The 288358-nt window shown below is 38.8% G+C and overlaps 2 protein-coding genes and 1 pseudogene across 3 annotated transcripts; 2 read left to right on the forward strand and 1 right to left on the reverse strand.

Moving 5' to 3' along the window:
- Positions 1–3052: 3052 nt before the first annotated feature.
- On the forward strand, positions 3053–123251 carry WAC (WW domain containing adaptor with coiled-coil). 2 transcript variants are annotated; one of them, XM_036759313.1, is made up of 14 exons: positions 3053–3510; positions 3871–3907; positions 5631–5826; positions 62959–63071; positions 66436–66551; positions 68227–68339; positions 73300–73608; positions 97763–98008; positions 98763–98885; positions 99249–99397; positions 101851–101969; positions 110052–110238; positions 115104–115231; positions 119703–123251. In XM_036759313.1, exons 1-14 carry the CDS (start codon positions 3470–3472, stop codon positions 119770–119772), a joined length of 1947 nt encoding a protein of 648 aa, XP_036615208.1. In that variant the 5' UTR covers positions 3053–3469; the 3' UTR covers positions 119773–123251. The 2 variants fall into 2 exon arrangements, with proteins under 2 accessions (XP_036615208.1, XP_036615209.1); XM_036759314.1 differs by lacking the exon at positions 73300–73608 and having other exon boundaries at positions 3095–3510.
- A 12527-nt stretch (positions 123252–135778) lies between these two features.
- On the reverse strand, positions 135779–136219 carry LOC118849642 (annotated as a pseudogene).
- A 47148-nt stretch (positions 136220–183367) lies between these two features.
- Positions 183368–189259, forward strand: BAMBI (BMP and activin membrane bound inhibitor). Its single transcript, XM_036760914.1, has 3 exons — positions 183368–184011; positions 187708–187995; positions 188458–189259. The coding sequence occupies exons 1-3, from the start codon at positions 183936–183938 to the stop codon at positions 188874–188876; spliced, it is 783 nt and encodes a 260-aa protein (XP_036616809.1). The 5' UTR covers positions 183368–183935; the 3' UTR covers positions 188877–189259.
- Positions 189260–288358: the final 99099 nt, after the last annotated feature.

The following is a 288358-nucleotide window of genomic DNA, read 5'->3' on the forward strand; positions in this document are numbered from 1 at the left end:
TTAGGCTTAGTGAAAAATAAGGATACCTCTTCTGTGACCTGAGTAAAAGAAAAAAAAATTTTTTGATAGCTTTTGAGAAATCCAAGAGGGAGGCTGAGGGAGCTTATCTCTGATGGCCTCAATCTTCCCAGAAAAATAGGACAGCTAGGTCACCTGCTGTAATGGAGGTAGTGGGTGGGGGGAAGCAGGCATGGATTGGCCAATTTTTTAGATAAAGAAAAAGGCTCAGAGAAGTCTAAATCATTTGCCCTTGGGTCACACAGTAGGTGCTAGACAAAGTGTCAGTCCAAGTTTTTCTGCCCTCAAATCCAGCACTCTTTCCACTACAGGATCTTAGCTGTTCTTCTGGAGGATTCCTTTTTTTTTTTTTTTTCCCACAAGCCAAGGCTGATTTACTAGAAAGCAGCATCTTGCTGCTGCTCCACCCCTGCTGCTTTGCCTGCTAGATCCTTATTATCACCTAGACTTTGCAGCTGCCACGAACCTGCACCCTCCTACAAATGCTGTGTCCCTCTAACACAGTGAGCTCACTGGGATCTGGGATCATCTCTAGGGAGTGGATGGTATACTGGGAGTAGAGTTAGTTCAAATATATCCTCAATTACTAGCTGTGCAAATCACTTTAACCTGTTTGCCTCAGTTTCCTTACCTGTAAAATGGGAATAATAAGAATTGTTGCCAGGATGAAGTGAGATATTGGCAAAGTGTCTAGCACAGTACCTACCACATTGTAGGCACTACATAAATGTTAGCTATTATTAGTGTTTAGCACAGGAATTAGCACTTAATGCTTTTCCATTCCATCCCAAAAGTTGACCGAAGAGCCAAGCATTTTCTTTTGGAGAAAAATAGTCATTGTTCTTTTTAAAGTGAGAACAAGTAAAACTATTCACGGCAATTATGAACACAGACAACAGATGCTTATCATTTATGCAGTATGAGCATCCCTGTAAATGTTAAAATTCCACTAATACTGTGTGGTGCAAATTACTGACATTTATATAATGCCTTAGGTAATAGGTATTACTAATATAATCACAAACATATAATGCCTTATATTTTAACCTCACAGCTCTTTTCGGTAAGTAGAATAGTTACCCTCATTCTACAGATAAGGAAACTGAGGTGCAGAGGTTAACGATCAGCCAAGGATCATGCAGCAAATAAGTGTCAGAGGCTAAAGCAGAACTCAAGATATTCTCCACTTCAGGTCCGGGAAATCCTCTGTAAGCTCCTCGAGGTCGGAGGACTTTTCATTTTTCCTTTTGTATACCAAGCACCTAGCCCAGTGCCTGACCCACAGTAGTTGCTCAGTAAATGCTTACTGATTGATTCCCTTGGCCTAGTCAGATTGGATCAAATAGAAAATGAGCTGAAATACAAAGGCTAAATGTGATTAACAGGAGGATAATTTGTAGGAAGCTGAGATTTGCAACCTTCCAAAAAGCAACACATGGTAGTGATTTTTTGTTGTTGGTACCTAGGCAGCTAATAGTTCATTGTGCCGGGAGTGGAGGATACTCGAATTCAAGTCCATGCACTAACTCTGTGGTCTTGGGCAAGTCACTTAATCGATAACTGCCTCGGTCTCCCTCACAGTGACAGCAGGATAGCACCTACTTCCCAGGTAAGCCTTAGAGCATTATATAAGGCCAGGCCCCCCACGCAAAACCGTAAAGCAAAATTTCTGTCCCTTTTTATTCCATCTCCTTTCCCAAGACGTTTCAGTGTGCCCCCAAACCTTCCACTCCAGTCCAGACCTGCTTAATACAATAACTTTCAGGTAATTTTTCCAAGGAAACAAAGAAAAAGACAAACCCCACCAATCCCTGCTCCCCCTCCCCAAAAGAACAGGAAATCCCGGTCCTTACTCTCACAAAGCTCACAGTACTGAGTGTCCCAAACACAATGGTAAAATGTTGAGCAACTCAAAAACACAACTCCAAATTGGATTTTATTTTTTCTCAACACATACATCTAGAGAAAGGGGAAAAATGGAGGTGCAGAAGGGAGACTAACGAGTTGGAGGAAAGCGAATAGTTCTTAGAAATAAATGGAGGCTGCCTGCAGGAGGGGCCGGCAGAGCAGAGGAGGAGAAGGCACCGGCGGGAAACCCTGGGGCAGGGGCATCCCCCGGCTCCGGGGTCGGACCCTCAGCCAGGCTTCCCTTCGCCCAGACCCTCCACCTACAGTTACCTGCCCAGGCCTCGAAGCTTCCCTTCCCTCCACGCCAGCAGTGGCGCCCCGGAGGCCATGCGCCTCTTCAGCCGCCAGGGGCGGACCTGCAGGTCCCGGGCCCACGAGGGCCTGGTCCCCAGGCGGGCTCGGGAAGAGGCCCGGTCCCGATCTGGGCTTTCTCATAAATCCCTCGTGCAGGAGGCCAGGATGGGGCTCTCTAGGGTCAGGAGAACGCAGGAGTTTCCTTTTCCTGGACAGAAATGCTTTCCTGGCCCTCGGGGTGACCGCGGTGCGCACCCCCTCCTCCCAGAAGCAGGCCCGCGCCCGGCCGCCCGCCCGCGCCAAGGCACCCACCAGCCCCTCCTCCGAGAGCAGTCGCCTCCGCGACGGGAAGCCGGTGCCGAACTTCGGGGCGCACCACTTCCCCAGCAGCATAGGCTTCCTCCGAGCACACACCTAACCCAGCCTGGGCCTCGGGCGCGCCAAAAGGATGGGCTCAGCGGGCGGGGGGAGGGAGGGATGAGAGGAAGGGGGAGGAGAAAACGGAACGTAAGCGTGGGGAAGGAGCGGCGGAACCGGAAGGAGCTGACGGGTCGCGAAGAGGCGAGCGAGGTCCCAGAGGAAGAGGAAGGCCGGAAAGAGCCGAAGTGTCCCGAGGCAGGTGTTCGGGAACGGGGGAGGGAGGGGAGACGGAGTAAGCGCTAGGGGAGGAGCGGCTCGGCGGAAACTGCCGATGTTTTCCGAAGGCGGTGGCGTCCGAGTTGCCCGGATGTAGTTGGAGGCGCGGCGGCGGCGGCGGCGGCACCAACAGCAGCGGCAGCGGCGGCGGCGGGAGGAGGAGGAGGCAACGGCGACGGCGACGGCGGGGGGAGGAGGTGGAGGAGGAGGAGGTGGAGGAGGAGGAGGAGGGGGCGGCGGAGGAGGAGCAGGAGGTGGAGAAGGCGGAGGAAGCCGTCGCTCTCCGCTGGGCCGAGCCGGTCGCGTCTTCTTTCTCCCCCCCTCCCCCCGGTTCGCCGCTGCCGCGGTGTAGTTGGCGCCGCTGCCCCTGCCGAGAGCGAGCGAGCGTGCGGGAGACGGACGGAGCGAGCGGCCGAGCGAGCGAGCGTGTGCGCGGTGCCGGGGGAGGGCCATGGCCCGAGAGCGCCGGCGCCAGTAACGGAGCGGCGCTGAGACCCGCTGAGGGGGTGCCGGCCGCCGCCGCCGCCGCTGCCCGTCCGCCCGCCCGCTCGCCTCCCGCCTCCCGCGGCCCCTCTCCCCCCCTCCCCGACACACACACACAGGCCGGGCATTGATGGTAATGTATGCGAGGAAACAGCAGAGACTCAGTGATGGGTAAATCCTCTCTCTCTCTATGTCTGTCTCTGGCCGGGCCGGGCCGCGCCGGGGGCGGCGGGCGGGGGGGCTGGGGGGATGTTCCTCCTTATCTAGCTCGGGCTGAGCCGCCATTTTTGTTGTTAACCCCGATCCGGGCCGGCCTGCGAGGAGGCGGCGGGGGCGGCCGCGGACCGGGCCGGGCCGCCGGGACCCATCGGCGCCGCCGCCCCGCGGCCGTGCGGGCGGCCCGGGCCCGTGGGCGGCTCGCCGCGGGGAACGGGCGGCCGAGGGGCCTGGGGGGCGGGGGGGGGCGGTTGTTTTCTGCTCGCCGCCTCCTCTTGGGGTGCTAATGTCGCTGTCTGTCTTCCTGTTTTTCAGCTGTCACGACCGGAGGGGGGACTCGCAGCCCTACCAGGTACCAGCCGAGTCCTAGGGGAGGGGACAGCCGGGGAAGGCGGAGGGGGCCGGCGGGAGGAGGGAGGGACTGGTTGCTGCTACTCGAGCTTAGGCTTCAGCCGTCGGCGCAGGCCCTGCCGGGCAACGAACCCGAAAGTAGCCCCCCGGAACCCCACGAAGGCCGGGGTAACGACTCCCCCCGACCCGCATGGGGGCCCGGGACGACAGCCCGGGTATTCTAGCGAGGAGGTCGAGGGGAGAGTGGAGATAGTGACTTTGGAGGCCTCCCTGGCTTAAATGTTTGGGGAGAGTGCAGCCTGCTGAAATTTAAAACAGGCAGCAAGTTAATTCCTGTAGTTAGGGCAGTGTATAAAATTCTGAACCCCGGTCTGTAGTAATGACTTGATTTCACTGCCTGTAAAGAGTAGGAACCGGACTTGGAAACTTGGGATATAGGTTCCGATGTATCTGGTGTTTTGGGTGTCTTGGTTCCTTTTCAGGGCAGCAGTTAACCAGTGTCTCATCAGAATTTGTGTAGGATAGTCCTTTTGGTTCTTTTAAATTGATGACTTTTCAAAAGCCATCAAAAATGGATGACAGCTGTCAAAGGACACTTAGGCGTCTAAATGAGAGAGCACATCCCACAGCCAGTAATTCTCTTATTCAAAGTTTATTGACTACTTATACTTCAAACCAAGTATGTTACAGCATACAGCAGTATGTAACACAACATAATACTTGTTTTGAAGAAGTTAAAGGATAGGTCATGTTTCCCTTGATATAATTGCACATTATAATAGCCTGAAATGACCTGCTTAATTCTGTAAGGAGTATGTAAGTCTGATTCTGTTACAAAGGCAGCACTTTTTCAAAGTTACCCTTTGCATTTTATTTTACCTTTACAATTGAATATTTAGTAACACAGGATCCCAGTTAGAAAGAGACTTTAGATCATTTAGCTTTAAAATTAAATGTTTAGTAAGGTAGGATCTCAGAGTCAGAAATTAACTTTAGGTCATTTATTCTTATTCCTTTCTTTTTGTATGTAGAGAGATGAAGTCCTGTGATTGAAGGTGTTCTTGTAAATGAAATCCATTAGTGCCTATTTAGATACATATGTAAAATTTTAGGGCAGAAATGGATAACCTAGTATTCAGCTGTTGGTTTCTTATGCTTTAACAGTTCCTAGAAGTGGGTAATGGCAACTTAAATAGATAGCAAAAAGTCCAAATAATTTGGGGAATATAGACAATAGGGAATCACCATGGAACAATAGAAAGAATGCTGGTTGTGTATAATTAGAGGATTTGGGTTCATATCCCAGTTTTGCTGCTTATTACCTCTGCCAGCAGCAGGTCACTTAAACTATCCTGAACTTTGTTTCCTCATTTATAAAATGAGGTGGTGGGACTATATGACCTTTAAGTCCCTTCTGGCTCTAACTGTATGGTGTTATAAGGTCATTTCTCTCCCCACCTCATCCTTCCCAAAAAAGGTTTATTAAGGAATGATGCCCCAAGATCTTTTCAAGCAACAACTCTAGAATATTCCATGGAGTGATTATATATCTCATTATTATTTTGAATCATGGCTATTTGTAGACACATTGAGTTCTTGAATCATGTTTGATTAAAACTGAGGTTTTGTTGATATAAGTCATGAAACTTAATGAAGTAGATTTCATGTTATAATTGAGGACTCAAGTTAAAAGTCTATGCTTTTCTTTGTATGATATTTTACAGGCTCTTAAATATTCATCGAAGAGTCACCCCAGTAGTGGCGATCACCGACATGAAAAGATGCGAGACACCACAGATCCTTCACCACCAAATAAAATGTTGCGAAGATCTGATAGTCCTGAAAACAAATATAGTGACAGCACAGGTCACAGTAAAGCAAAAAGCGTGCATACTCACAGAGTTAGAGAGAGGGATGGTGGTAAGTAGTTTTACTTATAAAAATTTTATGCCTTTTGAAATTGTTTTGGTATGGTTGATCAAAATCCATCTATGAAACAGTGAGCAGAATTATTTTATTACTGGTGAACCCTGCCATTTTATCTCATCAGTGGTTCGTTTATTTTTTTTTTTTTGGTCAGAATATTTTGATTCTTTAATTTATCAGAAGTAAGATGTACAGTTAGAAATTGAAATCTGGATTCACCAGGACTATAATAGTATTGCTTGGGACATGAGGAGAGGTTAGGAATTGACTTTATGGATGTGTATAGAAAAGAGCTATGATTATTTTGAAGTCAGGGAAATATATACGACCAGTCTTCTCATGTTTTGTAAAAAAAGGCATAAAATAATTTAAATTAGATTATTTGGGTGTTTTTAAAAAAATAAGCATTCAAGTTTATATCTTTCTGATAACTTTTAAATCCTCAGAGGAAATTGAAAACTGAAATTTTAGATACTTGTGGCAAATGTAAAAACTTTGTAACACTAAAAACATTTCCCCAGCATTATTTTCCATTTTCCTCATGACCCTGGAGATATTTTCGTTTTTCTCCCCTTACAGATAGAAAATTTTTATGAAGTAATGTTTCATATTTTAATAAATGGCCATATTCTCTATACTTGCTACTTGACCAGTTGTACAGCTTCAAATAATGTTGAACTTTTGATGCAGTATCCTATTTAAGAACTTTGAATCAGAGATTCTGCTTACTTTAGATTGGTCTGTAAACTTGTATTATTGTCACTCAGTTGAGCTATCATTAATTTCCAGTCTTAATTTTCTTAAAATTTCAGTTAAAGTACTCACTGAGTTAAGTGCTAATTTTTTCCCTGCGTTGTGGATAACTTCTGTTATTTAACTGACAGCAACTAAGATCATCATACAAGTTAATGCTCTTCATAGTATAAAGAATGATAAGAGATAGGGACTGGATCTGTGATTTTATTGGTCCCTGAAACTTTCTCTGTCATTGGGTTCCTGAAACTTTCTTTATCAATACTGGTTCATACCTCCACAATTTACAATCTTAAGAGAGCTGCCTAGGGCAGGTTGGTGCTAGGGACACAAAGTGGGTATATATCAGACCTGGGACTTGAACCAAGGTTTTCCTGGTTCTGAGGTTTGCTCTCCAGCCATTGTGCAACACTCCCCCATAGGATGATCTAGATGGAAAATGATCTCTTATAATGGACTTGGTATGGCATATGGCACCCCAATTTTCTGAATCTACCACTAAGTTTTTAATAATTTGTGTTTTCCACTTCTTGGTGAACCTATCATTGCATTAGTAAGGGTATACCCTCTATTTATACAAGTTGAAAACCTTTAGTACATTGCCATCTCAATTTATTTCTTTTCCATGTTTTTCTCAAAAAACCTTCATAGTTCATCTTCCTAATAGACCAAAGACTTTTTTTTTCTTTCAGTTTCCAGGGTATACCAGCACATATTCAGGTTGATAACAACTGTCACCTTCATAGGTTACTGACCCAGTCATTTTTCTGGTTGTGCATGACCTCTAAACAGACAAAAATTTGTAGGCGAGGAGCAGTTTGCTCTGACATTACTTAATAGGGTAGACATAATGCCTGTTCAATTGATAGTGGAAACAAACAAGATTGGTTGTCTGTAGGCAGATGTTGTGTTAAGTAGAAAGATTTAAAATAAGCTATTGATTTATGTACATTCAAGAGGGAAATTGAGTTATCTGAGGTGTCCTGAGCAAAGAGACAGTTCCTTTTCTTCAGGTGTTATAAGCTTACTTTTGGATAGACTGTATGCTATGTGAGTAGCAACTTGGTTTGGCTACTTGAAATATAGCTCTTTTTAAAATAGTGGAGCAAGGAATTGTGGCAAAACTATATATGTTTTAATGTAAAAACAGCATTTTCTTTCTTTTTTAAATAGAATTTTATTTTTTTCCCAATTCCATATCAAGACAATTTTTAGGATTCATTTTTACGAGATTTTGAGTTCCAAATTTTTCTCCTTCCCTCCATCCCCTCCTCTCTTCTGAAAATGGTAGGCAGTTTGATACAGGTTATACATGTACTATCATGTAAAACATAATTCCATGTTAGTTTTAGTTGTGAAAGGAGAAACAGATCAAAAGGAAAAAAAACCACGACAAAGAATAAAGTAAGTGACAAAAATAAGCTTCGATCTGCATTCAGAGTCTGTCGGTTTTATTTCTGGATGTGGATAGCATTTTCTTTCGTGAGTCCTTTGTACTTGACTTGGATCATTTTGTTGCTGAGAAGAGCTGACTCATTCATAGTTGGTCATCACACAGTGTTGTGGATACTGTATATAATCTTTTTCTGGTTCTGCTCGTTTCACTTTGCATCAATTTGTAAAAGTCTTTCCAGGTTTTTCTGAAATGTGCCTGTTTTTCATTTTTTATTGTGCAGTAGTATTCCATTACTTTTATATACCAAAGCCTCTTCAGCCATTCCCCAATTGATGGGTATCCTCTCAATTTCCAATATTTTGCTGCCATGAAAAGGGCTGCTATAAATATTTTTGCACATGTAGGTCTTTTCCCCTTTTTTATGATCTCTTTGGGATACAGACCTAGTAGTGGTATTGCTGGATCAAAGAATATGCACAGTTTGCCCTTTGGCCATGATTCCAAATTGCTCTCCAGAATGGTTGGATCAGTTCACAACTCCACCAATAGTGCATTAGTCTCCCAATTTTCCCACATCCTCTCCAATGTTTGTCATTTTTTTTGTCATGTTAGACAATCTGATGGATGTGATGTGTTACCTCAGAGTTGTATTCATGTTGATATCTTTAATCAATAGTGATTTAGAGCATTTTGTCATATGACTAGATAGCTTTAATTTCTTCATCTGAAAACTTCCTGTTCATGTCCTTTCACCATTTATCAATTGGGGAATGGCTTGTATTCTTATAAATTCGACTTGTTTCTCTATATCCTTTATCAGAGACACTTGCTGTAAAGATTGTTTCTCAGCTTTCTGCTTTCCTTCTAATCTTGTTTGCGTCGGTTTTGTTTGTGTAAAAGCTCTTTATTTTAATATAATCAAAATAATTTATTTTACATTTAATAATGCTCTCTGTCTCTTGTTTGGTTATGAATTCTTCTCTTCTCCATAGATCTGACAGGTAAACTATTCCTTGCTCTCCTAATTTGCTTATGGTATCACCCTTTATGGTCTAAATCATGCACCCATTTTGATTTTATGTTGGTATATGGTGTGAGATGTTGGTCTATCCCTAGTTTGTGTCTTATTTTCCAGTTTTCCCAGCATTTTTTGTCAAATAGTGAGTTCTTATTGCAAAGGCCTAGTGTCAGACACTAGGTTACTATGGTCATTGACTACCGTGTCTCATATCCCTAATGTATTCCACTGATCCCACCATTCTAGTTTCTTAGCCGGTACTAGATAGTTTTGATGATTACTGCTTTATAGTATAGTTTGAGTTCTGGTACTGCTAGGCCGTCTTCCTTTGTATTTTTTCACTAAATTCCCTTAATATTCTTGACCTCTTGTTCTTCCAGATAAATTTTGTTAGTTTTTTCTAGCTCTATCAAATGATTTTTTGGTAGTCTGATGGGTATGGCACTGAGTAAGTAAATTAGTTTAGACAGAATCGTCATTTTTATTATATTAGCTCAGCCTACCCATAAGCAATTGATATTTTTCCAGTTGTTTAGATTGGACTTTTTGTGTGATAAGTGTTTTGTAATTGTGTTCATATAGTTCCTGGGTCCGTCTTGCCAGGTAGACTCACAAGTATTTTATATTGTTTACCGTTATTTTAAATGATATTTCTCTTTTGTCTCTTGCTGCTGGGCTTCGTTGATCATACAGAGAAATGCTGATGATTTATATGGGTTTATCTTATATCCTGCAACTTTGTTAATTATTTCAGGAGTTTTTAGTTCTGTAAGTATACCATTATATCATTTGCGAAGAGTGATAGTTAAAAACAACATTTTCATATGAAATTAAAATAAAAGCCTAATAGTATAAGTTATTTAAACTGACAATATTTTCATTTTCTGGGTGCACTGTCTAAGCTGTCAGTCAATAAGTTAATTCTTCACAACATTTAGAATCCTATCTTCCAGAAATGAGAGGTTCCATTGGCTATATAGTACTTAAAAAGTAGTTGATATTTGGAAAGAAAATGGAGTACAACCTGTGTCCTGTTGGTGGTAGGATCTGTAGTTCTTTTTACTCTCAGCATTCGAGTACCAAAAGGCTAAAGATCTTTCATCTTAATCCTAATTGTAATCTTTTCTATCGGATCCGTTCACAGCCAACATACTTAGTCACTTCATGTGTATAAGCAAGCTTTTGTATAATATGAGGAATTTTAGGTTAGTAAACTATAAAATTAAAATTAAGAAGAGAGAGAGAGCTTACATTTTTAAATTCTCTTGATTTAGTTAGAGCATTAAATAATCTCAGCTACTCACTGTTCTTATCACTCCCTTCAGTCTGTAGGCCTTTCCTTAAGTCCCTGACCTTTGGGTGTTATGTGTTCTTAGATTAGTCCACCTTTTAGTCCCTAGTGGAACTATTTAATAAGCTTTCCCTTTGGTCTTTAGAGAATATATTTCATTGGTGCTTGGGCCGCAGGTAGTTGTTTCTTTATTGGCTTCTGATTTTTAAACCAGGGTTTTGCAGTTGTTTGTTTCACCCACTCACCAGGTACTGTTCCTAGGAATTATATTTTTCCTCACCTACCTATAATTTTAAGTCCTTCCTCTGAGGCTGCTCCTGCCCTATATCAGGGTATCTTGAGTGATAAGTATTCAGGTTTCTTAGTGTTTCCTCTCTTTTTTTTTTTTTAAGAGAACTCCCACTCCCCAACATCCCACCACCTCACCCCCTAGCACCCTTTAGATCTGCACACATCTTTACTTTATCTCTATCCTCATCTCATATGTATCTAATATACCTTATCATTTTTAGAATTCCCCTTCAGTGACTGGTAGTACACATTTGGTCAGGGAAGTACACATTGTATCCCTCTAATCCTTTAAAGATACTTAAGGAAAGATATTTGCATTTTAACACAGAAAAGAACTATCTGAGGATCATATTTTAGTTCTCTACTGTTTGGAAATGATGGAAGTTGGAAGGGAGAAGGCATTTTAACACTGCAGATATCACTAATAAATCCATAACTAACTTCAGGTGCAGATTTGTTTCTATAGAAATTGCCTTTAGGACTGCAAACTAAAGTTTCACAAGTCTGGAAATGAGGCTTCGTTAATTTCTGTTGGTTGTGATTTTCATGACTGTCATAATTTATGTTCGAATATAAGAACAAGGGAGATTCTAAGTTGAATTATAGTAAAATTCTTTAAATTAATTTTTAAATTACTTGTATTCTTTTCTCTGTCATGTGTAATGGAAAGTTGATTGTTTAATTCCGTTGCTATAACTAATTATTTTTTCTGCGAGTTAAAAATCATTTTAACAAATGAAAGATTGCCAAAATTGGAAAAAATTTATCCAATTCGATTTTTATGTTAATCGCTAGAAACTTAAGAGCTACATTCACAACTCTTCGCTAGACATTGAGATACCAAGTAAATGAAACAGGTATAATTTTAGTTTCTTATCTGACCTTTAAATTTCTAGAGATTGAAGAGAGATTATACTTCTGTTTTTGTGAAAACTATACTAGTTTTTAAAATCAGAATGTGTGTATGGGCCTGGCAGTGATGGCTATTAAATGAACATATTAACCATGATTCTTTTAAGAGAACCATACATAGGTCTGTTCCGTGGTGCCCTAACTTTCCTTGTAATAATTGTAAATCACTGCTCTAGAGGTTGCATAAAAAAAGAATACATCCCTAAGATGCCGTGTTACATACTTCAATGGCATGGTTCTTGGGGCTGAATACAGTTTTGACTTGTTGGGTGATCCTGGGCCAGTTGCTTAAATGGCAGGGGGTTTATTTCTTCAGCTGTACAATGAAGGAGGTAGAGTAGGGAATCTTTAACATGCTTACTAATTCTAACATCTGTGATTTACATGAACATTTATTTATTGTATTACATATACAATTTAAAGATGCAGGTAACTTTTTCACTGTTAGGATTTGGAAGAAACTACTAAATGTTTGATTAAGAGTTTTGAAGGAACCCTGTATAGTAACGCATTTGTAAAATGTTCATAGTATAGCAAAATAAGAAGCCACGTGAGGAAAGGAAACTGGATTTTATCTGCTCTGCCACTTCAAGTCTATGACCCTGATCGAGGCAGTCACCTACCCTTTCTGGTCCTCACACACCTTAACTGTAAAATAATGGCTTATTAGGTGACCTGTAAAAACTCTTCTGGCTCAAAATCTATGATTCTAAGAATTGAGTTTCACGTACATTTGGTTTTTAAAAGTATCTTGTTACAATAAAAGTTCTAATATATATCTTTTGTATTGGAAAGATTAAAGAGTTTGTTTTAGCCCAGCCACTATTTAATAATTATAACTTATAGTTGTTTTCCTTCTGGGGTCAGGAAGACTTGAGTTCAAATTCAGCCTCAGATACTTAGTAGCTCTGTGACCCTGGGGAAGTCACTTAACTTCTGTTTGCGTTAGTCCACTGGACAAGGAAATGGCAAATCACTCCAGTAGCTTTGCCAGGAAAACCCCATAGAAAATATCGGCATGCTGTGGAAGAGTTGGAGATGCAACAGAACAACAGCAATATACAAAAGCACCTTACTAAGCACTGGGGATACAAATAAAAAGGGGAGAATGTGTGTGTTATCAAGGAGTTCACAGCTAGTGGGTGAGGAAACACAAAGGACGTTTTAGTCGCAAGTCAGAAAGTCCCATGGTTTTTATGGTATACCAGCAAATCAGTAAGGCATTTTCCTTATTATCATTTCCACTAACAAAACCATTCCTATCACTACTGTCAAACTGTTGGACTGTGCCAAGGACTTTTGTGGCAAGAACTCTCTTTTACAGGTCTTGCTGCTAAGGAGGCAGGGACCAGAGTATTTGGAAAAGCAGTTTTCAGGTCAGATCTCCACAAGGGTTGCTTCCCTTGATGATGGCAGTTTAGTCATCAGTTGGTGTTAGGTGTTAGGATGGTAGGACCCCTTGTTCATAGAGGTTGCTCTTCTTGAGGATGGCTGCAGAGGCAAGGTGTTTGGTCATGGGGAAAGGAGTATAGTACTGCTATTTTCAGGGCTCTTGGATCCTGAGTTGTTTCTCTCTAGGTTTGAATGGAGTAAGCTGATGGTGAGGATTTGACTCTGCTGGCACATGCTGCCTCCTTTCTCTTGCTATTTCTCCTAGGCTGTTTGGCCCATCCCATTGGTGACATTTGGTCAGCATTTGATGGGAATGGCTGGCTTCCTTTGCCATGGAGACTGTTTTGCTGAATGATGGCTATGGGAGCTGAGCTTAAAGCTTAAAGCTGAGCCAGTGGTCTTGAGGCAGCTCCTGTTCTCTGGACTCTTAAATTTACCAAGCTAGTACTTTATTCATGTATGTGGTCAAAAATAATTGATCTACTTGAACTTATCTATCCTGTTTATCCACTGATCATAGGCTATTGTTGTGTTTGTATTTGACATAGAGGTTTAGTAAAACCTTTCAGAACTTGTGTTCTAAAGATACTTTCTTCAGTGTTCATCGTGATGAAGGATTGAAGTAGAACTTTGGTTTGTTAAATTCTGCAGTTTTTTATTTTCATTAAATTTTGTTGCATTTTATTGTATTTTTATAGGATAGGAAGGAACTATGAGAGGCTACCTAATTAGTCTTCTTAGGCATGAATATAATCCAGACTATTTTAGAGAGGGAGATTTCATAATTCCTTTCATCTGTGTAAAAACTTTAAAACAATGACTTCTTAAAAAAATGTTCTTGGTAGTGAAATTACTTTTGTGGAAAGGATTAAGGGTAAGGAAGAAACCATCGGAAAATGTAGTGAGGCAGGCACACATAAGAATAATGTTTTGGTTTCTTTGGGTGTGCTGAATTTTATATTTTGAATAAGCAATTGCAAGATAAGACAATGTTAGACTATTGGTTTTGTTTTAGGAAACGAGTCAAAATAAAATTCATTTTTTGTGATCATTTGACAGAATGTATGCAAAATGTGTTATAATCTAAAAGCACTGAATATTATTAGGTTAATAATAGAGAATATATGGTCTTTAGAGACGCTTGTAATTAGTAATGGATTGAAATATAGCCTTTCACCTTTGTGGACTGTTCAACATGAAAATGATTTGTATTTCTTGAAATAGTTATTTTAATTAGTGTTTTAAAGCCTTTAGAACTGCTTCTATGTCTTTGTTCAGGAGTGGACTAAAAAAGCAATTATTCAGAGATAGTGTATGCATGAGAGAGTGTGCAAATGCTCAGTTATCAAAAAGGATTTTGTTTTTCAGTTGTGTCTGAGTCTTCATGACCCCATTTGGGATTTTCTTGGCAAAGATACTGGAGTGGTTTGCTATTTCCTTCTCTGGCTCATTTTTACAGATGAGGAAACTGAGGCAAATAGGGTTAGGTGACTTGCACAGGGTCTCATAGCTGTTCTGAGACCAGATTTGAGCTCAGGAAGATGAGTCTTCCTAACTCAAGGCCTGGAACTCTATCCATTGCATCTAGCTGCCCATCAAAAGGTATTAGCCTTTTACTAAGCATACTTCGTCCTTTCCCTTCTTATTTCTTCAGCTTCCTAATGTGTCTTTCCATCCATTACTTAACCATTTTCCCTCATATTTGACCAATGAAGCATGTTTGAATATTGAAATCACAAACGTCAAATGAGAATGCCAGCATATGTATTGCATTGAATTTGTTGAAGATAGTCTTTTTTTAAAAGTTCAAATAAATGAGAGATAATATGGAAATGAGTTGAATAAGGCTTTAGCTGGACAAGAAACTTGAAGTCTCTTCTTAACTGCATGGCTGTCTTGGTATGGGATTTTTAGCAGTTGACTTTTATAGTGATTTTGTATATTCTTGAGTAATTTTATCAGTAATTTAGTTCCTGTTCTATTTGTGCTCACTAATAGTAAATGCTTATTTAATCCAAGACTTCATAGTATTAAATATTACGTAGAATTTATGTGACACCTTTTGTAATTATTTTTCACGAAGGCTTTTGTGACAAGTGTTATTTGATGTAGGGGCTGTGTAACTTTGTAAAGAGGAATTGGGACTCATAAAAGCTGAAGCTTAAGGTTTTGTCAATATTGGTGGCAGCAGAATGGGTCTGAAAATCATTCTGATTATGATTTCTGATCAAAACAATCAGTACGGTAAATCAGTATACCAAAATTGAGTATTCAGATTGTGTCCCTATATAGATAGACAGATTGTTTAACTGAGTTATGCTTGGAATAGTTATTAGAAACATTAGGCTACTCTGTGTGGCTATTAACCTATTAGTATTCAGTAAGCTGAATAGGTTAATTGGAGAAAATTTCTGCTAATTGGTTCCTAGCACTGTGATTTGTGCCTCCTCCCAGTGCTTGCTTTTGGCTTTAATGTAAGTCCATTGAACATAGACTTTTACTAACTACTTGATAATGTGTTGATGAAGAAGCACTTGGTCTATAGTAAATGAACCATAATTATTTTTAATTAGGCCTTTTATAAATACATGAATGAGTGAATATCTCTCTAGGTGTTCTGATAACTGTGCAGCTTTATATATATAACTATTAACTTGGTACTTTTAATCATCAATAAAGAATGCTTTTTTGTAGTTTGGTAAGTCATTTATTTAAAGATTTTAAAGCTATGAATCTTTAAAGTTCACAGCAGCTTAATGAAGTAGATTAATATTACCGCTTTCCTTGCTGAAAAATATAGAAAGTTCAATGTAGAAATACATCTAGTATCAGAACTGTATATTAATATAACAAGAAATTAAGAAAAAATTCTGTATTCCTTTGAAAAGAAATTCATTCACTTAAGAATGTGTGGTATCAATTACCATTGGTATTAGTGGTATCAATTGGTATCAGTGTTATCAGTTACACTTCCACCTTGAGATTGACTAATGAGAATTTAGAGTGAATTAGTTTTAGATTGAGAAATTATCTTGCTCATAGTGCCTTTTGAAAATACTTTGTGCAATTTTAGTAATGTTTAAATCTTCGAGAGAGAGAATGGGATAGTTCCATAATACCAAAGGCATTCTTAAATGCAAATTTAAAATTAAAGTGAGAATACTTCTTTTATCTAGTGCTTCATACTTTTCTTTTTTTTCTTGTAAATTAATTTATTTTTAGTTTACAGCATTCTGTTCCATAAGCTTTTGAGTTGCAAATTTTCTCCCACTCCTTCTCCCCTCCCCCCCAAGACAGCATGCAGTCTGATATAAGTTCTACATATACCTTCACATTAAACATTTTTTCATAAGTCATGATGCAAAGAAGAATTATAACCAATGGAATGAACCACAAGAAAGAAGAAACAAAACAAGAAGGAGAGAGTGAATAGTATATTTCGATCTGTACTTAGACTCTCTCACTCTTTCTCTGGATGTGGATAGCATTTTCCATCATGAGTCTTTGGGAGTTGTCTTAAAACCTTTCATTGGTGAGAAGAGCTAAGTATCAAAATTAGTCATCGCGCAATGTACAACGTTCTCCTGGTTCTGCTGCCCTCGCTCAGCATCAGTTCATATAAGTTTTTCTGAAGTTTGTCTGCTCCTCATTTCTTATAGCACAATAGTATTCCATTACATTCATATACCACAACTTTTTCAGCTATTCCCCAATTGATGGCCATCCCCTCAATTTCCAATTCTTTGCCACCATGAGAAGAGCTGCTATAAATATTTTTGTATGTGTGAGTCCTTTTCTCATTTGTATGATCTCTTTGGAATACAGCCCTAGAAGTGGCATTGCTGGGTCAGAGGGTATGTACATTTTTAGAGCCCTTTGGGCATAGTTCCAAATTGTTCTCCAGAATGATTGGATCAGTTCACAACTCCACCAACAGTACATTAGTGTTCTAATTTTCCAGCATCTTCTCCAGCATTTATAATTTTCCTGTTTTAGTGCTTTATACTTTTCAAAGTGTTTTCACATACATTAGCTTTTATGTCCTTATGACAAGTAGATAAGATAGGTATAGAATTCTCATTTTACATGAAAGGAAAATGTCTTGCCCAAAGTCATGTATTTAGTGGCCGGCGTAATATTTAGCATCCAGTTTTTTTTCTGGCCTTTTATTACCAAGTGTCTTTTCTGAAATGTGATTTGTATCTGCCAAAAAAAATGGACTAAAAGAAGAATATTGGTAAATTGGCACAATAAAACCTGTCTTACCTAGCTCAAAGGGTTATGAAGAAAGCATTTTGTAAACCTTATGAATACTATACAATCAGAGTTATGTTTCCTATTTGCTATATTTACTATTTACATGTAAATGTATACCTTCAGTTACTTGTGGTAGCATGCTTAGCAGTTAGCTTTTCATGCCTGGGACAGTATACCATTGACTAGACTTACACAGACTTCTTGATGGAGTAACTTTTTTTTTCGCTTAACTTCCAAATTCATTAAAACTCTTTCTGACTTTCTACCTCATCATGTGACCAAACTATTCTCACCGTAGTTACTAATGACCTCTCTGTAGCCTTCACCACTGTTGCTCTCCCTCTCAATACTCTCCTCTTCCTCAGTTTTTGGGACCATCCTGTCTCCTAGTCCTCTTGTACCTGACAGCTTCTCAGTCTCCTTTGCTGGATCTTTATCCAGGTCATACCCTCTGGGTGTCCCACAGGACTCTGTCCTGAACCTCCTCCTCCTCTTCCTCTATGCTGTTTCACTTGTTGATCTCATCAGTTCCCGTGGATTCAGTTTTCATCTCTGTGCTGTGACTTTCCAGTCTACTTATCTATCCCTAACTTCTTTGCTGAGCTTTAGTCTCATATCTCCCTCCAACTGCCTATTAGCCATGTAAAACTGGATGTCTTTTATAAAGAAATCTTAAACTCATCACGTCTAAAACAGAACTCATTCTCTCCCCCCCCCCCCAACCCTCTCCCTTTCCCCAACCCTCTCCCCTCCCAAACTTTTTCCATAACTATCCAGGCACTACCATCCTCCCAGTGCTCCCCAGATTCCCAGTGTAGGTATCATCTTAGATTCCTCACTCACTCTCACGACAATCTCTCATCCAGTCTGTTACCAAAATTTATTTTACCTATGAAACATCTTTCAAATATGTTTCATTATCTCCTCTAATACTGCCTCCATCCTTTTGCAGATCCTCATCTCCTCATTCCTGTATTATTATAGTAGCCTGCTGGTTTATCTGTCTGCCACAAGTCTCTCCACTCTAGTTTATCCCCCCACTAAGCTGGCCTGACCATATTCCCCCCCTCGCCCCCCCCCCCATAGACTCCAGCAGCCCTCCATTGCCTTCAGAATCAAATACAGAAATCTTCTGTTCCATGTTCAAAGCCCTTTCCTGCCACCCCCCCTCCCCCAAGTCTTACACCTAAAACTCCACTCCCTCCTCCATGGACTGACTCTTGATTCAGTGACAGTGGACTGGGCATTTCACTCGCTGTCCCCCACACCTGCAAAGCTCTCCCTCCTAATGCCTTACTGCCTAACTTTTTTCACGTCTCAGCTAAAATCCCACTTGCTACTAGAACTTTTTCCCAATCCTCATTAATTCTAGTGCCTTCACTTTGTTGATTTATCCTGTCTATGGCATATTTATATGTAGTTGTTTTCATATTGTCTCCCCTTTTGGGTTATGAGCACCTTGAGGGCAGGGACTATCTTTTGCTTTTCTTTGATTCCTTAGCATTTAGCTCAGTGCCTGGCACATAGGTATTTAATAATTGGACATGTTGCACCTGAAAGATTTTGAATTAGAAAGATTAAGAAGTTTGTTTTAGCTCAGCAACTATTTATTTAATAATTATAGATTATAACTTATCGTTTTCCTAAACACATTGGTAACCTCAGTAAGGAAGTCATCAACATGAATTATACATACTGAATTAGATGATTTTTTTAAGGTTTATAGAGGTTTGTTACTTATATGTTAGTACTTTAAATATTCTAAGGTATTATTAGTGTAGAGTCTCTGTTCGCTGATACATACTTCAAACTCTCCGTGTCATAGAATGAATGAAAGAACAAAAAATGTTTATTAAGCATTTACTGTGTTCAAAGCATCATACTAAGAACTGTCAGGAAGCATTTTAAAATTTATGCATTAAAGTATGACTGTACAACAAAGTTCTATGAAGCAAACATGCAAACTTTTGGAATATAGAAATCATTTAATTAAGAAATGTTTATCAGGTATCTAATATATACAGAGCACTGTGTATTTATGGAGAGAAAGTGGGAATATGAGAAGTGTAAAGTATAGTACCTACTTTTAAGGTGCTTATTATTTAGGAAGAGCAGTTAAATAAGGAAGAGTTAAATACCAGCACAAGCCTAATAAAATAGGAGAAATGACAACTATCTAGTTATAGGGAGAAAATAAAGCTCACTAGACTTGGAGAATCTTGGAAAAGTTTAATGAAAAAGGAGGAAATAAAGCCATGCTTTAAAGTATATGGGTAAGTGAAAAGGTAGGAGGGAAGGAAGTGTATTTGCCTTTTGTTGAGAATATGCTGTTTGTATGTATAGATAGAGTTTGCACTTGTGATTTCACTAGTATAAAGGACTATCTACATCTAAATTTCCTTCACTAATTGGCAGCTTCTCTGTAGTCTTAGTTACCTGGGGCAGTGTGGGGTCATGGTAACATAGCTGGTATGTTTTGAAAGAGGCAGAACATAAACCAAGCTCTTCCTGACCCTAAGGGTAGCCCTCTATCCCATAAGCCACACTTGACTCTTCAGAGCCATATGGTAAGACTAACATTGCTTAGGGTTCATAAAATAGTAAAATCATCAAAAGAAAGTCTCTGATATATATTTTTTTTGAAGAATTTATGGAAAGCTTAGACAAATTCTCCCTGGACTTAGAGGATAAGAATGAATTATATTTTGTCCTGGGAGCAGAGAGGTCATGGATCCATTGAAATTCTTAAGTAGCTGTACTATGTTGCCTCCTTGGTGTCACAGGTTTTTAGTGTGCTATTTGCTCTTTCTGCACATAGTAGGTATTTTATGAATGTTTATTAAATGAGAGCTAATATGTATCATATCAGATAAAAGGAATATTTAGTGATAGTATATGGATTCTGCACAAAGACATTGGCAGTCTCTAGTGTGGTGTAAAAATCATCAAGTACTATAATTTTGGTGATACTATGATCTTAGGTAAAACTGTTGAATAACGCTACATAATTTTCTTTCCTTCCTTAAGTGTTCATTATACTCCAGTTGTCCTAAGTCCCTTTACTTTTGTACTGTACCCAGTCCTCTCTTAACCTTGAAATGGCTAATGTGACAAAAATTACAGCCATCTTTCCAGTTTCCTAACAGAATCAAAACTCCTCTCAGTAAGGCAGATGTGTGTCATGTGTTAGGACAAAAGCTTTCTGTGTAGTATACTTTTTCTTTAAACATAGTCATGTGTGAGCTATTAATGTATGTATACTTTGTTCCATCATCTCTTAGGTGAACCTTTCTTCATCTCCCTACCCTAAATATTCGTAATAAATATTTTGCCTAATATTCCCAATGAATGTGGTAGTGCAATAGTTTGTGGTTGGTGGAGGGGAATCCAGTGCTTTCCCTTTCACTTTGCTTATTGGTTATGTTGGATTTGAAATAAAAACCTTTACCATGAGGAGCAAAGGACCAAGGGCCAGTTCCCTTTAGTCTCTCCTGCTGAATTTTGCTTAGAAGTAATGGATTTGGTCTGGTTGGAAATTGATAAAACCAACTATTTTACAGTGGACCTTGGTTGGGAAGGATAAGGTAGGACCATATTTAAGGAGGAAGAAAATGCAGGATCAGGGACAAGAAAAGAATCAGGGCTGAAGAAGATGAATTATTTGGCCACATCGGTGAGACTTGGGACACAAAAGGGTGGTGGGATCATTGTGCAATAAATCAGATAAACCAGTACATTGAAAGTATGACAGTGATGGAACTGGGAGTAACTGTTGAGATTCAGAAAGAGATAGGAAGATGTATGCCAGGAGAAAACAGCATCATAGTCTATTTCTCCTATCCATCCTACAATCCCCCTACAGAACCAAAAGACAAGCCTAAAAGTGTGGGTTAAACATTGTTTGGATGTTGATGTTAATGTTATTTGATATAAATAGTTTCATTCCTCGGTGGTCAGTGCCACTACTGGCATTATTAAACACATTAACAAATAGTCCCAAATAGGCAATGTACCATGGAATCTCCAGGCTTATACAAAAGCACTAAGCTCTTTTGCATAATAAAATTCAAGACTCCAGAGGTAGATTGCATGGAGATGTCTTAAGGTTGTGAGTGAGTAAAAAGAAGTCATAAATGAGCCTTCAAACTGAGTAAGGATAAAGGTAAAATAATCCAAAGTACAGATAGAAAATGATGTGCTTTCAACTGCCAAGAAAGGGGACATTAGCTAAGATCATTGTAATTGTTGCCTGAAGATATGGTTCCATTTTGTTGCTCTTGTCAAAAAGGCTACCAAAATATGTTGGCTATTAATATCGGGAGAAAGAGTATTTGCAAGGAAACAAGGAAGCATTTTTGTATCCTTTTAAGAAACTATGTTGTATGTACAGTTCTCAAGAAGGATCTGAAGAAAAAAAATGTTATGAAATCTGAAAAATGTCCAGAGAAAGGGTTAGGTTAGAGGACCTCTAAGGTCCTTTTTAGCCCTAAATCTGTGAACCTTTGAGAAAGGTGGGCTAAAAATAGTAAAGAGAAAGGAGGTGGCTATCATGAAGATAAAATAATAAAATTAGGATGGTTAACTCTGGAAATATGAAGGCTTGGGGATATTGTTGAAGGCCATTGGAAAGTTTGGTTATTATAAACAAATGTTTTAGATAATTTTTAAAAAACTTTAAAAAAAATCATTGGTAGGACAAAAGACCACGTAGATCAACTCCAGTTAGGATGTAGAGTACTATAAGTGGTTTTAAAAACATTTTTTAGCAGTTTGACCCTTAACAAAGAGATGCTTTTAAAGCCCATTCTTGTAAACAGAGAAAAGTTCTTAAATTAAAAGTGCTTTATTGGTTTTTCAGAGACTGTACTGTCTGTGACTTTTAGTGGAAGACTGTAGGTATTAAAAAGATGGGCTTTTCAGGGAGAAGTTTGGGGTTATTAAAGGAGCTCTGCAATTTACCAAAGGAAGTCCAACCTTCTTTTCTCCTGCATAATTCTAGTCCCAACTTGTGCTTTTGCAGTGTGTATCTGATGACAAATGTTATAAACAGTGATGGACCAATATGATAGGTTTTTCCTATAACCTGCATGTCATAGTCTGGACAGTAGGTATTCTTTGTCCCTTGTGTGGATGGTTAGGCAAAACACATCTTATTCAAGAAGTTTCAGAGACTTTGTAGCATTCTAGAGTGTAACCAGTATAGTGTCATCTGAAAACAGAAGCATCTGGAAGGTTTCACTGTCTGTAGTGTATCCCTTTCCAATAGTATCATTCTGAAGGCAGTGAATGGGTATATAATGATCTCAAGGCAAATCTATTCATAAGAAATATGGTTCCATGAAGAACGAGAGTTATCATCAAAGAAATGTATGATGGGCTTCTTATGAACTATACTGGCATCCCCATGATGTTCAGAGAAATCATTGAAGTATGTGTCTTGGGTTAAGCTTCTGTGGTGAAATTATGGTAGAACACAGGCAAGAATTGCATATGATAGACAGGCATAGATGGTCTGTGATCACTGCCTTTTCTTAAAGACTTTCTTCACTAAGCAAGTTGTGCTGATCTTTGCCAGCTGTATAGTTTGTGCACATTCTTATGCTTGCTAATATAGAGTACCTAATGTGCTGAAACATCTAAATACCATATTCTGCCATGGAAGGTTATGAAAGTGATAATTTTCTGATTTACCTCCAAGAATGAATTCTATTCATTCTAATTGTTTGATTTCATTATTTGATGGATATATTATAAGTTATTAATACCAAGGATAAATTTGGAATTCCTTTAGACCGGGCTAAAGTTCACATTTGCAATATTAATGAAAAGGTAAGCTAAGCAAATGATTTTCAGTAATTCAGGGAAATTGTTTAAACTGCTAGAGAGTAAATTGTTTTCAAGGACCCTTAAACATTTTAGCAGCATCATTTAATATATAAGCAGTAAGCTGATTAAAAATCCTTCTTAATATTTGGTAAACATATCCTTGAGCATTCAAAGTAGCCTGATGTGTTCGTCTTGTTCCAGTTCCTTTGAAGCAGTTGTGGTACAGTGGAAAGATCACTTGACTTGAGAGTCAGAAGCTCAAATCCCAACACTTACATTTACCAGAAAGGTGACCCTGGATGAGTTACAATCTTTCAAGTCTCAGTTTTTTTGTCTGTAAAATTAGGTACTATTTGTACTATAATAAATAAATGAGAGTAGCATGTAGTAAATGCTTACTATGTGCCAAATACTGTGATAATTGCTGGGAATACAAATACAAAAGAGAGAGCTCCTGACCCCAAGGACTTTACTTTCTGATAGAGAAAGACAACATATTTATCGAAGTGATGGCTAATGAGGAGTATTTTGATTTGGAAAGCCACAGGGGTTGTGAATTGGAGCCATAGAGAAATTCATTTGTTAAGCCCATTCTAGTGTCAGTGTCATGACTGATTTGATTACCCTTCCCTAGTGTATAGGAGGGAGGAGAGTTACTGGTGTGGCAGATAGAGTAGATAGCAGCAAAGATTACTGGAAATGTGGAGGATGTCAGGGGTCTCCCTAGTAGATAGAGAAGGACATGTAATTCATTCACCAATTTGAGCAAAACAGCCCTTGATCTCATTTATTTAACATTTATTTAATGCCCATTATGTACCAGCAGGGGACTAGAGGCTGGTACTACAAACATTTCAAATGAAACATCTTTCCTGACCTTAAGAAGCTTACATTCTATAGGGAGAGACAAGTGTCTTGTGTGTGAAGGAAAAAAAAAGATAAAATTATATTGTTATTCGTTCACACAATTATAAAGCACTTCCTGCTGTGTGAAGGAAGCGACATGATAATTGCTGGGGGAAATAAAAACATAATAATTTGATCCCTCTTCTTGTGGAGCTTAATATATCAGGAATTGGGGGTGGGGTGGATAGGGAGGTGAGGCAAAGCAGGATATATGGAGATACATACCAAGATATAATTACTGTACTTTAGAAAAGTATATACTAAGTACTATGTGAGGGAGGAGGAAAGAAAGTTTACTTATAACATAAGAATTAGGAAATGCCTCCTGGAAGAAGTGGCATAGGCATAGTATTCCTTTATGATACTACCCGTGAGGCAATAGGGGACTGACTTTGGAATTGGGATTGGGAATTCAATTCCTGCATCAAACACATACTAGCTGTGTTAAGCCATTTAACCTGAGGTCAATGAAATTTCCACTCTGGGAGTTTCCTACATTGACATACTTACATTTCTAGACAAAAAAAAGTACCACATGTATCTGAAAGATAAAAATAATTAATGAAAAACTTTTTAATTATGGAATTTTAATAATTTCAGTTATCTTTCCCTAAATGTTAAATTAGTGGCTTTTATTACATCTGATTTTGTTCCAGAGGGCATACATAATGACAACTGAACTTGATATTAAAGCAGAGTGATTGCTCAGTTTTCTAAAATCATGTAGTTTTTATAAGTCTTAAATCCATCTAAACTTTCTCTATAGGTGACTCTCTGAGTTAGGTAGTCTAATGCAACTTACTCAGTTGCTAAATTTTCACATTGAGAGATTTAGATTCAACAACCTAAACTGTATCTAAAAGTAATAATTAGAAGTTCTTAAAATAATAATAATTCTATGTTTATTAAAGATCCTTATTTAAGAAAGAATGTTATAATCAATGCTGTAAGATGGGTTAATTTAATAAGATTTTACCAAACATTGCTTTGTAACAATTACCATTAGGCATTGGATTGCTTAAAATCTTTGTGTATCGATACTCAATATTTGTTGATGTGTAGCTGTACCCTTATTTTATCAAACTCTGTGCTTTTTTGGAATTTAATTTTATTTTGGAGGGAGGGACTCTCATACATTGGGTAGTCTACTAAAATGGTTAATCAACATTGTTGTTTAGTCAAAGTGTTAAGACTTTTTGGTGAATTTATGAAAGACAGTTAAGTGTCTGCTAAGAGAAGCAGTAATCTATCTTTTAAGTTTGTGGTTTGAGAAAATAAGCGAGAGAATATTGAATGGATCACGAGTTTAACTTGGCCTCTGTTTCTTGTAGGAGCTCTGAAATTCCCCATAGGCAATCCAACTTGCTTTTCTCTTTCTATATTGTCAAAGTGTCTAGGTTTCTAAATTGAGTTTTGGGTATCAGGGTTTTTTTGTTTTTACTTACTGGCTACTTTTCATTTTTGAGTTGAAACATGAAAGTACTTCATTTATCTGTGTATCACTTTTTTGATTTTAAGCCTATGCTTTACGAATAGCCTAAGGAAGTAAGTGCTTTTGCTTGGTAGGAATTACTATATTCTAAAATTTTGTTAAGAGACTAAACTCCCAGCTTTGCAATCTACAGTGTCTTTTAATTGTCCTTTGTATCACATTGGAAGGTAAAAGGGCTTCAAGAGCCTCTCTGCAGACCTACTTTAATTTCTTTTTATCTGATTTCAACTCAGTGCTTTATAGATGAGCAGAACTACATAGTTTTCTGCATTTTCTGAAACTCACTCTTCATGTGTGACATTCTAGTTTACTGTCTGCCACCCAAGTTTGACTTCACCAGACTAATGCTATATTGTGTTTGTCCTTTTCTTAAAATACTTAGCAGAAGATGCTGTATTTTGTGTCTATAGTTATCTCTTTGTATTGTAAAAAATTTTGGCTCTGAAGATCTTAGTTTTATTTACAAAGTATGTTCCTTTTGAATAGAAACCATGTTTTCTGTTTGGGGGGGTGTGTGTTTTAAGAGATCTAGAGGATGCATACTTCCATACCAAAATTCAGAGCAGCTTAGTTTTTAAAGTGTGAGGCATTTTCTTTCCACATATAATTTCTCTGAATTTTTGGCAGTGTCATTGATTCCTTGAGTCTGAGAACTGGCCAAGGACTGCAAATAAACTTGTCCAAAACCTGAATTTTATAGATGAGCAAACAAACCTGAACAGGTGAAGTGACTTGCTAATGGTCATACTCTTCACACACTGTCTTTAGCAATGGTGGTGGTTTGGCTTCGTAGACTGGGACTCTGTGTTTTTCACTGATTGCTTATATCATTGGTTTCCAAATTTTGATTGAGTCCCTCTATCAGTATAACATATTTGAACTCCCAGTATGATGTACTTACTCATTTATAAACTTTGTTGAGTGTGTGTGTACACATAGGATGTTCCCAAAAGCCTAGTTTTAATTCTTAAAGCTTAAAATTGTACTAAGACTTTGGAGGCACCTCTGTCCCCAGGTGCTACTGTATTAACACTTCTATACATTTGGAAACTTCTATAGAGAAATTTTAAAAGGATGAGATAAAAAACAGAAATACTTGATCGGATAGGGAACCACTGAATTTTTTGTTTGCTTTTGAGTAAAGGGTGTCTTATGGTCAGACATGCTTTTTAGGAAAATAACTGGCTGCCCCCATTTTGAAGATGAGTAGCCTAGTTAAATTGATGAATGGGAAAATGCTAACTTCTGTCTGAAACCTCAGTTCTAAATAACTTGTGATCCCTCCTCACCGTCTACACTTGGACTTTTTTTGATGGGAATTTAATGAATCCTTGATTCAGGGGAAAGGTTACTGGGTTTGTAATCAGGCAGGACTTGAGTTGACTCCCAGCTCTGTTAATGTATGTTACCTATATGACTAGCAAGTCACCTCTCTCTCTAGCCAAATGAGATGATCTTTAAGATCTTTTCTATCACTAAGTCCTTTAAATCTAGGGAAGGTCTCTAGTGGGACACTATAAGACTTGTCCTCTGCCAAAACTCTGTTCGGCATTTTTATCAGTGTCCTCTGTGGTCAGAGTAAATCTAGACCCTCTTCCACACGAAGTCCTTCAGATACTTGAAGACAGCTGCAGTTTCTCGCCTTTGAGTCTTCTCCAGGTGAAACAGTTGGTTCTTTCAACTGAGGATTCTCCTTTGAGATGATCTTTAGGGCTGATCTAGAATACTAATATGTTAAATGACATAATTAGTACTCAAAAACTTTCAATGGACTACAGCTGAACAGGTAATTCTTAAGAGACAATATAAATTTCATGTTTTTATAAAATTTTTGTGCTATCTTTTGCTTTTTTAACACCGAAATTTCTCCGTTTACCTCTACTTTTCCTCTAGCCATCCTGTATGATGATCTTTTTTTTTGTGTGTCTAAGAATGTTTTTAAAATCTATACCAAGTACCTGACGGAGGAATATATGACAAAGAAAATGGTTTATGTGCAAAAATCTTGAGTGTTTAATTGACTATGAGTTCAATATGAATGTAAATACGAGCGGTAGTATAGTTTAAGAGCTAACATGATGTAGTGGTGGTCCTTGGATTGGACCATATCCGCAGAATTTTGTCTCATTCTGTGCACCTCATTTTAAGAGACTCAATGACAAACTAAAAGAGAATGACCAGGATGGTCTGGGTATTGGAAACGATGACTTAGGAGATTAGTTGAAGAAACTGGACCACTGGACAAGTATTCTTAGGGGATATAAGATTCCGATCTTCAAATATTCTGTGGTTATTATTGTAAGGGGTTAGACTTATTTTGCTTCGCTCCAGAGGGACAAAGAGAGCTCTAGTGACTAAGTTTAAAAAGTTAGCTTAGCCCCAGAGCAGATGGCAGTTAAAGTGTATTTTGACTTATCACTTTTAAAAAGTAATTTTTCACAAATGTAAAGGACTACTCTGTACACACTGATTTCTTTCTCATGGAAGTCTTAAGCAAAGCCTGGGTAATCACAGAGTGTTATATTTTGGTCAAGACCCTTGTTGCTTAGCAGCTTGCATGCGTAATAAATTATTTGTGAAACATGGTTCTGAAGAACTTCCAGCTGTTTCCTAAAATCACATCTGTGTGAACACCTTAAATGTGAAGTTTTTATCACCATTGAGGGTATTTAAAAGAATATACCACAGGTTCTGAAAATACTTCTCAAATGGGAGTAGTAAAAATATTTTGCAGCATTGTTAAATAAGTTTTATGACTTCCAAGGTGAATATTTTGAAGGGTTCAGTGCTCATTTAGAAGGATAAATTTTAGTATGTTTTTTTTTTTGGAGGGGGGAGGGGAGGCAGTTGGGGTTAGGTGACTTGTCCAAGGTCAGACAGCTAGTAAGTGGCTAATTTCTGAGGCTGGATTTAAACTCAAGTCCTCCTGACTCCAGGGCTGGTGCTCTATTCACTGCGCCACCTAACTGTTGCTGGTATGTTTGTTGGAAAACAAAAACAAAAACTAGTCATAACAATATCGTTGTCAAATCTTGTGTTTTTGTGGTATCAATATAACTTTTTTTTTCTGTGAGGATGATTTTGTTTATGCGAATAGTCTCCCATCCAGTTTCTTGTTAGCTACCAGGATATTGTATCATGATGTATCCTTAGCTTTGTATTAATGCAGAATTAGACTGAAAACAACGGATAGGATATTAGTCACATCAGGTTGTCCAAATAGTGCTTAGGACCTTTGTACTTGCTTGTTGATATGTTAGAATAGAGTGGATCCTAATTCATTTCCTGTATTAGGTCAATTCTATGATGCTGGCATTATGCTTTGATGAAAAGAAGTATTAGAAGAATGCTACTTTTTTGAGCAGTGTTATTCCATCAGGTTCTAGGCTGGTTTCAGGGCTTACAGCATCAAGGTGGAGTCACGTTCCTTGTTAAGTTACAGAATTTCTGTTACTTCACTTTTGTGATGTCGTACTGCAGAAACAAAATCAGTTGCCTTTCTGCTAGTACAAAGGATGATATTCCAGAGAACAAGAATACCTCTTGATTTGTGGTTTTACGATTTATGGTTTTGCATATTTGCTGTGTCCCTTGCCAATATGTGGCTCATAGTAACTGTGCTCTTTTTTTTATACCTTGTAGTTAGTTGCTTGACTGTTTGACTTCTCTATACAGTGTAGTAATTTTAAATTTCTGTATTTGCAGATTGCCAGAATTTGCAGACTTTTTCTGAAGCAGATCATTACAGAGACTGTAAATTAGAAGAGTGCTTAATTTTGTATATTTAGATAAAGTTTTGTAGCTTAAAATAAAGTTGAGATTTCCTTTTGGAAAAGAAATCAGCTTAACATAAACTTTATTTCTTAAGCACTTGTAGTTGTTAGGCTGTCATCTTTTTGACAATCGCCTTTTTTCCTGTAGGATAGAGATAGGGGATGGAGGTAAGGACTAGACCTGTGAATAATTTGAACATTGCTCAGAATGTTCTCTCCTAACTTTGGCAGTATAATGTAAAATGAGCTGCTGAATTTGGGAACCATTTTCTGATTTTTTTTTTAACAAGAGATCTGAATTTTTATGAATAAGGGAGCCATGCACTGGAAATACTAGCTAAACACATGTCTGTGATGATGTGCTAATTTGCTCATATTAGTGGTGCCAGTCTCAGAAGAATTTGTTCTGGTGAAGTCTCTTTCCAAAGAGCTGTGTGACCTGGTGCAGGCTGCCTAACCTCCCCACCTCTTTGTTCCCCCATTGTAAGGGAGAACAGGACTAACTTGTTATGCATTTTGGCATATTAAATATCTTTACTGGTAGCTAGACTTTTAATGGTAGTTTTTTTAAACCCTTAATCTTAGTGCATTGCCCAAGGTAGCATGTAGAGAGCTGGCCCTAATTAGCAAGGACCTGGGTTTGAGCCTAGCCTTTGACATGTCCTGGCTGGGCAACCCTGCAAGGCACTATGCCTCTTAGGACCTGAGAAAAATTCTAAGTTGTGTAGCAGGTGCTGACCCATATTGGTGGAGGAAGTTTCTCAATGGGAGCTCCTTATGTTACTGAAATCACAGCTGTCGCAAAAAACAAAACAAAACTGTAAAAATGATAAAACTTTCTTTAAAATCAAGGAAAAAGAAATGATATAACTTTCTATTTCATCCAAAGGCAGTGGGTTCCTTGATAAGATCATTTTAAAAATTTTTAATAATTTGTTACAGTAATGTCATTTTCAATAGAATTCCTCAAATAAGGGGTGTTTGTAAAATCTGTGAAATATTACAAAATTCTGTGAAATGTTAGTCAAATATTTTCATTTTAGACATACTAATATTTAACACTGGCAGTAGTAATGGCTATCATTTTTAATAGCATTTTAAGGTTTGCAAATCTCTTTACAAATGCTGTCTCATTTGATCCTTGTAACAGTCCTGGGAAGTAGGTGCTATTATTATTACCCCCATTTTGCGGATGATGAAACTGAGGGTAGGAGAGATTAAGTGACTTTCCTAGGATCACAGAGCTAGTAAATACTTGAGGTAGAGATTTGCATTCATATTAATAAGCCAGAACTAACTTTGGACTTGACTTGTGTGGGGGATTTTTTTTAGAGTACTCTAACAAGAGTTAGATTATATTTTGTATCTCTTACTGTTTCTTTTTACTATTTAGACAAGATAAAAAGTCTTGGCCTTCTTACTAAACATATATTAAAATTAGGAGTTTCTTCTTTATATCCTCAAATAGTTATTAATACTAGAAATCCCTATAATGTACCTTTTTATGCCTACCTTGTACATGAAAATGTACATTCTCTCCCTCCAGCCCCTTTGTCATACATTGAGAAGGCACATAATAGATAAGTTATACATGTGAAGTCATGTATAATATTAGCCATGTTGCAAAAGAAAACATACATACCACCAAGAAAAAGAAAGTAAAGGTATACATCAGTCTGCATTCAAGGGTTCATCAGTTCTTTCTCTTAGAGGTGGATAGCATTTTTCATCTTGGTCCTTTGGAATTGTTTTGGGTCATTGTCTTAATCATAGCAGCTAAGGCTTTCATAGTTAATCATCATTACAATATTGCTGTTATTTTGTACAATGTTCTCTGGTTTCTGCTCCTTTTGCTTTGCATCAGTTCCCTTAAGTCTCCTCAGGTTCTTCTGAAACCATTCTGTTTGTCGTTTCTTATAGCATAGTAGTATTCCTTTACAACCATATCACATCTTGTTCATCCATTCCCCAATTAATGGGCATCCTCTTTGTTTCCACCTGTTTGCCATCACAAAAAGAATTGTTATTATTTTTCTACAAATAGGTCCTTTTCCCTTTTCTTTGATCTCTTTGGGATACAGACCTAGTGGTATTGCTGAGTCAAAGGTTATAGTTTTATAGCCCTTTGGGCATAAATCCTAATTGTTCTCCAGAATGGTGGTTGGTGGTGGTTATTGTTCAGTCATTTCAGTCTATACAACTCCTTGTGACCCCAATTGGGTTTTTCTTGGTAAAGATACTAGAATGGTTTGGCATTTGCTTCTCCAGCTCATTATACAGATGAAGAACTGAGGCAAACAGAATTAAGTAAGTTGACTTGCTCAGGGTCACACAGCTAGTAAGTGTCTGAAGCCAGATTCAAATTCAGGAAGATGAACCTGACTGCAGGCCCAGCATTCTACCTACTGTGCTACCTAGATGCCCCCTAGAATGGTTGGACTAGTTCACAACTCCACTAACAGTGCATTAATGTCCTAATTTTTCCACATCCCCTCCAACTTTTGTCATTTTCCTTTTGTCAAGTTAGTCCATCTGATAGGTACCTCGATTGTTATAATTTGTATTTCTCTTATCAGTAGTGATTTAGAGCATTTTTAATGTGACTATTGATTACTTTGATTTCTTCTCCTGAAAACTGCCTGTTCATATCCTTTGACCATTTTTAACTGAGAATGGCTGCAATTTTTATAAATTTGGCTCATTTCTCTATGTACTTATGAAATGAGCCCTTTTTCAGAGAACTTGCTGTAAAATTCCCTCCCCCAGTTCCTGCTTTCCTTCTAATTTTTGCTACATTGGTTTTCTTTGTGCAAAAACAGTTTAATTTCATGTGATCAAAATTCATTTTACTTCCCATGATCCTCTTTGTCTCTTGTTTGGTCGTAAACTCTTTCCGTATCCATAGATCTGAGCAGTATGTTTTTTTCCATGCTCCTCTAATTTGCTTATGATAGCACTCTGTGCGTCTAAATCATTTATCTATTTTGACTCTTATCTTGGTATGTGATGTGGGATGTTGGTCTATGCCTAGTTTCTACCACACTGCTTTCCTGTTTTCCCAGGATTTTTGTCAAATGGTGAGTTCTTACCCCAAAAGTTTGGATCTTTGGGTTTATCAAACACTAGATTACTATGGTCATTTATTACTGTGTAGTTGTGTACCTTATCTAGTGCAATGGTCCATCACTCTGTTTCTTAGTACTAGATTGTTTTGATGCTGCCCACTTTGAAATATATTTTGAAATCTGGTACTACTAGGCCTTCTTTTGACCACTTTCAATTTTTATGTCCTTTCAGGTGTTTCTGATATTTTGTTTGAAGGGTTGTAATTTGAGACCTTGGAGAAAAAAGTATAATGTAAATAAAATTGATGGGTAAGATATACACCACAAACTAGATCAGTAATCAAGGAAAGATGTTTTATTTTCATTTATAAGTATCTTGTGCTGATATCTCGTGTAGAACCAGCTAAATAGTTTTTATTGTCATTTCTGATGTAAAGAGGTCAGCTGGTTGTGGCAAGTGATTTAACATCCCTGCACTTCAGTTTATCTGTGCAATGTTTCTTGTTAGACTTGATTACCTCTAAGATCTCTTTGAGCTCTAAATCTGAGATTCTAGGGCTGTTTGATTACTTGGTATAGCCAGAGGTTTACTTGATGGACAGCATTCTAGTGATGAACCTTCAGCTCACTTAGCCTGTAAATGAAATTAAAATGTGGAAGACAGAGGAGACAGGTAAGATCTTCTTTCTATTTTGGAATGCCTTTTGGTTCTATATGTTTCTCTAAGTTGCCTGTATATTTTGGTTATCACATTTACCCCATGTTGAGCGGTTTTTTGAGAGAGAGAGAACACCTGACAGTTAAACAAAGTTTGGGTGTCAGATCTCTCAGAGAAACTTGCCATAACTATTTTTCTTCTAGTTAACCATGTCCCTTCTAATTTTAGTTAATTTTGTATTTTGTGTAAATCCTTTTAACTTTCACTTTATCTGATGTGATCTTCTCTGTTCTTTGGTCAAATATTCTAGTTGTGAAAAGTGTCTTCTAATTTGTCCCTGATATGCCCTTTTATATCTAGGTCATTTATCCGTATGGAGCTTATTTTTATATGTGGTGTAAGATGTTGGTATGAATCTAATTTCCACCAAGCCGTTTTCTAATTTTCTTAGCAGTTTCTGTCAGGTAGTGAGTTGAGTAAATCCTTTTCTCCGGTAGCTGGGGTTTTGGGGCTTACCAAATATTATGCAACTGTATCTGTTTCCTTCTGGGTCCTGGGTTTCTATTCTGTCCTGCTAGTCAACTTTTTTCTTTTTTTAATCCAACACCAAATTGTTTTCTAATTAGTGTTTTGTAGTATAATTTGAAATCTAGTACTGCTAAGCCCCCATAATGCCCTTTTTATTTAATTATTTTCCTTAAGAGTTTTTATGTCTCTAGATGAATTTTGTTATTATTCTGTCTAGTTTTAGGAAATAACTCTTTGGCTTTTCTATTGGTCTTGTATTGAATAAGTTAATTTAGTTAGCATTATCATTTTTATTTTATTGTCACAGTCTGACCACGAGCAGTTAATGTCTTCAGTTATTTATGTCTGCCTTTTATTTCTGTCAAGAATTTTATAAATTCTTGCATGTGGTTTAGTAGATAGACTCCAATAATATTTTATGCATTCTGTAATTAATTTGAATGGAATTTCTCTATACCTTTCTACTCAGTTGTTATTAATATATAGAGAAGTCGATGATGTGAGTTGGTTTATTTCATTTCTTGCTAACTGCTGGCTAGTTATTTGTTTCAATCAAACTTTTTAGTTTACTCTCTAGGCCTCTCTAAGAAGGTCATATCTCTGAAAAAGTAATTTTGTTTCCTTTATGCTCTTTCAATTCCTTTTTTAATTGTCTTATTACTATAGCTAGCATTTTTAGAATTAAATAATAGTGGTGATAATGGACATCATTGTATTACCCCTGATCTTGGAACAGCTACTAGTGTTTGTCCATTACAGATAATGTTGGCTCTTAATACTAGATAGATAAAATTTACATTAAGGAAAGGTCCATTTGTTCTACTTTAAAAATGTTTTGAGTGTTCTATTTTGTCAAAAACATGTTTTGAAATGTTAATTCCTTTGATTTTTAATTGTACTCTTATTAATATGGTCAATTATGTTTAGTTTTCCTAGTTTTGAGTCAACCCTGCATTGTTGGTATAAATACAATCTGATCATTGTGTATAATATTTGAGCATGTTGTTGTAGCCCCTTTCCTAATACTTATTATATTAATGCAGTATTTTTACATCTGTATTCATTAGGGGTATTTCTGCTTTTTCTCTCCCTGGTTTCAGTAACAATGTTATAATTGTATCATAGACAATTTTCTATTTTTTGCATACCATTTAATATTTAAAGTAATTCTTTAAATGCTGGGTATTATTAATTTGTAAATATATGATCTTGGTTCTTTTGAGAATACATTTATAGCTTGTCTATTCTTTTAATTTGAGTATTTTATGTTTTTGTAAATATTCCATTTTGCCTAAGTTTTATTGACATATAATTGGGTGATATAAGTTCAACGTTTCCTTTATTTCCTTTTCATTTGTTGTAAGTTTTCCTTTTTTGTTTTTGATATTGGTGATTTGGAAAAATCTGATTAGCTAATGGTCAGTTTATTTGTTGTTTCAATGAAAATATCTCCTAGTTTTATTCATCAATTCTACGGATTTTTCATTTTTGTTTTTAGTTTCAGTCTCTTATGACTTTTGAGGATTTTTTTTTCTTAGCTAGTGTTTTTTGATTTGTTGCTTTTCTAGTTTTTCATCGTAACCCAAAATTGATCTGTTCTCTTGTCTTTTGTTGTTAAAAGAGCTTAGTAACATAAAATTTCCTCTAAGAGCTACTTCACATGAACTAAGGGATAGTAATCATGATCTCAGACAAGGCAAAATGGGTAGGAGAGAGAAACAAGGAAACTTATGATTGAAGGCACTACAGACAATAAAATAACATCACTACCTAATATAAACTCACCTAGTGACACCTTAAATACCTAGTAAATACTGAATACTTAAAAGTTACATCAACTTATAGGAAGAAATAGAGAGAAAATTATAATAGGGATCTTATTGTACTCCTCTGAGAACTTACATCTAACAAAAAGATAACATGAAAGACATTAAGTACCTCAGTAGAAGTTTAGAAAAGTTAGATATGCTAGGTATCTGGTAACTACTATGTAGGGAGTTAGTGCTGACCCCGGAGCTGCTCGGACCCTAGCGCTTGGCCTGTTTCCTGGGTAAAACCAGACAGGCTTAGTAGGAGTTGGAACGGTGAGGCACCCGGAGGAAAGACTTTCGTCCCTAGCAGCCCCCCTTAACAGCCCCCCCGCCTCCCCGCTTGCTCTCATAGCCATCCTTTCTCATGTAGGCAGAGTCCATCCACCAATGACTCACAAGCCCAGTAGGAGGAACCCAGCTGGCCATTACCAAATGCTCTTGAACCAGTGCCTAACACAAACATGCTTTAATTTATGGAAACTTCATGGATACTTTACAGGAGCATCCTGCCCTGTGCCTCACGTAGCTCATAGAGTTCTGATACCAGCTTGTATCCTGCCCGAGGCTTCCCATGCCTCTTTAGATACTGTAGAACAGCACTCCCCTTCTGTTCCCATACTCCTATGGAAACTACCTTACTACAGCCCTAGTTTGCCCCATACGCTTGTAGGAAACATAGTTTACAACAATCCAGATTCTTCCCACCAGATATCGATCTTCCCATGCTCTCATCCCCTTACCCCTTGAACACCTGCTTCTGCTTATGTAGTGCAAAACCCTATAAAACTGTATAATGTCTGCCAGTAAATCAGAGTTGTATCCATCTTTGACTCCCACCTCATCATTGCGTACTGAGATAGGGATACTTGCTGGTCAAGGACCCCTAACGCTACTGAATGGAAATAGAAAGTAACATGCATATTACTCAACTTCATGTAGCAACTACTACAAAAATTTACCTTGTGGTAGGGCATAAAAACTTCATAAAATTGCAGAAAAGCAGACATATTAAACACAACTTTTACTGACCACAATAGAAAGAGCCTTTGACAAATACATTCAAAATTAAACGGAGACTAACATAATCCTAAAGAATTGGTGCATAAAATAACAAATTATGGAAACGATAAATGATTTTATCAAAGAAAATGACAACAATGAGACAATATACCAAAGCTTTTGGGATGCATTCAACATACTCTTAATGACCTCACCTCTTCCCACCTTTATATTAAGTTTATCAAATGTTGATGTATATCTTGTTTTTTAATTTGGAGGGTCTTATTGAGTTCCAGATAGATCGTACTGTGAAACAGTTGTTGATTCATAACCTGCAGGTCTTAATGGTGAACATTTTGCAAATATTTATGGACACTGTATATGAAGTGACCAGATGTCCTATAATGGATGCTTTTTCTTGCCTTTTGAACACACAATAAAATTTACTCCTTTCTTTGCCCCTTCAGGGTGAGCTATTTTTTTATTTATTGTTATCTTCAATTTCCTTGTCTTCTGGTTCTTTTTATCTCATCAGCGTTGATAAAATTAAATTTTTGTAGAATTATGTCCACCAGTCATTGAACAAGGAATTCGTCTTTAGAATACTAATACAAAGCCTAAGTTAATGTTTATGGGTGGACTAAAAAAATATGATTCATAACACCCATTTACCTCCTTTTGTATCACTCTACCATGGTCTCTACAGAAATGGGAGGGCCTGCAAAGCGCTAAGGACTGCTTTGTATATTCATTTGTTCTTATGTTGCTGTTGATCATCCTTGGCCTGTTGATTTCGAATTTCTCTGTACGTAGCAGAGCTGGTCCTCAGAATGCCAACTAAAATGTTCTGCCTGTACCTTTTAGAAGCTATTCTAGCATGACAGAACCAGTCAAAGCTCTATTGGCATAACCTGTGAGAACCCAGCTGTCACATACATACCACAATTAAGCATCTCTATCAGACTTTGTGTAGGGTCATAAAGTAGTAGCCACTAAATAAATGAGCATTGGATTGTATAGAATTTGAAATCTTAACATTAATCTTGTCAAAAAAAAGTTTTGGAACTTCTCTCTTGGAATTACTTTAAATCAGTAATTGTTTTTTTTTTTCTTTTAGTCACAGGACATATCTTCCCTTAGGCTGCCGCCTTTTTCTTTTCCCCTCTGCCTAGTTTTGCTTTTCCTTCTCTTCTTCCTACTTTCCTATATCATTTAACAAGCATTTATTAAGCACTTATTTTCTTCTACACACATTATGATGGGGATGTAAATACAAATAATGAAATAATCTCTACTCTCAGGAGACATTTAACAGAGCAAAGACTCTGGCTATGTAAGTCAGAGAACTTCCTAGGTTACTAAACTTAAGGGTGTGGTACAAGAGGCACTTTTCAACATTTTAATTATGTATTAAATCATCACCAATCAGTTGTTTTAACTATTAATTGCTTAATTATTTAACATTTTATATATGCAATATATTTAATGCCCCGAAATTCTAATCTCTGTGGAGTCTTTTATGATAATCAGGTTGCATGTGTTCCATGGAAGTCTCTCTTCATTGGATACAAATTTTAAAAGGAAGCAATTTTATAACTTTGAGGCATTTGAGTACTTAGCCAAAGCTCTTGACAGCAGTGGAGCCATAATTAAAATTGGGTATTAATATGCAGAATATTATGTCATGGTTTTTTGTAATTAAACAAGTAGTATATATTGTGAAGAACAATAGGATGAATCTGAGAACTTGCTGTTTCACTGTAGCTGGGGAGTGCTTGAGCCGCTTGCTCTCTCGGTTTTACTTTGCTTGGCTTGGGATTGAGACTGGATAATCTCTACCATCATCTCCAACTCTCCAAGTGTAATGCTGATGGTGTTTGCTGTTTGTGGAGATGTCACTTAAAATCCCAATGTAATGATCAGTGGATCCTCTCTATGATTCATCCTACAGGATCATTCATTGATTTGAGGCTCCAGCTGCCCTATGAATAGCTCGTTATTTCCTTGGTAGAATAGCTATTAACTGTCAGTTAAATTCACATTGACATCACTCTTGTGCTCTTTGAAAATCCCACTTTGGATTGCTTTGTTCTAGGCTGATCTGTTAAAGAAGGAGGTAACAGAACTGGGCTGAACTGCCATTTTTTCCCCTCCATAATATCCTCTATATACAAAATAGGGTAACAAGCATTTTATTAAGTCCCTCCCTACCAAGTGCCAGTGACTGTGCTAGGCTCTGGGGTTACAAATGCAAAAATGAAATAATCCTTGAACATCAGGATCTTATATTCCCAAGGTGGGGGGTGGGAGGGGACATGTAATGACATATCACAGGTAAATAAATACAGGTTATATATACGACCAATACTCAGTGGAGAGTAAAGGCTAGGTGATCAGGAAAGGCCTCTTGAAGAAGAACCAAAGGTTCCAAGAAGCAAAGGTCAGAAGAGAAGCCTTGGGGTGGGGTGGGGAGGGAGGGTGTGTGGTAGTGGTGGGGAAGCTATCAAGGCAGGATCTAGAAGGACATTTATGGGAAAAAGCATGTAAACCAGTTTGACTAGAACATAGAGTAAGAGTATTTTTCAGGTGAGAGGTATGTAATAAGCATGAAAATTAGAGCCACATCATGAAGGCTTTTAAAAATGCCACACAGCAGAAGAGTCTCACTTTGGTCCTAGAGGCAATAGGGAGCGGCTGAACCTTTTTGAGCATATGAATGACATTTTCAGGCCTGAGCTTTAGGAATATTTACTTGGCAGCTGTGTGAAGGATTGATCAGAGTGGGGAGAGACTTGTGGCAGATGCCAATTAGAAAGTTATTGCACTAGTCCAGGTGGGAGGTGAGGTGATGTACTAGTGTTGTCTCTGTTGTTGTGTTTGTGTTCTCAAAGAGGACCCTGACATCAGGGAAATGATGACATGACTTGCAATTCATTTTAATTTGTGTGAGGGAGGGCTGCCCTAGATCAGCAGCCTCACTTTCCCCCAGAGCCTTCTGGGTCCATGGCATGATATTCACCAGGATGACTAGAGATGGCCCAAGATGCATTGGGAGACCCTGGTCCTTTGAGGCTAAGGTCTTGGGATTCTCACTTTGAGTGAGGTAACCCATTCAGTGAATAGGCCTCTTTAAGAAGTTGATCTAGGGATGGCCTCTTTAATCAAAGCTCAAAAGAAAAAAAGGTTTAGAGAAGGAATGTGCCTAAATAAGTTGTTTGCGTTGTTGAGTGGGTGGGGAACAGTGTGTAATCAGCTTGGAAAGACTGTAAAGGACATTAAACTGCTGGAGGAGCTCATATTTTAATCTAAAGGAAATGGGGAGTCATTGAAATTTATTGAGCAAAGGAATAAGCATGGTTGTACCTTTGTTTTCGGATTGTTGTTTGAAAGATGTGTGGTGTATGGCTTGGAGAGGAGACACTGGATGATGAGCTATTAGAGAGGCAGTTGCTAGGAAATTAGGGGCTGAACTAGAGTCTTGGCTGTATGAGTTGAGACTAGGAGATAGATGTTAGAGAAGGTTAGTTGGAATCGATGAGGCTTGGCAGCCGATTGGATGTGCATTTGTCAATTTAATTTCAGATTGCGGAAGGAAAATCTGGCATTTAATTTAGCAACATAAATGTTAAAGGCTTAATTAATTTCAACTTTTTCTCAACTATGACCCTTAAGTAAAAGTGCTATTCCATAGATTAATTTTTGGAGTAAAGTGGAGGTAAATCCAATGACAACTGACCTATATCCTTTAAAAGGAATCAATACTTATTAAGAATATTTATTTCAAGTTAAATAATTTAGGGTTAGCCTCTTCTAAGGCAAGAAAATATTTTTTCAATATTTCAGTTATTACAGAAATGTTTTTTTTCCCTTTTTTTAAAAAGAAACATCTAAGTTACTTTTGGCATTTGGATATTTTTTTAAATTGAAAATGGCTAATTATATAAAGTAGAGATATGGTTTAGTGAATAAATTACTGGGCTTGGAGTCAGGAAGACTTAAGTGCAAATCCTCAGACTTATTAGCTGTGTGACCCTGGGTAAGTCCATTTTTTGTTTGCCTTAATTCACTGGAGAAGGAAATGGCAAACCACTCCAGTATCTTTGCCAAGAAAACCCCATGGACAATGTGGTCCATGGAGTCAAAAGTTGGATGTGACTGAACAACAACAGTCTACAAAATAGTTGTGTTAAATCTTGCTTTTCAGTTTCATTAATGTAGTCACTTGTTAGTTTACTATTATTATCTCTGTGCGGGAGGTTTTTAAAACCAGAATATTCAGTTACCTAACACATGTTTACTTCATGTGTCAGGTTGATATACTGTATTTTAGACTTGAAAACGGGAAACAGGGTTATGATAACGGTGGCTGGATAAAGAATTTGGATAACTTTTTATCCCTTTGATCTTTAGTATGTTGTCATTGTATCACATTGGAATCATGGTAATGATTAAGCCCTACCTCTATAGGGCTTAGTTACCACCAAAGTTTTAAGAGAAATAGTAGTCACAATCTTCAAGAAGGAAGTTATAAGATGTTCAGTTAATTGAGACATATTTAGAGAAAGAGAATAATAAGACTACATAAAATGCTGTGTTTACATATCATACAGCCTCTTTACATATATGCTTTTAAAATTTGTAGCCCTAAATCTGCTTGTTTAGAACCAGCCTAAGAATTTCAGCATATTGAAAGTAAAAAAGGCAGAGAAGAACAAGTCAATCTGGTCTAATTTAGCTATTATTAGAACTTAGCCACTGCCTCCTCTTTACTCCCCACAGACATTTTGTAATTTTATTTTTAAATTTCAACCCTTTGGAAGAAAACATCAAAATTCTAAAACATTTGGAAATGCTAGCAAATTTATAACTGTTGGTTTTGATGTTGTTTTTGATTAATAATTTTTTCAGTTAATTTTTTTAAGAAGGACTATCAGTTTATTTAGAATTGACAACAACATGCTATCTCAACAATCCAGCTAGCAGCTGTTGTGGGGGTGAAAGACCAACACAAGACCAGCAGCAAGAACACTGCCGAAGCCCAGGTTCTTTTGATCTGCTTTACTAAGGAAAGCAACGTTAAGGGGTTATCAAGCTTATTTTAATCCAGCATACAAATATCACTCACTTAGTTCAGGGGAAAAAGCCAGCACCCTGATCTTCAGAGCAAAATACAAAGTACAAACATTGACAGACAGACCTTGTCTGATTCAAATCTCAATACATAGTTACCAGAGTTTAACAGAGTCCCAGCATCCGGGTTTACAAGCTGGAGAGCTCTTGGCTATACAGCTGCCCGGAGTCTCTGCTTCAGCGCGCCAAGAGTGAGAGCCCTGAGCAAATAGCCCTGTCTTCTCTTCTTATACTGTTTCAGACGTCATCAAACGTCATCTGAATGACCAGAACTTAGGTTCCTCTGATTGGCTCTGGAGTTAGCACCTCCCCTTAGTACCCTGGGAGCTTCACACCCACATTGGCTTAGCACCTAATAGGGGTTTGGGCCTGGGGCTTAGCACCTAGTAAGTCTCAATGAAATATACTGAATTAATCAAAGGAAACAAAAGCCAAACTCTTCAAGGGCACTTGGTTGAACTGAGTGCTGAGAGCCCATTTTGCTTACCAACACACATGCTATTGGTAATAAATATTCTATATTTAGCTTGCTGTTATGGGGAGGGCTCGTCAGGTTACTGTAGGAAAAACCAAATTTTTGTTGGCTTTCCCTTTTGCATCACTCAGTAATGGTTTTCTTGTTGATTGACGTATGGGGTTGGTCAGAGAAAGGTATGTTGAAGGTGCCAGTAAGGTGGTTCTTTTTAGTTTTTCAGTGTTATTTCCCTGATATGTACCTATTATTCTTGTAGTCAGGTACTACCCTCCTGCTTTGTTTGGTATGACTGTGTGATTTTTAGGATTCTTAAAGGTCGTGCAAAATTGTGGTAGGGTCTAGATAGTTGAATAACTTCAGAGTATAGGTCCAGGACAGGCTTGAAGATCTATCTTGAGCTGTGGCCTAATTAAGTTTGAAGAGGCTAATCACCAGAAGTTTGGCTATTTTGTGATAAATGTTTTCAGACGTGACAAGTTCAGAACATACTCTGCTAAATTGTAAAGGAGTGTCAGTCTGTACTTTATTCCTTTGAAATCATAGATTCTTAAAACATGGAAGTAAATAATCATTACTATGGCTGAATATAGTATTTATTATAGTTTCTATTATAAAACATTGAAAAGTTTTCATGTTTTCATTTCATATTTTTTGAAGTGAAGTTTTGCGATGAGCTAAATTCACATTAGGTATTGACCCTCTTGTATATTTCACTTCTTTGGCTAGGTTGGGCTAAGACTATGAACACTTTTAAAAGAAAATTTCTCCTTAATATCCATTTTCATGGAACTTTCACTAGATGTCATATACTGAGGCACCCAAATAAATGCTTATCAAATTAAATGATTTTAATATACAATTTCTGGCTTGGTTCTGATGCAACTTTAATATTAAAGCATCCCTTGTAAACATTGAAAGAATATTCTGTTTAATACAATTTGTGTATTCTAGGAAGCTGCATCCATTTTTATTGAGAATTTATGGACAAGAATAAAAATTTAGGTAATTTTTAATAATTTAAGCAGTTGGTTTTGGGGGGTGGAAATTGGAACTTCTCGTTCGACTAGATGGTAGTTAATGAATTTAAAAGGATACTGTGGTGTGTTTTTTTTGTTTTTTTTTTACATTTTAAGTTTTGAACTGTCCCTCTCTCCTTCCCCACTCTGCACTAGAGAAGGCTGCCACTTGAGACACTGAGAGAGAGACAGACAGACACACACCCACACACACATATATGTGTATATGTAAAACCATAGTATGCATACTTCTGTTAATCAGTTCTTTCTCTGGAGGTGGATAGCATCTTCCTTCATAGGTCCTTTGTAGTTGATTTGAGTATTTATAATAGTATTAAGAATAACTTAGTCATTCACAGTTGTTCTTTAAACAATATTGCTGTTACTGTATACAGTGTTCTTTTTTTTCTGCTCATTTCTCTTTTCATTATTTCGTGTAAATCTTTGCATGTTTTTCTAAAATCAACCAGCTTATCATTTCTTATAGCACAGTAGCATTCCATCATAATCATATACTACAACTTGTTCAGCCATTCCCCAATTGATGGGCATTCCCTCAATTTCCAGTTCTTTGCCACCCCAAAGAAAGCTGCTGTATATATTTTAGAACATCTAAGTTCTTTTCCTTTTTCCCTGATCATCTTGGGAAACAGACCTACTAAAGTGGTATTGCTGAGTCAGAGGGATTATCTGTACAGTTTTATAAATCTTTGGGCATAATTCCAAACTGCTCTCCAGAATGGTTTGATCAGTTCATAGTTCTACCAACAGTGTATTAGTGTTCCACTTTTTCCACATCTCCTCCACCATTCAGGGAGATGATCTCAAAGTTGTTTTATTTGAATTATTCTAATGAGTTAGAGCATTTTTTCATCTGACTATATATAGTTTTGATTTCTCCATCAAAAAAACCTGCCTGTTCATATCCTTTGACTATTTATCAGCTGGAGAATGACTCATATTCTTAATAAAATTGACAGAATTCCGTATCTATTTGAGATGTGAGATCTCTATCCAAGAAACTGTCTATAAGATTCCCCCCTGCCCCCCAGTTTTCTGCTTTCCTTCTAATTTTGGCTACACTGGTTTTATTTGTATAAAACCTTTTTTAATGTAATCGAAATTATCCATTTTACGTCTCACGGTACTCTCTATCTCTTGCTTATTCACATTGTTCTCCTATCCATAAGTCTGATACGTAACATGTACCATGGTTTTCAATTTTCTTATATTGCCCTTTGTATCTTAAGTCATGTATCCATTTTGACCTTATCTTGGTAAAAGATGTAAGATATTGGTCCATAGCAAACTTTTGCCAAACTGCTTTCCAGTTTTCCCAACAATTTTTTACTAAATAATGAATTCTCATCCCACAAGCTTTACGTTTGTCAAACACTAGGTTACTGTAATCATTTACTGCTTCGATTTGTATATCTTCTGTTTGTTAGCTAGATAGTTTTAATCATTACTGCCTTATAATTTAAGATCTGACACTGCTATGTCTGCTTCCTTTACATTAGGTTTGAGTAATTTATAATCATTTAGCCAATGCTTATTAAGTTCCTATTCTATAGGACTGCGCCACATAGTAAGAGAGATGTAAAGGAAATAAGAAAAAAAAAATCCCTGACCTTAATGAACTAATGTGTTCTGCTTCATAATCAGAATTTTAGAGCAAGAAGAAATATTTGTTAATGCAAACAGGTTTGGATTCATTTATTCCTATATGGTATAGGCAAGTTGAGTTTATTTAATATAAATTTTCTTGTGCCTAATGTTTATCTATTCTAGTTTGGTTTGCAGGTAAGCATAGACTGAGCGAGAGTAGTTTATCTTTGATATGAGTAAATGGAAATAGAAGCTTGGATGGCACTGCTTGTGCCACAGCATGATTTCCCATATATTTTTTATTATGTGATATTAATGTAGCATTGTCTTAAAATACTTAATATTTTAATTTCTCTGTAGTTTCATTAACACGTACTCCATCGAGTGGTGCAGATCACAAATTAGTGGTTCTTCATACCTATCCATGTTCTTTCATGATCCTTTATAAAAGAGCTACGTAACATGGCAGAGTCATCCCTCTATCTATTTGTGTAGCACTTGAGCTTTTTCATCTATGGTTTCTTCATCTTGCTTTGTGGTAGGTTCACTTTCTTTTTCAGTTTCACTTTACTGGATTATAAGCTTCTGTGCTACTTCTTGTGTACAATTTACCCATGGTAATATGCTTGTCTTCTGTCTGTCCATCTTCATTGTTGTTTAGGTCACTTGAAATTTTAATTCTTTGTAGGTTGTCATGTTCCGTGTTTCCCTCAGCCTTATAGTATCATTGGGACAACGTTGGTGTTAAAAAGCTGGCATTTTATGTCAGGAGCCAGCTATTCTATAATGCAAAATATGTACTAGTATAGTAGTCCAACTACATGTTCATGCAGTTGACATACATGTTTTTTTTTCCTAGAGATTATTAAGCTAAGCTCTTTTGAATGGCTCTAATTAATTGAAGTAGCTCCATATAGGGCTTGGCTAGTCAGTGCAGCTTCATTGGCACACAGAGTGTCTGGACACCATTTATAGGGAATACCTGAACTCTGTATAGGACATATTTGAGGACAAGAGTGAACACCTTTGGCAAAGCTTGATCCTCCTTGTTTTATAACTACTTTGGTATTGATACTTGGCAGATTATTGAGCAAAGTCCTCTCTGAAGAAATCTTTTATGATCATCTCATGTATCAGAGGCAGCTTATTAAAGGAAAACCCTTTAATAGACATAAGATTTACCTTTCAAAAATCTCCCTCTTACTATTTTGATTAAATGCAGTGGGGCAGTCTTGAGTAATAAATCTGTACACAATAATCTCATCTAGTTTTACTTTCTGTTACTGCAAAAACATATTAGAAAAAACAGTGAACAAGATATGCAGACTTTAAGAAATGCACATTCAGATTAGCTTACACAATGAAAAAACAGAACAGAAAACCTGTACTAATAGCAATTTTGTTGTGATGCTTTCCTTCTTTCCACTTTTCCTTCCTACTCCTCCTCCCATTCTCAGATGGGAGATACATATTCTTATACCCTTTCTTTCAGTCCAAGCTTGGTTATTATAATTTCATAGCATTCAATTTTGATTGTTACTGTAATATTCCATGTATCACAACACGTTTATATGTATTTCCTAACAAAAGAAATGTTTCTGTGTTTCCAGTTCTCTGCTACTACAAAAATTGTTGCTATAAGTATTTTGGTATATATAAGACCTGTGGGGGGTGGGGTACATGCCTGGTTTTGGGATGTCTGAACTAAAGGATATGAGTGTTTTGGTCATTTTTGTATAATAAGCATCTTCAACCAGTCAACATTTATTAAATGCCTACTATGTGGCACCTACTCTCCTATTTATTGTTAGAGATACAAAGACAAAAATGAAATTATCTGTACTCTCAAGAACTATACACTATATTGAATGTAGTCTTTAAACAAATAAAGAGGGGTAGCTAGGTGGCTCGGTGGATAGAGCAACCCTCCCTGGAGTCAGGACGACCTTAGTTCAAATCTGGCCTCAGAAAGTTACTAGCTGTGTGACCCTGGGCAAATTTTTTTTTTTATAAATTTCTTTATTTATTTTTAGTTAACCATGCACGGTTCTACATAGTTTTGAGTTCCAGTTTTTCTCCCCTCCCTCCCTCCTCCCTCCCCAAGACGGCATGAAGTCTCATATAACTGTCATGTATAACTTCGCATTGAATTAATTTATGCACTAGTCAAGTCATGGAGAAGAATTTTGACCAATGGAATGAATCATGAGAAATTAGAAACAGAACCAAAAAAAAAAAAAACAACAAAAACAAAAGAGAAGCAGAAAAGGCGAGCATGTAGTGTGCCTCAGTCTGTATTCAAACTTCGGAGTTCTTTGTCTCGATGAAGATAGCATTCTCCATCGTGAGTCCCCTGGAGTTGTCCTTGCCCCTTAGGTTGCTGAGAAAAGCGCAGTTTGTCAGGGTTGGTCCTCACGGAATCCATATATCTGTGGCTGTGCACAACGTTCTCCTGGCTCTGCTCCGCTCACTCAGCATTATGTCGTGTAGGTTTTTCCAGGTTGTTATGAAGTCTGCATCATCCCCATTTCTTATGGCACAATAGTATTCCATTACCTTCACCCTGGGCAAATTTTAACCCTGTTTACCTCAGTTTCCTCATCTATAAAATGAGCTGGAGAACGAAGTAGCAAACCACTCCAGTATCCTTGCCAAGAAAACCCTGAATGACATCACAAAGAGTTGTACACTACTGAAACAACTGAATAACAGGAACCATTTTAGGTGAAATTTGAAGGAAAGGAATCCAGGGAAGCTAAGAGGCAGAGATGAAGAGGGAAAGTGTTCCAAACATGGGGAAGAACTAGAAAAAATACTAGAAGTTGGGAGATGGAATATTTAGTGGGAAGAACGGCATGGAGGCCAGTGTCAGCTGGATCAAAGAGTACACGAAGGGGAGGAAGGTGTAAGAAGACCAGGAAAGTAGGAAGGGACCAGGTTAAAAAAGGCTTTAAAAGCCAAATAGGATTTTATATTTGATCTTGGAGGTTCACAGGGAACCACTGGAATTTATTGAATAGGAGAGAGGTCAGACCTGCACTTTAGGAAGATTGATTTGCTAGTTCAGTGGATTATGGATTGGAATGGGGAGAGACTTGAAACAAGGAGACCATCCAGCATCTTACTGCTATAGTTCTGGTGTGAGGTGAGGAGGGCTTTCATCAGGGCTGTGACTGTATCAGAGAAGACATGTTATAAAGGGTAAAAATGACAGGGCTTGGGGATGAGAGAGGACTCCAGGATGATACCTAGGTTGTAAGCCTGGGTGACTGGGTGGATGGTAGTACCCTCAACAGTAATAGGGAATTAGAAAGAGAGGGTGGTTTGGAAGGAAATATGAGTTCAGTTTTTGATGTGTTGAGTTTAAGATGTATAAATGGTAGTTGGAGATTTGAGTCTGGATGTCAGAGAGGCTATGGCTAGACAAATAGATTTTAGTCATCTGTATAAAGGTAATAACTGAATCCATGGGATCTGATGAGGTAACTATTTGAAATAGTATAGTTGGAGAAGAGAAGAGGACTCGGGACAGAATCTGGGTACACTCCCAGGTTAATGGACGTGACCTAGTTGAAGGTCTAGTAAAGGAAACAGAGGAGGAGAACCAGGAAAGTTCAATGTCACAAAAACTTAAGAAGAGAGTTTGAAGGAAACAAAAACTCTGATCATGAGTGTCAGAGACTGCAGAGAAGGATGAGGCTTGAGAACAGGCTATAAGATTTGGCAATTAAGAGATCATTAGTATCTTTGGACAGAGAAATTTCAGTTAAAAGTTGGAAGCCAACTTGTAGTGTTAAGAAGGGAGAAACCTGTTATAGATGGACTTCTTAAGAAATTTAACCACAATAGGGAGGAGAGATTGAAGACAGTAACCTAGTGGAGGTTGGATGGATCAAATGCAGCTGTTTTTTAAGGATGGGGTAGACATGGGCATTATAGACTAAGAGGGAAGTAGCCAGTAAATTGGAGGGATCAAAGAATAGGTATGTCAGAGGAGGCAATTCACTGAAGAATATGGTATAGAGTGGGATCACTTGTGCATGCATAGGGCCTTGCCTTGGCAACCCTCGGGCCACCTCTTCATGTGAAATGGGAGTGATGGAGGAGATAGTTGTAGAGAGTATCTGATATTAGATGAGGAGGAGGGGAGAAGAGCGAGTTCCCTGGGAATGGCCTCAAGATTTTTTCATTGAGAGAAGAGGCATGGTCATTTGAGAGGGCAGAAGGGGTAGAGTTTGTAAGAGGTTTGAAGAGTGATGAAAAAGTGGAAAAACCTCTGATGAGTGTAACAGTGAAGCAAGTTACGGAGGTGTTAAAGGATTGCTTTGCCTCAGTGAGGGGCTTAGTTGAGATGATAAGCTTACAGTGGACCAAGACATCATGGTTCAATGTTAGAATAATCAAATTACCAAGGAGGTAATACTTCATATACTGTAAAGGGACAGTAAAGGAATATTCATTTAGAGGAACAAAAATTATCTAGAAATAATGAAAAAAGTAGGAATGAAGGAGGAATTACTTTCAGAACTCAAACTTTCATATGCTCCCTTACTATAAAGTAAAAGTCATGAAAACTAAGATACCTAGTTTAAAAAACAAAACCAGAAAAGCAGATCCATGGAAACAGACTTCACAGAGAATCAGAAATAATTGAACTCGCCACAGTGTATGATGAACCCCTAAATATAAATTATGTAGTATCTTACTCCTTATACTGTAAGAAACCCAAAATTAATACAGGGACTGATATTAAAAGTCATACCATAGAAAAAACATAAGGAACCTGATAATATAACTTTCACAGCTATGAATAGGGAGTGACATCTTTTTTTAAATTAAACTTAATTTTATTTTCAGATTTGCATTCTCCCTCTTCCACCCCATCCCTTTCCCCTACTGGGAAAGCAAGACAAATTCTTGCGTTGGCTACTTCTAAAAAAATGCCTCAAATCTGTAGTCACTTAACCTCTCTGTATTAGGAGGTGGGTAGTATGTGTCATCATGAGCCCTCTGGAATTAGAGCTGGTAATTGTGTTGATCAGAGTTCCTAAGACTTTCAATGTTTGTCTTTTTATTTATACAATATCAGCTGTATTGTTATTGTATAAATTGTTCTGGTTCTACTTACTTGACAGCATCAGTTCATACTAGCCTCAGGTTTCTTTAAAACCATCTAGAGGTTAATTCTTAATCAAATGAGAGATAAAAACATTTATAAGAGATAAAGGCCTTATTTCAGTTTTCATGAGCACAAAATTAATGAACCCAGACTAAGAAGAGGAACTTGTTCACCATCAGTCATATTCACTAGTCCAGGTAAAATGTGATGATGGTGTGAGAAGGGTTGGAATGTGAGAAATATCGTGGAGAGAAAATTGGTAAGACTTGGAAGATGATTGGATGTGCATGGTGAGAAAAGGAGGTAGTGTTGGTCATGGAGAATGGGGAGTGGAGGATGATTCCTACATTGTAAGTCTAGGTGGCTAGAAGGATAATGCTGCTTTTGACAATGAAATATGGAAGAGCTATGGGTTTCTGGTGAAAGATAATGATTTACTTTAGATATAGTGATGCCTGTAGGACAAATGGTTGTTTAATAGGCACTGCGGAGAGGGAGAGATTAGGGCTGGGTATACAGATCTCTTGAACTCAGGAATAAGGATACAAAGCAAAAGCTAACACCTGACGGTGAAGAATTTTTCAGCAGCACATAACCATGAAATGACCACCTGGCTTTTTCTCATTGACTTGTTAGAAGAAAGTGTTGTCTCTGCTCTTAGTGTTTTATTTCTTTCACATAATATACAATGTTAAATTGAATTGTTCCTGTGCTGGTTATGTTTTTATATGTCATTTTCTGTTTGGGGAAAGTAAAGATGAATGGGAGAAGTGATAGGAGCCAAAAAAAAGAAGAAAAGCAGAAAGAATAGGAAAGAGTAGGAAATGAAGACTAGCTATTGCTGAAAAAATCATTAGTGAACAGGTGAGCTATGGACTCTGGTATGATAATAGAGAAGAAAAAAACCAGCAGCTAGAAAAGAATGAGGTAGAACAATTTTGTGGGTCTTAAGGGGCCCCAAACCCTGTTTGGTGCCTGGTTGCTCTAATGTTATCTCTATCAAGTGATGATTTGGAAGACCTGCAAATCTAGAATAAATCATTTGCCAAAGAGGTCAGATGAGAACCAAGGGGAAAGGAAAAAACAATTATGTGCCTACTATGTACCAGGCATTGTGCTAAATTCATATTATCTCATTTGATCCTTACCAAAATCTTGGGATGTAGGTGCTGTTATTCCCGTTTTGCAGGCAACAGGTTAAATGACTTGCCCAGGGTCACACCACTATTAAGCGTTTCAGGCTAGATTTAAACTTAAGTCTTCCTGCTTCCAAGCCCAGCATTCTATTCATTGTACCATCTAGCTTCTTCTGATGTTGATATTTGCTATTCTGGTTTAAACTGATATGGTGATAGCAGATTCCATAATTGTTGACAATCAATGAATTTCCGGTGTGTACTTGTAGACTTGGAGTTAAGTTGAATAAAGATCAGCTAGATATATAGGTGTCATATCCAGAAGGTGAATCTAAAGATCCTTATTCACTTTTGTGCTCACATATGCTATAACAGGGCTGTCCAACGTTAGGTTTTTATTGAAACAATAGACAATATATTTTGATTTGCCATTTTAGTGAGAGCTCTGTGGTAGCTCGGCTTCGTTTAATAAAGCATTTATGTAAATTTCTATGCTTGTAGTCAGGCCACATAAATTGCACTGTGGACCTCAGGGCCGCGTTTTGGACAACCCTGTGCTATAATTTCTCCCCTTTCTATTATGGTAGATTAATTTAGGCATGTTTTTTCATTTAAATTTAGGAATTAGCGTCATAATAGCCTATTTAATAATAGCTGGCATTTATATAGAAGGTTTATGTGCTGTGTTATATACATAAGTATCTCATTTGATTCTGTTAATTCTATGATGATGTGCTGTTTTTATTCCCATTATACAGATTGGGAAACTGAAGCTTAAAGTGGTTAAGTTGTTTGCACAGAATCACACAGATAGCATCTGAGGCAGGATTCTTACTCAAGTCTTCCTAATAAGTCAGCATTCTCATCTTTATGTTAATGGTGTTGTTTAAACTTTTATAATCATATACCCCATTAGTAAAAATTTGAGCACAAACTGCCAATATATGTGTATGTCTATATGTATATGTAATATTTTTGTAGTGATACTAACGTATTTTTAAAATGTAAAAATAGAAATTAAAATTAGATAAACTAAAGGGTTAAACTATTAAATTTGTATAAAAATTATTACCTCTATAAAAACCCTTTTTGCTCTTTAGAGCAATGTGATTAAATAAGCTTAATTATTGAAAAATACCTGTGTATGTTATAAGGCAGATTTGTAAATACTAATTGTTAGTGATTAATTCAGTTCATTTGTCAGTGTCGTTAACCAAAACAGGTGAATTTTTTGATAGATATTCAATATAGTAATCAAATCCTAGATCATAGCAGTCAGTGAACATAATAGCTTTTCATTGGGAGCCATGGTTTTCTTTATGTTGATTTGATATTCACCATATACAATGCAAAAAAAATTTATAAGCAAAGTGAATGTCTCTGATTTTAATAAATCCCACTCCTTTTCTGGATCTGTTTAATGGATGGTATCATACTTGAGTTTTCTATTCATATTTGAATATTTTGGTTGTGTTTTTGCATCACTCTGAGAAATAGCAAGAAGTACGAAAGAAGGGGGGGGGAAGAGGAGGTTATATGTAATAAAGATGGAAGAATAGATTGGAACCAGGTTGTGAAGAGCTTTAAATGCCAAACAGGAGCTTCTTTTTAATCCTAGTTAGTCAACTAACATTAACATTCATTAATGCTTACCATGTACTGTGCACTGGACTAATCACTGGGAATACAAGTAGAAAGACAGGCTCTGCTCTCAAGGAACTTATTTATGTTCTAAAGGTGGGAAGGGGAAGAGAACCTTAATAAGATGCTGGAAAGCTCAGGGGGTAGGATGGGGTGGGGGTAGAGTAGGGTGGGGACAAAGGTGGCCTGGGCAGGGAGGCTGACAGGAAGCATGGTAGAGAAAGTAAGCTTGGGCCTCAGCTTGGAGAGAAATGAGAATTAATGGGAAGCCACTGGAGTTTATTGAGTAGATGAGTGATGTGGTCAGATCAGAACATTTGGACAGTAGCTTTGATGTGTGGAGTGAGTAAAAGTAAGTAGTCTAGGACATGTGTAGTATAACTGAGTGACTGAAAGGCTGGTGACTCCCTTCATAGGAATAGAGAAGTTGGGAATGATAGAATTTTGGGAAAGATAACGTAAGGAGTTCTGTGTTAGAGATTCCAGCTCATCATTCCCACTCATACTGTGCAGTTCACTCTGTCCCACTCAAAATGAATGGGGCAAGTAGGGCTTTTACTCTCTGGTCAATGTCCTGGGGCTCTTGTTCTCTTAGGGGCATTACAAAGTGATCCATGTGCTGAAAGATGGGTATTATGGAAAGGATACATTTTCCTAGTGGCAAAATGGGATTTGGTTAGAACTGCATAGAATGGTCAATGCACTTGTAGTAGGGGCAAGGTTAGGAGTTTGCACAGTATTAGGAGGTAGTAGAGGAGGAGAGTGCCAGACTGTAATGGGTAAAGGTAAATATGGTTATGTTAGTTATAGTCCCACCCTGATTAGTGGATCACACACCTCTTTGGGTCACACATATATTCTCTCTCTGTCTCTCTCTCCCCCATCCCTTGCCCCGCCCCCCGCGGACCCCCCCCCCCCCCCCCCAGTCCCTCAGCTGCTTCACCTCCCATTTGCTTCAGCTGAACTCAACTATTTTGGAGATTGCTGATCAGTAATACCTTCCTTTCAGGATTTTGTCCTTAATGGGTTTAAATGGCTTTTTGGAGTTATTCCTTTAAGGAGGATTTATAGAAAAACAGGTTTAAAAAAAAGAAAAGTTTGTACTCTGTATCAGTGAAGAGAAGATCCATATTAATGAAACTAGATGCCTCAAAGTGTTGACTCCAACTGCTATATTAACTGTTTAAGAAGTAAGTTGACTCAACTAGGATGGTATTAGTTTCACTTGAGTCATTGTTACAACGCAATTTAATTTCCAACCATTGTAACATTTTTTTTTTTATAATCTCAAGACTAACAGACTCTATTTAAGTTAGGCTAGCTTAATTTTGACAATTTCTAAAATGACAGAGTGATGTTCACTGATAATTTTTATGTTTTCTTATATGTGCGAGAATTTAGTTTTAAATTTCTAAGTCTGAGTTTTAAGATAAATAAGCAAGAGGAAAAGAAAAGATGAAAATGAACATATAAAGGCTTTGACATATGGATAAGCTTCCATTATTATCGATTCCTTACCTTTAAAGTTTACATCAACTGACACGTACCTTATATAGGCCTTGTTTTTGTGATTCTTTTTACATGTGTTGTTACACACATATGTATATGTGTGTAAAATCATGTTCCTGCGTATAATTACATGGTTGTGCTTAGTTGATGCAATGCTCTTTGGTTCCTCTTTTTCCCCCACTCTTCATTATTACATGTGTGGCTTTCAATTTTTATTTGCATTTCTTATTATACAATAATATTTTTTTATTTTATTTTTTTATTATACAATAATATTACTTTATGTTTGTATTCCATAATTTGTTCGACCAATCATTCCAATCTTTGAACTTCTTTTTTTGTTTCTCTTTTTTGGGAGATGGCAGTCTATTCCAAGTAGTGTTCCTTGGAATGTTTATGTACGTACAGATAGGTCTCTTTTTTTCCTTTGTCGATAACCATGTAGTATATTCCTGGTGATCAAAGATTTTAACTCTAATCATAATTCTGTTATGTTCTCTAAGAAAATTGGACCAATTCATAACTTTATCAGCAGTATAATAGCATTATTGTTTCACCACAGTTGTTCCATTCATGAGTTTTAATTGCTTTTTACTTTCTTATTAATATGGTAGCTGTCAGATATTAAGAGTTGGTTTAATCTTCCTAGACATGCTCTGGGGCTCTTTGTCTGACTTGTTAACATTTTAAGTTTACTTTTTTAATTATGTAGTGTAAACTTTGTCCTGGGTTATCTAGTTCATTATCTGCCCAGCTTCATTGTCTTCATGTGACATTTAGAAACAATCTTACTATTAAAGATAGCTTGTCAAATGTTATAATTATTTTAGTGCAGAAGTGCATTTACCTGGACATATTTTCATCCTAATTCTTATTTTTAGAGAACCCCCGTTAAGCAACTAAGGATTAAGTGGAAATTAACACAATAATTTCTGTAATATAAAATTCTCTGGGAAAGGAGTGTGCTTGTTAACCAAGGTTTACCGTACCTACTATGTATAGATTGCCAGTTTTCTAAGAATCCAGTTATAATACTGAACAGAATTTAGTCTGTCCTTGATGATTGAGAAGGCACTTTGGGATTTTGTTGTGGGTCAGAAGCAGGAGTTCGAACATGTTCATCCTATATATAAGATCTATATTCTAGTTATGGACTTTTGGATTTGATTCAAGTTAATTATTTAGTTCCAGCGAGAAGAATGCTAGAAAATAAGGAGTAGCATCTTGGAAAAGATATCATGAGAAAGGCTTTTTAGGGAGAGAACTGTCCTAATTTATATATGGGGAATGGGGAAGAGAAGGTATCCACCCCCCTGCTAGATTTTGATTTTTTTTAATACTGTGTGATTATGGGCAAGTCAGAATTTTTCTGGGCTGGAGGTTCCTTATTTGCTATCTTGATCTATCTATCTATCAATCATGTGTATTATAGTAGAAATTACCAGGCCTTGTATAATCTTGACTTTTATCCTTTGGAAGTTCTAGATTTTGTCCCTGGCATTCATAGAACTTTTCTTTTGGAAGTTCATTTCAGGAAATGTTTGGGGGAGTCTTTGTATTTACTTTCTGGTTCTAATAAATCTGAGCAATTTTCATTTATAATTTCTTGAAACATAGTGTCCAAGCTTTTTTTTTTTTTATAATTGCTTTGAAGTAGTCCAGTGATTCGTAATTGATCTTTGACTTCATTTCCAGGTCAGTTGTTTTTGATATCAGATAGCTTACATTTTCCCCCCTATTTTAAAAATATTTTGATTCCAGTATTTATTTCTATCTTGAAATCATGGGTTAGCTAGGTGACATAGTGGATAGAGTGCCCAGCCTGGAGTCAGGAAGACTCATTTTCCTGAGTTCAAATTTGGCCTCAGACACTAGCTGTATGACAGTAGGCAAGTCACTTAACCTTTCTCTGGCTTGATTTCCTCATTTGTAAAATGGGGTAGTAATAGTATCTACCTCCCAGGGTTGGTGTAAGAATCAAATGAGATAGTATTTGTCAAGTTCATTGTAAACTTTAAAGTGCTATTTAAATGCCAGTTGTTATTATTATTTAGTTCTCCTCTTCTTCCTCCTCTTGACAAAGTTATTTCATTTTATCTGTTTCTTCATTCTTTCTGGGTGTTAATGTAATCCTTATGGTAAATCCATTTTTTGAGTCTTAGCTTGCCATTACAGAGTTACTGTCCTTTTTTATTTAAACTGTCTTTCAACGTGAAATTATTTTTGATACTGGTCTTTTTGGGGGGGAATATATCTTTCTCTTTAGATTTTATTTTCTGAACTGGGATTTTGTGCCCCAGCTTTTAACTCTGTTAGGCTTTTGGGTGTGGCGGTTGTCTCTCCTTGACTTGCCTTTTGTCGGTCCCTCCATAACCCTCCCCTTTTATCCCATAACAATTTATGGTTGGCCTCCTAGCTTTGTGCTAGTCATTAGTCATCTATAGTTGTCCAATGCCAGTAAAATTGATAGGTGTCAAATGTTATAGTAGGAGCCTCTTGTAAATGGGTGGATTAGATGGCCTTTGGGGTTCCTAATAACTCAGTATTCTGTTGTTATTGAGAGTGTATAGGTAGCTTGCCATTAGTCAACCTCCAAATAACAGAGCTGTAATGATTGTTTTTCTTTCTTCATTTTAGCATTATTAAATTTGTTAATTTAAGGCTTTTAATACTGATGTTACAGAAGATAATCTTTTAAAAAGTAATACCTTAAATCCTATTTGTGTTAGTGTTTGTAAAGTGTCTCAAGTCCCTGTTATGAAATGGTAAGCCATGACATTCAGATAATTTCTTAATTGTACCTCTTGGCCACAATCAGTGCAGAATGTCTTTTCTAAAGTAAAATAAATGATTGACAGCTAGTGGAGTAAACAGAATCCTAGTATACTAATGTTTTTATTTTGCTTTTTCTAGGTGTAGCCTTTAGCAGTGATGTTTAAAACATTCTTTAAGAAAAGTTCCTATCACTGGTAGATCAAAGAAGGGATACATTTACTAGGGAAATATTTGTAAACTATATTCAACAAAAATTTTGAAATACTTGTATAAAAGGGGGTTTAACTGAATGCTAATGAAACTTAAACTATAATCGGTGGTAAAATTTTGAATCAGTTTATCTTATGCAGAATAATGAAGCTATTATATTGAACATGCCATATAAATAGAAGCTCTTTAAATGGTAGTCAGATATTTTTGTGGATTGTAATTAATCTGACTTTGGTTTTATTATTAGGAAGTTGCTTTTTCCAGTTATTTAAAAGCAGAACTTACATTAAGCAGCTGTTGTGTTAGGTTGTTTATTAGTCCTTTACCATGCCTTGTTTTTGTCTCTGGTCTCTTGAGTTTCCTTTCTAAAACACCTCTCTCCTAACTTGGCATAAACACTCTCCTCTCAAAAGCAAGCATAATCCTGAAGCCAAAGAATCATTTTATTTCATTGAATTTAAATCCGTTAATAATCTTAAAGAATGAGCAAAATTTGAAACTATGTATTAGAATCATGGTCCAGATGAGGTGAATAATGCTTAATAAATGCTTGTTAATTGATAGGGGTTTACTACGTACTGTCAGACTTTCTAAAGTGAATTTGCTCTAATTAATTAATCAGTTTTACTTCATAAGCATGTACCAAGAATTGGAGAATCAGTCAATTCTATTTTCTTATTCCCAGTCCCTAGCAGCTCTTGGGAGTTCCACCCCAGGACCTAACCCAGTTTATTGGTAACTGAATGTGTTCAGACTAGCCCACTTAATTCATCATATCTGTTGACAGGGATCACCCTGCTTCAGCTTCACATCCCATCTAGCCAATTCTAGCTAGGCCAGCTCATTTGTTGCCTGTCTTCCTTGTGTGCACCTTCTCCTCCCACCACTTAAACCTCCTTGAACAAAACACCATTCCTTAGTCACAACTGCTTGTTACATGCTATATTATCTTTTCCTGTTAGAATGTAAATTTGTGGGCAGGAACTGTTTCGTTTTCAATATTTGTGTTCTATGTACTTAGCACAGTGCATAACATGCATAGCATGTAAGTGCTTAATAAATACTTTTTCATTGATTCATTCATCCATTGTTCACTTTTGCTTACATTATTAATAGTATCTTCAATCTGAAATTATCTTTTTAATCCACTTGATAAAATCTGTAAATCCATTGAACTAGGTATACGTAAACTGTAGCACATTGTAGTATGTTGAAATAGACAGTTAAATGAGTATACCACTGTCTAACTCTGTATTGTGTTATCTTCTTCTCTTCCCCCAGGATACCTTGCATACCTTTAGATAACAAGCCTGGGTGCCATTGTTAATCTGTATGTTAAATGTTAGTAAAACCCAATTTTTTTTTATTTTTTGGATTAAAAATCAAAATCTAAGTTCTAATATTCTACTTCCTATACTCCAGTGGATCATCATGTGCACACCCTATTTTGGAGACATATGACTTTATGGAATTGAAACTAAATTTTTACTTCTCAAATACGAACTTGACACCATACAGTCTTTTAGCCCTACTAGTTCTCCCTTCTTCATATACCTTTTAAAACCAGTGGATGACTGGTTTTTCATGGATGACTACTTTAACTGAATAAATTTTTATATTCATATTTCCACACCAGATCATTTGGTTGTACTATATCTCTAGAATTCTATGATTTTTCCAGCCTTACCCCCTGATGATTTTGAACTAATGATGGGCGCAGCCATATGGTAGAGAACATGCAAGGCTTGGAGACAGATTACCTTGGATTCAAATTCTGGCTTGCTACCTCAGGCCAAAGTACTTAATCTCTCAGGTCCTCAAGTTTCCTTATCTCTAAAATGAGATGACTGGAGTAGTAACCTAAAATTTTTGCACCTAAGAAATAATGAGACTCAATATTTAGGAAATCCCTTTGATATTTTCTGAGAGACATTTTAGAGCAGTGCCAAGATAATCAAGAATGATCAATGTGAAACCTTTAATTTTCAAAAGATTAGTAATTCTTAGAAGTTTTTTTCATTTGCCGGAAATGAATAGTACCAAATAAGAGGGAGACCAGTACTAATTAGAGCCGTAAGTAGTATGGCTTATTGGGTTTCCCTTTTTGTACTTAAATTAAGTAATAAATTGCTAATTGGTTTAACTTTTACTATTTTTTTGATCAGTCTTGGAACTATCTAGGAAAGTTAACTACTGACAATTTAGTTAAGGGGGAGTGGAGCCTAGAATTAGACTTACGTTTTGTTAACTCCTGCTCTCTTCCAACAATAGCAACAAATTTAAAATTTTATCTATAATTTTTCTTTTTAGAAATCTCTACTCTTATTTCTTGGAACTCTGGGTTTCTTAATAAGAATTTGTTTAATCAGTGCACTTGATATTGCATACAATAAGCATACAGCTCTATGTAGTGTATTATGTCTTGTGTACTCTATTGTGTCATAAATTGCATGACTCTTAGACGTTAGTGTATATAGACAGTGACTGAAAAACGAGGGAAGAGCAGATGCCTTACATGTATTTACATGGTTGTTCCATAGACCAATGATGTGCTGATTAGAAATGCTCATAAAGTGGGACACCACCAGGAAGGGTAACTTACCCCTGCTGCTATTTGCCAGTATAACGTAGTTTTCCGTATGCAGCATGATAATATTAATTGGTACCAAAGCTTAAGCTTGCCTTTCATATTTCTCAAAACCCACAAAAGGTCATTTGAATCAGTAGACAGGTTTCAGTAGGACATCCACCCTAAGAGCCAAAGTAGTTTGGTGCTGTGTAGAAATTGCCAGGTATCCAACACACTGGGAATAGTTCAAGAATCTATGGATCACCTTATTGTTTCCTAGAGACAGTGGTTCTAGGGATGTAATTGGAAGTGAACGGTGGATATACATATATTTTCATTCTCTCCTCTGTCTTCTCCACTTTTCTCCCCCTCTCCCTCTACATATCTATAAATACATCTCCACACGCACATGCGTACACACACACACTACACACACATATATATATATATACACACACATATATATATATATATGAAATGTACATATCATATCTAACCTTATCTAGGATTGTTAGAGGCAGCTAGGTGGAACCGTGGATACAGCACTGAACTCAGAGTCAGAAAGACGTGTTTAAATCCTCCCTTAGACAACTAGTAGCTGTCTGATATTTGGCAAATTACTTAACTTCTCTGAGCCTCAGTTTCTCCATCTGTAAAATGGGGGTGAAATTATGAGGATCAAGTGGGATAACAGATGCAAAGTGCTTTGCAAACCTTAAAGCTCTAGTTAGCTATTAATATTTCCATAGGAGACCTAACTAAAATCTTTTTCCTTTTGATTTCAATCTGTCCAGTCCTCAGATGATATATACCTTTTATATCTTAGCATCTAGGATAGTGCTTTCTTTATACATGGTAGGCACTGAATAAATGTTAGTTGAAGAGAGTTACTTGTGAATTGTACTAGAGAACAACTGCCCATGGATCTCCACTCTATTTTCATCCTCATCCTTTTTGCAGCACCGGACCTTGTTATTATCTGGTTCTACTTTATTCCTTCTCACCTGCCAGGACAAGATGATTTTTGTGTGGAAAGAAAAGAGGAGAGAGTAATGCCCATTTCTACTGTTGCTACTCTTCTAGTGTTTCTTAGAAAAATAGTCCTTTCACTATCACCTAAGCTCCTCTCCATATGTGATAGAATGCTTGGGTGTAAATCTGAAATACAAATGCGTATCTTAATTGGTTCTTTTGTTTTCCTAGACACATACATTTCTAACTCCTTTTTTCCCCACTAAATAAAACAAATGCAGCAACCAAAACCCCCAAATTATGGGTGAGGAGTGTTATTTTTTGGTTGAATTTTACATTTTGAACTATGTCCTTCTCCACTCTGCCCCAGAGTGCTCCACTCTTTCTCTGCTCCCCACCAGAGAAGTCTACCCTTTGATACAAATACACAGATGTATGTATGTATGTATGTGTATGTGTGTATGTATGACCATACTAAACATACTTATGTTTATCAGTTATTTCTCTGGAGGTGCATGGCAGTCTTCCTTCATAGGTACTTTGTAGTTGATTTGAGTATTTATAATAATGCTCAGAATAATTTAGTCATTCACAGTTGTTCTTCAAACAATATTGCCGTTACTGTATACAATGTTTTCTTGGTTCTACGCATTTCATTCTTCGTTATTTCACACAAGTCTTTGCATGTTTTTCTGAAATCAACCAGCTCATCATTTCTTGTAGCATTCTTACAGTATTCCGTCACAATCATATACCACAACTTGTTCAGCCATTCCCCAATTGATGAGCCTCCCCTCAATTTCCAGTTATTTGCCACCCCAAGAGAGCTGCTAGAAATATTTTAGAAGATATAAGTTCTTTTTCTTTTTCCCTGATAACCTTGGGAAACAGACCTACTAAAGTGGTAATATTGGGTCAAAAGATGTACATAGCTTTCTACCTCTTTGGGTATAATTCCAAATTGCTCTCCAAGATGGTCGGATCAGTTCACGGTTCCACCAAGTGTATGTTTTTTTTAAATTGCTGCAAGAGGGTTATGTATTTACTTGGTGACAAAGTGATAGGGGAGTAGTCCAGGGAATAGTTAAACCATGGTTAGAAACAACAAATGGTACCACTGGAGAGAGGAACAGGTGGACTAACTCTTAGGGTTTAATAAGAAAAGGGGTGGTGTGGTGTAGCAGTAAGAATTTAACAAAGATGGAAATATCATTTGAAGTTTATATCATTATGAAGCTCTAATCTCATAAACACGCAAGAACACCTTTCTTTGTATAGGAACATTATTTCCATGTTATGGTTAAGTTTTATAATTCCATTAGCATAGTACTGTTCTGTTGTCACATACCAAGACCAGTTCAATGACATCTTAATTAATCTTTACCTCTTATAATCAGTCCTGCGACACTGCCATAAGGTTAATGTTCTCAAAGATCATTTTGATGCTTTTATTCTCCTGTTTAGAAATAATTGCTTACCAAATAACATTTAAACTTTATAGTATGGCATTCTAAGATATGGCCAAACCTGTCTTTCCAGTGTCATCATTTTCACTATTCTCTTTTTAAAATTTTTAGGTAAAGACATCCTGTTTATATGTTATCTTTTGCTTTCCTACCTTAGTTCAGTCTCTTAAGTCTACCTACCATATGTTATCCATTCCATCCTCTTTCACAAAGCTTTCTCCAGCCATCTCAGCTAGCGCCAAATATATGCATATTTAAATGAATGTCCAAACTACACTTTTTGTCAGTGAATAATTTCTTCCTGGTGAAATTTCTTGTATTATTGGATTGTTAATTAATCTTTTCGAGTTTATAATTTGTTTTTCCCAAGTGGATTATAACTTAGTTATGATTAACTTTTGGCCTATTTATATTTTCTGTTTTACACAGCATCTAACAGAGTCTTTATACACAGGGTTTAATGAAACACTTGTTGGTTAATTCCTTAAATTGCTTTTACAGTGCAGGTTTACCTCTTTCTGTAAAAGTTCTGAAATTGGGGGGGGGTAAATTAAATCAGTAAAAGCACTATAAAAGAAAAAAACAGTATAAAGAATCTATCTGTAAAGTAATTTTACACCATGAGTAGTTACTCTTTGGTTAATTTGTTTGGGAAATTTAGATTTTCTTATAGTAGGTAAAGTGTAACATTACGTCAAAGCACAATCTAGCACAACTAGCTATCTTACCAGATTACTAGTTAAGAAATTCTTTTGGGGGGGGGGGCAGGGCAATTGGGGTTAGGTGACTTGCCCAAGGTCACACAGCTAGTACATGTGTCAGGTGTCTGAGGCCAAATTTGAACTCAGGTCTTCCCAATCCCAGGGCCCGTGCTCTACTCACTGCGCCACCTACCTGCCCCCTAGTTAAGAGATTCTTGAAAATTATAGCTGAAATTTTTTCCCCAATATTATAATGTATACTATTGCATGGTATACATCAGACAAGTAGGTACTCTTTATATCACATTTATAATACTTTCACAAACTCAGCTTATGGGTTATATTAGGAGCATTTATATGCATTGTTTATGAATAATAATCAAGATTATATTTCTGTCCAAATTTAATTTGAAAAATAATTTGTTTTTTAGGGACCAGTTACTCTCCACAAGAAAATTCACACAACCACAGTGCTCTTCATAGTTCAAATTCACATTCTTCTAATCCAAGCAATAATCCAAATCCAAGCAAAACTTCAGATGCAGTAAGTATTTATAGTATTATCTAATTAAAAACTATCCTTCAGTTGTTGGTTCTAGAAGAAAATGTATGTCTAGCAAAAGACTTTTAAAAAAATGCACTTATATTCTTTACTTAATAAAGAATTTTTGTTTAATAATTTTTTCAAAGCTTGAATTAGATTTAGACCAAATGTACCATAATTACTTGCTAATTTCCTCTTGTAAAAAACATGTTTTACTGTTAATATTAAGGTGTTTGGGGGGAGGTAATGTTTTAATATTCTAGAATCATTATGACTTGAGAGTTTAATTTTCACATATGCGTATGAAATATATATTACTTCATCTTGAGCTTCAGATGAAAGCTTTTGGAGTCATGGTGAGTGATTTGAGAGCTGTAAAATTATCTGTGTAGCTAATAAACTTATTCTTAAATGATTTTGATATGTTTTATCCTAACATTTTACCCCAAGAAGTATGCAACTCAAGTCCTGCCTCCTCCCAACTTCTCAGAATTTTATTTTGAAAAGAGTTCAGAACCGTAAATTAGTTGTTCAGGGCAGTCTATTTTAAATACCAGGAGGATTTTGAGGAATAACTGTAAATCAGCTTTTATCTAACAGTCTACAAAGAAGATATCTAAATCCTAAATCATTTTTTTATGTACATGCAAATCTTTCCATCTTCAAAACTTCAAAATAACAGATGCTGTTTCCTGCTCTGTCTTTGAAATATGTTGAAAGACATTTATATAGAAATGAACTGTTTAATTCATTTCTGTATACTGAATATTTTATTCCAGTGTCCCTCCCATCTAGATGGTAACCAGAGACTTTTTGGTTTAAGTTATACCCAGTTATACCTAAGTTATACCCAGCTCCACTGAAATTGTGACTTTTTTGTTTATTAAGTAAAAAAAGAAAAGGTGAGGTTACAAAGAGGAGCCTTTTTATTCTGGTTTTTGATTGTTGCGAAAGGTTAGAGGCAACAGAGCAGAGAAGCTGTGAGACTCTTCTCTTTGTGAAGTGGGCCAGAGGCTTTGTTAAACCCTATTCAGAAACAACAGTTGGTGTCACCTAATGTTGTTCTGTAAATGTCATAGAAATATCTGAATTATGTTCAGCTTTATTCAGCAAATTTCATTAAGCTTTAGTTTAAAAAAAAAAAGCAAGATTTTCAGAGCACAGTGGCTTGGAGCTCAAAATTAGTGGCAAAGCCAATTTATATCTAGAGTTATTATTTCTTTTTTCCTTCAAGTTGATGTTTAGAGGAGATGGAAAGCTATAACAGAGAATAGGGAAGTTACTTGTATATTATTAAAGGTAATATTTGCATTTATGATTTCTTTTTAAGTTGCAGATGTTAGACTTTAAGCCTTAGATTAAAAGGAATTCATAGTACCTTTAAAGGAAGATATACTGTATATTAGGAGTATTGTTGATTTTTTTTTTTTTACTTTCAACTTAGAGATTAATGGGTTCAGATAACTAAGAGAAAAAAGCAGGGATAAATATTTGTCAGCTTCTCTAATTCTTTGCCTTTGCAAAGATAAAACAAAGCCATTTACAGAAGCCTGCAGGAATAGCAATTTGGATAAAGAAGCAGATTTTTTTCCCTTCATATTGTCAAATGCAGAATAGGGGATAGTGTAGGGGAAAATACTTTGCTAAATAGGACTTTCGAGGATGTTGGCCATCAAGTTAAAAAGAAAACTATTATCTCTCCCCTAACATCCTCTGAGAGATTGGCAGGATAACGAATTAACAAAAAAAAATTTTTTTTTGCAATAATGTCCAAAATGCTTGGGCAGTTCTGTCTTCTGTAGTAAGTTAGGCAGAGTGATTTAGTGGATCAGCTAAGAATCCTTAAGTCTCTTAGAAAAGTGGAGAGATGGTTTTGGGGTTAGAATCACTTGGATCCAAATCTTAGTTGTGCTGCTAATATCTGTGTGAACTTGGTTGGGGTTCTTTACATTGATACATTAACCCTTTAAGCTTCAAACTCATCATTTGTAAAACAAAGAGATTAGTCTAAATAAAGTTTGCATTCCAAATCTTTCATCTTAAACAATTACATTTTATGAATATCTGATAGCACATGAATTTCAATTTTTACCCCCAGTTGAATTCAGACACTATAGTGCTACCAGATGAGACATTTTAAATCAAATTGCCAGAGTCATCTCTTGAATTGTTTTATGCTTCTCAGCGTCTCTTGTAGGCGGAGGTGACTTTGGATGGAATCAGATTTGTGGGTTTACTCCAGCCGAGAGCATTCCATGAATATAATCTAACCTCAAGACCTGCTCCCTTTTTAGTTGGATAAGTTTTAATATAGTCTTTTTAGCCAAACTTACTATTATAAAGAAATGTTAAATCAAAGTCTTGGATCTCATATTTAAAATGTTTTGCTTTGCCATAATAAAATTAAAGGATCTGTTCTACCCACTTCTATGCCAGTTAATCTAGAATCAGTAATGAAATTAATTTTTTTAAATAATTATACACCCAGCTTAATCTCATTTTTCAAGAAAATGTTTGAAGAGCGATTAGATAATGAAATGTGGATGCAGTGTTTTTTGTGTTGTTACAGTGATTAAAAACCCTAGCTTATATAAAAATGCTGTAGCATAGAGAATATTTGTAATATTTTTCAATGCAGGAAAGTTGTATTTCACCACTTTTTTCTGTATAAGTAGTGTAATAGCTTTCAGCTTGATTTTACCCAGAGAGAAATGATTATTAATTACCAGTGATTTGTGGGAGATTCAGAGTTCCCCCTTTTTGAAGATCACCATCTCTGAAGGTTGAACTAGCCTTCTTTCTTCAGACCCCACCCAGGTGGGGAAATCATTGTGCTCCACTCAGGTTTGGATGGCAATGAATTCTTTGAGTAGCTTGCCCAAGGCTGGGAGTAACTTAGAAGTAAATGATATAATCAGAGTTCTGGTCCAACCTCTCGTAATAGTCATTTTTCTTATTAACTGTTAACCAGTCGGAGTTGATTGCCACTCTTGGGAACACCCTTCTTCCAGTGGGCATATTAGCCCTGAGCCTACAGCCCTGATTGTTTTGGTCTAAGAGAGGAATGGCCAAATGACGATCCTTCTATTAAAATGCTGGCATTATTTTTAAAAATGATTAAATTACCTAGAAATTATGTCTCAAGCCTTTTTAAACATCACAACCCTATTTTTTTGTGGAATTCTCTAAAGCATTTATAAATATTTAATAAGCTTGACTTTTAATTGATGCCAGCTTTGTTCCATATATTCCTTATAACCATGTATTATATTTTTATTTTTTATATAATCGATCTTCTTGTTAATTAATATTAAGATGTTATACAATATAGTCTAACCTTTTAAGCATGTGGATTTTTTTTTAGTCTTATGATTCTGCAGATGACTGGTCTGAACACATCAGTTCTTCTGGGAAAAAGTACTACTACAACTGTCGAACAGAAGTTTCACAGTGGGAAAAACCAAAAGAGTGGCTTGAAAGGTATTCCTTTTTAACTTAAAGGATGCACAGATGTTTACTTTTTTCTACAGATTAAAATATTATTTTTTTGAATACCATTGTCCTGTTGAATCTAATTCCTTTGGCAGATGGCACCTCAAGTAAAGAAACATATTCTGTCAGTGTAGATGAACATCTGCTCTGCAGCTTACATTTTTAGAAAGTCAGCCTTTGGCTGCTTGTAGAGAGGAAGCTGTCTCCATCAAGGAGATCTGAGTTCAGTTTCTACCTCTGACACATGCTGGCTGTGTCATCCTGGGCAGGGTATTTAATTTTTCAATATCCTATGCAACTTCTGATGTAAATTCTTTCTATCAAATACTTTCCTGGAGGTCCCAATGCATAGCCCTCGGTCTATCTATTCTTTATAAAAGATGATTTGATGAAAAGTCTCGTAGAGCAGACTTTCTTAAAAGCTCCTATCCTGGAAACCATTTATTTAATGAAAGTATTTATTTTGGTACAACATTAATGCTTTCTTCTATAATGTTATTTGCATGCTGAGGTCCCGTTGAACTGCAAGAAGGATGACTGAGTGCAGCGGGGTGGCAAGACCAAGGGGAAACAGTAAGAAGAATTGAGAAAACTAGATCACAATTCTATACAGTTACTTTAGAGGTCATATAGGCATAAGCACATTGCTTTTCCCAGGTGCCGTTTATTGGCAACAGTGTACATAATATGCATTGATACATTTGCTATTTTACTCTAAGCAAATTCTGCCCTTTTTTTAAACAAGTCTGTTACTGCAGTATAAGTAGTTTGAATTTATAGAGAATTTTATTCTCTCTCTAAAATGTGTTTTAAGTTAATTTTTTTTGTCCCATTTTCCTGTGAATTTCATTTTTTGTTTCCACCTTCATCCAATCCTAGGATAAAAATACTTCAGTACAGTTTTTTTATAGACATTTTTTGACATTGGTATTCCCTTCACCTCCCATTCCCCTCGGATAGATGTGAAAAAGAGAAAATGATTATTTTTTCTTTTTCAAGGAATTGAAATAAATGTTAACTCTTTTTTCCATTCTTTGGGCTACCTCTCATAGATAACTGGGATATAGCTGAACAGTATTGTGTAGCAGTGTGCTCTTGGGCAAAGCCATTTTAGTCATCCACTAAGCTTTTCATATCTGTAAGATTCCTTTCTATTCAGTTTTTGTTACAAAACTTAATTGTAATCATTGCTATTGGGATTTACACCCTAAAGTCAAGATTGGATAGAGGGTGAAAAAACAGCACCAGTTAACCTAGTAACATATCTTATCCTTTGATAGCTATGAAAAACCGACCAATAGTAAACACTTATCATCTATGCACATAGGAGATGTGAGGGTGAACCTCATTAGAATTGGTTGTAATGGCAATGGACTGGTAATGAAAAGATAGGGTGTAATTTTATAGCAACCTAAAAAAAGAATTTTTGTCAACTTTTTTTTTTGTACTTTTTCCCCATCCTAGTTGAACTACAGCCAAATTCTTACTTCTTTATATTCTGCACTTTACTGTAATAAATGAATTTAGACAAATGCCTACATGCCCAGTGTGCTATTTCAGGTCTGTCAAAAGTATTGGATTTATTTAGAACTCACTTGTAATGCATAGACTTCCATGTCCTTCATTCAATTTTTACTGGGCATGTGCATATATTTTTTTTCAGAGAGCAGAGACAAAAAGAAGCAAGTAAAATGGCAGTTAACAGCTTCCCAAAAGATAGGGATTACAGAAGAGAGGTGATGCAAACCACAGCTACCAGTGGGTTTGCAGGTGGAAGTAAGTATTATTTTTGTGAAAGTATCTGTAAATATCTCTAGTTTTCTCTAAGTTTATTTTACATTGCAAATGCATATTATGTTTACAAACAGTATACTGATGATGCCTCTGTCTTAGTGTAGGGGTGTGCATGTGTGCACGCATGCACGTGCACCTGTGCACGCACGCACACAGAGGATGCTTAATCTTGATAGATACCTGAGAGGATGGTGTGCATGCGTGTGCATGCGCACGCACACACACCCCTCTATATAACTTATTGCCACTTAAAAACAGATGCTTATTTAAAAATTAATAGTAACGTAGCATTCTAGCAATATTAGTTCCTATCTGACAAATCCTTAGAAATACTGGGAAGATCTAAGTGCGTTTACGATGTAGCCTAGCAGATTATAGAGGAGAGACACTTTTATATACGTGCTTCTCTGACAGAATCTGGTGCCAAGATAATACTAAGAGTTGATAATACTAATTCTAGGAATTTAGTTTTCATACTAACATAATGTTCTAGAAATTAAATGCTGTTGGTATCACTTTGACCTTTACCTATTTCATTAAAATCTGTTAAAAATTATAGAAAATATGCCTGTTGTAATACTTTTGTTAGCTACTATGTTGTTTGAGAATAGTGACCTGAGCAGCATTTCCAGCTATCTTTGGGAGGGTTTAGTGTTGTATGACATTTTGTTGGAATTGATCAGTTCCTTCTGAACATTGCCATGAACCATATGCCAAAAAAGTTGAGTCATAGTTTTTTTATCCATGTAGGGGAGAATTGAATCTTAGTTTTGGGAAAAGTACAGATTACTTGTATATCATTAACAGTGTTCCACAATTCATTAATTCTGTAAGCTTGAAATGCCACCAAAGAGTTCAGTATACTTCATTCCAGGGACGTCATCAATATTTGACCCAATAGAGAATCTACAATAAACACATGTGGTTTTTATCAAGTTGAGGGTGGGGGCAAGGGAAGGCAGTCCTGGAAATTCTTAAACATTACTCTTTAGGTTAAATTTTTTTTTTAAAGACAAATGTATTGTAGCAATCCTACAAAAGTAGTTTGCTCTCATTTTGGGGGGGGGTAGTAAAAAAAATTATAAGAGGATCAAAATAGTGATACTTTTTTATGGTGTTTAGTTTCTTTGCCATAAAATTTTTTATAGAGCAGTTAGTTTTAGCCTCCTGGTAGATTGTTCTAAGTTCTGAGAAGTGAAAAATGAACAAGAAACAGCTTTGGTTTAGCCATATTTACAAAATATATTCACATATATTTTTCTTCTTTGCTACTGAGAAAAATCCCATGAGTTAATAAACCGAAAAGAATGTGTTTGTAGTTTTTTACATTCATAGTTAGACTCTTTTAGAGATTAATTATATTTTGAAAGTATGCTTTTGCCAAAGGTCAAATTCATCTTTGAACGTGCCTTATAGCAAGATACTTAATCATTTAATATGTAACAATAATTATTCATGATTTATTGTTTTGTGATGAATTCATTTAATATAATTAAACTGTGTAAGTCATGCTGTCATTTGACCCTTCAATTTCAAAAGCTGGTGGAAATTTGATTTCTAGCTCTGGATTTAGAAAGGACTTTTGAGATTATACAGTTCCCCTTCCCATCCCAGCCCCTTTTATTTTTCAGATGAGAAAACCAATTAATGATGTTTTGTTGTGTTCTTGTTTTGGTTGTTTAATTTTTAAAGGAACACTTGTAAAGAAATGGAAGTGGCTAAATTCTGTTGCCTAGGTAGAAACTGTAGAACTTTATATTAACAGTGACTGTGTTAATATAGTTTTTGGTATTAAATGTACTAAGGTATATTTAAAACAAAGTTTATTGTTAAACATTGGTAGATGTGTTTTAAAATTCCTGTTTTTGCAAAAGCCTTTGTGTTTTCAATCTGCTTACTCTTGAACATACTGGTTTTTTCAGCGTATGATATATGGGTTGATTTCTTAGTACATTAGAAGTGCGCCTGGGAAAATGAAAGGTAAAAATGTCTTTCAGAATATAGTTGCCCAATTTCCCCCTTAACTCCTTGTTTTGGGATTGTTGATACTTTTAAAATAGTGAAACCTCCTCATTTTTTTCATAGACCTATCTAGAAGATCCAGGGTCTAGGGAGAAGCCTGAGGTTGCCCTGCCTCATGCCCCAGTTTCTTGTGGTAACTTTTGATATTTTTGTACAATGTTAGTGCAGTAGGAGAGGAAAAAAACAAAATAAAACACTTGTTATTTTTTTGTTCTCTTGCCCTGATCTGCAAGCATCCTTGCCTGCATAAGCATAACCTTTGGTAAGATGTCCCTGGTACCTCCTATACACTGGTGCTCAAAATTCCAAGTATGTGACACTTGAAATTTATGTGCCTCCAACCAGAAAATTAGAGGGGGTATTGGCAGAAGAGATGCTGGGCTCTTTCTCTACAACTTGGAGAAGTTAATTGATATACCCAGGGTCTCATAGCTGTTGTGTGTCAGAGGCTGGACTTGAACCCAAGTCTTCCTTTCTTCAAGGCCAGCTTTATCTACTGTGCCATAGTATCTCGCTTATACAGAGAACTGGGAATTTTAAATCCATCTTCCTTTTGATGGTGTGGGAAGTGATAATTGTTTATAGTGACATGCCTAAGTGAACATCAGAAAGAGTTTCAGTGTGGTAAAAAGTCTAAAACATTTTTTATATAATATTCATTTTTAGCCAGCAAATGATTCAGCTATACTATCGTTGTTTTTTTTCCCCTTCAATTTCATTTTGTCTTATCTGATATGTTCTATAGAAATCCAGTTCTTTATAGGCTGTTGACTCTATATAGTGATTATAGAACTATCAGTGAAATTTATGTGGATGAAGTTTACTTATTCACTGCCTAATTCTTGGTATACCTACATGTAGTTTTGGAAGGAACAGCATATCTTTGCATCATTAGAATGTGAAAATGTTAATTAGAACATATTTTACCACTTTTATGTAATAGTTTGACTGATAAAACTTCAAAAGGATTTTTTTTAGTGGACAGAAACTAATTTTATGTCCAGTTAAGCATAGAGATTAGCCTTGGGAGTTCTTGTTTGGTGGTACGGTAAAGGTAACAGTCAAGGAGAAAATTGGACAGGGCATTGGGAAAACTGTCCTTGAAATACATCTTCCTCATTGGCCCAGGCAGAAATTTTCTCTTGGCAATCAATCACATTCCTAATGCATTTTATAGGATAGTTATATTTTGTTTTTTTAGGATGACAGCCTAAACAATAAAAAGCTAATTATTCATCTTTGGGTAGTTTATTCATTTTCTTAACTAATAAAGGCTTTTTTCTTCATAGTCAAGTTGTAAGTTGATTGGTATGCTCTTTAAATAATAGTCTTTTATCAGCCCACCCTTCTCTTTCAAATAGTAAATTTTCTATGATCAGTTAGTATTGTAAGCTTAATTGGAAGCGTTTTTTTGGTTGTCGTTATACCAATTAATAACTTCATACAAAATTACATGATAACTTATTAAAATGCTTTGGCTATAACTGATACCATATGCACCTCCTAAGAGATTATAAGATTGTTGGCAGATGTTCACAGGTGTTAAGTGTTGTAAAACCAGAAAATGAATCCTTGTCCTATAGTTTTTTGTGGTGTTTTTTGGACATCAGGAGGAGTTGGGGGCGTCAGTTGTGATGGGTGGGTGGAAAGTAGATAGTACTCATTTAATCTTAAATCAAGAAAGTTTGTTTTAGCAGGGAAGATGGTGTGAAGCTAAGAGAGCAAGCTAACACTTAGCCTTATAGATAAAGGTCGAGACAGCTTCTTGGAGCATGTCACATAAAAGGATACTTTTTGTATTTTTGTAAATGTGAATATTTTTATTTCCTGAAAATTCCATTCTCCTTGGTGTATAAGTGTTTAGTGATAAATTAAGTTATATTTTGTTATGGTCGTGGCTCAAAGTAGAGTTGTGTTCAGTTTTTAAACCTAGCTTAGTATGCACAAAAGCCATATCCCAACTTGAATGTTAAGGCATTTATACTTTCATTTTTCCATATTAACTTCAGAGCTAGTGAAACTGCTTCAGTTCTCCTTGTGTTGGTTTTTTTTGTTTGTTTTAGTGTATATATCTACTTATAAATATTAGTAGTGAAATGTATTTTATGTACAGATTAGTTTTATGTGCCCCTTTTTTAAGTCGTAAGAAGGTGTCTTTGTACTTAATGGTATCAGCTAGGCTTTTTTTAAAAGAAGATTTTGATACAGTCTGTTTTCAGGTAGTTTTATTGGGTTCCATGATTTAGATTTAACTTTTTCTTAAACCATCATAAGAGTCTTGTAATTAGCTTAGTTTAACAAATTGTCTATCAGATAATCAGCTACCAAAACAGTTATCTAACCCTTAGTTTATGCTAAAATGACCTATAGTTGTATATATAATAATTTAGAAGTAGGACTAAGTAATACAAGTGGTGTCACCTAATATTCTTTTTTTGTATTATATCCACTGTTCATTTTTTAAAATCAGTGATTAAGGTCCAGCTATTTTGAAAAAGCCTTACTTATATTTATATTTTCTATAAAATTTTAAAAAACTATTAGAATATTTTGATTTAAAAGGTGCTAGACTTCCAAATACACAGAGAGAGACACGGAATAATTCAGATATATTTCAGTAATTTCTGTTGATCACATTTCTCAATTTAGAAAACTTGTGATTTAATTAGAGAAAGCATTTTGACATTTAAGTGTAGATATGAGAAAGGTGTGTTTTAGAGTTGACACTTAACTCTTCATTGATCTTTCAGAATTTGCATGATTATGATAGAATTTCAGAAGCTAAATAGGGTTGAAGTTTTATAAAAAGAGACTTAAGTATTAGCATGTTGCTCAATTAGCCAATGTTAAAGACAGGTTTCTAACGTAATCTTTTTTTTTTCCCCCTCATTCCAACATTCCTTTGCGAACTGAACAAAAGTGGAAGACAAGCATTCCAGTGATGCCAGTAGTATGCTCCCACAGAATATTTTGTCTCAAACAAGCAGACACAATGACAGAGACTACAGACTGCCAAGAGCAGAGACTCACAGTAGTTCTACGCCAGTACAGCACCCCATCAAACCAGTGGTTCATCCAACTGCTACCCCAAGCACTCTTCCTTCTAGTCCATTTCCTCTACAATCTGATCACCAGCCAAAGAAATCATTTGATGCTAATGGAGCATCTACTTTATCAAAACTGCCTACACCCACATCTTCCATCCCTGCACAGAAAACAGAAAGAAAAGGTATGCCTGGTATGACCTCTATTGTTAGATATTGCACGTTGAAGTGGAATTTCTGGTATTAGTGTAAGATTTCCATTTGGTTTAAGAATTCTCTTAAAATTAACAAAGAAAAAGAAAAATAATAAGTTCTGTAGAGTGACTTAATAAACATTCAATTACAGAGTAAGCTGTATGCAATTTAAAAAAGCATTCATTTAATTGAACCATTTAAAATTTAGAAACTTAATTTATAACAGATGTTACTAATTTAAATGACCTGCTAAAAAAGAATGAACTTCCCTTCAGATTTGTATAAATTTTCTATTATTTCTAGAATTTCATTAATGTTTCATCTCTTAAATTTTCTAGGAATCAGGAATTTTAATAATAGGTGACATTTATGGCAGAATTTCAAAGTACTTTATAATTAATTTATGAATCACATTTATTTAACATAACTTAAGTTTATTCACAATATTTAGATTAGAAAACATGTATAATGATTTCTTTAACACAGTGGTCCCGAAATCATTAAATAGCACTTTCTGGATTAAAGCATGAGACATAGTGGTGGAGTAAATTAAACCGATAAACCATTAATCTCTACACCTAGTCCATGGTCAAGTTGTGGGATAACAGTCATAAGAACAATAACAATAATATTTATATAACACAGCAAGAACAAATAATATTTCTTCCCCTAACAAGATAACATTGTTGTCAGGAAAGGCGTGACATTATGCATGTGAGATTTTAGTGGGGGAAAATCTCATCATTTCATAGTCAAAGCACATTATATGTAAAAATACCAAAAAATGGCTGTAAAGCATTGTATAAAGAAATCTGAGGGTATATGCCCAACATTAATTCTGAGAGTAATTCTAAAAAGAGTGGGACTATGGAAGCATTTGTGGAGGGAGGTAACCATTGAGCCTTTGCTCAAATATTCATTCCACCTTGCCTTTTATTTTATGAATGTATGATTCAACATATGACATTAATTCTATGATTATTTTAGATTACCTTATGAATTTTCTTACCATTTAAGGTATGCCACATCACTAATAAATAGCCCCATGATAAAATATTTCCAGAATTTTTAAAGAAATTTCTAATTTATCGTGTATACACGTACAAAGCCCTTTAGAGACAAAAGTCTATAAACTAGATGTACCATTTCTTCCTCTTTTTACAGAATTTCTTTGACTATCGTTCTTCCTTAATTCCAAAAAAGTTCCTTTTTTTTTATATTTGAACCTTTCAAGAGTAAGCTTCAGGGGCAGCTAGGTGGCACAGTGAGTAGAGCACCGGCTCTGGAGTCAGGAGGACCTGAGTTCAAATGCGGCCTCAGACACTTGACATACTTACTAGCTGTGTGACCTTGGGCAAGTCACTTATCCCCAATTGCCCTGCCTTTCCCCCTCCAAAAAGAAAAACTTTTTAAAAAGAGTAAGCTTCATTTTGAGTCAGGAAGAAAACTTGTGAATAAGATTTCCATGAGAAAAAAAACAATTGATAGACAAATGCAGAATTAATCATAAATCTGATAGTTTTGCTTGAGTAACCATTGCTCAATTTGCATAAATAAAAATTATTGTTAAAAGTTTTCATGCTATAGCAGAGTAAGGATTTCTTAACTGAGAACTTTCTCAAATTATATTCACTCATTGTAGAACTACCGTTTATGTACAAAACATTGATAACACAAATTGCTCTTATTTACTCATTAAAATAGAACTGCCTCTCCTCTCATTTTCTCTCTCCCCAACCTTCTTGGGCATCTACTTAGCTTGGTGATGGGCTTTGCCTTTATGGACTTGAAAGAAAGAACGTTACCTTTCCTTATGATATAATCTATAATTCAGCTTCATTCAGAATTACATTATATCTAGTCTAAATTATTTTATATTTTAAAAAATTTAAATGTTATGTCAATATATAGTTTAAATTATTTTAAAATTTTTTATTAGAAAAATGATCTTCCAGGGATATTTTATCAAAATAGGAATTACTTTTTAAATGACTAGATTTTGTATTTGCCCATTTCTGGAAGATAGTGGTATTCCTTGACTAGATGTTCTTTATTCAAATTCAGTTAACATTTATTAAGGGCTTTAAGTGTGTTAAATGCTAAAGATACAAACAGAGATATGACACTAGGATCGAGGATTTTAAGAAATTTAATAGGAATGAAGGAGCAATGGATCTGATGTTAAAGTTCCTGGATACAATTTCCCAGGAAATAGCTGAAGATAATTCCAACTATGTAAACTGCAATAACTGGCAGGATGATTGTACCATTAATAGAAAGAGCAGAAATGGAGGTAGATAAATGAGTTGAATTTTAATCATGTTACTGTTGAGATGCATAAGAAACTGGAGGGAGATAGACATTTGACTGTTTTCTGGATACATTTGATTATTGAAGCCATAGGTGTTAATAAAATCAGAAAGAGAAATTACAGAGATAGTAGAGGGGAAAGCCAAACATAGGGTCTGAGGAGGTTCAGAAAGATAAAGTATGAGTGCATGTCAAAGAAGACAAGTTTTGAGGGTCTTACCATTGTTCCAGTGAACTTGGCTTATGACCTTGGAGTTACCTTCCTTTCTTCCCTCTTTGTCCATGTTGAATCAGTTGCCAAGTTTTGTCAGTTCTGTATCTACAACATCTCTCGTATGTCTCTTCTCCACTCAGATGGCCACCAGCCTTGTTCAGACCTTCCCTTTTTACCCAGGCTATTACAATAGCCTTCTAAATGGTTTCCCTGCTGTGCTATAGTGGATAAAAATGGTTGACTTGGAGTCAGGAACATCTGTTTTCAAACTCCATGTCTGACACTTAATTGGCTTTGTGACCATGGGCATATTAACTTCACCTGCTGAGCCTTGGTTTCCTCATCTCTAATAAGGGAGTGGTATTTGTAGCTTATACCTCATAGGACTGTTGTAAGGATCAAATTATATAATTCCAGCAAAACATTGTGACATTCAGTAGAAATTACTTAGTCTCTTCCTTCTTCAATCCTTCCTTCGTACAGTAGCCAAATTGATATTCCCAAAGCAGCACAGATCTTATGCTTCTTCAGCTTTAGAAGCTCCACTGGCTCCATTTATTTCTGAATCAGAATAACAAGCCTAGTATTTACACCCATTTCCAGTCTTACTCCAGCTACCACACATTATTCTCCTTCATCCATTCTACATTCCAGCCAAATTGGCATACCTACTGTTCTTCTTATGTAGCATTCCATCTCGTGGCATTCTGTCGCCTAGGCTTAAAATGCGCTATGCCCTTGTCTTTGTCTTGTATAATTAGCTTTTTTCATTTGTCAGCCTATGTGCCTCTTCCTACAAGAGACCTATCCCAGTCCTCCTAAATTTCTAGTTGTCCCATCCTCTTCTACCACCCACCCCATTTACTTCTATTTGTATAAGTAGTTTTCCCACCTTAAAAGGTAAACTTGAGGGAAGGATAAAGGTTCATTTTTGTTATTGTATTCCCAGTACCTATCATTGAGCCTAACCCATGGTAGGCACTTAATAAATGCTTGATGAATGAAGAAAGGAGAGTCTATCAAGAAAGAAGGGAAAGTCAGTAGTTTCAGAGGCTGCTGCTAATCTACTGTTGATCCGGATGAGGATTGAGGGAAATAGGTCGTTGTGTTGTTAACAATCCAGAAAGTAATAGCAGTTTCTTTGGAGTGGTGGAGATAGAATGCAGACTGCAAGAGATTTAGGAGTTAATTGGTGGTAAAGAAGTAGGAGCAGCAAGCATGGTGGTGAAGCCAAATAGTTTAGGAATGGGAGGTGAGTGATTGAGCTGAGCTATAAATTTAGAATTATTCAGAAGGTGGTAAATGGGGATAGTCTGCAAGGAAATAAGGGATTTGTAGAAGGGTAAGAACAAATTCCAGGAATGGGAGACAAGAGAAACTTCTCCTGTGAGGATTAGCAGGTATGTCAGTATGGCTGAAACATAGAATCCTGGAATGGAGAAGTGTGTAAGAAGACTAGAGAGCTAGCAAAGTTCATGTTTGTGAAGAGTTTTAAATAGCAGAGGACTTTATATTGGATCTTTGAGTCAAAAGGGAGCCACTGAGGGACATAGTCAGACCTGAGTTTTAGAGGGGGAAATCACCTTGGCAGTTTGTGTCACTGGGAGGTGGATTGGAGTAGAGAGAGATTTCAGGCAACACCAAATGGAATGCAAGTAAAATGCTGTAGGGATGGAAAATTTCAACTAGTAGATCAACTACATTAGGAGCAGAGCATTTTAATAAAATTTTTACTTGGCTTTGCTCACAGTTCTATCCTTGATTGTAGAGGAATTGCTCAGGGGAACCATTCTTCCAATAAAGACAGTTTTGTTGGTGAGATAGTGATTGGCAGCTTTGAGAGGAACACTTTTATTTATAGTTTGTCATAACCATTTATGGTTACATCAAACCTACTCTTATGCCCTATAGGAAAGATTTCCAAAAGTGATCCTTTGGACTCTGTTTCTAAAAAGAGAAGAGGACTGTCTCAGGAGACAGCTAATTTTTATAATTCTTTTAAGACTTTAAGAGAGGCAGTGGGATAGTAGGTGAAGAGGAGTGGTGTGGTAGAGAGATAGTTGACCTTTAAGGTGAGGAAACCGGTAGCCAAATCCTACCTTAGAAATATATTGGGGGAGTGAGCTAGGGCAAGTCACTCACCTGCTCAGTACTCCAGCCAAACTCTTAGAATACCACAAATTAATATTATCTCTGTTGTATTGTATTTTCATTTATTTTGTTAAACATTTCCTGATTACTTTTTAATCAGTTTGGGGGCACTGGGGATTCAACACATGATCTAGGCAACTCTATGAGCTGCAGAGAAATTGCTTACCTGTGTTAGTAGCATTCCTTCATTCCTGTAACTGAGAATTCTGTAAACTCATGAAGTTTAAAATCCAGTTACTCTTTAGCCCTTTAAAAATTATTTCGTACAACACAATGAGATGGGCAAGGCAGAAAATATTGGACACATTTTATACCTGAGGAAACTGAGGATAAATGAATTGCTCAAGGTCACAAAACTAATAACATTGAGAGCCCGATTTAAATTCATAGCTTCATGAATTTAGAGCTAAAAGGGTCTGCAGAAGGTGTCCCCCTCATTTTACAGATATGGAAACTGAGTCCCAAAGAGGTTAAATGATTTTCTCAAGATTACACAAGGCAGTAAATATTAGTGGTGGGATTTGAACCAAAGTCCACTAGATTCCTTCCACTGTGCTGTGCTGCCCCCTAATTTTTCCTCACTCTACATCCAACACTCTTTCCATTACATCATTCTACCTCTCTAAAAATTCTTTTCCAAAACATAATTTTGATGTCACGACTTCAAATGATTCCAGTGGTGGCATCTAAAGAGAACAATTGGGAACCTTCTAAACTAAAGAAGAGTTGTTGATTTGGGGCTTTTTGTTTGTTTGTTTTTAAAGTGAATGACTTAAAAGACTTATGAGGCCAAACCCAAGGATAAAAATCTTAGGGAAAAAATTAACAGCACAAAAAAAATCTTTATGGGAAAGTATTTGCTTAGCATAGTGCCTGGCACAAGAAAAAGTGAATAAATACTTATTGATGATTGGACTACGTGAAATACAATGTCCCTTCAAATGCTGGTTCTAACTTTTCAGTCTGGGGAACTTTTGCTCTCATATAATTTTATCTGATTAATGGCACAACAAGCTTAACCTTCATTTTGATAATGAAAACTGTTTCTGTAGCCATATTTTGCGTTTTATTTATCTTAGTGGGAGGGTTCGTAGAGTACATCCATTATTAGTCAATATCACATGTAGGTACTTGTGTTAGGTCCTATGGTGATACAAAGACAAAACAATGCAGCAGTTGCTACTGTCAGACAGCTTTCAGTCTAACAAAGAAAACCATATACACACAATATCAAGGTATATAGGATAGGGAGAACATTCACAGTGGGGGGAGGTCGTGGGAATCTTCCTCATTTTACGTATGTAGAAAAAAGTTCAGAATGATTAAGGCTTCTGTGCAAGACTACATAATTAGCGGCAGAGACTACTTGAATTCACTCTTCTGACTCATTGTTTCTTCCATGCCATAAGTCTGGAATGTGGGGTATTTGTGGGGGGAAATGATTAATTGAAACAAGATAGATTTTATACCTTTCACTAATAATTTAGTGAGCTTTTCTACATGTTTCAATCAAGGGTCCCATATTTGTTCCTTTTTTACTGGCTATCCACAATGTCTGAAATGCTCTCCTTCCCAACCTCTTCCTCTTTCCCTGTCTTCTTTCACTTAGCTCCTTAACTTCTGCAGAAGGCCTTTTCTCAGTACCTCCATTTGCCTTCCCCTCTAAATTTACCATTCATTCTACTCTATATAAATAATATATGTACCTGTTTATTTACATGTTGTGTCCTCTGTTAGTATGTTAATTTCTTGAGGACAGGGACTGTTTTTGCCCATATTTCATATTCCCAGCGTTAGCTTAGGGCCTGGGAATTGAGCTGTCTTCTGTAATTTCTATTGTCAGCACCTATTCTTCTCACCAATAACTTTTTCCTCCCTGATCCACTATGGAATGCACTAGTTTCACATCTTTACTCCTACCTTTGATAATTCAGTTCTTTTCAGATTTTCAGAGGGTTTTTATTGCTAGTAACTGAACAACAGGGCAAAAAGACTTCTTACCTCTCTTGGAAAGCAGAATTTGGAACCCAGAGATCTGCACTCAAATTTGGGCTGCCATCTACCACCAGTGTGGCCTTGTGTAAGTCAGTTTAACTCTTTGGGTCTCAATTTCCTCATCTCTCAAATGAAAGATTTGAAATGGGAAACAAGTTAATACATTGTAGTTTGAGCATGTATAAAGTGAAGACCACGTGTAGTTAGATGTTGTTTTATCTTTTTTTAAGTTCCAGTACACTTACCATTCATAAAATAAACATCCCTATTGAATAAAAATATCTAAGTTTGTTTTTTAATTATTTTGTTATTTCAGTGGATATATGGTCTCAGCAGTGTAGGAGTACCCTTAGTTGCTATAGATCTCAACCTTATTCATATTGGTTGATTCTTTGTCATTCTTGTTCATTAAGAATTCACCTGGTACTCTCTAAGTCATCCTCTGATTTTTTTCAATAATTTGTGAATTTTGCAGCATTGAGTTTTGATCATTTTATTGTTGAATCCTATAAAGTTACAATGACCAATCTTGGCCCCAAAGAAGAGAGATCAGATGACAACCTCCCCCTTTCTTTGTAGAAATGGGATGATAATGGATACAGAATACAGCATGTAATGGCAGACTCTTTTTGATTGTTTAGTTTTGAGGAATTTATTTCTTATTGCTTCATACTTTTAAAAAGATGGCTCTCTAGAAAGGGTTGCAAGGAGGATATAGAAGGGAGATACAGTGAGAGATCTAAATGGATACTAGTGAGCACATGGACTTCTTTTCCTTTCACAACATAACTGGTTCAACTGCTTTTCCATTCATGCATGTGCTTGATAATCTTTTATGTCACATTGTTATTAATATGCTGTAGCCTAATTATACTCACTGTATGTCTTTCCTTTGCTCATTAGAATTTCTTTGCCATTGAGGTCTTAGTGTTCCCTGATTCTAGTCAGTGTAAAGAAAAAGCCACATTTTTGTACCGGCTGTGGTACTGTGCTAATGATTCATGGATATATGGTCATTACTGAGAGATTATTAGCATCAAAAAAAGATAGATTTTCATCATAAATAGCATTTTAAGGTCACTGAAAGTGCAGTTTGCTAATGTAATCCAGTCTGTTCATCACCCATTCTATGCTGCATGCAACATGAAATCTATTTGTGGTACATGTGTAAGCTAGTACAATGGACTGCTCATCCAACTGTATGTCCATAGTTTGATCAACTTGGATTGTTTCATCTGCTTCTTTTCCAGTGTGGGGCAGCAAGACCAATTTGTTTTGAAGACTCATAAAATAGGACTTTAAATGACCGAGAAATCTTAAAAAGATATCCAGATGTCACTTACTAGTTGTCGTATTAAGCTAAGTGTATTCAGTTGTCATCAAATAGAAGCATTAAATATAATTAACCCAGTCTGGATTTGTGCAAATGGTCAGTGAAATAATCACATAGACCAGGGGTCAGCAAACTTTATCCTGTTTTTGTACAACCCCAGCTAAGAATAATTTTTACATCTTAAAATAAACTTTTATTGCATTTGAAAATGTGAAAACCACTATTAACTTGGGGGGTACCATACAGAAAAGGCCCTGGGCTGTAGTTTGCCTATGTCCAATCTAGATGACAACATGCTGGTGATCCTGTTTCTCCTTGGCTAAGCTGATTATAGGATGTGCTATGAATGCATACACTCCTTTTATAGGTAATGTGGACCAGTGGAATAGTTTTGCATTGCAATTTAAGAAACCTAAATATTATTTGTGATTGTACCATCCTTTGACCTTAGATAAATCACAGTCTTTCTGGGACTCTTCTGTCATTGTTTCACATGATGCCCAAGAGCAATAAAAATTAACAAATTTTATTTCATTTTCACTTTCGTTTGGCCATTAAATTTTTCTTTTGTCATTTCCATGTTTTCAGTGAGTCCTTTTTTAGTATACTTTTCTGATTCTTGAACTAGGGGTTTATTTGAGGCTCAAAAATGTACTTTCTTTGTGTAACTTTCTTAAAATCTAGTCTCATAATAATTTTTATTAAAATTTTTAAAATTATGAACTTAAAAATTAACCTGAAGCATAGGAATTGTTCCATTTTTATTTTTTTGTCCCCATGCCCAGCACAGTTCCTGACACATGCTTATTGATCAACAAATACAAACATTCCACTATTCAAAAATAAAAAATGAGGATTGTATATAAAACTATGAACTTGAGAGATTTTATTTAAAAGTATGTTAAATTTAACAAGGTAGTAATAAAATATTCCATTTTCATCCTCTTCTGAACTTTTTTTATTTCTTCTGTAGATTTTTGTTTTATTGATGCTTTTTTTATTTGCATTTCTGTAATCTCCTAGTAACTGATCCCATAATCCTCCCCCAAACAACCAAACAAACAACAAATCAGTCACATTGAAGAGTTCAGACTTTAGGGGAAGACCTGGACTAGATCATGCATTGACACTTACTAGCTTTTATGGACAGGTCATTTGACTGCAAGCAGTTTCCTTCAGATTTTTCTACTAAGACATAGAGGTTGCAGTCTTTGTTGCTGGAAGAGGTTCACAACACTGGACTTCTCCCAGATCTTTCCTCTGTTTTTTTTTTTTAAACCCTTTCTCTTTTCCCTTCTAAAAGAATCTTTTATGGTGATATTGTGAAACATAGGCGCTGGCTTCTGGTTGGCTTTGTTTTTTTAATAATCCATTTCTGTTGTGCAAATTTTACTTTATGGTTGTGGTTGTCAAAATTTCATCCTATAACTGATACTCTTCCTTCAACATAAAGGGAAGCTGGGTGTTGCTACACCATGACTGTTTGCATCATAGTTTAGTTCTCCCTTTTAGTGTCTTGGCAAGTTTTTATATGTGGAGAGAAAAAATTCTTGATAGGTGGAAGAGATTTTAAGCACCAAAAGGCTCTAAAATATGTGGAGAACTTAACTTTATATTCTTTACTGGGTCTTAACCCAGGTTTTGGAAAAACTGGTTTTCTATCAAATGCTTTTTTTTGGACTTTGTAGTTCTTCATAAAACTTGTCAGCTTTGATGGATAGTTGACAGTAGTCATCTTAATGTGTTTTGGGTGCATATAATGTTAGAGTTTTTGTTGATAAGATTTTAGAAGCATCAGAATACCATTTTTAGGATCATTTTACAGCTATCGTATTGATCTTGAGGGAAAGTTAGTTGAATAGTATTAGAAACTTTAAAAAAAAATAGTTTTATTATTGGCTTCCCATGATGTACTAATGCTTTAATATAAGAAATTCTCTTTCCCAGTGCAGGTCAGCAACCTTTGTGCAACTTGTAGTGAGTTTCTGAGGGTTCTTGGGAGGTTAAGTGACTAATAGTATTTGTCATATTCCTTTGTCTGAATCCACCACTATGTTTTTCCAGAGTGTCTCTCACTTTAAGATTATACTTTAAAATACTTAATGTTCATGGGACTGTCAGATCTGTTAATTTATAATTCAGATTTTATAATTGTAATGTATATATTTTGTTTTTATATCACTTCTATTCATTCCTGAATATGTGCTGTTGCCCCCTTCCATGATAGTGAAACCATTCCGTAAAAAAAAAAAAAAAAAAAGCATTTCAGCTAATTAACCAAATACACCCAATCAGGAGGCATTTATTAAATGCTTTCTGTTTACTAGACAAAGATATGATGCTAGGTGTTAGGATACAAAGACAAAAATTAAATAGTCACTGCTTTCTTGGGAGTTTATATTGTATTGGAGGATGGCAGTATATGTCAGGGGTTCTTACCCTTTTTTTGTGGCATTAAGCCTTTGGTAATCTGGTAAAGCTTATCTACCCTTTCTCAGAATGTTTTTAAATACATAGAATACATAGGTTTACAAAGGAAACTAATTACATTGAAATAGTTATGAAAATATTAAAACAAGTTCACAGACCCCAAAAGAACCTCTGGTTTATGCAGTATTTCTCTATGGTGACCAAGCATCAAAGTGCTTACATTATTGTAGACCTGAGCATAAGAAACTCAAATTTGAAATTGTAGAAATACAATACAGAACCAACTTAATTGCTTAAACTTCTATAGTTCTGGGCCATTTCTGTAAAATGCAGCTTAGTAATTTTGATAGTAAGTGGTTGAGATTGTTATTGGCATAATTTTAATAAATCCTCATGCCTGAGAATCTGTAAAATAATTTTATGAATCATTCTTTGGCAATTTGCTCCCCCTACTGGCAGAACTGCAACATTGGTTGATAGTTGAATAGTTTTATAGTAAGCTATTTGGAAAGTAAACAGCTAATAAGAAGTAGAAGCATCGGTTTTACCTAAAACTAATAAACCTCCAACATTATATTCCCTGGAAAATTCTTATCATTTTTGTACTTACTGAATAAAGTATTAAAGATCATTATTTCACTTTATTTTTGTTATCGTTACACGTAATAACAGTTTTTAACATTCATTCAAATTTGGAGTTCCAAATTCTCTCCCTCCCCTCTTCCCTCCTTGAGAAGGTAAGCAATTTGATATAGACTGTATATGTGCAGTCATACAAAACATGGTTCCTTATTTGCCATGTTGCAAAAGAAAACAGACAAGAAAAATAAAGTTTTAAAAGTATGCTTCGATCTACATTCAGACTCCCGTCAGCTCTTTCTGTGGAGGTGGATAGCATTTTTCATCATTTTCATCCTTTGGAATTGTCTTGGATCATTATATTGCTGAGAATAGCTAAGTCATTCATAGCTGGACCATCATACAATATTGCTGTTACTGTGTACAATGTTCTCCTGGTTCTCACTTCACTTTGCATCAGTTCCTGTCTTGCCAGATTTTTCTGAAACCATCCTGCTTGTCATTTCTTATAGCATAGTAGTATTCCATCACAATGAATATATATTTTAAGGAGGTATTTACTTTGACAGAATATCGAGGCTCAGCTAGCCTATCACATCGCTAGCTAGGATCATACAACTGCTTGGTGGTTGAGCCAGGACTTATACTTCAGTCTTTTGACATCTAGTTCATTTTACTTCCATAATGCCATGGTCTCTCTAGATAAGTAATCCAGATTCTGCTTTTAGTTTTGGCTCTTTATAAAAGCTGGTTAGGGAAATGGAAAAAAAAAAAACCAATGGAGAAGCAGCATGATGTAGTTAACGGCTAGAGTCGTAGGCTTGGAATTAGGTAGAACTGGATTTAAATGCTTCCTGAGACACTTGTTAGCTATGTGATTCTAGGCAGGTCATTTAATCTCTCTTGCCCTTCAAATGAGGAGATTAGAGGTGGCCTCAAAGGTCCCATCCATAAATTTATGATCTTATGGTCCCCTTTATGTGCTTCTGTCTCAAGAAGGATGAGGTTCAGACTAGAAAAGATAAATATATGGTTAGAAGGGATGAAGAGATGGTGAAAGAGCTCTTGACCACTTGAAAATGAATTTAGGCGTCCAAACCCAGGGTGATCATATTCTAGAAGACTAAGAAACAAGCCCTTAGAGAGCTAATTTTAAGCTACTGTTGGCATTTGAAAAAAACATGGAGGCTAATGAGAAGATTGGAAACTAGTAACTATTCAAAGAGGTGAACTTTTTTGAGATAAGATCATAGATCTAGGACTAGAAGGGATGCTAGAGGCCCTCTATTCCAATTCTTTGAAAAACAAGAGGTTGTACAGCATAGATAAGGAAACTGGGGTCCAGAGAAGTTAAGTGTCAGAGCTGAGATTTGAACCCAGGTCCTGTTATTTGAAAAAGCAGTGTTCCTTCTGTGATGCCTCAGTTTTCCTGTGGCAGAGTGATGATGTAAATGGGAGATGCAATTGGGAGGCCAGGGTATACAACAAAAATCAACATGTAGTAGTACCCATGTAAGATGGGTGGAGGAGATGCCTGCACCACCTGAACTCTGGAAAGGAGCAAGGGTAACCTTGACCAGTGTGTAGTTATTGGTGTCTTGCTGCCAGTTGTTTACACATACCATGTATCTCCATTGACCTTTGAGTGACCCATAATTTTGATTCCTCAAAGATTGTGGTTTTCTATGATTTGTAGGAGTATTGTATCCCTCAAAGATGCTTGTTGTTATCAAAATATACTGTATTTTGGGTAAATCTTCAAGTCATCCAAAGTGCATCCTAGTTTCTTCTTTTGTCCTGGACCTAGTGCATGGTGTTCATCTATGTAGCCAGTTTTATGGATTGTCCTTGCAGTTAAGTGCATCATAATCTAGATAATAGATAGCCTTCATCAACTTGTTTTTTTTTTTTTCCTGCTTGTTAGGCCAAACTCTTTTGAGTGATTGTGGATTTCTTTTAGGAGGCTCTGCAGTGTTCCAGGGCTTGATGCAGTCAACGCACTATCATCCACAAACAGGAGCATCTACAAGACCACCATCTCTAAGGAATCCTTCTTCCGTTTGGACTTTGTGCTGGATGTCCTTCATGATGGTGGCACACTTTGCCAACATACATATATCCCGCTTGATGTTAATAGAGGAGTGTTAAACAAGGCGAGCATACATATCCTTATTTTTTCCTTGCTTGACAGTAATCACCAGTTGATTTTCAACCAGGGTGTTCTCTATAGTTATAATTATCTCTATAACCAAGCCTTGTATGATCTCGATATATACATGGGAGATACTGTTTTGGAGAAGTGCTTTAAGGCTGCATTTTGACTGAAACATTTTTTTTTAAATAGACAGTATTAGGCTCTGATATTTTTTGGACTTTTCAGTTAATAGTGTGAATGAAAAGTTATAGTGTGCTGCACAATATCACTTTTAAAAGTCACTTGGTCTTCTGGCATTTTCTTCAAACATAATTTGACCTGCCTGTAGATTATTTTCATTAATATAAAGATGGGAAAATTAGGAATATGGGTCAGTAGTGCCTGATTTCATGTAACCTTTTTTGAGGCATTTTACGCTCTCGGATTTTTCCACACTTTTGGTATGTTCCCTTTCTTCGGATTCCTCAGTAATCTCACTCCTGTCTTTGTTTTATTTTGCGCCACAGCTTTTTCCTCCTGTAACACCTAGTGGACTAAGATGTTGAGTCCAAACCTCAACAGTATACTCCTGTGTATGTGTGTGTACATATACAGAATAAATATAAGTACATGGTGCTCAGGGCACTAGGAGTTGAGGGGAGCAGGAAGCATGTTGAAGGAAGAAAAGAATTGTATAAGGTGATGGTGAGGAGTGAGTATATTCCAAGCATGGAAGATGGCCAGTTCAAAGACATGGAGAAGGGAGATGGAGTGTTGTGAGTGTGGAACAGAGAAAAGGCTGGTGTGATTTGATCACAGAGAGTAAGTAGACAGAATAATGTCCATTGAAGCTGGAAGGAGAAGGTGGGGAAATTGTCTTAAGAGCTTTACAGTTTAAACATGAGTTCATATTTGATTCTAGTGGTTAATAGGGAGGCATTAGAGTTGATTTAGTAAAAAAAAAAATGCATGGTCCCATCTGTCATACAGGAAAATTACTTTGACAGCAGTGTGGATGATGGATTGAAATGGAAAGACATGAGGTAGAGAGAGAAATCAAGAGGCTGTTGTAAAATAAGAGAGGTGATGAGCACCTGAAAACTAAGGTGGTTGCTGTATAAATAGAGAGAAGGGATTAAATGTGGGAGACACTTTGGAGGTAGAAATGGCAAGTTCTGTCACCTGATTGAAAACATGGGGTGAGGGGAAGTGAGGAATTGAAGATAATGCCAAAGTTACTATAACAAAGTTACTATAATGGGAAACTGGGTGGATGGAGTGGTATCTTTGAGAGAAATAAGAAGTTTGCAAGAGAGATGATTTGGGGAAGAAAGACAGTAAGTTCAGTTCGGGACATAATGAATTTAGTATGTCTCTTGGACATCCAATTTGAAGTGCCTGATAGGTAATTGGAAATGTAACAGAAACTGAGAGGAGATACTCGGACTGGATATATAGATCTGTGAGTTACCTTCATATTGGAACTGAAGAAAGTATAGAGAGGAAAAGAGTAGGAAGCCTAGGACAGAGCCTTGTGGAATACTCACAGCAGAGTAAAGATATGATGAACCGTCAAGGAGTGTTTAGACAAGTACAAGGCAAACCAGGAGTGAGTACTGTCCAGAGAGCCCAGAGAGGAGAACAATTAGTCAGCAGTAACTATGTGAAGGAAGAGAACTGAAAAAAAGACTATCAGATTTGGCAGCAGGTGACTTGGGAGAGAATCAGTTGTGAAGTTGGAATAGAATAGAATGAGATTCCATGGGGAGAAGGAGAGTCGTTGATGACTGTGGGTTACTGGGAAGATGATGGTGCCCTCAGCAGAGATAGAGAAGCTTGGAAGTTTGGTTTGGAGGGGAGATGGAGATCCAAGCCCACCTCCACATTGAGATAAAGCAGCTGAGGATAACTTTGCTGAATACCCATGCACACATACGCTGAGGAAGATTTGTGATGTTATCAATGTGACACTCTCCATCAGTGCAGACTGCAAGCCACCGGTGCTTATTTATCCAGTGTATCACTTGGCTGTACCCTAACATTAGTCTGTCTTAGGGAAGTCGACCCAATATGTGGGGGACTAATCCTTAATTTTTCCTGATAACATTCTCATGAGGTCTCCTAGTTATCTCTTGTCCTTGCTGCTTGCTTGACCAATGATCATTTCACCCAGGAAGCCAGGTGGTACAGTGGAGAGAGGGCTGGGCCTGGAATCACAAAGATCTGAGTTAAAGTCTAGCCCCAGATATTCACTAGCTGTGTAACCCTGGGGCAAGTCTCTTTACTTCTATTTGCCTCAGTTTCTTCATCTGTAAAATGGGGATGATAATAGTACCTGCCCCTCAGGGTGGCTACTGGCACATAATCAAAGCCATATAAATGTTAGCTATTATATTATCATTATTATCACAAGGAAGCTAGGTTGTATAGTGGATAGAGTGTCGGGCCTGGAGTCAGGAAGACCTGAGTTCAAATTTGGCTTTAGACACTTCCTTACTGTGTAAATCTGGGTAAGGCCCTTAACATCTGTGTGCCACAGTTCCCTTGTCTGTAAAATTAGGATAATAATAGCACTTACCTCCCAGGGTTGTTGTGAGGATTGAATGATACAATATTTGTGTAAAGTACCTGGAGCGTGCCTTGTACATACATAGCACATAGTCAATAAATTCTTGTTTTTGCTTAATCCTTTCCTTTCTCCCTCTCTGCTTTACTCTTCTTTGATATTCCCTGTTTGTTAAATTTTGCAGTGGCTTCATACTCGCCATGAGCCTGTCCATAGTCCACTCTGTCATACTGCTTTTTGATTCTATGAAAACTCTTGTGTTCTAAGTCTTGAAGATAACACAACAACACTGATAAATATAGGTAATAAAAAGATGAACCATTTTGGGAAAACTTTAGGGTCATTAAAGACACTGCTATTTCCTGAAGGTGCATCTGTCCCACCCTCCTCTTGTTTAATTTTGGGTTCTATTGAAAACTCTCCATCCCAGATTCAGAGATATATTGATAGGCAATTTGTGTAGGTTAACTGCCATAATTTGGGTTCATCCATCTGGTTTTTCCAATGTGGATGTTTAAGTCAAACTCTTGGAACTTGATACAAGTAGCATGATATCATCTGCCTGCAAAAGTGTTTGTAAGACCTCACCATCCTAGATAATCCCTTGAAATTTGGATTCTGCTCTGGATCATTTCTGTCCTAGGGGCTAACACTTTTGGCTAGGTATTTTTAAGCTATGTTGTACTTCACCTGATGTTTGAGATTAGTGATTTGAATGAGTTTATCTCAGTTTTTATATTTTTCAAGGAATCTTTGATGTATGGATGGGAGACACCTTTTTGCAAGAGTCTTTGAGGAGTCTTTTGGTCTTCTGAATCAAAGGCTTCTTTATGGTTAATATCATTTGCATAAACCTGCCTTTTCACTTGCTAATGTGTTAATGGAGGATGCCCTTCATACATGTGTCAGTGTTTTATACACATGTGGAGATAGGTAAAAAGGCCATAGTTCTTGATGGTCTCTCTTGGTCTATTGTTTTCATTTTGTTTTGTTTTTGAAGGTATGAGATCTCAGGATTTTCTCACACCTGGACATCTTTCTTTTTCACAGCATAACAATTATATCTTCTTCAGCACAGATCTCTATGTGACTTGCTCTAATTACAGTTGTTTTTTTTTCCTTGTCTTTGTTTTCCTTAGTAACATTTTGCCTTCCTCTATAAACACATCTAAACTATGTTATTGTCCTGGATGGCGAAAATAATTGCTCATAAATTTTTTTTATATCTTTACTGCTTTTCTTCTGTTAGCTACCTTTAATCTTTCACTTTTATATATTATAGGGATTCTTTTGGTTACGTGGGCATCTCCAAGGCTTTCTTGAAACTGGCTGTGCTTTCTGCTGCGTTCTTTTGCTTTTTGGATGATGTTGTTCACAATCTTCCATCATCCCTTTTTAAGATTTCCACATGTTTATTTCAAAGTTATTATCTTCTCAACTGTTTTCTCTTTGACTGCCATCTCCATTACTTTGGCATGTAACTCACATATTTGCTAAGTAAGGTAAACTTTGGTCTCATGGGTTCTTTGTTGTGGCATTGATTTGCATTGATTAAATGTCTGGATTTTGTTATAATTGATCTCCTTTCTATTGTCCATTCCTTTTTTTTTTTTCATCATCGGGTGACTTTTTTGAATTAGGTCAGAATTGACCTGCATCAGTTGCATACCATTTTCCCCTTTTATGTTTATTCTTTCAGCTTTCTGCCAATTTAGATCTTTGCTCTTAACAAATTGTCAGGTGTAGTTGTGCACTTATTTGTTTATGTCTGTATTTTTATGATTCTCTTGATGTAAAGAACTCCAGATGAAGAAACTCCTTCTACCAATATGAATATTCTGTAACTTAGTCTTAGTTGCCTGGGACAATGAGAGATTTTAAAGAGATAGAAAATTTTTTATTGCTGAGGAGAGAGGTGAGATTTGTTCAAATTACTCCTGCAGTCCCTTGATCTGTTGCAAAGCATCTTATTCTGTGGGAATTCCCTCCCTTCTTTCTCATTTTCTACCTTGGGACATTGTAAAACAAAGTATAATTGGTTGGAGTAAAAATGGGTTCTGAGAATCTTCTTGTAACAGGTCTTTATACTATTAGAAAATGTATAAATTTTACAAGGAGAGCACATGCCCTCTTCTGTCTCTAACTTTCCATGTCTGTCTTTCTCGCTGCTGGGGGGGAGGGTGTGTGTGTGTGGGGGGGTGTGGGTGTGTGTGTGTGTGTGTGTGTGTGTGTGTGTGTGTGTGTGTCTTGTATCTTCCTCTCTAAGGTATTTAGAGTAGGGATTCAGGCAGTCACTGGAAACACACCATTCATTCAAATTGAGTGCTCAGCCTCCCATACATACCTTTTAGTTACTGCTGACAGCTGGTGTGCCTAAGAGATATGCTGTGTATATGTGTATAAGTTGCTACTGCTTCAGCTGCTGTTGGAGAGACCAAGAATTATTAAATTATGTCTCAGCTAATAAGAACTCTATTATGGTGCCCTTGGCATCATGTAAATCATATTTGTAAAAACAAGCTTTAGTGAGGTGAATGAGTAATTATTCCTGTTTTTCACTTGTATAAAATCGAGGCATATATGTTATTTTATGTACCAGTGAACACACAGAACTAGTAAATATTGAATTTTTCTACCATTTCACCCCCCTTCTCTTTTAATTTTTGCTCATTCTCAGTGGCCGAATATCGTTGCTAAGAAAGATAGGTTTTTGTTTCAGTGAGCAGCTTTGAATAATTTCAAGATAGTCCGCAATTTCTCAAGTAATATCCAGCGTATTTCTAGTCTTTTGCCTGTTCAAAATACTCAATTACATCCTATAACCTGGGTGAAATGTATCCTTCATTGACTTGTTTTTACCTGTATGAATTGATAGATCCATCTTTTGAGTTAGGATGAATTTTTTTTGGAGGCCCTCTTGTGTTCAAACATAGTACTGTCAAACAGTGGCATCTGGAGAACACTGTTTTCAAGCAATCCCTTTTCCATTTGGATTTTGCGTTATATATTCTCCATAACCATGACAAACATATATATCTTACAACTTTATGTTTTGTTCAGTATTAATAATTAGAAGATTATTAATCAAAATTAACCTGTAGTTTGTCAGTAAGGAAATCTTCATAACATATGCACGGGAGACAACTTGTAAGAAAGCATTTTTCTTTACCTGAGTTAAATGCTTTTAAATATAGATATTCCATTTTCCATTCTCTGCACAATTGAGGCAACTGTCACAAAAGATAAGAGTATTCTATAGAAAGGTATATATGAAAGTCTCTTTATGCTCTTTCTCTATATTAGAAAAAGGAAGGGAGGAAGGAATGGGGGGCATGTTTATTAAACGCTTACTATGTGCTGTTGACATGCATAATGTATTCATAAAACATCCTCAGTTATCCGTAAACTTTTCATGAGAATAGGACCACAGATAAGTAATTACTGATTTCCTTCTCATTGTCTCTTTAGGGTAATGATCTATGAATTAGACACTCTTGAAATTTTCCTATCCCTCTAATATTTTAAAAATTGATGCTAAGAGTAACTTTAAAAACATGTTGTCCCTAGCACCTGTGCCTTGTGTTTTTATTTGATGTAATCTAACCATTCTTCCATATTTCACTTTTTGAATGCCATTGTGAACTTTCCATGTAGTACTTTATGTAGTGAGTTGTATCCATGTGATTATTACTGTATCATCAGTGATGAAAAAAAGATCATTAGATACTTAAAAGTTCTTTTCCATTTCTTTTAATTGTTGTCTTTTATTTTGATGTCTTTGAGGGGTACCAGTATGCCCCTCCCCCACCTGAATTGCTATCCGTTACAACAAATAAAAAAGAAAAAGAAAAGGTCAGTTCGGGGAAACTAACCAGCCATCAAACCCATATGGCAGTAATGTACTATTCCACTGTCATAGGCCCCTTCTCCACAGAATAAGACAAAGAATAAGAGAGGATAAGGTAAGAAGTGCTAAGGAAACAGCTTATAAATTGAATAGAAAATGGAGCTTAAACCTGGTACTTCAGAAGCTTTAACTCCAATAAGGTTACAGTGAATATGTGCAGAACAGATGAGGAAGGTGTATCCCACAAATCAGAAAATAAAATTCAGAATAGGCAGGAATAGAAGAGAAATAATGAGGGCAAAACAAGGAGAAACTTCTGTTATAGGTTGTGGTTAAATTGAAATAACTAAAAGCCAGAGGTAAAGGAGAATCTTTAAAAAAAAAAAAACCCACTGCATAATTGAGTGGGGAAATAAAAAGGGAAAGGGGACAAAAATAGATAAAAGCACAAAATAATAAAGTAAAATCATCTTAGGAAAGAGTAGGTGAATGAGTTCAAGAGAAGAGCGTAGAGTGTATAGGAATAGACTATGATCAGAATACTTTAAGCAGTAACTAATCACAGAGACAAACTGCTGACTTAAAGACTAAGAGTATTTAAAATATACTAAAGACATAAATGGCAGAAAACAGGCCTAAAAAATGACTTTTAAATAGTTCATTAAAAATGAATAACAGAATGGATAAGAAAACAAACCCAGTAATTTGTACAGAATGAAAATGAGAGGTTAAAAAGCAAAATTTATTTTGTATTATGTAAATCCAAAAAAGCCAGAAGTTGCATTTATGGAATCAAAAGAAAAATAAAAATTCATAATGTCAGGAGATAAATAAGAAAAATATACAACACTTAAAGGCTCCATAGTGATCTAACAGCACTACTAATCATATGTACCAAATGGCATCACCTCTTAATTCATAAAGGAGAAAATTAATTGGTTTGCAGTTCACACACATACACTAATAGTTGGACCACAGGTTCTTTTCCATTTCACAGTTATTCTTTAGTCTACCTGGATTTACATTTTCTGACATAGTTGAATCTCATTCCAACCTTTTGGAAGACTTATTTTCCCCTCCACTGCTTTAACATTTTTTTTAAAGTAATACTTCTTTATCTTCTATTTTTTGCTTGTACTCTAAATAAGGGTATTGCCATTGCCTGCTGTGTCTCTTCCTGGAAGAGAGATCAAGTATTTCATATAGCTGAACTGAGTTTACATTCTTTTAATCTCGTTCCTATTTTTGTTATTTTGTATCTGTTGAACCTTGCAAAATTCTGATAATCGTGGTCATAGTGTCATAAATTTAGAGCAGGAAGGACTCCATAGTTTATCCAGGGCAATAAAAACCGCTCATTTTCTAGATGAGGAAGTTCAGTGACTTGCCCAAAGGGAGCACAGGTAGTATATTTTAGTGTAGCATTTGGCCCCAGGTTTTAGTAATGTCCATCACACTGCATTTTTTCCTTTTTTTGGTGCGCGGGATCAGTTGAAGCTGTTGTAATTGCCCTTTTTCATCCTAGTGGATTTCCTCATAGAGTTAACTTTTAGTTTGTCTTAAATGTGTATAGGTAGGAATTTGGAAAACAATTCCTATGTTGGTAAGCTCTTATTTCCTGTTAATATCTTGTAGTCAGGTTAGCTTGCCATGTCTATTATTCTTTGCCTCTTCAACTGAAGAAAACATTCATTCAATCATAAACATAAATTTTCAGCTATTTATAAGCCTTTCACATATTTTATTAATTAATCCCACTATATTTTCCAACACATTTCACCATTATTTTCTCTATATACCTTGACATTGAAGTCACTACTTATGTTGACTTAGATTGAAGAATCTTGTCGTTTACTCTTCCTCTATCACCTACAACAGAAGTTAATCCATGAGTTCTAATCATCTTCAAAGGCTAGGTGTCTGCTTTTTTAATAGGTTATAAAGGAGATATTTAGGTGTTGAACTGAGTGATCGCTAAAGTTTTTTTCCTTCAATTCTGATACAAGTCTTATTTGCTTTTGCTCACAAGCATCGATGGGGAGATGACCATGGAGCCCATGAAATAGTACTTGTTGCCACTGAACACATGGTGGACTTTACTTTCTCATTTGACTCTCTGAGGCAGATGTGTGGGCCTTCCTTCTATTTACCTAAAACTTTAAAAAATGATTTTTGATTTTCTTTTAGTGAGGATACTGAGTTTTACTGCATTGATAAAAAAATTATAATCAACTTTGACCATCAAAGAAAGTAGAGCTATCACACCAGGCCTCTTCATTATAGTCACTGGTACACTTATGGGGGGGGGGGGGGCGGGAATGACACAAACAGACAAGATGCATGCTAGATATGATCCAGTGATGATGGCATGGATGAATTGTTTTTTGAGGTATCTGACTGAGGGGGTGGAGAACATCTCAGACATTTTTAAGACAGTCTCTCCCCCCCCCCCCCCCAAAAAAAAATACAGCCCAACGATAGAACATCATCAAACACAGACCTAAATGTCTCATTTCTGTATAAAATTTTTATTAGGATGATGTACAAGCTTCTTAAAGTCATGCTTGTCTAGAGTATCAATGAATGGGTAATTTTCATTAGTGAGTAGGCAGTATTGCAGTTGATATTCCACAGTATCAATGCAAAAATGATTGAAACGGAGAGAATAGAAAATCTGAGTTCTTTTGTTGATTCTAAAAGGCCATTCGTGGAACAAAATGCTGCCTTAAAGACTTTTTTTTTAAGATGTGTCCCACGTATACACAGTTGATTTTTTTTTCAAACCAGAGATCATTAAATGTTCCTTCCATTAAATGAAACATATATATATATATGAAACAATAAATAGAGATTACCCTTTTCACCCTGTTGATTGTTTATTTGGTTGGTTGGTTGGTTGGTTTTTGGTAGGGTGATTGGGGTTAAGTGACTTGCCCAAGGTCACACAGCTAGTAAGTGTGTCAAGTGTCTAAGGCCAGATTTGAACCCAGGTCCTCCTGACTCCAGGGCTGGTGCTCTACTCACTGCGCCACCTAGCTGCCCCCAGAGTTCAGATTGAAGGGAGATTTCCTACAGATATGCTACAATAACATGCTGGTTGTATTAGGCCCTAGAACATTGCTGAGGTCCATGTTTGAGCCGAGTGAAAGTTAGTTAGCCAAACAGTCCACATAGTAAAAACCAAGCGTATGCTTATTGTGCAGACTATGGAATACAAGTAGGTGGACAATATAAGTATCTCAAAAGTATATGGGAAATTACTCATCTTCTTTAATGACCTTACATGAATTGTAGGCCCCTTTGGTCCATAACAGATTTCTTTGGTGGGATTGTGTGTCTGTGATTCATCAACCTATACATTCTCTGCAGAATCACTCAGGGCATAATAGAGATTCACATGGTAGATGTGAGATGGCTTCAGCAAATAACAACTGGGTAACTTTAAAGAAAGGGCAGCTAGGTGGTACAGTAGATAGAGTGATGGTCCTGGAGTAAGGAAGACTCATCTTCCAAGTTCAAATCTTGCCTTAGACACTTAGTAGCTATGTGACCCTAGGCAAGTCACTTACCCCCTTTGCCTCAATTTTTTCATCTGTAAAATGAGCTGAAGAAGAAATGGCAAAGAATTCTAATATCTTTACCAAGAAAACCTTAATTGGGGTCACTAAGAGTCTGAAACATCTGGACAACAACAAATTTCAAAGAAAAACTGGTTGCCATAAAAGTTGTGCATCGTTGAGAAATAATGTAGTTTGTACAAATAACGAAGAGAAAACTGTTGGAAGGCATCCTGCAAAGTAGGTAGACCTTGAGGAGCTATAGTTTTATCATATGGGGCAGGCATGAGCAATGCGGGATCAGTATTAGATGAAATGTCCACATCAGTGAAATCACAGATATATTTGATTATTCAAGAACAACTCCTGTGATAGCAAATCTGAATTGGTGGGTCTTTAAATTTTAAGGATTCTTTTAACTATCAATACTGTTGCTTTCTTCATTAAGTTACCTACAGAGTTTTTTTCTTTCATCAGTACATTCAGACTCCCTCTCTCTTCTTTTTTTTTCCTGCTTTAATGCAACTGGAACCCACTAATGAGTATAAGAGATTATGGAACCATTCGATATTAGAGTAGGAACCAAGATACTTTACTCTCTTCTCGCTCTCCCTCTTCCTCTTCTCACTCTTTCTGGATACTTAATTCAAATCTCAACTTTTAGTTTTCTGACTAAAATTTAAGAGCAAATTTATATTCTAAGGGGATTCAAGAGATTCTAGCCACCTTAGTTTATAGTTGCTTATTTTTTGTTGTTAATAAAATTGGTAGTTTAGGAATTTGAAGGTTTAAAAAAATCATTCCATGAATTTAAATGTATCATACTTTTAAAATATGAAAATGATGAATAAGATGACCATATTTTTTTCTTTAGTTCCTGCAAATCAGATGTTAATAATTATTGAAAACCTTTAGTGTATTTAACATCCTGTCAGCATATTCAGTGCATGAAAAATTGCGAGCTAATAGAATAATAACTTTGTATTTAAAGGAATTTTTCTTCCATCTCTTACTCTCTGTGCATTCAGAATCTGCATCAGGAGATAAATCTGTATCCCATTCTTGCACAACTCCTTCCACATCATCTGCCTCTGGGCTAAATCCCACTTCCGCACCTCCAACATCTGCTTCAACAGTCCCTGTTTCACCTGTTCCACAGTCACCAATACCTCCATTACTTCAGGACCCAAATCTTCTTCGACAGCTGCTTCCTGCTTTGCAAGCCACCTTGCAGCTTAATAATTCTAATGTGGACATATCTAAAATAAATGAAGGTAAGATTTTCAACATTTTATACAAAAAAAAATTAACTTGAACAACATACAATGATTGAGTATAGACAATTTGATGCAGTAGTCTAGATATGGTCTAACCAGAGCACAGTACCTAAAGCCCATCACTATCCAAGTATTACATGCTATCTTGGGGTAATCTCATATTAGCTTTTATGGCTACCTCATTGCATTGTTGACTTATTAAATTTTCCGTCCACTATAATGAATTTGTTTAATTATGTTTGCAAAGTCGGTATATTTTTGAAACCAAAGTTTAAGACTTTACATTTATTTCTAAAATTTCATCTTATTTAGTTCAGTTCAGAATTTTAATGTCAGTCTTGTTGTATTTTGGTTCTTCCATACTGTGCTAGAACTTATCCTTTCTAGCTTGTATAATCTGTAAATTTGATACAGCATAGCATCTTTGTTTTCCATCTCAGTAGTTAAAATGTTAAAACTGTTCATGGCCAAGCATAGATCTGTGGGGAACTCCCATCAGAGACCTATTCCAATTTAACATTGGACCATTAATAGCTGTTTTTTGGGTCCAGGTTTTCATCTGGTTCTGAATCCAATTAACTGTGCTTTTATCCAGCCCTAAACTTTCTATCTTCTCCATAATTACAGCAATTACCAAAGATTTGTGTATCTACTTAAACCTGTTACTTCAGTGAAATGAGTTGTATCAGTTACTTTGCATACTTTTATTGTGTCTTAGCTTTGGGAATAATAATGAGTTGGATGTTTTCAGTTCTTACAGCAGCTGTGACACAAGCTTCACTGCAGTCTATACTCCATAAGATTCTTACTGCTGGACCATCTGCTTTCAATATAACTTCTTTGATTTCTCAAGCCGCACAGCTTTCTACACAAGGTATTTGAGGGCTTATCTTTAGTAACATTGCTTTCCTGGTTGTGTCCTTGAATTCATTGTTATGTTGTGTGACTTAAGAAGTTTAAATCATGAATAAGAAGTCACTCTGACATGTAACATTGCTTTCCAGGGTTGTGTTTGGATAACTAGTCTATTTGAGGATAATCATTAGCTAAAGTCATTTTTTGCTTTTCATTTGCTTCTATTTGATACGCATACATAAAGCCCCTGATGGTTAAAATCTTTTATTGGAAACTTGAATTATGTTTTAGAGACATGTCACTTAAAATAGAAATTTTAGAGTATTAAATGAGTACATTATGAGCTTTTTGTACGTATTTATAATAAATTCTTTTATTGCAGCTCAGCCATCTAATCAGTCTCCCATGTCTTTAACATCTGATGCCTCGTCCCCAAGGTCATACGTGTCCCCAAGGATAAGCACGCCTCAAACTAACACAGTTCCTATTAAACCTTTGATAAATACGCCTCCTGTATCGTCACAGCCAAAGGTATGACATTTAAAATATATGCTTATGTGGTGGTGATTTATTTTCTGATTGGTGCCTTGGAGAAAAATAATATTATTTTTTGGAACTTAATTTATGCAATTTTAATTTCTGGGTTTAAGAAAATGACCCCTATAAAATGAAACTGGGATAGAATAGTACCTTTGAGCCTGAGGGAAATGGCATAAAGTTCCAAGTGGTGTTGTTATTGTGGGCAGATGAAAAATACTTGAAAGTCCCTAGAGCTCTACTAATCCTTTGGGATGATCACTGTAGAATCAGGAAGCAGTGGATGGACCTTCTGGCTTTCCTGGGACATATCATATCCCCATTACCTCCAGAACTCTTTTTCTCATAGAATTTTATTGGGAGACATGTAACTTCGTAAGAAGATAGACTTAATGAACTTCAGAGCTCAGAGGACAGCCTAACACAAGAGAAAAGACACTGAATTGGCAGGCAGAGGAGTGGGATTAACTGTGTGATCTTGAGCAAATCAATCTTTCTGGGTCTCATTTTCCTCATCTGTTGAACCAGCAAACTTTGAATTCCCAGCTCTCAATTTGTTTTTGTAATTAACATGTAGCTCAAAAATGGAACCCCTCCTTTCCCAAGTTTTTACAAGTTATGGCTTGTTATTAATACTTATTAATAATATATTGGAAGACTTAATTTTTTAGAAATATTTGTTTTAAAACTTTGGTATTGTCTTCTAATTAAATTTAGTTCATAGCCTTAACTTTGTTTTAGCTTATTGTCTTTTTTGCCCTTGTATAATTTGTGTCCCTTATAGTCATATCAGATTCTGAACCTGCTCCTGAATAGGCTTGAAACTTAACGGTCTGTACTGTTAGAGTTTGTTGGTACTGAAAAGTATTTAACAGAGAAGAGCACATTCCAGTCTTTGAAGTCAAAAAGCTCATTTCTGTTAACAGGTCAGGAAACCTAGAGTTGAACTCATATAACAAGATATAAAGGAGAAGATTTGATTTTATGAAAGACTATCCAGATTTAAATTTTGCAAAGCCTGGGCATTCTATAGTGTTCTTTATTTTACCTTAAACTCAGCAGCTAGTTCCTCTACTGAGTCATCTTTTTGAATAATTTAAGTTCCCTTACGCAACATCCACTAAAACTTTTTATCTGAAAAAAGCATAGTTTTTTTGGTACTGGATCTAGAGGTTATAAGAATATAAGTAATTATTTGCCCTAAAAGAGAAAGTTGGTTACACCCACCCACATTTCAAGTTTAAAAGAACTTTTAGGATCTTAGATTGAGAGCTGAGAAGATCTCATTTTACAGATGTGGAAACTTGAGACCTCAAGAGATCAAATGTTACCAAGCTGTAAGCGGCAGAATTTAGATTGAGCCCAGCTCTTCAGATACTCAAAGTGCTTTAAAAGCTTTTTAGGATTAGGATGGTCAAGTGGGTTATAGCTCTGGACGTGGAGCTCCCTTTTTTTCCTGGCAAATTAATTAACCTCTCTGAGCCTCAGTATCCTCAACTGCAAAATTAACCATCTGGACTAGATTATCTCTAAATTACCTTTCATTTCTAAAAATGTAGTTTTTCTTAAGAGAACTAATATTTAGATGACTAAGCTGAGACATGAAGCTCTAAAGTTTTATTCACAGTCAGAGTTGATAGGTATCTTAGAACACATTAATTCATTACTTTCTTTTTAAAAGATAAACTGAAGCCCAGAAAAGTTGTAATTGTCCAAGATCATATAGCTATTTAATGGCAGAGTCGGGATTAAATTCTGGTTCTCCTGTTAGCTGCTGTTATAACATACTCCTATAAAGTGTTTGAAAATGTACAAAGAGGAGGCACTATACAAGATGGACAATCAATGTGTATAATGAAGTATTACATGATATTTCTTAAAATCATTAACATAAGTCAAGAATTGGGTTCATAAGGCTTGTATAAAACGATAGTAATTCTACACTTCATAATATTTAGATCATAGAATATTTAATAAGAAAGACCAAATGAGGTATAATCAGAATTTTTTTTTCTGTTTCACTTACTGGTAATGTTGCCACCATATTCCTACCTGTCCTCAAGTCATAAAACATTCTTATTGATAGAAATGGAAGAAAGGCTTGATTATTGATAGCTAGATGATACAGTGCCGGACCCGGAGTCAGGAAGGGCCAAGTTCGAATGTGACCTCTTATACTTAGTAGCTGGACAAGTCGCTTAACCCCTGTTTGCCTTAGTTTCCTCATCTGTAAAACCGGGATAATGGCAGTACTTCTCAGGGTTGTGAGAATCAAATAAGCTAATAATGTAAAGTGCTTAGCACAGTGCCTGGCACAGAGTAAGCACTAAATAAACCTTAGTTATCATCACCACCATCATCATCAATTTCTTAATTTTCTGTCCTTACTTTACATTTTTGTGGCCTGTAAAGGTGTGGAATGCTCTTACCCTATTTTTGAACTTCAGGTTAGTACTCCAGGTGTTAAGCAAGGACCAGTCTCACAGTCTGCCTCTCAGCAACCAGTAACTGCTGAAAAGCAACAAGGTCATGAACCAGCCTCTCCTAGGAGTCTTCAACGATCAAGGTATATTTATGTTGGGTCTGTACCTTTTGTTTTATTCTCATGTAAAATGACCTTATTTTCAATATCCTGAGTCTACATAAATCGACACTGAATCTTGCTTGGAAAAACATAGTTTTCAGTTTCTTTAAAAAAAAAAATTAGGATAAAGTTTTGTGTGAATCAACTGGAAATGTATGCTATTGAGTTAAAAGGCTGTAGTCACTGATCTACACAAAATATTGTGTAATGTCATTCTTAGTATCTTTATCGTGGGATCTCACTATTATAAGATCTTTTAAAGAATCAAACCAAGCTGAAATTCCCCTGCTTTGCTGCTTGCTAGCCATGCTGATGTTTTGGGCAAGTACTTCCCCTCAGAACTCATACATTTGAATGAATGTTATCTTTCGTAGTATATTTCTTGAGATGCTGCATGCTTATTTTAGTGATTATACTATGCTTTCCTCAGAACATCTTTAAAATTTGGGCTGGTAGGTAGCACAGGGGCTAGAGCACTAGTCCTGGAGTCAGGAGGACCTGAGTTCAAATTTGGCCTCCGGCACTTACCAGCTGTGTGACCCTGGGAAAGTTACTTAACCACAATTGCTTCTTCTTTACTGTCCCCCACCCAAAAAGAATATCTTTAAAATTGCTTTCTGAGGCTATAACGCAACTTTTTAGGTGTCCTTTTAGAAGTCATTTTACACAGGAGTGCCACCAGCATAATATCCAAAAAATCAGATTTTAAAAATAGAATAAAGTTTGCAACACTAGGATATATGAAAATCTTATAAACATTGCACAAATTTAGGGTTTTATTTCTTGCCTTTTTCAAAATTACTTCATTATTGACCTTTCCAATCTGCCCCACTTCCCTTCTTTCTAGGAAATAAGTATTTTCTCTGCAATGTAACATTTTGAGGTATTTAATGAATATATTGCTCATACTTTAAAATATTTTCAGCTAATTAAATGCATGACAGTGACATGATCATTTACATGTTTATAGTGCTTTATAGCTTACAGAGCACTTTTGTGGCAAAAACTCTGTGAAGGTAAATAGCTATATCTATCATTTGCATTTTATAATTGAGAAAAAATGAAGTTCTAAAGTTTTTGTTTTTTTTTTTTACTTTTTTTTTTGAGGGGGGGATGGCAGGGCAATTGGGGTTAAGTGATTTGACCTAGGTCACACAGCTAGTAAGTGTGTCGAGTATCTGAGAACAGATTTGAACTCAGGTCCTCCTGACTCCAGGACCAGTGCTCTGCTCACTGCATCGCCTAGCTGCCCCAGTTGTAAAGGTTTTTGACTATGGTCACTTGGCTAGTAAGTGAGAGAGCCAGGGCTTGCACCAAATCACAGAATCTTGCCCATTACACGTTGATTATAGGAATTATGCGACTCTGTTGCTGTGATTTATAAAACAGGTAACATTTAGCACATTTTAAACTTTTGGGAGTGAGTGTGTGTGTGTGTGTGTACACACCGCATGTATGTACACTGACATGCATATATGCATATGCATACATTTACCGTATTTCCCGGTGCATGAGATGATCCCATGTATAAGACGCACCTTAATTTTGGGGCCCGAAATTTGAAAAAATAAATGTATTACATAAAGTTATTGAACTCAAGTTTTATTTATCTGCTCATAGTACGCATGTTTAGTCCGTTCTGTTTCATGAACCTGAAGCACCAATTATGTCCTCCTTTGAAATCAGTAACTTCTTTTTCATCAGCAGTTCTTCTTGCCTCATGCTGAACCGTCTTTGTGGACACAGGAATTCCAAATGCCCTTTGCTCTTCAATCCATATCTTCAGTTCCCTCTCTAAATCAGGCCATTTTGCTGACTTGCCTCTCATGGCCTTCTTCTGCCATGGCATTTTCAGTAGGGTTTCTTCTTCTCATAGCCAGTCTCGGATTGTTTTCTCAGTTGGAAGACCAAACTTACGTTCAGCAACATGATTTCCATTCACTTTTACAAACTGGATCACTTTTAACTTCAATTCAGCACTGTACAGAAATCTTTTCTAAGCCATTTCTGGGCAGAATGTGGCAAAACATAACCTAATATACTGGTAACAAATGCGAAAAAGCGGGAAATGCAAGTAAAAATAGTACAAAAATGAGCACAAAAACAAGCATGAAACAGCGGGAAATGCAAGTAAAAAAATCTACAACGATGAGCATAAAAACAAGCATGAAAAAGCAGGAAATGCAAGTAAAAAATCTACAACCACTGTATAAGATGCACCCAGTTTTTAGACCTCAAATTTTTCGAAAAAGGGTGCGTCTTATACATGGGGAAATACAGTATATATTTTAGGGCTAGTACTAAGATGGAGGAAGGCTAGGAGAACCTTCTTGCCAAATTTGGGACTTTAGTTGAAATTTGAAGGAACCAGGGAAATTAGGTAGAGATGAGGAAAGGGAGACAGCCAGAGAAAATGCGTAGAGCCAGGAGGGATAAAGTGTCATGTTCAAGAAACAGCAAGGAAGGCAGTGTCACTGGCTCACCAGGTACACAGAAGAGAAGTAGGTCTAAGAAGACTGGAAAGGGAAGAAGGGGCCAGGTTATAAAAGACTTTGAAAGACACAGAGGATTTTATAGTTGTTACTGGAGGTAATAGAGAGATACTAGAGCTTATTGAATATGTGAGAGGTTCATAATGTCAGATCTGCATTTTACGATCAATTTGGCAGTTGAATGGAGGATGGATTGGAGTTGGGAGAGACTTGGGACAGGGAGACCAAGCAGCAAGCTGTTGCAATGGGTAGTCCCAGCATGAGATCATGAGGGCCTGCACCAGAGTGGTTGCAGTGTCAAAGGAGAGAAGGAGGTGTATAGAGAAATGTTACAAAGGAAGAAACAGTAGGAGTTGATTGATGATTGGATATGGGTGGTAAAGAGAATGAGGCGTTGAGGTTGATGATATCTGTGACTGGGGAGTTTGGTAGTACTATCTCTTTTTTTTTAAAAAAAATTATGAATTTATTTTTTATTTTTAGTTTACAGCACTCAGTTCCACAAGTTTTTGGGTTCCAAATTTTCTCTCTCTCTCTCTCTCCTACCTCCCAAGATGGCATGCAATCCAATGTAGGTTCTACGTATATCTTCACATCGAACTTATTTACATAATAGTCCAGTTGTAAAGAAGAATTATAACCAATGGAATGAATCCTGAGAAAGAAGAAATGAAACCAAAAAAGAAGGGGAAAAAAAGAGAGCAAATAGTTTGCCTCCATCTGCATTCAGACTCCTCAGTCCTTTCTCTGAGTGTGCACAGCTTTTTCCATCATGAGTCTTTTGGAGCTGTCTTTGAACTTTGCATTGATGAGAAGAGCAAGTCTATCATAGTTAGTCCTTACAGATACCATGTGTCTGTAATAGTGTATAATGATCTCCTGGTTCTGCTCCCCTCACTGAACATCAGTTCATATAAGTCTTTCCAGGTTATAATGAAGTCTGTCTGCTCCTCATTTCTTACAGCACGATAGTATTTCATTACATTCATATACTACAATTTGTTTAGCCATTGCCCAATTGATGGGCATCCCCTCGATTTCCGATTCTTGGCCTGCACAAAAAGAGCTGCTATAAATATTTTTGTACATATGGGTCCATTTCCCACTTGTGAGGGGATACAGCCCTAGAAGTGGTATTGCTGGGTCAAAGGGTATGTACATTTTTATAGCCCTTTGGGCATAGTTCCAAATTGTTCTCCAGAATGGCTGGATCTGTTCACAACTCCACCAATAAAGTGACAGTGTTCCAATTTTCCCACATCCTCTCCAGCATTTATCATTTTCCTGTTTTGTCATGTTAGCCAATCAGACAGGAGAGATGTGGTACCTAAGAGTTGTTTTCATTTGCATTTCTTATCTAATCAGTAGTGATTTAGAGCACTTTTTCATATGAATATACATATCTTTAATTTTTTCCTCTGAAAACTGCCTGTTCATATCCTTTGACCATTTATCAATTGGGGAATGACTTGTATTCCTATAAATTTAGCTCAGTTTCCTCTATATTTTAGAAATGAGGCCTTTATCAGAGTCACTGGTTGTGAAGATTCCTAATTTTCTGCTTCCCTCCCAATCTTTGTTACATTGGCTTTGTTTGTACAGAAACTTTTCAATTTAACATAATCAAAATTACCCATTTTGCATTTAGTAACGCTGTCTCTTATTGGGTCATAAATTCTTCCCTTTCCCATAAATCTGACAGGTAAACTATTCCTTGCCCTCCCAAATTGCTTTTAGTATCAGCCTTTATTCCTAAATCATGAACCCATTTTGACTTTATTTTGGTATACAGTGTAAGATACTGGTTTATGCCCAGTTTCTCCGTACTGTTTTCCAGTTTTCCCAGCAGTTTTTGTGAAATAGTGAATTCTTAGCCCAGAAGCTGGTTTCTTTGGGTTTATCAAAGAGTAGATTGGTGAGTCTTGTGTATCTAATGGTACTATCTCAAGGGTGATAGGGAAATTAGGAAGAGGGAAAGGCTTAGGGGAAAAGATGAGTTCAGTTTTGGGCATGCTTTGTGTTAGATAGCTATGGGGCATCCAGTTTAAGATGTCTATTTGGGCAGTTAGAGATGCAAAACTGGCAGTTAGAAGAGGTTAAGTCTGGACAAGCAGATCTGGGAATTCCTCTACATCGGGTTGATAATTGAAACCATGGGAACAGACGGGAGCACCAAAGGAAATAATATCAATGTAGATGAGGAAAGAGCCTTGGGGGACTCCCACAATTGGCAGATATGACCTGGATAAAGATCCAGCAAAGGGGAAAGAGACTGAACACTCAGGGAGAAGAAAGCCAAAAGAGAGTAGTGTTCACAAAAACCTAGAGAGAAGATAGAATCAAGGAATGTAGAAGGTCTTTTCAAGGAATTTAGCCACAAAAGGGAGAAGAGATAAAAAACTAGCCACTGAGGGTGGATGGATCAAATGAAGGTCTTTTAAAGCGGGCGTGGGGAGGAGCAATAAGGAAGCAGCCAGTAAACGGAGTGATTTGAACATTAGTGAGATAGGAGGGATGGTATGGGGACAATCTGCTGGAGCGAAAGGATGGAATAGGATCACTTGTGCATATAGAGGGATTCTTCTTGGCCAAGAGAAGGGCCATCTCTTCATGTCAGACAAAGGTAAAGGAGATAGTAACAGAAAACATCTAAGTGATGTAAGACGAGGCAGAAGGGGGTAAGGGGAAACTCTTGGCTAATAAGCTCAAATTTTTTAAGTGAAATAAGAGGCAGGGTTCTCAGCTAAGAGAATGGAGGGAGAGTGACCTCTGGAAGACTAGAGCGAGAATAAAAAGGTCTAGAAAAACCTTTGTGAGTGGGAATGTAAATTGATTAGAGAAGCCTTAGATTACAGCCTTCCTGCAGTGAGGGCCCAGTTGAGATTATATAAACTAAGCTTGTAATGGATCCCATTTTAGGATTTTCTCCAGCTTTGTTTAGCAGATTTGATGAGGATCAAAGGCAGTAGAGTGGATGATGGGAATAATCTGAGGCTGGGGTTTGGAAGGCAAGATCTTCAGTAGGATAAAGGGGCACAAAGGGAAGAAAGCAGTGTAGAGTGGAACTAATTCACCAGAAGGTCAAGATGGGAAAGGTAAAAGAGAATGTACCCAGTGCAGGGCTGATGGCCTGGGAAAGAACTGAGGTGTAGAGCCATTGGAGGTTGAGGTGATGTGGTAACAGAGTAGGGATTAGAGTTGCAAGGCTGAGGGAGAAGTGGAATGATGACAGATTATGATCAGAAAAAAAGAATTTCAGGTTTCATGAAGGTGCATGTCGAATACTTTTAGTTGATGACAAGATCAAGGGTATGGCCATCTGTTGGTAGTAGTAGGTCAAGGGCAGTGAGTGATTTGAGGAATTGCAAGGTTAGACTCCTTGAGGGAATTATCAGTGTGTTTGTTAAACTTTTAGTATGAGGGCAGGAGTTAGGTAGGGAAAAAAGACTGAGACAGGCACTGAACTTACTGAGAAAGGAGTGCCCTGGAAATCTGTGGACAACAGCTACCACACTTTACAGGAGGAGTGGTTACTGAATATGGTGGTGGAGGGAGAGCCTGGAAGTGGAGTGTGAGTAGCCTGTGCCTAAAAGGATGGCCAGAGAGGCCCTGTCACCACAAGGGAGCCAGTTCTCAATAAGTGCAAAAAGAGGGAGCAGGAAAGGAGAAGACTTAATATGAAATCCAGTTACCTGTGAAGCAGACATTCTCAAGAGCACAGTAGGATGGGTTGGAGAACTCTTAAGAGTGTGAGAGGTTTGGAAGATTGGGTTGAGTAAGGAAGCAGTTGGTAGGAGTTTGGACATGGGCATCCACATGTCTTTATAGCTAAAGAGCATATGAAAGGTTGTGGTGGAACATAGAGGGTGCCATCCTGGAGGGAGGCTGAAAACTGGGATGTCTTCAGAAGTGCTACTATCTAGAGCTTGATTTTTTCCCCATTTGATGCCTTTAAAAAAACCATGAAAACAGTTAAACGATTCACGGAGTAGCAGTCAACTCTATGGAAAGGTGGCACAACGAAAACATTGTCATTTTAAATTTCCAATTAACACTTTTATACTTCACCAGTGTAATGACCCATTGATGTTTATAACAGTGACTTAAGATCCTGAGCTCCCTTCTATTTTTACAGACTTTAGTAATGAGTTGTGTGTATGTTGTACGTTATTTTTAATACTTCGCTGATTTCAGCTACCATTCTGCTGATATATTTGATCATAAACTTTTTTTTGCCTTTTGAATAAACAGTATTGGTCATGATTCTGCAGTTACTTTACAAAGATTTTAGAAGGGTTCATCCTACTATTAAATGGTTAGGGAACCTGTTATTCACAGAGGAAAAAAGTTCCATATTTGCACCTGCAAATGGGGGGAAAACATGAAAAATAAATACTGTAGGCCTTATTCACTTTATATATTTTATTTGAAGTTACATCTTTATGTTAAATAACTCAGATATCTATTGTTTTACAACTAATACTATTTGGCAATGCCTCCCTCACTAACCCTTTAACCTACCATTATTCAGACACAGAAATCTTATTATTTATTACGTTATTTATTCAAAACAACATTCTAGGGGCAGCTAGGTGGTGCAGAGAGTAGAGCACTGGCCCTGGAGTCAGGAGGACCAGAGTTCAAATTCGGCCTCAGACACGTAACACATTTACTAGCTGTGTGACCTTGGATAAGTCACTTAACCCCAATTGCCCTGCCCCCCCCAACAGCATTCTAGAAAAGTAGATTCAGCTGGGTTTGAATTTTTTTAAATTATAAAACAGTAGAAATTCTAGTCAACTGAATAATACCTCAAATTACTTGTATCTTCAGTAAATTTTTGTGAATATAGATTGCTCCTTTAACCTAAGTTGGATTCTAGCTTTTTTTTTTTAACAAGACAGCATTTTCTTTTGCTCTTTATATTAAAGATGATTGCAGAAATAGATTCATTTAAAGGGCAGCTTGGTGGTACAGTGGATAGAGTGCTGGGCCTGAAGTCAGGAATATTCATCTTCGTGAGTTCAAATGTGACCTCAGACACATTGTACCTGTGTGACCCCGGGCAAATCACTTAACCCTACTTGCCTGAGTTCCTCATCTCTAAAATGAGCTGAAGAAGGAAATGGCAAACCACTCCAGTGTCTTTGCCAAGAAAACCCCAAATGGGGTCGCAAAGAGTCAGACACACCTGAAAATGACTGAACAACAGGAAGAAAATATATTTCTGATTGTAACATGATGCTGCCACTTTTGTACTGCACTGCCATAGGAACTATGGATTTATACTGTATGAAAATGTCCTACTGAAGGAATTTGAGGTTCAACAAAAATGAGATTTGGCTAAGGCATTGATTTTTAAAGGGGAGTAAGGGGGGGATACAGTTTTTTTAAAAGCACATTGGTCTGAGTCCACATTCTTGTTTTAAATATTTTATATGTAAAATACATATTTTTCTTGGACCTAAAATATGATCTTTTTTTAATGTATTTTATTATGACACTTGACAGCCATTTCAGAATGCTTATCAGCTCTTTAGAAACAAACTGAAATATTCTTTCTATCTTACAGTAGTCAAAGAAGTCCATCTCCTGGTCCAAATCATACTTCTAGTAGTAATGCATCTAATGCAACAGTTGTACCACAGAATTCATCTACCCGACCTACATGTTCATTAACACCTACCCTAGCAGCACACTTCAATGAAAATCTTATAAAACACGTTCAAGGATGGCCTGCAGATCATGCAGAAAAGCAGGTATGTACGTGGTTTAAATCTCAGGATATGTAGATCTTTGGGGTGAATATTTAAAATATTAAGTTCAATTCTTATTAAAAAACAAAGCTTTTTATAGAAAGATGTCTAAGTATTGCTTCATGGCTTGTTTTTTTTTTTCAAGCTGTATTTAATGTAATAAAAATCTATAAAAGAAAGTAATAGAAGATCTGTCCTGCATTGAGTACAGGTTTCTGAATTCGTTGTAAACTGGGGAGAAAAATAAGTATGTGGTCATTTTAAAGGAAGTAGTGTATTATCCTGGAAATAGCACTAGACTAAGAATCAAGATACTCTGGGCCCTGCTTGCTTACAGTCTAGTAAAAGGGATAAGACATACAAGAATACAAATAGTTTAATACATATAAACAAACAGTGATAGCCAGGTGCTTGAATTCAAAGTGGGGGAAAGTCATTACTGAGGTGGGGGGTTTGGGAAAAGCCCAAAAAAGTGATGGTATTTGAATTGTGCTATAAAGAACAGTGGAGCAGATGGAGAGGAATGGGTAATGCTTCTGTTATTTGCATGTCAGGGCAATATGGGTCTCATAAGGAGTACAGTGCTCAGTTGTACTGGAGAGTAATGCAGTGGTCTGGAGTGTAGAGTAAGATTAGAAAGCTAGAGTGGCATCTTGAATATTAGGCTAAAGAATTTGTTAAACGAATGAACTTTACTTGATCAAAAAATAAAGTTCTGTTTCAGGGTTTTGAGCAGAGGTTTGATAGGATTTGTATAATGAAGATTAGTCTCTTAAGTAGGGAGGTGGAAAGGCAGGTTATTGAAATAGTTGGTTAGTCAGAAAGGCCTCTGTAGGATTATGGAAGTGAAAAATAAAAGAGGACAGTACAAATGTAAAAGTTATTGCAGAGTTGAAATCAACAAGATTTGTTAATAATTCTTAAGAGTCAACGGCAGCTCACTTCATCTGTATTAAAATGTATTCTAAGAATGGCTTTGAAAGGAGAAAGGAATCCTCAAAACAGGTTGAAGGAAGGGTGTGTGTGGTCAGAAGGGCTTATGAGGTTGTTGAATGTACCTACATGAGGGTCTGTACAAACACCAACTGATAAAGAGGCCATTTATCTCCTCCCCTTAGCTCAACCTCCCTGAGTTACTCTCCGGTTGCTTGATAATAGCATGGCTTTCAAAATGAAAGCCTGTACCTTGATTCTTACAGTTTATCGAATCAAGATTCTGTATGTACTTTGAAGACATTTGCTACCTTTCCTTTCAGAAGCATTTTGGTTAAGCTGTGTTTAACCAACAAGTATTTATTGATCATCCACTACGTGTAAAGCACCATGCTGAGATACTGTAAGAACCATGCCAAAGTGTGAGACATAGTCCCTGTCTTCACAGTGGGGTGATTTACTTTTTAAAATGATAATATAATGCTATCTCTTTCATTATAGTTTCTTACATTATTACGTAAATGATTTTTGGATCAGACCTGAGGTTTTGTTTTATATGGAAGTCCAAGTAAGGAAACTGTCTTTACCAATGTTAACAGGCATCTGCTCTACATCTTAGAATCTTAGTTGTTTGGGACACTGAGAAGCTGTGACCTCCCAGTAGTAACATAGCCATTATGTGTCAAAGGTAAGGCTTTAAGCTAGGCTGCCTCAGTACCCATGCTGCCAATAATGACTAATTATCATATAAATGGTATTAGTAATAAATTTTATGTGAGTTCAGAGGAGGGTGGCATAACTGAGATCTGAAATAATCTGAGATGGTTTATGCAGAGAGATTAAAGAAGGGTCTTAGATAAGTAGAGAGGACAGTAAGGGTGTGATAGTAGTGCGTAGACAATACTAACAAAAATTGTTGGAAGTGGGAAATTACCAAGCATTTTTTCTCTGTAATAGAGGATTCAGAAAGGTAGTTGGAGTTGAGATAGGTTAGGACCATATTCAAGTTAAGGAGTTCAGTTTTATCTTAGAAGCAGTAGGGAAATACTTAAAGTTTTTTAGTAAGGAAAATTAGTCTGATGAAATCAAGTGGATTGCAAAAATCGACTCAAGGCTTGGGAGACCAGTTAGGAGATGATTGCATAAGTTTCCGTCCCTACTAGGGTGGTAGCAGTGGGGATAAAAAAGAAAAGATGGATACAAGAAAGGAATACTATACAGAACTTGGTGTCTTTTTTAAAATTTTTTAATTTTTAGTTTACAATACTTAGTTCCACGAGTTTTTGAATTCCAAGTTTTCTCCCCCTTCCTCTCCTCTCTCCTCCCAACTTGGTGTTTTAATCAGTAGTTAAATAAACATTTATTAAGCACCTTGTATGTTCCAGGCACAGTGTTATGTGCTGAGGATACAAATAAGAAAGAAAGACAGTACCAGCCCTCAAGGAACTTAGAATCTAGTGGGGGGGGGAAGATAATGCATAAAAGGAAGCTGAATAGCAGAGGGTACAGTACATGGGCAAGGTGTTTGTGGAACTGAAACCAAGCCTAACAGCTGGTGGGAAATAGGAGGAGGACTAGAGGAAAGGAAGAAGAGGGGGAATTAAAAATTCTAGCATTTTAAGCTTGGATGACTTGAAAATGTTAATACCAAGAGGAAAAAGTAGTTGTGGTGGAAATATGAATTCAGTTTTAAAGTTTGAGGTGTTAGTACTACGTTCAGACATTAATACATTTAGAAATGCCAAACCACAGAAAATGCCCATATTCAGTTGCTGGTAGGAGAATGCTAAAGCTAGTATAGGATTTAGAGCTGGAAGGGATCTTGGAGATAGTCTAATCTTAATCTAATTTTGCTTATCAAGAAACTGATAACGGCACCTCAGAGTAGCTAAGAGAAGAAAGTTCCAATAAGGAAAATGTTCAGCAGTGTTAAAGTACATTTGGTTCAAGGAGAATGAGGATTAAGAAAAAATTCTGGTCTTGACACCTAGATTGCTGCAGGGAGGAAGGGGAAGGAGGAAATAAACATTTGTTTAGTGCCTTCTGTGGGCCAGGCGTTGTGCTGTGGGCTATACAGATTTTGTAATTGAGCTGTAACTTCAGTTTTAAGATGGATAAATATGTATGAGGGAGATAGGGTCAAGATATGAGTGGAGATAGGGAAGATTTGTTTATGTTTGAAGACAAAGGGTATAGACCCATTGGAGGTGAAAATTGGTGGATTATTGAAGGAGTTTAAACTTATGTAACATTTTGTTGTTCCAGAAATTTCCCTAAATTTTAAAATGTTTTTAGAAACATTTCAATACTATGCAAATTTCTAATAAAAGATATAACCCTACTTTCTCATATTTGCATTCTTCATTAATTGAAGTTAAACTGAGATGCAGTAAAGCTCATCAGTATATTAAATTTGATACTTTGAAGGAGGTTCAAAAGAATCTACTTGAAGAAATTTTCACAAGTTTATCTACACATAATCTTTAGCCTTTTTTCCTATCATGCATTCCTTATCATGTAAAATATCGAAAGTGAAATCATTTGTAGTTCTGTATCCTTTTTTACTGTGTGACTAGACAGTGAAAATTAACACCACTGTACCAGTTTACATATATGTTCTAGTTTTCTAATAACCATATTTATTCCTCCTCTTTCCCAAATATAATCAAAAGTAACCTAGAAGCAATGTAAAAACAACTTTTATTAACAGTCTTTCTGGTCCATTGTCTTAGCAGATAGACTTGCAAGGTTGTCTTAATCAAAGACATTTTCCTTCTCCTTGTGGATTTTTTTTGAGGGGAGAGGGGAGAGTGGAAATGAGGAATTCTGTGTTAATTGCCCAATGTCACCCAGCTAGTAAGTGTCCAAATTTGAACTCAGGTCCTCCTGACTCCAGGGCCAGTGCTGTATCTACTGCACCACCTAGCTGCCCCTGCTGTGATATGTGTAAAAAGGGTTTGGGGGTATGTGTGTGTGTGTGGAGGGGGTACTGTTCAGTGTTTTTTGCTTGGAATAAGGCTGAAGCTTTGTATAGATACATTTGCCTACCTGCCAAGACACCATTAGAAAAGCCATCCAACCATATTCCATTCTAACTTAAGGTATCGGTAGAGATCTATTACAGTTTTTATTTCACCTGGATATTAAGATGCCAGAAAATCAGCCTAAAGTTATAAAACTTCAGATCGAAGCTAGAATTCAGACCCCTAGTCCTGATGGTATATTGGTATATCATTTGGCTGTTTCTAGTCATATGCCCTTTGGCAAACGAATTTTTGATATCAGGCTTTCACAGCAGAAAGGAGAGGTGTCCATTTCAATTTCAGTGCCAGGAATATTCCCTGATCAGCACTCTAGCTATGTTTTGAGAAAATGTGATTACTGTACTTTGTAGTATCTGCTGTTCAGGTATCCCTAACTCCACTTATGACTCGATCCATCAATTTACTGAAATACTCTTAGAGTAAATTTCTGTCATTTGGAAAAGGCTGGCCTAGTTTCCTTATCACAATTTTCAAGTGGTAGCATCAAAGGAATTTCAGCTTTTACGTTTATAGTAAGCACCCTTGTGGTTTGGCCCCCATAGCACCACTAAAGACAGCCTTTACAAAACTCTTTGCTACCCTAAGTCATTAATTTGTATTTTCTTGAGTTAATCATCTTTCTTTCTTAAAATCTCTTCTGTTATGCTTTGGGGGGCAGGGAGAGTAGATAGAAATTTTAAAATGAAAACTCCTTCCTTCACATGGACATAATTAACATAGAAATCTCTTAGCAAACTTCTACTCTTTTCTGATGTAAATCATTTTCTTTAACTTGATCCTTTTTCTTTTTATTATTTTATAGTTCCATGTCACAGATTATTGAGAAGTCCCATAAATACTTTTCAATAAAGAACATTTTTCTAATTAAAAATAATTTTTGCATATACTTAGGCATCAAGATTGCGTGAAGAAGCTCATAACATGGGGAGTGTTCATATGTCAGAAATTTGTACTGAATTAAAAAACTTAAGATCTTTAGTCCGAGTATGTGAAATTCAAGCAACTTTGCGTGAGCAAAGGTAAGATTTTGCTTGGTATTTGTCTTTTTTTTAAATCCTGTGCCTTGTTTTCAGTTAAGTTGTTGGCCATAATCATAAATTATTAATTCTCCTAATTTCCATTGACATGTTTTTACTATGTTCTAGTAATTAAATAACATTCCAATTGATAGCTCAAACTTATGTTTATACAGTTTTCTTAGTTATAAAGTGGTGTGTGTGACTTGGGACAAATAATAACTTTGGTAGGGTGTCATTTAGTGACAGCAATGGTCATGAATGTGTACTTCTATTGATACTAGGTTGACTCAGAACATCTGTCATTGATCACCTGAAATCAGATTGAGCTGGTTTCACCACCATTTGTTAGTTGTCTCAGTTGAGTGCTGCATTTCCTGCGATACACCTGTTTCATTGCTCTCTTGTTGTGTTTTTAATTCTGTGGTTTTTAAGAATGGATATTACTCCAAGGAAACATGCAAAAATTGTAGCTTTTAAAGAGCACACTTCAATGACTGTTAGATATTGCAGCTGCTATTGATGTGGGGAAGTCAAGCATTTAAATGATCATTCAAGTCTTCAATGAAACAGATCAGTTACATCAAAGCACAAAGGAAAATCCCATCAAAAACCAGACACAGTGAGTGCCAAGAACTGACAGACTGGTGCTGAAAAACAATCTGGTTAATCAGAGAACAAGCAAAGGCCTCCAGAGGAGCATGACAACTGGAAGGGTTGTTACTGATGCCTCTACAATGCAGCTTGGACTTCTTGAAGCTGGAAGAATAGTGAGAAGATCAGGTTTTTTTGTTTTTTGTTTTTGTTTTTGTTTTTTGATCGCCTATTCGTTGCAGTGAAGGAAAAAAAAAATCTTGTCACAGGCAAGACAGTATAAAAATTAGATGACTGAAGCTTGGAAAAGGATTGGAAATTTTTACTGATAAAACTCATATTTTCAGTCAAGCCTATGCCAGAACTCTTGTCAGAAGATATCCAGATGAGCCTTATAAGATCAGGGCATCTTTGTCAGACTATAAAATATCCACCCCCAAAAAAAAGTTTTGGGGATTTTTTTCTTTCCAGTGCTCCTGGAAGTCTTGTTACCATTGAGAGAATGATGAAGTCTGATAGATATATTCATATATTGAGAAGCAGTATTATAATATTCCCAAATGGAGATGGAATATTGCAACATGGCCTTTCATCATGCCAAGAGATGGAGATAAACATGCTTCAGTGGCCTGGGAACATACATGATTTAAACCCCATTGAAAACTTATGGGCTATATATAATCAAGGCTAGACTTGGAAAAATGGACTGTTCATCAAAGGTATGCTTAATATCCAATGTGATAAAAGTGTCATTTCATGATGAAGAATTAAGGAATATGTGTCAAAATCTTTTGAATCCAGGCCCAGTCATATAAATGATTGTGGCAAATTAAGACATATTACATATTACATTTTTACATTTAAAGATGTAAAAAGTTGTAAGGTGTATTGTATAAGCCAATAAATTTAATTACTTTACTTTGTCCTTGCTAATTTGTACTGCTATGCCACTAAGAATATTGCCTCCTTTATTTTTATGTAATTTAACACAGAATAAACATTTCATTAAGCTTGTTGTCTGTCTTGAACAGCAACTTTATGAAATTTCTCAAGGTAAGTGCATATTTTCGCTGTTGACCTAGGGAACATGAATAATTCCAATTTCAAACTTCCTGCCTATTTTAGGGATGAGGAGAGCCCATTTAACACTTTACTCCATGTCGTATATGTATATTTCACTGTAGCTACTTTTATAGAGATTTGTTTCAGGTTGTGTTTGGACTAGAAAACTTTGTAAGGTTCTTTTCAAATGTTAGATCTGATGATTCTACAATTAAGACTACTGTTCACACTGCTTTTGATTAAAACCTTGGAGATTTTAGCATCTTACAGTTTAGTGAAATATATTCTTTCCCTCTTCAAGTTCCCAAAGAATGTTAGGTAATGTTGTACAATAAATTTTTGTTCACTTGAAAAAAATTCTTATAGTAAAACAAAGGCAGACTTCTGACTTTTTTCATTCGCAGTATTCATGTATTGCTTTAAGTCAGTGAAACACTTGACAAATTCCATCTTGTCACGGAACACTGAAGAAGCATATTGCAGAAACTTGTGCTATTTATGATAGACCGAGGAAAGGATAAGATTTCATCCTAAACACTGAAATATCTGGGTATGCTTTTTGGCAGGGAGTTTGTCCTTTCTGGGAGACTTGTGAAATTAGTCCTCATTTGCATTAAAATAGTCTTCATTTTCATTAAACAGGGGCAGAAATAATGTCAGCTTTTAATTTGTAGTAATTATACTGTAAAATCTCAACTAGAAATCTTTCATTGAAATTGTTATACTATTTTTCATATAGAACTAAATTTCTCCTAAGTTCAGTTCATTTGATTCAAAATTTTTTTGAGCATTTAGTATTGCATCATTTCAGGGCACTGAGGGTTAATTTACAAAGGAGTTTTACATGATCCCCACCTTTATTAAGCTTTGCAGAGATAAGATGTACGTACATGGAATAAATAACAGTACTGTCCAATAAATATGTACTAAAATGAGTGTTTACAGATGATAAATGACACAGGAACTAAAAGAAGGGAGAGGTCAGTGTGGGCCAAAATTATGAGGTGGTGGAAATTTAGTTACAGTACTGTTAGGTTATAGGGACGTTCAGCTTGTATATATTTAACTCATGGTGTGATGTCTTCTTAGTGCCATGGCTTCTCTTCCTCTCCATAGCCTCTATTGCTAAACTGTACCTGGCAGCCAAGGGCGCAGGAATGTATGTCCTGTAACACCCAGCCCCTCTGTAAAAAGTTCCCAGCACTTGCACTGGTCTCTCAGCCCTGATCTCTAGGTGTGCTTGCATCCCCAAGAAAAGGTATTTGATATCATAGGCACCTCCTAGTACTAGAAACTGGTGAACCAGGTAGTCTTCATTAGGAGAGCAAGCCCGGAAGGAAGGGGCAGAAGAGGATGTTGCTTTGTCATTTTTAAAATTTTTGTTGACTGTGTTACCTTAAGTTCTGAATTATTTCGCTCTGTCTTCCCTACTCATTGAACCCTTTGTTGTAACACAGAAAAAAAGGAGGGATAGCTGGTCAGCGGCTGTTTTATTTTTTTCTGTCATCTACAGAAAGAACCTCCACAATTCAACCCACCCTTACCCCTATCACCCTCATTTCTTCCTCCTCCCAAATGTGAGGGCATTGACTTAAGCAGAGGAGTTTCCCCCTTTAGTTAGTTCTGTATGAATAAGAAAATAAAGGCAATTCTAGGTAATTAAGAGTGAAGACTGAAGTGCCCTTGAGCATAAAATGTTTGCCTGTGGATTACAGCCCAAGAAAAAACTCTTAGCCCTCTAGGACAGGGTTCCTAATTTTTGTGTGATGAATCTCTTTGGCAGTCTGATAAAGCTTATTGACCTTTTGCATAATGTTTTTAAATTATTGAAAGAAATGCTAAATTTCAGTTAGTGATTAGTGAAAATAGAGAAATTTTTTCTCCATCAAGTTCAGTGTTAAGAATGTCTCCTTTAGACTCAAACCTCTTTATAAAAAGGAACAGACTTCAGAAAAATACAAAGCCAACCAAGGGATTAGGGGATTTTCAAGGGTACATTTGACTAAAGGAGGTTTTTCTGCCTTAACACTACCTTTTAAAGCCTAACCACTGCATAAGATCCAACAGCAGTCCTTATTTGGGGTTCTCTATAGTACAATGTAATTGAATTGCTGAAAGAAGAACTTTGATTCACTGTAAGGAGCCCATTCTAAAATAAGGATTTAGTTTATATTGACCATCTTATATTCAAGGCAGTTGAGGAGGCTAATAATTTTTAGACTCAACAAGAAGAGTTGGATGGAAAGGGAAAGAAAGACAGGTTCTAGTTAACAGTGAGTTGATGAACAAATGTTATTTATTATCTATAACCCATTCCTTGAGCACTCCAATTTCATAGTTGCTAAGCACAGCTTATTTTATTGTTTCTGTAACAAAATCAGTGTAATTAATAATGTGGTAAATTGATTTATCTAAGATTCTCATGTTTCTAATGTGTTGAAGTATAATTGTTGTATTATTACCCTCAAAATATTCCCATTATATTTTTATTGTCTATGGCATTGCAGTGTAATTCATTTTTTATGAAAAAGTGTTTTATAATCTTGGTACTAACTTTTGTCTTCAACACTGTGAAATATTGTATGGTGCATCTATCAAATTGTCTTTACAGTTTAAAGGACTTAAGGCAATTAATAATTATATTTAAATTTTGTCACCTTGCTATATTCATTGACTGCCAGATTTCCTCTGATGTTAGTGTATGGAGTATGTATGTTCACTGATAAGTTTTACTTATAATTCAAAGATTAATAGATACAGCTAATTTAGTTAATGTCATATTTTTGTAATAAGTTTAATCATTTATTTTATTTTTCAGGATACTATTTTTGAGACAACAAATTAAAGAACTTGAAAAGCTAAAGAATCAGAATTCCTTCATGGTGTGAAGATGTGAATAATTGCACATGGTTTTGAGTACAGGAACTGGTTGCCCAATCTTAACAATTTTGAGCTGCATTTGAGTAGACTTTGGACCGTTAAGCTGGGCAATGGAAATGACAAGGGGATGGGGACATGAAAGTCAATTCAGGGGAAGCGACAAGATTAATTTGTAATACCCCTGAAATGTAGATTTCTTGTAGATGTATTCTTCACGTTGTAAATATGTTTTGTAGAGTGAAGCCATGGGAAGCCATGTGTATCAGAGCTTAGACATCCAAAACTAATCAATGCTGAGGTGGCTAAATACCTAGCCTTTTACATGTAAACCTGTCTGCAAAATTAGCTTTTTTTTTTTTTTAATTTTGGGGGTTAATTTATCATTCAGAAATCTTGCATTTCCGAAAATTCAGTGCAGGCGCCAGGCGATCTGTGTCTAAGGCTGCAACAATTTGGAACAGTTTGGGCAGTGTACAAAATATCATGAAACAACTGTTTCCACACTTGCACCCAATCAAGAGCAGTGCTTCTCCATTTCTGTTTTTGCAGAGAAATGTTTTTCATTTTCTGTGTTCCATTTCCCCTCTGAAATCCTAGATCTGATTTTATCCATTTTTTAATGCTTCTAATTTTCTCTTTTCTTAAGGCACTGTTGCTATGGCACTTTTTCTATAATCTTTTCATTCCTGTGTACAGTAGCTTAAAATTGCAGTGATTGAGCATAACCCACTTGTTTGTATAAATTATTGAAATGTATTTCCATTTGCACCCTGTAAGAATGGACTTATAGTACTGCTGGGCATGTGTGCTGAAAGTACATTGATTGCTCAAATATAAGGAAATAGCCCAATGAACATGGTTGTGGGAGGGGAAAGAGGAAAAAAAACCTAGTCAGATGTGAATTGTATCTGTTGTAATAAACATGTTAAAACAAAAAACAAAAAAAATGGTTACTTTTCATTTCCTTCGGTCAGCGCATATTAGAATTTGACTACTTGGGGATTCTTTATCAGAACTATTCTTGTTGAACATTTGTACTTAATTGAAATAATCCCTCAAGAAAAGTTTTGTTTAAAGCTTGTAAACAAAAATTTCTGTATAAAATATTTAATGAACTATGACATTCAACAAGAATGATCAAAATATCCCCAAGGGTTGTCATATGTTAAACCCTGGTTTACCTGTCTTGCTATTATGACATTTCATTTGGAAGGATGTTTGTGTTGTAGCTAACTGTTCAAGTCTGGTGCTGACTGCTGTTCTTAGCCATCACAAAACGCTAAATTTGTGTAATTGGAGCATCCCACTGTTATCTGGAAATGGTGGAAAGCTCAGCTTTGTATATTGTTTCCTAAAGTATATTAAAAATAAAAAAAGAAACTATTGCTACTACAAAATCAACTTGGCTTTTTTTTCCTTTGCTAAAATCTTCATTAGTCCTCACATGGCATTAGCATGACACTGCCAGATATGTATAAATTTCAATAGTTTTTGTATGCAGTAAAATCTTTATTTCAAAATCTTGACTTGAAATACTTTTCTCCATAGAGAGATTTCTTCTGTTGGGGCATACACTCATGTGCTTTCACAACTGCCAGCACCAAGGGCTTATTTTAATATCTTGGACACTAATGTAATATTACTTACATTATGGGATACTGACTTAGAGTACCAGAGTCACTTGTTTCTGATACATTAAGCTGATTTTATATCAAGTGTCTCTTGGGAGTTTTAAGGTTCAGTTTTTTTTTTTAATCAAATTTTAAAATGTAAGATACATTGAGTATTCACAAAAATGCAACAAAATCTTAGTGTGATTAAGAGAAATTAAAATTTTGTATTTAATCTCTAGAGGATTGTTTGCTGTTTGAACACAAAGTAGCTTTTATGGTTTTTTTCCCCCCTTCTAAGATTATCCAGAATGTAACAGAAAAGGTAAATGTCACAAGAAATGTTCATACTTTTGAGACTGGTACTATATGCTAGACTTGGAAATAGTTCATTCAAATGTAACTTTTAAGAGCTGTATTAGCCTAAATCTGTTACTCCTTACTATTTCAGCACTGTGCCTTTCCTAGAAAGAAGTAGGTAATTTATTTTGTGATGTAGTAGGCAAATGTTCACTGAAGTGGATGGTGATTCCTCTTGTGATTTAAGCTAAATTTGAATACAGTTTGCGAATGTGAAACATTTATTGATCTATGCCACTTTGTACCTCCCCATTAAAATATATGTGTGTATATATGTATACATACATTTACATGTTCATGCCTCTAAATGAAGTAACCACAACTTATAGAAAGCTAACCTAAAGTTGCATAAATAGTGTATTTTTAAGATTAACATTGAAAAAAATAAAATTCCAAGTTGGAATATTTTTCCAATTTATTTGATTTGTCCCATAATTTTTATATATAGATATAATCTTACTACAGCTCTAAACCTTTGTTTAAAACATGGTGTCCAGCTGTTGACCCCTTTTTTTTTTTAAGCAACCTGGGACTATCTGTGAGTGCTATTAAAATAGACACCGTATCCCATTTTTTATTTAGTTCATCTGTCTGTTGGCATGTGTAGCATCACCATGGTTTTATTTCTCCTGTGGGTGGATGAATTGTCCACAGTCTTGGATTTACGCACTAGTGCCATTAGTGTCTCATTTTGGTGGGCACCATTATTGACAGTTCAAAAAGAAAATTACCAAGTGGCTCTTGGGAACTTTTTTTAGTTAATAGAACTTGTATAATACAGTGTTCTGGGTGATACTGGAACCAAGTGAATTTTGTGAAGATTTCCTGTTTTAATTCTTTGAAGACCTTTCCATGGAAGGTTTCTTGAGAAATTTCTTCATCCTTTTCCTTTTAAGTGATGGAACATTTTGTTTTCTACGTTACTCCAATTTTTTTAAGTTTTGAAACTCATAGACTGTACCAGATTAATCTTTAGTAATAAATTCTGGAGTACATAGTTTTTATGATTGCCCAAGAACTGAAAACCATATGTCAAGCTAAAACTATAGAGATTTAATTTTTTTTTTTTTTTGCTGGAGGGTTGGGGTAGGCGGGGTGGCAGGGGAATGAAATAGGGTGATTTTTTTTCCTTGATTTTAAATCTAATATTTATGCCCCAGATATTTGTTACCAATGAAATTCAACTGTTTTTGATGTTTTGCTGCTAAAGTTTAAAACTTCCTCCTTGGGAAGGAAGTAATTTGTAAAGAGTTAGATCATTTAAAAAAGAAATCAGTTCTTATTCTGCTGATAAGCCTAACTTAACCCTGATGTTGAAGAAACTATTTTCTAAGGGGAAGAAGTAATTCATTCTGCATACCACAACAATTGTAGCTTAGGACTTAAAACTATTGTTTTTAGATGTGGGGTTTGAAAATGCTGATTTATTTTCAATTACCTGTAAATATGGCTATATTCTTGTATCTGTAATGGAGTGTATAAAACTACACTAAAAAGTAATAAATATGTTTTGACTATGTTGTGCGATTATTTCAAGTACACTTTGACTATGAAATAGTATTAAAACTTATGTTTTTCATTTGTCATTTACCATAGATAATTTCAGATATTAGGACCTCGGATATTGAGGTCCCTTATGGCAGTGTCTGTCAAAAGACAAAACAAATAATTTACTAGCTTAGCAATAGTTTTAATTAAAATTTTTGCTCACAACTCTGAATTTCTTTAGTACTGGAATAGTTTCTTTTATATACCTTAAAGCTATGGAAGTACTACTAGAACATTTCACCTGCATTTATAGTTACAGTTACTCATTTCCCAGTATAACTCCAGTCTGCCATTTTTTTTGAAGCAATTTGATTTTTTTTCCTCTTTTTTTTAAATTGGAAATAGGGGAAAACAGAAGAAAGCTACTGTCAGGCAAAATGACAACGATTGATCTGGGAACCAGGACTTTTCCATTCATAGACCCTGGGATAAATGCACAATTCTGCAAAGTTAAGATTAAAGACTAAAATTTGCCAGGGTTCCAACATCTGACTGCATTTTGGAAACTTAAATGTGATGTAGCTGGGAAATCTGCAGTCTCTTCTGTTTTGTTTTAATAGACACTTTGGTATCCTCTGTCCTGAGTTATGTAGAAAATGTTTGATGATTCTTAATGATCACTCAAATCTGACATTCTTGTAATAGGCCTAACATTATTAAATGCTGTTTGCCTTTTAAGGGCAAGATTCTGATAGGAGTCTGACAATGAAGATTAAATGAAAGGAACATTTGTTTTACGTAGCAGTTTATTCCTTTCTTAGAGGGAGATACCATATTTGAAAATAGCGGATTAAACAATTGGGCTCCTTGGAGAAATAGCAAAATGATCTTTCTCTTCACCAAGGCCCAACACTTCCCAGCGCCCTCTTTAATCATATTCATTCTCTCTCTCCCTCTCCCCCTCTCCCACCCCACACCCCTCTCCCCACTCCCCTTCCTCTCTCCTCTCCCTCCCCGGCCCCCCCCCCCCATCTCTCTCTTTTCCTCTCTCTCTCCCCATATTGTTCCTTCCCTGCTACTTCCAGGCAAATGAATGAAAGGAAAGGATTTGTTAAATGTTTATTATGTGCCATCCAGGTACTTGGTAAGTCTTGGTGATGAAAATTTTATAAAAAGCCAGTGGTGGCCACTTTTTTAGTCTGGGAGTATACAGGAACGGTGAGTAGAGCCATAGAATCATTGATTGGCCCGTCTCAGGAATGGCAGTGTCACATTTTTTTTTAATGTTCTCAGGGCTAGAATTGGGAGTGGTGAGAGGAGGGAGAAAAGTACTCTAGCATCAGCTTATGATGATGGTGGCTTCGGAGGACACTGGGTCTGGGCCTGTTTTAGCCATATAGAGCGCTTTCCAGAGGATCCCTGGCCTAGGGTCAAAAGATCCCATCCTCAAAAAACCTTTACTAGACTGCTCTTTGCTGTTGTCTGAGATTCTCACTTTCACAGCCAAACTCAGGGAAGTTGTCTAGAGACAGGACAGGAGATGGAATGGACCTCTGTAGCATTTGCTACTGATGACCATCCTCCTGAACATTTTTTCTACTCTGAGTTTATGATCATCCTGTCTCTTGTCCTCTCTGACCACTTCTTAATCTTGGCCAACTACGTACCCATTTCACACCACCTAATCAAGGGCACTTCCACAAGGCTCTGTCCCATGCCCTCATCTCTACACTTTCTGAGGGACCTTAGAAGCTTCCACAAGTTAAATATCTCTGTGGATAACCAATAGAACACACACATACACCTGTGCGTATGTGTGTGTGTTCCTTTACTCTTTCCTGAGCTCTATTGGCCATTTTAAACTGGATGTCCCGATAACTTCTTAAACTTTACATGTTCAAAATAATCCCTGCCCCACCCCAGCCAAAACCCATCCATCTTCCACATTTCCCTCTTTCTGCCAAGGACACTGCCATCTTTCCAGTCTCAGTTTCACAGTTTCGGTGTTAAGCTTGATCCTCATGTTCCCACGTGCCACATGTCCAGTTGCCAAATCTTGCCATTTCTAAGAAATTACGTTTTTCACATCCTACCCCCTTTTTGTGTTTACAACCTCTCTCCTGCATTATTGCAATGTCTGATTTGTCCCTAAAACTCTGCTCCATTTTCTGTATAAATGCCTGTGATTTTCCTTAAGTGACTTTCTGACCGTGTCATTCTTGGAATTGATAAACTCCAGGGATTCCCCTATTGTCTCTAAAATAAAATAGAAACTTTTGCTACTAAAGGCCATCTCGGCCTGGCCCCAAACTGCCTTTCCTGCATCATTATTCCCCTTCCTATACTCGATAGTCTACCCAAACTGTCCTCTCTGTCTTATCAGGATGATCCATTCCTTGACAGTCTCCCGTAGCTGGGATGCATTCTTTCCTCACTTCCACCTCACAGTCTCTCTCTTCCTTCAAGATGCAGCTCAAGCACCATCTTCTAAATGAAGCTTTTATCATCCCTTCCTAAGTTGCCCTACATTCATTTTGTAAATTCTTCATTTATTCTGTAAATGCTCAGATATATGTTTTCTTCTCTAATAAAATGAATATAAGCCTGAGAGAAGGGACTAATTAATTTTTATCTCTATCCACAGTACCTAGCACATAGGCATTTAATAAATGCTTATTGATTTAATTGGCTGATGGATCCAGTAGGCACATTACTAGGTGCCTAGAATTTAGGAACTCTTAAAGATTCAGGGAAAGTCCATTCTTAGGAACAATATTTTCTGGCCTCTGCTCAGAAAAAGAAATTGGGGGTCCAATAAGTCCCCTCTCAGATTTGTCATACCCTTCTCTGGAAAGCTACCATTACTTTTCCTTGAGAAGGAGTGAAGAGGGGCAGGAGTGGGGAGAGAACCTTTGCTCATCATTGTTGTACCCTGGTCTGGAAATCCAAGGAAGAATAAGTTCTAGAAAAGGGGCAAGTCATTTAAAGCTTACTCATAGATCGGTGGCTTCCAAAGTTGGGTGCTTATACCCTTGTGGTATACAAGAGGATCTATAGGAAAACAAGAAAATGTTATAATTTCTATTTATGTTTTAATTACAAAAATAAAAGTTTTACTAATACATAATGTGTAAATTGACAAGCTCTCATTCAGTCCAGATGTCAGCTCTAGTGGACTCTGGTGAGCTGATTGTTAAATTTCCAGCATGAGCAATTAACTCCTAAAAGCTGATTATTAAATTTCCATCGTGAGCATTTATGCCTCAGAATTGGCAAACACTATAAATCAAGGTTTGATTGTTGTGTTGTCTAGACTAAAGAAATTAATAGAGAAGAATGTTAACAATACAAATTAAACTTAGAAGTGTGTCCTATGTACACCCCACCCCATGCCCATTGTTAAACATTTACCAACACACCACTGGTTATGTGTCCCATTAGCTCTCCATTCCCTGCCAGTGACTGTGAGTGCTGAAAGAAAGCTGCTACAACTCCTTGGTCCTTTATAGTAGTACTGCATGCTCAGAAGCTGGGACATTTTTGCCCACTTTCTCCTTCATTCTACCTACTACGTAGAAGCAGTGAATAGAGCCCTGAGCCTAGAGTTTAAATCAGGTTTCAGACACTTACTAGCTGTGTGACCCTGGGCAAGTCACTTAAACTCTTGTTTGCCCCGGTTTCCTCATTGGTAAAACAAAATAATAATACCCCACAGAATTGTGGCGAGGACCAAATGAAATAATAATTGTAAAGCACTTGGCACAGTGTCTGGCACATGCTAAGTGATTATTAAGTTCCAAGGTGGTCAGTGGAGCACTTGGGTGCCCCATTTCTCATCTTTTAGGGAGGAAAAATGGATATTTTATTTACTTGTCCAGTTTCATTTCAAACTGCTTTCCACAATGTGTAGAAATAATTCACAGTTCCTCTAACAATGTATTATCATGCCTATGAAATGCATAACTAGAACATGGGTCAGGTGTGCCAGCACAATCAGTTACATCACCTCTAACATCAGCTGTTTCCATCTGTTATCATGTTTACCAGTTTTCTATGTGAGAGGTAAAATGCCAGAACTGTTTTGATTCATGTTTCTCTAGTGATTTCAAGCAATCCTATCATACTTCGTTCATAGTTTGCAACCCCTTTATTCCCCCCAAGAACTGTTTCTGAGGAAAAAGTTTGTGGTCTTACATATTTGCGTAAGTTCCCTACATATGCTGCATATTAAACCCTCATCGGAGATAGTTAATGTAAAGATTTTTCCCACTTGATAGTTCTTTTCTATTTGCATTGATAACTTTCCCTGTAAAAACTTTTTAATTTCATGTAATTGAAATTGTGTGTGTGTGTGTCAGAGAGATAGAGATCACTACTGTTCTTTGTTTAGTTAAGAAATCTCTTCCTGAGACAGTGAAAAGTACCTAATGCCATTCTCTTCAACTTTTTTTTTCTTAGTCCCTTTATTTATTTGTTTATAAACAACTGTTAGCCATGAGTGTATATGTCTCAAATCTGGTAAATAACTAATAAGCACTTGCTGATGACATTAGGAAACTAAATTTTCAATTGATTGTTTCCTTTTATCATAAGCTTAGTCCACCGATCAGAAACTAGATGAAACCTGTGAATGCCCTTAGCTAGAACCACAAAAACCCACCAAAGGCCCCAGTCATCAGCCTGCTCCTAGGTCGCTAGAACAGAATCCTGCATGCCCGGCATTTGGAAACTTGTTCAGTTAAGAGTAATGCTAATTGATGAAGTCTTGCTGGAATACCACCTTGGAGTGAAACATGTGATCTGGGGCTGGGAAGAGAGGTAACTGTCCTGGACACCAGTACCAGATAGGCTTATTGTGACCTTTAGGAAATCAGGTTAGTGGTTTCTTCCTAGAGGAGTTGATATTTGTATTGTTGAATTACATATTCTAATAAAGTTCAATTACATGCATTGATGAGTCTGAGTTGGTGTTTCTGTCCTACTAGCCAGCATACGTAATGATAAATTGGTTGGGTGCATAAATTGTGGATTACTGCTAACTCTACCCCCAATTCCTACTCCCATTATGGGGGACAAACACCCTAGGTTCAAGGTACACTTATAAGCCTACACTCCTAAACTATAGGTCATGAAATACCTTGGGTGCACCACATAGTCAGCAAGAAAACATGGTTACTCCAAAACAAAAGTATTTCCCAAGATGGCATCCAAGAGCAATAGTACCAAAACATTTCCGCTATAATCATGGGGTATACTCACGTACAATTTTATACAGCGGCTGTGGGAAGAGGAGGCAAACATGTATAGAACATGCATGGCCCAGACAACCCTCCCTTTTCACACTACATTGTCCCTTCTCATGATGACCTCAGGCATCTGTGCTCAGCAGGTCACAGCTTTCTGGGCCTGGCTCAATTAATCAATTAACAGCAGTATCATTTTAAGAATGACATATGAAGGAAGATGCTATCTGAATCCATAGAACTGATAAATAGAAGCATGTGTAGAATGACTTTACATCTTTATGTCTAATGGTAGCTATCTTGGGGGGGGAAGAAAAAATTACATAGTTTTATTTTATATTTAAATGTATTATATATTAAAATAATAGATTTAAAGTTTCATATGCAATCTTTTTTTAAATTATGTTATGGAAATGCTTGTTTTAGTCCATTAATTTAAAATGAAAAATAATTTTAATATTAATGAAGTAAAATAAAAATTGAAAAATTTTAAACCAAGCATTTATTAGGCATGTACTGTGTCAGGCTCTGGACTGGGTGCTAGGAATAGAAAGGAATAAAAAGAAACCATCCCTATGCAGAAGGAGCTTACATCTGAATGAGGAGAACAATAAATAGATACATAATTACATATAGGATAAATATAAAGAAAATAAGCAGTAGTAAAGACAAAGTATTTAAATATAAGGTAGTTTAGAGGGAGGGCTCTAGAAATTGTGGGGAATGAAGAAAAACAAGTAGAAGGTGGTATTTGATCTGTATCTTGAAGGAAGAGAGGGATTCAGTGAAATGGAGGTAAGGAGGGAATGCATTGCAGGTATGGGAGACAGGGGGACCACTGTAATGGAGCAGAGGCAAGATGAAGGGTCATGTGTGTGAAAGACAGGCCAGTTTGGCCGGACCATAGACTGCAGGAAGGAGAAGAATACAATGAAACTGGACAGATGGGCTGGGGCCAGGTTGTAAAGTTAAGCAGAATTTATCTTTGATTCTAGAGGCAATAGGGAGCCTTGTGGGTTGACAGGTTAGGGAAATCACATAGTGAGATCCATGCTTAAGGAAAATCATTTTGACAGTAGTTACATAAGTTGTACCAGAGAGGGGATAGACTTGAGGCAGGAAGACCAATTAGATGGCTATTGTAGTAATCTTCCTAAGCGGTAAGAAGTGATTTGGAGGTACACATAAGGTTTAAAATTATACAGAGTTTTAGAGAAATAGTTAGCAATCACCAGTAGAAGATTGCATAGGGCAAGACTGTAGTGTAGGCAGGACCAGTGGAAAGAGGGCATTGTCTAAATCAAGGCTGTCCAAAATGCAGCATGTGGCCTGCCTACAAGCATAGAAATTTACATAAATGGGGCTGGAAAGCAGGGACTTGCGTGAGCTCCCCCACTAGGTCCCTCCAAACACCTATAAAAATGTTTCTGAACAAATTCTAGAACTGCAGAACCCACGAAATAGCAGCAGGGAAGCAGGGTAAGGTATATGGCTCATGGAGCTGGGAGCAGAGTGGAGCAGAGCCCAGTGTGGGCTAGTGAGCTGTGGCAGTTGCCAGACTTCTCAACCCACAAACACCAAAGACAACAGAGAAGGTTAGTGGGAAAAGCTGCTGGGGACAGGGTGAAAGGAGTTCACAGTTTGGCCACCACACCTGGGGCAGTGGAGGTGGTGCAGCTACAGAACTACAGCTGCAGTTGCTTCTGGCCCCAGGCCCACCTGCTGGGAGGAATTACGTGGCAGATCAGAGCAGGAGTGCAGAGCCCGCTTAAGATCTGAGTCACGTCCAGGTTGGCAGATCTTGGGGGAGGAGGAGCACTGGTGTGGCAGAGCTTGCTGTGAGAAATAGCTCCAAAAACAACAGTGCACCCCCTCAAGCTTGGAACAAAATACTCTCTACTCTACAAGCAGTCATACCCCCACTAAAAACTCAAGGATCAAGTAGTTGGCTGTGAACATGGCCAGGCAGTGAAAATGGACTCAGATTCAGACTCAGACTTTGGAATCTTTCTTTGGTGACAAAGAAGACCAAAATATGCAGCCAGAAGAAGTCAACAAAGTCAAAGAGCCTACATCAAAAGCCTCCGAGAAAAACATGAACTGGTCTCAGGCCATGGAAGAGCTCAAAAGGGATTTGGAAAAGCAAGTTAGAGAAGTAGAGGAAAAACTGGGAAGAGAAATGAGAATGATGCAAGAAAACCATGAAAAACAAGTCAATGACTTGCTAAATGAGACCCAAAAAAATACTGAAGAAAATAACACCTTAAAAATAGACTAACTCAAATGGAAAAAGAGCTCCAAAAAAGCCAATGAGGAGAACAATGCCTTGAAAGGCAGAATTAGCAAAATGGAAAAGGAAGTCCAAAAGACCACTAAAGAAAATACTACCTTAAAAATGAGATTGGAGTAAGTGGAAGCTAGTGACTTTATGAGAAATCAACATATTATAAAACAGAACCAAAGGAAGGAAAAAATGGAAGACAATGTGAAATATCTCCTTGGAAAAACCACTGACCTGGAGAATAGATCCATGAGAGATAATTTAAAAATTATTGGACTACCTGAAAGCCATGATCAAAAAAAAAAGCCTAGATATCATCTTTCAAGAAATTATCAAGGAGAACTGCCCTGATATTCTAGAGCCAGAGGGTAAAATAGAAATTAAAAGAATCCACCAATTGCCTCCTCAAAAAGATCCCAAAGGGGGGCAGAGCCAAGATGGCGGTTGGTAAGCAGGGAATAGTGTGAGCTCTGTACCGAGACCCTCCAAAAACTTATAAAAAATGGCTCTGAACGAATTCTAGAACGGCAGAACCCACAAAACAGCAGAGGGAAGCAGGGCTCCAGCCCAGGACAGCCTGGATGGTCTCTGGGTGAGGTCTATCCCACATGGAGCTGGGAGCTGGGAGCTGGGAACGGAGTGGAGCAGAGCCCAGCCTGAGCAGCTTGGACCATCCAGACCAGAAGCCGGGCGGAGGGGGCCCTAGCGCCCTGAATCAGTGAGCTGCGGCAGTTACAAGACTTCTCAACCCACAAACACCAAAGACTGCAGAGAAGGTTAGTGGGAAAAGCTGCGGGAGTGAAAGGAGTTCGCGGTTCGGCTTCCAGCCCCGGGGGCAGCGGAGGTGGGGCAGCTACAGCTGTTGTTACTTCCTGCTCCAGGCCCACCTGGTGGGAGGAATTAAGTGGCGGATCAGAGCAGGGGTGCACAGCCTGCCGAAGATCTAAGCCCAGTTCGGGTTGGGGGTTCTTGGGGAAGGAGCAGTGCTGGTGTGGCAGAGCGGGCACCTCCCCCCCAAACGTGGAACATAGAACTCTGTAATCTACAAGCAGTCATACCCCACTGAAAAACTCAAGGGTCAAGTTAGTTGGCTGGGAATATGGCCAGGCAGCAAAAACGCACTGAGATTCAGTCTCAGACTTTGCATTCTTTCTTTGTTGACAAAGAAGACCAAAACATACAGAGAGAAGAAATTAATAAAGTCAAAGAGCCTACAACAGAAACCTCCAAGAAAAACAGGAACTGGTCCCAGGCCATGGAAGAGCTCAAAAAGGATTTGGAAAAGCAAGTTAGAGAAGTAGAGGAAAAATTGGGAAGAGAAATGAGAAGGATGCGAGAAAACCATGAAAAACAAGTCAATGACTTGCTAAAGGAGACCCAAAAAAATACTGAAAAATACACTGAAGAAAACAATACCTTAAAAAACAGACTAACTCAAATGGCAAAAGAGCTCCAAAAAGCCAATGAGGAGAAGAATGCCTTGAAAGGCAGAATTAGCCAAATGGAAAAGGAGGTCCAAAAGACCACTGAAGAAAATACTACTTTAAAAATTAGATTGGAGCAAGTGGAAGCTAGTGACTTGATGAGAAATCAGGATATTATAAAACAGAACCAAAGGAATGAAAAAATGGAAGACAATGTGAAATATCTCCTTGGAAAAACCACTGACCTGGAAAATAGATCCAGGAGAGATAATTTAAAAACTATTGGACTACCTGAAAACCATGATCAAAAAAAGAACCTAGATATCATCTTTCAAGAAATTATCAAGGAGAACTGCCCTTATATTCTAGAGCCAGAGGGTAAAATAGAAATTGAAAGAATCCACCGATTGCCTCCTCAAATAGATCCCAAAAAGAAATCTCCTAGGAATATTATCACCAAATTCCAGAGGTCCCAGATCAAGGAGAAAATATTGCAAGCAGCCAGAAAGAAACAATTTGAGTATTGTGGAAACCTAATCAGAATAACCCAAGATCTGGCAGCTTCTACATTAAGAGATCGAAGGGCTTGGAATGCGATATTCCGGAGGTCAATGGAGCTAGGATTAAAGCCTAGAATCACCTACCCAGCAAAACTGAGTATTATGCTCTAAGGCAAAATATGGATTTTCAATAAAATAGAGGACTTTCAAGCTTTCTCAGTGAAAAGACCAGAGCTGAATAGAAAATTTGACTTTCCAACACAAGAATCAAGAGAAGCATGAAAAGGTAAACAAGAAAGAAATCACAAGGGACTTACTAAAGTTGAACTGTTTTGTTTACATTCCTACATGGAAAGATGATGTGTGTGATTCATGAGACTTCAGTATTAGGGTAGCTGAAGGGAATATACATACATACATACATACATACATACATACATACATATATATATCGACAGGGCACAGGGTGAGTTGCATGATATCTAATCTATTTACATTCCTACATGGAAAGATGATATATGTAATTCATGAGACCTTTCTCAGTATTAGGGTAGTTGAAGGGAATATACATATATATAGTCAGAGGGCACAGGGTGAGTTGAATATGCAGGGATGATATCTAGAAAAAAATAAATTTATGGGGTGAGAAAGAAATATATTGAGAGAGGGAGAAAGGGAGAGATAGAATAGGGTAAATTATCTCACATAAATGTGGCAAGAAAAAGCAGTTCTGTTGGAAGGGAAGATGGGGCAGGTGAGGGGAATGAGTGAATTTTACTCTAATTGGATTCAACTTGAGGAGGGAATAACATACACATTCAACTGGGTATCCTACTCCACAGGAAAGTAAGGGAAGGGGATAAAAACAGGGAGATGATAGAAGGGAGGGCAAATAGGGGAAGGAGGTAATCAAAAGCAAACACTTTTGAAAAGAGACAGGGTCAAGGGAGAAAATTGAATAAAGGGGATAGGATAGGATGGAAGGAAATATAGTTAGCTTTTCACAACATGAGCATTGTGGAAGTGTTTTACATAATGATACATGTGTGATCTTTGTTGAATTGCTTGCCTTTCTAGGGAGGGTGGGTGGGAAGGGAAGAGGGGAGAGAGTTTGGAACTCAAAGTTTTAAAAGCAGATGCTCAAAAAAAGTTATTTTTTGCATGCAGCTGGCAAACAAGATATATAGGGAATGGGGCATAGAAATCTATCCTGCCCTACAAGAAAGTAAGGGGAAAGAGGATGGGGGCGGGGAGTGGGGTGACAGAAGGGAAGGCTGACTGGGGAACAAGGCAATCAGAATATATGCCATCTTGCAATGGGAGGGGGAGGGTAGAAATGGGGAGAAAATTTGTAACTCAAAATCTTGTGGAAATCAATGTTGAAAACTAAAATATTAAATAAAATGATAAAAAATGCTTGTTGACTTACTGACTAATGTAACCTAAGATTAGCTTTCTTAACTATCATAAATCCATTGTTGACTATAGTTGATCTTATGGTCTATTAAATATTTTTGAAAATAAACTGCCCTTTAACCATATTTCTCCCACATTGAACTTGTAAAGTTGATTTTAACTCAAGTGTAATACTTTAATTATCTCTATGAAGTTTCATCTTAATAGATTTGGTTCAATGCACTGATCTGTTGGGATCATTCTGGATTGTGACTCCAACCAACACATCATCACTCCTAGCTTCATGTTATTAGCAAATTTGATAAACATCCCATCTCTGATTTTGTGGAAGGCATCGATAAAAATCTGAAACAACATAAAACCAGGCACAGATTTTCTGGGTCACTCCACTAGAGATCTCCTTACAAACTAACATTAAGGCTTCACTTCTCAACCACATTACCATTCTGTTACCTAGTCACCATATCACCAGCTTATCTAGAAGAATAGCATGAGGGCCTCTGGCAAACACTTTGCTAAAATCAAAGCAAACAATCTCTATGTTGCTCAAAGTCACATAACTAGTAAGTGGTAAGAGCCTAGAATACTCCACTCTGAGTCTCTTGCTTTTTTTCCACTGTGTTAATCTATCTTGTCCTGCTTCTGCATAACTCTCCAATTTGGTATCATCTCTCTAGCCCCTTCAAATATTATCTCCCCAGTCTCCCTCTCCCCAACTTCCTTCTTGGGTGATATGTCAATAGGTGATGTTCATGATATCTCCATTAATTATGAGGCACTCCTTTTCTTTACTAAAACCAGATAGACTTCATAGCTAGAATCCAGATGTTGGTTCCATGCAAGAGACTGCTCTAATCACTAGGTGGCACTGTCGGGTTACAGATTCAGCTGGTGAGAAGAGATGTCTGGAAAGACTCATTCATTAAAGGGATGGGGACAAGGTGCAGTTTAAGTGGTAGGAGTAAAAGTTAGAAATTCAGCCAGACCTATGAAAAGTTAAGAGATAAGAAGATGCAAAATAAATGGGGATCAGGAGATTTGCCTTGTAAAACAAGCTTCTCTTTCAGTCTGGATTCCAATGGACTCCTAAGACTTTCCTGCCATGCTCTTGATCTTTTTTCCATCTCTGGGGTTTGTTATATAGAGAGTGAACTAGTTTTCTGGATAGGCAGGTAAAAAATTCTCGGGTTATACCAGAGGTAAAATGCATTGGGGTAAAAAGGAAGGAAAACATTTGAAGGGAGAATCCTAGATCTTCCCTAGCTCAGTTCCCAAAAGAAGACCCTCATCAGGACTCATCTCTTGGACCAAGAATCTGAGGGAGGCAGCACTATTGGAGGCTTAGAGATCGAGTCAAGTCAAGTCAGCAAACATTTATTAAGCCCCACTGTGCACATACTAGGCAATCTGTTAAGCACTGGGGTTACAAAGAAAGGCAAAAACAGCCTTTGCCCTCAAAGAGCTCACAGTCTAATGGTGGGGACAACATGCAAACAATTTTGTACAAACAAGATATATACATGATAAACTAGAGAAAATCTCAGAGAGGAATCACTAATATTAAGGAAAGGCTTCTTATGGAAGATGGGATTTTAGCTGAGTCTGAGCTAAACTGAGGAGAGGATGATATTTTCTGTGACCCAGTAAGTGGAGTCACTTGAAGTATAGTGGGAGGTGATGACATGATTTGTTTTAATGTCTCTTGCTGACCACTCCCCCTTGTCCAGCAATTCTATCCTGGTCTCTCTGGGCTTGAAGTTTCAGCTTTCAGCCCCTATTCTGGTACTTCTCCACCATCTTGAGCCCCTCCAGGGTTTGCAGGAAGGATCATTTGGGCAATGTTCTTTAAAGCCTCTGCTAAAGTGACTGGGCATGACTCCATTTTTCTGGTACCCACCATAGGTCTTGTTCATGGATCTCCCACCTGCACCGCCTGGGAAGTACAGATGGCAGGCTATAGAAGAAGCTTGTATGTAGAACCAGTTCTCAACATAGGATGCCAACTCCTTATGTTTACAAAGCCAATTTTATCAGGTCTACCCCTTCAGGAATTTTCTGCTTCCCTGACTTTTTGAGGAAGGCAGTGAGGGCTCCAATAAACTCTTGCTGTTTTATGTCCTTCACTCCAGGCATCCTTCAGATCTATGGCGCTAGCCAAGGGAAAGGGGATAACTTATATTTTTTCTTAACCTCTATTTCCTCGCATAACTCTTCCCCCAACCCTCTACCCAGAAAGCCAAGCTTTGTAGCAAAGGATAAAAAAAGAGGAAAAAAATCAGCTCAGCAAAACTAACCAACACATCAAAGGAGCCTGGTCCTTCATGCAGCATTTCCCTGTCTGTCCTCCCCTCCCTGTAAACGAAAAGGTTGGGGAGGGGCATGAAGCAATTTCCTGTAGCTCTTCTTTGGGGCCAAGAGTGGTTCTGATAATTTTGCAACATTCCGTTTCCATTGTTTGTTCTGTACATGTGTTGTTCTGTATATTTACATTCTTTTAGTCGTGTATATCATCTCTTTGTTCTATTTACCTCATTTTGCATCAGTTCCTGAAAGTCTATCCATACTTTATGCTCCTTGTTTCTTACAGTGCGGTGATATTCCATTATGTTCATGTACCACAATTTATTTAGCCATTCCCCAATTGATAGAGAAGCTCTTGTTTTTTAATGATCAATTTTAGCTCTATTAATGCAAGAAATAATCCTTCTACGCTCAAATTGGGAAGGATTTCAGGACTTGTGATCTGAAAATTGATTAGGTAGCAAAAAGGGAATGAAGCTAGAAAATGCAGGCTCATGTTGGAATTGATTGGGGCTATATTTTCTTTTTCAATTGTTGATATCTTTTTAAAATATCCCATTCATTTTCCCATATGTTTTCCCCTCCCTTGCTTAGAGTCTTACCTTATGCATAGAATTAAAAAAAATAATAAAGAGCCTGAAGCACGTGCCTTATTCAATGCCGCTTCCTTGCCCTGACTTCCATCCTCACCCCAGTGCCTTGTGTTGCCTCCATGCACTGTGGGATTGGCAAATATTTGGTGAATGAATGAAGCTGAGATGACCAGAATCATGAGTTCAATGGTTTCATTGCTTGATTTCATTGGCTTCTGTCTGGTTTGTCATGGAATGCATCCAACCCAATCAAGTGTATCTATTCCTACCAGGCCAGTCTTGGAGACAGGAAGATTTGGGCTTAAGTTCTGCTTCTTCCTAACACACAGTGGCTTTGTGACCACAGAGAAATCATCTAAACTTACATTGCCCTAGGCAACTCTCCAAGTCCCTAAATTTTTAGGAGTTGCCAATCTGCACTGAGGGAAGTTCCCCACACTGGGAGTCCCCCGTATCAATGATGTTTTAGGTCTGGAAATGCTCCCCCTCCCCCCGTCCCAAAACAAACAAAACAAAACAAAAAAATTGCACAAGGTATTGTGTTAGCAGTGGGAATACAGAGACAAAACAAATAATAGTTCCTTCCCTCAAGGAGCTTACATGCTACTGTGATGTAATATGTAAATAGATAAATAAATGCAGGATAATTTGAATTATGAGAGAACATTTTAATAACTGGGGTGATTAGGAGAGGCTCCCCAATGGAAGCTAGGGAGTCTAGGCAGTAGAGAAAAGGACTGCTCCTATGCAGGCATAGAGATGGAAGATAGAGCATCAGGTTAAGGAAACAGCTAGTAAGATGCTTTGGTTAGAACAGAGAGTGTGTGAAGGGAAGTCCCGCAGAAATCCGTAAAGGCAGGCTGGAGAGATTGGGAAGGTCTTTAAATGCCAAAGTTAAGAGTTCGAATCTTAAAGGCAAACAGTTAAGATTTTTGAATACATGTGTGACCTGGTAAGATCTGCGCTTTAGGAAATTTTGGCAACTCTTTAGAGGGTGGATTAGAAGGAAAGAGACTGGAGACAGGGGATCTATTGAGAAGGCTGTCATAACAGTCCAGGTAAAAGGTAATGAAAGGGGGTGAAGGATCCTGTGAATGGAGGGGGGAGCAAACATCTCATTTGATCCTGTGCGACTATTATCCCTATTTCACAATGGAGGAAACTGAGGCAAACAGAGGTTAAATGACTAAGAACAGAAGTGAGAGATTTCCTTAGCCTTCAATCTCCCAAACGTTCACAGCTGGTCAGAAGGGAAACCAGCAAAATATGGAAAGGTTTTCTGTTTAAGGGCTGCAGAATCATGGAAGCATCAACAGTCAATCCTGGGAGGGATTTTAGAGATCATCTAGGTCAACTCCTTTATTTTATAGATGGGGAAACTGAGGGACAGAGAGGTCAAGGTTAAACAATAAGGGGCAGGATCAGGACTGAAATCCAATCCAGATGCTTCCTCTTCCTATGCGAACAACACCACAGATTTCCTTCCACTTATCTTACGGACAAAATAGAATCTAAACATAGTAGCTTTCTTGAACCACTCTTCCTTGCCAGGAATAGGAATTTTTTAAAAAAAATCCATCTTTAAAGCCTCTTCTCCAGTCATTTACTTATAACGGTCAAAGTAACTTACATAGTTTGTCATCAGATGGATGGATGAAACGCCTGTTGAAAGAAATGATTTGAAAGCTGGAATCCAAGAAACACCAAATCCTAGAAGTCAGAGCTGTGACACACCTCCTCAGTGGGCTTGTATTCCAACTTGTATATGAAGGGAATCGGAACATATATAATTATTAGTTAATTAAGACTTATATGATATAAAATATATTAATACTTGACAAGTGATCATTCATTCTCTGCCTGACAACCTCCAAGGAGGGAAAGGGAACAGAACACCTCTCAAGGCAGCCCATTTCACTTTTGGAAATCTCATTGAACTTCGCAGAATCCCTGAAACTCAGAGGTCTAAGGGACCTCAGAGGCCAATTAGGCCAACCCATATCTGACTGAAAAATTCATCCCTAATCTTGTCCTCAACACGGGGTTGATCAGCCTCTGTTTCAAGATCTCTAGGGACATAGGAAGCTACTACCTGACTGAGAAAATCCACTCTGCTGCAGTATCAGCAACTACAGGATCAGCTAGGTGGCACAAAGGCTAGAGTGAGAGTCCTAGAGTCAGGAAGACCTGAGTTCAAGTCCAGCCTCAGACACTTACTAGCTGTGTGACCCTGGGTAAGTCACTTATCCCTGTTTGTCTCAGTTTCCTCATCTGTAAAATGAGCTGGAGAAGGAAATTCCAGTATCTCTGCAAAGAAAATTCCAAATGGAGTCCGGAGGAGTCAATACAACTGAAACAACTGAACAACAACAACAAAGTCCTAGTACTTGGAAAATTTTCCTCTACTAAGCAGTAATATTCCTCAGCAACTTCCATGGGTTATTCTATGTGTTGTCTTCTGGGGCCAGCAAAGCAATTCTTAAGCCCTTTTCCATACCATACCATAGTTCTTGAAATATTTGAAGACAGTCATCTTGTCTTCTTGTTATCAGGCTTCTATCCTCCAGCCTGAATGTCCCCAATTCCTTCCATTTATCTTTACATGTCATGATTTCCAGGTCCCCTATCATTCTTGTCCTCTGGATATTATCTTGTTTATCTGTGGTCTTCCTTGTGGCACAACATTAAAGGGCAGAGCACAGTGAGACTATTATCTCCATGGTCCTGGACACCATGGCCTGTCTTTTTTTTTTAATTTAAATTTATTTATTTAACATATTTGATTTTCAGCATTGATTTTCACAAGAGTTTGAATTACAAATTTTCTCCCCATTTCTACCCTCCCCCCCACTCCAAGATGGCTTATATTCTGGTTGCCCTGTTCCCCAGTCAGCCCTCCCCTCTATCACCCCCCTCCCCTCTCATCCCCTTTTCCCTTCCTTTCTTGTAGGGCAAGATAAATTTCTACGCCCCATTTCCTGTGTATCTTATTTTTTAGTTGCATACAAAAACTTTTTTTTTGAATATCTGATTTTAAAACTTTGAGTTCCAAATTCTCTCCCCTCTTCCCTTCCCACCCACCCTCCCTAAGAAGTCAAGCAATTCAACCTAGGCCACACATGTATTATTATGTATAACCCTTCCACAATACTCATGTTGTGAAAGGCTAACTACATTTTGCTCCTTCCCAACCCATCCCGCTTTATTGAATTTTCTCCCTTGACCCTGTCCCCTTTCCATAGTGTTTGTTTTGATTACCTCCACCCCCATCTGTCCTCCCCTCCATCATCCCCCCCCCTTTTATTTTTTTTATCTTCCTCCCTCTTCTTTCCTGTGGGGTAATATACCCAACTGAGTATGTATGGTATTCCCCCTCAGGCCAAATCTGATGAGAGCAAGGTTCACTCATTCCCCCCCTCACCTGCCCTCTCCCCTCCTCCCACAGAACTGCTTCCTCTTGCCACCTTTATGCGAGATAATCCACCCCATTCTATCTCTCCCTATCTCCCTCTCTCAGTATGTTGCTCTCTCATCCCTTAATTTCATTTTATTTCTTTTAGATATCTTCCCTTCATCTTCAACTCACCCTGTGTCTGCTCTCTCTCTTTTACATATATATATATATATATATATATAAAACACACACACACATATATATATACACACATACATACACATACATACATATACACATAGATATATACATACATACACATTCACTTATATATACATAAACATATACATATATATATGCATATTCCCTTCAGCTACCCTAATACTGAGGTCTCCTGAATCATACACATCATCTTTCCATGTAGTAATGTAAACAAAACAGTTCAACTTTAGTAAGTCCCTTGCAATTTCCGTTTCTTGATTACCTTTTCATGCTTCTCTTGATTCTTGTGTTTGAAAGTCAAATTTTCTATTCAGTTCTGGTCTTTTCACTGAGAAAGCTTGAAAGTCCTCTATTTTATTGAAAATCCATATTTTGCCTTGGAACATGATACTCAGTTTTGCTGGGTAGGTGATTCTAGGCTTTAATCCTAGCTCCATTGACCTCCGGAATATCGCATTCCAAGCCCTTCGATCTCTTAATGTAGAAGCTGCCAGATCTTGGATTATTCTGATTAGGTTTCCACAATACTCAAATTGTTTCTTTCTGGCTGCTTGCAGTATTTTCTCCTTGATCTGGGAGCTCTGGAATTTGATGACAATATTCCTAGGAGATTTCTTTTTGGGATCTATTTGAGGAGGTGATCGATGGATTCTTTCAATTTCTATTTTGCCCTGTGGCTCTAGAATATCAGGGCAGTTCTCCTTGATAATGTCTTGAAAGATGATATCTAGGCTCTTTTTTTGATCATGGCTTTCAGGTAGTCCAATAATTTTTAAATTATCTCTCCTGGATCTATTTTCCAGGTCAGTGGTTTTTCCAAGGAGATATTTCACATTGTCTTCCATTTTTTCATTCCTTTGGTTCTGTTTTATAATATCCTGATTTCTCATCAAGTCACTAGCTTCCACTTGCTCCAATCTAATTTTTAAAGTAGTATTTTCTTCAGTGGTCTTTTGGACCTCCTTTTCCATTTGGCTAATTCTGCCTTTCAAGGCATTCTTCTCCTCATTGGCTTTTTGGAGCTCTTTTGCCATTTGAGTTAGTCTGTTTTTTAAGGTATTGTTTTCTTCAGTGTATTTTTCAGTATTTTTTTGGGTCTCCTTTAGCAAGTCATTGACTTGTTTTTCATGGTTTTCTCACATCCTTCTCATTTCTCTTCCCAATTTTTCCTCTACTTCTCTAACTTGCTTTTCCAAATCCTTTTTGAGCTCTTCCATGGCCTGGGACCAGTTCCTGTTTTTCTTGGAGGTTTCTGTTGTAGGCTCTGACTTTATTAATTTCTTCTGTCTGTACGTTTTGGTCTTCTTTGTCAACAAAGAAAGAATGCAAAGTCTGAGACTGAATCTCAGTGCGTTTTTGCTGCCTGGCCATATTCCCAGCCAACTAACTTGACCCTTGAGTTTTTCAGTGGGGTATGACTGCTTGTAGATTACAGAGTTCTATGTTCCACGTTTGGGGGGGAGGTGCCCGCTCTGCCACACCAGCACTGCTCCTTCCCCAAGAACCCCCAACCCGAACTGGGCTTAGATCTTCGGCAGGCTGTGCACCCCTGCTCTGATCCGCCACTTAATTCCTCCCACCAGGTGGGCCTGGAGCCGGAAGTAACAACAGCTGTAGCTGCCCCACCTCCGCTGCCCCCAGGGCTGGAAGCCGAACTGCGAACTCCTTCCACTCCCGCAGCTTTTCCCACTAACCTTCTCCGCAGTCTTTGGTGTTTGTGGGTCAGGGGGTCTTGTAACTGCCGCAGCTCACATATTCAGGGCGCTAAGGGCCCCATCCGCCCGACTCCAAGTTTGGTTGTTCCACGCCACTCAGGCTGGGCTCTGCTCCACTCCGTTCCCAGCTCCCAGCTCCCAGCTCCGAGCTCCCAGCTCCGTGTGGAATAGACCTCACCCAGAGACCATCCAGGCTGTCCTGGGCTGGAGCCCTGCTTCCCTCTGCTGTTCTGTGGGTTCTGCCGTTCTAGAATTGGTTCAGAGCCATTTTTTATAGGTTTTTGGAGGGGCTCGGTTCGGAGCTCACTCTAGTCCCTGCTTACCAGCCGCCATCTACCATGGCCTGTCTTAATGAAGTCTAAGGCTGTCATCGATTTCTTGACTACCTCATTGTGCTATTGTCTTGTATCAATTTTAAAATCCGTAAGAAGATCAGAACCCAGGTGTGCTAAGATCTACAGTAAACAGGGGTTTCCTACCTACCCACAAAACCAGAAAATGGGAATCCCCAAAGCATGCCATTCATATTTACTCCTATTGTTGGGCCTCGTACAAGAAAACTTTAATAGTTCCTTAAATTGGCCCAAAATCCAGCTATAAGAGACTGCCTACTACTTTTAGTTCTCTGTTGTTTCTGGCAATTGTCTCCTTATATGTACATCCTTACCGCCTTTCATTAATGTTTTTTCATTATGAATCCTAGTCATTAACAAATAAGAATATTGCGAGAATCAGAAAACAAATAGAAGGATTGTATAGGGTGCCATGGGTTAGCGAGGTGGCACAGCGGATAGAGCACTGGGCTGAGAATCAGGAAAACATATCCTCATGAGTTCAGATCTGGCCTCAGACATAAGCTGTCAGATTTGTCTGTTATTATGGCACAATAATATTCCATTTCATTAACATATGACAACTTGGTTAGCTATTCCACAATTGACAGGCATCTTCTTGTTTCTAGTTCTTTGGTACAATAAAAGATATATATATAGATATAGATATATATGTATATATATATATGTATGTATATGTATAGATATATATGTATATATACATATATGTTTTTTCTCTTTCTTGCAGCCTTTCTCCTTGCCCTGGTTACAGTCCTCTTTTTCCCTGCTGCCTCCCTCCCCCCATTTCAACCCTCCAAAATCCAGTTAACCTGGACAGGCTAAGGTCCTTTCTGGATTCAGCTAATATTATTTCTACTGAATTTTCGATTCACATATGTTTAAGCATATGAATGTATGTATATGTATGTATGTATGTATGTAAGTATGCACATAGTTTCAATCTTAGTTAGCTAGTGATTGACTCTTCAGCTCAAATCATAAGTTTTCTCCTATTCTTTTCTTCTTCCTCCTTGGAAGGTAGAGAAAGGAAGGAAGAGGAAGTCCAATAAGTATTTGAGGTTCAGCATGTCAGCCATTATCATTAACAACCAGTTTATGTTCAATCATTTTTAGGTGTTTCTGACTCTTCATGACCCCATTTGGGGTTTTCTTGTGACTTGCCTATCTATGATCATGAAGCTAGTATGTATCTGAGCTGGGATTGGAATTCAGGTCTTCCTGACTTTGGGTTCAGTATTCTAACCACTGCACTACCCAGCTACCTCTGGTATATCGTATACAGCAATTCTAAAGTAGATGGAATAGCTCATTCCTCAACCTTACAAGATAATTAATAAAGACCTTACTGATCTGTAGTTCGAATGACTTAATCCTTGTTCAAATGAAGCTTCTTCCCAGAATCTTTCATTTTACATTCCAAGGAGTTAGCTTGGTAGCTTTGTGGCTTGGGCCAAGTGCACACACACACACACACACACACACACACACACATCCAGGAGTCACAGTGAATAATAAGCTGTCACTAAATACATTCTTGCTGAAAATTTAATCCTGCTGGTGGCATCTGTGAATAGGACTCAGGAATAGGAACTGTGAAGTTTCTTTGTCCCATTTATAAAATAATGACTACAGAGTATACTTTATTATGATAAAGATGGAGAGGTATGATAGAGAGCTGGAAGAAGGCAAAATAGGCGGGTAGTGGCATCTGGGGATAGGAAGAGTCTAAATTGTGCTAACACACACATCCTCTCTTTAGGCCTTGGTTCTTTTTCCAGCTCCAGATCAAAATTCTGGGTCACTAAGACTAAGGTCAGGTAGGTATTGATTTCTTAATAGCAATTAACACTACAGTGTGAAGAGCATTTGCACCCCAGGGGGCATTTGTAAGAAGCTTGTCAACCCAAATCAGCTTCTAATTAGTGGCACATACGTGGGAGATAGTTTTGAACAAGGGGCTTTCGTAAGCTTTGGGGCTTTTCCAGGAGGCAGAACTAACCTCTCTGACCACCCTTCTATTTACCTCTTCCTCTTGACTTGTCTGCTAGGGAAGAAAAGATATTCCATGTATACATATATATGGAATTCCATGTATATATATATATATATATATATATGGAATATATTTATTTTTAGATCCACATGACAGCTCTTGACTTTGATTTTTTAACAAGTGACTCTGCACTCTAAGATTTTCTAGAAAAGAAACTTAGAGTCAGAGAAAATTTCCCAGAGCACCGAAAGACTAAATGACATGGTCATGGTCACGGACAGCAAGGATACATCAGAGAAAGGACTGGACTCCAGGTCTTCCTGATTCCAAGGCTCCCACCTCAATCCACTCTACCACAGTTGCCTTTTCTGTGTTGTTTATGATCTAGAAAATAAGGTTGATGAGTAAAGGCAAAAGGAGCAGGAATTAATTGAATCTGAGAAAAGAAGGGGCAGGCATGACTTAGTCTTCAAATAAGTGAATTTGACTATATAGAAAATTATAATCATTTTATACTTCATCTCAACAGAGGAGAAAATGAGTGTTAATGAGACAAGCATATTGTGCAAGAGATTTGGGCTAAACAAAAGGAAGATGTTCAAGCAGTGGGGGATTTATGGGATTTAGTCCTCTGAAGATATGGATAGAGGTGGACTGTAAAACAAAATTAAACAGATGAAAAACTGATTGACTGACTGCATTCAAAGAGTAGTTGTTCATCATTCGATGTCCAAGTAGCAGGAAGTCTCTAGTAGGGTCCCCAGAGATCTGAGCTTAGTCTTGTGCTGTTAAACATTTTTAGCAATAACTTAGATAAAGACATAGATGGCAAATTCATTGAATCTGCAGATGGCAGGGATAGCTAACAGGGATGGCCCAGTTCAGATCCAAAAAGTTCTTTACAGGCCAGAGCTTTGGGTTGAATTAAATTATATGAATTTCAGTGGAGACAAACACAAAATCTTAACATTAGGTGCAAAAAGCCAACTTTACAAGTACAATATAGGGTATGTGTGTTGTTTTGAAAGGACCTTGGGGGATTTAGCAAACCGCTTGCTCAACACCAGTCATCAGTGTGATTTAGCAGACCAAAGAAGTAATGCAGCTCCCAGGAATAGGGAAGTGATAATCCCATCATACCCTGCCTTAGTCAGACCTCGTATGTAACATTCGGACAAGTTCTGGAAGTCACAGTTTAAGAAAGCCCTGCTAAGATGGAGTATGTCTAGAGGAAGGCAGGCAGTTCAGTGAGTTTATGTCTTATGAGGATCCATTAAAAGAACCAAATGTTTAGTCTGGAGAAGGGAAGACATAGGGTGAATATAACAGCCACATTCCAGTATTTGAAGGACTTTCATGCAGAAATTAGACTTGTTCTGTTTGTCCTCAGAGGACAGAACCAAGAGTGTTGGGTAGAATTTGTGAAAAAGCCAATTTCAGCTTGATATTACAAAGACTGTCTTAATGACTAAAGCTGGCAATGGTGGAATAGGATGCTTTGAGAGGTGGTGGATTTCTTTCTCCTTGGAGGTCTTCAAGTAGAAGTTATAGCTGGGATTCCTTTCATGTATGGGTTGGATGAGATGGCGGATGAGGTCTTTTCCAACTTTTCATTTTGGTGATCCTGGAATCAATCAAGAAATCCATCTGCAAGCTTGAATTAATTCCCTACTAAAGCACTGGATCCTATATCTAGAACGGGAAAGCACCTTAGACATCATCTATTCTAAACCCAGGAAACTGAGGTCCAGACTCACCTAAGATAACAAAAGTCATAAGTAGCCAAATTGGGCTTTGCATGCCTATCTTCAGGTTCTAAGATTAGCACTCTTCTTGGATAGATAATTTACTGAAAAGACATAACTAGATTTTCTTCAACTGCATCTTCTTCCCTGATGGCTGTGGGTGTGGACTGGAGACTTTGGTGGTCTTTGAAGTCCATTTAGAAGATTCTATGATTGAAAGCACAGAGAGAGCCTTTCCAGTTTGGGGAGTTGAGTGGGATGATAAGGAAAAGAAGTATAGTGATGAAGCAGGAAAAAGTCTGGTTTTAGTAAAAAGAAAATCAGGATAGAAAGCTCAGTAAGCTGCTAGAAGATGCATTATTTTACAATTAAAGGTATGGTACAGTGGAAGGATCCCTGACTCTGTGGTCAGAGTGGACCTCAGTTTAAATCCTGAACCTGATTCTTTACTGCCTCTGTCACCTTGGCCATATCACTTCACTTCTAGGACTCAAATGAAGATGCTCAACTAGATGAAAAATGAAAGAGGCTGTAAAATGAAAAGGTTGATCTGAATGGTTTCTAAGGTCCCTTTCAGTGCTAAGATCTATGATCTGATGACTGATTGTGTCATAATATTAATCAGAACACCGAGGTCTTCTGTCCTAAGTATAGGTTTGTGTATTCCAGAGAGAAGTTAGAAATCTCTCTTTTACTAATACTTTGTGGTTATTCCTAGCTGTTGCAATTGAATCCTTCATGAGGGAAACTTAGACAGATCTGTTGGTGACTCCTTGGTTTCTTCTGGAGGCATATGCACCCCCATTTGACTAGGCTGCCTACACCTGATCAAATACCCACTAAGGATGAAGTTCTGAAGCCCTTACTTTGGCAAATCTCCCATTGACGTCAAAGGCAGGTTTACTTGAGTGAGGAATAGAAAATCAGGCTTTGGGAGGATTTATTTATCCAGAAAACTGAATCAGAATTTGGAGCTAATGCCAAAATACTGTTAGAAGTCCCTACCAAAGCTATGGGGGGAAAAGTCTTCCAGTCACCAATGTCAGTAATCATTACTATTATTTTTATCACAGGGACACTATGATGTCTGCTTGTCAAGTGTTTATTTGGATTGACTTTTAAGGTTGTCAGTTTTTGCAAAGACCATATGTGGCTCCTCTCTCATTTAGGCTGGAGTGTTCTACCAATTCCTTCAAAATTTATATCACTGTCAATCTGTATCTTCTGTTCCAATCCATTTTCCACTGTTATCAATTCTACAGCTAAAGTTTCCTGATCTTTAGGGAAAGGAGCTTCGGCTCCTTAGGCGTGTAAACTTTCTTAATGCAGTTTGATGCTTAGGAAAGGGTCTGGCTCTTCAGTTATTCTTTCAATTGTGAGTCAAAGTTGGCCTTCGTTTTCTTTGGACCTGGTTAAAAATCCCACTTATGCAACTTTGTTCAAGGAAAGAGTTTACTTTTTGAGAACTTTAAATGAATGAGAAAACATTTGCAAAAAGCTGAGCAGTATACTATGTGCTGGGGATACAAATACAAACAAACACTCTCAAAGAGATTACATTCTAGTGAGGAAAGACAACACATAAAGTGAATTTGAAAAGGGGGGGGTGGAGAGATGGGCAAAAGAGTAGATTCATGGGTAGCATGGCTTGGAAATTCCTGGGAAGTGAGGCCTATGGAAGCCTAGTTTCAGGCAAACTAGGTGAAAATTCACCTATCAGAGCCCAGCGTCTCCCGGGGCAAAGATCTAGGATCTGGGAGGGAGATGGTGAGGAGCATGGCCAAAGTTCATGGAGCTGGAAGTGGCAAGGTGGTGTGTGGTTTGGAAATGGCTAGAAAATTTTGAGGGTGACTTGTGTTGAATTATTCTGAGACCTAAACTGTTAGAGATGTGGTCTTTGTTCACGGGTTCTTATATAAAGGCAGCAGAGTCTTTTTTGGCAACTACACCCTTCAGAAGCATATGTTAGATTCAGCAGAATGGAGAGATACCAAACAGTGTATTACTAATGTTTCCACTATACGAAAACTAAAAGTGCTAGCAAGTAACTGTTTTGAGAATGCTGGTAGATGAAAGGCAGACTAGAGACGAAAATGGGAGAGACAGAAGAGAGAGAGAAAAGAGAAGAGGGGGAATAAAGAAAGAAGAGAGGAGAGAAAGAGAGAGAGAAGAAAAGAAAGAGAAAAGAGGGAATAAAGAAAGAAGAGGGGAGAGAGAAGAGAGAGAAAAAAGAAGAGAGGGAATAAAGAAAAAAGAGGGGAGAGAGAGACAGAGAGAAGAAAAGAGAAGAGAGGGAATAAAGAAAGAAGAGAAAGAGAAAAGAGAAAAAAGAGAGGAAGAAAACAGAGAAAAGGGAGAAGGAGGGGGAGAGAGAGAGAGAGAGAGAGAGAGAGAGAGAGAGAGAGAGAGAGAGAGAGAGAGAGAGAGAAGAGAGGGAGAAAAAAGAGAAGAGGGAAGAAGAGAAGGGAAAAGGTGAGACACACAGAGAGAGACACAGAGAGACAGAGATAGAGAGACAGAGAGAGTCTAGAAGCTCTGTCTAGTTCATGTTAATGCTAGCAGTTGAAGGATTTCTCCTCCAGGGAAAATAGTGCTGTTGTTAACACTTCTGATCAATACAATAGAAAGAGGTAGAGGTTTGAGCATTTGTGTTGTGATAAGAAGGGCCCTCTAGATCCTGAGGCTTCCTCTTTCTCCAAATGAACAATTATCTACTACCCAGTTCCCATTGCTTCTAGCTCTATGTGTCTGATTCTAAGATCCATGGCCTGCAGTGCTCTTCTTAAAAGTAATCAGCAGGGATGAGTGGACCTGAAACCTTCAGTTCCTGGAGGCTTGGGAAATGGTAGTTTGGGGAGACAAATTGGTATGAAAGGTTTTTACTATTTTGTTTAACTCTTTGTTATTTCACTCTTGTTATTTAACTTTTTGTTGCTTTTTAAAGTAAATATCCTTTGCCTTAAGATGTTTCATTCTGACTTGGTCAGGGAAATTAATTGGAAAAAAGATGTTTACAAACTGTGGACTAGGAGAGAGTGGCCAACAAGAGGCTGTGTTTTAGAGGCCTTGGAGCCACTTTTATTTTGCCATGGTGAAGGCAGGGTGAAATTGGAAAGCTCTAGTGGCATAGGGAAATGGGTTTTCAATCAGCAGACTTCCTGGTTGGTCACGGTAAGCCTGGGATTGTAGGATGGACAAATGAGCTCTATCCTGAACAGAACATCCAGGTCAGCAAGTCCCAAATTACCTGGGTGTGTTTTGGCTAAGCTTGGGGCCTCCAGGCCTGGAAAGGATCATGGTGCAAGACCGGCCCGACCTATAGCCAGATAAAATAGCTTAGGCTATGAAACTGTGCACACCCTTTGACCCAGCAATACCACTTCTAGGGCTGTATCCTGAAGAGATCATAAAAAAGGGAAAAGGACCCGCATGTACAAATATATTGATGGCAGCTCTTTTTGTGGTAGCAAAGACCTGGAAATTGAGGGAATGCCCATCAATTGGAGAATGGCCGAACAAGTTCTGGTACATGAATGTAGTGGGATACTATTGTGCTATGAGAAATGATGAGCAGGCAGATTTCAGAAAAACCTGGAAAGACTTATGTTAACTGATGCTGAATGAAATTAAGCAGAACCAGGAGAACATTGTACACAGTAACAGCAACATTGTGAGATGACTAACTTTGATGGACTTACCTCTTCTCAGGAATGTAAGGATCTAGACGACTCCAAAAGACTCATGATGGAAAATGCTATCCACATCCAGAGAAAGAATTATGGAGTCTGAATGCAGATCTAAGCATACGAATTTGCTCTCTTTTTTTGTTTTGTTTTGTTTCTTCTCTCATAGTTCATCCCATCGGTTCTAATTCTTCTTTACAACGTGACTAATGTGAAAATATGTTTAATATGAATGTATATGTAGAGTCCAAATCAGATTGCATGCCTTCTTGGGGAGAGTGGGGGGGGGAGAAAAATTTAAAACTCAAAATCTTATGGAAGTGAATGCTGAAAACGAAAAATAAGTTAATCAATTTTAAAAAATAGCTTAGAAAGTTTAGGTACCATCCAGTCTGAGAACAGGTGATTTTCTTTTAAGTTTATTCTAATTATCTTACTCTGCTATGATATTTCTGATTTTGTCTATTTTCTTTTAGGAATTGAAGCTTGAATATATACTCCTATAGCCTAGAGTATGTGGTGACAGAAGGTAGATGAGAAAGAAGGAACAGGTGACAGACTCAAGCAGTCATGATGAAAAGCAGACTGAAGGGGAAAGGTAGTTAAAGATTAGATATAAGGGCTCACCAAACTCAGGGAGCCAAGCAGTCTAAGAGACCTAGAAGGACCAGCATGCAGGCTCCCTCATGGTGAGATTTAGAAATCAGCAAGGATTTAGAGAGTATGGAAAGATGTAAGCCCTGGGGTTAATGACAATGTCTTCTGGATTAGAACCTGAAAAAGTCAATGGAGCAAGCTTTTATTCTGAGCCAACTATGTGCTAGGAATAATATTAGTCTTCAGGAGTTACTAAAACACAAACAAAATAATCCCTGCCCTCATGGAGCTTCCATTCTACTGGGGGTGAACAACATGTACACAGAGGAACAATTGTAAAATAATGCACACAATAAATACAAAGGAGTTTGGGAGTGGGTGGGTAACACTAACACCTGGGGAAATCTGAAAAGCCTTTTGCAAAAGGTGGCATCTGAGAGTTCCAAGAAGCAGAGGGTGAAGAGACAGAGCATTCCAGGAAGGCTGATAGCCTTTGCAAAGAAATGGAAGTGCTGGGTATGAAAAACATCAAATAAGCCAGAGAAAAGTCTAGATTCCTCCAGAATCCAAACCTGAGACCCAGGACTAGATTCTTTACACACCATGCCTTTGAATCCCTCTCCTCCCTTCCCCAAAAGTTCTTTCTACCATTGGGGAAGCCAAAGTATGCAAGTGAATGATAAATCATTATAGAAGATCCTCCATATTATAGTGTAAGCCCGGCCCCTCCCACCCCCCATCCCCCAGCTCCTGCAACATCTTTAAACTCTCCAGTTTGGAATAAAGAATCAGACATTCCTCTCCAACTGATAAACTCTCAATAAGGATGAACCTCTCAGACATTCCTCTCTGGCTGATAGGCCCGAACAAAGGAGAGAATACATTTCCACTAGGAGACAGATAGGTCTTGAACAAAGAACAGGAAATATTTCGGAAGCTGCTTCTTGAGGACCTAGCCAGTTCTCAAAAACAAAATGATTGACAAGATCTTCCCTTCCCAAGGGGCATGGCTACCCTCGCTGGCCGGGAACATCCGGGACAGTTAGCAGTAAGTCTTCCTTGTTCAGGACACTATAAAAGTCACCACGTGGAACAAGTGCATGGGATCTCACCCATGGGGAGGACGCTTTGCCTGGGACCATTTTCCCTCTTGGGCCTTGATTGAGCTGTGTAAACCGGGGTCCCCTTGGCTTTGAGAAGATCATGTGCTGGAGTTCCTCCAAGAGGTGATGAATCTGTGTCATCTGTGTCTTTGTCTTTGTTGTGTTAACTGTGTTTGTTAGAGTGTTCCCCCTGTCTTTCAATAAAACTTTGTTCTGTTGGGAATGTGCCTTGTTGCCAGTGTGAATCTGAATCCCAACCTAACTTAGCTTAACTGAACAGCACGATAGTCCTGTTGCTACAACCTGAAAAATAACAAAGGAAAACTAAGGGACTTAGCAATAGGTATTCAGACCTTTTTCCTCCTGTCAAGAGTTTAGACAATTTGTATCACTCTGTTCTTAAGACGTTAGCAGAGTGAGGGACTTCATTTAATGGATTATATGGTATGAAGCTGAAGTGAGGCACCAGTACTTAATTCAATATGGTGTGTGCCTACTATGTGCCTAGGAGTGAGCTCATCACTGCAGAAGATACAAAAGAAGAGTAAAACCTGATCTCTGCTCTCAAGTCCCTTACTTACAAGGGAGAGTGGATAAACATTCAAGTACTTATACAGTGCCAGGCACTGTGTTAAGGATTAGGGATGCACATGCCCCACCCTCCACACATACCACAAGACAGTTCTTGCCCTCAAGGAACTCACAGTTTAATGGGAGAGAACAGCACTTAAAAAGAAACTGTAAGGGGATGGGGAGAGGATCTGAGTGGGAAGTGATCTGAGGAGGTCTGAGTTATCAGAGTTCATTTCATCTTGAAGAATGATGCCTTTCTGGAGACCAGGAAACCCCAGAGAGCCCCTGAATGGGAAATAATGGGGTATATTCTTTGGGTGTTCTCCTTAAAGTGTGGAGCAGATGTTTCTAAAATGCCGTTTTATCCCGCTTCTGGACTATTCAGAAGTCCTGACAAGGGACACAGATTAATGACACATATAGGAGTAGAGAGACCTTTAGTTGTTTGTCCATTTTCAAAGAGGACCAAGGACATCATAAGTCATGATTTGACTTGCTTGTGAATTGCGTTTAAGTGAGGTAGAGTTACACAAAGTCATCAGCCTCACTCGCTCTTCCATGGAAGGCTAGTGGCAAGACAAAAGTCAAGACTACTGGTGCTGGCCCAGGATGCAGCGGGTGACCTTGGGGTCTTTGTTGTCTGACCAAGCTCTTAAACACTCCAAAGAGCTGAGTCCTTTTTTAGAGACAGCCTTAGAGAGAACACAGGTCCCAAGGTTTCCTTTTCTTCTTCCTCTTCCTCTGGCTTTGGGTTTCCCATTCACTCTTTCCTCTCTGGGAGCAGAGACAGGAAAGATGGACAGCTGCTGATGGTACAATGCCCACTTGCTATTTCCTGCTATCATTGTCACTAAGCCTATGAAGCCTGAACTGGGAAAACAGCAAAGACAGAGTTGGAGCAGATCCTCCTGATGGAGAGTCTGAAAGCTCAAGAAAGCTCAAGCACATGTTGATAGTGAGACAGACCAGTAGCCATAGGCAAAGACAGAGCTTGAGAAGGATTGGACTGTCAGCTGCCACTGGCAAGACTGACCTGGGAGACCAATTCTGTCTCATAGTGCTTCATTCTCACTTCTCTGTTGTTTGCAGAGATTATCCTGGATCATTCTAAAGAATACAGCCAGTTCCTTTAATCTTGCCCAGGTTGAAGAATGAGATTGGGAAGATGTCTGGGAGGACTTTTGGACAGAGCATTCATGACAGAGGAGTGCTTGACAGCCTCTTGGAAATTTTGCTTTACTATGTAAGCCAGGAGGCCAAAATATAAACTGCCTCCTCGATATAAATATAAAGCAGGGGTTCTCAATCTTTTGCGTGTGACATGAACCCCTTTGGCGGTCTGGTGAAGTCTATGGACCTATTCTCAGAGTGTTTTTAAAAAATGGAAGGAAATACTAAACTTCAGTTAAAGGTTAGTAAAAATAAAGATGGAATTTTTCTCCATTCAAGTTCACCGACCCCCTGAAAACTAATCAAATTGAAGGAAATTTCTCAGGCGCGGGGTGGGAATGAATCAATGGAGATCTCCACAATTCTCATAATTTAGAGGGATAGTCTGTTTTCTTTTTCATATCCTGAGATTGATATTGAATAAGAGCCAGGTCTGACAATGTCAAAGAATCACAAGAGCTTGGGAAAATGGAAGGGAGTAGTTTGAGAATTTGTAGGAAAATTCTCTCTGTTGGGCAGTAGCCATATTGCAGTTTTAAGGAAAACCCTCACCGCCCCCCTGGATGTCTTCTGGTAAAAACACTTGGCTGGTGGCTGGAGTGTAGTGCCATCTGGTGGACAAAATGTATATTATACTGATTAATTGGATGGCGTTTGGCTTTTCCATAGACTCGCAGAAGTGTGGCACAAGCCAAAAGTGGGCTATTGTTGCTTAAGAACTTCAAGGGTCCTCTGAGGTACTGACCAAATGTACATGCCTCAGAAAGAAAAAAGGCAAGCCCGATGGATTGAATCAAGATGAAGGAAACAAGACCCCCACACACATGAAACAGAGAGCAAAACAATATAAGATGCTCCTCGGACCACAGGCAGGAAACATCCTGGAGTGTTCATGGATTGAATCCAAGAGGTTCTGCATTATTACAATGCCTGATAGCCATCAGTTCAACATCATCGGCAAACAGGAGCATCTGGAGTAGCAAAGATGTAACAGCAAAGATGTTTGTTTGACACTTTGGTTATAAATATTAAATGAGGCATAAAACAAGGAGAGTTTTACTTGCCAAAGGCAATTGCCACTGTCATGGAGGAGATTCGGTGCTGAGTCTAAGATGAAGAGCTATGATGCCCTGGAGAATTCATGGTATACAGGGAGACGTTCCCTGGAAGTTAGAGACTGTGTTGAGAATCAAAGCAGTGACATAAAGAGCTAGTTCCTGAAAATAGTAAAGTCAAAGACAGACCAGCCTTTGCGATTTAGTTGGTGGTTGCTGGATGCTTATCTTTCTATCTCTTAAATTTTCTTTCTAGTTTATTATTTATATACATATTACATATATCACCCTAGTGGAATTTTGTCTTTGTATCCCTATCAGCTGACATGGTATAATAAATGCTTCCTGTTGTAGAAATAGTTACAGGTTTTTTTAAAAAAGTAAATAAATGTGTATTAAGAGAAAGATTTCCATCTGGGGAATTAAATATCCCTAAATGGGGCAATGTCCTAATGTAGTTATGCTTATATGTAGTTATATAAATGTATATGATATAGTTATATTAATTATAGAGTTATATTAATGTATATATTATGTACATTATTACATCGTTATATTAATGTATATAATTATATTAATATATAATGTAGTTGTATTAATTATAGAGTAATATTAATGTATATATTATATACAGTATTACATTATTATATTAATGTATATAATTATGTTAACATATTATGTAGTTATACTAATTATACAGTTCTATTAATATACAATGTAGTTATATTTATATAATGAAATGACCAAATGACAGAAGCTAGTATGTGCTTTAGGAGTTCAGAGAAGGGATAAATCAATGTGGGACTCAGTTTCTGGGGAAGGTTTTGGACCCAAAGTCTTCCTTCCCATGTATATACATCTAGACAATTGGAATATCAGATAGAGATCCTGAGAATGAAGAAGGTAGGGGAAGTGATCCTCCTGGCTGGAGTAGGCTCCTGTCACCCAGCTTCTGCCAAAGAACATGGGCTTCTCTAAAGGTGTCAGTTGTGAGAGACCAGAGTCTTCTGTGAAGTCGGAGCTGTCCAGGCTTGAGGCTGAAATAAATTTTCCTGGGCGGGGTTGCTAGAGGAAGCCTTAGCCAGCCAGCCAGCACCAAGAGGCTGCCTCACTCTGTAGCATCAGAAGATAGCAATTGACTGGATTTGCAATCAAAACAACCTGAGTTTAAATCCTAGCTTTGCTGCTTCTGTGACTTCTGTGACTTAATCTCTCCTGGGACTCAGTTTTGTCAACTGTAAAAGTGGGAGCTGGATTGAATAACCCTAAGGCCCCTTCCATCTTTAAATTCTGGGCTAGCATGGTTTGGAGAAGTCTCACTGGAGGTTGCCTTTCCTTTTCCTCCCCTGTCTGAGGCTCCCTTCTCTTCTTTGGGGCCTTTCTACTTTACTGCCTTTTCTTAGCTCCCATTCATGTATGGACATTCCCCAGATGGCATGGCAACCAATTCCTGGGCTAGAAGAAGACTGAAGGCCCTTAACCTTAGCCTACCCTCTGCATCACAGTGCGGACACAGGGAAAAGCAGACAGAACTGAGAATGCTTCAACTTTCAGGCTGATTAACACTGTTTAAGGGTCTTCTGGGCAGATTCAATTGGCCTCATGCTAATGAGGGTAAAGAATGTTTTCTACTGCCATTCACTGCTTTAGATCACGTTGTTTTAACCTAAGGGCCTCAGGAAGCACATAGTAAATTAGAACACTCAATCAAATAGAAAAAGTCTGTTCCAACTGAGTTACCGCTGGTTGTTCCACAGAAGTTAAAGTTAAGGATGACATTCCGCCCTGAACTCACAATATTATGAGAGAGGGGTCCAGCAGTGGGAGTGAAGGACAGAGTGGTGATCAAGCTTCGCTAGAAATCTTGTTTATTTAAAAAAAATTAACACCATGATACAACTTTTATGTTACCACCACGATGCCTCAGGTGGTTTCACCCTGGAACTTCCCTCAGAATTTGGGACTTCCTCACCTTGGAACATCTTTCTCTCATCCTGTCTTCCTTTCCAGTTGGTGCATTTCCCTGACAACTCTATTTTGGGGAGGCTGGCCAACCTTCATTTCCCTCCAGGCTCTCTTTTAGACTTTCTGGACTTCAACACAATGATCTCACACAGCTTCTTTTTCTCCTCCTCTTCCCACTTTTCAGATCCCTTCTGTGTGTTGTCTTCACTCATTAGAATGTAAACTCCTTGAGGGCAGGGATTGTCTTTCTCTTTGTTTATATTTATATCCCCAGGCCTTAGGGTAGTGCCTGGCACATAGTGCTTAATAAATGCTTGTTGCCTACATTTGCTTATTAATCCAAGGGGCAGTTCTGGAATAGGCCATCCAATATAGATCTGTTTTCTTCTAAGTTCCTCTAGTCCATCATAAGCTCTTTGTGGGCAAGCATTGGGACCTTTTAAATGCTGAGCTGCATCTAGCAGTCATGCCTAGCCTATGGGAGGGGCAAAATCATTGCTGATAGTGATAATAATCAATTTATAGAAGACCAAACACATTTATTTGGGGTCTTAATTGCCTATGGTATTTGACACTAGAAGATTTAAGCTCCAGGGGAGTAGGGATCATGTCTTGTATGTTCCTAGAGACTGGCATAGTGCCTTGCACATAGTAGGTACTAGATAAACAGTTGCTCAATTAACAGGTGCCTGGAAGCAGAAAATAAGTTTTTCTATCCAGTTAGTTAATAACCCAATAAATAAATATACAACGGGGAGCAGACTTCTCTATTCTGCATATCAACTCTGAGCCAAAAATCTGAACAGTCTCAATGTAAAAAATAAACAACATTAAAATATTTTTCTTTGTTGGATACAAAGCTAGAAGGAATCATTGAGGCATCTAGGCCAGTGCCCACATTTTACAAATGTGGAAACTGAGGCCCAGTTTTGGATCTCTTTTACCCTGGGCTGAACTGCCTCCAAGCAATTTCTTCATCAACACTGAAATGGGTGGTACATGAGCTCTTTCCTCCCTTTTATAGACAAGAAAACAGGTTCCCTATAGCCTTTGTGGCCTCTGCCTAAGCAACACCAATGCCAAAGAAATCTCTCATCCTGAACTCCTGGCTCAATCCTATTCTACTTGCCCTATCTCAACCACCCTAACTCAAAGATACAATCTGAAAAGTAGCTCAGAAGGAAGAAATTAGTTTCTCAAAGTCAAGTGTCTTTTATCTTTTACTTAAAAAATATATGTGGGCAGCTAGGTGGCACAATGAGAAGAGCACCGGCTCTGGAGTCAGGAGGATCTGAGTTCCAATATGACCTCAGACACATGACACAGTTACTAGCTGCGTGATCTTGGGCAAGTCACTTAACCCCAATTGCCCTGCCTTCCCCCCTCTGAGAAAAAATTTTAAAAATCTTCTTTTGTAGGTGTGTGTGACCAGAATGGCCTTTGTTTTCTTTGAATGACTCAGCTTACCTCATTGAGCCTTGCGGGTTGCTGGGGCTTCTCTTCCGGGGCAGGAAGCCCAGAGACCATGCCTGGAAGCAGAGAACTTCCTGTGTGATGAGTCATGGGACTAGCTGAGGGGAGGTGTTGAGTCCAGAGCCACACCCTATTGGGTGTTAACCTAGGGGAAGGGGCCAACTCAAGAACCAATCGGCCCTGGTCATTCAGGCGGCACTTGATGATGTCAAAAACTCTATAAGAGGGGAGAGGATAGCTTGAAGAGCTCTCTTTCCTTTTCTGGTTGGTGTGGGAGCAGCGGCAAGCGCGACTGTGGGCCAGCCCTTGCTCTCGGGCCGAGCCCAGATGTTGGTAACTATGTATTGTATTGGGTCTGTCTGTTGATATTTGTAATTTGTTTGTATTTTGGTTTTGAGGTTCGGCATGCTGGTTCGTTTCCCCCGAACTAAATGAATGTTCTGAACCTCAGGGTGCTGGTTTTTTCCCCTGAAGTAAGTGAATGAATCTGTATTTGGTATGTCTCTTGATGCTTGTCTGTATGCTCCCCTGAACTAACTGAATGCTAATTGAATGCTGGCGTTTCTCCCCTGAACTAAATGAATGTTGTCTGTATGCTAACTGAATGCTGGATTAAAGTAAGCTGGTCAACCCTTTCACCGTGCTTTCCTTGTTTAAGCAGATAAAAAGAACCTGTGCTTTCCTGGCATCCCAGAAGCCTCCTGGGTGCTGGCTGTGGGGGGGATCTTATGCCCCCACAGAAGCTGGTAGCTGGGTTGTTAAAACAGTGTGCTGCTCTGTTGAAACCTTAGGCAGTGTTCCCATGAAGAAAGGAAAGGGGAAGGAGAAATTCTGAATGAATATCAGTTTTTCCAGGTGAATTTGGAAACTTTATTTGCAGGATTTGAGTACATTAAAATGTTGGAAAGTGGGCCTGTTACTTAGATTCAACCATCCTTATCCAGTCCCCAGTATGTAATCTTATGTAAAGTAGACAATTCACTATATCATTAGTATCTAGTTGTGGAGCTCAGTAGCACATGGAAGTACACTGTCATGTTGTGGCCAAATGACACATTTGTCCTAAAGGACAGAACTTTTAAGCTGAGAATTTTATCTGCTTCCTCCATCCCCCAGAAACAACACCGTGTTCCCTAGGTCTTCTCTAGAGTCGACAAGTTCCCAAAAGAAGAATGACATTTTTACTCTTCCCTGGAATCATTGGCTGACAGAGACAATGAAGGAATCCTAGGGATGTGGGTTCCTCTACCTGTAGCGGGACCATGGAGAGCTGTCTGACAAGTCATTTATCTGCTATTCCTAATTCATGACCGTTAGTTCTGAAGGTATGTGTATACATAAGACAGAATGACCTCATTCCCTTGACTTACATCCATCTCTTTATTTTACCTGTTGCTCTCCCTGCCAAATACCTCAAAGCACTTTCTGTTAACTGTCAGCTATAAACAAAGGAAGGAATCAAGAGTGCAGAGGAGGCTTTTTTTAACTGAAAGTGAAAGTTAAACATTGATGGGGGGATTTGGGGGGGCATCCTTTCCTGGGAATATTTTCCCCCCAGTACATTAGGGAATAAGAAAATGTTGATTGTTGCTGCTACTGATGGTGACTGAAGTAAAGGGAAAAGGTGATCACATGGTTCTTGCACATGACTCATGGTTCCATTGGGTTGTTTCTCGGGCAGAATCCCAGCAGGAGAGCCAGTCTTTCCAATTCACATTCCTGTTGATCTGCAACGATTAGGTGAGAGTAAATGATTTCCTGGGTATTTGCAAAATCCATTTGCAGGCATGTTGGTGTGTTAAAGAAATGAATTAGGGAAGCTACTGGGACAGGTATGGTACCTAAGAGCCCCCAAAAAGTTAATATTGTGGTATAATGAAAAGATCACTGGACCTGGAGACAGGAGAATCCTGGGCTCGAATCCTAGCTTTGACACTTAAGGACCTGTGCAAATCAATTAACACCTCTGAGCCTTAACCTCTTCTTCATCTATTCAGTGAAAACAATAATACTTTGTACTGTAGTACTTTGCAGGGTTGTTGTAAGAGAAGTTCTTTAGGAACTTTAAAATACTATATAAATATTAGCTATTAATAGTGCTGTTTATCAATATACTTCCCAAGACAATCGAAGGAAGAAATGTACTTATCTGATGAATTTAAAGTAGTGACTAATCCCAGTTGCAACTTTTGGCTAGGATCAATCGACAAGCATATATTAAACACCAACTATTTTCCAGGCAATACACTAGGTGTCAGAGAAGAAAGGAGATAATCCAGGTGTGGTTAGTGATCACCTTTCACCACAGACAGAGCCATAACTATCAATTTATTCACCTTGGTCAGAACAGTGGGGGAGAGGGGGCAGCCAACATAGCATCGAGTGGCAGTGTGAGCAGTCATAGCAGAAAGGAAGAAGTGCATCTTTGGCTCCTGTGGGGACTGGGAAAAGAAAATGTGGCCACAAGAAGAGCCCTGAAGGAAGGACTGGGAAGGTAGTCATAGCAATAGTAGTCACTTGCCCTGGCAGGGAAAGCGTACCCTCTAAATATCAGCGCCTTTGGGTAAGGCTCTGTTCAAAGTTAGTTATGACTCTGACCGTGGATCTGATACAAAAATAACCATCACTCATTGCTTTTAAAAATGTTTCTGTGTTTTGACAAAATAGATACTTCTTAACAATTGCCCCAAACAGATCAATCAGTCAACAAGCATAAAAGTCTGTGCTGTGCCAAGTGCTGGGGATACAAAGAATGAAACAACGTCCCTAGAAAGTATCTTTCTGGGGGAAAAAACTTAGCTTATCAGTGATTCACAAAAAGGAGAATTGTGTCTTTCCGCTTAGATAGTCCTCTTCATTTCTTTCTGACCTACTCCTTTAATCCTCGGAGTTTCTAATAGCTACAGCCAGTTGCCATGACAACAACATATAGTGCCTGGTACTGGGTTCTGCTTCCAGCATGTGCTCAACAAAAATGATTCACTGTCTTCAGAAACCAATGGAAGATGCTTTGTGTCCATTTTGCGGTATTCTTACAGGGTTGGGGCCCCACATTTGCATATGTGCATGGCACCTGATCATAATAAATATTTGTGGAATGAATCCATGACAAATGGCCAGGGCAATGGAACTGCTGAAAGAACATCATTGGCCCTGGGCAAAGCATAACTTGAGTCAAGTGCATTTTATGTTGCTAATAAATTTGGTTGTACATGTGGGTTCAAGTTTTATCTAGTCTCAAACACTCCCAGGTCTAATTAGTTACTGCTGTGTTCGAGAAATTCGGATTACACATTTGGGCTCCTATCATTCCCCTACCCCAAGTCCCGACATAACACGGAAGTACCATAATGCATTATAGTCAATAAGAGTCAAGATCTGCTGATATAAATAAGAGGTGGAGAATCCCTTTGAATCATAGAGCTGAAAGGAGCTTTAGAAATTATACATTCTTAATTTTAGAAAGCTACTTTCCTCTCCATCCCTATTTTATAGACAAGCAAAATGAGGCCCAGAGACATTACAAGACTTTCATACAGTCACACTATAGAGAGTGTCAGGTTTGGACCTAGGAGCCTGGTCACTTGGCTCCAGACTAATGTTTCTTAAAATGCCCTGAATTACTACTCTTTCTAGCATCTGAGCCAGGAAATTTCCCTTCAAAAGTCACTTGCAGGGAAGTGGAAATGGACAAGCCTTGTAAACATCTGGTCAGTTGCCCAGAATCTGTAATACTGTGCTGTCTGAGATTAGTCGTAAGAAAGCCAGATTTGTTGTCTTGGGTCAGACCCATGGTCTGTCTATCCTGGACTCTGGTGCCAGTCATTCCCTCCAGGGGACTTATAATGGGAAGGCCCAATTGTCCCTCCTTGAAGTCAATCTTAAAAGTTATTTATATCCTCGATTCTCTCAGCAACCATTTATGGTCCTCTCATTCAGCATCCTCAATCATGAAATGTGGTTTGAACTTCTCAGTAAGAGCCCCCAGGTGACCCCATCATGGACTCTGTGTCACCAGTTTGCCCCATAGTGAATCAGATTGCTGTCAGATTCAGGGCTATGACACATCATCCCTCTTGTTTATGTAATTCACAAGAATTGTGGATTTGGGGTGAAGGATTATACACAGAGCATTTTCCACAGCAGAAGACCAATGTCTACACAGGGAACGCATACTCGTCAAAATTGGCTGTACAGGAAAATTCATCACTGACAGATATCTAGACAGGTCGGCTCCTGTCACAAAAAATTCAAGTCCAAGGGGTGATTTATAAAACTGTTCTCAGAAACCCTGACCAATCTTTTAGGACCTGAGGGAAGATCTGGAAATAATGGTGAGTCAATCAACGCATACAACCTGCCTTTACTCTCAGCTCCCATGACCCTCCCTTGCTATGGTAGAGTAACTCACATTGACAGGGCACTTCGAGGTTTACAAATGTTTCCTGAACAACAACCCTACAAAGTAAACAGGATAAGTATTACTATCCTCATTTTGCAGAAGTGGAAACTGAGGTCCAAGGAAGGTACATAGTAAGTGTTGGAGACTAGATTCGAATATACTTTGCAAAGCATTTTTTATGCCATGATGTCATCAAATTCTTGCAACAACACTGTGAAGTTAAGTAAGACAGGTGGTATTACTCCCATTTTACAGTTGAGCAAATTGAGATTCAGAGAGGGAAACTGACTTGCCCAAATAAGTGGCAGAGATGTGTCATGAAGTGAAATTTTCTGATTCTTCATCCGGGGTTTTTCCCACATAAACCAACCTGCTTCTCATCATAGCTCATCTTGTGCTTTTCTCTGTAAGGCTTTGTGTAGGAGTGTGCTGGTAAATGTTTAACAACTGGCTCTCCAAAAAAATAAAATACCCATGACACAGCTTTAAGTTTAATCTGCACTGTTATTATTCCCTCCATCACTTTCTTATGTCTAGATGATCAACAAAACAATAAATCATGCCCTAATTTGTTGTGTTTGCCATTTCTGAGGTGTAAATGCTCACACTGAAAATTTAACGATGGTCTCTGAATGCCTGTATAAGCTGACTCCAGCATACCTAGGTCACATTTTTATATTCCGCAGTTTTCAAGGATGATATGACAGGCAAATTGTAGTCATTGTGTTTAGCTAGAAATGTCTGCTACCCACGGCTCAGTGACCCACCCAGGGTCACATAGCTGGTAGTGTCTGCGGTAAGATTCGAACTCAGGTCTTCCCTACTCTGGAGCTAATGCTGTACCCAGTTGGCCACCTAGGTGTCAGGAGGTGTAAAGTCTCCCACTTTCCAGTTGCCTGGGCTACACTGCTGACTCAGGTCGACAAGATTTTCTCTCTCATGTCATAGAAGCCTCTCCACCCTGGAGGCTCACTCCACCTCTGGAATAGCTCTTATATTGGAAGCTTCGGATTGCCTGTTTCCTCCTCAAACCTCCAATTTAAGGAGGAGGTCCAGGTCGAAGATGTCTTTCAACCCTTGCCAGGCTGCTTTGTTGACTCACCTCCACAGGGCTTTCTCTCACAGCCGAGTGGGAGACAGACAGAACACAGGTCTTCTAATTACAATTCCTGGGACTTTTAAAATGACTCCATACACTCCTAGTCATCCTCTTTGGGGCATACACTAGTTTGTCAATATCCTAATTAAAATGTGGTGGTACAGTGGATGGAGCTTAGAGGTAGGAAGACCTGGGTTCAAATCCAGACTGATGACTACTAGTTGTGTGACTCTGGGTAAGTCACAACTTGTCTAAGGCAGCTCTTTAATTAGGGCTTACCTACTAAATCATCTTCTAGTGAGGATGAAATAACCGAGCTTTCTTACGTTGGCCCAGAAATGAGCACAATATTGCGAATTTGATCTGACCAGTATATTGCCCTCCCTTGTTCTGATTACTGGATTCCTCTTAATGTAGCCTGAGGTGGAAATAGTAGTGCCATATTCATGCACTCATACTTTTATTTTTATTTTTATTTTTATTTTTTGCTTTTTGGCAGGGCAGTTGGGGTTAAGTGACTTGCCCAAGGTCACACAGCTGGTACATGTGTCAAGTGTCTGAGGTCGGATTTGAACTCAGGTCCTCCTGACTCCAGGGCCGGTGCTCTACTCACTGCGCCACCTAGCTGCCCCACTCATACTTTTATTTAATAAGGATTTATTGGGACAGCCAGGAGGTGCAGTAGATAGAGCACCATGCCTGGAATCAGGAGGACCCGAGTTCAAATCTGCTCTCAGACACTTACTAGCTGGGTGACTATGGGCAAGTCACTTAACCCAGATTGCCTCCAAAAAAAAAATAAGGATTTATAAAATGCCTGTGTGCAAGATACCATGCTAGGCTTTGGGGAGACAAGGGCAATGTAATTCTTGCCCTCAAGAAGCTATCTGGTTAAGGCTATGGAGGGAGCAAAGTGAGGCAAGGATAGAGTTGATGGGATGAGAGAACAAGGAGAAATGGCAGGACCAGAGGTCACGACGAGGATTAAGAATGGGGTTAGCAGCAGTGAGGTGGAAATAGAAAGACACGAAAGTATGATCAGGAAAGTGAGTTTCAGAGTTTGAGCTCATAGGCTGCAGAAGAGTTTTAGAGGTGGTATCTAAGGTATAATCCACACCTGTGGCAGCTGAGGTAGAGTGGATATACAGGTCAGATAGGTACAAAAATAATTATGACACAAAGCAAAGAGGAAGTACTCCCACATAGTGAAAAGATCATTAATAGGTAGTTGTACGTCTATGGTAAAGTCAATGTAATCTCTCTAGTCTAATCAATTTCTAGCTTATAAAATAAGGGATTGACTCGGTGACCTCTAAGGTCCTTCCCAGCATTAAAGTTCTTTGCTTCTATGATTTTAATAGCAGATAGGAGACACAAAACACAGATATCCTTCAGAGTTACTGGGGAGATTGCCAAGGGCATCATGGGAAGATGGCCATTTGATCAGGAACTTGAAGGATGGGAAAGATTTCAATGGTTAGAGATGAAGAGATAGGGAATTCTTGATTATAAGGAACAGCAAAAGCATAAACATGTGGAAACACAAGATTTGTTTTTGGAATAATGAGTTTCCTAGTCTGATTGGGAAGCAGAGTATGTAAAGGGGAGTATTATGAAATAAAAATAACGAGGTGGAGGGTCCTAGATGTCAGTCTAAGGAGTTTGGAATTTATCTCAAGCCATTGACGGTTTTAGGGGAGGAAAGCTACACGATCAAAACTTTGCTTTAGGAAAATTAAGCTGGTGTCAGTATATAGGATAAATGAATGAAAAATGGATGAAATCACTAAGAGAAAAGAGAGGAGAGGAAAAGAAGGAGAGGAGAGGAAATGAAAAAAGGAGGGAGAAGAAGGGAGAGAAGAGAAAAATCTCGAAAGATTACATTTAAGGAACATGAGGAAGAGGAAGAATCAGTGAAGGATACAGAGGAGAATTAGAGCAGGGGTGTGCAGTGTCACAGAAACCAGGGTAGTAGAGAGTGTTGAGGGGGAAGACAACAGTAAGAGAGAAACATTTTCATGTTGTGGAGAGGTCAAGGTTGGTGACTTGAAGAAAATCCATTGGATTTGGGGATTAGGAGGTCACTGGGGACCTTTAAGGAAGTAGTTTCATATGAGTTGATGAAGAGAGGAGTCAGGTTGCAGTGGGGTTGAGTAGCAAGTGGGTGGGAGAGAAATTAGAGTCAGCAAAAGCATAAACTACTCTTTCTAGACGCTGGACTAGGAAAAGAAACCTAGAGATGAGGTGGTAGCTTCAGAGCTGTGGAACCAATCAATCAATCAGTATTTAAGTGCCTCCTGTGAGCCTTTAGAGAGATGGACAACGGAGGCATCTTTGAACTCTTGGGGGATAATTTCCTCTTGCCTTATAACCTGGAAAACTTCAGTCAGCTTTGGTATGAGCAATGGATCCTCTGCCTTGTAAATCTTGGCTGGAATAGAATCAGTACCAGGTGCTTTGCCACATGAGAGGAGCCTAATGGCATCCAAAACCCCTTCTTCAATGGGAAATTCAGCTAGGGAGGGATTGACTTCAACCTGAGGTAAACAGTCAATGTCTTCAGTGTTGATTGATCGTCTGTTGAGAACATTATGGAAGTGTTCAGCCCATCTCTCCAGGATCACATCCTTATTACTAATCAATGTGGCTCCATCAGCACTGAGTAGTTGAGATGCACCTCAGGTCTTTGGCCCATAAATAGCCTTCAGGGCATCATAAAAGCGCTTTGGATTGTTACTATCAACATAAAACTGAATTTCACCTGCCTTCTTACTGAGCCAAGAATCCTGCATCTCTCTAAGCTTTGCTTGTACTTTACTTTTGATGGAATTAAGTGCTGCTTTCTTAGAGGTGGATGAACTATCCCGCTGGTAAACCCTGTGGAGTTCTCATTTTTCATTTAGTAGCTTGTGAGAACTGGGGATACAAAGACAAAAGTGAATAGTCCCTTCCCTCAAGGAGATTACAACCTAGTGGAGGGGATGAAATATACAGAAATAAGTGTGTATGTGAGAATTTAGGGAAGCTTTTTTGTAGGGACAGTGAGGATAGGAGAGGCTAGAGCATGCCGTGGGTGGAGATATAATCAAATTGGGTGGGAGAGACTGAAGATGAAAGGAAGAGGGGAGGTGAATGGTGGTTTAAGGTCCAGGATGGTGGGATAGGAAGGGAAGGGAAGATAGGAAAAGATGGGCTAAGATAGAGAAAAGTCTCAGAGCATTGGAGGAAAGAAGTTGAGAGATGTGACATTAATGAAGCAAGAAGGGAGGTTATTTGCTGAATTTGAAAGGTTGAGGTTGAATGAATGAAAGAATGAAAAAAAGATTTATTAAATGCTATGTGCCTGGCACTGTGCTGAGTACTGAAGATGCAAATACATCAGAAGGAAGCAGGACAGTCTCTGCTTTTTAAGGCCTGCTATAAAAGGGGTGTTTGAGTGTGTGTGTGTGTGTGTGTGTGTGTGTGTGTGTGTGTGATTCGCCTTAATTTAGCATGGTTTAGGACTAGATAGGAAGTGATGTGGAGGCCCGGTTCTCATTGACAAGGTCAATGATCAAAGTCCAGGATCTTAGAGGCAGATCCCAGAGACCTCACAGATTTGGAGTTAGAGAAACTGGATTTGAATCTTGCCTTTGCCACTTACTCCCTATATGCCTTAATTTCCCTGAGCTTCAGTTTGCTCATCGATAGCCTGGGGGAGAAAGGATTGGACCCCCAACGATCCCTTCCAGCTTGAAATCCAAGATACTATGAACCATTTCTCACAGTGTTTTGTAGATATCCATGCAATGATAAAATGGGGAAAATGTTTTACATCGCAGATCAAAAAGTCAAAAGCTTGTCTGTGTGAAAACAACTGAGCAACATGTAATACAACTGGTGCGGCTGGGTGGCTCAGTGAATAGAGCGCTGGCCCTGGAGTCAGGAGGACCTGAGTTCAAATCCGGCCTCAGACACTTACTAGCTGGGTGACCTTGGGCAAGTCACTTAACCCCAATTGCCCTGCCTTTCCCCCCCTGCAAAAAAAAAAAGAGCAACATTTATTACAACTGTTCTGCCCAATGCCTAGCATTTCTTATTTTTGGTAAGGATCTGTGATTTATCAGTGGGAAGAACTCCAGCTACAGAAAATTCAGCCATGTAGACCAGGTGTTATTTAGTCATTTTCAGTCTTGTCTGACTCTTCATGACCCCATTTGGGGTTTTCTTGGCAAAGATCCTGGAGGGATTTGCTGTTTCATTCTCCAGCTCATTTTACAGATTTGGAAACTGAGGCAAACAGGGTTAAATGACTTGCCCAGGGTCACACAACTAGTGACTATTCAAGGCCAGATTTAAACTCAGGTAGGGCACTCTATCTGCTGTATCACCTAGCTGACCCTATGCAGACCAGTAATTGTCTTTCGATTAAAGTCTTAGGGAGTTGCTTGGTACATTGAAGAGTTAAGTGTCTTGCCCAGAGTCACATGGCTGACATTTGTCCCAGGGAGGACTTTAATTTGTATCTTACTGTCTTGCTGACCTATCTACCATCTCATCTCTTTTAACACCTTTCAACTCACTTTTTATTTTGAAACTATTTAAAATATTCAATTGGAATGAATAAGCCAGATTCTTTTGCATCTAAGCATCCCCTGGTGCTTAAGAGCTTCAAAGGCTTCGGAATTTGGTAAGGGACATTGACTCTTGAGTAAGGAGGCATCATTTTGAGACATTGAACCACCTGAGGACTCTGGTCACTGTGGCTTCCCCAAAGAGCCAGGCTCACTTTCAATCTCTTCGGCTCTGGCAAGCCCTCCCTAATACTGGCCCAAGCTCCTAAGGAGTCAGGAAGCAGGGATAGGAGCCAGAGATCACCAGTTCTCCTCCCTCACACCCACCCCAAGTCATGCTGAGATTTGGTTACTGACCATTGTGCCTGAAGATGCTTCGGTATGACACATCTTGTCGGTGTCCAGAACAGCTTCAGGCTTCCCTAAGGAGAACTTCTCCCTTTTCACCACAAGGGGGCAAGAAACACACACCATGGAATCGAGGCCATGATGCTCTTGACCCTGAAAGATGACGAGACCGCCATAGCTTCTCCACGCTTGGGAATGTAAGATCTTTAAAAACAAAACAAAATAAAACAGCTTTCTGAGAAGATGAATGACGATAATTGTAAAGGACTTAGCCCCAGCTTAAAGGAAGGAATGAATGACTTTTTTTTTTCAGGGTCAGTCAACTAGCATTCCCTAAACACCATTTCGACAGTCTGGAATAAGATTGTTCTCCAAAGAATGAAATAGTTCTTTCCCTTCACTGAGGCAACCCTGGCAAAGTGGATAGAGAGCCAGATTAGGAGTGAGAAAGATCTGAGTTCGAATCCTGCCTTTGACACAGATTAGCTAATCTTCCTGAGATGCAGTTTCCTGAACTGTAAAAAGGGAATGAAAATACCAGTAATGTCTGCATAACACGGTTGTTGTGAGGCTGAAATGAGTTGAAAACTTTGAAACACTATATCAATGTTGTTATTATTATTAATAACCATGCATCATGTTTTGAGATTGAAAAGATGCGACAAAATAAGATTTGGTGGTCTTAGCCCTCGAGGAGAGGACCTGTTCTCTGTGCTGTCATCATTTGATGTGGGATAGTTTGGGATTTCCAAAGATATTTTGAGAGGCCACTGAGGGGATGGGGAATGAGGGAAGGATAGAAGGGAATCTGCTGCATCAGGACTAGATTACCTAATCTTGATGCATGGAATAGTTCCAATCCTCATATGAGCTAAGCCTCAAGTGTTACTTATCATCATATGTTTTAATAATGGGCTGCTAGGAAAACAATATGGAACCATAGCATTAAGAGAAAATAGCTGACTAGATTATGGCTTTAGGGCAGTTAGGTGGTACAGTGGTTAGAGCATTGGGCCTGAAGTCGGGAAGACTCACCTTCTTGAGTTCAAGTCTGGCCTCAGACACTTACTGGCTATGTGACCTTGGGCAAGTCACTTAACCTCTGTTTGCCTTAACCCACTGGAAAAGGAAATGGCAAACCAATCTAGTATCTTTGCCAAGAAAACCCTATATAAGGTCCCGGCAGGACTAAACAACAAACCCTAAAATGCTTCTTTATGGAGCAGCTGGGTGGTGTAGTGAGTGGATAGAACACCAGGCCTAGAATAAGGAAGACCTGAGTTCAAATCCAGCCTCAGACACTAATTGTGCAGTCTTGGGCAAGTCACTTAAGCCTGTTTGCCTCTGTTTCCTCATCTGTAAAATGAGCTAGAGGAGGAAATGTCAAACCACTCCAGTATCTTTGCTAAGAACCCAAATGTTTCTGACACAACAAGAGATTAGGGATGTGGACAAATGCCTTGGGGGTTGAAGACCATTTTTAAAATTTTGGAATGGGGCAGTTTTTTTCTGTGTAGAAATACTCTTATCAAGAGAGCCTTGTAGAGCCCACTATGACTAGATGACTCTTAAGAAATGACCTTTTGTCTCCTGAGTCTAACCAGGCATCAACTGGCAGAAAAAGATAACCACTGAGGCATAATGACAGAGAGAGAAGAGCTGGAAGGAGACACAAGGGGTCATTTGTTAGAGTGGAACAGGGAGAATGGGAGAAGCAACAATAACCTAAGACATTTGTAAAATCATTTCTTGGCTTTTATATGAAATGGTAACTTTCCCTAAGATCCAAGGCAAAGGTGTGCATATGTCCCATTAACTGTTAATATCAGTAAGCCAGAACAATCCAACCTTCTTGTGTGTTTAACCTCTGGATTTAGCAGCACAGATCCAAGACATTCCAGGTTGGACTACAGGTCCTGACCATTGAAATAAGCTTAATGCCCAATGCTGGTCTTAGTTTTAAGAGGTTAAGATTATTCTAATATGAAGGTTCTAATATGTTCTGTTCTAATATGAAGGTAAGTAATATTTAGAGAAGTGTTTCACAAATTATGATCCCAATAACCTTGGTGTTTCATAGTATATTAATAGGAGTTCCACTAGAGAATTTAATTTTAAAAAATTGAATAAAGTATTAACTAAATTAAATTAATTTAAAATTAAATCATGGAGGCAATCCCTCTTCACGACATTAAATATTAAATTAATCCAAAAGTATTTACCCTATACCAAATAGGGGAGGAGGATACAGATAGACTTAATTTTCTTTATTTTGCTCTCCAAATGTCCTTATCACTTGGGGATATTTCATATCCCAAGATCCCCTGTACCAACATTTATGAGTTTCATCTATAGACTTTGTCTCAATGACGTTCTATGGCTAAATTGTTTGAGAAACATGGATCTATACATTTAGTACTCATAGGCACACATCATTAGAAATGTTTGTTATTAAAACTGAATCCAACTAAAGTCCTCCTTTGATACACATTTTAAGATTTGCAAAGCACTTTCTACATCTCTTTTGAACCTCACAACGACTCTGGGACATAAATACAATTTTGATCTCCATTTTACAGATGAGGAAACTGAGGGAAATATAAGTGAAGTGACTTGTCCAGGGTCACACAGCTAGTATGAATATGAGGCTGGATTTGAATCCAGGCCTTCCTAACACCGGGCCCAGCACTCTATCCACTGCCCAAGCTAACCACCTTCTTCTTGCGGGCGGGGAAGTGACCCTGGGTTTTAGAAGGTGGGAGGGAGGCTGTGGCAACGGAGCAGCAGCTCCCAAAGGTCCTACAGAACTGTAAGAACTTCAGGTCCAGGCCCAGTGATAGACTCTGATTCTCTTTGGACAGCCAGCTGAGCTAATCCTCATAGGCTCCAGAAGCCCCTTTACCAAATAAATGATAATTGTTGGTGGTGTTGTCCACAGCAACTCATGAGGATTTTACCTACCAAGGAATGGAGGGGTCCAGCCTTATCTTGGCAGCAGGAGTACTCCCATGGATGAAATCCTATGTCTTTTAAAGGTGTTGAAGTATTTTTGAGCTGAAATATGTTATAACTTTGATTTGCAATCCCACTTGAATTGAGACTGAATTTCATTTAATACTTAACTAAGGTGCTAAGAATCCTGTTGCCAAGGTGGTCTTTCATAAACTCAGAGAGCCCATTGGATCCTTCAGTGACACACCTGAGGCCATTTCATTCCTATAGAGATAATGGAGGCTTCTGGGACCAAAATTAGAGTCTAGGACCTTCCTCTCTTACTTTGGTAGCAAGTTGCTTTACTAACACATTTTACCAAGCCAAGACATGGCAGAAAGTCTTTTTATTTGGCTCAGGATGGTAATCATGACCTGCCTAGCTGAGTCATTTTCATACCTGTACATGTGCCTCTTCATATACATGTGTTCTTCATAGGTTCATATGTGTTCCCTAAGAGGGTCTGTTGATGTGGGTGTACTTGTGAGAGAGTGTGTCCCAGGAAATGAACACAATGGAGGAAATGTCTTATTGCTACTTAAAAAAAAACAACTATGCTAATCCATTAAATGCTTTTGCTTCGAACTATGAACTACGGTTTTTGAGTGAATGTAGACCCACAGAGTATCTGGAATCAGAAGTTGTGCCTCTGGGAGGTGACCACAGAGAAGAGGGGGTGGGGTGGGGGTGCGAATGGGGGTGGTGGCTGGCTTGGAGTACTTTAGAGGTATTATCATAGGTGCACAGCTAAAATCCTTTTTCCCAACTTCTACCTTAATTAAGCATCCATTGCTTTACCAAGGAATACTACCTGTCTCTTATGCTTCCCCATCTAGTATCTACCACAATCTCCCTTCCCCTCCCTCATTCCCTTCCCTTCCTTCCCTCTTTCTTTCCTCCCTTCCCTTCTTTCTTCCTTCTTTCCTAACTTCCCTTGAAATTCCCTTGAAATGGGAAGAGTTGTCCTAAAAACAGCTGCACTTGAGTATACACAGAGATGTTTGGTCCCACTTCGAATTCTCCACTTGGGTGAACTAATGGACTACTTGGTCAAGTCATTTATTTTTTCGAAATAAAACTGCCAATGTCCCCAACCTTCCCCCAGTCTCCCATTTTCAGTCACCAAATAGCGAATGGTATTACCGTTTCTGACCCAGTCTGTGACTGGAAAGTGAGGGGGCAACTGGGATGGAGCGTGGAATTGACTTTGACCCTAAAAGACTTCAGTCCTGGGAAGAACCAGTACCCTGGTTGTCTTTGAGACAAGTCAGTACCGATCAATTATTAACAAACAGGACAGGGGGTCGTGGTGAGCGAGGCTGAGATAAGTACAAAATCCACTCTGGCTTTGGGAGCGCAATTGCAGCTAGTGACCTAAGGGGACAAAGGCAACTCCTGGGGGGTGAATGCAGACTTGGGGGCGCTGGGAAGCCTGGGCAAGAGCAGGAGCTTGGGGTGGCATCCAGAACGGCGGGACTGGGGGTGACCTGCCCTCGGTGTGGGGGGAGGGGCAGGAGCCTGCGTGTGTATGCGTGTGAGAGTGCGTGTGTGTGTGTGTGTGTGTTAGTGTGTGTGCTAGTGTGCGTGCGCACGCGTGTGTGGCTCAGGACTGAATGATGTAAAGCAGGGCTGGAGCTCCTGGCGCCTCAGCGTCATTACCTTCAATTACAATAATTGTTGCCTCTCTCCAGTGTTTGCATTTCCCCCTGAGGGAACTCTCTCTCTCTCTCTCTCTCTCTCTCTCTCTCTCTCTCTCTCTCTCTCTCTCATTCTCTCTGTTTCTCTCTCATTCTCTCAGTCTCTCTCAGTCTTTTTCTCATTCTCTCTGTCCCTCATTCTCTCTCTCTCATTCTCTCTGTCTCTCTCATTCTCTCTTTCTCTCTTTCTTTCTCTCTTTCTCTCTCATTCCTTCTCTGTCTCATTCTCTCTCTCTCTCTCTCTCTCTCTCTCTCTCTCTCTCTCTCTCACTTTCTGTCTCTCTGTCCCTCTCTGTCTCTGCCTCCCTATCTCTGTCTCTGTCTCTCTCATTCTCTCAGTCTTTTTCTCATTCTCTCTGTCTCTCTCATTTTGTCTCTTTCTCATTCTTTCTCATTCTCTCTCTCTCTCTCTCTCTCTCTCTCTCTCTCTCTCTCTCTCTCTGTCTCTATCTCTCTCATTCTTTCTCTCTCTCTCATTCTCTCTCTGTCTCCCTCATTCTCTGTCTTCGTCCCTCTCTGTCTCTGTCTCTCTCTGTCTTTGTCTCTCTGTCTCTGTCTCTCTCATTTTTTCTCTTTCTGTCTTTGTCATTCTGTCTGCCTGTCTCTGTCTGTCTGTCTCTCTCTCCCTTTCCCCATCTCTTCCTCTCTATATACCGCCCTTCTCTCTTCCTCCTTTCTGTCTCTGCCCTCTCTTCTCTCCTCCCCCCAATCCATCTCCCTAGCTTGCTCTCTTCCCTCCCTCTCGCCGTCTCTCTCTGTCCATCTCCCCACCTGTCCCTCTTTGCCCTCCTCTCACTCTCCCTTCTCTCTTTTCTCTTTCTCCTCCCTTCTCTCCCCACATCTCTCTTTCCCCTCCCTCCCTTTCCCCTCTCCTTTTCTCTCTCCCTCCCTTCCTCTCTGCTCTCGTTCGTCTGCCTTCTGCCGCCTCTTTCCCAGCCCCACTCTCCTGCCTATCGATCCCCTTGGCCCCTTTCCCAGCCCCCGAGTCCTCTCGGAGGACGGATGCAAGTCTTCTTACTATTGATTGGTCGGAGACACGAAAGCTGCTGCTCTTTCTCTTTTTTTAAATGGAAAAACTTAGAGGAGCCTGGCGCTTTATGGTTTATTTTATAAGATCCCAAAGCCCTTAGCTGCTTTCATTCCAATAAGGTAGGAAGCAGAAAAATGCGTGGAGCCCTAGGGGGAGTGTTCTCCCTTGAAACTTGGTAAAATCTGCTGGTCTCCAAGCTTCCCCCACTTACGCCCTGCCTTCCATTCCCCGTACCCCCAGGCTCTGCGATCTTAACCTGGGGTTCACAGACCAGGTCTGGGGGGAGATTTCATGAAGTCAGAGAAGCTTTCTTGGGGAAAAAGAATCATTATTTTCACTAACCTATGGTTTCCTTTGCAATCCGATGTATTTTATTTTATTCATTTAAAAACATCAGAGAAGGGCTCCATAGGCTTCACTAGACTACCAAAGGAGTCCATCACACACACACACTCACTCACATACACACACCATACACACACACTCACACACACATACACACCTCATACACACGTACCATACACACACACCCCACAGGTGTGTGGGTTTGACTAATCCTACAGATGACTGAGTTATTTGCTTTGCTTTTGCTGCTCCTGGCTGGACCCCATTCACAGGCTAGGTGCCTAATAGGATGAATGACCTCAAAGCTGGATTCCCCCACGCCCAGATGCCAACTTGTCTCCTAGAAATACCTTCCATTTTCTTTCCTGGACATTCTCTCAGGGGTAAGAGGAAGAGAAGCAAGAGAGGCCAAGATGCTTTCATTGGCCTTCTTGTAGGCAATGGGGTCACAGAAGAGGGAAGAGATAGAGCCTCCCCAAGTTGGAATGCTCTGAGGTCCAGATCCCGGATTAGGGCATTCCTGAGAAAAGCCTCCTTCTCTTTCAAAAGTGAAGAAAGCCCCAGAAGAAGCCTTCAAAAGAATATTCTGTAGACCTGCTTTGCTCACCTGAGAGAACAGTTACTGAGTCAGAAATACTCCCTTTTGTTTCCTAGTAGACAGGGATCAGAGAGCATGAATTATGGATCCTTGAGAGTCATTTCTTGTTCTTTGCTGTCTAGAATTCTTGCATAATGGTAAGTCACTCGGACCAATTTGTCTAGGCTGATTTTCAGACAATTGCAAACCAGTGGATGCAAACTCTTGCTGGCAAGACTTATAAAGCCTTTGAAGAGATATCATCACTTTGCTTAGGCAGCAAGACTGGTGGTGGGGGTGGAGTGGGGTGGTGAGGTGGTAGCATTCCTGCCCAAATCTTCAGGCCCCAGGGAAGAGGCAAGTCTCTTGTTGCTAGAGGAATCCTGAAACCAACCATGAATATTTTAGGATTACGGATTTCTAGCTGGAAGTGGCTTTAGAGGCCATCTTGTACACATATACACCATTTTACAGATAAGAAAACTGAGGTCCACTGAGTTTAAGTTATTTGATCAAGGCCACACAGGATTTGAACCAGAGCCAGGATTCCAAAGATAATTACCTAATTCCCATTGGTTCTCAAGATGATTTTTAAAATTCTGGTTTGAATGAAGTCTTTTTTTCCCTCAATAAAGCAAAGCATTCTCTATTTGTAATAGATTTAGGAAAATTTAGTAAATATATTTTTCTATTACTAAATATATAAATACCTTTCCCAACTCATTCATTTTATTCACCTGACTATTTATTGGGGTTTACTGTATGCATGTTACCAAGATAAGCAATGCAGCAGGGGAAAGAATATATGCCCCCCTGGCCTCACAGAATTTAAAATCTAAAGGGGAGGGGTGTGTGTGTGTGGGGGGAGATGACAAGATACGTACAGGAAAAGTGAAATAATGTAAGAGTTAAGTAATATAGCTTATAGGATCATAGCTGAAAAGCTGGAAGGAAACCTAGAAATCATCTTATTGAACTCTCGCATTTGAAAACGAGGAAACTGACTGGGGTAGGTGGTGTTAAGTGACTCCTTCAAACAGTTATTGCAGGATTATTTTAATTGCACAAGGAAAGATGATCTACATAATTCCTCTTCTTCCCCCTCTTCCCAGCTCCTTTTTTTTAGTAGGATAAATTACTTAAATCAATTCCAACAAAATATCAAGTCTAGTAAGTAAATGGCACCTATCTACACACATCTGTTTTTTAGGTTTGTGTACAATCTTGTTACCACTGTTACAGGCACAAGGGAGACTCCACAGCAGCTGATTGTCTGGGCCTATGTTAGGCCCTCTTAAGAGAAGTTTCCTTGGAAGCAGAAGAAAGCTATTTCAAAGTGGAGACAGAGCAACAGACAGAGACAGATACAGAGAGACAAAGACAGAGAGACAGACAGACAGGGAGAGACTCAAATGTTTTGAAAGGCAAAGTCCTGAAAGCTCAGGACTTCTCTGTGCTCTTCAGAAGGTTGGTCAAAAGAAACTGAATTGAGGCAGCTTGTCATAGTGGATTGAGTGCTAACCTTGGAGGCTAGAAGACCTGGGTTCAAATCTTGCCTCACACACTTATGAGCTATGTAATTCTGGGCCAGTTACAAAGGCTTGCTGAGCTTTGTAAAATAAAATTGAACTAGCCAGCCTCTCAGGACTCTCCCAGCTCTAAATCTGTAAGCCTACGCCTATGGTCATTTGGTCCTATGATTATGTCAACCTAGTTTCACATGATGTTGAATTGTTACAAGATCAAAGTACAGTTGAGCCTAAGGATAGGAAACCAGCCTTGGAGTCAGGAAGAACGGGAATCAGGTACTGCCTCTTTTTCATACTGGCTGTTACCCTGGGCAAGTCTTTTAACCTCTCAGTGCCCCAGCAACTCTCCAAGGGTTTAAGTTAGAGACAAGTTGTTCATCTGTACCAGTTCCACAGAGTTCCCCAAACCAGTAAAATCAAGGGTATGGCTCAAAATACCTCCCCAAAAATGGGGGAAAAGAAGAAAAAGAAAAAAGAAGAAGCAAAATCATGTATTAAATGGATTGGGTTGGGAAAACCGTAGTTAAAAGTCCTATCTCTTCCACTTACTAGAGCAGTAATCTCTCTGAGTTAGGAGTTACCTCTCTGAGGCTTGGTTTCCTCATCTATAAAATGGAAATATTAGATAATACTTACATAACCCACTTAGCAGGATTGTTATGAAGATCAAACAAGATAAGGCTTTATAAAAATGCTTTGTAACCCAAGAGGCTATAAGACAGCTGAACTAAACCCAAGGAATGGCCTTGACTCATTTTACTAGTAGGGGGTGAAGTGATAACAATTTTTGTACCAGAAAATTAAGAAGGACGTTCTTCTACCTTGTGTGTTTGAAACTATGCCCATGAAGTGATAAAGTGGTTGAAACAAGCTAAATACGTAGATAAAGTAAATACAAATCAATTGAAAATAGACCAAGGAAGGCCATGCATAGATAACAGAAATTTGTAGACTTGCATGAACGTCTTTGTAACTGATGGATGGTCAAAGAAAAAAAAAGAAGGCGGAGGGGATAGAGAAAAAATGCATTAGGAAAAAATATTGCCCATCTTTTACTAAAAAAAAAAAGTAGTAGTTTGGAAGATTACAGAATTCAGTGGAATCATAGATCTCTATCCATTTGCCAAATTTAATTAAAGTGACAGAAACATGCCATTTGAAAACATTGTCTGACATGTTATTTCAATATGGTAAACTGAATCCAACTTGAAGGTATTTTCATAGTCTTTAATATTAAATTTTCTTAAAAATGAATCATTTCCCTAGAATTTGCCACCTCTTCCTTCAAGCCTTCCCAAATTCCACTATTTGGTCTACTAGCTATCTCTTTCTATCTGTCTCTGTCTCTCTCTGTTTTTTGTTTCTTTCCCTCAATTTTCCAAGAATAGTTTGTTTGCTATCTTCGATGCTCCCTTCCACTCACTACTTTGTTTTTATTTATCTGTGTACATAGATTGATGAGGTTGGTAGAATGTCAGCTCCTTGAGGTCAGAGGCTCTTCCTTCTTTCCTTCCTTTCTTCCTTCCTTCCTTCCTTCCTTCCTTCCTTCCTTCCTTCCTTCTTTCCTTCCTTCCTGTTATCCTTTTTTCTTTCTTCCCTTCTTCCTTCTTTCCTTCCTTCCTTGCTCCCTTCCTTCCTTCCTTTCTCCTTTCCTTCCTTTCTCCTTTCCTCCCTTCCTTCCTTCCTCCCTCCCTTCCTTCCCTTATTCTTTCCTTCCTTCTTTCTTTCCTTCCTTTTTATCCTTTTTTCTTTCTTCCCTTCTTCCTTCCTCCCTCCCTCCCTCTCTCTCTCTCTTTCCTTCCTTCCTTCCTTCCTCCCATCCTTCCTTCCTTCCTTCTGTCCTTCCTTCTTTCCTTCCTTTGTTCCTTCCTTCCTTCCTTCTTTTTTTCCTTCCTTTTTATCCTTTTTTCTTTCTTCCCTTCTTCCTTCTTTCCTTTCTTCCTTCCCTCCTTCCTCCCTCCCTCTCTCTCTCTTTCCTTCCTTCCATCCATCCTTCCTTCCTTCCTTCTTTCCTTCCTTCTTTCCTTCCTTTGTTCCTTCCTTCCTTCTTTCTTTCCTTCCTTTTTACCCTTTTTTCTTTCTTCCCTTCTTCCTTCTTTCCTTCCTTTTCCTTCCTTCCTTCCTTCCTTTTCCTTCCTTCCTTCCTTTCTTTCTTTCTTTCTTTCTTTCTTTCTTTCTTTCTTTCTTATCTTGGCATAATACTTTGCACATTTCAGGTACTTAATAAATGTATATTGAAATTATGCTGGATCAATTCTCCTAAGCAGTAGGACAGATGAATGGAAATGGGGAATAGTTCAGTTGAAATATAGATATCACTGTGTTTATCCAGCCAATAGGAGGCATTTTGGCAATCTAGATAGAATTTTGCACTGGGAGTCAGACAGACCGGAGTTCAAAACTCACCTCAGAAACTTTTAGACTTTGTGAGCTGGTCAAGTCACTTAACCTGTCTCAATTTGCTCCCCATTAAAGTGAAGATGATAGCATTTACCTCACAGGTTTACTGTGAGGATCAGCTGAGATAATACAGGCTGTCCTAAAAGTCTTAATGCAGTTTAATCCTGCTTACAACTTTAAAAATAAGCTTTAAACTGCCCTAAGACTTGTGGGACACTCTGTTTTTGTAAAGAACTTCAAAAACCTTAAAATTCTATATAAATGTTAGTTATTATTAATGAGACCTCCAACTGAAAGATCCAACATCAAAGGTGAAAGCCTTCTGATTAGAGGAGTTATAAATAATGGGACTACCAAGGACAGAGGGGATAAGAAGGTCTAAACTTTGAGTGATTGGGGTGGGAGTTGGGTGGTTTCTGGGGAATAGAGAAAAGGCATTTGGGAGATAAAGAGTCAATCAAATTGAAATAAATATCCACAAATTTGAATGTCCAGCAGAAACACTTTAGAGCAGAGACTATCTTGCTGTTCCATTTATTGACTAAAACAGTCTTTGGGCATCTAGGTGGTGAAGTGGAATCAGGAAGACCCTAGTTCAAATCGGGCTTTTGACACTTACTTCGTGTGTGACCCTGGGCAAGTCACTTAACCCTGTTTGCCTTAGTTTCCTCACCTATCGAATAACCTGGAGAAGGAAATGGCAAGCCACTCCAGTATCTTTGCCAAGAAAACCCCACTGACAGCACTATGGTTCTCATGAAGAGTCTGATAGGACTGAACAAGAAGAAGAAGAAGAAGGCCTGGAAAGATGTAAGACATACGCAGAGGCCAGTAGCAATGTAGGATATGTTCCTCTGGTAATTAAGCTGGCCTAATTAAATTAGTGTGTCTATAACATAAGTCTATTTGCTGATCAGAAAGGTGCTTTACAAGCACTTGGGGAGAAAAGAGAAGCCAGGTAGGTGAATCTTGGTCCATTTGTAAGACCTCATTGTATTTATGCTTGTTTGTGGGAGGGAGGAAGGCCCTTTTGGAATGTGGGCTTCAGTCAACAAAAGTAAAGCTCTGGGCTAACTTTCCTCCTCACTTCTATCATACTGCCCCAGGCCTCTGCAGTCCTTATCTCCCATTCCATTTTGGCAGAAAAAAAAATGTTTCACTAGACTGTCATTCTTTTGAACTGGGCTAATCTCCCACCTCTGACCTTATTCCAATGAAAGTCAATTTTAGGTCTGAATGTCCAAATGCTACTGAGAATATGGGATTTTAAAAAGGTGCTCCTGGGAATTCTAGATCTCACCTGAAAAATCTGTGTATTTTGGGGAATTCATATAACTAACATGCCTAAATATTTGATTCTATCATTAAAGGACAAGGCATAGCTTCGCTGTTGTGAGCCAGGAAGTAACTTGAAAATGATTGAATTTTTCTATGAATCTGATGCAACTAAAGGTGTTTTTCTTCAGTATCATGAAAAGAGATTCCTGAAGGCAGGAATCACATATAACTTTGGTAAGTAGTAGTTTTTTCTTTGGTGTTCAAATATGATTATGCTAGATCTGATTACAAAGGGTAGCAAAATTTTGCTGTGGCAAAATAGTCTTTGCTTTTGTTTTTGTTTTCTGTAGTTTCCATATGAAAACAAAATTTAGAAAGTGATTTTATGGCATGTGGCAAAGATGAAAGTACATGGTAGTGAGGACTTCTGGTTCTAATACATACATTCACATGCAAGTCATACCTAGAACTTTATTCAAAGAGGAGGCAGCAATCATTAATGCCTAGTGTGGTCCTGCTGCTCTTAGTCAAAGACAGCCCTGAGCTCTTTTTCTTGGTTATAACATAATTTCCTTCTCTTTTTCTTTTTTTGTCCCAAAGCATAAAAGTTTTCTTAAACTGAAAGCCCAAAGAATACCAGATTTTGTTTCCTTTTTTCCTGCTATATTTTCTAGCAACCTACATGTGAAAATAAGGAATAAAAAGGTTATCTTAAAAATTTTATGAAAATTATATAACAAAGACCTTTTTTTACCCTGAGGGGAGCCAGGAAGCTAACTGCTGAAGGCCTTCTGTACTCTTCCTAAATAATTTTTTATTTCTCATGTTTTTCATTTTTCCTAGTCATTTCTCAAATGACTTCGTTCCATCCTCTGAGACGCTGTCTCCTCTCCAATACCATCATACCCATATGGGCTATAAAATGTTGCCAGTAGTGCTCTTCTTGAATGTGATTTTCAACCGTTAAAAATGTCTACAGCCATGAAACTATCTTAATTTACTATTAGAGGAATCACCAGAAAGAGGTTGTTCTGAGTTATGAGAGAAGATTGAATGTATTTTTATTACCAAAAACTTTTTTAAAAGAATGCATACATAATGAGGGAACAAAAATAAAGTGCTAATTACCGTATACCAGTGAACTTCCAAGATCACTCCTCATAACCACATCCAAGTTGGATAATTTCTTGATGACTAGTAAAGGTTGGCAACTTTTAAAATTTCAGGGGTTTTTTTCTTTCTAATTTACGAATAGTCTGCATCATAAGTGGAATTATTAGTTGGTCCTAAGAAACAGAAATTGCCAAGATTTAAACCTGGTTTAAGCAAACTTTACTTCAAAGACACACTCTCATAGCCTTTGAGAAACACAAACTATCTACTGTAGTCCTCAGTTCTGTACTTTTGTGTCAGAACTAATTCTCCTTCAGTACTCGATTTGCCCCTCCCTTTCTTCAAATAGATTTTAATTCAGTGATTTTTTTTTTTTTTACAAAAGCTTTTCAAAGTTTTTCCAAGCATTTTCTACGGAAACATTTTCTTTTCAAAGGCCGTTTCCTCTGTTATCTCCTCAGTAAAATTTATAAACATATAACATCTTTTCAACTTTAAGGCTAGGACGTTTTTAGGTGATTCCACCCAAAGGATCGGTTCACATTTCTCAGCACTAACGTTCACTACTGTTTTAAAGGATTTGACCTAACACCTGTCACCTTAGTATAAAATAAATAAACGCGTCTCCAGGGAGATGCTTTTTTTTTTTTTTAAACAACCAGAAAACAGTGTCTGTTCTGTACTTGTTTGGGTTGGAGAACTTTCTATAGGTTGGTCTTAAAAGGCAAGTTTGGCAGTGGTTTTGAGTCTAGTTTGTTGCAGTCCTGTGGGGAATTCACTGGAGAGGGTTTCGAACCAAATCCCCCAAGACCTAACCTGACTTGGGTGTGTTAGCTGGCTGGCTTCTTGAGCAAGCCCTAATAAGTGAATTAGCATCTCAGTAAGGAGATCACTGCGGGACTGATATTGATCAGGTTCTGCCTGTGTGTTTGCCTGCGATTGTTTGGGGGGATAATTGAGTGTCAGTCTCGGTCTGTGTCGTCTCACTGGCGCCTGGTGCTTTTGCATTTGCTAATTTTCGTTAAGTGTCTCTAGCTGGCTACTCGTACCCAGTCTACTGGGGAGAAAGAACCAACTCGGCTCCTTCTGATCAACAGTCTGTCTGTCTGGGCTTTATTGATCACCGGGAGGGTGGTTCAAGGCGGGTGAGTGTGGCAGGGAGAAGACTGGGAGGCAGCTGAAAAGGACCCTGGCAGCTATGTGTGTGCCCCTGGGTTTGAGCGTCTGCTTCTTTTCCTAATATTTCCTAAAAAGGCTCTTGTAACAGCCTGACAGGACTGTCCCGGGATGCCTAGAACCGAAGGCTGAGGGACCAACACCTGTTCTCTAGAGTTGCGCTGTTCTGAGCCCAGGTTGGCAGACAGACGAGTGTGGAGATCGAGGAAGTAGAGATGTGAAGGTCGAGGTCGAGAGGGAGACAAGGATGAGTAAGGAAATGAAAGCCAGTTGGGATGCGTTTGCTCCAGAGGAGGGTCAGCCCCACACTAGCTGTGGGCATTACTGGCTTCACTACGTCTCTGGCCTCAGTTCCCTCACTTGTAGAAGAAGAATGGTACTTGCCTTACTAACCTCATGGGACTGTTGTGAGGACCGCACTTTGTATAAAGCTGTATAAATGCAAGCTATTAAAGTATTTTAAAGATGGGGGAAGCAAACACGGGGTGGGGACTATAAGTTGGTGAGCGTGTGTGTGTGTGTGTGTGTGTGTGTGTGTGTGCGTGTGTGCGTGTGTGCGTGTGCGTGTGATGAATGAGAGGAAGCACTGAGAAGACAGGCTGCACGCTCTAGCTTAGCAGATTCAGGCTCTCTGGGTCGGGAGATTTGGAAGACAAATCCGCCCCCTCCCTCGCGCCCATCCTCCCCCCACCGCGAAAGTGACTGACAAAGGCTGCTGGGCCAATCGCGGCCGCGTATTGCGGCGCTCAGAGCTCCCAGGGGGCGGGGCAGGGGGAGGGGCTCCGGCGGGCCGAGCTCGGGGTTCCGCGGCGCTATTTACAGCGCTGGAGGCGAGCAAGCCGAGGCAGAGGCTCTGGCCAAGGCCGAGCGGAGAGTACGCGTCGCGGAGCTTTTGGGAGCTTTGCGAACGTTTTCTCCCTTTCAAAGAAAGCGATCTGGTTTGTGCGGGCGGCCGGGCAGGCTGAGGCCGCTTCCCCGGGCTGGAGCAGCAGAAACGGGCGGCGGCTGCGACTGGAGAGAAGCGCCGGGACGCGCGGGGCAGATTAGGGCAACCTGGGTTGGCCGAGGCGGCGGCAAAACTTTTTCTCCTGCCTTCCCTCTTTTCTCCAGCAGCCGGCGGAGACTGGCTCTTGCCGCGGACTGTGTGCCCTGACCCGCCGGCCTTTGGGAAGGACAGACGGAGAAGGGGAGCGGGGACTTGGAGGCGACCAGGGGGCGCCGGCCGCTTGGCTGCGCTCCAGTCCATCAGTCTGTCTGTCGGTTGCACGCTGTGCGAGCGCCCATGAGCAGCCCGGCTGGGGCGTCCTAGGCTGCCGCGGAGCCCCCCGACATCGGGAGCCCCGGGCGGGGGCGCGACGCCTGGGTGGGGGGGTTAAATGGATCGCCATTCCAGTTACATCTTCATCTGGCTGCAAATCGAGCTGTGCGCCATGGCCATCCTGCTCACCAAAGGTGAGTGAGCGGGGCGCGGGAGGGGGGCGGCTGCAGGGCGGGTATGTGTGTGTGTTTCTACGTGTATGTCTGTGCGCGTGGACTCCACGCTGGACTGATGGACCAGAATGGCAATCCGGGAGATGAAAGCACCCTCTTCTCCCAGGTTTCTTGGAGAAGTGGGTTGTCCTTTTCCCCATTTGCTGCTACCTCCCCCACCAGTCCCACACCCCGACTTTTCCACGTGGGGGGAGGAGAGTGGGAACGGAGTATCTGGGCGCGGAGTGGAGTGGAGTGGAGCGGAGCAGCTTGTCCGCAGGGCACAGCACGGGCTGGGGGAGGTGGGGAATCCGTCTCCTGCGCCCGGGCCAAGTGGGCTTTGAAGCCGGCTGCCAAGCCTTTGTTAGCAGCGAGTGAGATTTCCTCCCGCAGCGCGTCGGGGCCCACAGGTCACAACAAGTTGGTGCGTTCTTAGAAGTGGCTGCGGTGCGTTCTCGGGCTGCAGGAGACGCGGGCACCCTCGGACTTGGGCTCTCCTTTCCCTCCCCCCCGCCCTCTCCTCTTCTCTCCGCCTCCGCTGCCCCTTCCAGTTCCCTGAGTCTTTGCCCGGGCTCATTGATGTAAAGTCAGACCTCCGGGGCAAGTGGTTGTCAAAATGTTTTTGTTAGTCTGTCTTTAATGAACTTCTGAACGTTTCCAGTCGTGGAGCGGGGCCATCTTAACAGGCTCAGAGCACCGCCTCTTCTCCCCGAGGGCCGCGGGCGAGGAAAAGGATCAGCAGAGCCTTTCTTCCCCCTCACCCCCAGCCCTAGCTTGTGTGTTTGTGTGTATTGCTAGGACAGGGAAGGATGTTCACTCAACTGTACGCCTCTTTATTCTCCACCAGTCGCTTCATACTTTACACAGACCTCCCCACGAAAAGGTTGTGTATTTGGACGTTTTCTTAACCGCAGTTTTTCTACCTTTCAGGTAGAAATGGATGGACTTCCTTTACACTTTGTTAAGATTCTCCTTCCTCCCACCCCCACAACAGTATGTGAATAGATAATATAATGTATTTTAAGTAAGGAGCGGTATTTAGCTTTTCCATCACCCCCCCCCCCCACTCCCTTTCCTATAATTGCCATGTTCCCTGCATGAGGTTAAAGGATAAGCTAGCACAGTGATGATGATGTGCTACAGTATTTATTTATTTTGGAAGGAAGGGTGTAATTAACCCTAAATAACAGCCCTTGCAGCCTGCAGAGGGAAGCCTTCTGGCCCCATCAAAGGCAGGCAGAACAGGGAGTGACTGAGACTGATGTGAAGTCACAGATACTGAAACTATGTGCCTGATAATGATATAATTAGGGGATCACAGACTTCTGACTGCTGTTAACTTCAAAAGCTTTAAGGGAAGCCTGCAGACTCCTGTAGCCATCTTTGACTAAAAGCAGACATTTTTGTTTAATAGCTACATACAGTAACAAGAATGGGGGGGGGGGGAACAGAAGAGCATTGTTCACTGTTTCAAAATACCAATACCCTTTTTGGCCTTTTGCATACCACAGGAAGCAACTTTATGAAACGACAAAAAAAAATAGTTTTAATACAGTAGTACAAAGTCCATTCTCTTTGCAAGAAAAAAAATGTGGCTCTGATTAAAAAGAGTTGTTACAATCTTATGACTAGCCTGTCAAAATTTGTTTATTAGACTATTTTAGGTCAATAAAAACGTAACATTTTAAACAGGGTCTTACAGACATTTAAAATGGCATCTTATGTTCAGTTCTCCCATTTTAATAATTAAAGTGTTTTATTATGTGTAAAAATTTTTAAAGTACGTTGCTTTTATTTCACTTCCTTAAATTGGAAGTTGGAAGTGAAGGCTCTTTAGTCTTTACAGGGACTTGAGAACCTCATCATACCTTCAAGATCTATTGATATTACATGAAAAACACTGACAAATGTTCAGGAGAGAAAACTACAGAGAGGACCTGGGGGGAAACTTCCTGTACCTGGGGTAGGGGGTCAGAGAGAGGAGGGAAGGAATGAAGCCCACTTTACTTCGGTTTATTAAGCCCAAGAGAATGAATTCAGACTTAGGAACAAGACACTCCATCTTTTGACCAGTGTTTAAACCCATATGTGTTCTAGTTTTAGAGCCTAGAAACAGTGGCAGAAACATTCTTGTGAGCCAAGGTAGGCTGAAAATGAGACAGAAAAATCAGGTGATTCACCTTTCACAAGCCATGTAGTGTTTGGGAGTGAGCTTAGGAAGCAGAGGTGGAGGGGGGGCCTCAAGGAGAGAGTGAGAATAGGTTTGTGGAAGAGTCACTGGTGCTTATTTTCAGAGTTTAGACTTCAAATGCAAGACAGATTTCCAGATTTTGAAAACCTGGCATGGAAAGAAGGTGCATCAGATCAAGTGAAAGTTGCCTTAGCTACTGCCTAGAACAATGAGTGAAGTCTGATCTGACTGGACTTCAAGATTAGAGATAGCTCTGGATTCTGGAATATTTGAGCTTCAATTTTTTATATAGGAAAGTGTCACATTGCTCTTAAGAGGTGATGGAGCTTACAAAATGAGTTTTATGAAAGAAACTTTTAAAAATCACTTCCTTCAGAAATTTTTGAGGTTTCCTGAAAGATCTTTTTTAGGGGTTAATACAACCAGTGGAGGATTTTCCAGTTTAAATGTTTCCCCTTTTAGGTCACATGTTGAATTTCATGTAAAACTGGAAGGCAGGGTGAGCTAATATGAAGGGGAGGGGAAGGGAGGGGAAGGGAGGGAGGAGACTCTTGAACATTTTGCAGATTTGCCTCTTTTTATGACTTTCCATTTAGGTTGAAAGAAATTGACTTTGGCAAACAAACCACTAATTGTAAACTGCTCTGTGCCCGTTTAACAGTATACTGGCTAAAAAACTCCTTTGCATGAAAAGATCTTTATAGGGAAAGTTGCTTTTCTGGAGACACTGCAGAGTGGCTGCCCAGTTTCGTAGTTTTTAAAGCCTCTGACTGAAAAAAAGTTTCTAGATTGTTATGGTTCTACTTAATAACTTTATAAGGTGTTAGGTAAAGCTCTTAAACCTTGGCACAGCTCTTGGAGGTAGTAAACAATTCAGCAGTTCCGATCAAATATTTATACTGACAAAATCAAAAAGCCCAGCATTTTTATGTTCTCTGGTCTTGAGGGAATGAAGTGAATAAATAATGTAATTTACCTTTCCTGTAAAGGGGGAAAAAAATCAAGAAAAAAGAAATTAATTACTTTCTTTTAAAAAAGCACTGTTTTAATTGCCTTCTAGTTCTTCAGAAATTTGTGACTCTAAAACTGTTGACCTATAGCTTGTGATCAGAATATTGCATTATAGAATTCTAATAGAAACTGGAATTTAATCACCAATTATCCATAGTGCTTTCTCAATAATGTTCCATGATGATAGTATAAAATACAGCTGAATACTCTAAAGTGAGTTCTCACCCATAACATCTCCTTTAGTCTGTCTTAATGTTCTAGTCCCCTGCCTCCCCAAAATAAATAAAAGATACCTCAGTGAAAAAGACCTTGGACGAAATTTAGCTGTAGTGCTGTTTTCCTGGTAGGCCTTCCCCCAAGTGCCCCTATCCATACTCTCCCTTTTATCTCTCCCTGCCTACCTCTCTTCTATTTGGGGAACTTGTGTGCTTGTGGGGCCAGGCAGCTGAGTTTGACATGATTTCTTCCCTTTTCAGGTGAAATCCGATGCTACTGTGATGCAGCCCACTGTGTCGCAACTGGCTATATGTGTAAATCGGAGCTGAATGCCTGCTTCTCGAGACTTCTTGACCCCCAGAACACGAATTCCCCGCTTACTCACGGCTGCCTAGACTCTATCGCAAGCACAGCAGACATCTGCCAAGCCAAACAGGCACAAAACCACTCCGGCACCGCTGTGCCCACATTGGAATGTTGTCATCAAGATATGTGCAATTATAGAGGACTGCATGATGTTCTTTCTGCTCCCAAGGGTGAGACCTCAGGTAGGGGGAAGGCAGTTTTGTAAACTCAATCGCTTGCCTGATCTATAGGCCTGTGACAGCCAAGACTTTGTATGTCTGCTATTGATTTTGTTGTTAATGTAATTAGAGACACCAGAGGGAGATGCATGGCTGGATGCAAAAATGCGTCTCTCTTGAGTAGCTTTTATGTCTGCACAAGCATTAGATGTCTGTCTGCCTAATAGGCTTGGCCTGTTTTTTTTCAACATTTCTAAGAGGTTAAAGAACATTAGTCCTCATTCATGTTTGGTGACTTAGAGATTGTAGTCCATAGCTTAATATTTGAAAAATGGAGTTGGGATTGTCTTCCTGACACTTTTGTGCCGAGTAGGTCTTAGGTCTTTTCATTGTAATCTTGTGTTTTTCATATGGGATATGTTCAAATTGACTTGTCACTAAAGTAAAATAAGACTATTGATGGTTTTCTCGTCCCATTCCCAACAGGACAAGGAAGCCGATATCAGCATGACAGCAGCCGAAATCTCATCACCAAGGTCCAGGAGCTGACCTCTTCCAAGGAGCTGTGGTTCAGAGCAGCTGTCATCGCGGTGCCTATAGCTGGCGGCCTGATCTTAGTCTTGCTTATCATGTTAGCTCTGAGGATGCTCCGCAGTGAGAACAAGAGACTTCAGGACCAGCGGCAGCAGATGATTTCCCGTTTGCACTATAGTTTTCATGGACACCATTCCAAAAAGGGACAGGTGGCGAAGTTAGACTTGGAATGCATGGTACCAGTCAGTGGACATGAGAATTGCTGTATGAGCTGTGATAAAATGAGACAAACAGACCTCAGCAACGAGAAAATCCTCTCCCTGGTTCATTGGGGAATGTACAGTGGGCATGGGAAGCTGGAATTTGTATGACCAACTTTTACCCGAGTTAAACCTAATGGGAAAAAAAACAAAAACCAAAACTCTTGAAGGCCTTTGGGTTCTGCTGGACAGGAGCACTTTATCTGAAGAAAAACAAAACAAAATTCACTAATCGTCTTTGAGAGAGAAAATAACCTCCACAAACAGAGTCTTGGAGATTTCTTCTGAAGGATTATTTGCACAGATTTAAAATACACTCAAATGTATTATTTGCTTTAAAGCTGTAAAAGCAAAAAAATAGAAGTTGTACACTGTCACCAGGGTTATTTGAACTGTAGGGAGCTGGAAATGAGTACCAAAATAAACTGAAATATACAGTATACAAGCTCCTATATGTTTCTTGATTTATTGTAAAGATTTAAATATATATTATATATATATTTTGTCTGAAATTTAGGGGTGTCTTTCTTAAATTAAAAAAATAGTTGGAAGATGATCTAACTACAGGATTAACTTGTATATTTGAGGCTCGCTCTGTTGCAAGGAATAAATGCTTAATAAATGTTTTGATCTGATCGGTTACAGTGTTAAAAGTACCACATGTATTGTTTTGGGTATGTTGGATGGTGCCTAAATATGCAATATCCATCCTTTTTTCCCTTACCCAGAATTGTCTATGTGAGGAGAATCCTGTTTTTGTAGCCTTCTCTATAATACTAGTTTTAATTACCCCAGGCCAGGTATGTCAGTCAAATCTCTATGAAATGCTTCTACTGTTGGCCTTAATTGGCTTCACACTTTTGCTTATAGGTTATTCCCACCTCAGCCCACCCCCCAATCTAAATTTTCTTATTTAAGTTGACCATTGTTCTCTTGTATTGTTGAGTGATTGATTCCTTATTCAATTTTGTTTCAAGCTTAAATGGAATAAATTTTCCATTAGACCAGACCTCTTATTTTCCAAAACCTATTCATTCCTTATACTGATGTCTCCCTTATTCTCCTCGGTTCCTAGAGAACCTGACAAAACTGAGCCTAGTGCGCCAGCTAAGATCTGAAAATGTATGGTGGTAAGAGGTGATCACTTTGGCTTATTTTACACTTAGCCGTTGATTAATGCCACCCAGTGTAGCATTGATGTTAGCCAAGTGACTAATGTCATTAAAATAAACAAGATTTACAGTTTTAATTCATACTTTATATAGGTCTACTGGCCACAACATCTGTTTGACTTGCTGAGGATCTATGGACTTGTTTATGTGTGAGAATAGGCTTTCTCTTCAATGACTTGGGAAAAACCATTTGCTTTTACTGTCCATTTCTGGGGCATATTATTTTTGTGAAAGTTAAGAAAAAAAAATTGAGCCTATAATGAGGTGAATGTAATGGCCAGTTCTACCTACAGCTAGAGTGATCCCAGAGTTAAATTGAATGCTTGGATCAATTTTGATCTATCATGGTCCCTGAGGCCTGTCTAGGGTATGAAGGAAATGAAGATCTGGCATAATAAGGAAGCCTGTTAAAATTAAATATTTAAAGTCACAGCATTAGCATCATGCTTTTTTTGAGGTTCTTGGTAAAAATTAATTTTGGGGTCAAATTTTAGTGTCCTTTATTGATATTTTAGTTTGTTCAACCTAGAAACAAGTTAAAAGCTTGCGCCTCATGGACTTGTGTTCTATACATTCCTCTGATGTCTTTGCCACTATCGTGTTAGGTTATGGATGGTCCTTTAAGCAGGATTTCTACATATGTATCTGTCAGTCTTACCAGTGCTGAAATGACATTTCTCCATCCTCTACAAGCCCACAGCAGTATCAGATGAGTCTGATATGCTGGTACCCAGGGCCAAGTTATCAGAAAAAAAAATTATCAGAAACTTCATAGGTCCTTTAGTTCAGTCCCTACTTGAATGGGCAGAGGAGCAGTATTTGTAGCAGACCTGATAGTTGTACTGGGAGTTAGTTTAGGCTCAATCAATTAGTACTTGTGTCACTTTGGGGCAAATTATTTGATCTCTCTGGGCTTCAAGTTTCCCTTACCTTAAGAGAGTTGGATTAGATGGTTCCTAAATCTGATCTGATCTAAATCCATTAGGCCTCTCCACCATCCCTGGCGGGGAGGGATCTTCCTCTCCAAAGGCAGTACATTCCATTTTTGCATGGTGGCTGTTATTAAGAAGTTTTTCTTTACATGGGACTGCAATCTGCTTCAGCAGCTTCAGCTCATGGCTCTCAGTTCTGCCCTCTGGGACCACATAGCATTAGCCTTGTCACTTCCAGATGACAGATCTTCAAATACTTGGAGGAGATTAGGTTCCCCAATTTCAGTTCATAAATTCCTAAGTCAGAAAATTGACATCAAGTTAAATCATGAAATTAAAGTTACATCAAAGTGAACAAAATGAAATTTGAACTGATTAACTCCTACAGGAAGGAGTGGATTTAGGGTCTGAGCTAGTAAGATATTTTCAGAAAATGTAATAGCTTCTCCCATTCTTTTGTCCTATATTTCTAACTTTGTATTCTTTCTGCTCCATCCTCCAAATGAATGCGTCTCTGTTAATTTCAACTTTTCATGGAGGTCTGGTCCCATGCTTACTAGAAGTCAGCTGACTTCTCATCCTGCTTGTCAAACCAGGCAATAACAAATAGGTCAGCTCCATCTCTTGACCTAATGATTGTCCCTGCAACTCTCCACATTATCTAGAACTTCGTTTCTACCTTTTAGACATGGCCTTACTTTTTTTTGATCCAGATTTAATGTCCTTTCCATAGATGAATTGGAGTTTCGATATGAAAACATCACCATGTTTCTTAAAATACTAACCTTTTAGTTCATTGCTTTGGACAAAGCTTGCATTACTTTGTGTAGAGATAGCCAGGCTAGGGGTTTAGGTGTGAATTCCATTTCTTTTTTTGCTTCAGGAGGACCTCTGAGGCAGAGATTTTGAGGAATCAGTAACCCAAGAAGAACAACGCTCATTGACAAAAGGAAGGGCTAGAGTACATTCAGTGCCAGACTTTGGGGGGTGGGTTACTTTGTTCTCAAATACTATTCTATTTGAGTGGTGGTAGAGTCAAGACCCTTATACATACTCCACCGGAGAACTGAGTTCTCTGTTTTGAGCTGGGAATTTTCCCCAACTAAGGAGTAATTATTTCAGAATGCCTATGATAGTCCTTCAGCATTACTCTCTGCCTGTGTTCCTGGCCATCTTGTTCTGCACGATAGTCCTAACTTTTTTGTTCTTCTGCTCTCTCTTTTTGAATTGGTCTCAGACTTCCTGGGGATTGGTTTATGTGTCTCCTCCTAACTTCTGCTGAACTGATTCTATTAAAAACACTATACCACAGGGGGTTTGACCTTCTAAAATACCAAACATGTATGCTTTAGAAAATCACAAAGCTCCCCTCTCTAAAGAGCCTGTAAATCTGGTTTCAATATTGGGTGATTACAGGCTAAAAGCTTGAAAGCAACCAGTGGCATCCAGTATCAGGGAGCTGGAAGTAGCCTTTTCAGACAGAGCTAGGATAATTTTCTTATGTCCAACTGATCCTTTACTTTCTGCCTCTTACCTTCCTCCCTCTGCTCCAAATAATTTAAGATCTTTTAGAAGCTTTATGCTTTAAGGATTACATAATTAATAAGGGACATACTATCAGTGACGGATTGACCTGCCATGACAGTTTAAATATATAGGAACTTGGACTTATCTCTGTCTTGCTGGGTGATTGTTTTCTTTACCTACATAGAATGACTGAGGATTACAAATGGAAGCCTGCAAACTGGACAGTGGATGTTTCCATCTCTTTCTTGGTTTGCTGTGTTTGGAGAAGAATCATCTTTTCTAATTTTCAGGTTGGTTTGCAGTGGTTTCCCTTCGAAATAACCTAAAGGGTTGATGATAGAAATATTTTGACTTTAGGTAACTGTTGATGTTTTTCTGGCAGAAAATATCCAATGGAATGGAAATTCCTTTGGCAGTTCTGCTACTTGCAGCCAGTTCATCCTCTCAGGAAATGGGAGCGGAGGGTCTGTTTTGATAACAGGCATTTACATAAATTTGCAAAGCACTGTACATTGGATCTCACTGGAATTCTTCTACATCTCTGTGGATGAGGTATTATAATCCCCATTTTACAGATGGAGAAACAAACTGAGACTCAGAGGTTAAATGACTTGGATATGAACCCCAGCCTCCCTGACACCAAGTGCAAAATTATCCACTGCATCATTCTCATTCTATCCAATTTGGTTAACTGCGTGAACCCATTCTGGATCTCTGAAGGTATTAAGTTTCAAGATGGTTGAGTGTATGATTTCGTGTAGGAAGGGCCTTTAGACATATTAGTCCCAACCTGTTATTTTACAAATGAGGAAAATGAACTCCAGAGAAGTGAAATGATTTGCTTAAAGTCACAAAGGAATAACAGTATAATAATAGTTCACAATTATATACTGCTTTTAAGGTATGCAAAGGACTTTGCATACATTATCCTATTTAACAGTAAGAAGCAGAGTCTAGATTCTAGCCCTGGTGTTGGGATGGCAAATCCAGGACTCTCTGCATGGCTCCATAGTCGATTTAGAAGTTTACTCTGTTGTTCCTAACAAATTGGAAATACTTCTGCGACTTGTTTTTAGAATTTCATTTTTCTATTTAATACAGGTATGCTGGTATACAGGTATACAGGTATGTTGCTAGAGATGAAAAATCTATTTGGCTATCTATTCTCTAGCTCAGGGGAGAAAAAAATTGGGTTCCAAGTGTGTATTCTTCATCCTTAGCTAAACTTGCCAACATCCCCCTTCTCTCTGCTGCTCTAAGACATGTCTTGTAAGTTGAGGTTTTATGAAAGGAAGCACAAGATGGTGTCCTCTGGTTAGGGCACAGCTTTGCCATCCAGTGTCGTTCTAGCTGCCGAGCATGCCCAATTTGATTCTGCTGAAATCAGAAGAGAGTTGTAACGTGTAGGTTTTCACCATAGCGATGTAGGCCGGGAGAGGGGGTGAGGGATAAAGAGGTTGGAAGGAAGAGCAGTTAAACAGTCTGATTAATGCTTGGAGCTAGGTAGCAGTTTCCCAGTGGGTCTCTCCCCTTTGTGGAGGTTGTAAACCCTTTCAGTGGGAGGGGGACCCTCTGGCTATATTTCTGCAATAGCTCACCTCACCTCCATTCCTTGAATTTGAAAAGAACTTTAGAATACAAGCTGGGGAACAGGAAGCAACTCTGACAAATTCTGGAGGAAAGGAGTGTGTGTGGGGGGGTGGGGGGGCGGGGAGGGACACAATGGGAGATACCTGTTGGTGAGCAGTCAGATTGTATCTCAAAGCATTTATAGGTGTCTTTTTTCAGGTTCAGCCCATATATGCAAGCCCATGGCCTTTCTGTTTCTTTACCCTACGATATCCTTGGGATTTGGAGAGTTATGCGAAGAGCTGATTCAGTTGTTTCAACTGGGGTCCAACTTCCTCTTTCTTGGAGGCCAGACTAGAGCAGGACCCCTGGAAGATCAATGAAACAAGAAATATTTATGTAGATCTATTCTGTATTAACCTCTAGGCCCACCGCCACTACCAAGTTCATTTGGAAAGCTAGGAACCAGCTCAAGACTGAATAAATGGTATGCTCTGGGGATTCTTCTTCCTCTAATGATTCTAAACGCAGCGGGGCCTACATTGGACGTAATAATGTGGTTCTGAGAAACTAGCTCTTTGTTTTCAGCACCGTGAGCACAAAACAAATAGCTTTGAATTAATAAAATGAACTGCCTGTTAACTAAACTGACCCAGAAAGATCTAGCCTTACAGACCTGATGGAATAAGATGAGCTTAGTTGTTAAAAAACAAAAACAAAACCCCAGAAAGAGTCCCAGAAAGCACTGTCTTCACCAATCCTTTCTTCATTCATGAATTCCTCTGGGGCACTGACTAGGACAGTGTTGTAGAAAAAAAAATAATAAAATGACATGCTGCTTTTTAAAAGACAGTGTCTTATTTTCTGAGAGAATTGTTGGGAGTTGTCCTGAATCCTGTTCCCTCTGACATTTCAGAGGACGGGTACTGAATGTCTTGGGGCTCCCATTTCCAGATGCCTCGTAAAAGTGTATCAGGCCTCAGTTTAGGAACTAGTGACCAACTGAGAAGGGGAGCTGAAATATACCAATATTAACCCTTGCACATTTCCATAAAAACTAGAGGGAAGTAGATTGGGATTAAGCAAAAACCCTTGTCTTGAGTCAGCAGAATTCAGGTTTTTACCAAAAATTTTACCAAAATAAACAAACCTTGCCTTCCTCTTTTGTTTCCCCATAAACCATTGTTTCACAGTTTTATCATCCTGGTGGGGGAATCCTGAAGCAAACAAACTGTCAGCTAAGGGGGCAGAGGAGAAAAGATCCAAATGGCCTGGGAATTAATGAAGCATCACAAAGGTCAAATTGCTTGTCCTGCCTCCTAAGTACGGGTACAGTTGCTGAAGATATTTGAAGATCAGAATTCTCCCAAGTGGGGGAGGTGCTCAGTTACTTTTCCAAAAACTAAACTAAAAAGTCAATGGTCAGGTAGCATCTTAATGCAGAGAATTAAAAAAAAATGGAACTAAAAGTTTTGTCCCACAAGATCCTATAAGACTATTAGAATATAAAGTCCCTGAGGGTAGGAATTTGTGGATTTACCTTTTGCATTCCCAGTTCTTAGCACATAGTAGGTACTTAATAAATGTTTGCTAGTTACTATTGAAAACACCAACCTGATCCCATCTTTAAGGGTATTGGGAGGGATTCTAGAGACCCCTGAGGGAGAAGACTCGGCTATGATCTTTCACCTCCCCTTTATTCATGAGAAGAGAGTTTCCCAGACTACTTTTACAATTCTGCTCCTGGGCATTTATTAGTATACATAACAAATAGCCCATGGTACCTTTTACTCAAGGATTCTCAAACTGTTTCTTACTGTTTTGCCATATGTCTTCCGAAAATGTCTCATAGGAATTAAGCTGAGAAAATGGACTGCTTAAGAATGTAATTTTTCTTTTTCTTTTTTTGTGGCTTAAAAACAGGCATTTTCTCTAAAGGATCCCTCAAACCATGTTAATTTGCTCTTTTAAAAACTAGTTTTTATTGATATCTTCTGCTTTTACATCGCTTAAATTTCACCATATCTTCCTTCCCTTTCCCTTCCCGGAGAGCCATCCCATAGAACAAAGACTATTTTGTTAATTTGTTTTTAAGAGTATGAGTAGTTTGCAAAATGATTAGGAAACATGACAATGAGGTAGCTTACCTGTTACTTTCTCAGTTGTGTTAGTCACTTTCATTTGAAAGGTATAAAAGAAAGATCCCTTGCAGAATCAAAGTTCTGTAGTTTGAGTCCCAGGCCTAGCCTGGCTACTGTTTGATTCCAACCTGGGCTGCACCAGGCGTCTTTAACAATTTCTCAACTGGAAAAAATTAAGGGGTTGTTGGCAATTGATTAGGTAGCCTCACCTGCATCCTCTTCTTTGTAGCTGGGGAGGTGGACACATGTCTAACTACCACTGGCTGCTAAATACAGAGGGTCATTTCCCTGCCTGTCACTTGGTTGTGAAGTCAAAGGTGGGGTCAGTCTCTGGAGGGACTGGACTGTGACAAGGGACCACCCTGGACAATAAAACACAATTGTCTCGGCCTCCTTTCGGAGCAATGGGAGGTTAGCTATTTGCATTAGTATGCAAATTGGGGCTGGTACCTAAAAGGTCTCTTTGAAATGTTCAATTTGTTTAGTCCAGCCGGGGAAAGTCCGCCCCTTTCATCAAGGGCTTAAGATTTATGAGGCTACTTTTCATGGTTATCAACAATGAATTAGGTTCCACAGGGTCCCCCAGATCTTGCCCTGACCGAAAGGGGGCTAGGCTGTCTTTGCCACTTAGCCACTCACACGATGGTCACTGGAATGAAAAACCAATCATACAATCGACAAACTTCTATTGTCTTCAATCGCCAGGCCTAGGGCTAGGTGATGGAGATTCAAAGATAAATATGAAGTAGTCTCTACCTTCAAGTTGTGGGGTTTTGTTTTGTTTTCTTTTGTTTTTGAAGAGACTAGCTACTTTTTAGACCCTATTAGGATCAAAGATTTTGAGCTGGAGGAGATCTTAGAAATCGTTTGTCCAATCTCTTCATTTTAGGAATGAGGAAACTAAGACCTCTGGTCACACATTGAGTGTAAGTGTCTGTGGTGGGATTTGAACCTAGGACTTCCTAACTCCAGTCCCCCATCAATTGTACCACACTGTCCTTCCAGCTGGCTCACTTTTTAAAGATGAGGAAATTGATGACTAGAGAAGTGGTCTGTCCAAGGTCACAGGACAAGTGGGTGCTGGGAGGGGCCTTGATGCTAAATCTGATACCTTCCACAGTACCATTACCGCTCTTTGTATTTCATAAAGATGCTTTCATCTCCCTGGGAAAGCCATTAAACAAATAGAAATTATTAAAATACTATTTTTGTTATAGAGATTGTTATCATGTTTCCATATTTTCCTTTAAAAATATTTTCAGTTCTCTTTACCCTTCGTGAAGTTTTAAAGTCATGTCCCTTTAACAGAATATTTATAACCACACAATAAGAATATGGAAAATGTTCACTAAGCTTGAGGCTATCTTTTCTTTTTCTATGGCAACTTTCCCTGACCCCCAACACATTAATAAAATTGTTTAAACATCTTGGTGTAAAGAGGATAGGGAAGTGGCCTCAGAGTCAGGATGACAGGGAGGCATAGATTTAGAGCTGGGAAGGACCTCACTGAGGTCATCGAGTCAAGTTCTTCAAATTTTACAGAGGAAGATACTGAGGCCCAGAGAAAGGAAGTTAGTCAATTGACATTTATTGAGCACCTACTATGTGCCAGGCACTGTGCTAAGCTCCATGGACACAAAGAAAGGATAAAGACAAACCGTTCCGGTAACTTTGCCAAGAAAAACCCAAATGAGGTCACAAAAAGTAGGACATGACCAAATAAGAACAACAACAGAGTGAAGGCATTTGTCCTTGGTTATACAGCTGGTGAGTGACAGTCCAGATTCAAACCCAGGTTTTCCTGACTCCAGATCTAGAATTTAATCCACTATCCCATATCACCTACTTGCATTTAAGACCTGAGTTCAATTTCAGCTTCTGACACAAAGTGACTGTGTGTTTCTGGATAAGTCACATAACTGTTCAGATTTCTAAGCACCTCTAGCACTAAGTGCAGAGCAATCATGGATCTGCACTGGTGGAGAGAGTCTCTTCACCAAAGAATTCCCTTTTCCCAGGTGTTCCTCTTTTTCTTTTCTTCTTCTTTTTTTTTTTTTTGCATCATACACTCCTCTGGAAGTCAGGTAAAACCTATGGACGCTGACAGTTGGCCACCTATGTTGAAAGAGCATTCGTTAGCAGGAACACTGCAAAGACACGGTATATGGCATATGGTTTAATAACTAGATTCATTCCTAAGTCATGATGATTGTAAATAATATTTTTAGATATATACAAAAAATATAATGTGATATGAAAATACCCGTGATTTCTACTGGTTACACAATTACAGATACTGCTACTATTTCTATGGTTTGTTGCTTACATTCATCATTGAAAGAAATACTATAGTTAAGTTAGAGATTAGTGAAAATAAAGATAACTTTTTTCTATCCAAGGTCACTGACCCCTTGAAATCTATCCATCATTATAAAAGCCCCTCTCTGCCATACACCAAGGAAATCACAAGTGTGACATCCCTTCCCCCCATATACAATGTAATTTAGGTTTAAATAATAAGCCAGAAATTCAATTTTGTTTGAGATGAAAAGGAGAAAAAAAAGAAAGGTTGTAGTATTATTATTAGCATGTTAATTGCACATTTCAAAAAAATATGAGCACACTCATTTTAATTTGAGGCCCCCAAATAGAATGGAAAGAAAAAACAAAAGTCTGACCAGACAAATCATAATATAAAGATAACTTTGCTTAAACAGAATTTCCTCCTCCACCCAGTACCTTACAGGTATGTTAGGTAACAATGAAATAATCTCTGCTTTTAATTGTACCTATAATTCTTTGAAATTCATTAAATGAAGTATGTGCAGAATAAAGAGGCCAGGAACAGTCATGTTTTCTAAAGGTGAAAAATCTCATTTTCTTTCCTCATCAGGTGTTTACTAATGGGCACTTGTAGCATATTTTGACTAAGGATCTCAAAACATTTTGCAAAGATAAGGGTCTTCACTCACATAGATGGAAAAGCTTGTTATGTGATTTGCCCAAGGCCATGGCAGAACTAAAGACAGAACAATCACTTTTGTCTCTGGGGCACTAAATGCTAAACCTTCTTCCCTCAAGGGTTGGTGAAAAAAAAAATGACGTGGGGTAAAAATAAAATCTGTGATATTTCATTTCGGAATGGAAGCTTCACAATGAAGATTTGTCCAAGATAGGTTCTCCACCTTTCAGAAGGCAAAACTCAACTAAAAAAAAAAACAAAACTAAACCCAAACCTTAATCCTGCCATCCAAAACCCACATCCCTTCTGCAAAATTACAACGCATGAAAGAATTTTCTTTCTTACTGATTTTTTTGGGGATAGGGTCTGCGGGGGTGAAGACATTTCTTTTCATTTTCTCTGCTTCAATTCTGGGAGTATATTTTTTTTACCTTTTCTAGTCCTCAAGTGACTGCTTCATTCCTCAGACAAAGATAAATTACTTTTATCCTGTTTTTCCCTGTCCCCTCCCACCCCATGTGGGCTGAGGAGAAAGAGAAAGAGGAGAGAAGGAAAGAGGCACACAGAGAGAGAGAGACAGAGAGAGAGAGAGAGAGAGAGAGAGAGAGAGACAGAGAGAGAGACAGGGACAGAGAGAAAGACAGAGAGAGACAGAGAGAGAGAGACAGAGAGACAGAGAGACAGAGACAGAGACAGAGAGAGAGAGACAGAGAGAGAGACAGAGAGACAGAGAGAGAGAGACAGAGAGAGAGAGACAGAGAGAGAGACAGAGAGAGAGACAGAGAGAGAGACAGAGAAAGGAGAGAAGAGAGGGAGAGACAGAGGAGGGAAGGAGAAAGAGAAGGCACCCTTACTTTTCTCACATTTCTGTCTGCCTTTTCCTATCAATCTACCCTCCTAAGTATTGAGAGAACAAGTCAATTGATTGTGGAGATCTTATGTGGTTTCAAGGAATGAACCTTTTTAAAAGAACTATTTTTTTTTGAGTGAGTAATTGGCTGTCTTGTGAAAATATATAAAGCACTTCAACTAACCAAAATGCTCCATTCAATTTAATGCTGTAGACACTTTGATTTACATTTCCCATCTAGGAGTGGAGCTCCTGGTAAAATTTTAGGTAAATGATATCAGCACACACTTCTCTTAGCAGCCATTAGCTTGAAAGTCTGCCTGATTTACTGTTTCCGTGGCCTTACAGCTCTCTGAAGAAACTGTATGTGTCAACAGGTTTCTTTTACGGGTTCTGAGATTCCTTCTGCAGCTAGTTTCTTCATCATCAAATTCTGACAGTGCCATTCATAGAGGTCAACTAAAAGAATGCCCATTTTTAGAAAATAATCAATGAACATTACAAAGCAGAACTTTTAAAAAAATGTTATTGAGTTCATGGAATAGTGGATATCTGTTTCCATCATAATGGACCAGTACAGATACATTTAACTTTTCATCTGCCAATAAATATTTGATATAATATCATTATTAGAAAGAATATAATGGGGGTAGGCAGGTACTAAAATAACATGGGAATCATGAAGTCATCTGACCATTGAATGAGTTACTTGATATTAGACTAAGAATGGGTATAATATATAAATAATCAATACTTGTTTTCGTCAAAGTTTAACAGATCAATGCAGATAGGCATGAGTGTAACAGGAACAGAGAAAGACAGACACACACACACACACACAGAGAAAGAGAGAGAGAGAGATGGAGAGAGACAGACAGACAGACAGACACAGAGATGGAGAGACACAGAGAGAGATGGAGACAGAGAGACAGAGATAGACAGATAGAGACAGAGACTCCCAGGGGGAAGGGAGGGAGAGAGAGAGGGAGAGAGAGAGAGAGAGAGAGAGAGAGAGAGAGAGAGAGAGAGAGCGAGAGCATATCCATGTGTTAGAATCTATCAGGCTAAAAGTTTTCATGTGTCAGATGTACTTCACTTGAAATTTGTGAAGCCCCTTAGGGTCATAAATAAAATTCCAGATCATTTAAGGTAGTGTTACTTCTGAACACAACTGTTCTCCATTTCATGTTGATTCTATTCGTTTACAATAGCTTCCTTTAAAGAAAATGACATTTTGCAACCTAGATCCCAAGTTCTGGACTGCAGTTGGAGCCTACATACTCCATGTTCCAACTGAAGGTTGAGTTATACAGCTGATTGTTAACTTTCTTCCAGGTCTCAACTGACACTAATCTTAGGTAACCAGAAGTTTGAAGAGAGTTGGGATAAGGGACCATAGTCCTATACTTGATTTGGCTACTGAAGGTGTTAACTTTAGCAAGTTACTGAGGTAACCTGTAGAGTATGTGTGTACTCCTCAGGGGACTCAGAAAAGTGTCTTATGTTGTGAGGCATCATGGATTTACAGCAAACAGGGACTTTAGAGGTCATAAAGACCAACCCCCTTATTTTACAGGTGAGGAAACTGAGACCCAAGAGGTAAAAGGTCTTGCCTTAGGTTACACAGGTAATAAGTGTGAGAGCTGTGATTCAAACCCAGGTCCTAAGATTTCAAATTTAATGCTCTTTCTACTAGGCCATGGTACCTCCCAATAATGTCTGCTGATTTATTGTCTTCTCCAGCACTGTTTTTTCAAGGTCTAAACAGATGAGTCTGTTCTTATCCACAGCAATTCCAAAGAAGGTCTAGCCTGGCCCTTACTGAAGGAACCCTTGGGAAGTTAGGTTGGTTCCTTCACTATTCTGAGGATTGGTATTCATTATTATCTAGTTTAGAATTGGCTCAAGATTCATCTCCTATCTCTTCTCAGAATCATTCTAGACTTGATGAACTTTAAATCCCAGGCATGTCCCAGAACCTCTACATGGTTTGTAAGGGTATTTGACAGAACTTGGAAGCCATTTGAATGAACTGCAGCGTCTCAGACCCCAGAATTGAGGGGAGAGGAGTTGAAGCACATGAGGCAGTCACCTTGCTCAGGTCTTCACCTTGTCATTCCTCCTCTCTGTTCAAAGATTCCATTTTGCCTAGTCCCAGATTCCTTAAAACTGAGTCAAGAACAGAACATTCTGCCGGAAGAATTGAGTCATGATCCTCTGTGGAGACTACGGAGAAGCTGAGAACATGAATAACAACTTAAACAAGCCCAGATCAAGACTATTTATTTACTTCTTTGTGTTTCTCAGTTCTGAGTCTCCTCCTTGGAACACATTTTCCCCCTCAAACCTTCCAGTTCTGGCCATGGTAGCACTTCTATTTAATCCAGCACATAGCCTATTTCTTCTCCCTCTGGGACCAGTCTTAAGGTACCGCCTGATGGTTTGGTAACACTGTCCAGTAGGTTCCAAGAAAGCAAACAAACCAGCAACCTGCTAATAAATATCACCTCATATCTGCACACAGAGGAAAAATAGTGCTGAGTCAGTCAGTTCAGTCCTTATAGAATATAGAATAAAAAGGCAGAAAAATCATGGTGACACTGTGGCCCTTCGGATCATAGAAATTTTAGACTTATCTAACAGAACGTAAATTTTAATGCGATCTTCAACTACATTAAAAGGAATGTAATTTACAGGAAAGTAATAGTCCCACTGTACTATGGTCAGCCCTCATTTGATCCCATCTGGAGTATTGTTTTCCATTTCAAGTGCTCTAGTTTCATTTCATGGGATTGCATAATGCCAGATTTGGGAGGGACTTTAGGGTTGCCTCATCTAATCCATAAGAAAATGAGTCTGTTCTACAAACTAGCCTGACAAGAGTTTATCCAGCCTTCAAATGAAACTCTCTAGTGATTGGGTCCCTCAGAGTCTCCTGAAGCAGCCCATTTCACTTTTGGATAGTTCTAATTGTTAGAAAGTCTTTCATTATGGAAAGCATAGCTGTTTTATCCCATCTCCCACCTTTTGCAGCAAAATGTTAGCCCTTCTTTCACACGGTAGCCCTTTTAATATTTGAAGACAGCTATCATGTGTTCCCTAATTTTATAGCAGACTTTGACAAGTTGGAGGGGACTGGAGTTGGGGCGAGGTGTAGTCCCTTCCAACTCTATGACCATGTGTGTCTATAATACTTGTTTGTAGTTATTCAAAGGATAGGCTTTAGTTTGCCTCTATTAGTGTTCTTTCTGATTTAAGAGTCTCTGCCAACAGTTGGTTTGGCTTTCTGAATGTCCCCTCTGCTCTGTTAGCTTTTTCTGTCATTCCATCCATCAACAAATATTTATAGAGTGTTTACCATGTGTAAGACACTGAGCAAGCACTCCATCCACAGTCAGAATTAGGCAAAGAAAGAAAAAAAAAACCTAGTTTGTCTCTACATTTACCCATGTGAAACCCTGTGATTGTCTTTTTCCAAAGGAGTAATTTTCCCTTTCAACAGTAGTTCTCTTTGTTCTTTGAAGCTAGAGCTTGTTTGATTCCTAATTTACATAAAGTAGTTCCATAGAAAACATCACCCAGATAGGATTAGATATGAGTGCCCTTTTGATGTGACTTACAGTTAAAATAACCTCATCTGTATCAGAACATAAGTTTTGAAATAACACAGTTGAACAGAACGTAGGAATATTTTAAAATAGATATAAAATGGTTTTGGCATTGAGAGAGGAAGTGGAAAGTGTTGAGAATGGGTGGTAGACGGAGAATGATTATCTAGGCACACTAGAAAAATTAAACAGGAAGACGCATACTACCATGAAAAGGAATACATGGAATTTAGCAATTTATTATCTACTATATTCAAGGCAATAGGTTTATAAAAATAAAAATTAAGTAGTTACTAGTACTAAGGAGTTTACATTCTGCTTGTGGGTTGTATGCATACAAATGTAAAGATATTTAAAAAAGAAAAATTAAGAGGGAGAGAGCACTGACAGATAGGGAGATCTGGGAAGCTTCAGAGAAGAGATGACCCCAAGCTGAATCTTAAAGGAACTGGAATATTTGGACACTTGTAGATGAGGAGGGAGTGCATTCTAGGAATGGGCTATTCTAGGAAATCTATTGCTTATGTAAATGCACAGAGATGTAGAAATGAAGTATTAAGTCTGGGGAGTTGTCCTGCTGTTTGAAATTTAGAATTCATGAAAATAGTAATATGAAACAAGGCTGCAGATATAATTAGGTGCCAGGTTGTGAAGGGCCTTAAATGCCAGTATAAGGAGTCTGTATTTTAACTATGGGCAATGAGGCATGGCCATATAGTTGACTCAGAAGATTTGGGGGTAAGGAATTTTTCCGTTAAGTGTAAGGGGAAATTTGTGTGTATCTTAGAAAAGTGGGGGAAATACATGACTAGAAAAAAGTTTGAAAGCAATGTAAATGGAAGTAACAGATTTTCAGGACAAACGAAGGAAAGGATTCTCTGGATGGTTACATTCTCAGAAAATATCAAAGAAGAAAACAGTATAAACACTTGTATATTTCAGGAAATTTTCCAAGAAAATTCTCTAGGATTATAAAAAATCATCACCACTGTACAAATCATCAGCATTGTACAAAAATCATCACCACTGACCTTCAGCAAAGAGAAACTTGAAATTCATCTCACTCAGGCACAAGATCATCAACCCTGGTAATTACAAAGACAGTCAAGCTCTTAGTAAACTCATACTGTTTCTCTAGTTGGTCCAGTTCATAGCGAAGCAGATACAAAGTCTGACTTTAACCCTCTATGTCTCCCTCTTAAACCACAGAGAGCAGTAAAAGCAAGACAGGCAAATCCTCAAGAAGTTTCCGTTCTTTCAGGCTGTTGGTGGCAGATAGTTGCTCACTTTCTCTGACCAATCAGCCCTCAAAAAAACAATGCTTCTGTTTCAGTCAGCACAGTTCCCAGCAGAACAGTTGCAAAGCCTGCTTGTCATCTCAACTCTTCTTAGCTTTAATATTCTGTCTTCTATAAGCAGTTTTTCCCATAACCCCTTGTGTCTTCTGTCTCTAAATGCTTCTACACTAGCTTCTTCTTCTATTTTTATCTGATCATCTACTATTCCTCTCCTCTTTAGTTTTCAATATCTCAAATCAGGGCCTTCTTATAGATCATGAGCTATCTCTAACTCATGGTGTGAAATACCCCAAATCTTCCTGTCAGCTATCTCTGCAACAGTCCTTACGTAATCTTCCTATTGCTCCCAAAAAAGATACTCGATTTATATTTTATCAGCTACACCTTTCATAACTCTGAAAATAGTCATGCATTGAAAATAGTCACAAAATAAGCTCATGGACAACAATGTTGTACAACCATCTCTAACTCAGTCAGTGCTCTGCCTTCAAACAGATACTAGTACATTTATCTGAGAAGCAGTTTTTCCCAGATTCTCATGATCGTGTGTATGTCTCCCTTCAAACATTTTTATCGGAGGGACTATATTTCCATCTCCAGTGGTTTTCCTTACACAAATGCTCTTTATCTATCCCTTTCAGCAATCAGAATGTCCATATAAGCTTATACCAACAATTGTAGTGGGAGTTTCTTAGTACATGATCTGTCTCTTTCTAGTCACATATGTTTTTTAAAAATTTATGTTTTTTAATTCTGAATTTAATGAATATCCTCCAAAAGAACACTTACATATTAAAAATAGAACAGAAAAAGGATTTTATATGAAAATATGAATCTTATGTAGAGCTTGCTTTTTCAAAAATACATGGTAAATTCAACATGTTACTTTTAGAGCTGTCCTGTTTATCTCTATTTCTTTCTGCTCTCTTTTATGTACTAAAAAATGCTTCCATAATACTCTTTTCACCTTCTCCAACTCTGGTTCCAATGTTTCCGGGCAATTTTCTTTTATGAGTTCTGAGAATATTTTACTAATGTACTTTTTTTATACATTGACACTAACACCTGGATGGCTTTTCCCTGCATTTCCTTCTGAGAGTGAACGACTTCTTTACTCATTCCATGCATTAAGAAAAGGCATATGAGTGAAGGAGTCCTTTACCCTCAGAAGAGAATTCAGGAAAAAACCACCCAGATGCTGTGGCAGACCATTCTAAAGATCCCACCTGTTTCAGTCACACAGCCAATAGAAAAAGGCTACTCCCAAACCACATGGCAGGGCATCAGAGAATGTCCATGATGCTCTCTTGTCCTCCATTCTCCCAGAAGCAGGATGACTCCATCTTACATGGTCTAGGCATGCACTAAACCCCCATTACTTTGATTTCTCTTTTTTGCAGTCTTTTTCGTATTCATTCCTGTGGGTGCTTCCTTGTGGAGATTTCTTTCCTTTTCCTTTTTTTTTTGTTGTTTTTAATTAATTCAGTGCATTTCTAGGTTCTTTAAGATCATGAGGAAGAGTTGGCCTTATATTGTTGGATGATGTCTGAAAAATGTTGAGTCCTCTGTCATCACACTGCCTGCTCTCTCTTGCCCAGGTCACTGAGGCTAGCCAAACTCAAGACCTTCCATAAGATAGCTTGAATTTCCCTGTTTGAAGAAACATTGAAAGGAAATAAAGAAAAAAGGAAGGTAAAAAGCAAAGAGGGAAGGAAAGAACGATGAAAAGAAAAAGGGAGGGAAGGAGGGAAGGAAAGGAGGAAGGAGGTAAGAAAGGAGGGAAAGTTACTGAAATAAAGTCTAATCCATTATTTAGTTTTTGTACCAAAGTGATAAATACTTGGGCTTCCAAGCATGTTCTTCCCGAAAAGAAAAGTAGACAGACAATCCACACAAATGACTAGCAGACACAGGAAAACTTTAAGGGCTCAAACATTAAAATGGACATGTTGATCCAAAGTAAGAAAAGGAAAGAGGAAGCAACTTGTAGAAGAGGAAATAAGGCAGACACGCCAACCACTAATACCAACTATTATCTCCTTCCCTCCCTCTCAAACACAAAATTGGAAGAAAAAAAACACCCTGAGAATAAATATAATTAGTCATCTCTTACTGGCAGGCTACTTTGGAGGAGGTGGGAAGGGAAAGAGGGAGAAAGAGAGAGAGAGAGAGAGAGACAGAGAGAGAGAGAGAGAGAGAGAGAGAGAGAGAGAGAGAGAGAGAGAGAGAGAGAGAGAGACAGAGAGAGACAGAGACAGAGAGAGACAGAGAGAGAGACAGAGAGAGAGACAGACAGACAGACACAGACAGACAGACACAGACAGGCAGACACAGACAGACAGAGACACAGAGAGAAAGAGAGAGAAAGGGAGAGAGAGAGAAAGGGAGAGAGAGAGAAAGGGAGAGAGAGAGAAAGGGAGAGAGAGAGAAAGGGAGAGAGAGAGAAAGAGACAGAGACAGAGAGAGACAGAGACAGAGAGACACAGACAGAGAGACACAGACAGAGAGACACAGACAGACAGACACAGACACAGAAAGAAAGAGAGAGAAAGGGAGAGAGAGAGACAGAGAGAGAGAAGGAGAAAGAGGGGAAGAGAGAGAAAATGTAAGAGAAGGAGAGAGAGGAGGAAGGAAGGAGAGAGGGAGACAGACAGAGACATAGACAGACAGAGACAGAGACAAGGAGAGAGACTCAGCCATATGACTCAGTGTTAATCATGAAAATGTTTTCTCTGGCTATCATTTAAGTGGCAAATGAAAAAGAATCTAGGGACATGAAAACTCCCTGAAGGGCTGTATAAAATTAGTACTGCTGTTCCCTATTAAGTAGAGTAGGAATAATGATAACAATTGGACATTTATAGAACTCCTTTTATCCCCAGGATTCCACAGTGCTTAAAGTACAGGTGGATTTGATTCACACCTATTGTGAAAATTATCCCTGATTATGATATTGGAGGAGAGTGGGAGTAGGGGGGAAAGGCTAACAGTGTGCTATAAATGTTCAACAACTGGCTCTCTGTAAAAAAATAAAAAAGTACACCTGACACTTTAAAATTTAATTTACGTTACTACTATTTTCTCCATTACTTTAAGTTTAGGTATTCAATAAAGCAATAAATCAAGTTCTAATTATTAGCAATTGAAAATTTTTGAGGTTAGGTGCTCACATTGAAAATTTAACAGTTGCTCTGGAGAGGTGGTTTGAGCTGGCTCCAGCATACCCTGGGCCATGCCATCTTCTCTCAAAGGGTAGAGGCTTCGAACAGAGAGAGCTGAAATGATCCTTCTTGTTGGCTTTAGGCTCTAAGTAATAGAAGCTAGCCAGGCAGTTAGGAGTCTGTCCACAACCTGGGCAACTGATTTTGTCTTTGTTCCCAAACTCTGGACACTAAAGCATGTTGGGGACTTTGAGGTGGGTCTAAATTTGGGTGGCTGGGGGACTTTGTTCAAGAGTTGTGGCAGCCAATCTCTTTTTATGCATTTAAAAATGTTATTTTGGGGGAGGGGAGAAGGGAAAGAAGGAGGAAGAATTTGGAACTCAAAAGCTTGAGGAACTGAATGTTGTAAACTAAAAATAAAGAAATAAAATTTTAAAATGTTATTTTGAGAAGTCCATAGGCTTCACAAGACTGCCAAAGGGATCCATTTCTCTCTCTCTCTCTCTCTCTCTTTCTCTCTCTCTCTCTCTCTCTCTCTCTCTCTCTCTCTCTCACACACACACACACACACACACACACACACACACATCAAGAATTCCTGGTCTAAAGGATCTTTTAAGTTCTTTCAGGGGAGGGGTGGAGGGAGAGAAATAAGAGTATCATGCTTTGGTTCAGGTTCGGCTGAGACATCACTGCCTGGGTGGAAAAGGAGCTATTGGAGGAGGCCTAGAGGTAGGACCAGGAGGTAATTTCAGGAGGTCTAAGAAGCCTTCTTACTTGCTCCTCTCCGCTTCTTTAATTCAAATCTCACTTAGCTATTTATTGATGCTTAAAATTTAGGCGCTTCATTTTTAAATTCAAAGTTCTGGTACCTGCTCAGATGCTAATCTCCTCTGGGAGAAGTCAACTTAAAACTGTTATTAGTTATTTATACTTTAGCGTTAATGAGTTTCAGATCTTTACTTGAGACCAGGTTTGACTGGAAAAATTCTGGGAGAACACTGGGCCTCGGAGGATAAAAATGAGAAGGCATAATATACGTTTGAGTAACATTTATATGGTGATTTAAGGCTTACATGGTGATTTTATGCACATTATCTCATTTATCACAATAATCCTATGAGGCATTTACTGTTATTATCTATATTTTACAGATGGGGAAACTGAGCCTGAGAGAAGTTGTAACTCATCTAGGGTCATACAGTTAATGTATGAGGCAGCATTAAATTTCCGGTGTTCTTGATTCCAAGCCTAATATTCTATATACTATGCGACTCAGATAAGAACAACTAACATTTAGATTGTGTTTACTATGTGTCAGGCAGTGTCCTAAACACTATTTATTCTAGAGATAACTTGAAGAAACTCCTGCATAACCTATTTAATCAAAATGACACATTAAAAAAATGAGAAATGGTTAAGAAAACTAGACGTTATGTAACAGACTATTGCAATTACCTAAGGAAGTTTAACTGATGTAAATCAAATTCCACAAGAATTTCCCAGAAACTGCCTCAGATGGCCAATGCTTTAGGTCTTTGCTAAGTGATAGATCAGGAAGCCAAGGAAAATGACAGTTTAGATTAGAAAGTCATTTTGAAGATATTATGGGGGAGGTTGGTAAGACTTTGTGAGGAGTATAGCTTCACAAAATTAAAAAAAAAACATTGCAAAGAAAAACCAGTTTATAAAAAACTGGTAGGAAAGATTCTGGGATGATGGCAGAATAAGTCAGGAAATTACCTGACTCTCTCAAATTCCTCCACAAACAATTAAAATAATGTCCGGCAGAAATAATTAAAAAGCAGGGTAGAGCAGTTGCCCAACCTAAGAAAACTTGGTAGGACGTTAGGGAGGACCTGCCCTCTCAGGTGGTAGTCTGGCCTCATTGAAGTACCAATACCTTTGGGGCAGATACTGCAGAGTCCACAAACAATAAGCCCGGGGGGGCAGCCGTGGCAGCCTCAGTTTCAGGAACTTTCACCCCATGGGTAGTGTGGGGGTCAGGAGTCTGATCAGGGGAAGATTTGCAGGCTGGCACTGTACTTAGGACTCAGGTGTACCAACTGGAGGGGTCCCAGGCTGAGGCTGTGGGCAAGAAGGAGGGAGCACATGCTGGTGAGTGCGGGCCCCTGCTGGCTGTGGGTACCTGCAGAAAATCAGAGACCCTGGTTTTGGGTCCAGGGCAGAGGAATGAGCTGAAGTTTGTAGCCATGAGAGGGACAGCAGGAAGTAAAAGTGTTATGGGTGACAGCATTGCTGAGGGCCCTGGTCACGGTTTAGGTGGAGAGGACTACTTGAGGGCAGGAGTACCAGAATGCAGAAAACAATAGCAGGAAAAAAATCTGAAGTCTAAGACATTATTTCCAATGCCTCGGGTCTAGGGCCTCAGGTCTAGTTAATAGCTAAGAAATAAGCCACTAAAAAAGAGAAGAGTAAGCAAAAGAGAAAGAACCCAACCATAGATAGGTACTATAGTGAGAGAGAAGATCTGGGTTCAAACTCAGAAGAAGATAATGAAGTAAAAATGGCTACTTCCCTAAAAGAGTTCTTGGAAGAGCTTTAAAAGGGCTTTAAAAATCAAATAAAAGAGGCTGAAGAAAAATTAGGAAAAAAATAAGAGTAATGCCAGAAAATCCATAAAATTATGAAAAGAAAGTTAACTAATTGAAAAAAGAGATCCAAAAATTTATGGAAGAAAACAACTCCTTAAAAATTAGGATTGGGCAGGAGAGGGGAAGCTAATGACTTCATAAGACACCAAGAAATAATTAAAAAAAATTAAAAGAATGAAAAAATAGAAGAGAACATAGAATATTTCATTAGAAAAACAAGTGACCTGGAGAACAGATCAAGGAGAGACAGTATAAGAATTGTTGGATCACCGGAAAGTTATGATTTAAAAAAAGAGTCTAGACACAAAACTTTGAGAAATTATTAAGTAAAATTGTCCTTGAGGGTAAAATAGGAATTGAAAAAAATCCACCAATAACCACTAGAAGGGATCCCAAGATGAAAACTCACAGGACCACTACAGCTAAGTTTCCAAGTTTCCAGGTCAAGGAGAAAATACTACAAGCAACTAGAACATAGCAATTTAAATACTGTGGAGTTATAGTCAGGATAACATGAGATTTAGCAGCTTCTGCATCAAAAGATCAAAGGCCATGGAGCATTATATTACAAAGAGCAAAAGAACTGGATTTGCAACCAAGAATAACTTACCTAGAAATGCTGAGTATAATCTTGCATGGGAAAAAAAGTGGATATTTAATGAATTAAAGGATTTTCAGGTGTTCGTGAGGAAAAGACTAGAACTGAATGAAAAGTCTGACCTATAAGAATCAGGAGAAACATAAGAAGGTAAACATTAAAGACCAATTATAAGGGATTTAATAAGGTCAAGCTGTTTATTTTTTACATGAAAAAACATTATCTGTTACTCTTATGAATAAATAGATACATACACATATCTCACAGTGCTTCCCACAAAGTCACAAGAATTCTAAAATAGGTAGATTGATACATACATACACATATGCACATGTATGTATATGTGTGTAGGTACATATGTATCCATAAGATTGTTTTTCATCTGGGTCATACGGAATCAAACTTAGAAATTTATTGTCATACTATATGTATATTGCGTGTGTGTGTGTGTGTGTGTGTGTGTGTGTGTGCAAAATCTGTACAAAACAATCATTTTCCATACTTTACCCATCATGGTTATTAATACCTTGACTTTTTATTCTCTATACCATGTGGTCTTCTAAAGTTAGGGTAAAGCTAGTGATTGGACCTTTGATGTCACTGATACAAAGATCTTCCAGATGAGGGAACTCCATCTACGAATGCAGGTTGGCACATTCACCACAATTTATAGATTTAGATTTGCCTCTAGTACTGTGAGGCTAAGGGTCTTGCCCAGGATGATATAGACAGGATGTGTCAGAGATAGGACCGGAACCCGGGTCTTCTGAGCTCTTTGATCAGCTCTGCACTACACCATAGTGCCTCATACTCACAGGAATTCAAAATGGTAGGATGTCCAAAGGGTATCTTTTCAAGGTACCTAAGTGTCTGAAGGCAGTGGTTGGATAACCTGGAATTAGAGAATGAAATTCATGGGATTTGTATAAGGGAAAAACCTTTTGGATATATTTTTAAACTACCACAAATTTATAAATAAATTCTGGTACTGAAACTAGGGGGACAGTATAGTTCTGATTAGTAAAGGAGGGCATCCGTCTAGCTGAAGGACCTTTTCAGTACTAGGTACTTGGGATTTAATCCTAGGGCACACTTGATTAGAATCCACACTTAAAGAATGAGGTTTTTAAAAGCCTGTTATCAAAATATCCCATGTTTTTGGTCTATTTTATTTTCCCCTGTGCAGGACTGAACTACAAACTGCAAGGACTTTTGGTGAGTGACTATATGGGGGCCCACTGGACACTTGGGAAAAAAATCCTCATTATCAGCTGAATATTCTTTGCAAATTTATCAGAAGGTCTGGTTGGGGCCATAGAGCTGCATGACAAGTCCAAGAAGTATGGCATATTCCATTAAGGGAGAATAGACCCTAAACCCCTTCCATAGCCTGGTTACTGGAGGCATTAATCAGCCCATAAAAATGGGATTAAGTCAACTCTCAATTTAGCTTTGCAGTTCACCTTTAAAACCTTTTAACCACTCCTCGTTTTTTAATCTTGGGCGATCACATTTTGGCTCTAATGAAAGAGTAGGGGCATTTTCCCACAAATTTTAATGAGGATTCTTGACTACAGATGGAACCCTCCCTGAAGACATGCTACATAATTATTCAATCTAGGGAATTGCTTTGATGGACAATTCCTGCTGGTGGTATATAAAATAAGCTTTCTAAAAGCTACATAAGTGGGAGACTGGAGTTAACTCCCAAGCATATATTCATCTAGTCTAGCCTTTAGTGCCTAATGAATTTGCTATATTATCATTTGCCTATCAGCTGGAAACTTTTCCTTTGCTCTAACTAGTCCCTCAAGGCAAACAGATGGGTTTAGATACCCTTCCTTGTTAATGTCTGGAGCCTCCCTTCTCCAGGAGTTCTAAAGCTTCTTACTACCCTTCCAAAGAGCAGTTCCAGGTCTAGGCTGGAAGTTAAGTTTGGTGCTTGCTGTAGGCTAGAGAATCAGAGCATTACAGAAGGGAGGAATCTCAGAGACATTCTAGAGACTAGATTCTGGTCCGACCCACTCCTGGAATAGGTGAGAAAACAGGCTGCAGAACTGGTGTCTTGCCTTGGGTCTCATAACCAGTAAGATGGGATTCACACCCAGGTCTTCGGCATATTGTATCAAAGTGGGATGTTATAGTGAAAAGGAATGGGGTCTGAAGTAAAGAGAGAACTGCCTGCAATCTATTCCCTGATATTTAATGACTATGTGATCCATTTATTTATCCTCTCTGTGCCTTAGTTGCTTCGTCTATAAAATGGTCAGGATTGTTCTGAGTAAAGTGCTTTGTAAACCACAAAGTGCTATATAAATGTGAGCTATTATTGTGACCTGCCCCGCCCCCCCCCACAATGGTAGGGACCAGGTACTCCCAACTCAATGTTTGTCCCTAGAGCTATGTGTGGGATCCAATAACAGAAGATACTCTGGGGGAATGACTAAATTCTATCTGATTTTCAGAGAGCTGGTTGCCTCTCTCTCCCTCCCTCCTTCTCTCTCTCTCACCCTCTCTATCTCTGTCTCTCTCTGCCTATCTCTCTCTCTCTCTCTCTCTCTCTCTCTCTCTCTCTCTCTCTCTCTCTCTGTCTGTCTCTCTCTCTCTCCCTCTCTGTCTCTGTCTCCCTCTCTCTGCCTCTCTGTCTTTGTCTGTCTCGCTCCCTCTCTTTCTTTCTCTTTCCCTCCCTCTCCTCCCTTTATCTCCTTACCTCTGCTCCTTTTATGGGTGTCAATATTGTCTTATTTATCTAAAGGGTCAGCAGGTCAGCATAGTCCTCTAATCATGGCAGAGCCTCTATCCTCTTCCAAGAGACTCCTTGCTTTATTCTATTTTTGATCTGTTTCAGTTGAAGTCTGTATACAGCATATCTGAATATGGTGCTTTCATAATAATATTGTGGTTGTTGTTCAGGTGTTTTTGTGCAGGAAAGATAGGGCACTAGAATGGATTGTACTTGGCGACTGGTTGCAATGTTTGAAAAAGAAGGAAGAGACACAGACAACTAGGAACTTACATGAGCTTGGGCGATGAGGTGGGTAGAAATCAAACAGAATCAGATCACCAATAAGCTGAATCTGCTTTAAAGAAAAGGAGCAGCATGCAACTTTTGTTGTTCACTTTTAAACATATGCATTATGTGGAATACATCATGACTATCTTTAGTTGTACCTGTAATTTTCTCTGTTCCTGAAAGTTTTGTGCCCTTAGGAGAGTCCACAGAGTGACTTTTGGTTTCCTGATGGGAAAAGGGTCCTTTTTCACCAATGACTGAGACATTTGCACCCTGATTGTAAGATCCTGTAGATGCAACCATTTATGCAAAAGTCTTGTTTTGTTTTTTAAAGAGAAAGGTCTACCCAGGATCCAAAGCAAAGGGGGCCAAAAGCAATCTGTGGTGGGTACTATGGCTTAAATACTGGGTAAGGGCAAAAAGATGCTTGTTTAGAAAGACTTTCTCCAAGAAAGGTCAGGGAAAATTTATGCCTCTGAGCTGCAGATTTCCAGGAATAGATTCCTTTTCCAATTTAAGGTTTGGGAGGCTATTCAGCAGATTCAGCTCTGTTTAGTGTCCATGGCTAGTTCTTTTTCACTAATGTCTTTCTTGCACAAATGAGGAGAAAGACTGTTGGGAAAACTCTTGCTAATACCAGTAAGGAAGCATTTGTCCATATAATATGCTGTGCTTTTAGCCTCAGAAGGGTGCACCCCAATATCTAGACTAAGTAGCTAGAATTCTGTTAAGGCCCAGTTAGCCTTGATTTGAAGGAAATCTGATGTACAAACTTGATTGCTTAGATTATATTCATTTTGTAATTTTATAGGATCACCAATTCTGAGCTAGGAGAGATGTCAATAGTCATCTAGTGTGAGGCAGCCAGGTGGTGCAGTGGATAGACTCTATCGATAAAGTGCTGGACCTGGAGTCAGGAAGACCTGAGGTCAAACATGGTTTCAGACACTGACTAGCTGTGTGATCCTGGGCAAGTCACTTAATCACCTTCTGACTCAGCTTTCTCATCTGTAAGATGGGGATAGTAATACTATCTACCTCCAAGGGTTGTAGTGAGGATCAAATGAGACAATATTTGTCAAGTACTTAGTACTTAGCATAGAACAGGCAATTAATAAATGCTTATTCCCTTTCCTTTTCCCTTCCACAACTTTCCCATACCAAAGAGGAAGAGGCTCAAAGAGAGCCAAGTGACCCACTCAAAGTCAAAGATAAGAGCTGGGATTTGAACTCCCTGACTCAATATCCAGCACTCTCACTACAGATCTGTCATCCCTGGAAGCCCTGACTTTAAGAAATTTTCAGTATGAACTTTATCATGTGTTAAATGATGACACTAACATTGGTAGGGTGCCTGGTCGCAACTATGTTCTGCTAGCTATTGGGGAACTCCAGGGAAATAGAGGAAGGGAGCAGTCTGGGTAGCTTAGGGAATTCCTCAGGGCTGTGTGTGCGTGTGTGTGTGAGTGTGAGAAAGAGTCTTTGTGTGTGTGTGTGTAAGAGAGAGACAGAGACAGACAGAGACAGAGAGACAGAGAGGTGCAGATAGAGAGAGACGGACACAGACAGAACAGAGAGCGCACACAAGCATAGTGTTCTGTTCACCCCTGGGAATGTCTTAATGGGACTTTGACTTGGAATTCTCTAAAGTGGCTTAGGATTCCCATGGAAGTGAATGGAAATATTTCTCTCTTTTCTCTTCTTCCCCAATCCCTGACAAATTCTTTCAGTAGGTGTTGTTTGATCATGGAAGAATTTCTAATAATAACAGCTCACCTTTATATAACATTTTGAGGATTATAAAGCACTTTCTTGCCAACAGTCCCACGAAGTAGGTTGTGTATATATCAGTATTCCCATTTTACAGATGAAGAAAATGAGATTCAGAGATGTGACAAGATTACTCTGTTATCATACAACTACTAAATATGAAAGCCAGGATTCAAAACCAGGTCTCTTCTGATGCTGAGGCCTCTGTCTTTTCCATACCATGTTACTGCTGCTTCTAAGAGGACTTCAGATCCACAATGATATCCTAGTCCTCACCCAAACCTCCGAGCTGACTCTGTGTGTCAAGGGCCTAAACATGTTCTTGAGGTCTAGGGTTCCACTTCCGTTGGCCTTAGTGTTCAGTGAAGAATCTTGCTGTCAATTCCTTGTGGCCTTGCACTGAGAAAGAAGCAGGCGGGAAAAGGCCTGGGCTGTAATGGTACATATTCCTAGGAGATGCCCAAAGGATCTGGAGCCAGGGGATATGGGTTCAGAAATAGACCGCCGCTTAATACCTTTATATAATATTTAATATAACATATTCCAATATATGATTATATATTAGAATATAATATTAAATGCAAATGACTTTGGGCAAGATATTTACCCTTCCTGGGCCTCAGTTTCTTCATTTATAAAATTAGAGGATTGGCCTTAATTCAATTCAACAAATATTTTTTAAAGTTCTACTATTTGTAAGGCACTGTGCTGGGTGCTACAGATAAAAAGACAAAAATGAGGATATCCTCTACCCTCAAGGAGCTTTAAATCCATGATCCTACAAATATTAGTTTGGATAGTGCGATCTTAAAAATCCAGATTTGTTGGAAACAGGCACAAATTGGGCATACAAAAAATCTAGACGACCTAAAGATATATTTTTCTGCGTGGGAGAGGGACTGGAGACATCCTACATTGAGGATGCTGTGTAGGCTGGTCTTCTGGGGCTCATTTAGAAAGCAGATGATTCCAAGGTGACAAGCTTTCTTGTGTGTGTGTTTGTGTGTGTGTGTGTGTGAGGGGGTATGTGTGAGTGTGTATGAGTGAGTGTGTGTGTATGTGAGTTTATGTGAGAGTGTGTATGAGTGTGCGTGTGTGTGTGTGTGTGTGCGTGTGTGTGTGTGTTTGTGTGTGTGTGTGTGTGAGTGTGTATGAGTGAGTGTGTGTGTGAGTTTATGTGAGAGTGTGTATGAGTGTGTGTGTGTGTGTGTGTGTGTGTGTGTGTGAGGGGGTATGTGTGAGTGTGTATGAGTGAGTGTGTGTGTGAGTTTATGTGAGAGTGTGTATGAGAGTGTGTGTGTGTGTGTGTGTGTGTGTGAGATATGGGGAGGTAGGGGCTAGGAGTGAAAATGGAGAAGGGAACGGGGAAAGGTCTCCAGCAAAGCATTCCAGATCATCCATAGCTCTGGACCAATGAAACAATGTCATAATTAGTTTTGTTCATCATTGCTTGGAAGGATTGAAGAAGACTATTATTTTTACGTCTTAGTTAATATGTGTTGTTTCTAGGTGAAACTTTTTGAGGTTCATTTGAATTTTGTGATTTTTTTCCATTGAACTCTTCTGTAGATGAGGCCTGGGGAAATTACCTCTTGTCCCAAGATATCTCCTCATGAAGCAGATCAATTGATAGCAATCAGCACACACTTTAAAGTGCCTACCATGTGCCAGACACTGGGCTAAGTGGTGAGTACTCAAAAAGAGGCAAAAGACAGTCCCTGCCCTCAAGGAACTTATGAGGGAGACAACAAATATATACAAAGCAAGCTACATATAGGATAAAATAGGAAATAATTAAAGGAAGGAAAGTGCTGGAATTAAGAGAGGTTAGTGAAAAACAATCCCAACTCTCGACAGATGTTATTCTGGTTTGCTATTTTCAAATGTCCACAAATGGTGTGGCTGTTCCTCATATCCTGACTGCCTGAATGAATAAGTGAGCAGTCTACACATTAGTTTCTCTCTGATAATGTTTTTTAGAAATGTTTCTTGGAAGGGTCTCTAAATCACTGAAAACAAGCCAAAGAGGATTTCATTTATTTACTAGGTTTAGGGATCAGATTTCCTGTCAATAAAAGAAGGACTCCAAAAGACAGCAGAGACAATCATTTGATGCTTTGACTTCTTAGATTTCAGGAAAAAGGGTTGTTCTTCCTTTAATGGAATGAAATATGTGGGAGTAGAAGTTTATCTCTTCCAAATTCCCAAAGTATTTTTTTTATGGAGCTGAAAGCCTTCAGAAAGAGTCCTAGATCCAAATGTTGTCCTTATCTGCATGTAGTTTGCTTTGGAATCCTTTCAATGGTAGATAGAGATGTCCAAATATGTGTAACCAGCCATCTTTTAAAGAACTATGCATGAATAGGCTTCTACCAATCAGTAATTCAACTCCTCTTACCCACCCTCAACTTGTCTCTTCCCTTGTCCTCTAAGTTGAAATCTTGTTTGTTCACAAACATGACTTCCATGTGTCTGGAATACCAGCTAGAAACCAATCTATTCTGATGAAAGTACACCCCAATTCTCATCTCTTTGATCATTGCTTGTCTCCAAAATGAAGACTGCATGGGACTGGAGAATAAAGGACCAGAAAATGGGAGGTCTTAAGGCATCTCATAGCAAAGTTCTCTCTGTGTCAGCCAAGATAGTATTTCATGAAGGCCACTTATCTGAGTGAGGTACTGCTAATGGAAGCATTTAGCCTTCAGTATGGTCTTGGACTTAACAGCATCCAAATGGTTGTTCTTTCTAGTTTTATTAAAAGAGCCGGATCCTTCTCATAAGTTTTCCATTAATGGGATTATAAATTGATACAATTTTAAGTCCAAGAATGCAGAACTGGAATGTAGTAAACATAAACATATGTTTGGTGTTAGATGTAAACTACTGTAGCCAAAGTGGGCAAGTGTTGTAAACTTCAAACGTAAAACAGATGTATGTTAATTAGAGGCATGAAAGTGATGACAATAGCAGCGAACTGTAGCAATGAAATGAATTGTTAGTTTAGGCAGAAATCGCTGCTGCCTGGGTAGATTTATCACGCTTTCACCCGCTGTAGGGACTTGCTATTATGTTTCTACTTAAGCCAACAGGAATTATCTTTCTTGTTTCAATAGTGGAGGTGAAACTTAAAAAGATAATGTATAGTGCTTCACTTAGGACCTTGTAGCTTAACAAGTTGACTGGCTGATGATGGCTACAAACTGGTTGGAGTCACACGTATTGTCGAGATGACTTCTTTTTGACTCTTCTTTTCAATTTATATTCTGACTGGGGATAAGCTGTTTGGTGCAGTTTATAGTGTGGTTCTGGGTAAAATCTACTACTGAAGCTTCTTCTTAAAATAAGTTGCAATCTTTTTATTCCTGGCATAGCTGAAAATTTCATTTTTTTTGAAAAGGCAGAATAGTTAGCTGAAAGAGCATCGAACTAGCATTAGGAGAGACCTGAATCCCAGCTGCAATATTTATTAGTGATGTGACCTCATCTCTGTCTCTTGGCTTCTCTGGCTTCCTTTAAGTCTCAGTTAAAGTTTTACCTTCTGCAAGAAACCTTTCCCAGCTTTCCTTAATCTTAGAGCCTTCCCTCTGTATATTATCGCCAATTTATCTTGTCCATATATTGTTTGTACATAGTCATTTGTGCATTTTCTCCTCCATTAGACTGTAAGCTTCCTGAGGACAGAGACTGACTTTTGCCTTTCTTTATAGCTCCAGCATTTAGCATAATGCCTGGCACATAGTAAGTATTCAATAAATGCTGGTTGATTGGTTGATCATGGCCAAGTCATTTGACATCTCTGAGCCTCAGTTTCCTCCCCTGTTAAGTGAGGATAATAATCACTGATATTTTTGTAAGGTTTTAAAATGAGCAAAGCCCTCTAGATATGTTATCTCATTTGGTCCTTACAACAACCTTATGAGGTAGGTATGAGTGGTATTATTATCCCCATTCTACAGAAAATGAAACTGAGTCTCAGGGAAGTTAAATAACTTGTCCATGGTTACATGGGAAACAAGTGTCACCAACAGGATTCAAACCTAAGGACTTTTTGACTCCAAGTCTAGTTCTCTATTTTTATTGCTTCTTACTATGTCATGCTGGCTGCTGCTTTGCCAGATTGGTTTGTAGAAAGTGTTTTGTAACTTTTAAGCATGATACTAATATCAATCGTTTATTATTTGGGTGAAAAGTTTCATAGCTATATAAATTGAAGTCTGAGCCTTTAAGCCTGATGCCTAGGAAATTCAGTTTTAGGCAAGAGAGTCTTGAACGAGAATGTATGAAAGACTGAATAGCTCTCGAGGTTGGTCCAGAGCTGTGGAATCATCTCTCTCAAGGCCCCCCCTTGCTATATGGGGTCACAACCCAATGGATTTGACCCATATTTTTTCTGTGTGTGTGAGATGGGGAATCAATGTTTGACAGCTACCAGGAACCAACCCCGCCCCCCACATTAGAATGTAAGTATCTTGAGGACAGGAACTTTCTTGCTTTTTTGTATTCTCAATACTTAGTACAGTTTTTAGCACATAGTAAGCATTTAATAAATATCTGTCCTTCTTTCATTCATTCATTTTGACCAGCTCTCTTTGGCTTAGCAGTGACTAAAGGGCCCCAGTTTCCTTGTCTGTAAAATGAGGGGCTGAAGTAGATGGCCTCTCAATGTATGATCCTATGATGTGAAATCAAATAAAATCTGGTATGGTCTATGTGGACCTGGTTCAAGATTTTGTTTTTAAAGTTTTCTATCACAATTTGTCCTAACTGGTAAAGAGCTGAATTTGTTTATGGATTGACACAAACAAATGTGCTCTTTGCCCAAGTCTCTGGGTTGTCAAGTAAATAGGGGATGGGTGGAGAAACCATGTTTAATGACAGAGATGAAGTGCAGCTTGTAAGTGCTAAAGAGGACAAAGTGGATGGATTTGTACTGTTGTTGCTAGAGCAGCAGAGCCAAAGGCAGAATGGGCAAGGAGTACAAGCTACCCTTGCTTTCAAGGTACTGTCCCTTTAGAAGATGATGGAACTTCCTAGCATAGAAAATTATCTTCTCAGTGATATCTATTGGTCTCACCTCACTCTTCTTGTCCCACCCTGGTTCAGCACCAGACTGAAATTGTCACATTCTATTCTATACGCTCCACACTCTCCCAATTTGGATAGAGATAAAAGACTTGTCTCTCGAACAGAAATAGCCCCTCTTTTAGTGGCTTATATCAGTGTCATTGGAAAGTTCTAAATTCTTTCCCTTCTTGTTACTCCTCCCTCATCCATTGAGAAAGCAAGCAGCATGATATCAGTTATGCATATGAAATCATATTTCCATATGAGCTATGTTATGAAAAAAGGTGAAAAAAAGTATGCTTGCTCAGAGTTCATCAGTTCTCTGGAAGTGGATGGCATTTTTCATAATGCATTCTTCTGAATTGTCTTGGATCATTGTCTTTATCAGAGTAGCTAAATCTTTTACAATTGATCACTGTTACAACGTTGGTATTACCGTGTACAATGATGTCCTGGTTCTGCTCACTTCACTCTGTATCAATTCACATAGGTTTTCCCAGGTTTTTCTGAGACCCCCCCCCCATCATTTCTTATAGCATAATAGTATTCCATCACAATCATATAGCACGACTTGTTCAGCCATTCTCTAATTGATGGGTATTCCCTCGATTTCCAATTCTTTGCCACTACAAAAAGGGCTGCTGTAAATGTTTTTGTACATATAGGTCCTTTACATTTTTATTTGATTTCTTTGGGATACAGAACTACCAGTGAAATTGCTAGGTCAGAGGGTTTTATAGCCCTTTGAGAATAGTTCCAAATTGTTCTCCAGAATGGAGTTTACAACTCCACCAGCAGTATATTAATGTCTCAGATTTTCCACATCCCCTCCAACATTTGTCATTTTCCTTTTGTTAGCTGATCTGATAGTTGTGAGGTGGTGCTTCAGAATTATTTTAATTTGCATTTCTCTAATCAATAATAATTTAATGAATTTTTCATAAGACTATAGATAACTTTAATCTCTTCTTCTGAAAACTTCCTGTTCATATCATTTATCAATTGGAGAATGGCTCATATTTTTTTATAAATTTGAATTAGTTCTCCATATATTTGAGAAAGAAGGTCTTTATCAGAGAAACTTGCTGTAAAATCTACCCCCTGACCAAGTTTGCTGCTTTCCTTCTAATTTTGGCTGCATTTGGGGTTTTTTTGTTCATAAACTTTTAAATTTCATGTATCAAAATTATCGATTTTACTTGTAATCCTCTCTATTTTGTCATTTGGTCATAAACTCTTCTTTTATCTATAGATCTGATGGGTAAAATTTTTCATGCTTCCCTAATATGCCTATGAGACCACCATTTCTGTCTTAGTCACGTACTCATTTTGACCTTATCTTGGTATATAGTGTGAGATGTTGGTTTATGCCCAGTTTCTGCCAACCTGCTTTCCAGTTTTCCCACCAATCTTTGTCAAACAGTGAATTCTTGTCTCCCCCCGCCCCAAGCTTGGATCTTTGAGTACAATCTTATCTTCTTAATGAAGCCTTCTGTGAGCACTCCAACCAGCCCATAGTGATCTCTTCTTCCTTGGAATTCTTATAACACTTATTGGGAACCTTTTATTCTATAGTAAACTGAGTACTGTTGAATCTAAGAAAGCATCAATTAATTGATGTCTTTCCATTGATGCTTTCTGTGGGTCAAAGGCACTATATTAAAAATAAAAGGCTTTCCCCTTGTAGTCTAAAATATTCCTTTGGTACTCCTAATATATTGCCTTGTATTATAGCATTGTTTTGTATTCATTAATTCTTGTCTGATTGTTAGATTTTCACTTGTATGTCTTATCTCCCCAACTAGGCTATACATTCCTTGATGGCAGATTGTTAGCTTCACTCAACAGTCATTCAACAAGTATTTGTTAAGTTCCTGCTACATGCCAGGCACTGAGGACAGAGACAAAAAAAATCAACTTCTGCCCTCAAGGAACTTATATTCTATTTTGGAGGAAATAATGTGTGCATCGATAAGAAAATAGAAAATATACCCAGAATAAATACAAAGTAACTGGGAAAATGGAGAGCAGTAGCAATTGGGGGATGAAGAGAAGCCCTTTGTCGAATTGAATTGAGGCAACCTCTGAGACTCCCCAAAGTTATCTATGGAGGGGGAGTAAAATTCGCTTGTATTGTGCTGCTAAAGTATGCCATCACCCAGAAAGCCCCAGCACTTAAGCCCGATGCTTCTTTAACTCAACGATGTATTTTCAGTGTTAACATAGCAGTCATTGGGAAAATAGGATTGCATTTGTGGAATTTGCTTTGCATAGCAATTTTCAGGAGTGTATTTATTTCATAAACCAAGGGAGTCCCTATACTTGGACTTGCTCATTTCCAAAATATTGTTTGTGTCTAAAATATTCTTCTCTTCCTAAATTGGTACCCTTTTTCAACTTGCCAGTGATTATGTCCCATTCCCAGTCATCAGTTAACTTTGTCTTGAATATTTCATTCTTTGATGCTTTACCTCAAAAATCCACTTAAACACTTGGGTGGATTTTCTCTCAAGTTCCGCCAGTTTGGCTGCATGTTCAGGCAGCCGGGTTCTTCAGAGGGTTCCAGGCATACTCACCTGTATCATGTGTGGAAATAGGTGATTATATTCTTGCTTTGGGATGCAGCCAAACTGTCACCATAGCTGAACATTCATATAAGACCTATGTTTTCAACTCCTTTCCTTACACTGCACTCAGCAAAGATCGTAGTAAAGTGGTTTCTGCTCTTGTATCATGTAGCACACAAGACGTGGCATTAGAAATGCTGACCTTGCATTTTGGTTTAGTCCTTGCCTTGTGTGAACATAAATTCTCTTTTTTGCAGTCCTCTATTTTCAGATCTATAATATGGGGGGGCGGATAATGGAGGAAGCCTGCTATAGTGAGTAGAGTGTGCTAGAATCGATGTTATGAAGAGCAGAATTCGAATCTTCACTTTTGACACTAACTGTGTAAACTTCTGTGAGTCAGTTAATTTCTTAGGCAGCTGCCTAAGACTGATCTGCTAAGAAATATGCCAGTTGTGATCTGCTGGTTGGAGGGAAATTGTAGATCCTTCACATTCTCATGAGGTGGGGGTAATAGTTCTGTTTATTTTCTTGGTAGAAAGCTCCCCACCAGCATAGACTGTGGCAATTAGGATGAGATTACATTTAAATACAGGGATGTTTGAAAAAGATTGACATAGAGTACCCTCACTACAACCCTGCGACGTAGGTGCTGTCATCATCCTCATTACCCAGAAGAGGAAACTGAGGGTCAGGATAGCAAAATGACAAGCCCATAGTTACACCATTAGGTAGTGTCCAAGGTGGTGATGCAAATCCAGCTCTATCTGACCCCAGATCTTCTCTCAGGCCTCTGTGGAAGAACTCTAAGACGTGATTTCCACTCTCAAGAGCTACTTGGAGAGACCATAGGATTGCATTTCTGGGAGTAGAGGGGAACTTAGAAGTCATTTCATTCAACCTCTTCCTTTTACAGGTGAGGAAACAGAGCCAAGAGAGGTTGATTTACTCAGTGTCACCCAGATGGCAGAGTCATGATACAGCTTCAAGTCTCTGACTCTAAAGTCAGTATTCTTTCTGCTGTGACATGTTGCCTCCATGTGCATATGAGGAGATGAGATATGAGCATAGAACTAATAACAAAAGACAGCAAGTAATTAAATATCAAATGAGGCCTTAGTTTCTTTATCTTTAAAACAAGGAGGATCGGTTAAATGACCTGTTAGTTCCCCTTTAGCACTATCAGTCTAGGTTCTAGAGTGGGCTCTCTACAGCACCAAACTTTTTTGATTGCGTACTTCAATCAGTAAAAAGTTTTGGGGCAGACATTCCTTAATAGATGCATATTTACTAATTTATAAACAATACACATGCATCAACGTACTAGTAATTATATGTATTACGAAACTCACATAAAAAAGAAATTTAAAAAGGATGAGATCATTGCTCACATGTTCTGGGGGTACTATCCCATCCTCTACTCCCACGGGCAGAATGGGTCCCCAGGGTGTGGCTACTATACCCCCTCAGGGCTCTAGGCTTATTATTGAGGGACTGGGAAGCATTTTTTCTAGTGCTATATCTCACATGCCCTCACCAGTTAGTTTTCCTGCCTTGATTATTGATATCCACTAGTTAGCCAGACTTAATTAGCTTTTAGGGTGGTATAAAAAGAATAATTGGTACAAAATGTACTCTGAAAAGTCTGGGACACCCTCTGTCATAAGTACACAAAGAGTCCAAGAGAAAGTGGGCTTAAGCTAAGGGAGCACATGTGGCCCAGGGGTTACTCACAGCTCCAGGAAGTCTTATTGCTGGAATGCTAATGATGTTCCTGGTAGGAATGATCTAGCTTTTTTGCTGGGCTCTTTGTAAAGCCTTGAATGTGTTCTCCTCGATGCATGTAGTCTGCCCTTGACTACTGATGCGGATACTGTTGCCAACTGTTCTGAAAACACAACTGGGATACCAGTGGGAAATATGGAAGGTCCAAAATGCTCCAGACCAAATAGAGGCAGCCTAATCATCTCTCTGCTGCTATACACTCTGATATCTTGGTTCCAACAAGCTTGATGGCTTTGTACAGGCCCTAGAGGGCATGGCCAAGTCTCTGAGTCAATCTGAGTAGATCTCTCATTGTACATATTGAGATTCTCAGGCCTTATTCACATTTAGTGAGCAATCAAGGTATGTTGAAAAAATATTTGGTCTTAGAGTTAACAGGGAGTCAGTATAGCCTATTAAGGAGAAGGGTGACATGGTAAGACCAACACTTTAGGAAAATCATCTTGGCTATTGTATGGAAGATGGATTTAAGGAAGGGAGCCAGCCAGGAGGTTATTGGAATAGTGCAGGTGAAAGGTGATGAGGGCTTGAACAAGGGTGGTGGTTGTGTGAGCAATGAAAAGGCAGAGATATGATGGATGGGGAAGTAGAACTCATAAGATTCTGTGCCTAAGTAGATATGTAGAGTTCAAGGAGTCAATGATGAAACCAAAGCTGGGAATACCTGAAAAGATGGTGGTGCCCTGGACGGTATTAGGAGAATGGGGAAGATGAGTGGGTTTGGGAAGAAAACGATGCAATGGGATTGGCCATTCAGATCACAACCCACCCTGCCTACTTATCTTGTATGACCCATCCTGTTCCACTCAAAGGCCAAGGCTTATACTAATTAGTCACCACCCGTAAGTGCAGAGTCTACCTGATGGACACCTGCATGGCCAGTTGGAGATCTGGGAGGTGAGCAGGTAGTGGGAATGGCATTTTCCCAGTGACACATTCACAGCTGCTGGGTAAGTGGTTAGTTTAGGTTGCCCTAAGGGGCCACTATAATCAGACAAGGGGAGCCTGGGAGCTTGCTTAGCAGAGGATGTGAGTGGAGTGGTGGTGGCTGTGTGGAAGATGAGCTCACAACTGGCTATATTAGTGAGGGTGGGATGCGACTTATCTTTCCACCCTCTGATTGGCCATCACATAATCCTAGAAGTCAGATCATAGCCCTTCTTGGGTGATGTCACTGTCAGATCATAGCCCTTCTTGGGTGATGTCACGGGTCCACTTGGGAGACCATTGTAGAAGATCAAGGATGGAGAGATGCTTATGACCTTGGGAAGTTGAAAAAGGCTTTCTTAAGGAGGTTAGAATTGGTCTGGGCCCGTCTAATTACAGAGGGATTATTTTCACCAGGCATTATTGAATGGGATCATTCCTGAAATTGGACCTTGCCATAATGAGATGCTTGTAGGTTAGAGGGCACCAAGGTGTGGGAGAAAATGTAACAGATTTGGAATTAGCAGACATCTTTGAATCCTGGCTCTCTATCTGACCACTATCTCTTTGACTTTGGGCTAATCACTATATCCCTGGGGCCTTGGTTTCCTTACCTGCAATGAACTAGATCTCTAAGTTCCCTTTTAGCTTTAAACAGATGATCCTGATTTCTATTTGATCCCTGTGTGCCTTCTGGGTCACCTGAATCACCACTCCCCAGGACTGAGGACCTTGAAGAAAAGAGATGGCCACCAAGATCTCTGCGTCTTGGGAATGAGCTGATGATACTTTTGTCTCACTGGCTGCAGATGCTGGGGAATGAATAAGCTTCTCTTTCTTAAGCAGTGGTAATTAGTAGGTTGGCCATGGAGTTTGGGGGTAGCTTTGAGAGTCACCCAGGTGATAACAGGGGTGCCCCCAGACTGTAGAATTATATATGAGACAAAAAGAAAACTGCTACTTCTCACATCTACTCATTTTCTCTAAAATTACATGTGATTAGGAATATAATTACCATTCCCTGCTCCTCCCCCTCCCTCCCAAAATATTATTTTACTTTGCCTGTGCAATAATTTGATGAGGAATGACTACTTTTGAATCGAGCTGTTGGGGGTAGTGGTGGTTTGGAAGCTGAGGGGAAGGAAGTCCCAGATGGGTTTATGGGGGGGTAGGAAATGGGGGTGATTAGAACCCATCATCTTGGGCCCTTTGGAAATGTGGGTGTTTAAAAAAATCAGGGGTCTGGGTTGTAATTAGCATTGCACTCCCATCCCAGACTTGTGTTAATATGAACATTTACAACAATCTACATGTATGAATTAGAATTCCAAAGCTCTGTTGGTATTTTAACTCGGGAATGCCATTCCCTCTAATTACTTTGTAGTCCAAATGATTAAAAAGAGAGAACAAGAGTAGATGAACAGTTGAGTGAAAATTGCCCTGTTGAAAATCCAGCCTTTTTTCGGTGTAGGGAGGGGTTGGGGTGAGACGTTATCCCATGTGCTAAAGCCCACCTGGGCGAGATTGTTTAGACAGACCCTTAAAATGGATTTAAGGCAATAGAGCTCGAAGTGGTCTTGAGTCAGTTAATCTTTCAAATGGAAAGGTTTTTTTTGCACATGCAGAGGTTGATAGGAAAGGCCCAGTGGGAAGGGAGAAGCCGAGCTATGCTTTGAATTAATGGCTGGAGTACAAGTGGGAGGAAGAGAGGAGGAAAAAAAAATGGCCCAAGCCGGCCCTCACTGATGTGGCAACCTCATCTTCTGAGCAGACAGTCTCAAAATAGAAATGTCTCAGTGGCACAAACCAAGGCCTCCTCTTCCATGAGGAGAGCCAGAGCCTGAGACCTTGGCATCCTCTGGACTAGCGATCCTCCCTGCCCTGCCCACTCTGAAATGCTTTATTCCCACAGCTTTCCTCTTCATATGAATTAGGTTCCAGCATTTAATTTAGATAGGGGAGCAATTCTCTCAGTCAGAGGAGCCCCTGAAGAAGGGCAGGACCTTAAGAGGTGTTCTGCAAGGTGGACTCTGGGGCCCCACATTCACTGCCTTCCCCAGTAGAATCTCCTGGAGTCCCTCTTTTTCATCCTGCTGGTACTTAACCTACAGAAGCTATAAGTATAATGAAGGTAACACCAGACTTCAGAAGACATTTCAGTGAGGTGTCTGACTCATGTGGGCCTCAGTTTCCTTCTCTGTAAAGTGAAGAAAGGGCTTGATGATCTCTAAGGTTCCCTTCTAGTTCCAAATCTAATTTCATAGGAGTTACTGAATAATAGGATTGCTTCTCTACAGACTGCCTCTCCCTGCCACAAGCATCCAGGATCAGTCTTCATTTCCTCAGTAGTTTCTCTCTCCAGGGGGCTGCAGGCGGCCAGAGCAAGTACCAGCATTCTGAAGAATTTGTGTTATTAAAGATTACTTAGCTCTCTCAGCATTGCCTGTGTAGCTTAGAGACTCTTTAAGTAAAATTACACCAAAGGCATTTTGCTTTGTGTATGTATTTCTTAATTAAAAAATATCTTTCTTTCCTGACATTCCAGGTCAGGCGACCTTTCTGTTCCTTGGCCAAAAAAAAAAAAAAAAAAAAAAAAAAAAGGGAGAGGGATTATTTCAGAATACTGTAATCATTTTTCTCTGTTAATGTGAAAGAGAACTTTAGCTTCTTCATGGATTGGTATTTTTCTTATTTCCAAATTCTTTAACATTTCTAACAGGTTCAATTTTAAAGAAAGTATTTATGTATTGACTTAAACAGCACTGTTTTTCATACCGGCATTTTCCCCCCTACAATAGCAATAATGGACATTAATGTCAGAAATCATTTCTAGATAACTCCGTGAGGGAAGTGATAAAGAAGTCAGAGAGTCAAGGTCATGTAGCTAGCAAGTACAGGTGGGTAGAAAGAGAAGAATCAGAGGACCTAGGTTCAAATGCTGGCTTCTTTTTTAATCTGTGTTACCTCTCTGGGCCTCAGTTTCTCATTTGTGAAATGAAGCCTCTGAGGTGTTTTCCACCTCTAGACCTCTGATCTTTATGGGGAATGGGGACTTAGCCACCAGAAGTCCCATCCTCAAAGCATGGACTGCATCCTCTCTAGTCTATATGGAAGAGACTGAGGAGCCTGCTTAGAGAAAGCAGGATTCAGAGGATGCATGGATATCCTGACTATTTCAGGAAGCAGAGGATGCCTTTTTGATTGACTGCTGAGCCCAAACTGAGTATATATTCAAAAGTCACTGACCAGCTGAAACATTTTCTCTTTTCTGACTGGTTTTGCTCAAGTGAGAGAGACATGTGCTGGAAGCCTCTGGTTGGGGAAATGCCCTGGGCCATCTCCAGCTTGGGTCGAGCTGCTTGCGAATGCTGGCTCCTACCCTCTGTCTCTGTGTACTTGTTTTTACCTGCTTTTAGGTAAAGGAGTATTGTGTATGATTATGACCTTGTAAGCTTCAAAAGGCTGGGAGAGTAAGTCACAAGTTCAGTGTAGGGAGTCCAGGACAAAGTTTGCTAACAATGCAGCAGCTTAGCTCTTACATGGGAGTGGGAGTTAAGCCCAGTCATAGCTGAGAGGTTTACTTCTCCAGGTGTTATGCTGATTGCAGAAGTGAAGGTGGTGGGGCAAATGTTCATAACCTCAACCACAGGTTTCAGCCCACTCTCCATAGGGACTGAGGTGTTTTAGGGGAGAGTATACTCTCAGGTGTTGGGGGGAAATATTTATGCTGTTTTTACTATATCTTTTCAGTTAATATCTCTTCTTAAAAGCTAACTGTTGAGCCATTCTCAGCCATACAATGACCCAAGACAGCTCTGAAGGACTCATGATGAAAAATGCTACTCATCTCCAGAGTGGATGGTGTCTGAATACAGATTGAAGCATAAACTTTTTTTTTGCTTTATTTTTCTTGAGGTTTTTTTTTTTGGTCCGTGTTTTCTTTCACAACATGACTATTATGGATATGCTTTGCATGACTACGTATGTATAACCTATATCAAATTGCTTGTCTTCTCAATGAGGTGGGGTGGGAAGTTAGGAAGAGAGAGAACTTGGAACTCAAAATTTTAAAAATGAATGTTAAAAATTGTTTTGACATGTAACTGGGGAAAAGTAAAAAACTAAATGAAGCATAAAAAATAAGTCACGCTGAAAAAAAAAGCTAATTGATATTAATTAGTTAAATGAAACTGGGGCACAAATCCCTGGTGATAGTTATTGAGGAAAACCTATGGGAATGGGGGTTTGAGCTAATGGCATCAGAGATCCTGTTTCAGGGGCATATGATATTTATCTTCATTAAGTGAATAGTGTGACTCTCAGATATGATTATCCACTATATAATGTCTTTGTGTGAACCTGAAGGGGGGATGTAGCAAGTCTGGCTCTGAGGAACCTGACTTATCAGTGTGAGGTTAAATTAGGATGAAGATCTCCTGAACTTCAAAAAAAGACTGTATACGAAAACATGTATTTGAACCCAGGCCTCTACTGCCTCCAAGTCTAAAACCTAACTATGCTATATAGGATGTCCTTGACAAATACAGTCTTGTTCATCAGTTAAGCTTCTTTCTCCGTCTGTGTCTCTTGAAGGACAAAAAAAAAATAGAATAGTAGGGTCAATTCACTTTTGTGGAGATATGGGGGCTTAGGGAAAACAGGAGGCTTAGGTGACTGTTCTTCTTTCTTCTCTCAGGGAGTCAGGAGGAAACAGATCAAAATCTCCATGATGAGGTGACCAGTTTGCCAACAATTACATTGTCCCAGGTTATCAAACCCACCCCAGCATGAGAGATGGTTCAGTTATGATGGAAATCTGGGGGAAAAAAAGCCTTCCAAATAATAGATATTCAAATCAAAATTTCAATATGCTCGAGATGTGTCGATTGAGCCAAGACTCTGACCAAGATGGAATTTTATAGCCATAGGTACTTCAAGTACAGGATGTTCCCAAAGTCTTAGTGCAGACTTTTGAGACACCTTGTATTTGTTGTTCAGTTATTCTTCAGTCATGTCTGACTCTTTATGATTGGATATGAGGTTTTTTTTTTTTTTGGCAAGGACACTGGAATGTTTTACCATTTCCTTCTCCAGCTCATTTTATGGAAGAGGAAACTGAGGCAAACAGGATTAAATGACTTGCCCAGGGTCACAAGGCTAGCATTTGAGGCCAGATTTGAACTCAGGATGATGAGCCTTCCTGACTCTAGGCCTAGCACTCTATCCACCACTGCCCCTGCACCTTGTATAGGATATCAAAAATAGTGTATTAAAAATTATCATTCACGATATTGAGACATCAGACTGCACAGAGACTGTATTAATGGATTTTTACCATCGATGAGACTATAAACACTTAGATCTGAATTTCTGTGTATTAAAGGTTTGTCATATTAACTAGGAAATGTGATCTTTTAAAAATCAATTTAGGTGCCCAAACAAATGCTCTTAAATGTTGTGAATTGCAAACAGATTAAGGGATTATGCAGGAAGTTCGGGGATTTATCTGGTCATTTGCAAGATGCCTGAATAATGGGCTAAAAGAGAATTCTCTTATTTTATCTTTAGGCTTAAGAGCTTGGTATATTTTGGTCATTCCTGTTCTTTTTGTTGGAGGTGTGGTTTGGGAAAAAAAGAAAAAAGTCTAGAAGAAAACTGTTATGTCAATTTTCCATCAAGAAAAGGGTACAGTACTGACAGTAGCATAAAAGCTACACCTCTGAACCAAGTTCTCAGAGGCAATGGACAGAGGTGAGAGATGAGGCCTCCTCCACTGTTCACCTGTGGATAATCATATCTGAGAGTCACTTCACTTGATGAATAGGACTTTCATCTGCCTTCAGAACAGACTTCTTTCCCTGAGTTGAATGTGACTTCCCTGAAGGCACAGCCCAGTGTCTGGCACATAGCACTTGCTTAATAAATGTTTATTGGTATTATAACTGATAAATGTCAAAACTGTGTGTTGAAACCAGCTCTTCAAATACAGCTTCAAATGAAGTGAAGCTTCATTGTTTATTCATTTTTCAAAAGGCCGAGACAATGATAATAGTGATGCTGATCCTGATGGCTCCCATCCCTTTAATGCTTTAAAGGTTTACAAAGTGCTTTCCTGAAGGGTGTGTTAATCGGTCAACAAAGATTTCTTAAGTTTTTAGTATATGTCAGACATTGCCAACTGATGCACATCACAGGGGCTTGGTAGATGCTCGCTGATTGGTAGATGGACAGGGATACCAAAAACCAAAACAATCACTGACCTCAAGGAGCTCAAAGTCTATGGGGTAAGTAATGTGTAAATATATAAGAATGTATGCAAAATGAGCACAGAGTAGTTTAGGGAGGGAGGGCACAGGGATCTGGAGGGATCAGGAAAGACCATGTAGAAGGTAGTGTTAATCAATCAATCAGGAAATATTTGTTCAGTACCTACTATGTGGCAGGCCCTGTGTGATACAACAAGATACCCCCATTTTACAGATGAAGAAACAGTCAGGGAGGACTCTTGGTTTCAGAGTTAGTTAAGTGAGGGAGCTAGGACTGCAACCCATCTCCACTCCAAAACCAGAAAAACAGCAGCAGTACAGACAATATAGCAGAGGACAGTCTTATTTCCTTCTAGCACCTCCTACTATCGACCTATTTCTTAGGACCCTCTTCCCTTCTCTGACTCCCTTCTTTTTTTCTACAAAATGCCAGACCTCTTTGTATTTGGGGTTTTATGTTTAGTTGCTGTATTTGAAGGCTGCTGCTGTATTGTGGAAACAACCTGTTCGCTACCTTTTAAAATTCTGTTGTTGTTATTGTTTCAGGATTGTCCAGCTCTTTGTGACCCCACTTGGGCTTTTCTTAGCAGAGATACTAGAGTGGCTTGCCATTTCTTTCTCCAGTTCACTTTACAGATGAGGAAACTGAGGCAAACAGGGTTAAGCGACCTGCTCAGGGTCACATAGGTAGTAAGTGTCTGAGGCCAGATTTGAACCCATGAAGATGAGTTTTCTGACTCTAGGTCCGGCAGTTTACCCACTGCTCCACCTAGTTGCCCCTATTACAAAATTGTTAAAGGTACTGCTCATGAAAAGGATTTCTTGGCCCAACTCACGTCCTTGTCCCTATCGGCAGCTCTAGGGATTTTTAAAGTTGAACACAGGGCTGGTTGAACCCCACTGAATAAACAGATAATTTTCTTACAGAGGTGGACAGATAGGGTTATTTAATGAGGATTTCCAAGTGTACGGACTCTCAGGATAAAAGTACAGATTTATCAAAAGCAACTTTCATAAATTAAGGTGATAGTTCTTAATGGTAACCCTAAAGACACCAGACATACAACCATTACTGCACGTAGGATGAAAGTGGATTGTCTCCCCTGGGCCCAGCTGAGTTGAACAAGGGGCCATGTAGGCTTCTGGATCCAAACAGAGAGGGAAGATGGCAGGTGGTGGTGGTGGTGGGGAAAGGGAACTCTGTTTGGGAGTTCTCACATTGCTTTTCCCAAGGTCACCAGAGACCTACCTAAAAGTACAGAAGACTGGTTCTTGCTCCTCTGCACACCAGAACTGGGAGCCAAGAGATGAAGAACTGAGCAGAAGCCCCTGTTGTCCTTATGTTCTTTCCTATATCAGATGAAATTCCAAGCTTTCTAAGTCTTTATAGTCTGTCCTCCGCATCCACTGAGAGCTGGAGGCAAAATCCCAGTTTCCTACAAGAAGCTGTTCCTAATTTACATCTCCCTTCCCCCACCATATTATCTCTCCTCTCTTAAATTATATTTATTTATTCAAATATGGAAGTCTCCTCCACTTATCTGTAAATGGTTTCTCCTTAGCAGAAAATAAGCTCCTTGAAGGCAGAAATGGCTTTGGGTCTTTCGGTCTTTGTATTTCCAGAGGCAATCTGCCTTTAGGTGAATTGAATTCTGCATTCCAAGTCCTATGCAAGATTAAATGCTTGTTGATTGAATTCGCCCGGGGGTGCTCTCCAATAGAAGGGGCAGGATTCTGCTAACAACAGAACTCTGCTCCTTCAAACCAGCCTCTTGACCCACCCACTGTTTTCCCACTTTCTGAGATCCCTTGTTTGAGCTGCATCTGTAAGCCAACCAAGTCCTAACAAGCTATTGTTAGGCGGGTGGGGGGAGTTCAGGAGGACTAGCACCTGGGGTGTGAGGGCTTACTGAGCCCTTGTTAGGGCTGCCCACCTACCTTCAGCTTCCACCTGATCCACCCAACTTTCACCTGTGGCTCCAAGAAGCTGGAACATGCGCAGTGGCCACACCCCGTAACCAGTCTCAGCAGAAGGGCTGAACCAGGTTGAGGGTACCCAAGAGGCCTCTGACCTGTTGGTGAGTTACGAGGATGTCGACCCCAAGCACGTGAAGACTTCCCCTAGTCAAAAGGGCAGATGAGAACAATTTGTTCCAATGACGCAGGCGTGGTGGAGTGCTTAGAGCTTGGTCAGGCATGGAAGTCATCTTGACTTTGGTCTTGCCACTGATCTTCGATGACTCAGAAAGAGTGAGGCTGATGACTTTGAGCAACAATCCACTCTTAAGTCAAGAGGTCACCCGTGATGTCAATAGTTCTCTTCAGAAAGGACAACCAACAATGAGCCATTAAGCAGACCTGGACAGCTATTCGTGAGAGGGCACCGAAAATCAAGAATGGCCAAGACCGTTCTAGCAAGCAAGACCTCAGGCCAGGTAGGAACTAGAGACAAAAGTCCCTTTTGGAGGAAGGGGTTTGCAGGAGGCTGCTAACGGAACACTAGCAGGGGAGGTGATCAGCTGGGTGTTTGAGAAGCAGACAAAAGTCCACAATTGCTACTATGGTGAGTTCTCTGCTAAATGCTAAGCATTTCCCCCTCTTTTTCTTGTATTGGCATGGCGATGTTTGTGGATTTTTGTTTTGTTTTGTTTCATTTTTTTGTTCCTTTCCAGGGCAATGCATTATCACCAAGGTATTTGAAGCCTTCCCTGCAAAGCTCTGATTCAAGGCGGGGGAAGGGAGAGGAGGGAGAAACAATGTACAAGAATCTGGTGTTAATAATCTGTGGTTTTTTTTATTTTGTGCCATAAAAAGATGTAAGGATTAGTAATTTTGTGTATTCCACAAAGCAGAACATGCCTTAGGATACACTGATAAATGATTCATGGGAACTTAGGAGTCTGACGTTAACCTATCAGTATTGTGTCTCCTGCGTTTTATTAGGGAGATTACAGCCAAACTTCATTAACTCAAACCTCACAAATCCAGAATTTGTGATGAATTAGAAAAAGGGGGTAGGGAAAAGATTCCTTGCAGTTTACTTTTGTGCTTCCAGGGTTAAACCCCAAAGCCTATAAATGCCAGTTATTATTATTTTTGTTGTTATTTGTAGAGAAAATATTTAAAGTAAACTAATAGCTTAGCAAGGGCTTAGGGAGAAGCTCTGAAGAATTTAGAAGAGCCGGATGTTCTCAAGTCCATTAGGGGCATCATTCTCATACAAGTCTTTGATACTGTTAAAGGAAAACTCTTTGTTTGGGCTTTTGCCCTGACTAAGGAGGCAAAACTCAGGTCAAAGAAAAGTAAAAAGAATTTATTGAAAGTACATCAAGGGAGCGATACATTGAAGGCCTGATCCCTGGAGATCAGCAAGAGCTTCAAGATGGGGCTAAGTTTTACTAATCACTTTCTTCACGAGTTAAAGACAAATCAGGTAGGGCCATTTCAGCAAAAGGGGATGGTCCATTGCATCTCAGTTCACACCCCCAAGGTAGCAAGGATGTGACAATTTCCAGGTATGAACAGGATGATGGTAGATGATAAATGGCTTCTAATACAAAGCAGCAGACTGGGTGACTCCTTCCCTAACATTGATTGACAAGAAGGTCTGGGAACAATGGGTCACTGAGTCAGCATAACTTTCAGTAATTAAAAGTCATTCTTATTCATTAAAGCAGGTTCCCTAAGCATCTCCACTAAACATCCAATTCAGTTGAATGAGTGTTTGGTATGAAGATTATTTGTAAGGGAGACTATACTAATTACTGGTGAGACAGAGAAAAAATAAACCAGCCCCTGTCTACTAGTAGCTTATACTCCACTGCCATTACTTATTAATCTTCTTCAACTGTATTCCTTTAAAGTCTTGTCATTCTGACTGGTTTTACCCCCAGTTAGTCTGAAATAGTGAATGGTGACTATAAGATCTTATCTTTCCTGTACTGAAGGAAAAATCAGTGTTTGAAAACAACAACTCTGCCATGTGATTAAAAAAAGGCTCACACACATCACTTTATTTTTCATTATGTATGTGCGTATATATACGTATAAAATTAATGTTTAGTTTTTCAACATTCACTGTTGTAAGATTTTGAGTTCCAAATTTTCCCCCCTTCCTCTCCTCCCACCTCCCTAACGTGGCATGCAATCTGATATAGGCTATGTATGTATAATTGTACATTAGTCATGTTGTGAAAGAAGAATCCGAACAAAACTGTAAAACCACGAGAAAGAAAAAAACAAATGAACAAAAAACAGAAAAAAATTAAGGTTTCGATCTGCATTCAGACTCCATAGTTCTTTCTCTGGATGTGGACGGCATGTTCCATCATGAGTCTTTGGAATTGTCTTAGATCGTTGTTTTTCTGAGAAGAACTAAGTCTATCAAAGTTGGTTGTTGCACAATGTTGCCCTTACTGTGTGCAGTGTTCTGGTTCTGCTCACTTCATTTAGAATCACATCATACATCACTTTAAGTTGACCCATTGATGGGAGGGGGTGTAGGGGAAGACTTAAATATGCAAACCACATCTACTGTGGCTACTCAGGGTCGAGTGTGTCAGCCAGTTCCAATTATAGACCACAACAGCATATATTTTCGGCCAGTTATGAGTATAGGGATAGGAACCTGTATTTGCACAGGGAAATGGGTGCAGGCCTATCATGGAGTTGTAATTACCTGGTAATTAGTGAGTCATTTGTTGGAGAGGGACCTTGGTAGGACAAGGAATGTGAAGACAGCACAGGTTTCTGGGAAATTTATTAAGGGCCTAATTAATCAGAGGACAGCCACACCTTTCCCAGTGGTCTGGGAAGTAACCTGTTCATTACAGTGCAGGAAGGGATGGAGTTTTGGTGGGAGGACAGAGTGGAGAAGGAGGACCAGCAGCCTGAGATCCTTCCAGAGCTTGACAATCTGGAGGTCCTCTTTTGTGGAGATGCTTAAACTCAGCATCTGTTCAGTTACTTAGGTGCTTGGACAACTGTTGTAATAAGCATCCTTATGATTTGTAGAGCAGAAGGCATGCTGAGTTCACTGAGTAGAGGCTTAGCTTCTTGGGGAAAGATTCAATAGAGAACATCCAAAAGGTGATGGAGAAGCCATGAACTTGGTCTCTAGTAAGACATTAAAACCATGAAATACTTACTTGCCTTCCTGTTGTATAAACAGGACACAAGAATGCTTCCCAATTTGTAGGTATCCACTTTGGTACTTTATACCAGGCACAGTTTCATGGGAAAGCCTACTCATATCACATATCCATGAAAATCTTTCCAGTGATTTAATTGTGCAAATTCCTGCTCAGCTGCAGAAATAAATATTTCTGTAAAACATTGACCTTGTCTAACAGTCTCATCTTATGCCAACAGATCTATAACACCTGCCAAACAGAAAAGCCTCTGATAACCCAGGATTAAATAACATTAATATTATTTTTATAAGCCCATAGGCTTGTCCAGAGCGCCAGAGATAACTGGTATTTATTAGGGTGGATACTCTATACAAGAGATAATACTAGTAATAATACTTTGTATTTATTCTAAGTGAAGGGGATTTTAACCACTTTCTGGGAGACTAAAGTTTGGAATGAAAGGTAATCATGCCTATATGAAGGTACTATGGGAATGTCGGTAATAATCACAATGATGGTTTGTGATGAATTTGATGGATTCCAAAGTACTTTTTGCAATTTTGCTTCATCCTCTCAGTAAACCTGTGGGATGATAATAACCAACAACTCACATTCATATAGTTGAAATTCAGAGAGGTTATATGATTTCATCTAGGTCACATAGGAAGTAGTGGGAGGTCCCATGACTAGGCTAGTAAGGTCTTCTTCCTCCTAGATCTATATTCTTTATATTTCACTCTCCTGTCTCTTCACAGTATATTATACTGAGAAATGGTGCTTTGGTCCTAGTCTGAAAATCATAGATTTCAAGCTGAAACAGATGACAGGATCTTCTAGTCCTTGCATCATAGATTTAGAGCTGGAGGAGACCTTAGAAGCCAGAAAATCCTTCCCCTCATTTTACAGATGAAAAAATAGAAGCCTAGACAGGTAAAGTCACACAGGAAGTCTATATTGGAGCTGGGATTTGAACTCAGGTTTTCCGACTCCAGATTAAGTGTTTCTTCCATTGTACTACAAGAATTCAATAAATTCAATAAACATTGATTAGTCACCTAATATGTGCCAGGCACTACGCTAACCACTAGAGACACAAAAAGAGGCAAAAGACAGTCCCTGCCCTCAAGCAGCTTATGCTCTAATGGGGGAGTCAACATGCAAACAAAGCTTTTCTTGGGGACTTTCCAAGCACAATCAATATTGTGGGAAACAAAACCACTATGGAAGCACATTGCAGCAAACCTTATCCTTCCAAGATCTCATAAATATTATCGTGGGCCAGTTGGAACTATCTCTACTGTGAAGGCAGAAGAGCCAAGGTAGAAGAAGAGGTCGTCCAGTTGATAGTGGCTGGACCAAGGATCTAAAGGAGGACCTTAGGTGACTTGGTATTCCTGAGACTACCCTGTAGTCCTTGTAGGTTTGCTGCCAATTTGACATCCAGTGTCATGTCAGAAAAGGGCAACTTGAGGTGGAGGGGCATGGGGCCTACTCTTAAAATTTGTTGAATGGAAGACTGTTGCTTTTGATTCAAAGTAGAAACTTTTCCTTAGGTTCTCTGACTCACGAGGGATTAGAAAGTAGTGGATGGATTAGACAAAAATGCTTCAGTTAAGAATTTAATCCTATTAGGCAACAGTAAATCACTTTTCTTAAAGGCTCTCTTGCCAAAAGGAGGGGAAAAAAGCTATGTATCTACAGTTTGCATGAGATAATTGTTTCTGAGAAGCTGCTTGCCTAGGGCCCCTTGAATGATACATTTTCTTCTCATTTACGTGGCTTTCTTTCCTGACAGACCCAAGTATTTTAGGGGTGCTCGGTACCACTGCAATGGGTTTCCCAGATGCCTCACTACCAGTTTGATCCTACCATTCAGGGAAGAAGCTGGAATAGATTTAAGGAATAATGAGTAAGGAACTCTGGTTTTCATTCCTGTTGTGCAGAGTTCAATTATGCTTGGGGATCAAGAAAGAAAATGAAACCAAATGGTTAAACTGGTTTTTGCTTTGTCAAATGTGAACAGGGACAAAAATTCCTCCCTTCCCTTTCCCATTTCTTTTGTTTCCAGACCGTCTTTGAAATGCAAGTACTTTGAAACCATTTCTTTATTTAAAATATCTGGTGATAGGATAGTCCTGTGGGACAGATGGATTGTTGGTATCTTGGGCCCAGGTGAATGTGTGAAACTTGAATGACTTCAACACCGTGCGATGAAAAGTATCACGTAAAATATCGCAAATGATTCTTTGAAGTCTTGTTCCTTAGTAAGACCTTCCTCAGCAAAGAGGACTGAGCTAAGGGTTCCTGTTAAAAACAAAACTTTCAAGTGGAGATTGCTGCTGGATACCAATCATGGGGTGTCACCTAGGTTCTTAATTTGGTGTTTGGTACTATAGGGAATAAAAAGAATTTTGGTATGTGGCCCACGTACAAGGCATATCAATGGCTGGTAGCTACAGTCAACTTGACTATGAAGGCTGGCTTTTACCAGGTATATTGAAATTAGGTTAACGACCCAAATACACCTACACATCCACTTCACATGTCACCACATTTTGTTTCTGGGATCAGTATTTAATTTTGGAATTGAGAGTAGGAGTGATTCTCCTTTGACTAAACTCTGAGAAGCTATATTGGATGGTTCGTATTCATTCATTCAAAAGATATTTATTGGTTATAGACTGTATGTCCAACATGATTCCAGGCAACACATATACAAAGAAGTATATGATAGTATGCCTCGTATATCCACAATCATTGTTAGTCATTTTTCAGTTGTGTTCCACTCTTTGTGACCTATTTGGGGTTTTCTTGGCAAAGATATTGGAGTGGTTTGCCATTTCCTTCTCCAGCTCATTTTATAGATGAAGAATTGAGGCAAACAGGGTTAGGTAGCTTGTCTAGGATCACACAGCTAGTAAGTGTTTGGGACCATATTTGGACTCAGGAAGATGAGTCTTCCCAATTCTAGGCACAGTGCCCTATCTACTGCACCACTTATTATTGGGCAATGCTTGTTGACGATGCCTCAGTGGAGGTGACCCTGAGCTCTTGGACCAATGGAGCTCAAGCTCTGGCAGTCCCTACCAAGCTGGAGAGGCTTCAAGTACAAATGTAATGACAGATTAACCATATGTCTGTTGTTTGAGGACCAGGACAGATGATTTGGGAGTGGCTTATCCTGGCTTGAGTAGGTTGAACCTAAGGTGATTTGTTGGTCCCTGCAATGCGCAAAGATTGTCTTGTAAGGTAAGGAGGAGTTGTGATCTGTGTCAGTAGAAAGAATGTACAGATTGATAAAATCCTTGAAGTACTGACACATAATGGAGTTTTCTGAACAATTTCTTAGTTATTAAGCACAAAATAAAATAAAACTGCTTTCAATGGAAACCTTTCTACAATATAGTTTATGTTTATTTTCCTATTGACTTAAAGGCTTCACTTCGTACCAATAACACAGATTGTGACCCCTCTATGACTTTTAGGGTAATAGTTTTAAATACTAGCTATGTTTATTTCACATATATCCTGTATTTACTTACCTGTAGATATGTTATATCCCAGGTACAATCCAAGCCAATCAACATTTATTAAATATCTATTGGTACCAGGTACTGTGCTAAGGATACAATTAAAGAAAAGGACAGTCCCTGCCCTCAAGAAGTTTACAATCTCATGAAAGGAGACAACATACAAAAGGAGGCAAGAAGGTGGGGGGGGGGGGAGGAAATACTAGGGAGTACCTAGCATGTGGCCATCTTGTTCCAAGGAGTTGAAACCAGGCAGAGAAGAGGATGTAAAGTGGAGTGAACTGCGAGTCCATTTTCTGCCCTCTAAAAAAGAAGGCGTTGAGAGGAGTTTGGTGTTCTGCTCTTCTGCCCTCCAATCAGAGGGAAGAAGAGGCTGAGGGAGGTGGTAAACATCAAGGCTTGAGTTGGCAGCATGGTGATGACATTAAAAGTGATGAATTTAACCTGGGAGGGGCATCTTGTTCGCAGGAATTGAAACCAGTCAGGGCAGCAAATGCAGAGTGCAGCCAGTGCAGGAATTCTTAAATCTTTTTTTTGTGTCTTGGACTCTTTTGACAATCTGGTAAAGCCTAATACCTCTGTGGTTTGTTGCCTACGTTTATAATTGAAGGAAACTAAATTTCAGTTAGAAGGTAGTGAAATAAAAGATGTAATTTTTTTCCCCATCCATGTTTATGGACACTCAAGAATCTAGGTTAAGAACACACACACCCAGAAAACTCAAGGTTCTTGAGGGCAGTGACTTATGCCCTTGCATTCCAGTCTCTTACAGTTCTAAATTCTCAAATCCTATGATGAAAGTCATCTTTTACATAGGAAGATGCCTGGCAGTGGGAGTTGTCTCCTTTCATGAGATTGTAAACTTCTTGAGGGCAGGGATTATCCTTTTTTTTTTTTAATTGTATCCTTAACACAGTACCTGGTGCCAATAGATATTTAATAAATGTTGATTGGATTGGATTGTATCTGGGATATAACATATCTACAGATAAGTAAATACAGGCCAGAGGAGAGTGACCCAAATAAATGAGACCAGTGAGGTGCGTTGCTATAGTAGTTTAGGTATGAGATGATGAACCTAGGACAGCCCTTGATGTTTTATAAACACTTAAACATTTGTAGGTTGATCAAAAACCTGGACTAGGGGAAGGGCAATGGGAATGAAGAGGAAGGGAAGGGGATGAGGAATTGTGATGGAAAAATGCTAGAGAATCACCAAGATAGGCATACTCATACTCTGGCATGCCATTCCTAAGGCAGAAGCCCAGCTCTGTGCCATGAAATGAGGATGTTAGTTCAAGATTCTTCACAACAAAATGCTGTACTTCCATTCAAAACAGCTCTATGAAAAGAGCCGAAAACCAATCATTCAAATCCACAGTGGAAACTCTATTCTAGGCTCAGTCTTTTAGTGAATGGAAATTCTTGCTCAGCCCTGATGTAAAAATGCTCCCTTCTAATTCCTTGGCCCAGGAGGGCAAGTTAAGGGTAGAGCATCAAATGTGCCTGTAAAATTCCTGGCTTTGGTGGGCTTAGGACAGAGAAGGAACATTATTTTAATTTGTTGGAATTTTTTTTCTTGTGGCTTAATTTCCTGTTTTTAATGGTCATTTTACAAGTAAGTCAAAGAAAACATGGCATACTGATTTGGTACAATATTTTAAATTATTGCTCCAGAGCTCTTGAGTTCTCCTCCTACCTTGTGCCCCCAAAACTCTTTGGGAAGAGCTTAGGCCTCTTCAAAAAGCTGAGAGCTCAGCTGCCTAGAGTATTAACTGGCATGGTTGATGGAGAGCTCAGAGTAGAGGGGAAACTCAAGAGTTTTCATTGCTCTCCGAAGGGCCTGGGGAGAAGAGACTACTCAGCATTTGTTGGTACTTTCAGAAATGTGCATTCAAGTCAATGAGCACATACTAAGCTTAAATGTACCAGGTACTGGATTAGGCTCTGGGGATACAAAGACAGATGAAAAACCCATCTTTGTACTCAAGGACATTATATTCTACTGGATATAAAATAGAGATACATCAATCAATCAGCATTTATTAAGCTCCTGTTATGTGACAGGCAGTGTACTAGGCTCTAGGGATACAAAGATAGGTAAAAACACTCCTTGACCTCAAAGAGTTCACATTCTAAAGTGGGATACAGCAAAAGGACAGCTATGTTTGTAAAATATATTTACGGTGTGAATGGTTGGGGTGGAGGGGGGGCGGGAGGAGGTAATCCCGGAGTGAAGGGCAGTAGGAGGAAAAGTCTTTTACAGAGAAGAGGATTTTAGTTGAGACTTAAAGGAAGCCAAGGAAGTTAGGAGGTAAAGGGGAGAAGGGCAAGTGCTCTAGACACGAAGGACAGCTAGTGATGGGTTGTCATGTGGTAGAAACAGCAAAAAAGGCAAATGTCACTGGGTCATAGAGTATGTGGAGGGGAGCAAAGGGAAGAAGACTGGCAGGTAAGGAAGGGGTCATGTTGAGAAAGGCCATCATTTAAGAAAAAAAGAGAGATTACCCATTATGCCAAGTGTTGAGAAAACTCATTTATGTGTATGGTTTAGTGAAGGAGCAATCTTTGTTCCTTAGGCCTCTCCCTTCTTCTGGCCTTGAAGAGTAATGATGACTCTCAGCTCTGAAGGGTTAGTGGCAAGAATACTCTTCTCCATCCACCCCTCCCCACCACTGGGTGACAGGCCATTAACATGTGGCCTCCTAGGCAAGCCTGTGCATGGATGAGGATGTCCAGACAGGGCCTTGTGAGATCTTGAAAGGCAGCTGGTGTCTCTTTTCCTTGGAGGATACTTGAAAATCAGAGTATAGGTTATAGGAGCAGTTGTGAGGGAAACAGTGGTAGAAGCAGATGAGAGAGAGAGAGAGAGAGAAAATAAGGAGGAGAGGGAGAGAGACAGAAAGAGAGGGAAAGAAGAGGAGAGATAGAAGGAAGAGAGAAAGAGTGAGAAGAAGAAAGAGGAGAGAGGAAGAAAAAAATAAGGAGGAGGGAGGAGAGAGGAAGAAAAAAATAAGGAGGAGGGAGGAGAGAGAGACAAAAAAGAAAGAGGAGAAAGAAGGAGGAGAGAGAGAGAGAGAGAGGGAGGAGAGAGAAGGAGAAGGGAGGAGAGAGAGAAAGAGAGGGAGAAGAGAGAAGGAGAAGGGGAGAGAGAGAGAGAGAAACAGAGAGAGCCAGTTAGACATACATACATACAGACAGACTGACAAACAATGGGGGAAGAAAGAACCTGCTTTGCATGGATCAGTGGAAGTGAAATGTAAAATACTTAATGAGTGTCCCAGTAAGGTTTGAATACTAGGTTCTCAATGAATTGTAATCATTATATGTCCCAGTAAGATTTGGATACTAGCTTCTCAAAGAATTGTAATCATTATACAATTTTTTATTGTTTAGAATTCCCTTTCTTTGTGAGAATAAAACTGCTTGTTACCTGATTAATGCTTGTAATCTTTTTACTCTGTCTTCGCCTCCCCATTTATCTTTGTAAAAAAAAAAAAGAAGTCCCCTTTGAGCAGGAACTTTGTAATACCGCACGAGTGCAGAGAAATCTAGAAAGATAACTTTCTCCGTGAAATCGTTTAGTGACTCTTTCCTTTTTTAAATAAACTGATGCTCTACAGAGGGACTCACTCTTCTACCTACAACTCACGTGCTAAACTTTCTTCCTCACGCCTGGCAGGCACATATGATTGTCTTTTAAATAAAATCCACAGATTGTCTGGCATATGTATCTTGGCATACTTTGTAGAACATGACTGTCCTACTTTTCAACCTGGGCATTCCCAGACTTCAACAACAACAATAATCTGCAGTATTTGTTGATTTTTAAAAAAACAGTATTGTTACAAAAAGCTTTTGATTTGGCGAAAAAAAAAAAAACCCAACCTCTCCTTCAATTGTGTATGTTAAGATCCTGCAAGATTTCTCAATAGATGAAGTCACAGAGAAAACATTACGTAATGGTCATCTGATGACTAATGTCAAGCAAAGTATAAACAAGAGAAATCTTCACCAAAGGTATTTGCCGTTTTCATGGAGGATGCCTTGTGCAGAATCCAAGCAAAAGATGGATTCTTTCTGGATAGTGAAGTTCTCCAGATGCTTCTGTTTACAGATGACATGGTGCTTATAGCATTAATCCTTAGAGTCTTGCAGAGCCTCTTCAATAAAATTTAAGGGTGATCTGTGGATATTTTGTAGCCAACTCGGAGAAAACAAGGAAATGAAGAATGCTTATGACATATGATTAGGTGGGTAACCAATTACATCAGCGTATTGCAGTGAGATAGAGCATTGGACCTCAATACAGGAACTCCTGAGTTTGAATCCTGACTCAGCCACTTACCTGCTGTGTGACCCTGGGCATGTCCCTGAACTACTGTCTGCCTCAGTTTCCGTAACTGTCAAATGAAGATAATAATAGCACCTACCTCCCAGGGTTGTTGTGAAAATTGAATGTTATAATATTTGTAAAGCATTTTGCAAACCTGAAAGCTATTATAATTATTATTCTTGTTAATTATATAATTTGGAAAGGCACTTGCAGATGGACAATGATCTGGGGCCAGAATTAAAAAGGAAAAAGAGAATAGGCTCATGCTTTCCATAATCCCAAACTTCTCCTGGACACACAAATCTCTTCTTTTTGACACCGACATTCTCCCAGTGGTGCTACGTTGCTGTAAATCAGTGAATAGCAAGCAGTTCTCCAAAGAATCAACATTGTGAGTAAAAATTGTGATTTAACAAATGCTCGTTGACTCGACTTGGGTGAGCCAAAGTGCAATGGAGACACGTGTGGTGGGCACTAAGCTAGCTAGAGGGTATTACTGGTAATGTGGTGTAAAAGATACCATCCACAAAATCTACTATTAGCAAAGGTGAGCTTGTCATGTAGGGAGACAGTCCCTGTGCAGCAGTGGAACGCATGGAATGTTAAAAGACCTACGGAAGGGCCTCCAGCTTATTGGATAGAGTCTGTGTGGTGGATTTATAGGAGGTCACAGACAAGAATTACCCAATATGCAAACACGCAAGGTTGGATATGACCTTTTTTCTCCTGGAGGGAATACTCGTTTAGATGCATTAAAGTATTAAAGTGGATGAAGTCAGAATAAGTCTGGATAAAGTCAAAATTGTGTAGGGCTGGTGTGAACAACACTGGACCCCACTTGTCCAGGCTTGGCCACTAACTAGCTGTGTGATTCCAGGCAAATCGGTTTACTGCTCTGGGCTTTACTGTGTTCTGTAAAATGAGGGACCTAGATTAGGTGATCTTTACAATTCCTTCTAGCTTTTAATGTATAAAATCCTGTGCCATATTCTTTTCCTTTTGTTCCCCCTTTTCTGCCACCTCTGCTCTGTCATTTCTGTGTCTCCATGTCTCTGGCCTGGTAGCAGGCTAGGTAGATGAATGTTCAAAAGACCAGGCATTAAGAATACTTGAAAGGGAAGGCATGGGGAAGGATACTTACTATCCAGCAAACACACATTCTTTTCACCTTGAGATTGTTTGGAAAACTTCTTAACCCACAGATTTTCCAAAAGGCAGCTACCCTGGGGGCCACACAAGTAGAGATGGGCCCTGGAGAAACTCTGAAGCCATAAAATTTTTCCGTTAAAATCCTTCCACATCTAATTTTTCCTTTACCCTAAAACATTACATTTGTGTTTGTCTGATCACACATGAAGGGTGATGTCCACTTTTGAGTGTCACATTGTAGATGGGAGACTCTCGCCTGGAAAGCGTCCAGAGGAAAATGACCAGGATGGTGAAGGACTTTACTATGACTTCTCATTCTACCTTCTGGCTTTTCTGGCATCCTCAAATACCTGCTAAAATTCCATCTCCTGCAAGAAGCCTTCCCCTTTAATACTAGTATCTTACATTTGTTCATTATCTGCAATTTATTCTCTGCATGGCTTGTTTGTACATAGTTGTTTGCATGTTGTCTCCCTGTTGGTCTGTGAACTCCTTGAGGGAGGGACTGTCTTTTGCCTTCCTTTGAATCCCACAGTGCCTGGTACACAGTAGATGCTTAATAAATGTTTAGTGACTGATTGACATGAGAATTGAGTGAAGGGAATACAGTTGTTTACTTTTAGAAGACAAGATAATTGTCAAATCTGAAGGGCTGCCATGCTTCTAATTGGTGGTGGAAGGCAACACTAGGAGGAATGGGCAAGAATTTCAGAAACATAGATTTGTGGCTCAACAAGAGGTTTCTTGACTAGAGATGTCTAGAAGTGGAATGCAGTACTTGGGGAGTTCTTCATTGGAGAACCAATGGAGGATGGGTGCTCAGTTGGGAGAAATATTGCAAAAGGGATTCATTCCTGTGGGACTAGATACCTCTAAGGTCCTGCCCAGATGTCACCATTGGACTGTCAAGCTGTCAAGAGACAGGCAGAATTGGTTTTTTTTAAGTATTTCTGCTTATGAACGATTTAAATGTTTTGTTTTGAACTTAAACACATGAACACACACATACACGAGTACTGTATTTTCATATACACATCAGAACACAAAAAAAGGATTGTTTGTGAAACTGTGAATCTCTATTTCGTACCTCTTGCTTTAAAAAAAGTATATAATAAATTCCACATGTTACTTTTAAAACTGTTCTGCTTCCTTCTGTTTTTTCTGTATATGTGTGTGTGTGTATATATATATATATATATATATATACATATATATATATATACACACATATATGTGTATATAAAACCTTTGAATCTCAATCTTTCTCTCTCCCTCTACTTCTCCCTCTTGCTCACTCACTATTGCTATCCATCCTACCTCCCCGGGGAATTACTTGAAAGTCCTCTCTTCCATTGAAGTTCATTTCCCCTCCTCATCTGATCATGTTAAAACTTTCCAGGGTAAATTTTTCCTCATTTTGAGCATATATATTTGACTTTTTACATCACTGTATTTCAGAACCTCCTCTGGTCTTGCATGATCATGGTTCCTCAGTGCATGAACTCTTTCTGGATGCGTGCTGGGCATCTCTCTTTGATGTGAGAGCTCTGGATTTTGGCTATGGTTCCTTTTCCTTTTGTGATTTCTCTTATGAGATTAGCAGTGAATTCTTTCTAGCTTTACTTTGTCCTCTGGTTCTACTTGTTATAGGTAATAGTCGTTTATGATTTCTTGAAATATGGCGTCCAGGATTTTTTAAAATCATGATTTTTGGGGAGACCAATGGGCCCAAATTCTCTTTCCTTGATCTGTTTTCCAGGTCAGTTGTTTTTATATATCAGATATTTTACACTTTCTTTTTTTTTTCTTTCAATCTTTTGATTTTGTTCTACTATTTCTTGTGGTTCTATGGAGTCATCGATTTCTATTTGGCTTATTCTAGTTTTTAGAGACTGTTACTTGAGTAAGGTTTACCTTTTTCTCTTTTAATTTTTTTTAAATTTATTTTTAGTTTACAACACTCAGTTCCAGAAGTTTTTGAGTTCCAAATTTTCTCTCCCTCCCTCTCCTCCCCCTTCCATCCCCAAGATGGCATGTAATCCAATATATGTTCTACATATACATTTGCATTGAACTTACTTACATAATGGTCCAGTTGCAAAGAAGAATTATAACCAATGGAATGAATCAATCATGAGAAAGAAGAAATGAAAGCAAAAAAGAAGGAAAAAAAGAGAGCAAATAGTTTGCCTCCATCTGCATTCAGACTCCATAATTCTTTCTCTGGATGTGCACAGCTTTTTCCATCATGAATCTTTTGGAGCTGTCTTTGAACCTTGCATCGATGAGAGGAGCCAAGTCTATCAAAGTTAGTCCTTACAGATACCATGTGTCTGTAATCATGTATAATGATCTCCTGGTTCTGCTCCCCTCACTTAGCATAATACCATGTAGGTCTTTCTAGGTTATTATGAAGACAGTATCTTCACCATTTCTTATATCACAGTAGTATTCCATTACATTCATATACCACAACTTGTTTAGCCATTCTCCAATTGATGGACATCCCCTTGATTTCCAATTCTTTGCTACCACAAAAAGAGCTGCTATAAAAATTTTTGTACATACAGGTCCCTTTCCCACTTGTGTGATCTCTTTGGGATAAAAGTGGTATTGCTGGGTCAGAGGGTATGCAATATATTTTTATAGCCCTTTGAGCATAGTTCCTAAGTGCTCTCCAGAATGGCTGGATCAGTCTATAACTCCACCAACAATGTGACAAAGTTCCAATTTTCCCACATCCTCTCCAGCATTTATCATTTTCCTGTTTTGTCAAGTTAGCCAATCTGACAGAAGAGATGTGGTGTCTAAGAGTTGTTTTGATTTGCATTTCTCTAATCACTAGTGATTTAGAGCATTTTTTCATATGCCTGTAGATATCTTTAATTTCTTCCTCTGAAAACTGCCTGTTCATATCCTTTGACTAATTCTCAATTGGGGAATAATTTTTTAAAAAATTATTTAGCTTAAACATTCTTTTCTTCTTTAGTTTTGAGTTCCAGTTGCCCTCCCTCCCTCTCTCACCTACTGAGAAGGCAAACAATATGATATCAATTATACATGTGAAATTATGCAAAATATATTTCCATATTAGCCATATCACAGAAGTAAAAAGGAAAAAAAAATTTAAAAACCAAGAAAATTACACTCTAGTTTGCACTCAGAGTTCATCAGTTCTTTCTCTGGAGGTGAATGACATTTTCTTATCATGAGTTCTTTGGAATTGACTCGGATCGTTACAATGATCAGAGCAGTTAAGTCTTTCATAGTTGATCATTGTTATAACATTGCTGTTCCTGTGCACAGTGATCTTTTGGTTCTTCTCACTTCACTTTAGATCACTTTGTATCAGTTCACGTAGGTCCTGGCATGTTTTTCTGAAGTCACCCCCCCCCCCACCCTGGTTATTTCTGACAGCACAATAGAACCTCATCGCAATCATATGCCACAACTCATGCGGCCATTCCCCAAATGATGAGCAACTTCTCAATTTTTAGTTCTTTGCCACCACAAAAAGAGTGGCTATACATATTTTTGTACATACAGGTCCTTTTCCTTTAGCTTTGATCTCTTTGGAGGTACAGACCTAGTAGAGGTATTACTGGATCAAAGGGTATGCATAGATTATAGTCCTTTGGGCACAGTTCCAGATTGTTCTTTAGAACGGTTGGATCAGTTTACTACTCCACCAACAGTTCATTAATGTACCTATTTTTCCTTGTTCCCTTCAGCATTTGACATTTATGATATGTGTAAGGTAGTATCTCAGAGTTATTTTGATTTACCCTTCTCTAATCAGTAATGATTTAAAGCATTTTTATGTGACTAGAGATAGCTTTGATTTCTTCTAAAAACTGCCTACTTATATCTTTGATCATTTATCTATTGGAGAATAGCTCTTATTTTTTATAAATTTTACTCCATTCCCCATATATTTGACAAATAAAACCTTTATCAGAAAAATTTTCCCTTAAATTTTTTGATAGTACTTCATTGTCCATGCTACCCTTTAGGAAAATGTTGTCTTCCTGATTATCTCTTTTAATTAGGCATATTTTTGCTTTTGCTTTGTCTGAGATCACGATTACTTCTCTTGCCTTTTTTACTTCAGCTGAAGCATAATAGATTCTGCTCCAACCCTTTATTTTAACTCTGTGTGTATCATTCTGTTTCAAGTGTTTCTCTTATACACAATAGACTGTTGGATTTTGGTTTCTAATCCATTCTGCTATCTACTTCCATTTCTGTTTTATGGGTTAACTCATCCCATTCACAGTTATGATTACTGTGTATTCCCCACAATTCTATTTTCTTTTGTTTATCCCTCTCTCTTTTGTTTTTATTTATTTATTTTTAAATTTTTTTGGAGGGGTGAAGGCAGGGCAATTGGGGTTAAGTGACTTGCCCAAGGTCACACAGCTAGTAATCGTGTCAAGTGTCTGAGGTTGGATTTGAACTCAGGTCCTCCTGACTCCAGGGCTGGTGCTCTACTCACTGCACCACCTAGCTGCCCCTAGTCTAATAATTCTTAAATGATCTCAATCTATTTTCTAGGTCAGTTGTTTTTCCAATGAGGAATTTCACATTATCTCCTATTTTTTCATTCTTCTGATTTTGTTTTATTGTTGTTTTTTTTGACATCTCATTAGCTTCCATTTGCCCAATTGAAATTTTTAAGGAATTATTTTCTTCAGTGATCTTTCGTACCTCCTTTTCCATTTGGCAATTCTACTTTTTAAGCAGTTCTTTTCTTTAGTGATTTTTTTTACCTCCTGTTTTATTTGGCCTATTTTGCTCTTAAAGGAGTTCTTTCTTTTATTTTACCCTGAGGTCAATTCTGTTTTTTAAGATGTTATTTTCTTCAGGTTTTTTTTTTTGGTGCCTTTTGGTGCTAAGCTGTTAATTTTCTTTTCATCATTTTCTTGCATTACTCTCATTTCTTTTCTGATTTTTTTCCTTTACCACTCTTATCTCTTTCTTTAACTCTTCCAGAAATTCTTGCTCCCTTTGGGTCAAATTAGCAGTTTTCTTGAGGCTTTGCTTATAGCTGTTTTCACATTGTTGTCTTCAGGATGTGTGTCTTGGTCTTCTCTGTCACTGTAGCTGCTTTTTATGGTCAAGTTCTTTTTTTGTTGGTCTTGTTGTTTACTCATTTTCCCAGCCTATTTCTTCACTTTGAACTTTATGTCAAAGTTGGTTTTTGATCACCTTGGAGTGGAGAGGCCAAGCTTCAGGATTTTTTGTGCTGCTGTTTTTACAATTCAAATTTTTGGTACTTCTAAGGTGATTTGATCCTGGGAAAGGTGTGGTCATTGCTCTCCTGGTTTGTGCTCTGGGCTTTACCCAGGAAGGGCTCCCGCTCCCCTGCAGCAGCCACAAGTGTTAGTGTTCCTCTTGGTCCTGGAACTCCTCCCTTGTGATCAATCACAACTGTTCTTTTCCATCCACCTACACCTGCTTGTGGATACCAGCTGCACTCAGTGTCAGCAAAAGGCCCCTTGTAATTGCTTTCTGACTGGTTACCTGACCCCTTTACTGCCTCTGGACTGAGAGCCCCTGAAGCTGCTATTGTCTGGCAACCTCCGAGACCAACTGACGGTGTTCCTACCATATTCAGGGCCTGTGCCCATACTGGTGGTACAGACTGCTCCTGTGGACCTCCCAAGTAATCTTAGGATGGAAAAATGTCTCCCTCTGACCTTTTGCTGGTTCTGCTGCTTCAATATTTGTTTTGAGGAGTTATTTTAGAGCTCTTTGGAGGGGAATATAATGAAAACTCAGCTGGGTCCTGGCCTGTACTTTACCAACTACCATTTTCTCTTCTAGGCAACATATTCTCCTCCTAATTCTTTCTTTTTTTTCTTTTTATTTCACTTTATTTTATTATTTATTTAATATTTTAGTTTTCAACATTGATTTCCACAAGATTTTGAGTTACAAATTTTCTCCCCATTTCTACCTTTCCCCCTACTCCAAGATGGCATATTTTCTGTTTGCCTCATTCCACTCTCCCTTCTGTCACCCCACTTCTCCTCCCTCCCCCATCCCTTTTCCCCTTACTTTCTTGTAGGTCAGGATAGGTTTCTATGCCCCATTCCCTATATATCTTATTTCTCAGGCACATGCGAAAACAGCTTTTTCTTTTGAGTATTTGATTTTAAAACTTTGAGTTCCAAATTCTCTCCCCTCTTCCCTTCTTACCCACCCTCCCTAAGAAGGCAAGCAATTCAACATAGGCCACACATGTATCATTATATAAAACACTTCCACAATACTCATGTTGTGAAAGACTAACTATATTTCCCTCCATCCTGTCCTGTCCCCCTTTGTTCAATTTTCTCCCTTGACCTTGTCCCTTTTCAAAAGTGTTTGCTTTTGATTACCTCCTCCCCCATCTTCTCTCCCTTCTATCATCCCCCCCTTTTTATCCCCTTCCCCCTATTTTCATGTGATGTAAGATACCCAATTGAGTGTGTATGTTATTCCCTCTTCAAGTCAAATCTGATAAGAGCAAGATTCACTCATTCCCCCTCACCTGCCCCCTCTTCCCTTCCAACAGAACTGCTTTTTCTTGCCACTTTAAGATAATTTACCCCATTCTATCTCTCCCTTTCTCCTTCTCTCAATATATTCCTTTCTCATCCCTTAATTTTATTATTATTTTTTTAGATATCATCCCTTCGTATTCAACTCACCCTGTGCCCTCTGTCTGTATATGTATGTATATTCCCTTCATCTACCCTAATACTGATAAAGGTCTCATGAATTACACACATCATCTTTCCATGTAGGAATGTAAACAAAACAGTACCACTTTAGTAACTCCCTTATGATTTCTCTTTCTTGTTTACCTTTTCATGCTTCTCTTGATTCTTGTGTTTGAAAGTCAAATTTTCTGTTCAGCTCTGGTCTTTTCACTGAGAAAGCTTGGCTCTGCCTCCTTCTAATTCTTTCAATAGAGATTTTATTTCATTTTCTTTCTCTTGTTCTATTCTAGTTGTTTATGTATTTCTGGTAGAAAAATCCATTCTTTTCCTTTGTTGCTTCTTGCATTTGTTAAAAAGTCCCTCCCTTTTAGTGATTTCTAGATCTATAATAATTTCTAATACTGAGCAGTGTCTTTTTTGATTTACTCATCTTTCCAACTTTATTTCCCCAAACTGGAACTTTGTGCCAGGGCTAGATGCCACCCTCTATCGTACTTTTTGATGGCATGGTTGGCTCAGGTTTTGCCCTGGGTCCTCTAGGTTCTTGCCATGAGTTCTATATCCCAGGCCATTCCAGGTCTTTGGGATCCAGAGATCTAGATCTTTAGTACCTTCCATGATCTGTTAGGATAGAGTGCTCAGGACCTTGAAAATTAAGGGCTTGGGCTATCCTGGTACGAGTGCTACTGTAACTGCCTTGGTTACTGTTGCTTTTGGAGACTCCTAATGTCCCCACCCTGGACCTTCTTGGTGCAGGGTTTTGGGGGTGGGGCAGGTTGGGACCTTTTTTATTGTTGCCTCCAGACATATAGCCCTGAAGATGACACATGGCCTTGGCTCATCTCTGGTTATACCAGGTGACTGTTGGTTTGCTTGTGCTGGTTCTTGGCTTTTCTAGTGGTTGCCTTTCTTATATGTGTGGACTTCTGGATGCTATTTTGTGTAGTTCTAATATGGAAAAATTACTATAGTTTCTCATTAGATTTCTTCATTATTATTTGTTCTCGTGTGAATATTAGATTTTTTGCTGAAGTAGGTATACGGGACCTGATTGATCTGCCTTTGTTTGGCATCCATTTTGGCTGGAAATATGCACCCCATCCCTGAAAGTTTTTCAAGCTCCAAAATTGGCCCTCCCTTATTTCTTCCATTTTTCACGCCTGTTTTCTCTTTGCAGTCAAGTTCAGTTCATTGTTAAGAAGGAAATATCCGAATAAATATTCACACTTAGGTATGAATTACTTATAACTAAGATATAATAGAAGTTATATATAAGAGACTGAACAAGAACAACAAAAATTTATAAGAGAACATATAACTTATAACTAACCCTTCAAAAGGGTATTTGCATCTTCAAAGAGCCCAAAGAAATTAACATGTAATGGTGGAAATTTTGGCTTTTCCAAGGCCTGTCTCCTTCACCTCTAAGTCCTGCCCTGTGATCAAATAAGATCATGATTCTAAAGAGCTTAGCACAATTCCTGGTACACAGTAGGTATTCTACAAATGCTTTCATCAACACCATTATCATTAGCATTATCTAACCTTTCTCTTGGATATGACAGTGAACAAGGCCACAAAGATTCTGAGGTCATTTATTTGCATTTCTAGCACTTAACCCTTATCCAAAATACTTAGCTCTCCATCTTGGGCACTTACCTTTAAATGCCAAACATCTCTGTTTATATTTGATCCTAGAGGTAATGGAGGACCACTAGAGTTTACTTAGAGATGTGGGGTAATGGGCAACAGAATTAAATGTGTGCTCTCGGAAAACAGAGTGTGTGGAAGATGATTTGGAATGGGGAGGAACGTAAGTTAGGGGAGCAAATAGTCCAGGTCAGAAGGTGGCTTGATTCCCTTTAGTTTTAACAACATTTTTATATACATATATATACATATGTATACACACACACATGCACACACACTCGCTCTCTCTCACACTCACACACCTCATTCTTACAATGACGCTATTAATGCCGTTTTGTAGATGACTAAACTGAGTCTCAGAGAAATTAGGTGGCTTGCTCAGCTAGTAGTCTAACATACAATTTGAACCCAAGTCCTTCAGACTCCGCATTCAATGCTTTATTCCCTTCAGTGAGGCAGACAGGAAGGGGGTACAAGACATCATAGGGTTACAACTGGACAGAGAAGTGGAGGAATCCTATTATTCCCAAAGAAGGGCTGTTTTCTTTGCCACCTCTGCTCCAATCCTCTCATTTTATGGACGAGTTCACTGAGGCTGAAGAAAATTAATTAACTTGGAAATAGTGACAGGGCTGAGAAGAGACTCAAAGGTTTAGCACTTGTCTCCAGAAAGACCTAACTTAAGGCATCTGAGTTCCATGGTCACAGTTAAGTAGCCTTTACAACTCCATGGGGGTGGGGGCTGGGAGGAACCCTTGAACAGAATCAAGAATCACTCCCATTTTACAGAAGAGTTAGTAGTTAAATGAAGAAATGAAAATTCTAAAACAGAATTATTAATATGACTACCAAATGTTGTTAGTCCTTCAGGGCCCTGAAGGAGAGCTGTATTATAGAGTGCTTATTCATCACATAAGCATTTGCTGAGTTCCTTCTGTGTGTGGAGTGCTGTATTAGGCACTGGAGGCCTCAGTGGGGAGTAGGAGTGTAGGATAAACACAGAAGACACACTCTCCCTGTTTAGATCAAGGAGGAGCTTAGAATCTAAACAGGGAGTCAACCTGCACACACAAAAAATAATGTAACATTTTGGGGACCACAAGATGATCTAGAGGGCAATTTCTTTTACAACAGATAATTGTTACAATGAAAATTTCTGTATGACATATATTGACAAGGGCACATAGTCCAAACCTTGGCTGATGTTCTTTTACAACAAAATTCCAGTACAACAAATGAATTTAGATGATCCCTCTGAGTTTCTTGTACTTGCGGTTTGACATGTAGCCAAAACTGAGTCCTTAGCATGCCAAGACGCAGAATAGAGGAATATTCAGAATGAGGTGGAACAGTCTGTGAAGACCCAGGGGAGGAAATGAACTGAGCCTGGCAAAGAATGATAAAGACACACGAATAGGATGGTGAAAAATTAATATTGAGGAAAAAGGGAAGGATCAAAGAAGAGATAGGACTGATGCTTGTCAAGACAAGGACAAAGGTAAGAGATTATGGGGAGAAGGCAGTACTACCACAATCTGATTTTTTTTTCTGTCTTCTCTACCGAGGAAAGTGGAAAGGACAGAACAGAAGTGTTGTATTCAATACGGAATTGAAATCAGAGATTGTCTTCAATAAGTTCAAGTAGCTGTTTTAGGGGGGCTCCCACACAGCATCCAGAGGACAGTGAATGTTCTTTGAAAGATTTCTGGAGAGTGGAAAAGATGCCCCTGGGCTGCAGAGGTGGGGGGGGGGATAAAGATTGTCTTGATTGTTTTTCTTTAAGTAAGAAAGAAAAATTTACAAGTATAGGCCAATGAGCTTTCTTCTGGATTCCTTACAAAGTTTTACACTAAAGGGATGATTGCTGACCATGGAGAAAGGGAAAGAGTGAGCACTGTGAGCCAACATGGCTTCAGCAAGAATAAATCACGACAGACTATTTCCTTTTTTTTTTTTTAACAGGGTTTTACACTCATAAAATCAAGGGGATCTTGTAGGCATAGTTTACCCAGATTTCAGATTTCCCTTTGACAAAAGTCTTTTGGATTCTGCTTGTAGACAAGATGGAGAGAAGTCTACTAGAAGGCGATAAGGTGGATAGTGGTTAACTGGTTTGGAAGGGGAGTTATTGACGGATGATTGTCAGCTTGAAGGAGGTTCCCACTGGAGTGTCCTAGACAGGTGGTTTCAAATAGAAGCTGGACCACTTATCCATTCATGAGGATCCCTGAAGCCCTCACATTGACTTAGTTTTAAAATATTATATTAGTTATGTTTTATTGTATTTTTTTTGTATTTTAACTAAAATCTTACCTTCTACAGGAAGCATTCCCTAACTACTCTTAATTCCAGTGCCTTGGTATTGTTGTTAAGTCAGTTGTGTCTGACTCTTCGTGACCCTGTTTGGAGTTTTCTTGACAAGGATGCTGGAGTGGTTTGCCATTTCCTTCTTATTTTATAAATAAGGAAACTGAGGCAAACTGGGTTAAGTGACTTGCCCAGGATCACACAGCTAGTAAGTGTCTGAGGTCAAATTTGAACTCAAGTCTTCTTGACCCCAAGGCTGGCACTCTCCACTGTGCCACCTAGCAGCCACTGGTGCCTCCTCTTTCCAATTTATCCTGTATATAGCTTGCCTCATATATATTTGTTTACATGGTATCTCTCCCATTAGACTGCAAGTTCCTTGAGGACAGGGACTGTCTTTTGCCTCTTTTCGTATCCCCTATACTTAGCACAGCATCTGATACATAGAAGGCACTTACTAAATAAAAAATGTTTTTAGTGATCGATATTTTACAATTACATTTTAATCTGCTTTAGGCAATCCTGGGAAATGTAGGCCGGGTGTTTGATATCTTTGCCCTAGAGATCTGTGCTGTTAAACATTTTTATCAATGATGTTGATCAAGGCATAGATGACAATCCTTATCAAATTTGCAGATGACAACAAAGGGAAGCATAGTTAATATACTGAGGCTACCATGGGTCATAGTTGATGGCCTCGAGCCTTGGAGTAAGGAAGACCTGAGTCTGAATCCTAACTCAGTCCTTTACTAGCTGTGTGACCTTGGTCAAGTCATTTCACTCTCTCTCTCGGTGTCAGTTTTCTCCTTAGTTAAATGGGGAGGGTAATAATAGTACCAGCCTCACAGGTTTGTTGGGAGGATCAAATGAGATCTATTTTGTAAACCATAAAGCACTATACAAATGTTAGTTATCTTAGCTCTTGTTGGGTTGTCGGATAGGATCGAGAAAGACCTTGATGCATAATAATAATGGGCTGAATTTAATTAAATGAAGTTTGCAAGGGATAAATAGTTTTTAGAGGCAGCTCACCAATACAAGATGGGGAGGTATGGCTAAACAATAGTTCATGCAAAAAATCTCTGGGGGTTTTAGCGGACTGCCAACACAGTACGTTAATAATATGGCATGGCAGCCAAAAGATAGGAATGTGATCTTAGGTTGCAGTAAGAGATGTTCACTTTATGGGAAGTGCTGATTATACTCTCTGTTAGATGGACCACAGCTGTTGGGGGGAGAGAGAGAGAGTAGGAGTATCAGCTAGCAGCACAGTGGATAGAGCACTGGGACTGGAGTTACGATGACTCACCTTCCTGAGTTCAAATCTAGTCTCACACACTTAATAGTTGTATGACCCTGGGCAAGTCACTTAACCCTGTTTGCTTCAATTTTCTTATCTGTAAAATGAAGTGGAGAAGGAAATGGCAAATCACTTTAATATCTCTGCTAAGAAATTCCTAAATGGGGTCACAGGGAGTCACACACAACTGAAAAACAACTTAATAACAAATATATAATAAATATTAATATTATAAATAAATACATAAAATTTATTTTATTTTTAAGTTATGGACTAAAACAAGCATTTACACAACATAGTATGATAAAAAGGATATATACACATACATATACACATTTTAATATATAGGCACACACATATATTTAATATATATACACACGTATTTATACACACATGTATGTATATGTGTATACACATATTTTTTCCATTATGGTGCTATGTTTTAAGTAGGATACTGGCAAGCTGAAAATTGTCCAGAATGGACAATGATGAGGAAGTAAGGAACTGAGTTTTTATTTTGTCATGATCTGTACTTTTAAACTTTCAACTCTTCCAGTTTGCTATTTCTTTTTAACAGAAAGGAAATGTATTTTGACATTAGTTATAACATTAGTCATTGTGTTCAATCTGAATTCTCTTGTCTCTACTATTGTCTTGATCTATGTTATTATGGTCATGATGTCTTCTTTGCTTTGTATCACTTCATACAAGTCTTCCAGGTTTCTCTTAATTTTTAATATTCATCATTCTTTTTTTAAAAATTAAATTTATTTATTTTTAATTTTCAACATTCACTTCCACAAGATTTTGAGTTCCAAATTTTCTCCCCATCTCTCCCCTCCCTCCATCCCAAGACGGCGTGTAATTTGATATGCTTCTACATATACATTGACATTAAACCTATTTTCACGGTAGTCATGTTGTAAAGAAGAATTATAACCAATGGGAGAAACCACAAGAAACAAGAAACAAATGAGAGAGAGAGAGAATATGAATATGAGCAAATAGTATGCTTTAATCTGCATTCAGACTCCATAATTCTTTTTCTTGATGTGGACAGCATTTTCCATCATGAGTCTTTTGGAGTTGTCTTAGATCCTTGCATTGCTAAAAAGAGATAAGTCTATTAAAGTCAGTCATTGTACAATGTGGCTGTTACTGTGTATAATGTTCTCCCGCCCACTTGACTCAGCATCAGTTCATATACGACTTTCCAGGTTTCTCTGAAGTCTGCCTGCTCATCATTTCTTGTAGCACAATAGTATTCTATTACATTTCTATACCACAACTTGCTGAGCCATTCCTCAGTTGATGGGCATCCCCCTAATTTCCAATTCTTTCCCACCCCAAAAAGAGCTGCCATAAATATTCTTGTACATGTGGGTCCATTTTCCATTTATATTATCTCTTTGGGATACAGAGCTAGAAGTGGTATTGCTGGGTCAAAGGATATGTACATTTTTTTTGACCTTTGGGCATAGTTCCAAATTGCTCTCCAGAATGGTTGGATCCGTTCACAAATTCATGAACAATGCATTAGTTTTCCAGTTTTCCCACATCTTCTCCAGCATTTATCATTTTCCTGTTTTGTCATGTTAGCCAATCTGATAGGTGTGATGTGGTTACCTCAGAGTTGCTTTGATTCACATTTCTCTAATCAATAGTGATGTAGAGCATTTTTTCATATGATTATAGATAGCTTTAATTTCTTCATCTGAAAACTGTTCATATCCTTTGACCATTTATCAATCAAGGAATGACTTGTATTCTTATTCATTTGACTCAGTTCTCTATGTATTTTAGAAGATGCCTTTATCAGAGATACTGGTTGTAAAAATTCTTCCCCAGTTTTCTGCTTCCCTCCTAATCTTGGTTACATTGGCTTTGATTGTACAAAAACTTTTCAGTTTAATGTATTCAAAATTATCCATTTTCCATTTCATAATTTCTATCTTGTTTGGTCATAAATTCTTCTCCATAAATCTGACAGGTAAACTATTCCTTGCTCTCCCAATATTCATCATTATTTATCACACTATAATATTCCATTTTATTCACATCCTATAAATTGTTCAACCATTCCCAGTGATGTGTGCATACTTTGTTTTTCAGTTTTTGTTCTTGTGGTCCTTTCCCTTACCTATTCCTTTCTTCTTCTTTCTCCTGCTTTTCTTCCTCCTTCTCTTCCTCCTTCAACAAGACAAATATTGTAGCATATGTGAGACCTTGCTTTCTATCATCGACCTCCTTGTTACATAAACCTAGTAGTGGAATTGTTGGATCAAAAAGTATGGACAATTTAGTAACTTTTTGCTCCTAATTCCAAATTTTATTTCAGAATAGTTGGGCTAATTCATGCCTACACCAAAAGTATATTCCCGTGTCTGTCCTTCTGCAGTCCCTTTGACATGGACTTTTTAAAAACATATTTTGCCCTCTGTCAATTTGACAGGTTTGAAGTGATATCTCAGTGTTGCATTTTTCTTAATGTTATCAGTCGATGGAGCCATGTTGGCTTTTGGTGAACATTGTTTACTTTTCTAAACGCTTGTAAACTATCTCTTTAATAATATTTTAGATTTTTCTCTGGCATCAAAATCAAGTTCACTGGCCTATAATTCACAGAATCCTTTTTCTTCCCTTTTCCAAAGGCTAGGACATTGGACCATTTTTTGGTCCTTCAGCAGCTCTTCCATCCTTTGAAACTTTTCACAGGGCTCTAACAGTGGCTGAGCAATTACATCGGACCCAGTCTTTTTAATACTCTGGAATGCGGTTTATTTGTCTTTGGTGACTCTTACCTATTGAAGGAAGCTAGACACTTTAGTGTCATTGCTTTACTTATCTTGACTTTCAACTGCCAATCATTTTTTGTTCTGCCCTTTCCAGCCAAAAGCTAGTTTTCCATGAAAATGGCAGCAAAATTGAAATTACACTATTCTGGGAGACAAAGAGGTGATGATAGCATTGGACTCGCATTCAGGAAGATCTGAGTTCAAATCCATCTCAGATACTTACTAGCTGCGTGACCTCAGGTAAGTCACTTGACCTCTCTGTGCCTCAGTTTTCTCATCTGTAAAATGAAGGTATTGGACTCAGTAATAATACCTAGCATTTATTTAGTGCTTTTAGGTTTGTGAAGTACTATACCAATAGTATCTCATTTACTGATAAGGAAACTGAGGTAGACAGATATTAAATGACACCTGGGGTCCCCTGGGGTCACACCTCTACTAAGTGACTGAGGCCAGATTTGAATTCGGACTTGCCTTTCTGATTCCGATCCACTGTGCCACCTAGCAATGGCTTCTCAGGGTCCCCCTTCCTGCTCTAAAGCTATGATTCTATGATCCTTGTCTCTGTTATTCATTATCATTGGCCCAACCAGACCAAGCAGCATTCCTCCTCCTCCTCCTTTGATCTTCCTTTTGTCCCCAGTGTAGATCAAAAAGCCTTTTTGATGCTTTTAACATTTTTGTCACACTCAGGTTTCAGCTTCAGTTTTTCTGATGCAGTTCTTAAAGGACTGTGCCATGTATTTATTTTTGTCCTCAGTGACCTGCCCTTGTCTTCTGTGCTGGTCTTTTTAACATCTATGTTGGTTCGTGGGTTGGTGTTTTTAAACCATAGACCTTTTTCTACCTCCTTGGAATCATTTGTGTTTGTGTTATTGGAATTTCATACTTTAGAACATCCAATTCCTCCTTGAGCTGACAAACCTAAGCAGACTGTTAGGACATGGGATCCTACTTATCTTTTCTCTGAATCCTTTAGAATCTACCCTCCCAAAATCTAGGGTCTGCAGCAGAATACTTATATTGCTTATATCTCAAGAAATTTAATGCAAACCTTTTTCTTCCTCTCAAGATTCCTATCACTTCTACTTGGATGATAGCTCATTTTTATTGGTCCCTGCCAGGTCCAGGATAGCACTCAGAAGATGTCTGGATTGCTGAAGTCCGCAAACACCACTGTGTCATGTCTCCATAATGTGTCCCAAACTCTATATCTATTTTCTAGTATACTTCTAGTTCTCCCTCTTTTGATTTTCATCCTAATGCTCTTTGAATTCTCTTCAACAGGCTCTCTTCAACAAGAACAAATGTCTATTTATATCTATGTCTGTGTCTTTTCATGCCACTATCTTGATTCTGCCCCTATGTCTTTTTGGTCAATTATTTTGGAAGTTAAGCTTTGCTCCTGGGGCATGGGGACACTGTCCCAAGCTTTTTGTGGTGGGGTCCATGGGCCTGGTCACTGGCTTTCCACATGGGGGCATCAGGTGCTGGTGTCTTGCGCACTGCACTGAGGTGGCCCATCCTAGTCGTGCCTATTGTACCAGGGTTCTGGGGTTGGCAATTTGCCTTCTGTGCCACTAGACTACTGAGCCAGGAGCAAGGGACCTTGGTTGCTGGTCTGTGCTGTGGCTAAGAGCCTCTCTCTGGCTTGATGGACGTTGTCTGCACTGGGCTGAGCTCCCCTTTTGCCCAAGTGAGGCAGACCTTTCCTGAAGATCTTCTAAGTTATCTTAAGTTGGAAAATTGTTTCATTGCATATTTTTTGTGGGTTCTGTTGCTCAGAATTTGTTTAGAGGCTTGATTTAATGTTGTTCCTGGGGGAAACTGGGGAGAGCTCAGCCATCCTCCTGGCTTCTCTCTGCCATCTTGGCTCTGCTCCTATGTCTATGTTTATATCTATGTCTATTTCTACTCTACCATTCCTTTCATTGAATTTCTATTTTTGAATAAAACATACCTTTTTGTAACCATATTCCAGGCATAAGTTATATTTCACCAAGGCTCAGTGAATTCAAACTTACCTTTTTCTATTATCCCTAGTTCACCTTTAAAAAAATTGTCCTTATTTTGAACATTGTATATCTGATGTTATGTATAGGCTTTATTGGTTCCTTTTTCCTCGAATATTATTTCTTGACAATTATTCTTCTTTCCACTGATATTCTTCTTTGTATGTGTTATCTAATTCTGTGGTTTTTGGCTTGGTGGAAATATGTGGGCAGTTTTTCATTCCCTCTCCATTTTCAATTTAAGATCCTTTTGATCAGTGAATCATAGATGTAGAGTTGGAAGAGATATTAAACATCAGGTAGTTCAACCTACTCTTTTTACAGATGAGGAAACTGAGACCTCTAGAGTTTGATAGACTTGTCTAAGTTCCCATAGTTGGAAGGTGGTAGAACTGGGCCTGCAAGTCCAGAACTTTTTCTACTGTGCCATACTGACTTTCCCAAGTCTTCAAGCAAATATATTTTTTTATTAACCCTTAGTAGATGCACTCCTAAACTGGTTAGGTTATCCAAATTCTGTTTTCAGACATCATCTTCTTACTAATGAGTTCTTAACTTCCCAAATTTGTTACATTGGGGAATAGGAAGGCACCACAAGTTTTTATGGAGGTTCGTGGCATGATAATGAGATTTGAGAGATTAACGACACTTCTTTTTCTATTATTTAAAAAAATGCAGCCTTTACAGGAAAAAGTTACTCATCATCTCATTAGAAATATGCATGAGTCATATCAAATGTGCGTGGTTGTACTTCTTAGTGACAGTGGCAAGGAAGGAGGTGGTTGGTATGGCATTCAGAGGAGCGCCAGAAGGTTTCCAAAGAATTTTTGTGTCTATTTTCCTCATTTGATCCTTACAACAACGTTGTGAGGTCAATATGACAGGTGTTATCCCTATCTTGCACATGGTGAAACTGAGGCTCAGAGAGGGAGGAAATATGGTACGGTGGAAAAAGTCCTTTCTGAATTTGGATTCAGAGGACTTGGTTTCTCATCCCAGATCTGGTACTTCCTACCTGTGTCACCTTGGGCCAGTCCCTTGATTTCCCTACTGATCACTTTCCTCATTTGTAAAATGAGGAATTTGGGCTAGATCAGGTATTCTTCACTTCTATGTGTATATCTTGGACCTCCTTTGGCAGTCTGGTGAATCCCATGAACTCCTTTTCAGAATATTTTTAAATGCATAAAAAATGAACATGATTATAGAGGAAGCCAATCATATTGAAATATAGTTATAAAAATAAATATAAAAACAATTAGAACAAGTTTATGGACCCCCAGTTAAAAATCCTTGGGTTAGATAAACTTTGTTTCCTTTGTGTTGTAAATCTGTGTTTCTATTATCCTAAGTGGCTTGCCTATTGCCACACATCCAGGAAAGTAGTAGGAGCAGGATTTGAACCCAAGTCTCTCCTGACTTCAAGGACAGAATTGTTTTTTATTATCATTACTCGTAAGTTGTTGAGTTGTTTCAAAGTGACTTATATCCACAAAAAGAGCCAGTTTTCCACTTCTGCTTTCACATTTTAGAATGTTCCAGAAAGATCTTTTTTCCAAGAGCCTCATTTTGTAGGTGAAGGAATAGTATCTTAACATAATGTGGCTTTGAACAAGGTGGAAGTTGTTCGTCCTTTGTTCTCGAAGAGGACCAACACCATCATTAGGGCGATGTCTTGACTTGTGTGTGAATTACATTTAAGAGGCACAGATGTATAAAGTCATCAGCCTCATTCTCTCCTCCAGAGTTATTAAAGTCTAGTGGTAAGACAAAAGTGAAGATGACTGGTGATGGCCCAGGGTGCAAAAAATGACCTTGGCCTTTCTAAATTAAAGTATTCACCATGTCTCAGATTGTCTGAGGCCATGTGCTTTCAATGACTAAGGGCTGGGTAAGAGTTGAGACAAAAGATTGATATCATGAATTAGGGAATATATGTATATATGTATGTAAGTTGCATGGAGTCTTAAGAAACTTTAAAGAATTCTAGACACTAACATACAGAATATAAGATGCTCTATAGCAACCTATAAAAGACCCAAAGAGAGCTGAACAGTTTGAATCTAAAGCTTTGACTTAGATGGTGGCTAATGTCCCTTTTGGCTTTAAATTCAGAAATCTTTTACATAGGCACAAAATAAATTCCCAGGTTTGGAACTATAGCTTATGGGGTACTTACCCCTGATATGGTATGGGTAATTGTACTTGCTATAATGCCTTCCTCTTTGGCAAAAGAATGACCTTCTCATTGTATCAAGGGCTACATTCTTTGTTTTCCCTTTGTAACAAGCCTCGTCCAAGTTCCCCAAATCAATGCTATTCAAGAGTTAGAGGTTTTCTTTGTCAGTGGATTGAGATGAAGGCTGTGATTCAGCCCGCCACGTTGCTAGGCTGCCTAACAATTTACCTCTAGCAGCAGGGAAGGAATGATTGAGTTGTTGGAAATCTTTAACGTCAGTAATGAATAAAGATCACTTGTGCAAATTTCCCTCTAAGAATAACTAGACTTTCTTGCCCAGACCTGGAAGAACCCCTGAGTGTTCTACTATTTTTTAAGAGGAAAGGGAGTGGTAATAAATAAGCTAGAAAACAGATATAAAAGCATAAACATGAAGCCCATGTTGGCACAGTAACTCTATATAGACATCTGGGTTTGGAAATGTGAGAAAATTGTAAAGAATTTGAAAAGGTTCAAAGGCTCAGGTTATTAAAGTTTTAATAATCTCCTTTTTCTGCAGACCTCACCCCCTGCTAGTCTTTCAACCTGGTAGAAAAATGCAATATGTACAAGATTACAGTTAATTAGAGTTGAATCTTCCTTGTGAAAACCTGTAGAATCTGTTGGGACTTTTTGGTTTGATGCTGGCTGCCTGAATGGATCTACGTTGGTTTCCATGGAAGGAATGTCGAGGTTTTGTTTTGTTAGAACTTCATAAGGTTAAATGTTCTTTGCTTTTAAAAATGGTCGTTGAAACCATGCTTAAATTAGGCAAAGCAGTTGCTTTGCAAAAAATGGGCTGTTGAAAGAGAATTTTGTCTACTATTCTCTACCAGTCACTGATCAAAAAAACATGTTTCTCATTCAGAGGCCTGTTCTGATGTACAAATGGCATATTTCCTTTGGTCTGTTTACCCAAATGTCTTAATTAAAAGAGTAGAGTCAGAAAAAAAATAAAGACTTTAAGATATTGAATAATTATTGTGGTGAAATTGTAGGAATGATTATTCTTCTGAACTAGAATGCAGTTTATTCTTAACACAGACTTAGAATTATGGACAGTGGGAGTAGAAGAGATCATATAGGCCAGTGGTTCTCAAATTTTTGGGGTTTGGGACCCATTTATGCTCTGAAAAGCAATTGAAAATCTCTTCTAGAGCTTTAGTTTACATGGGCTACTTCCATTGATACTTACTACATTAGAAATTTAAATATTATAGTGAAATTATGAAGATAGATTTGACCTTGCGGACCCCCTGAGAGGGTTGTGGGGACCCACAGGAGTCCCCGGAGCATACTTTGAGAACCACTGATCCAGTCTGACACCCTGAGCACTAGAGGGATAATATATGTCATATGGCTTGTTAAAGGTCGATTCTCCAGCTTGGGACATTGCAGTCTGATTAGATTTTTTTTCCCCCGAAAGTCATTTTACACACACACACACACACACACACACACACACAGAGTGTGCAGCAAGTATTTTACTACACTTTTGTATCCAGTGCATGGAATTTTTATTACATAGTATATGTAAGTTTGTTTAATACATGCATATAGTTGAATATGAGATGCTATAAATTTTGTTGCATTGAGGATGGTGAAAGAATAAAAGGGGAAAAAAAATCTAATGAATCATTAGGATCGTAGACATTAGCAGTGAAATATTATTTGCCAGGGATGATAGTTGGAGTTGCTTTAATAGGGTAAGTGATTCCAAATGGAAGTCTATATCTCAGAATCCTAGGCTTTTTGTGAGACTAATTGACTTTGCAATAGAGTCTTGGCAATGCCCTTATTATCTTTACTGCATTTTCCTTTTTAATAATGTAAAATTGAACTAACTTCTAAAAATCAAGTTCCCCTTTATGAGTTTGTTAGCCCTTCCTTCACCAAATTAATGACTGGCTGGGCCCTGTAGCCAAGAATGCTCCCTGCTCAGGGCATTTGTTAATTGGTTGTTGGTGGAACGATGTATGGGGGAGAATTATTGTTCCTCTAAACTGTGGAGTGCAGAGGAAAAGGAGCAATATAAATATGGAATTGGAATAGGTAAGGAAAACTGGAAATGTAAAATGTTCTGTTTCCTACAAGATGGTTCCCTTAGGATGGCTGCAAATACCTAAAATAAAACAGACCAGACCAGATTGTAACCCCAAATTTGGTTTTGATAACTCACTTGGAAAAAAAGATTAATTATTTTTCTTTTCTTTTTTTAAAGGCTCAGTGGTTTTCTAAATAGATTTGCTTCTCAGAGGTTGCCTCCTAAATAGCAAAGTCCTCAGTCCAGCTTTATAATAATTATAGGATAATTTTGAGCACTGAACACTCATCTGGTCTGGATAAGGATACTAGAAGGAAAATCTGCAATTTTTGACCTTTCAGTAAAGGTAATCTAGACCCAAGTACCCATCAGCTCAGGTTTTGTAGGCCTGACGTAACTTAAGGGCTCAGAGCAATGCTGCCTGGGAAGTGTGGGGGAAGCAAATCCCAGCCAAGAAAGTCCCTCTTGCCTCTGTCTCCCTATCACCAATGCCACTCCTGTGGTCCAGGTGCCAGTTACAAGTCACCATTCAGTCATGGAGACTGCCAAATTGACGCCATTTTTAGTGAATAATGGTGAGAAAGTTATGGATTTTTCTTTAAGCGAGAGGGACCTAGGGGAATGTGAAATGGAGACCGGCAGTCTGGAATTTCCTCTGAGATGTAAATGAACCCAACCTTGGCCTCCCTAGGCCTGCTGGGCCATTTAACACCTATTGTATTAAAGTGAATTTTGAAGTTCGCTAGGGCTGAGGTTGGGGACAGGTAGTGAATTTGCTTCCCTTTGCAAAAGGAGGCCTAAGGGAAAAAAGAGAAAGGATTGGAAAACTGGAATCTGAGTTGATTCTGAGGATTAGGAAGAAGGAATAGAATAAGAAGCTTCCCTAGAATCCCAGGTTATCTAGTCTTAGAACTTCTTATCACAGGATCATTGATTTAGAATTTAAAGGAAAGTCAGAGGCCATCTAATCCAGCCCTTTCATTTTGGGGATGAGGAAGCTTGGATACATAGAGGTTTGCTGATGTGTGTGTGTGTGTGTACACATACATATGCATATATATACACACGTATATATGTATGTGTATACACAATAGATGTGTGTATGTATATATATGTATATGTATATTTATGTGTATATATATATATACATACATATATATGTATATGTATATTTATGTGTATATATATATATACATACATATGTATATATGATTTTAAGCTCCTCTCTGTTTCCCTATGGTATTGCAGGGTGGAAGTAACTTTGGATTATGCCAGTAGGGCATGAGCTCTGGGAACAAACACTTATTGAGGATCTGCTCTGTGTTAAGGGCTGAGGGCTTAGATAAGATCCAGTATCTGCCTTTCTGAAGCTTACAGTCTTGGAGGAGACTAAGACACATACACAGATAATGATAACACATGATACACGCATTAAAAAGACACATGCCAAGTTCTCTGTAATGTCTGAGGGACCAGGTTATTACAGAAACTAGACATCAATTCGAGTAGGGATTATTTCATTTTTTGTACTTATATCTCCAGTGCCTTGCATAGTGTCTGGCATAGACCAGGTACTTAATAAATCCTTGCTGATTGATTGATCAAGAAAGTTTTCCTGGAGAAGGTGCCATTGGAATTAGGCTCTAAAGGATTGGTAAGAATTTAACAGGTAAAGAGAAGAGGGAGGATATTGTAGGCATTGGCTTTGCATGGGAGACTGACATCACAAAGACTGTCAGGCTAAGATGAGCAAAGGCATTGTGATGGTAGAGGGATTTGTCACAGGAATGAAATGATACCTCTCTGGGATATTGAAGTTTGTTTTTCTGTCATTACAAATAGAAAAAGACCCTTGGAAAATCTAAGGAAGGCCCAAGTATTCATTTTTAAGGTAGGAGGGTGGTGGGGAGGTGGGAAGATGTATCCCCATATCTTGTTCTGCAGGAGATCTGGGTTCAAGGAAACCAGTCTTTTATGCAAAAAGCCATGTGGAAAGCAAGATATTGTCATGGGGATGGCTACAGCAGAGAATTGAGCTTATTTTTCTAGGGCCATTAGAAAGGATGATCTTTGGAGGGGTGACAGTTCAAGGGCAGTCTGACATCCCAGAGAAATAGACTCAACGGGTAGGAAAATAAAGGGGTGATGGTTTAGGAAGCCAAGGGATATAGGTAGCTCTTGCCCTGCAGGTGGAAATAAGTGGGAAAATAGAGGGTTGGGGGTGTGTGTGTGTGTGGGGGGGGGGGGTTGGTTGGCTAGCCCAAAATCTGGACCAGGACAAAACCAGGATCAAGGCCCAAGTTTTAATATGGTCAAGACATGTCTCTCTGCCTTGTCCTGTCCTGTCTTATCTTGCCTGCCCAGATACAATATTGTACAGGAGAAATTGGATCCAGGGGACAGGCTCATATTACAAAGGGCTCTAAAGGCATCAGGTAATTCAGGATTGGTTGGCCTGAGCTGGATTCAAAATGGTAACTGAGAGCTGAAAGGCTACACGACTCATTACCAATTACTAATTCCCTGAGCCATCCGGTTCCCTGGCAGAAAAGCTTCCGATGAATTTGTGTTGCAAATTGAAAACATACTGTCAACAGCAGAAAGTCCAGAAGATGTTTACCTTAATCTTTCAAAGGCATGCTTATGCATGTGGTTGTTTTTGTTTAAGAGTCAGCCATCGAGAGGCTTCCCCTGTCGCTTAATGTTGGACCTGGGTATCATCAACTTAGGCCTGGTGGAATTGGGTAGCCACACTAAGAATAATCAGAATGTCTTCCTGTGTAGTAACTAAATCTTCCACAGGGTTAGTGGACTCCATTTTTGGATGGAGAATTGTTTGGGGACCTAAAGTTGTAGGAATCATGACCAAACATAGGGCTATGCAGGGGGTGTGATGAGTATTTCCTTTAATATTCATTCACTCTCCTGGGGATTGTAGGCTTCAAATCTTATGTCGGATCATAAATTCAGAGTCAAAGGGGCATTCAAGGTCATATAGTCCAACCTTATTATTTTACAAGAGAAGAAACTGATTCGGAGAGCATGAATGATTTATCCAAGGTTACGCACATGGCAGAGACGAGCAAGATCTGAACACACGTCTTCTCAATCTGCGCTTAGCACATTTTCCATTCCACCGTGTTAGGCGGAGGAAACGGGAGATTTAGAAATTCAGCTCTGTAAGGCTGGCCCAGAAATTCTTAATTTGGGGCTCCAAGGGGTATGTGGACAGATTTCAAGGGATTTATTGGATGGAAAAAAAATCACATCTTTGTTTTTAATTAACCTTTAGTTTCATTTGTAATCCTATATAGTTTATTTTATATACTTAACATTTGAAGCCTTATGCTTCTGCCCAAAAGACTCCATGACACAAAAATGGTTAAGAACCCCTGGACTAGAAGAGAATCAATCAATAAGCATAGATTAAGTGCCTACTATGTGCCAGGCACTGTGTTAGGAACAGGGAATTTAAATACACATTTCAGAATGTAACAGTTCTATTGACTAATATTTGAACCATCATTCTTCTCTGCCCCCAAAAGCCATCCATCTAGTTCTTTTTAGAAACTGTAACAAAAAATAAAGCCTGTAGGATGCCTTTCAAAATGAGCAGAAGGAAGGCTGACATGGGTGCACGTGTTAGTTCCTGGAAAAGTAGCAATAGGAGAAAAGTACAACTAGGCGGGACCAACCCCTCAAAACAAATATTCATGCCATCCCAACTGGGGGCTGGGAGAACCCGTTTTGGGGGAATATGGATTTTTTCAGGCAGTAGAAATTAGGATTTGGACTATTACAATAGCCTCCTTATAGGTCTCTTAGTTTTTAGTCTCTCCTCCAGATCGTCCTGTACAACCTTGAAAGAGTTACTCCACTGCTCAATAACCATTGATGACTCCCTATTGTCAATTGAGTAAAGTTCAAAATCCTTATTGTGGCCTTTAAGGCCCCATCCAATATGCCTCCAACCTACCCTTCTCATTTGATCATGTATGATTTCTATGTTCCAATCAAACTGGACTATTTGCTGTCCCCTGGACCTGTCTCATGGTTTCCTACATCTACACATTTGTTTCTGCCATTATCAACTACAGAATGTCCTCTTTCCTCATCTTTGCCTGTTAATGTCTTATCCATTCTTCAAGGCTCAGCTCAAATGCTATTTTTCCATAGAGTTTTCCTAGTGTCTTCTTTACCCAGGACTTTTTTCCCTGAAACATCTTTCAACCATGCTTTTCACCCATTTTCCCACTGGTGATTCCTTTGGTGTCTTCCATTTTGAGAATGAGTGCAGGTCAGCTGTGCTTTGTTCCTTTCCTGGTTGTGCCCCTGACTCTCCAGGCTTTGCCCCTATGCCATGAGTGTCCCTACCCGTCGCCTTCCATTTATATGTTGTCTTCTCCTGTTAGAGTGCAAGTTCCTTGAGGGCAGGAACTGCCTTTTGTTTAGCTTGGATTTGGATCCCCAGGTTTTGGCTCTGTCATTATAAGTGCTTAATAAATGTTTGCTGTCTTATTGCGTTGCCCTCACATGGATACCCTTGTGCCTTCATTTGACCCCATTTCTTTATAGCCCATTTGTGTATTTGGCCATTTGATGGTCATCTCTGTACATGCTTTAAAACCTCTACTCTCTTAATAACTCCTTGTGGGCAGGAATACGTTATTTCTCTTTGTAATTTCTCCAAAGTCCAGCATGGCACGTTGCCAATAACAGGAACTTACTAAATGTTGAAGAATGAGTGAAATGGGATTTTTAGAGAATATACGTAGAATGCCCAAATCTTTTTTTTTTGTTTTAGATTGCTGTTTGGTGATCCTTCTATGACATCCCTTAGTAAAGAGTTAAGTGTCTGTACAGCGATTAGATTGCAACTTTAGCGAAAGTGGAAGAGAGAAAGAAGCAGTGATCTCTCCATTCTATCTTGGCTGAATGTTCATCTTTAAAACCTTGATTTCCAATGTCCCATTCCAAAGACCTTGACTCTGAGATCCCATGGGATCTTATCCAATATGAAGCCTGACCAAAAAGAGATCGAGCACATTTGGATTTCTGTCCTTTGTCATTGACTTTATAATCTTGACCAAATTACTTAAATGTTCCATGCCTCAGTTTCCCTTTTGAAAGTGCTAAAGGATCGTTGTCACTAAGTGTTTTTCAAAAGAATTTCTTATGGTAGGCAATGGGATGGTGTCACCATGGTTACAACAAGGAAACGTCTATTTCCTTACTAGGTCCATTTTTAAAGGTGTAAGGCATTTGCTCAAATATCACAACAATTTTTTTCTTGAATTTTTAAGGTATCGAAATTTAAATTTCCTCCATTTGATTATAAGCTTCTTCAGGTCAGGGATAGCCTTTGCCTCTTTTTGTATCCTCAGAGTTTAGCACAGTGCTTGGCATAGAGCAAGTTCTTAATGAATGTTTATTAATTGACTTATTAACGGATATTTATCAGAAGAGAAGACAAAGGGGGGAGAAAAGAAAAATATATAGTTATATTAGTGAACGAGACCTTTAGAACTACTCTTTGGGAGATTCATTCTTTGCTGTGGTAGGAGCTATGGTAGTTCTGGTAGGAAATACACCAAATGTAGTCACGTTAGGTATACTAATGACACAGAAGAAAAATGGGCAGATGGGTTTTTATACACACCATGCCGACACTTCATCAGAATTTATTTCTCTTTGCTACTTCATGATGTGCGGTCCAGGCAATGGAGACTTCCCTTGTCCTAACCTCTGGGGAGTATGTGTGGCCCAGAGAGACCCCGAAGAAAAGTCTCTGTCTCACAGGAGGCTTAATCCTTTCTGTAGAAAAACGGGAATAGAAAATAGAAGAATCCTCGTTTGCTTTCAGCTTCACACAAGAAACGATTTTTAAAGAAGAGTTAATTTTTTAATTTCATGGTTAATTTTTCCCCAAATAGTTGCGAATCAGCCTGGTATAATTCTAAGAGCCAAGTCAGATCAAGTCAGTGTGGAGTCAGGAGATGGTTGGGTTTGCATCTTCCCTATGCTCACCAAGTTGTGTGATTGTGGACAAGTCACTTAGGATTATAGATTTCGAGTGGAAAAGGATGTTTAGAGGTCCTCGGTCCAATCTGCTCCTTTCATGAATATGAACACCCCCCCCCCAGAGATACGCCATCTCCTGACTCTGGGCATTTTCTCAGACTGTCATCTATGCGTGGAATTCTTTTCCTTCTCGTCACCACTTGCTATCTTCTCTGATTTCCTTCAAGACTCGGCTAAAATCCCATCTACAAGAAGCCTTTCCTGTTCCCCTTAATGCTAGTGAGTCTACCTCTGAAATGATCTCCATTTTATCCAGTAGGTATCTTGTTTGTACATAGTTATTTGCCTACTACCTTCACCATTAGACTGTGTGAGTAAGGAGTAGGTTTTGACTTTTTTTTTTTTTTTTTTGCATTTCCAGCACTTAACACAAATGGTTGACACTTACTTGGTCCTTTAATAAATGCTTGTTGACTGACTAAATGACTCAGGCCCAGAGAAGGAGGGAAAATGAGAACTCAGGTACCATAATGAGCGTTTAGCTGCCCTTTATAACTCTTGAAGTCTTCAAGAATTAAAGAAATGAAGGAAATGGTCATAGAGAAGCTAAGAAAGGGTCAGCACCAGGTCATAAACTTGGGATGTCTAAGAACTGAAATGTGTATAGAGCTTTGAGAGGGAGCATGGAATAGTGGATAGAGTCATGATTCGGCCTCAGAGGCATAGTTAGAGTTGGGAAGACCTGGGTTCAGATCTCACCTCTGACACATATGGGCTAAGTGCCCCTGGCTGCTCAGTCTCTCAGAGCCCCCAGGCAACCAATTCCTTCAGACTTTAGCATTTTTTGCAGTAGAAGGCAGCTAGGCGGCACAGTGCAAAGAGCTCCTGGCCTGGAGTCAGGAAAATGCATCTTCCTGAGTCCAGCCTCAGATACTTACTAGTGTCTTACTAGTGGCAAGTTACTTACTGGGCAAGTCACTTCACCCTGTCTGCCTCAGTTTCCTCATCTATAAAATGAACTGGAAAAGGAGATGGCAAACCACCCCAGTATCTTTGCCAAGAAAACCCCAGATGGGGTCATGAAAAGTTGGACATGACTGAACACAGCAACAGCGTGCATTAGATGAGGTAGTATCCTCATTGTGAGTTTCTTTCAGAGGTGAAATTATAGGTGTAGATCAAATATGTATATGTTTATATCTGTGTGTGTGTATATATATATATACATATATATATGTATATATATATACACACACACAAACACACTCAGAATAGAGTTTTACATACATTATACTATTTGAGGCTTACTGCAACACTGTGACTTAGGTCCTATTACTACCCTCATTTGATAAATGAGGGGACTGAGGTTCAGAGAGGTCATGTGCCTTACTTAGGAAACACAGCTGGTAAAAGTCAGAAGTGGGATTTGAACTCAGGTCTATCTGACTCCATGTTTGGGACTCTATCTACCATGCTGAACTTTTTACTGAGGTTCAGGAAGGGGACACCCATGTCTCAGTTCTCTGGGAGCGTTAGAACTGATGATCTATAAGGGTAAAAGGGGAGGCAAAGCTCCCCTCCTTCCCAGTTTCCCTCTTCCCCTTCCCCCTCCCCCCATGACAGAGGATACTATGTGTATTCCAGATATTCAAGCTAAACTCCAAAGGGGATAATTGCCTTCTGCTTCCTGTATTTTCTCCTTAGTTCTACTTCAGTGAAGTGATCTTAACTGTCTGGCTCATTTGGGTAAACCCTGGGAAGAGGTCGCCATGTTTCCCATGTTGTGTTGTGTGTTTTATTCATGGCCAGCCCTAGATCCTGCACAGTGTGCGTTTTACCACAGCCCATAAATCAGGCTGAGTTCTGTGGCCATGAAATGCATTGTACGCATGGTACAGACTGCAAGGGAGTCCGCCAGTGCAATGTGTTACCAATAACTATCTATGCACAAATGAGAGGGAGCATGGCATCGTGAGTAAGCTCCTTAAAGTCAGGGTCTGGTTTGCTTTTGGCTTTGTATTTCCAGTGACTAGGGCAGTGTCTGGCACATAGTTGCTTAGTACATATTTCTTGAGTGGAACGGAATAGAAAGGCATTGAGAGAGGTTTGGCCTCAGAGACAGAGAGGTTAATGTGTTTTCACGTTCTGCCTGTGACACATACTAGCTGTAGACCTGAGGAGGTCACTCACCTTTTGGTGTCCCTGGTAACTCTGTAAGACAAAACATTAACAGAACACTTACTGATCTGTATTGATGCAGAGAGTTGTTACAATGAGAATTCCCCAAGCAGATGAAATCACAGATCTAGAAAACAAACAAACAAAACTTCCCAATTCATTTTGCCATTTGGATTGAACCCTGCAAATGTTAATTCACTAAAATAAGGAAAGAAGCAACAGTCTGAATGGATTTTTTTTTTTGGATTGAACTAACTGATCAATTATGCAAATCATAGGATTTAGAGCTGCAACTGACCTAGCCTAATTTCCCTGGAAATCATAGTCTGGGGTTAGGTATAGATTTAAAGAATCATATTGTTGAAAACCATTGGAACTAAAAGGAATTTTACTTGGTGTTTCAAGATAATTCATCATTATTCCCTAATGTACAATTTCCATCTTCCTTGTGACATCAAATTTAGTGCTAATGTGAATAAGTTGAATATTCTTTGGGAAAGTCTATATATGCTCATGGGCATTCTTGAAATAGACACTCGGTACAAGGGAAATTAGTCAAACCCATCAAAATGAAATCCAGGTGAAAAGAAAATGTTCTATGGGCATCCCTAACTTTCGAGAAATAACAATAAAACCATAATGATTGAATTCTCCCAAATACCAGAGAAACCTGAACAAGATGTTGGTTTTTTAATAATGACATAGCAAGTTCTTCATAACCTCAACTGCAATAGGAAATGAAACTGTAGCTATGGAGTGGCATATTTAAAACCCCTGCAAATAGGTTTCAGCATGAGAAAGGAACGAAGAAAGTAGGGAAATCATTAACCACACAGAAGGCACTGAAGCCATTTAATAATTATGCTATTTCAAGGGGGAAGAAAAAGATCTGCTTAAAATAGGTTAGGGAAGGGAAGGATTGATAAATAGAGCTGATTGCTACACCATATCCTGGTAGTCGGCTATTGGGACCACTAGTGGGAAAAGGTCTCTTAACTAATTGATCTGCTAGACTCTATAGAAAATGCCAGCTGGAGATCAAAGAAAGCTCTTTGCTACAAAAGCAACCTTGGACCAGATGTTTCTCTTCTTGTTCTGTCATGCTTGATAATTGTGGAGTGGGGCCGATTTTGGCCATGCACCCTACCCATCCAGCCCTTGACATGAAAAGCGAGGTGGCCACTTCAAAGTCTTCTGTGAAGGTGTTACTGACACTTAGTACCTTTGTGACTTTGGACAAGTCACTTAGCTCTGTGGGGTTCAGTTCCTTATCTGTAAAATGATAGAGCTAGACTAGATGGTGTCTAAGTTTCCTGCCAGCTCTAAATATAGGAGTTTGTGATCTTATTTGGACAGTTATATGCACCAGAGAGTGTGGAAAGAAGTCTGGACCTGGACTCGGGAGACCTGGGTTTTATATTCTGCCACTGGCGACCTCTGCCGCTGGTGACTTTGGCCGCTGGTGACCTTGGCCACTGGTGACTTCTGCTACTAGGGACATTTATACCTTCTCTAGGCCTCAGTTTTTTTAATCTCTGAAGTGGGAATCACGACTTGTACTACCTACTAATCTCATGTTTGTTTCAAGGGCAGGGCTATCATAATTGTTTTAACACTGTCATTTGTAATTAGGCAAAAAACTAATACTCCTTATTACCATGAAATAATGTAGAGAATAAAGGACAGATAGGATGATAGGCAAGAGTTCCATTTGCCATAATTTTTAGCTTATCTGCTTCCTAAGTTACTTATGAAAAGAACTGAGAGTTGGATATAGAAACACATATTTCTCTCATGTTTTACTGTAGAATTTCTTGAATATGTACATGACTCCCCTTTATCCCTCCCTAATTCCATGGATCTCAGTCCTAAGCATGTGTCTTGGTCTTGGTTTATTCCTGTCTGGATGGAATACCATTTATGATAAGTGAGAAAGGAAAACTAGGTGGTGCAGGGGATAGAGCACTATACTTGGAACCAGGAAGACTCATCTTTCTGAGTTCAAATCTGGCCTCAAATATTTGCTTAGCTGTGTGCCCCTGGGCAAGTCACTTAACCCTGTTTGCTTCAGTTTCCTCATCTGTGAAATGAGCTGGAGAAGGAAATGGCAAACCACTATAGTATCTTTGCCAAGAAAATTCCAAATGGCATCATGAGAAGTCAGATGTGACTGAAACAATAGAACAAAATATGAGGAAGGAAAGGGTTGAGGTGGACCTAAGGAGCCTGGCATGATGACAGTGGTGAAGCAGAAAAGTTTAGTGGAAAGTGGGTTGGACTTGGATCAGGCATGATCTGGGTGAGAATCTATACTCTTGCTTATACAACTGGAACATGTTGTCACATAACTTTCTTAAGAGATAATATATGTAAAGTCCTTTGGGGACATCCAAGAGGACATATCCAGCAGGAACTTGGAAACGGGAAGCTAGAGCTTAGCAGAAATATTGGGGTTGGTTATAGAGATCGGCTAGTCATTTGCATAGAAGTGATAATTGATGATGATAATTGAATGGACAGGATAGCCAAGATACACAAGATAGGGAGTCCTGAGATTTTTTTTTAAGGGAGACAGCCAAAGACAGCATTTACGAGGCATATATGAAGATGACAGGAGTGAGCAGTGGGGAGAGAGCATCATGGAGGTGGGTATACGTGCTTCAGAAAGGTCAAGGAGGATGAGGCTAAGTCTTTGAGTTTGGGAGTTAGAGAATCATTGATAAACCTCCAAGGCAATGGTTTCATTAGCATAGAAGGGGTGGAAGCCAGATTGGTAAGGAAGCAGAGACAGCGAGAGGGAGAACCCGGGGGATGATAGCTAGTGGAGGTAGCTATATTTACTGGGGGGTGGTAGGAGGCTTTGTAGGTAATGAAGGGGAGACCTGAATGTTTGTATAAGGAGAATGAGACAAGATATGAAAGAGAGGGAGAGAATCACCAGTAGAATAAAGTCTGGACTGGATGGGAAAGAAAAACTCAATTTGAGGGTTTAGCTTTGGCAAAGAGAAAGATGACCTTACCCTTTTAGAGTAGTGGAAAGAAAGAGTAAATGCCAAAGGACATATAGAGGAAAGAGAGATGAGGAAGCTCAGGAAGGATGGGGCTATGTTCTGTTTCATCTTGTCCTCAGAACTTGTTATATTGATTTAATAAATTTTTATTGAATTGGCAATGAATTGGTCATATGCATTCCCATCCATGTTTCTTGAATGACAGAGCAGAAGGAAAGCTTTTTATTTCAATGGGTACATAGCATGTACATAGCTTAATGGTTGTGACTGATAGCTGAAGGTTCAACCTCAAGAAATTCCAGTTCACACTGAAACCTCGTTTCAAATACAGCTGACTGTATATAGGATGGAAGTACTTCTGACCTTCAAGTTCCCTCCATGTCTGAGGAAAGGTGGGATTGGGAGGGTTGGTGGTAGATAGGAAGGAAGATGCTTTCTTTCCCATACTGTCCAGTCAGATGCAAGGAAAGACTGAAACAGACCATCTTTGAGGCCAGGCAGCTAGGAAGCTGCAGATAGCTAGGCAGATAGGAAATTTGACGAGTGAATTCCAAAACTTGGAATGGGGCAATTATTCATGGTCTGGGTTTTAGCTAGAGAGAACACATCCCTGAAGGTCAGCAAGGGGAGCGATGAGAAGAAGAAAATTCTAATTGCTTTCTCTATCTCTATGTAAACCAGTAATCTAGGAATGGGGGAATAATATATCATAGGTACACAATGGGGAAGACTGGACTCCCTATCATGGAAAGGGAGAGTCTGTCTATCTGAATGTTGGAATTTGGGGCTGAGTCTAAGTGTACTTACTTACTCATTAAAATGTTGGGGATAAGCTCTTTGGCGGGCCAGTGAGATTCTGCTACCCCTAATCTCTGTCTACCACAGAATAAGGGTCAGGTCATATGATAATATGGAAGTGAGTAATGATTGTGACCTCATTAAAAAATGAAAGGAGACTATCTCCCCTTGATTAGTAGGACAGTAACCATGGCTTATTCAGAGTGAGGAGAAGGGGCCTTTGCATTTACCACCCATTTATCTTTCTCTGATTTTTAAATTGCCAGGAAGAGAGATTTATGGAAAATGTTTGCTACCTCTTGCTCTTGCTGAGAGATAATCTGGCTTGCAGGCCTCCTTTTCACAGGACCCCACTCCTGTTTAATTGCCTTTGCAGCCAGACAGGATTACTGGAGACCTTCTGTGTTGGCGCCGTCTTTCTTATGAAGGAAAATACTGTACAGTTTTCTTCGTTTTGTTCTCTTCATGTTTTGTAAAAACAACAAAGAATACAATTTTAGTGTTTATTTTTTTGCAGGTGGAGGGGTGACAAGACTTAGAAAAAGGTAACTAAGGTTTTTTTTGTTGTTGTTTGTGATTCTTTTCTTTCCCACTTGTTCCTGAGCCCAATGGTTTGGGCAGCTTTAGCACTTCCAAGGTAGGGCTTGTGTCATATATCTAGAAATATCTTCCTTACTAAACCATCCATCAATCAAAATGAGATTTTAATGTTTCAGAAATATTTGCTCTTTCTAATCACCAACACCAAGAGGTCACTTCGTTTGCATGAATCGTTGACAGAGAACTATGAGCTTGTATGGAAGGACCCCTTGGGAAGTCATCTATTTAGCTCTTACTCTATGCAGAAATTGCCCATACAATGTCCCTGACCTTTGTAATGCCTGGTTTATTTAATTTCTGGTTTCCAAAACAAGACCTCTCATGTCCTTTATAAAGTAGAGCACAGTGGGAAGACTAATTCATGGCTCATGGGAGGCTTCTTGGGACAGTGGATAGCATACTAGACAGGGAATCAGGCAGGTGTGTGCTGGAGCTAGTTTACATGGGCTTCCAAGAGCTGATTGTTAAATTTTTAGTATGAACATTTATACTTTGGAAGTCAGCAAACACTACAAATCAGAGATTATACATACATACATATATATATATATGTAAATATATATATACACACACACACACACATATGTATATAGTTATTATTTGTCTAGACTTGCGAAAGTGATGGAGAAGAAGTAAACAATGTAGATTAAATTGAAAAGTGTGTCCTGTATACTTTTTTTTTGAGAGCTGGTGGTCGAACATTTGGGCTCTTGTCTTGGCTCTGCCATTAACTCTATATAACCTTGTAACTAATCACAACTCAGAAGACTTGTGATGCATCTTCTTGGTAGAGTAGTGGTGGACCAGAGGTGGAGAATAAGACATATATTTGCAGATACAGCCTATGTATGTAATTTTTTATGACTATATACTCATTAATGACAAAGAGAGGGATTTTATTTTTGGGGACTGGTTGCCATATTATAGGAGGAATGGATGATATTAAAAATAGAAGGAAAAGAAAGAAAAGAACACTAATGAATCACTAAAAGTTACACAGAAGAGAGCAGAAGGAAGACCAGAAAGGGACAAAAACCAAACATGGCAGTGTTGGAACTGCCAGGGTAAACTTGAAATACAGCCTCCTACCCCCTAAATACTAAAGATTAAAGCTTAAAAGGAACTGAGCCTTGTTAAAAAAATGCAAAGGGTGAAAATACTCTAAGCACATTATCAAAAAGAACAAAGGGGATATATATATACGTAGCAGCATGATTTGCTTTTTAAAATTTTATTTTTTTTAATTTATGGAATAAAACAAGTATTTCCATAACACAGTACAATAAAGATGACTATACATGAAACTATAATTCCATTATGTACAACTTGCTATTCCTTTTAAATATATAATAAAGTTATCACATAAATTTCTTTTTTCTTCCCTCCCCTAATTTTACATATATACACATGCATATACGTATATACACATATATGCATATACATATATGTATGTATACATATGTGTATGCACACATACACATACCTGTTTGTGTCTAATGATAGTATTATTTGTTACTGAAAACAGCCCAAATATTTGACAGTTGGGGAATGGTTAGATAACTTGTGGTGTATAGTGGACTGCTACAATATGATTAAAATTGTTAAGTATGAGGAGTAAAAACAAACCTATAAAAAACCCCCCAAACTATGACCTCATCATCTTTGGACCTTGGTTCAACTCTTGTATAAAATACAGGGGGTGGATTATATATGATTTCTAAGGCCTTTTGCATCTCAAAAATCCTACATTCTAGATATATTCTATTCCTCTCCAATCTGTTTCAGAGCCATGATTATATTTTAAGGTATTAAGGTTAAACTTATGTAACTTGTGGTCCACTCTGACCTGATGTCCAGGTCAATATCATTGAGCATTCGAACCAGATTTTTTTTCACCATATAGTTGATTGGGAGCTGGTTTTCCCTTCTTAGGTGAATTGCCTTTGTGTGTGATTTATGATGAATGTAGCTCATATAGGCTCAGGGGCTGCTCTGTTAACCCCAATTCTACTGGCAGTTTGGTTCCCCAGAGCAAGGCTACTGTTCTAACTCTCTTCAGGGTTCTAGGGGTTATGGGGCTCAATAGAGGGGAAAAATGACTTGCCCCACATCCCACAGTAAGTTTAAGGCACAAATCAGATCAGAATTCAAATTTCTTCACTCTCAGCTCAGTTTCCATTTCACTACGTACTTATCCCTAGTTATTATTATTATCATTAATATTATGATAGTTTTTTTTAAAAGCATTTCCTCCAGACACCTTATAGCATTCCAAACACCATGTCAGGATATTTCTCCTATCTGGTTTGTGTCATTGGATCCAGAAGTCAGCTTTCCAAGAGACCAGCTTTCTAGTTCTTTTTCTTTTGTTTACGTCAAGAACAGGTTCTCATGCCAGGTATAAGAGGTGGGGTCAAAATTCAGAAGCTGTGGTTAGTGCTTAATTCCCTGTCTCTTATCCTCCACCTCACTGATGGTTTGCTTCCTCCTTCAGCTGGGAGAAGGCCATCTCTAAAAAGTCTGTGTACATATTGCTTGGATTTCTTCACCCATGTAGGTTTCTACAGCTATTTATTGATCTGTTTCCTCTTTATCCTTGGATCTATCTCTCCCTTTCCTTATCTGTGGGTCCATGGTTCCCTGTAAGTGCTTCTTTTATCTCTCTCCTGTTATCTGGCTTTTTCTTCTCCTCTCAGGACATCAATACTTTTTTACCTTTCAGTTCCCACGATAGAATTCATGCCCTAGTTCACTCTGCTTTCTTTCTCAAATCCTTCAGTTGAATTTCTGGAATTGCTTTCTCACTAAAGCGCCTTCCTTATCAAGTATGTCTTTAACATTTCAAATAGACCTCAGCAGTTCCCTGCTTTTCCGTCCCTAAATTTTAGTTTGCATGGAGACAATATGGTGGCTTTATAAGGAACCACTGCTTGGCCAGGATTTTCTTTCTTTCTGAAGGGAGAATGAAATCTGGCCAAGCACTGGTTACTTTTGATGTTGGTAAAAACCCTTTGTATTGCTGATGCTAGGGGACAGTATTATATCTGGCCTGTACTGTGAATAGTTCCATTTTGGGGCTAATGATTTCACCTGTTCTAGTGGTCCAAGGATCAGTGGACTGGGATTCATGTCTCACTACTGTTGTTTTCTACTGACTTTGGGAAAGTCCTTTAATTTCTACAGGTCAGCTAAGACCCTCATCTGTAAAACAAGGGGCCTAGATTCAGTAATCTCAAAAGTCTCTTCCTGCCTTTTATACATATTATGTAGTCAAGAACAACAATAGTTTGCATTTATATAATGCCTTATGATTACAAAGCATTTTGCAAGCATTATCTCATTTGAGTTTCTGCAAGCAATCGATCGACAAGCATTGATTAAGTGCCCACTGTGTCGCAGGCACTGGGAATTCGGCTAGGTTCTCTACAGCTTTGGGATATAAGAGGTGTAGGGGTTATCCAGAGCCTAGCTCAGCATCCTGCACAGAGTAGGTACTTCATAGGTATTGAATTTAATTTTGTGTTATTAAAAAAAAACAAATAACTCATTGTAGCCCTTTAACTCTATATTGGAATCATTTCTCCTTAGCTGTCTTCCCACAGAAACTTTTTTTACAACAAAGAAAAAGGGCAGCTAGGTGGTGCAGTGATAGCACTGGCCCTGGAGTCAGGAGGACAAATCCAGCCTCAGACACTTGACACATTTACTAGCTGTGTGACCTTGGGCAAGTCACTTAACCCCAATTGCCCTGCCTTCCCTGTTGCAAAAAAAAAAAAAGCGAAAACAACACCTGAGCAAAACCAATAGATATAGTGACCTCATTTGATAGCATCTATTCCATTCCACATCCCTAGTCCTCAACTTGTATAGTGAGAGAAGCCTGTTTCATTATCACTGCCCTGGGACTGACGTTATTCATGATTGAGCATCAGAGTTCTACCGCCTTGAGAGTTGTTACAGTTCATGTTTTCAGTCATTTGTGTATAATTGTTCTCTTGTTTCTACATCACTTCATGTAAGTCTTGCTATATTTCTCTGATTTCCTCTTACTTATCATTTCTTATGGCCCAATGATATTTTCACTGTAGAATACATTCGTATCCCACAGATGGTTCAGCCATTCCTCCAACTGATGGGCATTGACTGTTCCCAGGTTATTGCTACCCCAGAGAATGCTTTGAATATATTGTTATACTCAGGGTGTCCCCAATGTCTTAGGGCAGTTTTAAGCTATTTAGGTTTAAAAAGTATATGTCTATGCATATGCGTATGCAGTATATATGTGTATATAAATGTATATATGTATGATATGTGTATGTGTATACACACATAGCAGCTAGCTATGCAGTACTTACATACATATACGTATATCTACATATCAAATAGATGTGCAGTGGATAGAGTCAGGAGGACCTGAATTCAAATTCAGCCTTGGATACTTACTAGGTAGGTGACCCTGGGTAAGTTATTTAACTCTGTTTGCCTCAATTCCTCATCTTCTTTGAAATGAGCTGGAGAAGGAAATGGCAAGCTGATCCAGTGTCTTTGCCAGGAAAACCCCAGATGGGATCACAGAGAGTTGGACACGACTGAAATGACTGAACAACAACGATATACACAGTTACCCCTTCAACTTTCCCTATGGTAGTTTTGATATATCGTGAGTGGGCATAAGAAATTAAATGGGAATTTTGGGGGAGTTTTGCGGAAGCCACAGATGACATAGAAAAAGTTGAGAAACTCAGAAATGCGTAAAATATATGTATAGTATTGTATCATACCAACATATTTTATCTTTTAATACTATAATAATTCAGACTTCTTCTCTGGTATGAAGGGAGGGTCAAAAATTTTTATGTGGATTTTTTAGATTGCAAGGGTGCTATGCCCCTAAGCCCTGCAATGTGGAAGGGATAACTGTGTATGTATGTATGTGTGTGTATGTGCATGGATATATGTGTATATATATATATATATATATATATATATATATACATATATAATCTATTTAAGTTATTTAAGCTTAAAACTGCTCTGAGACTTTAGGGATACTGTACAAAAGACTTTTCCTTCCGTCATTGACCTCTGTGGGGTACTGATCACAAGGTCCAAGAGAATGAGGTGCTCATTGATAATTCTCTGTTTTAAAGAAGAGGAAGCTGAGACAGAGAGGTTGGGTAGCTTGCTGAGAGTTTTCAAAGCTAGTAAAGATGAAGACTTCTTGAAGGAACTGAGAAGAAATTTAACTTGAAGGAGAAAAGACTCAGGAGAACACAAAGGCGGTTTTCAAACTTTTGAAGGGGTGTCCATGGAGGACAGATTAGACTTCTCTGTTGGCTCCAGAGAGGCAGGACCAGGACTTCTCAGTCAGAAGAGGCCAGTTAGAGCTGTTCAAGAGTGGGCCAGACTGCTTCAGGAGACGGTGACCTTCTCCTTCTTGGAGGCCCTTAAGCAGGTGAATAATGGCTTGTCGGCTGTGTTCCAGTATGGATTACTTTCCTGTGTAGGTTTGATTAGATGGTTGCAGAACTCTCTTCCAGCTCCCAGACTTTGTGGTTCTGATGAAACCAGGGCTTGAAACCTGGCCCCCTGCTTCTTAAATCCAGCACACTCTTCCGTTCTCTAGACAGCCTCTTATGCTGTCACAATAATCCTTGTTAAAATAGACTTCTCTTTTTCTCAGGGCTTATTTCCTAAGGGTACCCTAGCTACTTTAGAAAGGAATTCCTCCAGTTGACACATTTCTACCTTCCCTCTATCTTCAACTGAGCAATCTGTGAATCTAGAACATCTGGGGAAGTTAGATATTTATGGCTGAACCACATCCTTTCTGGTTGGGACTTGTATGCATGTATTTGATTTGGATATCATCAACAAATTGACACATACAGATTCACACAAACACACACACACACACACATGCACACACAAATACACATGTTTGAACATCAGCCAGATTGCTTCTGGTATATTTCTCTCACATCAGCCAGATGTTCCAATATTTTTTTTTCTAGAAATGTAGCTACTAGATTTTCTTCTATTCCTGCTTCTCTGAGTGTTTCTTGGGTCTTTCTGTGGTGCTACAACAAGGCAGTGAGAACGCAATGATATTTTGATATATGCTATAAATAAATATGTGATAGGTACGCGAGCTAGTAAGTAGCACAACCAAGAATCCAACCCAGCTTTTGGAACCCTTTGGCACCCAAGTCCAGTGTTCCCTCCTCTTTACAAAGCATTTTCATTGAACTTCCTAAATAGAAATTGACTCACTTGACATCTAAATGCAACAATCGGAGCAAAACAAAAATCTATAATTCTATCTGTATAGAGGTTGCTAGAGTACCACTCCAAAACACAGAACATGTTTTCTAGTAGGGACTAGGAGGGATAAACTATCAGAGAGAGTAAAGTATCTAAGTCAAGAAAGCTGATATCACCAACAGGGTAGGTGAATGGAAAAGGGAAGGAAGTAAGCATTTCTTAAGCACAAACTTATGTACATAGTGCCAAGCACCGAGCTAAGCACTTTACAAATATCTGATTCAATCCTCACAACAACCCAAGGAGGTAGGTGCTATCATTATCTCCATTTTACAGATGAAGAAACTGAGGCAGAGGTTAAGTGACTTGCCCAAGATTACACAGCTATTAAGTGTCAAAGGCCAGATTTGAACTTAGGTCTTTCTGACTACAAGCCCAGCACCCTGTCCACTGGACCACTTAGTTTTCTCAAAGCTAAAAGTCTGCAGATAAAAGAGAGAGAAGATATTGGAGAACATAACAGCTAAAAATGCTAGACTGCTTGTGTCTCTAATAAACAAGATAAGAGAGGTGAGAATTCTAATATTTCTGCAGTATTTTCATATTTTTCTCTGGTTCCACTTTTGTTAACATATTCTCCTTTTTGATACTTTTTTTAAAATTTTTTAAAAATTTTTTATTTTTTTTCTCAATGGTAGCACTTTTTATTTTTTTTAAAATTTATTTATTTAACATATTTAGTTTTCAGCATTGATTTTCACAAGAGTTTGAATTACACATTTTCTCCCCATTTCTACCCTCCCCCCCCCAACTCCAAGATGACGTATATTCTGGTTGCCCTGTTCCCCATTCAGCCCTCCCTTCTGTCACCCCACTCCTCTCCCACCCGCTTTTCCCTTCCTTTCTTGTAGGGCAAGATAAATTTCTAAGCCCCATTGCCTGTGTATCTTATTTTCTAGTTGCATGCAAAAACTTTTTTTTTTGTTTTTGAACATCTGTTTTTAAAACTTTGAGTTCCAAATTCTCCCCACTCCTCCCTTCCCACCCACCCTCCCTAAGAAGTCAAGCAATTCAACATAGGCCACATGTGTGTCATTATGTATAACCCTTCCACAATACTCATGTTGTGAAAGACTAACTATATTTTGCTCCTTCCCAACCCATCCCCCTTTATTGAATTTTCTCCCTTGACCCTGTCCTCTTTCCAAAGTGTTTGATTTTGATTACCTCCACCCCCATCTGCCCTCCCCTCCATCATCCCCCCCCCCCTTTTTTATCTTCTTCCCTCTTCTTTCCTGTGGTGTAAGATACCCAATTGAGTATGTATGGTATTCCCTCCTCAGGCCAAATTTGACGAGAGCAAGATTCACTCATTCACCCCTCACCTGCCCTCTCCCCTCCTCCCACAGAACTGCTTCCTCTTGCCACCTTTATGCGAGATAATCCATCCCATTCTATCTCTCCCTATCTCCCTCTCTCAATATATTCCTCTCTCATCCCTTAATTTGATTTTATTTCTTTTAGATATGTTCCCTTCATCTTCAACTCAGCCTGTGTCCGCCGCTCACTCTCTCTCTCTCTCTATATATATATATATGTACATACATACATGCACATTCACTTATATATATACATACACACCCACACACACATATATATATATATGTATATATATATGTATATATATATACATGTATATTCCTTTCAGCTACT

This window comes from Trichosurus vulpecula, chromosome 5 (assembly GCF_011100635.1).
Source record: "Trichosurus vulpecula isolate mTriVul1 chromosome 5, mTriVul1.pri, whole genome shotgun sequence".
In the NCBI taxonomy this organism is placed as follows: domain Eukaryota; kingdom Metazoa; phylum Chordata; class Mammalia; order Diprotodontia; family Phalangeridae; genus Trichosurus; species Trichosurus vulpecula.

Excerpts from the sequence above, each read along its gene's own strand:
- BAMBI (XM_036760914.1), top strand. The coding sequence starts at position 183,936 with ATGGATCGCCATTCCAGTTACATCTTCATCTGGCTGCAAATCGAGCTG. Across the intron at positions 184,012-187,707 it reads GGCCATCCTGCTCACCAAAG|GTGAAATCCGATGCTACTGT; the intron begins GTGAGTGAGCGG and ends TTCCCTTTTCAG. Across the intron at positions 187,996-188,457 it reads TCCCAAGGGTGAGACCTCAG|GACAAGGAAGCCGATATCAG; the intron begins GTAGGGGGAAGG and ends CATTCCCAACAG.
- WAC (XM_036759313.1), top strand. The coding sequence starts at position 3,470 with ATGGTAATGTATGCGAGGAAACAGCAGAGACTCAGTGATGG. Across the intron at positions 63,072-66,435 it reads CAAGCAAAACTTCAGATGCA|TCTTATGATTCTGCAGATGA; the intron begins GTAAGTATTTAT and ends ATTTTTTTTTAG. Across the intron at positions 101,970-110,051 it reads AGGAGTCTTCAACGATCAAG|TAGTCAAAGAAGTCCATCTC; the intron begins GTATATTTATGT and ends TCTATCTTACAG.